The sequence below is a fragment of the Homo sapiens genome, chromosome 3, assembly GCF_000001405.40.
Source record: "Homo sapiens chromosome 3, GRCh38.p14 Primary Assembly".
Taxonomy (NCBI): domain Eukaryota; kingdom Metazoa; phylum Chordata; class Mammalia; order Primates; family Hominidae; genus Homo; species Homo sapiens.
In genome coordinates this window covers 28,556,583-28,844,940 of record NC_000003.12, presented here as the reverse complement: position 1 = coordinate 28,844,940, position 288,358 = coordinate 28,556,583, and the positions used below count along the sequence as shown (strand labels likewise).

The 288,358-nt window shown below is 38.5% G+C and overlaps 1 protein-coding gene and 1 long non-coding RNA gene across 2 annotated transcripts, besides 2 other annotated features; one reads left to right on the top strand and one right to left on the bottom strand.

Moving 5' to 3' along the window:
- Positions 1–86,603: 86,603 nt before the first annotated feature.
- LINC00693 (long intergenic non-protein coding RNA 693) lies at positions 86,604–269,663 on the bottom strand. The gene is made up of 5 exons (NR_038840.1): positions 269,566–269,663; positions 268,445–268,668; positions 87,973–88,183; positions 87,700–87,832; positions 86,604–87,591 (listed from the first exon to the last, which is right to left on the bottom strand). It is a non-coding gene; the product is annotated as a long intergenic non-protein coding RNA 693 (long non-coding RNA).
- Positions 87,083–88,282: an enhancer, noted in NCBI's record as "BRD4-independent group 4 enhancer chr3:28798150-28799349 (GRCh37/hg19 assembly coordinates)". NCBI's record gives its function as "activates an origin of replication core promoter dependent on BRD2, P300/CBP, MED14 and CDK7 cofactors, and independent of BRD4, by STARR-seq in HCT116 cells {active_cell/tissue: HCT116}" and the evidence as "EXISTENCE:reporter gene assay evidence [ECO:0000049][PMID:35650434]".
- Positions 177,010–177,169: a silencer, noted in NCBI's record as "silent region_14157". NCBI's record gives its function as "represses an Ori minimal core promoter by ATAC-STARR-seq in GM12878 lymphoblastoid cells {active_cell/tissue: GM12878}" and the evidence as "EXISTENCE:reporter gene assay evidence [ECO:0000049][PMID:35858748]".
- Positions 268,614–287,988, top strand: LOC107986012 (protein transport protein SEC31-like). Its single transcript, XM_047449399.1, has 3 exons — positions 268,614–269,588; positions 270,929–270,981; positions 287,203–287,988. The coding sequence occupies exon 1, from the start codon at positions 268,614–268,616 to the stop codon at positions 269,202–269,204; it is 591 nt and encodes a 196-aa protein (XP_047305355.1). The 3' UTR covers positions 269,205–269,588; positions 270,929–270,981; positions 287,203–287,988.
- Positions 287,989–288,358: the final 370 nt, after the last annotated feature.

Here is a 288,358-nt window from a genome sequence, read left to right as displayed (position 1 = left end):
CCTCTCTACGGAGCTATTCTGCTGCCAAGTGTGGCTTCGCCAGGGGGTTCCATACTTAAAAAGACAGACTTATTTTTAGCTCCCGACAAATCCCTGTGGCTCTCAATACAAAGGAAAGATGAGTGACTAGGCTTACTCCTTTCTCTTGGCTGGGGGAAAAGAAAAAGGAAACGAAAAAAAGAAAACCAACCTGAAGTTTGTCGCTATGTCGCTTTTCATTTTTCAATGTTAATTTGGAAATTTGCTTCAACTTGCTGTGAACCTTTCCACAGAAATATATTACACTGAACAGAAGTGTTTTAAAAATACTGGCGCACTCTGGTAACCGTCTGTCACTCTTTGCGGCACATAGCAATTTAAAATTATTGGAGCTCTTAAATTAAGTGCTTAAATTTGAAGGTGATCACCACTTTGAGCATGTGGATTGCACAGCTATCTCAACTATAACAGTGCTTCAATTTCCTTTAAGCAGGTCATTTTAGGGAGCGATAAGGGAGTCTGATTGCCCAGCATGCATTGATTTAAAACTACTGGAGTCGTCAATTCATTTCTACAAGCACTTCTGTTTGGGTGCAATCTTACTCTGACGGCTTAAATTGGTCTAAATTGTTCTATACTGCACATGCTGAAAACACTAATGTATTTTAGTAATCTGCCTTTTGGGGGGCAAAATTAACAATAATTTCTGGCTAAGCCAAAAACAGTACACCAGCAGATGTATTTGCCTTTCAAAAACACAAGGTCACCTAGGTGAGATTTTTGGTGTGTCTAATGTCTAAAAGATGTAAAGTGAAAATATGTATTGGTTTTTCAGAGACATTTGGCTTAACATACTGTATTCAATTTCTCAAAAATAATACGAATTTTATCAGAACGGAATACCTGTTGTAGAACTCTGTGTCCTTACTAGAACCCACAAACTAATATTTTATTGCATCCAAAATACTGAAAAATCATGTTTTGCAGTCTGTCTGTACATAGGAAATAAAAAAGCTTTTCTTCAATTCAACATACCCCAGGTAAGTTACAAGGAAAACAAACAAACAAAATAAACCACAGAGTATTAAGAAGGGAAAAAAGCCAATGCGTAAAATGTCTTAGATAACAGATCCCAAAAATCCCACAATCATATTTATATTCCCAGAAAAATAAGTTTTGCTCTTAAAAATAAGTGAGGAGATACACCTAATGTTAAATGATGAGTTAATGGGTGCAGCACACCAACATGGCATATGTGTACATATGTAACAAACCTGCACGTTATACACATGTTCCCCAAAACTTAAAGTATAATAAAAAAAATTAAAAAAATAAATAAAATAATGTTCCACAAAAAAAAAATAAAAAAATAAGTAAGGAAAGGCTGGCTCAACTGCAACAGAAATTACAATAACAAAACAACAATAGTTAACATGTATCAAACACTGAGTGCTTATTTCAGGCAATCCTCACAGTAATCCCATGAGGTAAATATTACAGTCCTCCTTCCTTTTCTTTAAAATTATTTTTTATTGGACAAATTCCTATATCTGCAAAAATATATTTTTAAGGCAGGTCAGAACAAGAAAGTACTCTCTCAGAGCGTGTCGTAGCAGTTTCGTTGAGGTATGGCATGCATACCATAAAAATCGGCCATTGTAAATACAAAATTCAACTGATGGTCATTAAGTTTATAAAGTTACACAATGATCTCCGCGATCCAATTTTAAAACATTTCCATCACTCCCAAAAGTTTCCCTCTGCTCATTTGCAGTCAACCCCCACTACTAACCCAAAGCCCAGGCAACCTCTGATCTAGGAATTTTGTACAAATGGAATCACATGCTCTGTTGTCTTCTATTTCTGTCTTTGTACCCATAGCATAATGATTTTGAGGTTTGTGCTGTAGCACATATCAGTAGTTCTTTCCTTTTTATTGCTGAATAGTATTGCACTATGGGGCTATACCACAGCTGGCAGACATTTAGGTTGTCTCCATTTTTGTTCCATTATAAATAATGCTATGAATCCTGTGTGTATGTCTGTGTTGACATACATTGTCTGTCATTTGTCTTGGGAGGAAACCTAGGAGTATTGGTGGTTTATAAATTTATGTTTAACTTTGCAAAAAAAAAACCTGCCAAACTATTTTACAAAGTGGCTATTTTATTTTACATGTTTACTTTTTCACTAGCAATGAATATAATATCATTTTACTGAGAGGAAAAGGAAGTTCAACAGGATTAGGGACCTTGTATGAGATTACACAACTAGTAACTGCAAAGCAGGGGTCTGAAGCTGAGATCCCTGATTCCGTATCAGAACTCTTTAAAGTCTCAAAGTTAAATAGATTATTCAAGGTTAAACAAATTTCTCTGTTGCAGGACTTAAGAGGATTTAATGCCCCATTTGATATGAGGAACTTCCAAGAAAAGTTAATAGCATGCAGTGTTTCTTCACATATTGCTCACAGGACCCTTTCCTATCACAGTACCTGTGTTCTGTTGAGTTCTCTAGAAGCAGAGCATGAGACAGAGACCTGGATGCATATAACGTGTTGAAGAAACGAAAGTATAATGGGAGGAGGAAAGCAGGATAGAAAAGAGAAAGGGGCTAAACAAGGATGGTGCTATGGTTTGCATGTTTTTGTCCCCTCCAAAACTCACGTTGAAACTTAATCCCCAATACACCAATGTTCGTGGGTGGGGCTTAGTGGGAGGTGTTTAGGTCATGCGGGCTCCACCCTTATGAATGGATTCATCCCAGTATAAAAAGGGTTTGTGGGAGTGGGTTTGTTTTCTTCTACTTTCCATCATGTCAGGACACAACATTGCTCCGCTTTTGCTCTTCTGACACATGAGGAACAGTTTTTCTCCCCTCCAGAAGAGGCAGCGTTCAAGGCACCATCTGAGAGACAGAGACTGGGCCCTCACGGGACAGAAACCTCCTGGCACCTTTATCTTGGGCCTCCCAGCCTTTAAAACTGTGAGCAATGTATGTCTGTTCTTTATAAATTACCCGTCTCAGGTATTCTGTTATGGCAGCAGTAATAGACTAAGACACTTGCTTTATTACTTACTGCTTGCTACTGTAAAGGAGACAGAAGCCTCAGGTAGGATCCAGATTTGCCTGTTTGAGAGTGAGGAGATGCTCTAAGACATACACTACAAAGCGGAAGTATCCTCCCTGGAGGCAATGGTACAGCATTTTGTTCCCCAAGGCAGACAGTCATTAGCTGTGGGCTCCCCCTCCTGAGAAGGGGGAGGGAAGGAGTAAGAAGCTTCTGGTTTTGGTGCCTCCCAGTTGTGGAGAGCAATGCTCCAAAGAAGGTGGCTGCTGTGAGCCATTAGCAGCCGACAATCACTGAGTGCACTGTTCTGGAGATAGAACCTGGGGTGGAGGGAACCCACAGAATACATTATAGGATACTTTGTACCCTTCCATTGAGACTAACATGTCAAGCTCTTTCTCATCTCTGGGCCTTTGCACTAGCTTTTTAAACTTGAAAACCTTACCCCCATCCAAAATACAATCTGGCTTCTCACCGATCAAGTCTTAGTGCAAAAGTCAATTTGAGAAAACGGAAAGAGAAAAGAATAGTCATAGTGGTTATGGTGGTAGGGGTTAAGAATTAGTCATTAAAACTGACTATAAATTTTCTGCATGACTGAAGGTCTTTCTGAGCTTTCACACCCCAGTCATCAGATAACTGGGAAAACAACAAAGCACTCAGGGGTACAAGGCACTTCTCTCAACTTTGAGTCACTTTTCTCAGAATCACAGGACTGCTGGGTATCACTCAGGACAGGTTAGGTTACAGTACAGTAACAGCTAGTGCCCAAATCTCAGTGGCTTAAAATAAGTTCATTTCTTGCTTATACTACACATCCATGTGGGGCACCAGAGGAGGGGGTGGGGATGCTCTGTTACCAAAGTCACTCACTCCGAGTCCTGCTGATAGATCAGCTATGAATCAGAACATTGCCAGTCAGCAGATACCACTTTTGACCACAGCTCGTTGGTTTAGAACTGCTCCTAGGGTCTCAACCTTGCCACCAAGGGGCTGAAAAGTGCAATCGTGCCAAGTTCTTAGAAGAGAGGAGACCAGGTGAGGAACGTGTAGCCATCCCTTAAGGCTTGCCTTCATCCGATCTATAAATAGTAGGGCTCCGGTTTCTAGTCAATAAAATAACTCCTTTCTGATGGCCTCCTGTGTTGAACTGGTTTTAGAAAGCGCAAAACTTGTAATGGTGTGAGGATAAAGGGCAATTAAAGAGGGCATGAGCAGTGGTTAATGAGCTAGCAAACATTTCTAAGAGAACACTAAAAAAACTACTAAATTCCAAGCCACTAGCCCAGTAAGTTTGCAGTATTTTAAGATGTACAGAGCTTTTCTCCTCTCACTTTGAGGGAAAGAAGGTTGACTTGTTTCTATTTCTAAGGTAAATGAAGGTCAACAAGGCCATAAAACTTATTTTAAGACCAAGCCAGGACAGTGATCTGACAAGGTTATAGAACAGGAAACCTTAATTAAAGTTTCCAAGTTAAGAGAAAGAAATTAACTACTTGATTATATTGTTCTATGTATAAAGAAAGTCTTTCAAAATCCTATATAATTTTGCAAAAGTTCTTTGCAATGAATTTAAAATAAGTCATCTTTGTCAAGGTACTTAGATTTATGACACAAAGGTAGCTTTTAGCTTAATTGTTATTTTTTTCCTCAGAACCTTCTACATGAACAACAGTCAATTAGGAGAGACTTCTTTTACTACTCAGCAGATATGAAGCTGCTGAAGTGTACTTTAGATCCTTTTTTATGAAATTAGCTAAATTTAGGATTCTTTCCCAGTTGCCTGTGAGTTGTCTAGAATAATGTGAAGTTCTAAATTTTTTTTAATGGAAAAGAGAAAACAATCTATTGAAATAGTATTGAGGCAACGTAAGCATAAGCCATCTGTGTCAGTCATGCAAAATTGTCTCCCAAGGTTTAAATTAAGAGGGATCACAGAAAGCACCTGTTTCTTTCCACAGGTATAGGGGGAGCTCAAGAATTGCAATACCCACCTAAGAGTCAAATCTCAGCGTATCTAATTTTTCTTATACTTGCTTTTGTATTTGCTTCTTAGTGAAAGTAACTGATTAGAGAAGTAGGAAATATTCCCCTGTTACTTGGTAGTCCCTGATCTCATCAGTTCTTTGGCCATACACACCTAACCCAATAACTAACATAAAAGAGATGTTACATGCTAAGGCTAAAGAATGCCATGCCTCTTTTTTTTTCATATTTGTGGAGTATCTTTTGTCCAATTATCTTAAAGCAATGCATAGAGAATGGATACCTGTTTTAATAGCATGCTGTTTGACTGAGAGATCTGTCTCTTTGTTCCTTCTACTCTGGCCTTTGTGATTTCCTCAAATATGCCACACTCCCACCTAGGCCTGCATTACATCATGCATAAAATGAAGGTGTTTGATTCTTGAAATTAGAACATCTGGAAATAGCCCATGTTCCCACCAGACCTTCCAGGTTGCAGTGCCTGGGCACGTGGCTCTTGTTTGTTGCAGTACCAGTGGTGCGCTGCTGATAAACGTCTAACAACAAGGTCCTGGGAGATGGGGAGCTCTGATTTGTAGTATTTGCCCATTTCAATGGTGTAAATACTCCTGCTAGGTTTAATTTCAAGTTACCACTGTGATGTCAACCAACTTACACATTTTCTGAAAATTTAACAATCGGCTCTTGTGAGCTGGTTCCACCATAACGCTGCATAGCACCCAACATTCCGCGCCCACACAACGTAGGTATATACATTAAAGCCATAGCGGCTCCACACATTTACCTTACCTGTCTGGCCTCGAAAGACATTCAAATTAGCCACCACTGGAGTAGATGACCCTAGATCCTTCCAGCTACAACATGAGATAATTCCAAGATTTATAGGGAGACTTCTCAGAAAACACTCTCTACATTAATATTAGGACAGCCTAGGATTGCCTTACTATTTTTAGACCTAGAAAGGACTGCTAGAATATTGAAATTCTTATCTGGATTTCAATTTGATTCTACAATCTTCACCATCTTATCCTGTATTATTATAACAGCTTCTTGGTGGGTCTCTCCCACTCCAGCCTCTCTTGCCTCTCACCCAGCCAGTCAGCCACTAAAATAATTGCCCTCCAACAGCTGTGAGAATGAAGTCCTCCACCACCATTTTCATCATGTCACTTCCTTACTAGGCAAGCTTCAGAAGCTTATGGCTAGTCCTATCTAATTCAAACTACTCCAGCTGGCATTCAAACCTGTCCACCCACAGGCAAGAACAATAATCCTGGGCTATTGTGGCCTCTCATAAAACCAGTTAAGGTCTTTGAAATCCCTGTAGACCCTCCACATTGCATCTCAATTCCCTTATTCACAGAAAACAGCAATAACTCTAATTCCCATCTTTCAACAGACTTGCTAGAATTCAGAGTACCTAGGAAGCATGCTGTCTGCATACTAAGTCCCAGGGATGTTCCACATGCTCTTTAACACAGGCATGTCCCTGATAAATCACAAATCCCTTGTAAAGACAGATGACATGGAAAGGGATAAACATTAATTTTAACACTTTCAGGGCCATCTGCAAAGCAAACCTTCAGATACTCTGGCATTTTCAGAAAGCACTGAGCTGCTTCTCTCTTCTTCTTACAGCTTTTGCTTTCTTTAACCAAGGTCTATTCAGAAATCTTTCCTTTTAGCCCACATAATAACAATCAGAGTATCCTTCAAGTAAGGTCCCTATGTGGATCTTATTGTCACGCACCAGAAATTGGGACAAATTCCTCAATATCACATGCTATGGATTAAGGAACACGCTATATTGAGGAAAGAGGAAACTCACAAAGAATATAGAGAAAGCTGTTGAAGTTCCAACCAACTGATCCTCTCAACACACCTAAACTCACTTATAGCTACAGTAGACAGTTTCCAGCATTCTGAGAGCTTCCAACCTTGAGCACCTGCCATCTTTCTTCAAGTCTTCTTGAGGACTTTCTTGTAGCCCCACCTGAGCTTGCTGGGTATCAACTAGAAACAACCTGCATGTCTTCAGGGACAGCCTCTACCAATTTCAGGATGACAGTGAGTGGATAATCCTCAACTATTGCATTCTTGGAGGGACATTTTTGAAGTGCATTCTACACTGTTCCTCAAACATTACTAAGAGGTATCAAGCCTCATCTATCTGAAGTAATCTACTCATTAAAATATATTGCATTAAACTTTCCTGGTTCCAATCTTACTTTCATTCTTTCACTTATGCTTTCTTGTTCTCCCAAGTAAATTATGTGAATCCACATCTTGGGCTCTGATTTTGGACAAACCATGATTAAGACATGAGGTCAGTGAGTGAAGAGAAGGCATAAGTTCCATCCTCCCATGGGGAGGTATGCTGGGTCCTGGGCAATCACCTGGCCACACAATAATGGGTTTCTGTTCCAGTGGAAGATTCCCACCCATGCTGCACCTCCCTTCTTATAAGTCAGTGATTCTCAACTACAGACAATTTTAATCCCCAAGGGACATTTGGTGGTATCTGAAGACACTTCTGCTTGTTATAACTGGGGACGAGGGCTGCTACTGACATCTAGTGAGTTGAGGCCAGGATGCTGTAAAACATCCTACAGGGCATAGGACAGCCCTCCATAACAAAACATTACCTGGCTCAGAATACCAAGAGTACCACAGTTGAGAAGCCTTGTTGTAGCTATAGTAAGCATGGAAGCAGCTCTGTCTGTGGAGGAATGATCAGACAATTTTGGTACCACTCATTGTAGACTTGGGTGCCAGCTATTTTCAGAAGGTATCTGGGAGCACTCTCTGCCCAGCACCTGAAAGGCTTGGGGCCATGAGAGTTTCATTCTCCCTGAGAGGAGAGAAAGCCACAAGTCCTGGGGAAAGCTGAGCTTGGGTTGCCCCTTGCTGCTGAGAAAAGAAAGCCCCCCAGTCTCAGCTGGTTTTCCAGGTAACTCAGTGAGTCACTGGGGTCATTTCTCAATCTTGTACCACAGAAAGAATGTATTATCTTGCCCTCCCATCCCTTCTACCTAAGGAAATGATTCTTAGGACCATTCTCTAGACCTGTAAACAATTGTAATGATGTAAAAAAAAAAAAAAAACCACACAAACCCAAAAACAAACAAACTCCCTTTACAAAGATTTTGATCTGTGAATAAATACATCCAGAGAGGAAGCCACCCCCACAACACACACACACACACAGTTCCTCATCCCCCATGCCCAACAAACCACATGGAGAGAGAAGCAGCCTGATGCTGAGGTTAGCCCATTGCCACCTTGGCTGATCCAACATGAGTAGGATTGGATAAAAATTCTCTGGAGACATTTTCTTTAAATATTCTAACTCTTAAACATATCTCTATGATTTTCACCAGACGTACAGAGCAGCAATCACAGTGGGCACAAAACTCACCAGTGTCCCAAGTAGGGGAGCATCAGACAGGGCAACAAACCCAGATGAGTCACCTTCCTCGAGGGGCTGAATGTAAAGCTGCTTCCCAGCCCATTCTTCAGGACACAGTCAGCCCACACTGAAACTGGAAGAGCATCACTCAGGAATTCTATCAGAAGCTTCCAGGCAGGACCCACTCACTACCAGAGTGCACAACTGTCTACATACCCCCTTGGCTGCAATTATTAATAAGCCCCACTCCTGTCAGAGGCTTCTGGCCAAAGTAGAGAGATGGCTTCCCCATTCTAACCCCATCTCGGTCTCACACTGAAACCCTACATCCTCTGGAGCAGCTTTGCAAATCACTAATGGTTTCTTTTTCCTTGGGAAAATAGAGAAGCAAAGAAGTGTGGCAGCCAGCTGACTGACAGAAATCCACAACCTGGCAGCCAGCCCCAGCCTGGAAAACAAAAGCGTCTTTGGTTCACCTGTCAAGACTGTGCTCATTCCTCGGGCCTCTTCCCATGGAGCTCATCTGATTCCTTCAGCCAGGTGTGATGAAGCAGCAAGTGCTGACATCATCACGGAGGGTGAGCGGCTGGCTGGCTGGGAAGCCGCCAGGGGAAACTGGCATAAGATGCTGCTCTCAGCAGTGGCTGCAGCAGCCTGGGAGACGTCGGATTTCTCTCCTTCTAAACGGGCAGTTAGGAAAAGGAAAGAGTTAGGATCAGGTCCCTGGGAGGGTGAGGAAAATATCTCCACCTACCTCTTGTCCCTGCTCCTTCCTTGCATGATGTCCTTCCAAGAAATAAAGCAACCTTTCAAAGCTATGGAGAAACATGAGCCAGACTGAACTTCAACAGGCAAAATCTTTCATTGTGATTATTTAGTTATTCTCTGCCACCTTCTCTAACCAGCAAGTTTACTATTAGCATTTTTTTAGAGCAGTGGTTCTCAAAGTGTAGTTCCTGGAACAGGCATCACCTGGGAATTTCTTAGAAATGGAAATTCTCGGGCCTGACCCCAACCCTCTTGAGTCAGTAGCTCTGGAGGTGAGGCTGAGCAATTTGGTTTTACAAGCCCTCCAGGTGATGCTAATGTATTTTAAAGTTTGCAATCCCCTGTCAGAAAGGAGCAAAATTCATTGCCGGTCCCAGGCTTCACAGGTGATTTCAGCTCCAGCAGAGAATTCACACCTGGCAAATGCATTCCTTCCATTTAGCCTTCCTCACTGATATTGTCTTGGCACCACTACTCCTCTCCCAAAAATATTATTTACTGACTTCAAGCTTTTCAAAATTTGCAATTTAAACTTCTCCTCTGAGTGTGAATGTTATATTAGCATAGACTTCTCATAGAATGCAAATGTCCTTAGTTGGATGTATTTCAAAGCTGAAAACCCTCACACCTGTCATCCCATTAGTGAATGTATTTTAACCTGATACACACAATCCTATATGAACCCATTCAGCAGTTTTTAAAACAAAATGGTTACTTGTTTGAAAATGATAGTATGAAGAGGGTGGTAACAAGGGAAGGAATGTGTATGTGTATATGTGTGTGTGTGTGTGTGTGCATATATATATCATATATTATATATATATATATATATATATATAAGTATATGTGTATAAGATATGTACCTGTCATAGGCAAACACCTCACTCAAAGCTTATTTGGGGGCTACTTTCTTTTAGACTATAATTGCCTCTCACCTCTAAACTGATTATGACAAAGTCATTATATTTCACCCTGGTTTTCATTGTTCTCTAGAATCATATCTCAGTGTGAGGGCTCAATAATGTAGCCCTCTACACTGGGGCTAGCTCAGGCTACCTTGCCTTCCCCAAATAACCCATGGTCTTCCAGGCCATTCCACTTTGCTTTGGCTGTGCCCTCATTGATGAACTTGGATGCCACCTTTTCTGTGAAGATTTCTCCAGTCCTACAGTCAGAATAAATGCTTCCTAATCTACCTACATAACTGGCAAAGATGAAATAAATCTTAGTACTCCATGTTGGTAATAATGTGATGAGGGAAGCACTTGCATATATTTCTTATGGGACATAAATCAGAGCAACTTTTCAGGAAAGCCACTGGACATTATATCCAATGACCCAATATTTGTACATTTAAGAATCTATCCTGAAAAAATGTTAGAAATACAATGTTCAGCTTTTACAAGATCTGTCCAATCCATAGGCCATCATCCTCTGTTCTTTGGTAAGTGGCTCCTGTGTACATTGGTAATATAGCATAACGGTTGAGAGCAGATTTTGGAACAGGCTGCCTGGATTTGAAACCTGGCTCTGAAACATGATACCTATGTGACACTGAATGTGAGTAACTTAAATTCTCACCTCTAATCAATAGAGAGAAAAGGGAAGAAAATGTCTGTTGTTTTACTTCTCTCCAGCTTGGGGATGACTAATGGGAATTTTAGGGATTTTGTAGACTCTCTGTGGCAGAGACTGCTGTATTTATCAAAACCCTTGCTTTTCCTTCTCTGCACACATACAGATTACATTTTGCAGCCTCCCTTGCAGGTAAAGTTGGGCATGTCACTGAGGACTTCTGACCAGGTGATATCTACCACATATAAGCCTATTCCATAAAAACTTCTCATGTATGCTCTTCTACCTTTCTTCCCCTTAATGTAAAGGACATGGAGGGCCTAGAGGAGGAAGGATCCAGATGGAAAGAACCTAGAAACTACCTCACATGAATAACCATTTTGAACTATGAAATGAGTAAGAAATAAACCTGCAGTATCTTAAAAACTGAGGCTTTAACATTGCACGTTTTAACAATTTGCCTACCGTGATTAATATACTCACCAATATTGCATCTTAACTTTTGGATCTGTGGTTTAATGACATGCCATGCCATACTACAGTGTTTTGATTCTTTTTTTGGCTGCCACTTGGGGAAATTTAGGGCACTCAGTTATTTCCCTTTCTTTGTTTTACTTTACTAATGATCTACCCGCTTGTTTGTTTGCTAGTTTGTTTAGTGTTTGTTTGTTTTTTACTGGTTTTCATTCATCTCACTAGGGAGCTTTTGTAAACCCAAGTGGTCATTGTTTCCTGGAAATGACATAGCATGTTTTTAAAAATCTATTATAACTATTTTTCCATTCTGTCTTACAGTGTATGTAGATAATTACAAATCCATTTCTTTTCCGGACTGTAAGCTTCTTGAATTCAGGAATGATGAACTAGCTTTCTGGTCATTCTCATGGGTACCATAGCAGCTGGTTCATAGTAGGCACCCAGTATTTTCTGACTAGTAAGTATACTTGTCATCAGTAAGACTGGATGACTGAGCCTAGAATTTTGCCTGCAAGTAGCAGCTAAAGGCAAATATAAGTGGACTAAGCATTGAAAATAAAGTATAAGATATGTACATCCATCCATGGCCATACAGAAGATTTAGCCAAATAACCTCAAACATCCCTCAGTAAAGCCAGAAATTAATTATCTTTTTTTAAAAAAGAACCTTGAATATTCATTTTACCTGCAATAAGAAAAACTAAATACAACCCACTGAAGTATCAAATATCTTATCAATTACATAGAAATGATCAATAAATCTACTTTGGTAATATCAACAGAAAACCAAGAAAAAGTTTTATAACTATTAATGTTGCTCAAACACCAGCATGTCAGTTTTGCTACCCATTGATAATTATATTTTATAATACAAATATCTCAATAAACCTCATATGATATAATCCAATTTTCCTTCAATGTGTGCAATAATCTCATTGCTTTTTTTAAACTTTAAGTTCAGGGGTACATGTTCAGGATATGAAGGTTTGTTACATAGGTAAACGTGTGTCATGGGAGTTTGTTGTGCCAATTATTTCATCACCCAGGTATTAAGCTTAGTATCCATTAGTTATTGTTTCTGATCCTCTGCCTCCTCCCACCCCCAACCCTCCGATAGGCTCGAGTGTGTGTTGTTCTCCTCTACGTGTCCATGAATTCTTAACATTTAGCTCCAACTTATAAATGAGCACCTGTGGTATCTGGTTTTCCATACCTCCATTAGTTTGCTAAGAATAATGGCCTCCAGCTCCATTCATGTCCCTGCAAAGGATGTGATCTCATTCTTTTTTATGGGTGCACAGTATTCCATAGCGCATATGTACCCCATTTGCTGTATCCAGTCCATCATTGGTGAGCATTTCGGTTAATTCTATGTCTTTGCTATTGTGAATAGTGCTGCAATGAACATAACATATGCATGTGTCTTTATAATAGAATAATTTATACTCCTTTGGGTATATACCCAGTAATGGAATTCCTGGGTCAAACGGTATTTCTGGCTTTAGGTCTTTGAGGAATTGCCATATTGTCTTCCACAATGGTTGAACTAATTTACACTCTCACCAATAGTGTATAAGCATTCCTTTTTCTCCACAATTTTGCCAGCATCTGTTAGATTTTGACTTTTTAATAATAGCCATTCTGACTGTTGTGAGATGGTATCTCATTGTGGTTTTGATTTGCATTTCTCTAATGATTAGTGACGTTGAGCTTTTTTTCATATGCTTATTGGCCACATGTATGTCTTCTTTTGAAAAGTGTCTGTTCATGTCTTTTGCCCACTTTTTAATGGGATCTTTTTTTTATCGTAAATTTAAATTCCATATAAATGCTAGGTATTAGACCTTTGTCAGATGCATAGTTTGTAAAAATTTTCTCCCATTCTGTAGATTGTCTGTTTATTCTGTTGATAGTTTCTTTTGCTGTGCAGAAGGTCTTTAGTTTAATTAGATCCCATTTGACCATTTTTGCTTGTGTTGCAATTGCTTTTGGCATCTTCATCATGAAATATTTGCCCATGCCTATGTCCTGAATGGTACTGCCTAAGTTGTCTTCCAGGATTTTTATAGTTTTGGGTTTTACATTTAAGTCTTTAACCCATTTGGGTTAATTTTTTAATATAATGTAAGGAAGGGGTCCAGTTTCATTCTGCTACATATGGCTAACCAGTTATTTTAGCACCATTTATTGAATAGGGAATCCTTCCCCCATTGCTTGTTTTTGTCAGGTTTGTTGAAGATCAGATAGTTATAGGTGTACAGTCTTATTTCTGAGTTCTCTATTCTATTCCATTTGTCTATGTGTCTGCTCTTGTACAAGTACCATGCTGTTTTGTTTGCTGTAGCCCTGTAGTATAGTTTGAAGTTGTGTAGCATGATGCCTCCAGCTTTGTTCTTTTTGCTTAGGATTGCCTTGGCGAGTCAGGCTCTTTCTGGGCTCCACATGAATTTTAAAAGAGATTTTTCTAACTCTGTGACAAATGTCAATGGTAGTTTCATGGGAATAGCATTGAATCTATAAATTGCTTTGGGCAGTATGGCCATTTTAATGATATTGATTCTTCCTATCCATGAGCATGGACTGTTTTTCCATTTGTTTGTATCATCTCTGATTTCTTTGAGCAGTGGTTTGTAGTTCTCCTTGTAGAGATTTTTCACTTCCCTTGTTAGCTGTATTCCTAGGTATTTTATTCATTTTGTGGCAATTGTGAATGGGAGTTCATTTGTTATTTGGCTCTTGGCATGCCTGTTAATATGTAGAAATGCTAGCTATTTTTGCACATTGATTTTGTATCCTGAGACTTTGCTAAAGTTGCTTATCAGCTTAAGAAGCTTTTGGGCTGAGACTATGGGGTTTTCTAAATATACAATCATGTCATCCGCAAACAGGAATAGTTTGACTTCCTCTCTTCCTATTTGAGTGCTCTTTATTTCCTTCTCTTGCCTGATTGCTCTGGCCAGGACTTCCAATACTATGTTAAATAGGAGTGGTGAGAGAGGGCTTCCATGTCTTGTGCTGGTTTTCAAGGGGAACACTTCCAGCTTTTGCCCATTCAGTTTGATGTTGGCTGTGGGTTTGTCATATATGGCTCTTATTATTTTAAGGTATGTTCCTTCAACACCTAGTGTATTGGGAATTTTTAACACTAAGGGATGTTAAGTTTTATTGCAAATCTTTTCTGCATCTATTGAGATAATCATGTGGTTTTTGTCTTTAGTTCTGTTTACATGATGAATCACATTTCTTGATTTGCATATGTTGAACCAACCTTGCATCCTGGGGATGAAGCCTACCTGAGAGTGGTGGACAAGCTTTTTGGTGTGCTGCTAGATTTGTTTGACAGTATTTTGCTGAGGATTTTTGCATAGATGTTCATCAAAAATATTGGTCTGAACTTTTCTTTTTTTGTTGTATCTCTGCCAGGTTTTGGTCTCATTGCTTTGATAATACATTGGTGCGGTGCGTTCTAGCCCTTAACTCTGAAAATTCTGATAAAGAACAGACACCTAAAGAAAAAATGAAATTTGTAAAAGGGACCAAATGGAAAATTGCCATCCTTGACTTTTCTTGGGCGTTCTGAGATAAAAATCTGTCCAAGATCCATGCATAGAAGTTCAAGGCTATGGCTTGTGGTCACTGAAATCTATATCTTAGGCTAGAACTAAAGTAAGGTCTTTTCTCATTCATTTTCCTATCTGTATATCTATTACTCTAACATGAAATGGAAAACATTGTCTCTTACTACTAGTTGAAATTCCCAAATTTACATCTTCTCTGAGCTAGATCTAGATCCAACTGCTTACTCAGGGTCTACACTTAGATGCCTATAGGCATCTGCAAGTGATATGCCTAAGATAAAACTCTTGACCACTATGATCTTTGTTCTACCTAGAACGTATTCCAGGGCAGTCTCCAATATGTCAGTTTATCATCCAACTCTTAATCATGTCACAATACTGGGTACCATCTTTGATTCTATTTTCTTCCTTACTCTCTTAATTTGTTTCTTCTGTAAATTCTGCCATTTCTTCCTCTAAAAAGTATTCTTTCACATTTCTACTGTTACCATACTAATCTTGGCCATCATCAAATCTCATCTGGATCCTAGCAGTAACTTCTAATTGTTTCCTTCTACTCTTGTGTACCATCAACCTATCTACCATATACAGCCAATGTTATACTAAAAAATGCAAATCAAATCATTAGCCTTTTTATGAAGACCTAAAAGATAGTAAATAATTTCACCCCTACCACTCGCTATCTATATCCCATATCATTTTTCTCCTTCTATAATTCCTTTTAGCCATAATTGATATCCTTTTAGTTCTTTCTATATGCTAAGCTCTTTTTCACTTCATTTGGCTTTTGCATTTGTCATTTAGCCTGTTAAACATTTTTTTCCACTATGAAATGGCTAGTTTCCTGTTCTTCCCATCTCACCTTAAATATCACCTCCTCAGAGAAGCCTTCTCAGATTCCCTTTCTTTATCTTTTCCACCTGGGATATGTTTTGTTCATTCAGTGACTTGTACAATGCTTGGCACTTAGTTGATGTTTAATAAATGTTAATTGATTAACTGAATTAATGATTATGAGAAATTATTTTAGTGAGAGACCCACTATGATTGAGATTTTACTTTTGTTTGCTTGTTACTTGTTAAAGTTATAAGTCAACTGTTAACAATATTTTATAGCAAAATAGGTGGAAAAGTTTACCATGAAGCAAAGAGAGGAGTTATTTTTGCTCCCCAAAGGAAGAAATAAGCAGCTAATTCTGCTAGAGAAAGTGCTGGTTAGGTCAAGATATAACAAAGGGACAGAACAGAATCAGATAACAGAAAAGACTGATTTATCTAATGGAGTGGAAGATGTGAACTCTTCCTTTGTCGCAACTACAAAATCTTTAGTACTTTGATCACTAATGCATTTGTGCAGGAAGATTCATTAAGAAGGTGCTACATCTACATTTGGATCCAGATTAGCATGGATTGAACCAGGTAGTGCTCGTATAACATAAGGCAATCCATAAAGTGCTCACACAAAGGAATCAGAGGATGAGGGAGAGGGTGACATCCTCATGACCATGTAAAATGAAAGCATTTTTAGAATAAGACACAAAATGCACAAAACATAAAGAAATTGTTTATATCTTTAAATAAAATTAAAATTACTTTAACAACAACTGTGGACAAAAGAAAAAGACATGCATGCAAGAGACCAGAAAATATATTTGCTGTTCATATAGCTGACAATATTGTACTACCCAGAATGTATAAAGAACTCCAACATTTTCCTTTGGAGAGCAATTTGGCAATATCTAGTTAAGTTGAAGATACAATATCAAAAAATTTAGCAATTCCTTTCTAAGCCAACCCCCTAGACAATCCTTACACATGGAAACATGGATAAGAGTGGGTTTTGCAGCTTTGTTTGTCGTGATGAAATACTGGAAATATCCCAAGATAAAAGAGAAATAAATTATGGCAAAATTGTACAAAAGAAAATTATACAGCAGTTATAATATTCATAAACCATACAGGTTTGGTATACAACCAAAACTATTGAGCACTTACGGATCTAAAAGTATGTATTAAAATATAAACACATGCGTGGGAATAAAAATAATGGTTTTTATTATTAACATAATAAAAATTATGTTAATGGTTCTCTCTAAAAAGAAAGGCAAAGAAATGGAATCAGCATCTGGCAAAAATATCATGATTTTATAAGACTACAAGGGGCATCCATAGGGGCTCATGATGTTTGCATTAAAATCACTTGTATGTATAAAGTCTCTGAAAAATTAAAAATAAAAACATAGGCAATGAATATAAAGAGAAAAAAGTAAAATAAAGTAAGATGAAACCTGGGCAAGGTAAACACAGGAAAAAACAACTGTTCTCTACCTTCTACGTGGCAAAAAATTGATTCTAAAACTAGAACACAAACTGTGTTCCCAATTCTAGGAGACAAATCCTTACATGCAGATCATAGTATTGCATGAATTCACAAATTTTGAGAGTTTCAGCAATTGTTGCAACCCCTTCATTTCAGAAGAGAAGAATCAAAATCAAATGCCAGTTCTGTCTTCTGCCACCTGGCTATATTCAGTGCAGACTGCTAGGAGCAGTTGTAAGTTTTTCCTGGTTGACATATTTCTGAGTTAGTCTGACAGAGGGGACATAAAGTGGCATCTCTAAAAGCAAATGAAATTATATTGTCACAAATAGGTAAAAGCTCTGGCCAGGGCTCAACATGAGCAATGCCCAATGAATCACTCCAGGCTGCTCTCTTTGCCTAAAATAATCCAGGGCCTTTTGTGTCTGAGGAAGCCATGAATCTTTCTACTCCCCAAGCAGCAAGAGCATCTCTGCACTGATAGCTGTGAGAAAACTTCTTAAGACAGAGGGAAGAGGAAAAAATATAGCAAGAACTTGAACTCTGAGGAGAAAAGAAATGGGTCATGTTTTTGTCTCATCTTGCTCATCTTGGAGAAACTAAATTCACTTCACATCAACTAGGGATTTAACCTCCTTGTAAAGAGGCTAAGATTTTATCATAATGTAAAACCTGACACAATTACAGTTGAATTTAAACCAGCATTGCTTTTGGTCTTTGTTTTTCCCAGAAGCTCTGCCAGATGCTAGTGCCCCAAAGAAATTAGCAATGTAAAAATATATACTTTCTTTTTAATAAGTCAGGATGCTTTACTTCATTTCCTCATATTTTCCCAGTTACTGTAGCCACTGCAATTGTTGGACAATGGGGTCTCCTCCTCAGGGATATTCCAACCCACCAGGGAGAAGTTCAGAGTCTCCAGCACTGTCCTTGCTCAATTCCCCATAGCCGAGGTGACTGGGTTCTATATTCCCAAAGAAGTTTTGCTACTGTCCCAGCTTCCAGAGCTCAGTGACAGGAATCATCTTCTCCCACAAACGCCATGTTACCTCTGCCCTCTACAGACAGCACAGGTTGTGATATCCCCACTAGACACAGGCTAAGTCCAGGTTGTATTGTAGATTGTATTTTATTTTAAACTGCTTCTAACCTATATTGTGTAATGTAAATGAGTGTAACAAGTCCAGAGAGGACAGTTTCCCTAATTGGAGACACACTACAGAGGTGGTTACTTGACATTTTTCAGAAAACCACACATAAGAGATAGCATCTACAAAGCCTCAATTAGCATTGTCACTGATCAACACCAGAGGTTTCTCAATTAGCATAATGAATATTATCAGTGGATTTTCATTGGTGAAATCAGTGGCTTGTTAATAAGCATAACGTTAGATCTGGGCATTCATTGGTGAAAATGATTGTGTTCAAGATGCAAGGACAGGCTACAATATAACAGATACATTCCTACTTTTACATGAACAGAGAATAAAAGTCTAGTATACTTCCCACCCATAGTAATGGCTCCCTAAATCTGATTCCTAATTGGTTCTGGAATGCTGGTTCCGAACATTCTTGATCAGTTGATGCTGAAAAGAAAATTTGTTAGAAAATGTATGCCACAGACTAGTGCACATTTGTCTTAAGCGAAACTTTCATACGAAGTGATTTTGGAGCAGACAAAAGGGCAGAGCCAGGACTTCATGGAGTTTATAGAACTCTGTGCCCATTTGTTTTAGACTTCAGGTGTGTGGAAGAATTCTACTTGAGATTTTCTTTCCTTATTCCACGTAGAGATACTCAGAGGGTAACAGTAAATCTTAATATCTCTCATACTAAAAAGAAGCTGATAGTTGTACATAGTCAATTTGGTTTAAATCTAGTTTTAGCATAAGAACCAAGGCAGACTCAAACAATGGCTTGAAGAGGAAGAAAGAAAAAAGACCAGAGGATGTGGATATAATTGGGCAATAAATGGCTGACGGGAAAGAGGGAGTTAGGAACAGGTAGACTTACAGGGACAAAGAGAAGTTAAAAAAAGGTAAATAGTAGGTGAACTGAAGGTATTAGCAAGGAGTGAAAATGGTAGGAAATATTAAAAATAAAAAGGTAATGTTCGCTAGGTGTGGTGGCTCATGCCTGTAATCCCAGCACTTTGGGAGGCCGAGGTGGGAGGATCAAACGTTTGAGCCCAGGAGTACGAGACCAGGTAAGAGACATAGTGATACCCCATCTCTATAAATAATTTCCTAAAAATTAGCCTGATGTGGTGGTATGCACCTGTAGCCTCTGCTTAGGAGGCTGAGGTAGGAGGATTGCTTGAGTCTGGGCAGTCATGGCTGCAGAGAGTCATGATCACACCACTGCACTCCAGCCTGGGTGACAGAGTGCGACCCATGAAAAAAAAAAAGTAATGTTAAAATATGTATTAAAAATTTGTGAATAAGATAAAATAATGACTGTATGCCCTTTCATTGCCATAGGAATATTATCTAACAGGTCTTCTCCAAGATTATTTAATTTTCTAGAAGAATGTAGCTTTGTTTGATTAACCAATTACCATTGATTAGGACTCATAATCTTTGAAGTTATGTGTTAATTTTACATGTTGTCTGATAGAAATGCAAATTATATCTGAATATGGTTACTCCAAAAGTTAGTTTTATTGCCCTGTAGGAAGTGAAAAAAAAATTACATCTAAATCTAGCAATTTATCCTAGCAGTCTTTCCTTCAGAACCTAAATATCCTCAGTTTTACAAATTCTCTTTGAACCAGCTTTAACATCCTGCTGGTTCCTTCATTAATGAGTTAAATAAATCTTTGACATGATAGTAACGTTTGAATTTTTTAAAAAGTATGCTTTGGTAGAAAGTTGGAAGAGTTGCCAAATCACTTATAAGTAATTTACAGTTGCTCAAAGAGCTAAGAATCAGATTGTTGTTTTATTATTATAACTCTCCAAATGCCTACATGGAAAGGTGTCAAATGTTTTCTTTTTTCATTCCCATTTAACAGAGAAGAAACTGAGTTTGAAGAGGTTAAGTAAATTTGCCCTTTTTTAAGTACCAGAGAGTGTATTCAAAAGGATGCCTGTCTGAGTCTTTTCCCCAAGTTACACAACTTTTAGTTTCCAAAAATAGAATTTTAAAAGAAATTAAAGGGTTATCCCATAAATATACTTCCATCTTAAGCAGTCCCTTAGTGCTCATGTTCCGTGTTGCTCCAGGCATCTTGCTGAAACCCTTTACTCTAGTCTGGCCAAGGCATCCACTGCCTGAGGCTAATTATCCTTCAGCTCTAAGGTAATCTTCATTCTTATTAAGAAAGCAAGGATGTTTTATAGGTGCCTTCCTACAGCTCTTTCCTAATAGTTAGATAAAATAATCTTGGCTCTGGTTCTACCTAGAACAGTTAGGGAACAATGTGATTATTATTGCAATTTTTAAATTGTCAGAGAATGAAATAAAATAAGCCTAAGAAGATAAAAATATACTAAAACCTACATTCTCCCCAGTTTTGACACCAAGGCTAAAAAGAGCTATAATTTCCACCTCAGTTTTTTACTTATTTTTCTTCCTTTAGAGCATGAAGATTGATTTTGATATACAAAAAGAGAACTAGAAAATAAGAACTTTAATAAGACCCCCACAAAGAAGAGATGTTGAAAACTGAAGCCCAAAAAGACACACGGATTCTCAAATCATCTGTTTTGTTGTGTCTTCAGGGTGTCTTACATTGTGCTAGATATATCACTTGAGGAATTTGAAATCTACTTTAAAGAGACAAAGTGAACGTAGAGCAAATGGTTCGATAATCCAGTATTAAATGTGAGACAGACCCTACAAGTTACAGAAATTCAAAAAGACAGGAGTAGAACAGAAGAAAGCAGGTGGTCTGGAGACACAGGGAAGGTTGAATGCAGAGATCAGAGGCCATCGTGGGCTTGAGTAATTTTTAAAATTAGAGAGCAGGAGAGAAAGATTTCTAAGGGCCAGAGGGATCTATCTGCAGAGAGTTCACATTAGTAAATAAAAAGCATAATAAAATACTATTCAGTGAGCCTTTATTCTTTGTCAGGTATAGGATGTAGCAATTTACATAAATGTCATGTATATTTAATTTTTCTAGTTATCAGTCCTGTAAGATAGATATAATTATACCTGCTTAACAGATGAGAAGACTGACATGTTGTCCATGATCTTAACCATGGATTACTGAGTTCACTCACTGTATATGAAGGGACAAGGAACACATGTATGCCAGGATTGAAAGTGGAAAGGTCAATTGATAAAGTTGCAAGGCACCAATAAACTTTGAACAGGAGAAAAAGGGTCTGGGCTTAAACCAATAAGCATTAGAGAATAATTGTGGATTTTTTTTCTTGAGCATATGACAGGATGAAATCAGTGTGTGGGATGGAAAAACAGAGAAGAGAAAAAGAGCCCGGATTGCATAGACATGTTTCTTGCCATCTCCAAAGATTTTGTTCCTTCGATTAAAAACAATGTTTTTTGCCCTCTTGCAGTTATATACTTCTTTAATTTTGTTTTTGTTTTAATTATACCACCTGGTTAAATGTAAACTAATCATTTAAAACAATTTTAGAAATTGCTTTATAATTTAAAATCATTTTTAAATACTTTACATGATTTGGTCCTTGTGATAGTTAATTTTAGGTATCAACTTGACTGGATTAAGGGATACCCAGATAACTATAGCTGGAAAAGCATTATATCTGGATATGTATGTGAGTCTGTTTGCAAAAGAGATTGGCATTTGAATCAGTGACTGAATAAGGAAAATCTGCCCTTACCCAATGTGGGTGGGCACCATCCAGTCAGCTGAGGGTCCAGATAGAACGAAAGGGCAGAGGAAACTCGAATTCCCCCTCTCTCTCTTCTCCCCTACCTCCTGGAATGGGGACATCCTTTTCTCATGCCTTTGGACATCTGAACTCTAGGCTCCCTGGGCTTTGGACTCCAGGACTTGCACCAGCAGCTCACCAGGTTCTCAGGCCTTCAGACTTGGACTGAGCCATATTACTGATTCCCTGGTTCTCCAGCTTGCAGATGGTATATTGTGGGACTTCTCAGCCTTTATAATCATGAGTCAATTTCTCTAATAAACCCCTTATCATCTGTCTATCTATCTATCTATCCATCCATCCATCCTTCCATTCATCTATATATCTATCCATCCATCCAGCTATCTCTACTGGCTCTGTTTCTCTGGAGAACCCAGACTAAGAGTCTTAAAAATGATTCTCAGAGATGGAAAGGGCAGAGTTATTTTACAGATTAGGGAAATGAGGCTCAGAAGATTAACATACATACTGGTCCCCCTCTGTCCTCATCTGCCATGAATAATATCATTACCTATCTATGGGAGTCAAACAAACCAGACACTTGAAAATTATCCTTAACTCCTCTCTGTTCCATATGGCCTAACTCCAATCTGCCACCATGTCCCAACAATCCTATATCAATTTAACAAGTCTCAAATGCAACTCCCACATCCTATTCCTAGACTATCTTAATTGAGGCTCATCACTCTATCATTTTTCACCTGGATTACTTCAAAAATTTAAAATATACCAACTGTTTCCTGATTCACCAACATCTGATCCCCTTCTTAAACTACTGCCAGTGAGATTTTTGTAAAACTTTAATCTGCTGATATCTTAAATACCACTTCAATGATTCTCATTATTTTTTATGAATAAATACAAACTCCTTGGTAGATGCAATGGGCTAAACACTTGTGTTCTCCCGAAATCTATATGTTGAAATTCTAACCCCCAAGGTAATAATTTTAGAAGGTGGAGCCTCTAGGAGGTGATTAGACCAAGAAGGTGGATCCTTCATCAATGGGATTAGTGTCCTCATAAAAGAGGCTCCAGAGAGTTAGCCAGCCCCTATTGCCATGTGAGGACACAGCTAGAAGGCATCATCTATGAGGAAGACGACCTGTAATTATTACCAGGCACCTAATTTGCCTGTGGCTTGATCTTAAAGTTCTCAGGCTCTTGAACTATAAGAAATTACTATTGTTTATAAACCACCAAGTTTCTGATATTTTGTTTTAGCAGCCTGAAATGAATAAGACATGCCTTTTTAAAATGAGACACCAAAGAGTGCCTTCACCTCTTTGACCGTGCATGCACACAATGGGAAAGTGCTATCTATGAACCAGGAAATGGGCTCTCACCAGACACCGAATGTGCTGCCACCATGACATTGTACTTCCTAGCTTCTAGAACTGGGAGAAATAAATTTATGTTGTTTATAAGCTACTCAGTCTATGATATTTCTATCAGTCTATGATATGCTACTATTATAAACCTCTCAGTCTATGACAGACAGTCTATGATATGTCTTAGTCTATGAACAGACTAAGACAATAGAGTATACAAGGTCCTTCATGATATAGCCCTCATGCAACTCCAGCATTATCTCCTGCAATTTACCCTGCAAACAACAACCCCCAGTCACACCTCCATCCCATGCACTATATCTTCCAGCGACACCAAATACTTCCTATTGGTACCAGGAGACCGCACACTGGAAATCTCTGCATGTGTTCTTTTCTGTGCCTAGGATGCTCTTTTTCATTGACGTCACCAAGGAACTTCCTACTCAAACCTTCAATGTTTATTTCCTACATCTCCTTCCCCAGAAAGCCTTTCTGACTCCCCCAGTCTAGAGTGACTTTTCATATGCACTTAGCTATATGCACTTAGCCATATCATAGTACTTGCCACTCTCATATCATGCTGTGATTTTTTTATTTGTCAGTCTTATCACTAGACTCAAACTACGTTATTACATGCCATGAGCTTGTTTTAATCCTTTGTACTTTCATTTTTGCCATCCATTTCTTTAATACATCATTATTAAGATGACATTCCTAGATAGAGCACTCAACCAGGCTTTGGGAAGAACAAGAGATATAAGGCGGAAATTCTGTAAATCTGAAAAAGGATAATATTCAAGGAAAAGTAACAAAGTAGGCATCAAATGTAGTAGGTCGAATAGCGGTCCCCCAAAACAGCTATGTCCAGCTGAAATCTGTGAATGTGACCTTATTTGGCAAAAGGGTCTTTGCAGATGTGATTAAAGTAAAGATCTTGAGATGAGATCATCCTGGCTTACCTGAGGGGACTCTAAATCCAATGACAAGTGTCCTTATAAGAAAGGATGCAAATCGTAAAGGAGAAACACAGGAGAAGGTGATGCGAATTTGGAGACAGTGATTAGGGTGATATATCCATGAGTCAAAGCACAGCAAGAGTTGTTGGCAGCCACCAGAAGCTAGGAGGCAGGCATGGAATAGATTCTCCCTCAGAACCTCCAAAAGGAACCCATCTCACTGACACCTTGGTTTTCGATTTCTGGCCTCCAAAACTGAGACAGAATAAATTTCTGTTACTTGAAACCACCCAGTTTGTAGGAACTTCTTCTAGCAGTCCTGGGAAACTAATACCACAGATAAGAGCAAGAAAGTAATACCTCAATTATTTTCAAAGTGATTTTGAATATGTTAAGTTCTAACAATTTAAGATTCTTTTCTTTTTCCTTACACAGCCTTTCTCCAATTGTCAGACAGAACTTGAAGTAGGAAAGTGCACACAGAGATGCAATAAATGCTTAGTAAACATTGATTGACAGATAACTTTTTTTTGGAACAAAAAGTGAGATACTACCAAAGAAAAACAAAATGAATACAAATACAGAAATGTATGCCTTTCTTCCTTCTCAAAAAAATAAAAAATCTGTCAGAAACAGAAAAGGACCATCAAAGGTACACGATATCAAGTACATAAATTGTGAAACGCAAGTCACAGCACAAGTTGTTTGTGACAGTAAATGCATAAATTTTTTATCAAGTTAGAAAAAAATATCGACTACTTATTCATCCAAGTTATATATAGTCCTTCCTACATTTTAAACGTGTTCTGCAGTGATCTCCAGTTCAAGAAAGATAAGATGGTAACTTATATATTCAGAACAATTTAGAACTTTTATCTTAAGAAAAAACTTTCTTTGCAAAAAAAGTGGGCAAACGAAAGAGGGCAAAATATATGACAGATATTATTAGCTGTAACTGACAAGGATAGGTGAAAAAAGGGAACCAAACTCTTCTTTCATAATTTGAAATTCAATATCTTATACTCTTAGTTGGTACCAAGTAACATACTTCGTACTGAGGGATTAACTCCCTAAACTCATGGAACTTACATTCTAGTGCAGCTGTTATAAAACTATAAAACATTTTGTAAATCTGCTATAGAATAGCTTTGGACTCTTCTTCTTCCACATAATGTTAATAGTTAATAATTATTGAGTGATCATTATGTACTAGACACTTTTCTAGACTCTCTTCAAAGATTAATGCATTTAGTATAACAATATGTTATTATATCTATTTTACAAAAGAGGAAACTGAAGCACAGAGAAATGAAGTAGATTGCCTGCTGGCTGAACCACCAGGAAGTGGTGAAGATTGAATTAAAACCTAGCAGCCTAGTTCCAGAGCTCTTGGTTTCAATTACTATATCTTCTTGCACCTATATGTTATAACAACATATGATAATTAAAAAGTTATAGAATAAATTAATCAGCCTTTAGTCTGCATCAGAAAACAAAATTAAACAATAGCTTTAGTCTCAGAGGTTGAAAAAAATTTCTTACATTTGGAAAAATGTAGAAAATAGTAATACTTGTTTTGTAGGATATATGTGAGGATTCAAGAATAGAACAGGTGTAAATGTGCCTAGTATAGTGCCCAGAACCAAAAAAAAAATAAGTATTTAGATTTAAAATACATATACAGAGTTTGTTTTATGAACCTTTTACTATGTTTCAAGTGTTAGCTTAAAATTTGGCTAAAAATGCATAAAGATCTGATTGAAACCTACAAAGTACATAGTAAACCCACAACTGATTGCTTATAACAGGAAAATAAAATGCTATATTTTTCACTAAAACGTTTTATTTTCCTTCTGGACACAACAGGTGACTGTATTTCATGTCTTAGAAGAATGTGATATACACTGTCTCTAGATCTGACCCCCTAAATCCTCCACTTCTGGCTCCAATGCGCCAGCTTTTGTCAGACCAGTGCTGCTACTAAGAACAACTAGAAAAATTAGATAAAATGCCAAAATGAAACACAAAATAAAAACATCTGTTTGAAAGCATCAGAGATATTTGAAGGTACTGAAGAGTTAGCAAGGCAGATGGAACTTGAAGGGTCATGATGCTACTGACAAAAAAAAAATCACTGAGATAATTTTGGCTTCTATACCACTTTTATCCATCTAACCACCTATTAATGTGTGTGACAAATAGATCAAATATGGAGAAACAGGGAAAAAAAATCAGCTGCTAAAAAACTGAGAAGTTTAGCAGACCTACTGACCTTACATCACATCGGGGGCATATAATCAGGAGTTCAGGGCCCACATAGGTGCATAATCTCCACAAGATTATACACCATAGTTACAATGAAGCAGAAGTGAACTAGACCTTACAAGGACTAAAACATAACTTCAAATCAACCCTAATCCTTTATCCAGATGCTAAACAAAACCCTCTCTGAAGAGACATAACATCATTCATAGTCTCTAACACTTATTAAACACAATGTCTGGCATTCAGTTTAGAATTTCCAGATATATCAAGAGACAGAAGAGAAAAAGCACTGAACAGAAACAGACCTAAAGGTAATCCAGAGCTATCAGACACAGACTTTAAAATAACTGATTAATATGCTGAAGAAAATAAAGACAAACAAATTTTACCAGTGAATTTGATTCTATGAAAAATTAAGGGAATTTTAGATTTTTTTAAAAAATGTAATTACTGAAATTTAAAATATGATAATTTTACAACAGAATAGGCACATTAAAGAAAGGATTAGTAATCTTAAAGTTAGGTCAGTAAATAATATCCAGACTAAGAGAGAGGATTAAGAATGAGATGCACAGAAAGCATATAAAAGACATGTGGAAGAGAATGGAAATATATAACACATGTAACTGGACTCCCAGTAGTGGAGGGAGTGAGAGTGAGGTAGAAGCAATTTTTGAAGAAATAATGACCCAAGACAAATGAAAGATGTCACCCACAGGTAAAAGAAGCTCAATTAGCTCAAGGTAGATTAATACAATGAAAACCACACATAGGCACATCATGGTAAAACTGAACTAAAGCAAAACAAAATCTTAAAAGTAACCAGAGAATAAAAGATGCATCATTGTCAAATGAGTAGCAATAAGACTGGCGGCTGACTTCCCAACTAAAATGAAGGAGCAAGAAAACAATGAAGTGACATCTTTAATGTGCTGAAAAAAATGTCAACTTAGAATTCTATACCAGTGAAAATATACCTCAAAAATTAAAGTGAAATAATACATATCACAATAAACAAAAATTGAGAGTATATCTGCCAAAATTTCACTAAAGTAAAATTAAAAGGCAGATAAACCCAGAAAAATCACAATAATTTTGAAGATCACAGCAAAGTTAGAGAACTTAAATTACTAAATTATAAGATTTATTATAAGAACTACAATGCTACATTTAATAAGATAATGTGGTACAAGTGCAAGGATAGACATATAGATCTATCCAGAATAGGAAGTCGAGACAGATAGGAAGTTGAGAAATAAATTACACATATATGATTTCCAACAAAGGTGTTACAGGAATCAAGTGGAGAAGTGATAGTCTTGTCAATAAATTGTGCTAAAGCAATAGACATTAACTTGGGAAGAAAATAAACCTGTACACCTAATTCATACCATAAATTTATTCAGGATGGATTATATATCTAAATGGAAAAGTGAAATAAGGAAGATCCTACCAAAAAATGCATGGAAAAAAACCTTCATAATGTTGTCAGTTGGCAAATACTTTCTAACCTGGACATATAAAACACTAATAATAGAAGGGAAAAAAGAAGAAAAATTAGATATAATTAAAATTAAAAATATATGTCCATCAAATGATACTATTAAGAGAATTAAAAAGACAAGCTAAAAATTGGGAGAAAATATTTACAACACAGTCATCTGCTGAAAATTTACATCTGGAAAATAAATAGAATTGCTTTTACTAAAATTAATAATAAAATGACAACCCAGTTAGAAACAGTAAAACACATGAACATGCTCTTTATAAAACAGAATATCTATATGGCCAATAAGCATGAAAATGTATACTTAATATCATTACTCATTGGTTAATTTAAAATCATAATTTTGTATCTTGATACAACTTTAAACCACCTCAATGCTAAAAATAAAAATACTTTTAAAACCAAATATAGGCAAGATTGCAAAGCAATTGTTACTCTGATACATTGCTAGAAGCATAAATTGTCTCAATCACTTTCAAAAACTGTTTAGTAATAGCAAATAAAGCTACAAATAATCCTAAATTATGTCCCAGTAATCTTATTTTAAGGTATAGACCTCAAAGAAATGAGTACATATGTCCTCTGTAAGACATGTACAAGAATGTTCATGACACCTTGATTCATAACAGCATCACACTAGAAAGAAATGCTCATAAACAAAAGAATAGATCAGTGAGTGAGTCATGGTATACAGGTATACATTGTGCTTTATTGCACTTTTCAGACTTTTTTTTTTTTTATTTTACAAATTGAAGATTTGTGGCAATCCTGCATCAAGCAAGTCTTTTGGTGCCCTTTTTCAACATGTTCTTACTTCAAATCTGTGTCATATTTTGGCAATTCTCGTAATATTTCAAACTTTTTATGATTATTTTATCTGTTATGGTGATCTGTGATTAGTGATCTTTGCTTTTTCTATTGTAATTGTTTTGGGACCCCACAAACCATGCCCATAATATGACACAAACTTAATAACAAATACTGCGTGTGTGTGTGCGTGTGTGTGTGTGTGTTTAACTACTCCACAAACCAGCCATTCCCCCTCTCTCTCCTTCTCTTCAGGCCTATCCCTGAGACACAACAATATTGAAATTTGGCCATTTAATAACTGTACAATAGCCTCTAAGTGTTCAAGTGAAAGCAGAAGTTTCATGTCTCTCACTTTAAATCAGAAGCTAGAAATAATTAAGCTTAGAGAGGTAGGCGTGTTGAAAACAAAGATGCGCTGAAAGCTGGGTCTCTTGTGCCAAACAGGCAAGTTGTGAATGCAAAGGAAAAATTCTTGAAGAAAATTAAAAGTGGTTACTCCAGTAAACATGTGAATGATAAGGAAGTGAGACAGCCTTATTGCTGATGTGGAGAAAGTTTTCATGGTCTGGATAGACGATCGAGATAGCTACAACATTCCCTTAAGCCAAAGCCTAATCCAGAGCAAGGAGGTACTAAATCTCTTCAATTCTATGAAGCCTAAGAGAGGTGAAGAAGCCGCAGAAGAAAAGTTTAAAATGAGCAGAGGTTGGTTTCACAAGGTTTAGGGAAAGAAATCATCTCCATAACATAAAAGTACAAGGTGAAGTAGCAAAAGCTGATATAGAAGCTGCAGCAAATTATCCAGAAGATCTAGCTAAGATATTGATGAAGGTAGTTACACTAAACAACAGATTTTTTTTTATGTAAACATAACAGCCTTCTAATGGAAGAAGACGTCATCTAAGACTTTCATAGCTAGAGACAAGTTAATGGCTGACTTCAAAGCTTCAAAGGACAGGCTGACCCTTTTGTTAGGGGCCAATGTAGATGGTGACTTTAAGTTAAAGCCAATGCTCATTTACCATTATGAAAACTCTAGAGCTCTTCAGAAGTATGCTAAATCTACACTGCCTATGGTCTATAAATGGAACAACAAAGCCTGGAAAACAGTACCTCTGTTTACAATATGATTTACTGAATATTTTAACAGTCCACTGTTGAGACATACTTTGCAGAAAAAAAAGATCCTTTCAAAATAGTACTGCTTATTAACAGTGTACCTAGTCACCCAAGAATTCCGATGACTATGTACAAGGAGATTAATGTTGTTTTCATTCTGGCTAACACAGCGTCCAGTCTGCAGCCCATACATCAAAGAGTAATTTCAATTTTCAAGTCTTGTTATTTAAGAAATACACTTTATAAGGCTACAGCTGCCATAGACAGTGATTCCTTTGATGGATCTGGGAAAACTAAATTGAAAACCTTCTAAAAAGACTTCACCATTCTACATGCCATTAAGAATATGTGTGAATCATGGGAGGAAATCAAAACATCAACATTAACAGGAATGTGGAAGAAGTTCATCCTAACCCTTACAGATGACTTTGAGGGTTCAAGATTTCAATGGGGAAAATAACTACAGATGAGATGGAAATAGCAAGAGAACTAGAAGTAGAATCTGAAGATGTGACTATTTGCTGCAATTTCATGATCAAACTTGAATGGGTAAGGAATTGCTTCCTATAGGTGAGCAAAGGAGGTGATTTTTTTAGACGGAATTAACTTCTTATAAATTATGCAATGGACATTGTTTAAATTATAACAAGTGATTTAGAATGTTACATAAACTTAGTTGATAAAGCAGTGACAATGTTGGAGAGGATTGACTCCAATTTTGAAAGAAGTTCTACTGTGGGTAAAATTCTATCACACAGCATTGCATGTTATAGAGGAACCTTTTGTGAAAGGAAGTCATTCAATATTGCACACTTCAATGTTGTGTTATTTTAAGAAATTGCCACCACCACCACAACCTTTAGTAACCACCACTCTGATAAGTCAGTAGACCTCCACATCAAGGCAAGGCCCTCTCCCAGCAAAAAGATTATGACTTGCTGAAGGCTCAGATGATTGTTGGCATTTCTTAGCAATGTGAAATAACTCAGGAATGGAAAACGAAACATTGTTCTCACTCCTGAGTGGGAGCTAAGCTATGAAGATATAAAGAAATAAGAATGACACAACGGACTTTGGGAACTCAGAAAGAGAGGGTGGGAAGAGGGTGAGGGATAAAAGACTACAAATTGGGTGCAGTGTATACTGCTTGGGTGATGGGTGCACCAAAATATCGAAAATCACCACTAAAGAACTTACTCATATAATCAAACACCACCTGTTCCCATTAATTTATGGAAATAATAAATGAATAAAAATTATTTTAAATTAAGATAAGTACACTTTTTAGACATAATTAACTACAGTAATTAACTACAGTATAGTGTATGTATAACTTTTACATATACTGAGAACCAAAGAATTCATTTGGCTCACTTTATTGCAGTATTTGATTTACTGTGGTATTCTGTAACTGATCCTGCAATATCTCTGATGTATGCCTATAGCCATAAAATGGAATAGCTCAGGGAAATTTTTTTAAATTATGGCTATATTCACTACAATGGATGAATCTCACAATATATTGAGCAAAGGAAGTCAGACACAAAAGAATCTGTATGATTCAGTTTACATGGAATTCTAGAACAGGCACCTTTTATGATCAACGATTAATTGGCTGATAGAAGTAATATTAAAGAAAAACATGAGAGGGTTGAAAATGACTAGAAATGGCCAAGAAGAAATCTTCTGTGTATTAACTTGACCTGGGTGGTTATTTTGTGGGTGCATAAATATGTAAAACTTCATCAGATTACACACTTAAAATTAGTGTACTTTAGTGTATATATGTTATGACAAGAAAAAAACAAGAAAAATTTGAAAACATATTTTAAAACCATAAATTAATAAAAACACACCTACAATATTAAAAAAGCAACAAAACTAAAAGTAGATTCTTTATATAGACTAATCAAGAAAAAAGAGGTAAATGGTATCATTATAGATCTTACAGATATTTAGAGAAAACAGGTGATACTCTGAAAAAATTTACACCACTAAGCTGAAATGTAGAAAATGTAGGCGAAAATTATATTTGTGAAAAATAAAACTTACCAAACTAACAAGAAACTTTCTCCAACTTTAGAAGAAACAGAATATTTGAAAAGAGTCTTGTATTTATTAAAGTAATTCAATCAGTGTCTAAAAATATTCTGGCAAAGAACATTACTGGCCCAGATAATTTCTATAGTGAATTGTTCCAATGATTTCACTAAGAACAATATCAAAATTAATCAAAATTTTATATAATAGAAAATATCTCTTTTCAATGTATTTTATGAACCTGATTAGGAATTAAAAGGAAGATAAATCACAGGCCAATCTCTCATGAACATGATTTTAAAAAGTCATCCACAAAATATTCCTTATCCAATTTAGCAATGTCTAAAAAGGACAATACATTATGACTAAGTTGGGTTTATCCGAGGAATGTAGTTTGTGTTAATATTTAGTTCATATTAATATTTGGTATAATTTATTACATTAACAATTTCAAAGGAAAAAACCTATATAATGCACTCAATAGTTAAGGAAAAAGTATTTAATAACTTTTAACATTCATTCATGATTTTTTTGAAAACAGCTAGATAGAAGTAAAAACTCCCTTAATATATAAAGGTTTTCCAGATAATAATAGTTATTATTATTATACTACAAATATCATCCTTAATGCTGAATTACTGAAACTCTAATCCCCTGAGATTAGGACTGAGACAAGGATATCAGCTATCAGCATTTTTCTTCAACATCATATTGAAAGTCCTAGTCAAAGAAATAAAAAAAGAAAAGAAAATGAAAGTTATCAAGATTAAAAAATAGAAATAAAATTATACAGCAGGATCGAATCCATAATTTCTTTTCAATTTACAGATGTATCATTAAAATTAACAAGTGAATTCAACAAACTTATTGTATACAATGTTAAGCAACAAAAATCAATTCTATTTCTGCATATAAGCAATAAATCATTAAAAAATAAAATAAAATATACTTTATTTACAATAGTAACAAAAAATACTTACTACTAAGCCTGAGAAAAGATGTGAAATACAGCTGGAGAAAACTGTTAATATTGAGAGTAAAAAATTGTTAGCAAAATTGCAATTGAGTTATGTTTATGCATATTGATACATGTATGTTATGTTATATTAAAAGTTTTTAATAATGAATGCAACTAAAGAAATTCTAAAGAGGATTATATCATATTCTGAGTTAGAATACTTAACATTGTAAACTTATTAAATCTTTCTAAATTGACCTGTAGATTCAAGGAAATCACAAAGACAATTCTTGTAGGATTTCTGCCACAGGAATGTATAAGTTTATTTTAAAATTTACTTGAAAATCATAAGATTCAAGAATAAAAGATGACCTTGAAGCAGAAGAAAATGAGAACACAAACATTTCCAGATATCAAGGCTTATTGAATCAAGGGGAGAGAAACAGACCTTTGAAATAAATACAGATTCCAGAAACAAATCCACATATATATGGTCATTTGATTTTTGGCAAACTTACAACTGTAGCACATTGTGAATAGATGCACTTTTTATTAAATGGTGCTGTGTCATCAGATATCCATGTGAAAAAAAATGAACCTCAGTCCCTATCCCACATCATACACAGAAATTAATTTTAGATGGATCACATAGCTAGTATAAAATTTTGAAAAACTATAGTTTCTGATATGGGAGAGGGCCAGGTAAGTACTGGGTAGAGAAGGATGGGGTCCCTGGCAAGGGCTCCACCCTCAGGCCTGTGCCCACAGATCTAAGTGGGAGCAGTCACTCCTGTTTCTGTGCCCAAATGTTGTATTTTCCAAGACCACTCTGGCATGCCAAGCCCCCCATCCTGTGCTCATAAAAGCCCGGGACTGTAGCAGGCACACACACAAGTGACTGGATGTCAAGAGGAGCAGAAGAGCACACCAACAGACTCCAGCCATCACCGGCAGGCCATCAAGTTGGGATGGCACAGAATTTGATTGGGGGTGGTTGGAGGAGAATCCAGCCGCTGAGCGGCCTGACTCCAAGGGAAGACCACCTTCCTACTCCATCCCCCTCCTGGCTCCCTATCCACCTCACTGAGAGCCACTGCCACCACTCAATAAAACCTTGCACCCATCCTACAAGCCCACATGTGATCCGATTTTTCCAGTACACTACGGCAAGAACCTGGGATACAGAAAGCCCTCTGTCCTTGCGATAAAGGAGAGGGTCTAATTAAGCTGATTAAAACAAACGGCCTATAGATGGCAAAACTGAAAGAGCACCCTGTAACACACTCCCACTGGGGCTTTGGGAGCTGTAACACTCAACCCTAGACACGGCTATGAGGTTGGAGGACTTTGAGTACCAATTGTAATTTACAGCAAGGACTGACTTGTCCTCAGGAAGGAACCATTCATTTTCATACCATCCAGCAGTTGAAACTTTTCTGTAAATGAAGACAGATGGTCTGAGGCCCCATATGTGCAGGCTTTCTATACCTTGCAAGGCAATCCAGACCTTTGTCGACAGTGTAGGATAGCCCTCCTGTTTGCCATCTCAGGGAAGGCTGCAAGAAGCAAGCCCAGGGAATGAAAGATTCGAGTCCCAGAGGCACTTCCAGCAGAGGACCCAGTTCCCTCCAGCCCTGCTCCTCTGGGTCCACCCCGATCTTCCTATCCAGCTTCAGCCTCTCACTTGCCCCCTCCTAGAAATCCTCACCCTGGACAAGCCCCAGTCTCACACTTGCCCCTCCAACAGATGCCTGGTGAATTTGGCCCCAGTAAGGTCCAGGTCCCCTTCTCTCTGCAGAACTTAAAGCAAATTAAGGGGGATCTTGGCAAGTTTTCAGATGACCCTGACAGATATATAGAGGCTTTCCAGAATTTCACCCAAATATTTGGGCACTCCTGGAGAGATGTTTTGTTAGTTTTGAATCAGACCCTGATAGACACTGAGAAGCAGTCCACTCTGCAAGCAGCAGAGAGATTTGGGGATGAGCTTTGTGTTACATACAGCATCAGGGAAGAAGAGGGTGAAAATTATCCAACTGAAAGAGAAATGGTACCAGTGAATGACCTTAATGGAATCCCAGTGATGAAATGGGAGATTGGAAGAGGAGACACTTTCAGGTGTGCCTAATGGAAGGCTCATTTAGAACTAGAATCAAGCTAAGTGGTCGGTGATCGACCAGGACTTCGATGAAAATCCCCCTGCCTTCCTGGAAAAGCTAAAGAGATGCCTTGATAAAGCACACCTTGCTATCCCCTGATTCAGTCAAGGGACAACTAATTCTGAAGGATAAATTAATTACTCAGGCAGCCCCTGATAGCAGAAAGAAGTTGCAGAAATGGGCCCTGGGACCAGATAGTACATTAGAAGACCTACTGAAAGTGGCCACCATGGTCTTTTATAATAGAGAGACAGGAAATACAGGAAAGAGAGAGAGGCTTTAATGGCTGCTAGGAAAGCCCACAAACCCCAAAATTCCCAGAGTGCACCTGTTAACTGCTACAGATATGGCAAGAACAGTTATCTGTCTTCTAAAGTTTAACTGCTCCCATAAAAGGTTTAATTTCTTTCACCAGAGTGAAACAGCTCTGAGTACAATGTTGTTGTTAGTATATTTCACTTCTTATCTCTGTAATATTTGGCCCTGAATTCTTTCCTTGTATAATGCACATGTTTAACCCACGTATACTTAACTTTATAAAACTTGTTTTTTTGGTTTTTTTTTTCTCTCACACTTAGAGGCCATCAAACTCCAAATGGCCAGGCAACCAGAGCCTCGGATAATGGCTCCCCTTTGCCAGGAACCCCCTCTGGAAGGAATATGACTGCCATTCCCCCCACCCCGCCCCCCCAAAAAAAATGCCCCCTGTGAGCCGGAAGTAGCTAAGACCAGTTGTCATCCATATTCTAATGGCAGTTAGATGTACCTCTTAAGAGCAGGGAAATGATATGGGAGAAGGGCAGGGAAGTGCTGGGTAGAGAAGGGCAGGGTCCCTGGCAAGGGCTCCACCCTTGGGCCTGTGTCCACGGACCTAAGTGAGAACAGGAACTTCTGTTTTCACACCCAAGTGTTGCATTTTCCAAGACCACTTTAGCCCACCATCCCCCATCCTGTGCCCATAAAAACCCAAGACCATAGAGGGCACGGACACAAGCAGCTGGACATCAAGAGGAGCAGAAGAGCACATTAACAGACACCAACAGGCCATTGAGGTGGGACGATGCAGAATTCGGTCGGGGGTGGTTGGAGCACAGTCCAGTCGCTGGGTGGCCTGACTCCAGGGAAAGACCACCTTCCCACTCCAACCCCCTTCTGGCTCCCTATCCACATCACTGAGAACTACTGCCACCACTCAATAAAACATTGCACCCATCCTCCAAGCCCACATGGGATCTGATTTTTCTGGTACACTAGGGCAAGAACCTGGGATACAGAAAGCCCTCTGTCCTTGAGAAAACGCAAAGGGTCTATTAGAGCTGATTAAAACAAGCCATCTGTGGACGGCTAAGCTGAAAGAGCACACTGTAACACACACCCACTGGGCCTTCGGGAGCTGTAAACACTCAACCCTAGATGCTGCTGTGGGGTCAGAGCCCAAAAACGTTCCCCACAACCTGCCAATCTGCATGCTTCCACTAGAGGTTTGAGCAGCAGGGCACCAAAGAAGCGAGCCACACCTCTGTCTCATGCTCTGTGAGGGTTATAAGGGAACTCCTCCTGTTTCACTTCTAGATGATAACACAGGATAATATTTTCATGACATTGGCATAGGTAAATATTTATTTAAAAGGATACAAAAGGCACTAATCATAAAGAAAGAGTTTTATAGGTTAAACTACATTAAAACTAAGAACTTCCACTCCTCAAAGACAACTTTAAAATGCATAAGGCAAGCCATGCATTCCCAGAAGATATTGGTGATACGTATGGTTGACAAGGGTCCTATAACCAGAAGATTCCCACAAGTCAATAAGATAGTCAATCTAATAGAAAAATAGGCAAACAACACCACTTAAACATACCCTTTGAGAAAGATGATGTCCAAATAGCCAATAAACAGAAAATAATGCTGAATTCCATAAGTTATGATAAAAATATGAATTAAACCACAATATGATATATCACAACACAGCCACCCAGAATAGTTAATTTAAAAAAAAAAAGCGGGAATGCCAAGTGTTGGTAAAGATGTGGAGCAAATAGAATTTTTATAGACATAAACTTGTAAAACAACTTTGGAAAACTTTTTCCCAGTATCTGCTAAAGCTGAACATATACATATGCCATTACCTAGCCATTCCATTTCTAGGTAAATACATATAAAATGTGTACAGATGTGCACCAAGGAAAAGTACAAAAACGTGTATAGCAACACTTCAGAGTGACCCAAAACTAGAAAACTGGAAAAAACTCAAATTTATTTCAATAATAAAATGAAGTGGTGGATATTTACACAATGTAATACTATATAGCAATGGAAGTGAGCAAATTATTGCTATCTGCAAAAATATGGATGAACTTTACAGATACGTAGAGTGAAAAGAAGCTAGGAACAAAAGAATACAGATTGTATGATTTTACTGACATAAATATGAAAACACTCCAGATTAAATGTTGATGATATTGGTCAAGTAGGCATTACTGTGGGGAGTGGAATACTGTTTGGAAGGAGGTTTGAGGGAGCTCTCAGGCTTGTCAGTAAAGTTCAGTTTCGCAGTGAAGACCATGGTTTACAGGTGTTTTTATTTTGAGAAAATTTATCAAGTTATGTACTTAACATAAAAAAAATTTATTTTGTTTTTTAAAAATTACAGAATGGTAAAAAGGGATGTAGATGATAAAGAAGGCTTAAGGACTGTATCCACCATTTACCACTTCAAACTGACCACCTGCCATAGGTTCTAGGTATAGATAGGAACACTAATTACTTTCAAATCATGCTTACAATTTTGTTAATTATAGGACACTGGAAATTTTACTCCTGGATGTTCAATGACCTAAATATAACTAGAAAGTACAGGAAGATTCTGAGTATTCATCCATGGCCAATGTTTTAACAACTGGGCAATAAATAAATGTAATATTCATAATTTTTTAAAACTCCTCTCTTTTTCTCCATACTACAGGAAGAGGACACAGTGGAGGACTTGAGTCACACCTTAAAGAGAACTTCCCAATCAAGGAAATCCATTTTGGACTTCTCTGAGACATAAACTTTTACTAAGTAGAGTTATAATATTTTAAAGGTGTTTGTTACAGTTTTTAGCCCAACCTAACTAATACACTACTCTTAGAAGTTTTAAGGTAAACCAAATCACGAAAGGCTCCAAGATGAAAAACCAAAGTGTCAGAAAAGATAAATAATGCTCATCAGGTACTATTTAGTGTCAGCCTCTCTGCTCATAGTAACTAGAATTTCCTAAGCATTTATCATGTACAATGTTAACTTCCTTACATACATTATTTCATCTAGTTTCTAAGTCACTCTTTGCAATTAATATAATCATCATTCTACAGAAAAAGACAGTGAGGCCCAGACCCACATTTAGAAAGCAGTGATCCATTCCAGAACCCACTCCATTCAGATTCAAATGTTGGTCGGTCTTGCTCCAGAACCTGTGAATTTCATTAGACTAGCAGTTCTCACATTGAGCTATCTGTATACTGATTCCTCAAGGAACTGTGTGGCTTAGGAAGATAGTTTAAGTCTCTAAGCTTCTGTTTCCTCATTCAAAAATCTCAAGTAAAAAGAGTAAAAATAGGATTGTTCTGGTTATCATATTTATACAGCACTTAGAATAATGCTGGACATATGGGAGTAGTTTGATACCAGAGAGCAACTACTTTTTAATAATGTAGGTGTGATTGTTGCATAAATGGATGTTCCAAGCAAAAAAAAAAAAAAAAAAAAAAAAGGTGGGGTGGTCGGGGGAGGCCCATTATCAAATAAGTTTGGCAAATCCTAGAGTGATAAAAGTAAACAGATTTCCTGCATTTAGGACTGTGACATTCCAAGAAGGAAAAGTAGAATATGCAGTGTTTCCAGCACTTATTTGTTAACAAAATACGTTTTTTTCAGATCATATATTCATTTAGCAGATATTTATTGAAGCCCTATTACATATCAGTCACCAATATAATGATGAAGATGATCTACATGGTTCCTCTCTCACGGAGCTACTAGATAGCAGGGGGAAAATACAAAAACAATGGAAAAGCAAACGAATAAAAAAGACACAAACCATGAAAGGCTATATGAAGTGGAACTTCAATGTACCTACTGAGAAAGTGTAGAGGGAAAGCAGGTATTCCAGGTGAAGGACAGAGTGCAGGTGCAAAGAAAATAACCCAATGTAAACATAAAAATTAGAACTGATCTCAAATTAACAGCTTTATTCCAGTTTGTTTGTTGTTATCAAAGATTGATGTTTAATCCTAACAGCAGCTATGTCCGTTTAGGCCAATTATGTCATTTGTCCAATTACCCTATTGTTGCTATGGGTAATCAAAACACAGAATGGTACAAACAGAGAAGAAATTAGAGACTTTAGTACAAATAATTATGCAAATGAGGAAACTGAGGTCTAGAGAGGCTAAATGACTAGTATTACAATTTCTGGCTGCCTGGACCTACACTATTTCCTTTACATCATTCTCATTCCCCATAGTTCATCATTTCCTGAACTAGAATAAATAAATAAATAAATAAATATTTATCAAGCTTGAGACAATGCTAAGTGCTAGGAGAGACTCAAGACTGAATAACATGAGTAAGGATGTAATATCTGTCTTTAGGGCACTTAGATTCTAGTTGGAGCACCAGGGAGAAACACATGAAAATAACACAATCAAGTTCAAAAAGCACTTCACAAGAGCAAACGTCTAGAAAAAACAAGTAGCACGTCACAATGTCCAATGAATCTAAAAGCAGTAATTATTTTAAGAGTTCAGAAAAGAGTTTGAAATGATTTGGTAGGTCTTTTGCAAGTGATCAAAGATGAATTAGTTATAGAAATTCTGGAAGGATTTAAAAAGCAGAGTGAAGGAGAAGGTTTCCAAATGAAGGTAATAAAGGCATTATGGAGGAAGCTCAATGTATGTTGGAGTTTAAAGAGTGACGGAGCATGGGTACAGCAAATAGGAAGTGGCAAACTGCAGTCAAGAGTGATCAATGTATTGTTTGGTCTGAAACCAATTTCAGAGCTTATTGAGAGGATTATCAAATGTGAGGAATGTTTAGGTTTCCGTAAATCTGGTCTGACCTTACCATTCACTCATTCACTCATTTGAAATTTATTGTGAGCCTATTATATGCCAGGCTCTGTTCTAGGCTTTGAGGGTACACAAATGCACAAAACATGTTTGAAGAAGAGAAAGATCCTCTGGGAGCTTGTATTCTAATTTGGGACTTCTCAAACATAGCTGCCTGTTACAATTTCCTGAGAAACTTTTAGAAAAGACTTGAGGAACCTTCAATGCCTGTTGCTAGATAAAAAGAGGCAGTCTAAAAAGACCACATACTGTAATGCCAACAGTACAATATCCTGTAAAAGCAAAACTATACTGAACAAAAAAGATTAGTTGTTCCAGGATTTCAGGGTGAGTAGGGGAGAAGGATGAATAGGTGAAGCATAGGATTTTTACAGTGGTAAAATTATTCTGTATGATACTGTAATGGTAGGTGCAGGGCATTATGCATTAAACCCATAGAACTGTACAACACAAAGAGCGAACCCTAATGTAAACTATGAACCTTAGTTAATAATAATACATCAATATTCTTTCATCAATTATAACTAATATACACACCAATCTAAGATGTTAATAATAGACAAAACCGCAGAGGACAGAAAGGAAAATGGAAACCCTGTACTTTCTGCACAATTTTTTTGCTTAACCTAAAACTTTTCTAAAAAATAAACTAAATAATAATTTTTAAATGGTACAGCTCTTAGACCAAAGAAAGAAAGAAAAACCTGCACTTGGGCCCCACCTGGAAATTCTGATTAAAAATAATAATGAATCTCAAGGACTCTTTTGAAGTCCACCACCAACCCCTCATGCTCATAAACCTACAATACCAAATGCTGGCAAAGATTTGGGACACCTAGAACTACTCTCATGCATTGTTGGTGAGAGTGCAAAATGGTACAACCACTTGAACATATACTTACCATATGAATTAGTGATCTCACTCCTAGGTATTTACCCAAGAGAAATAAAAATATATTCACACAAAAACCCAGATGCAAATATTTATGGCAACTTTATTCATAAGCCCCATAAACTAGAAATGATCCAGAAGTCTTTCAGCTGGCAAATGGATACATTTAGATATGTCAACATAGTGAACTACTACCCACCAATACAAAGGAATGAATTACGGAGACACACAACATGAATGAATCTCAAACGTGTTTCGCTACATGAAGGAAGCACAGTAATAGTGATATAATCAGCAAAGAAGCAAAACATGCAGTTAATAACACAGTGATAAGTTCTATAAAAAATTACAAAGCAGAGAAGGGAGACAGGGAATGCTAAGGATGAACTCGCAAGGCCCAGAGAGGCCTTTCTGAGAAGGTGACATTTGAGCAAAGGACCTTGTAACATGAGGGCAAAGTTTGGATTTTATAGGGAGGGCATAATAATGCCTTTGGAGGGTTTTACAGAAAAAGGTCAAGAACAAATTTATATTTTAACAGCCCATTCTGGCTGCTAGTTGGAGAATAGACCCCTGTAGTTTAAGAGAGGAAGCAGGAGACGAGTAAGACTATTTATAGTAGTTAAGGTGGGAGATGCTGGCTGAGGGAAATATTCATATTGTACAAACTCCCTCCACACAGAAACATACACAGTTTTCAAAAGGAACAATCTCTCTCAAAATGGAACAGAGATAGAGTATAGCCAAAAGGCATTATGAAGTCTATGCAAAGTGCTAATTAAGCCTGGCAATGCAGGAGTAAAAGGAGAAAAATGCTCGCTTTTAGAGTTACCGAGACAAATGTTTACTCTCTCAAATGCAGACTGGCAACAGAAAATGAACAAAGCTCAGTCTAAGTAGTGCTAATCTGTCTTCCACACGTGTATGTTGATGAGCAGGCTGCATGACACAACTGATGGGGAGAGAGAACAGCAATGAAGAGTTCAGCTAAACTGTCTTAGAAGACTCTCATCTGTCCAAGATCCTCCTCTGTAAGCAGATTCTTACCCACACCAGCTCCTCCAAACTCTGAAGCCTTCAGTGTTAGCCAATGGGATTCTGTAGCTAGTACTTCCAAGCCAGGACTGAACCTGAAAAATCAGGCCCCTCCCCAGAACCACAAAGAACAACAGCCACAAAGAGTCAACAGTCTTTGTACATGTCTTAGGGTTTTCCTAGAAGCCCACCCCAAGCAAGCATTCAAGTGCAAGGATTTTCTGTGAGAGATGCAAGAGGCATAACTAAGAAAGTGGGGAAGTGACAACAGGGAAGAGAAAGCAGCCCATAAGCCAGCTTCACTTGTGGATAAATGAGCTGAATCCTGACTGCAAACTCTAGAAAACTGCGCAAAATAATGCTTAAGAGTTATATCACCCAAGGAACTAGGAAGCTGGGGTGTTAATATACCAACTTCTGTCAGCCATTGGTAGGGGGCTGCTGAGGACCAGTGAATAAGTTATTTTCTGAGCACTGCCAACCTAGAGGCTTTGGGAAAAAATGTCCTCAGGCAGAGAGATTCAAACACTAGCATTTGGAAGTCAATAGAAGTTCTCTGAAGTCCTAAGGCCCATGGATATGAACAGAGCATGCACAGATTCCGCTACATTACACTTTTTTTCCTCTTTATCAAGAGCAAGACATTCTTTACCTCTGGCCAACATTTCCTCTGCAGAGGAAATGATTCCAACAAATTGCAAAAAGGAGGAACTCTTCCCTCCATCCATTTCTCTCAAAGCACTCCTCATTGATTTATCCATTACATTATTGTTATAAATTAATAAAGTAAGGCACATGTTAATTTACTTTATAGGTTTCTCAGCCACTGATTTCCTATTATCCCTTTCTATTACCCAACTCATTGACTCCTCCAGATAAATTGTCTGCAACGCAAATGCATTCCAACTCTTGGATTTTATTAAGTATATAAAAGGTGTGTGATTTGTATTAACAACTCAACTCATCACCCCATATTCAAAACTTAGCCAATTAAGCTCAAGTGCATATTAAAATAAGAAATAGATTCCTAATTTCTAGTTAATATTCTTATTGCCTAATGAATTGCTCATTCTTTCTAATTCTAGTGCCATTTGCTCAATTTTCTTTTAATTTCTAAAATATAAGAAAAACATCCAATTATCTAGATGTGTGAAGATATATTGTCTTAAGAGTCCTTGTTAAAATGTCTTAAAAACATTGAGGAAAAGTGCCATAATGAATCATAAGTAATGTATACATCACCTGACACAGTGCCAGCCAAAAAGTAGGCTCTGAATAATTGCTTATTGGAATCAATGAAAGAGCCTAATACATTTACATGACTGATGCCCATGCACGAATCAGAATACTGTTCAATTCACACTGTAAAAGCTTATCTATCTGGTAGCTATTGTATTCATATGTTTTCAGTATGCTTGGTAAGGTGAAAAATATATATTTGCATTTATATAATTTCTTAAGGCTAATTGGTAGATCTTTATGGTCTATAAATGCATTAGCGAATTTAAATAAAAACAGAAGTCATTAATTCACTCATTTATACATTGAAAATATTTATGAAATACCAACTACGGGCCAGGACTTATGAAGAATTTTATGAGGCTGATAAGGTTAAAATGATGCCCAGGCCTCCAGAACATCATCCTCTGTGTTTAAGAGCTTATAATGCTACCCTAATGCAGGCTACAGAACAAGGAAACTGTCCAGAGGGAGTCAGGAAAGTTTTATCGAATGTGGCGTATTTGAAATGGGTCTTCTGGCTAAAGAGGCCTTCAAATGGTGAAAAAATGAGGAAATGCACTCTAGATAAAGAGACAACAGGTTCAAAGTTCTGGCTTTTTCTTTTCTTTTCTTTTCTTTTCTTTCTTTTTTTTTTTTTTTTTTTTTTTTTTGAGGAGACTTCATTGCAGTGTCACTGTATTCAGTTCTCTTGAGAAAAAGAACCAATAGGAGATCTCTCTCTCTCTCTTTCCTCTCTTACTCTCTCTAGTCTATATACATAGAGACAAAAAGAAAGAATTTACCTGAATATATACATATACCTGAATTAATTACCTGAGTATGTAGAAGGGAGAGGAGGAGGAAGAAGGGAAGAAAGATGGGAGAGATTGATTTTTAGAAACTTACATGATTGTGGGGCTGGTCAGTGCAGAATTTGTGGGTAGGCTGGCAGGCTGGAAATTCAGGTTAAGAGTTGTTGCAATGCCAAGTCTAAACTGCAGACCAGCAGTTCAGAAACTTAGGCAGGAATTCTGTGTTTCAGTCTTGAAGCAAAATTCCTTTTTCTAAAAACCTCGGCCTTTGCTCTTAAGACCTTCAACTGATTGGTCAAGGCCCTCCCACATTATGGAGGCTAATCTGCTTTACTCAAAGTCTACCAATTCAAATGCTAATCACATTAAAAAAAAAAAAAACCTTCACAACAACACCTAGACTTGTATCTGGCCAAGCAACTGTGTACTGTGGCCTAGCCAAGCTGACACATAATTAGCCATTATAGTTACTGAGGCAGTGGTTCCAGTGGTTCTCAAAGTGCAATCATCAACAAGCATAATTAGCATCACTTGGGAACTTGTTAGAAACGCAAATTCTTGGGACTTCCCAAGACCTCCTAAATAAGAAACTCTGGGGATGGGGTCCACGAATACTGTCTTAACAAGCCCTTTAGGTATTTCTAATGCATGCCAGAGCATGAGAACCACTGGACTAGACCATTAGGCTCACATTTTCGATTATGAAGAAAAGTGTTAACATAGGAGCAAGTTATTACTGGGCTTATTTTTCATAGGCCTCAGTCACTTGATAGATTTTTGTGTCTAAATGGCACATCTGATAGTGCCAGCAATATCAAGATGTATTCTAATTTTGGAGAAATAACAAAAGGGAATATGATTGATCATTTATAATTCTTTATTCAGTGATACTAAATAAGTAATCTATTAAACTTTTCCTCCATCACTACCCTAAGCTCTTTGGTTGTAAGACTCTGCAAAGCCAGCTTCAATTTCCTTGATAAGGCCAATAGGACCCACATCAGAATATGCCTCAAGATTCTTCAATAGTCCTTCTATTGGTATTGATCACACAATAGGATCTGTTTTTAAACTGTTTCAGAGAAGTCTACAGACTATATATATATATATATATATATATATATATATATATGATATATATAAGATAACCAATGGGAATTGATACTGCTTGTACTCCTTTCAGTGATTTAAGTACTCCATTCATTCTTGGGTTTCATATTTTTGTATTAGTTATCTATCGCCACAATAATGCTGCATAATAAGCAACCACAAAACCTTAATGGCATGCAACAATAAGTGTTTACCAGTCATACCTCTGAGGTAGGTGCCTAGGTGGCTCTGCTGATCTAGGCTAGACTCGGCCACATGTCTAAAGATTGGCTGGTCTAGGATGCCCTCAGCTGGATGACTGGAATAGCTAGGCTCTGCTTCAAGTCTCTCATCCTACAGCATTCTCACCCAGGCATGTTCTCATGATGACGGAAGAGTGCAAGAAGAGGACAAGCAGAAATGCAAAATTGCTTATTCACGCCTCTGTTTGCATCATGTCCATTAATATTTCATTAGCCAAAGCAAGTCACATGGCTAGAGTCTGGGTGAGGGGACACTGTAAAGTTACATTGCAGCAGACCTGATTCATCTGGACAGAGAAGAATTGAGATCATGCATAATATCTACCTCATTTTTGATTGGAAAACTCTTCCCTATCACCTCTTCATTATCTTCATCTGGCTACCTTTTACTCACCTTTTGCATTTACCTTGTCACTTTCCTGGGAAACTGCCATTGGCTCCTCAAGGCTGGATTCCATGTCCCTCCTATGAGTTTCTATAACTCCCTAAACATCCCATTATTGTAGAGTGTAATATAGTCGTGAGTTAGCAAATGCAAGAAAGCTAATGAGATGCTCATAATATGTTTGAACAATGTTGTGCCATTTTATTACTAAACAATTAAAGAGCTACATTAAGATTTATTGGTTTTTTTGAGATTTTAACTTCTAGGATAAGTGATGCAAAGTTCTGTTTTTTATAAAGATGAATTTTCCTCATCAATACCTACTCACACTACTATTCTGTTCCGTAGGTCATCACTTCACCTGTAACCTTTCTCCTCTGTGCCAAACCAAATCCTCCTCGTCTTTCAAGGTTCTACCAGGCTCAGTTAGTAGCAAGCTGTAGTGCTCCCATCACACTCCACTTACCCTTATTACAGCATCAATAACAGTTTTAGAAGTGATGGTATGAGGGCAACAGGTTATTTCCACTTGCTAACGTAATGAAGCTTCTGGTTTGTGCCCTTAATAGTTCAAAAGATGAAATGGAAACTTACACCCAGAGTGCCCATTGTGACCTGGTGTCCAGGCACCTATGTGAGCATCAGGCTACAGCCTCACTCTCTAATATCCACCAACTGATTACAGTAAGCCTAACTCACTAGGCTTCTGCTCAGGCTGTGATGCCCACTTTCCTGTAGGTCACTAGATACTTGTTGAAAAACCCCTAACTTGGGCCCTGAACTCTTCCCTTAGGTGTTGTCATGTTTCCATCCCCAAGTGACTAGACTGTGCTTTCAGTATTATTTACTCAAATATTGCAGCAATACTAGGACCACCCCCCAGCACAAAAATACACACAAAGGGTTTGGGCTAACTTATTTGCATGGCAAATTCCCTCAATCTCACTGCCAAAGGCCATTTCTCTTGTACAAATTTCTAGCCTCTACTTCTTTTCCATTGAATTTCTAGCATCAAGTTCAGTTGGCAACAAGCTGTTAGAGTTGCCCTTATCTGTCATTCCTTCTGTTTTTGTCCTTTCTTCAATAAAATATGCATCTCTCATAGTATTTTAGTTTCCCAAAATTTATGTTTTCTGTCTTCATTTTCTGTTAGGGAGTTCCAGTGGTTGAAGACCCATGCCCTTCCTGTTTACCTGCCAGTTTGAGGTGGGAAACTAGATGATGGGATAAGAAAGAAAGAAAGAAAGAAAGAAAGAAAGAAAGAAAGAAAGAAAGAAAGAAAGAAAGAAAGGAAGGAAGGAAGGAAGGAAGGAAGGAAGGAAGGAAGGAAGGAAGGAAGGAAGGAGAAAGAAAGAGAGAGAGAGAGAGAGAAAGAAAGAAAGAAAGAAAGAAAGAAAGAAAGGAGAGACAGAGAGAGAAAGAGAAAGGAAGAAAGAAAGAAAGAAAGAAAGAAAGAAAGAAAGAAGAGAAAGAAAGAAAAGAGAGACAAAGAGAGAGAAAGAGAAAGAAAGAAGAAAGAAAGAAAGAAAGAAAGAAAGAAAGAAAGAAAGAAAGAAAGAAAGAAGGAAAGAAAGAAAGAAAGAAAGAAAGAGAATATAGATTCAGCATGTACACATCATTAGCAGGAAGCAAGCTGGTCCCAGGGGAAGTGATTAGGCATTTAAAGAAATAATGATGGAAAGCCTGAAAACCGTACAGCAAAAAGCATTAAAAATAATCACTGACTGGCCAATTCTGTGAAGCCAATGACTTGCAAGCAGTTTGAGTCATAACTGAAAGGGCCTTTAAAAAATTAACAGACCAAAGCACAATGCAGGTTCCTAGTCATTCTTCCAAAGGCCAATAGAAGAAAAATAATTTCCCTTCAGGAAAGGGTTCCTACCATAGATACTAGTGGTCCTCTGGGCTCTGTCCTAATTTTACACCCTCTTCCTAGGATATGCCATCCACTTTCATGGATTGCATTTCCACTTTAAGATATTGACTTTTTTTAGTCCAAACTATCCCTTTGAGTACAGAACTCGCTTAGGCGCTAACCTATCATATTTTTTCTATTTGGATGGCTTGGAGGTACTTTGAGCTGTTTAATTTTTATTTGTCTCCCCAGACACATTCCTCACCCCTCTTCTCTCTGCTCTTGGCCCCAGGAGACTGACTCTATGGATTTTAACAATCTGGTTTCTCAGCCTTCTGAATTCTAGGTGTGTTTAGTGAGAGTCACTGGCAGGTGCTCAGAGGAGGGGAGAAGAGAGGTTGAGATTTTTATTCCCCTAGTTTCCTATGCTTTGACAAGTCCACGATACACTACCTAAGTCCCCGTCTCTTGTTGGGTGGCTCTTTCCTATTGCTACAGTAAACTCTGAAAACAATCACTTCTCTTTGATCTTAGACCTATAGATAGTGGTAATGACTTTCTATCATTGCTGATATCACAGCACTTCACTATCCACTGTAGATTTCTTTTTACCCTGACCACAACTTTGTTAAACTTTCTTCAATTATACCTTCTGAGTGTACATCTGTATTTAAATTCACCTTGTCCAAAACTGGATTTAACCTCTTCATCTTCCCATTCTCAGCATCATTCACCTGCCCCTTCTTCTGTACTATTTCTCACAGTGAATGTCTTGGTGACACATTCCAGACATGTCCAGAAGCCTGGACATCATGAGTGACTCCTTCCCTACACACTCATTATATAATTGGCCATAATCAAGTCCCGTGCATTCTCTAAGACTCTCTCTCATCACTTCTTCTCAACCTTAGTCTGGGCCAGCATCATCTCAGCACACATTTATTGTGAAAGTGGCCTAAATGATCTCCATGCCTTTGATCTTGACCTACGTCAATCCATTCTACAGGACAGAGGGAGAATCATCTTACATAAATGCAAATCTGATTAAGTCACTCACCTAGTGAAAATTCTTCAGTGCTCCCTGTTGGCTTTAAGACCAAGTCTGAATTTTTAAATATGGCTTAAGGGCCTTCATTATCTGACTTCCAGTTACTTCTGTCATTTCTTCTTTCACTAATTACTTTACTTTCCCTCTTTATCCCTGAGACTTTATTCCATTCCAAAACTCACCATGCTCTTTCACCTCTGGACTTTGGCACATGTTGATTCTCTGACCCGAACATTCTCTCCTCCTCTGCAAGTCCCTTTGTACCTAGCTAACAACTACTCATGAGCAGCTTACGTGCTCAATTAGAACAGGGACTGTGTTTATTGCACACATTACTATATCCTTAGCACCTAGTACAGTGCCTGGTACCTACCACACTGATATGGAAGCCCACTAGTCATAAGTGACTACTGAACATGTGAAATATGCCAAGTCTGAATGGAAGTGTGCTGTACATGTAAAATACACACTTGATTTTAAAGACTGAGCACAATAAAGTATACAATGCTGCAATATTTTTATGTTGATTACATGTTAATATGATTTTGGACATATTAGATTAAAATACATTACTAAAATTAATTTTCCCTGTTTATTTTTATTTTTCTTAATATTGGCCAATTTCGCATTAGAATTTGTTAGAAAATTTTAAATTACGTATGTGGCTCATGTATATTTTTATTGGAAAGCTCTGTCTAATAAATATTTGTTGAATGAGTAAAGGTAAATAATTGAATAAATGAATAAGAGAAATGCCCAGTTTCCAAATTTGGCTCTTGTTTCTTTGGAAACTTTTTCTAAATCTGAGTGAAGTGCTCCTTTTAGGTCTTCCCAAAACACCCTGTAATTCCTCCATTGTGACAATTATCACGTTGCACCAAAAATGATCTTTTTAGGTCCATGAGGGCGGGTGCTGTATCTTTTTCAACAGTGGATCACTAGTGCCTGGTGTGGTACATAGTATATAGTAAACACTCAAAAAACATTTGATGAATGAGTCACTAAGAGGCCAATGGTCATGCAATAAGAAAAAGAGAGACACAAATAATAATAGCGATGATGATGATGATGATGACAATGATGATAACTGCTATGATGTTAAAACTACTCAGTAACAGGTGCTCTACATTAATGTATAACAGGCCCCGAGCCTAAGGGCCTATTGAGATGACACCAGAGGCACGGGGGTTATTGACTCTTATTCCAGTTTGGCAGCTCTCATTAAGGAAAGTGCATGAAATAGGCCTGGAGAGCTTCAGGCCCACAGGTGATGGCTATAATAGTGCCTGAGGGCACTGTTCTCGTCCCTTTTCTGTGGCCATTGGTAAAAAATTTATGATTCTGAGTCTGGAGAAATGGTGCCTGGCACCAGTCCTGATTAATGTAAGTACAGAACTGTTGAAGTCTTGGGTACATAGACTGGACGTGGAGGCAGGCAGCAAGATCTAGCTCACCCTTTCTCACTTGTTCTCCTCAACTGCATGCCTACTGCTGACACCATGCTAGCAGTAAGCCAGAAACAAATAGCTCTACTTGGAATTGAGAGATGTCAGTCTCTCTTCTCTGTTCCTGAATGTGCTGACTTCTTTCTGTATCATATTGATGAGTAATCCCTTTACATTTATCTCAGTTTTTCATTGTGTATAATCTTTGCATCCATGTTAACCTAGAGTTGACACTCATCAGTTGATAATTATGTAGTATATTAGCTCCAGTACTCACAGTAACTAGACTAGATGTTATCCTCATTTGGCTGAAAGGGAAAATAAGCTAAAAATACAGAAGCAAATATTTCAGAGTTGTATTGTAAGCAAGTGATATGACTGGAACCCGGTTCTGTTGGAGTCTAACATCCATGCTCTTCCCATCCCTGTCTCTCTAAGGTACATGATACAAGGAAAAGTCAGTGTCCAGTGGGTATTCTTTTCCCTAGAAGGACTTAGTGAAAAAGCTGGAAAAGGAGAACAGAGGTAACTCACAGTGGCAAGATGCGATGACTTCAGGTGGGGTCCCAAGCTCCCCAGATGTGCTGAAGTAATTCATCATGACCTATTGAGTATCCCTACCCTTGTTCTCCATCTATGCCTTGATTGTGTTCTCCACCTTTGCTTTGATTGTGTTCTCCAACTTTGCATTGATTGTGGCTCATATTCAACCCTCTTAGGAAGTCTTGCTGTATTAGCTTACCAGGTAGTATTTTCCCATTATCACTTAACCTTTGAAGCCAGGTTTGGTGCCCTGGTCATGTCCTCTTTATTCTGGAACCTTGATCCAGCCCTACATCTAGCTGATATTGTCCATTTTATTTCTAAACCACCAAGTTCTCACACTGGTCTGAGGTGCTTCCATAAGGATAGGAGCACTTTGGTCGCAAAAGCCCTAGGAAGAGATCATCAGGGTCAGGGAAGAAAAAAGGGCTCCCTTGAGACTGGGAGTAGACAGGAAAGGATAGCAATGTGCCCCTGAGCCTGTCTGTGAAACTGCTGTGCATCCTTTATGACATAAAAATGACATAAAAATAAGATCCACTTATTTTTGTACTTCTGCTCAACCCTAATGAGGTTTGTATTTTGAATAAAGTTATTGTACCTACCTCTTTCTTCTTATCTTAAACATTACTCTCCCATAGTTTTCTCTAATTTGTAAAGAAAAAAAGCATAAAAATGACTATTTCACAGTATTGGTGTGAGGGTAAAGGAAATGTGGTACGCTATTTGGAATATAGCAATATCTCAACAAACAGTAGCTAGATCTTAAGCATGTACTTTATATGGTTCAAGGCATCTCTTGAAATTCATTCTGCTAGGAGCTTCTGAAAAGAGCAAAGTCTAGGATGGGCATAATGAAAATAATAAGAGGGAAAATCAAAACTGAAAGGAAGGAGAGAAGTTCTAATTAAGCTTTTCCACAAAAAAAAAATTGAAGATGGATGGGCCATTCTGTATAAATCACATGCAAATATTATTCAATAATATAGACCAAGCTTGTTCCAGTTTGGGATTATAAGAGATTGATTAGAATTTATAACTTTTTATTCTGGTCTAGGGTTTGAATTAAATGTGTGAGAGACAGTATTCTAATTTTGAAACATTCACAAAGGAGAAATCAGTGAAGACAGTGATGGAGGAAATATCAGTGTTAGACTAGAGAAGGCATAGGTATGCCATACTTGGGAAACAGAGCAACACAGCGACCTAGTTCATGGTAAGGAGAAGCTAGAAGAAAATGAAAAAATATTTCTGTGTCAATATACACAGGTTGTTGACATAGGCAATTTATAATCACTTTCCGGGAATTTCAGTGTGAAATAGGACTCTAAGGGTGATTTCATCCCCTTTGAGAAGGCAGTTTGTATACTGAAAAAAAAATACACACACATACAAATACATATTTCTTTTCAATTAGACTTCCATTTATAAATGTTAATCTCAACAATAAAATCCATAAACTTGAGAGAAGAGATGAAAGACTATACTTAAAAGAGAAAGATATATAGTGACTTGGGCAGTCATTTAACGTACCTCATGGTCTCAGATTTGTGAGAATTTTGTGAGAATTTTAAAAATATAAAAAAGAGTCATTTGTAAATAACATCATCAACAATAATAGTAACAGCCACTTTTGGAATTTCTGAGCTCTGTGTACAAGGTACTATTCAGCACTTTCCATACATTTTTTTTCACATAATGCTTCTGATGAGGCTATGAGATAGCTATACTATAACTATTCCCATTGTGGTGATGAGGAAACTGAGGTGAAGATAAGGTTAGGTTACATGACAAGCTAATGAGAGAAAGAGCTGAGATTCAAAGCAGGACTGTCTGACTCAGAGTTTAATGTTGTCTCTCCCACCATGGCAGTCTATGGATAGTAGTTACTGAAGCTGTTATGACTGTGCTTCTTGGGTAGCCCCAGAAACCTGACCAACTTGACACAGACATGTAAGCAAAATATAACAGCTGAAATGAGACACCGCAGGACTAAAATGGAAAAATCCGACGTTTAACGTTAAAAATAGATAGATGCTTCACTCACTTTATAAACGCCCTGGCCATAGCTCTTGTATCCATGGTTGAACAGTTGGACACATGGCCTGGGTAAATTTCACCAGGAGGGGAAGAGGCTGGCTGTGTCTCACTCATAAAAGAAAGCCACAGGGAATGGCTAGGATAAAAGAGGAGACAAAAAGCATGTCAACAGAGCAGTGAGGGCACGGTGGGGCAAAGTGAAAGAGAAAAGAAACATCCTAATTGTTAACAGAGACAGGAAAACAGGCAGAAGTTAGCAGGGTAAAGGCTGCCTGGTGACACTGTCCTCTGGGGAGCAAGAAAAGAGACTGCAATTCAGAGCAACTTGGGGGCACTTCGTTAGAGTTTATTAAAAGCACAACTGTACGGGCACTCAGTGTGAATTCTTGCTACCAGTTTTTCGTTAATGTTTTCCGGAAATGCTTTTCCCTCTAAAAGTTAAAGAGCTCAAAATTTATTTGAGGTTGTGAAGGAGAATTTTAAAATTAAAAGCTCTCAGAGGTAGAGTTCTTCCATAAGATTAGTAGAAATGAATGCTAATTTTTTCCATTATGATCCTGGAGAGAAAAGGTAGACAGAGCTTGTAGGGGAAAGCAGCCAAGAAGAGTTTTAAAGACAGGCCTTCCAGGTGCCAGCCAGGGAGCTTCATGGAGGCTGGATCTGAGCTCTCCCAACCTTAAATAAGACTATTACCCAACAATGTCAAACATGGACTTGCTTTCTATGTCAAGAACAAATCGCTTCTTGGTGCAAGTTGGTGCAACTTCTTTGAAGAGCAACTTGGGGATATCCATCATGTTAAGAGTTAGCAATCCCAATTCAAATAATTTTGTCTATAAGACATACACAGATGTGTGTGTGTGAAGATATGTGTTACAGTTTATTTATAATACTGAAAATCTGGACAACCCAAATGGTCATCAATAAGAGACTAGTTAAATAAATGATGATATGTCATGCAAGGAGAATTATGCACCTCTTAGTCATTTTGGCAAAGTAAAAAGATCTTTATAATATATTCATTAAAAATAACAGTATATATAAAATGAATGACTTCATTGGTTTTAAATGGATTACACATAATTTAATATCCTTTTGTGTGTGTAAAAAGTTCTAGAAAGATTCATTAAAAGTTGTTTTTATATTGGTGGGGGTAGAGCTAGGGCATACTTGAAATGGGAAAAGTTTCAATTTTCATTTTGTATCTTTCTGTACTGTTTGCGTTTTTAAATCATGAGCATAAATTTTTAAAAACAATATTTAAAAAGTTGAAAAGATGTTTCTCTGAAAAAGTATAGTTTAAAATGGAATCTCTTTAACATTAAAATACAAATCCATACGCAGAAACTATAGTAAAATGGAATCAATACATTAATAATTTTTTATCCTCTATGACCAACTAGAGTCTATCCCACAGATGTAATAGAAGTTTAATATTAGAAAATCTGTCAACAAAATGCATTACATCATTAGATGAAGGAAGAAGAATTACATAACCTTATTGAATGCCAAAGGACATTTGGTATAAAGAAAAAACTGATTGAAAAAAACTATTTATAAATAGCATACTTCTATAATGGGTAAACAATAAGTATCTCAAAACAACAGCCAACGTCATCATTGGAATTATGGTGACATTCCAATTATATGGAACATTTTCTAATTTTGAACTCTTATGATGTTTTTGTCTGAGATTTAATAAGAAAAAATAATAGTTTCAGAATCTGTCTGAAAAATTCCTCTCAGAACAATGAGAAGGGTAAATATGGGAGCTTGAGAAATAATCCTCAGTACAGAAAAAGACCCAGACTTAGCCCCAAATCAATAGACTAAGGCATTGTTTTAGAATTCAGTCTATTCCATGGCCTTGTTTGAGAACTCTTAAACTCTTCTCATGTAGGATTCTAAACTATCCTTAAAAAGTCCTTCAATATGACCCAATAAGAAATTACTGAGCATTTATTCTGTGATCATGGACTGTGTTGGCTTGAGGCTTTCAAAATAGGAAAAAGGAAAGACAGGGGATGGGGACACTGAAAGCTTCTAGGAAGATGTCAAGATTTGAGATGAGGTCGAGGATTAGAACCAGTTCCAGTGTTACAGGTCTGCTTAGCACAGAAGACTTTTAGTGTGGTAGAGAATGGCTGCTAGGAGGATAGGATGCACTTTGAAGCAGTCTTTAATGTTTACCTAAATGTGGAAAGATGTGAAGGTGGCAGTGAGGAGCCAGGAAAGAAGGAGCAGCTTCTATGGAAGAATGCTGTGAGGCAAGAAGCAGCACCAAGGAAAACCAGGGTTCCATTTAGATAAGAAGAGTGAAGAGAATGTTTAGTGGCAAGTGTGAAAATATAGGTTTATTTGTTCACAATGAGACACAAGTGACAGAGACTGAGAGAAGATAAAAGGTCAGGTTTTAGGATTCAAGTAGATTAGAGGGGGTGGCTTTTCATTCATTCATCAAGAATCCCTAAAACAAGAAGCCTCATTGGAAGTAACCAATTTTAAATGTCCCAACTTTGACACATTGACACCAGAACTTTCCAAGGGCACTAGCAACTGTTAAGCAGCAATTCATGGCTTGGATTGAGGGCTGGAACCCCTCACTTTGGCACTTCCCACATCTTACCCCACCATTGCAGAAATCTGCCCATGGATATTAAGTACTTTCTATGTACAAGGCACTATATAGAAGATAATGGAAAGAATCAAGGGCACAGCCCTCTGCTTTCAAAAAATAGCACCACTAAGATTTGTGTCAATGACTCTTAAACATTAGCATCACCAGAATTACCTGGAAGGCTTGTTAAAGTCAGTTTGCTGGGGGCTGAGGCAGGGGAATCGCTTGAACCCAGGAGGTGGACATCGCAGTGAGCTGAGATTGTGCCACCGCACTCCAACCTGGCAACACAGCGAGACTCCATCTCAAGAAAAAAAAAAAAAAAAAAAAAAAAGTCGGGTTGCTGAGTCTCACGCCAAAGTGTCTGCTTCACTAGGTCTGAGGTGAATCCTGAGAACTTGCATTTCTAACAGGCCCCAGGTGATGTTCATGCTGCCAGTTCAAGGACCACATCTTGAGAACTACTGACCCAAGGGAGACAGCAGTAAACACCTTGGGAACTCAGAGCATAGAGATACTCATTTATGGAGATTAAAATCAGACCATGAATAAAATTTTGGTAAGTTCCCAAAGTAATGACTTCAAGGTACACAAGGTTCTCTGAAAACTGCATGTGGTTAATGTACATTTTGTAAAAGAAAAACCAGTTCCTAAGTAAACTCAAATAACTGGGTATTATATACTGCCTTGATTCAGGCTTCCCCAAGCATTAGAATCAAGATTCTAATTATCTTTACAAGATCAGCTCCTACAGTACAAGATTCACAGGACAAGTCCATGGTCACTGCGTGTGTAGGCCAGTCTGGACTACAGGAAACATCTTTCCTCCTCAAGCCTTCCTGGAAAAAAAAAAAAGTAACCATAACAGATAAAGTTCTACAGCAGATTGAAGTTTACAAGTACTTTTATATATGTTTAACTCAGAGACCAATTGAAAAACATGTAAGTGTGCTTTAAGCTGCAAAGTGTATTTAAATATTAGTTATCTTCATAATTTGATTTGTACAGATTCCCAAGCATGAGTATCATTGTCTACCTTTACCTATAAATAAAGCGAGTGCTATGGTTTGAATGTTTGTCCCTTCTAAAACTTACACTAACACTTAACTCCCAGTGTGGCAGTATTGAGAGGTGAGGCCTGTAAAAGGTGATAGGGTCATGAGGGCAGAGCCCTCATTAATGAATGAATCCATTCATGGATTAATGGATCAGTGGGTTTTCACAGGAGTGGGACTAGTAACTTTACAAGAGGAAGAGATACCTGAGCTAGCACACTCAGCCCCTTCACCATGTGATGGCCTGCACTGCCTTGGGACTCTGCAGAGAGTTCCCATCAGTAAAGGAACCCTCACCAGATGTGGCCCTTGACCTTGGATTTCTCAGCCTCCATTATTCAATAAGAAATAAATTCCTGGTCAGGTGCGGTCGCTCACGCCTGTAATCCCAGCACTTTGGGAGGCCGAGGCAGGTGGATCGCCTGAGGTCAGGAGTTCGAGAGCAGCCTGGCCAACATACAGAAACGCCGTCTCTACTAAAAATACAAAAAATTAGCTGAGCCTGGTGGCAGGTGCCTGTAATCCCAGCAACTCAGGAGGCTGAGGCAGGAGAATTGCTTGAACCTAGGAGGCAAAGGTTGCCGTGAGCCGAGATTGTACCAATGCACTCCAGCCTGGGCAACAGGAGCGACACTCCGTCTCAAAAAAAGAAAGAAAGAAAGAAATTCCTTTTCTTTATAAATTACCCACTTTCATGTACTCTGTTATAAGCAACAGAAAACAGGCTAAGACAGTGAGGCTACATAGGAAAAGTGATTTGACTATGGTCAGAAAGATTCCAAGTAGCAGAGATAAAATTAAGATAGGATTTTACTTCTAAATTATGTGCTGTATTAGAAGATATACCAGAAATGTCAAACTTCACTCCTGCTTCATCGATAGCCACCAATGACAGCCCTGGGTGACCATGTTTTATATTATGTCATTATCTGCTCTCTCTTTTTGCTCCACCTAACCCCATACCACCTCGATGGTTCACTGGACCAGAGGTGGGGACTTCACTATGAGTCACCATTGCATAGGCCTAGGATACTGTGGTTCTCAAACTTAAATGTGCATTACAATCACCTGAAGCCTTGATAAATCAGATCGCTAGGGCCTCACCCCAGAGTTCCTGATTCAGTAGGTCCGGGGTGGGACCTAATAATTTGCATTCCTAATGAGTTCCTGGATGATATTGATGCTGTTGGTCAGGGGAGCAAACTAACTCTTAAATTACAGGATAGCTAAGACAATCAGATTCTCTTTCTTCAAAATTTGAACCTGAAAATTCTGAGAGCATGAGGTACTTAAGAACGAAAGAGGAAAATGAAATGAAACACAGAGAGCGTATTAATAAGAGCTATGAGGAATTATGGCAGTCTAGATTTATAAAGGAAGAGAAACTGTAAATAGGTAAAACAATGTGGCACAGGAATGGTTTTCAGAACAGAGAGAAAGAATGGGGCAATTGATGACAAAACAGACCAAAGAAACCATGCAAAGGCACTGGTGCTGAGAGAGCTTCATGGCATGGGCACAAAGACTCCAGAAAACTCCTGACAAGGCCTCTACCATTTCCAAGGAACCAGCACACTCTGATTCCTCTACTTTCTTAGTCTTGGTTATCTGACTTCTTGTGAATGTCCTTGCAATACTCCCTGCCCTATTAGATGTGATAACTGTGATAGTTGATATTTGTGTCAATTTGACTGCACCATGGGGTGCCCAGATTAAGCCTCGTTTGTAGGCGTGTCTGTGGGGATGTTTCTCAATGAGCTTAGCATTTGAACTGATGGACTTAGTAAATTAGATAGCCCTCCCGAATGTGTGTGGGCATCTTCCAATCTTAAGGGGCTGAAGAGAGTAAAAAGGCAGAGGAAGGAGTACTTTACCCCTGTCCCTTTCTACCTGATTGCTTGAGCTGGGATATCAATCTTTTGCTCTCAGCACTTCTGATTCTTAGGTTTTTAGACATAGACTGGAATTTTCACCATTGGCTCTCCAGCTCTCAGGCCTTAGAACTACACTACTGCCTTTCCTGGGTCTCCAGCTTGCAGCCAGCAGATTAGAAAACTTAGCCTCTATAACTGCTTGAACCAACTATATAATAGGATATATATATATTTTATATATATCCTATTATATATATATAAATCCTATATAAATTTATATATATAGGATTTATATATATATAAATCCTATATATATATAAATTATATATATATATATCCTATTATATATAAAATATATATATATATCCTATCAGTTCTATTTCTCTGGAGAATCCTAATAAGAAATCTGTCTCTTTCAAAGAAAGGGCTCCACATGATCAGGAGAGAAGCCCCGAACATTTTTCAATCATCTATCCTATTTATGAAATCCTAGTAGCGCAGTCCATAGACTTGGAAATTAGCATTGTTCATCAAAGTAAGGTTGTTGCAGAGTCACGCCAGATCATCAGGTTCCTTAGGACAAGGCCATTCCCTATCCTCTGGGGCTAACCAGTTGACTCCATATGCAACCGTAAATTTCTCCAGTTTGTTGCCCTGACAGGTACTTGGCACATGGTGATTCCCCAGTCATATGCCCTCTCCATGGAAAGCAATCTGTGTCATAAAGAATTGCCAGCATAACCTCCCAGCATGGTTAAGGCCTGCGAAAATAACAGCTAGAGAGTTTAAAAAAAAAAAAGAAAAAAAAAAAGCAAACCATAGTTCCTCATACTTTTAATGACTAGTTGCATGATTTGGGGTACTCTTTTAAAAAATGAAGCCCAGTTTTATTGATAAGGTGGAAAGTGTGTCTACATTACAGATAGATTTACTTGCCAATGCCAATCAATGTGGTGACTTCCTAGAGTGCTGTCAAGAGAAGGATAATGAGCCTGTGTCCATCAAGGGTGCAATGATGGGTTGATAATGTCTGTCATGGCATGGAAAGGGGACAGGGGGATTGAATGCTATCATAGGTCCCCTATATTTCTTTTCCTTTTTTCTTTTTTCTTTTTTTTTTTTTTTTTCAGATGGAGTCTTGCTCTGTTGCCCAGGCTGGAGTGCAGTGGTACTATCTCGGCTCACTGCAACATCTGCCTCCCAGGTTCAAGCAATTCTCGTACCTCGGCCTCGGCCTCCAGAGTAGCTGGGATTATGGGGGCCTGCCACCACGTTTGGCTAATTTTTGTATTTTTAGTAGAGATGGGGTTTCACCATGTTGGCCAGGCTGGTCTCAAATTCCTGACCTCATGACCTGCCCACCTCGGCCTCCCAAAGTTCTAGGATTACAGGTGTGAGTCACCTCATCTGGCCTCTAATTCTTAATTCTATGATTTTATGTTATTATCTCTAATATGAATGTACCAAACATATATTTACCTCTAAGATGTTAGATTTATTTCTCTTGTAGGGTCAACTCTCTGCTTCTTTTCCTCCTGTTGGGTCTTGGGGCCCATTTTTTCTCAGGTGAATATTACAATACTGCAGCTCACAGCATTAAAGTGCACAGCAAATGCATAATAATATAGTGTCTGCTAAACACTTCATAAAAAGTAGCATTAATAATCCATGCCACATCTTTGTTTGCTTAAAAAAAACCTGCATGGGGCAGATGGATTCAAAACCCCAGTGGGAGGGAGCAGCAGCCCTGTGACCACTGTCACTGGATCCAGATGAAGTGGCTGCAAGAATAGACTTTTGATGAAAACCACGTTGGTTTTCCCTATTTCTTTTTCTTTTTCTTTTTTTTTCCAGAGCCTCTTTAAGAATGGTGTTAGGTTATTTTGATGCACTATGGTCCTGTTTCTGTAGAAACTATATCAGCATAAAATTACACAGCAGAGAAAATCATTAGGTCTAAACATTCTTTCAAAGTGCATTAGAAAGACAGCACTTATTATCTTGTGCTGTCAATGTCAATGGGTTGCCTCTTCCTGGGCAAATCACCTCTCTGAGCCTCAATTTCCTCATTTGTCAAAAAGGGAGGGGGGGGGTAAAATAGATGAATTATCAGGTCCTTTCTAGCTGTGATATTTTATGAATTATATCTCCTTCACTACAAACAATTGCTACATGGAATTGGGAAATTAAATGTATTTTAAAAAGAACTACCCTGTTATACCTATAATGAAAAATTCTAATTGTTCTTTATCAATGAGAATCCCATCAAAAAATAAAATTTAATAGGTTATATTTTGGATACCTTCAACCCAGTTGCATACCCATCCCTGGTTCTCAAACTTGAGGGGGTGGGGGAGAGGATGGAGTTTCCATCAAGGATAAATTTACCACTACTTGCAGACATTTTTGGTTGTCCCAGCAGGGGCCAAGAGACAGAGTTATTCCTGGTATCTAGTTTCTAAAGTCAAGGTATGCTACTAACCATCTTACAGTGTACAAGGAAGCTCCCTGCAACAAAGAATTATGTTCCCCAAAATGTCAATAGTGCTAAGGTTGGGAAATCCTGGATTAACTTGGACTCATTGCAGCAGAGTTCACAAAGATTTTGAGGGTGGGGAATGAGATCTTCAACCTGATGTACAAACAAGTTTATTTCAATTAACGCACATTAAGCTATATGACTTATGTCAACTGCACCAGGACAAATTATTCACTATATTACAATATAGTAAAATATTAAGGGTTTCTAAATATTACAATGTAATAAAAAATCACACTTAACAATTTCTGAGCTGATGAGTACTACTAGGAACAAGTCATTTTTTTTTTATGGTCATGTGCTTTGCTTCTGTGAAGTTTAATCTCCCATAACTTTATTTTTAACTTTTTTCAAGAAAAGCTGCAAGATCCTCTTTAATTATTATTAGATGCAATAAATAAAACAGTTTTCTATTTTCTAACCTCATTCAGCTAAAGTACAAGAATGGAAAAGCTTGTCAAAGGAATGTGCCTTCTATTTTGGAGGAGAACCAAAAGTACCTTCCTATATGTAGCACTAAGATTGCCAAAATGGAAGCTGAAATGAAAACATATTTTTGCAATTCTGCTAAATTTTATTTTTGCATGTTAACTATCTTTAGAGGATTGGAAAGACTCCCACAGAAAAACTACTATACCTTCTTTTCTCCATGACAAAAGTGAGGCAGAGACTAATATTTTTTGTGCTAAACTCTTGAGATTGGAAGACTGCTGTTACAGTAGCATAACGTAGCCAATCCTGACTGATACACTCAGAAATTGGACCACTCTCTAGGATAGGCCAACAAATTAGAGCTCACACTGTCTTCAGAGTATGGTAATATCTAATATTTTAAGTAATATAATTTAGAATTACAAACATGTAAATCCTAAATGTTGCTTTTTATATACACCCTACGCCTCTTAGCTGTGCAGTAAATGGGGTCGAGAAACCCCCCAGTCAGTGTCCCCACTGACAAAACTTTAATCCCAGGTACTGACCATCATCCTTCCAAATGATGGAGACAAGATGATAAGTGAACATATTTTCACAAAGCATCCCAAGTAGATCTCTTTATTAAGTGATGAAAGATCTGGGTTTGAGTGGTTTCTTTTATCCACTTAAATTCATCCAAAGCACTAAATTTCCTCTATAAGTTTTTCCTTTGTTTTATAAAGGAACTAATATCAAGTATCCCTACTTGATAATGACCATCTCTGCTTTATATTTCTGTGATACCATTTGCAGGGTTTTCTTGGGCAGAGTTAGCAAATTTGATTAATGATTTGACCTAATCTCTGCTCATGTATTTTTTTACTGTTTTAAGTACCCTCTTAATGACAGGCTTTTCACAGTCACAAAGCACATGATAAAAATTTTATGAAAGAACTGTGTCATTTATTTAGACTTCTTCATCTGAAACTTTACTTCAGTTAGAACCTGAAATACCCAACCCCATCCCATCCCAGTCTCCCCTCTGCCGGAAATAGCTAACCGCATCCTACCCCAGTCCACAAATATCCAACCCCATTCCATCCCAGTCCACTCCCTGCCAACTGCCCAGTTAAGCCAGGTTATTACCAAATTGTCCATTTTCTTTTATCAGTGGAAACCTGATTTATGAATTCTAAAACTTTTGGTAGGTCACTCCTCAAAGGCACGCTCTTCCATTCCTCTTAAAATAGTGTTTTGTTTTTTTTTAGAAACTGTGAATAATTTTATTTTTTAGTATGGTAAACTCTGACAAATCCACTACTAGTTCCTAAACTAGAGAAGTTAGAACTCAACAGAAAATTCTGGCCTAAAAAGCCGACAGTGGCTCCATGCAAAGAGGACCCAAGACATCTAACCAGAGCAAATGGAAAATCTGAATAAGTCCAAATATCTGAAACCCCTGTCTGTCCTCAGAGTGTGCAGTTAAAAACAATGTGGATGACAGAATGTATGGTAACTCATTGTTTACTTGTGACAGAATAATTTATCTATTTACAAATCTGTTTCTTCTGGACTGGAATGTGAGCTCTCGAGAGAGGGAATGTGTCTTATTTATCACCTGAAGGCCTTGAACAGTGCATGGCACATAGAAGGTATTTGATTCATTGAATAACTACATGAATGAACACTAGTTTTTCAACCTGATTTATCTGACCTATATATACTGTTTTGCTCTGGCCCTTACATTGATTTTTGTATTAAGAAACTATCACTAGAAATTTCTAACAACTTTAGAAAATGTTTCCCTTTCCAATCAGAGCCCTATGGCAATATCTATTTTGTTAATGGTGTTCTTAGGAGGATACTGAGACATGACCCTAAGACTAAACAAGAAGAAATTGTAAGAAATTAGGGTTGTACACAAAGAAGGAGGAAAAAGTGACAAATCATTGAAATGAGAGTCCCAAGCAGCATTTCAGAGTATCCAGACCTTTTATGTGGCGCCCAAACGAAACACCCCCCCACCCCCCGCCCCAAGGTTTGTTTCATGACCCCTCAGTGGCCATTCTGGCCCTATGATGATATAAAAGGGATGGCAGTAGGGAGAAAGTTTAACCACCACTACTCTGCTATAAAACAAGAGTAAAAATGCCAAGCTACACATCAAAAAGCAAAAACAATGGAGATTATAAAGTACTTTGCAAACATGAAGGATTCTAGCAAGCTGAATAGCAATTTCAGTGACATCCAACAGAGCCACTGCATTTGACAGGATTATCTTAAAATAACAAGGTGGGGGCATTCTGTCTAACAGAATAAACAACTATTGCAAGTGTCCTGGAAATCCATATGAAGCATCTGAATTTTATAATAAAAAGCTGTTTTCTCTCTCTTTCTGCCTTCCTCTTGCCCTCTCTCCATATGTCCATCTATTCCTCTTGCCTTTCCTCCCTTTTGTTTTGTAGTCTTATTCCTATTAAAATATGATGACAAAAATTATCTGAAGTAAAGAAAATAGCATCCAATTTACTTAAGACACAGAGCAAAACCTCACAGAGTTCTTTATCATTTTAAGTAGTGGAAAGCTTTTAAGAGGAGGCTTAAGTAATTGAAAGCCAAATTACTTCCAAATATACTAGCTTAAGGTATCTGGGAGAGAGTGATTGCAAAAAGGGCCTTGTAGAATATTGATTGCATTAATGATCATACTGCATCTTTCATTGCAATGTGACTTGGCAGCTCCTTGCATCAAGACGGGGAGTTTGTGTGCTCATTCCTTTTTAATCTGGACTGGCCTTTGCCCAAAAGAATATGGCAAGAGTGACAGTGTGTCAGTTCTGAGCGTTAAGGGCTTTACATGTTTGCACTCTCTATCTCAAAATCCTCACCACTGTCACAAAATAAGCCTGGGTTAACTCACTGGAAGATTTGAGAGACTATGTGGAGATCCACATTGTCCTAGTTAAGAACAATAACAATGACTAGTAAATGTTCAGCCAACTCTTCAAATATATGAGAGAGTCCAGGCAATATCAGTGGGGCCTCCTACCGAACACACAACTTACCCCAGACACCTGAGTTATTTCGGCTGTGACCAGAAGAACTATCCAGCTGAACTACAGACGTCTAAGCCATGATAAATGTTTATTGTTTTAAGCCCCAAAGTTTTGGAATGGGTTATTATACAGAATATCTAACTGATACAGACCTTATCTTTATTTCCTAACCACTTGATTAGTTGATTTACCTGACATTTATTAACTTCAATGGAGTTGATACATACCAAGATCCTGGACATACACTTTGTACCTGTTACATTATAACTGATAATTGATACTTGGAGCAACACCTGTGATGCCTTAACAGCATTGCTATACTTGGAGGGATGTTTATACCCTTTATGATTATCACAATCCCTAGTCACAACTCATGGATACCCTATGCTGTTATTAATATTAAAGAGGTAATGCCCAAGCATGAACAAAACTGTGAAGTATAACATGCAAATTGGCAACATCATTTCATCAGTTATCTGTGATGAAGTCTTCTTTTCCCTCAGCTATGAACATATTTAAAGACTTAATCAGACAATCTCTGTTGGCAGGAAAGAGTTGGCAGAACAGCTCTATCAAAACCAGAGTTTTACCCAGAGACTACTGTCCTTCTAAGAACAAAGGGAAATCTAGAAGGTGTGCAAACATTTGTGTGCATGTCCATATATGCATTTTTTACTGAAAAATTGCCCAGTATCCACTCTGAGCAACTGATAGAATTACTAGCCAGAAAATCAGCAAGAATATAGAATATATGAACAACACTGTCAACCAACAGCATCTACTTGACACAGAACACTTCACCCAACAACAGCAGAATTTGCATTTTTTTCAAGTACTTATGGAACATTCATCAAGATAAGACATATGAAGGTCATTAAAAAACTCAACAAATTTAAAATAATTGAAATCATACAGAGTGTGCTCTCTGACTATAATGTAATCAAATTAGAAATCAATCACGGAAAGACAACTGAAAAATCTCTAAAAACGTGAAAATTAAGCAACACACTATTAAATAATCCACAAGTTAAAGCAGAAAAAGTCTCAAAAAATTAAAAGTACATAGACCTCAATAAAAACAAAAGTACAACATTACATAAAAACATAAAATTACATTTTATGGAACACAGCTAAAGCAGTACTGGGAGAGAAACTTATAGCACTAAATGCTTATATTGGAAGCAAGGAAAACTCCCTAATCTAATATAATCTAATCTAGTTTCTATTTAGAAAAGTCGAATCTAAGTTTTTACCTCAAAATTTTTTTTTAATTGTAACATTTGGTGATTGGTATAATGGCTTTGAAGTTCTAGGAAGAAGTCAGTTTTCCAAATTTCTTCTCAGGTACATAGGTCTTACTCTCCATTATTCTCAGTTCCTAGATAACATTATCGGTATTATTCCTTAAGCTGTTTTTCTAAATATAAAAATCATGATAGACACTCTAGAAACTTTGAAGAAACAGAACAACACAAAGAAGAAAACAACTTACAATATGAGAAAAGAAGCCCATAACAAGTGAAAGAAAAAAATGATGAAAATAGAAATGAATGGAATTGAAAACAGAAAAAAGAGAGAAAATCAATGAACCAAAAAGCTGGTTCAACTGATAAAATTTTAGTAACACTGACAAAAATTAAAAAGAAATAAGGCATAAATTATCAATATCTGGAATGAAATAAGGGATATCACTACAGATCCTGCAGTGTTAAAAAGATAATAAGGGAATATTAGAAGAAATAGACCAATTACTTGAAAACTAAAAACTACCAAAATTCAACCAATATTAATTAGACGATGTGAATAGGTCTATAGCCATCAAAGAATTTGAGTTTATAATTAAAAAGCTCCCAAGTGACAAATCTCCAGGGCGAGAGGGTTTTATTTGAGCATTCTACCTAATATTTGAAGAAGCATTTACAGAAATTTTACAAAATCTCTTCCAAAAAATGGAAGAGGAGGAAATACTTCCCAATTCATTTTATGAGGCCAGTGTTACCCTGATTCTAGAACCAGACAAAGATAAAAGGAGAAGGGGAAATGGAAGAAGGAGGAGAGGAGGGAAAATAAAGGGAAAAGGGAGGGGGAGAAAAGTACTAGTATCTCTCATGAACTCGTATGCAAAAAGATATTAGCATATCAGAGTCAACAATATATGCCCTTTTGCCCCATTAAGAAAAGAACTGCTGCCAAGCTGCATGAACTGTTAGTACCGTCAATAGCTGCCTTAGTTGCAAAGAGCTGCCTTGCCTAAGGTGACACTTTTCCTGAAGCAGTTCCATTTGGTGAACGAGAAAGTTTGGGGCATAAAGACTTACTTATTTTAGTGCAATGCAAAATATTTTGACAAGCCTGTTTTAAGAACTGGGATATGAGGTAAGAAGCTGGTCAAAGGAACACTGGAGCATGAATGCCCTCCCGGATCTAATCGGCTGCCCTATGGGTTCCTCCCCTGGAAGTGTGCCACCACTTCCAGGACTACTGTTCTCTGCAGTACAGCTCTACGTCAAAACTTTACCCACACACTCTACCTCTTCAACATTTATCTGTCCTCTATTCTATTTTTATTTGGCCAACACACTGCTCATATACTTGTTCCACTGGAAAACATGTGCATCAAATTCAGATGGTGTTAGTGGCTAAATGTCTTTACATCTTTCAGAATCATCTGCAGGCTAACATAAGAATCCTAGGACACCACCACTTAACCCCAAGTAATAAGGATGTCTTTAAAAATTCCAATGCCTAGGCTCTACTCTCAAGTAATTAAATCAGAATATTTTGAAATAGAGTCTAGCATCTGTTCTTTTTAACTCCCTACAGGTGATGATGATGCATAGTAAAAGTGGAGAATCACAGATTGAAACATATGAAAGGGGAAAATTTTATCCAATTATGGGATTCTATCAAAAGAAAGAATCTAGTTTCAGTGCAGATATATTTGGCTCTACAACACTCAAGATACTAAAAACAGAATTACTTTAATAAATTGTATTATCAACGTCATCAAGTAATCCGAGCGATTTGTGTTCAGTGGATATCCATTACATTTTTGTCTCTTTGGTAACTTTGCCTTTGGGGAACAGGCCCTCCACCAGCCCTCCAGTCACATGATTGTGATTTCCCAGCCAATAGAGTAAGCGCATGACCCAGCATGGCCAGCCCCTAGACACAGAAATTGATCTGAAATAGAAAACATGACCCGAATAATATTATTAGTGTGTCCTTTTGGAGAGATTTATGTAAATGCTGGGAAAAAGAAGTACCTTCTTCTTTTCAGATAGTTATAACCAAAGTGCTTGGAAACCTGGAGTAAGCAGCAACATCTCTGCTGCCACATGAAAAGAATTATTGTGAAAATGAAGTTGTCTCAGAGACAGCCACATGATAAAGAGAGTCAGAGTCTTGTTGACTGTGTTGGCACCCCTAGATGTAACCCCTTGGGTTTCCCAGTTATCTAGGCCAGTAAATTCCCTTTTTTCATAAAGCAGTTCAACTTAGATTTCTGTTATGTAAAATCAAGTATATTCTAATATATTATGTATGGCCGAGAATCAGCTGAAGTAATCTCATCCTTTGAAATCTCACTAAAATTTATCTGTATCACCTACCCTCCATTCTATAGTAATTCATTGAACTTTCCCAAGATTACTGTAAAACTTGGGAGGAGTTTTACTGCAAGATTACTGCAACTTGACAGGAATTTACAGTTTCCTTGCCTTTAGCTCTAGGTCCTTAGGTTAAATCTGCTGAAACCTGATCATCCCAAGTAGACTTCTCTTTATGCCACACTGATTCATCCAGAGAATTCAGCTCCTTTTCTTTGACATTACCAGAAACCACTCACAAGGTGTGCGTGAATGTGCCTGTGCATATAGCTGAGTTTACTAAAGTTTTAAAGTTATAAAGGGGCTTTATATTACAGAAAAAACAAATAACCATCACTGATTATTAGACATACCTGTTTTAAAAAAGCCATTTAGAGTCCTTAATTTGAAGAGAAATCTCCCACTAGTCACTGTTTTCAACCTTTCTTTATTCCCAACTATATTGCTTGGTGCTCTTCCTTCTCCTTTAGACTTTTACACCTTTTCCAGCTTTCTTATTTTCCTGATATCTCAGCCTTAGGCTACCCTACCCAGAAAGCGAACACCCAACTCTGTTATACTGAACAAATTACCCTCATTCAATGAGTCTCATAGTCACTGTCTCAGTTAAACAAAAAGGCTGTCTGTGCAGATATTGTGTTCAGCAACAAAGAAGAATTGAAAAAGCTTTTAAAATTTCAGTTTCACCTACTATCTCCCCAATTTGAGAGAGGAAATAACAATTTCCTCTCTCAAATACACATATGTTTTGATTAAGAGATCCTGAAGAATACCTCAGTTCTTCATTCTATTGTGCAGTTCTTCATTCTGTTGTGCAGACAGCATCATATGCGTAGCAACTACTTAGTAAAACTGAAGAAATTCTGAGCAAAAATTTCCTTTAGTTGAAATGACCTGAGGTTGTAAGCTGTAGTAGTCCTAGCATGGAGGTTAGAGAGGGTCAGGGGCAGATAGGCTGCAGAATCAGTGAATAGGAACATTTTCCTCTCTGGGGTAAGGTTTCTGAACCTCAGCATTATTGGCATTTTGAACTGGATCACTCTTTGTTGTGGAGGCTTGTCCTCTGCATTGTAGGATATTTCGCAGCATCCCTGAGCTCTATCCATTAGATATCAGTAACACACACACACACACTCACCCAAGTTGTGACAATCAAAAATGTCTCCAGGCATGGCCAAATAGCCCATGGGGGACAAAACTGTTGCTGGTTGAGCAACTAACTGCTCTAAGGAATCACTGTTTGGGAATATACAACATAAAATAAATGGACATAGACTACGACATTATAAAATGTGTACATATAACCTATTCCATCCTAAAACAATGAATAAAACTTTAATTACCTTGATTATGTAGTTTTAAATGATAACCAAAAATCCAATTTAAATATTATGGTAAAAAAGAATGCTTATTCACTATACTAATTTGTTTTAAAAGTAGTCTGGCACACAATTTTGGTAATGATACATACTTTGACACATGCTGGGGGAATTAGTACTTAGAAAGTGCCTTAAAGATACATATACACCATGGAATACTATGCAGCCATAAAAAATGATGGGTTCATGTCCTTTGTAGGGACATGGATGAAACTGGAAACCATCATTCTCAGCAAACTATCACAAGGACAAAAAACCAAACACTGCATATTCTCACTCATAGGTGGGAATTGAACAATGAGAACACAGGGACACAGGAAGGGGAACATCACACTCTGGGGACTGTTGTGGGGTGGGGGGAGTGGGGAGGGATAGTGTTAGGAGATATACCTAATGCTAAATGACGAGTTAATGGGTGCAGCGCACCAACATGGCACGTGTATACATATGTAACAAACTTGCACGTTGTGCACATGTACCCTAAAACTTAAAGTATAATAATAATAAAATTAAAAAAATAAAAAATAAAAAAATGAAAATAAACAAAAAAAAGATAAGACTAATATTAAAATTATTAGTGAAGATTTTACAACCCATATTGTTTTGAAATGGATTTTGCTAAGAGATGTTCTGAATTTCTAAGTGTAAAACCTCTATTCATCCCTCCCTAATTACTTGTTAGTGGATTTTACAGATGTATGACTGGCTGTAGTGCTATATTTATTGGTACTTGATGTTTAAGGCTCATAAAATTTTCGTTTGCAAAAGGTGACCTATTATATTACACTTTCATAACTCATTCAGATTCTTCCCCAAGCCATACTGGATTCTTGATATGAGAACATAAGAAAAAGTGAAAAAAATAAGAGATTGGATGTGGCCTAAGCCAGTGAGACTAAGATGGTAGGTGGTCAGAGGACCAAATTCCAAAGTACTCTAAGAAACATGAATCAAAAATTCACCCAGATCAAAATACTTGAGATTAGGTAGGTTGGCAGTGCTATGGTTCTGAGAAGTTTGTGTAACCTGGAAAATGTCTCCAAGGCATGACTGAAATTATAAAGGGGCAGACCCATAATGTAGAAATTGTAGTTAGGTTTGGTTTCATAGGCATCTCTTGAAGCTCACTGAAAACAGGGGTAAGAAGAATAAGACTAGTTCCACACCTATCCTGCTGGTGAGAATAAAGCTTCCAATACATCCCAGGTGGTCAAATCTGGTTCAGAAAATAGAAACAGCTAAGGCTTCTGGAGGCTCAGAGGCTTCACTTGAGCGTGCTGGAAATAGCAGGCTACCTCTATACAGTAATTAACATGTTCTTGTGCTCTGTGGATCAACAGGGTAGTTTTTTGTAATTTTAAACATGGTTCTGTAGAGAGTGACTTATCCAAGAAGATCCTGACACTCATCAAGACAGTGAAACTGAAAAATATGACTGAATATTACTAACCACATATTTAAACACCTTTCATTAAAGACAAGTTGCTATCATTGACACAGAGATAAATGGAGAAATGGCATTATAAGGGCTAAGGAGAAAGGGAAGGAGAATGTGTCTCCCAGAGAACACTGCAGAATAAACAATTCACCCCAAACATTTCTAATCAAGAGACAAAGGTACTTGGCAAGAGTTGAGGCACTCAGACATTAGCAACATTGGGAATCTGTTACCATCTTTGGAGTCAAAGAAGTAACAGGTTAAAATGAACATTTCAGGGGCTCCATGAGAGATGTGTTTCTATCTCTCTGTATGATCTCAGATTCTACCAGAGACTTATGGCAGACAGGCTCTCTAGTAGAATCTGAAATCATACAGAGATGCAGCTACTATTAGAGATGGAAATTTAAAGTAGGGAGGGAACATGGAATAAATAGCCTGGCTTCTCTCTCCTTCTGCTCTCTGATATCTTTCTGGTGTCTTCCCTTGGCCATACCCTACTGGAAGCCATGTGGCAAGGGAACCCAAATATTGCAGTGCAGAGGAGTCAGCCTTCAGTGTTCCAAATCAGGGGCATAAGGGCAGATAGTGGGTCTAGGTGGGGAGTTAAATGGAGAACAACCAGCAATGGAAATAAACATTTATTGGACATTCATGTAAGAAGATGACACTGGACTAGGCATTTTATCTAATTAAAGTCATATGTAGATATAATTGGTGAGTGATTTGGGGAAATCTTTCCCCAAATATTTTCTGTCTCAGTCTGAAATTTCCACTATTCAGTAAGAGTTGGGTTTATACTGGTGCTCTGACAGTCTTTTGGAAGAGTAGCTCTTTACACAGGTAGGAAACACAGTTTGGCAAATGTTTTCCAAATATCACCCTTGAACAGGGAGCAGGCACATCACATGGAGAAGGCAGGAGTGAGCAAGAGCAAGAGAGATAGTGTGTGTGTATCGGGGATGGCAGGGAGGCACACACTTTTAAATGACCAGATCTTGTGTGAACCCAGAATGAGAGCTCACTTAACACCGAGGGGACGGCCCAAGCCATTCATGATGCATCCACCCCCATGATAAAAATACCTCTCACCAGGGCCCATGTCCAGCATTGGGGATTACATTTCAATATGAGATTTGGGTGGGGACAAATATCCAAACTATATTATTCCATCCCTGGCCCCCCCAAATCTCAAGTCTTTCTTACATTGCAAAATACAATCATGCCTTCCTAACAGTCCCCCAAAGTCTTAATTCATTCTTGTCAATTCAGAAGTCAAAAGTCCAAAATCCAAAGTCTCATCTGAGACAAGGCAAATTTCTTCCATCTATGAGACTGTGAAATAAAGAAGAAGATAATTTCTTCCAAGATACAATCTGGGTATAGGCATTAGGTAAACATTCCCATTCCAAAAGGGAGAAACCAGTCAAAATAAAGGGGCTACAGGCCCCATGCAAGTTTGAAAGCCAACAAGGCAGTCATTAAATCTTAAAGCTCTAATCTTCTTTGACTCCATGTCCCACATACAGGGAACACTGGTGCAAGAAGTGGGCTCTTCGCCCACTTGGGTAGCTCTGCACCTGTGGCTGTGCAAGATGCAGCCCCTACAGCTGCTATCATAAGACCTGGCACAGAACTGTGGACACAGGCAGAGAGGATCTAACACTCTGGGATCTAGGGACAGTGGCCCTCTTCTCACATCTCCACCAGGCAGTGACCCACTGGGTACTCCTAGTCAGGGGTCCACCCCTGCAGCACACTTCTGTCTGGACACACAGTCTGTTCCATACATCTTCTGAAATCTAGACAGATGGTGCCAAGCTCTTTTACTCTCCCACTCTGTGTGCCCATAGGCTTAACAACATGTGGAAGCTAGCAAGCCTTATGGCAGCTTGCACTCTCCAGTGTGGCAGCACGAACAGTATCTTGGGCCCTTTGAACCAGGTCTGGAGCCAGAGTAGCTAAGATGCAGGGAGCAGTGTCCTGACAGGCCTGGTCTGGGAAACCATTCTTTCCTTCCTATGCCTTGGGGCCTATGATGGGAGGAGCCATCATGAAGTTCTCCAAAATGTCTTCCAGGCCTTTTTCCCATTGTCTTGACTATCAGCACTTGGCTCCCTTTTTTAGTTATGCAAATGTTTTCAGCAAGTGGTTGCTCCTCAGCCTGCTTGAATTTCTCTCCTGAAAAAGCTTTTCCTTTCTCTGCCACCTGGCTAGGCTGCAGGTTTTCCAAATTTTTATGTCTGTTTCCTTTTTAAATATAAGTTCCAACTTTAAGATATTTCTTTGCTCCTACATCTGAGTATAGGCTGTTAGAAGAAGCCAGGCCACATATTTTTTTTTTTTTTTTTTTTTTAAGATGGAGACTCACTCTGCTGGCCAGGCTGGAGTGTCATGGCACAATCTTGGCTCACTGCAACCTCCACCTCCCAGGTTTGAGCAATTCTCCTGCCTCAGCCTCCTGACTAGCTGGGACTACAGGTGTATGCCACCACACCTGGCTAATTTTTGTATTTTTAGTAGAGACAGGGTTTTGCCATGTTAGCCAGGCTGGTCTTGAACTCCTGACCTCAGGTGATCCGCCCCCCCTTGGCCTCCCAAAGTGCTGGGATTACAGGTGTGAGCCACTGTGCCCAGGCTACATCTTGAATGCTTTGCTGCTTAGAAGTTTTTTTTACCATCAGATACCCTAAATCTTCACTATGAAGTTCAAACTTCCATAGATCCCCAGGGCATAAACAGAATGCAGCTAAGCTCTTTGCTAAGGAATGACATGTGAAACCTTTTCTCCAGCTCCCAATAAGTTCCTCATTTCCATCTGAGACGTGGACTTCATTGTCCCTATCACTATCAGCAATTTGGTCACAACCATTTAACCAGTTTCTTAAGAAGTTCCAAACTTTCTTTCATCTTCTTGTCCTCTTCTGAGCACTCTAAACTCTTCCAACCTCTGCCCATTACCCAGTTCCAAAGTCAAGTCCATATTTTCAGGTATCTTAATAGCAATGTCCTACCACCCAGTACCAATTTTCTGTACTAGGCCACCTGCAAGCTGGGGAAAGAGAGAAGCTGATAGTGGTTCAGTCCATGTCTGAAAGCATCAAAACCAGAGAAGCAAACATTCTGTGGCCAAAGGTCCAAGAGTCCCAAAGAAGCTGCTAATGCAAGTCCCAGAGTCCAAAGGCTAAAGAACCTGCAGACTGATGTCCAAGGGCAGGAGGAGCAGAATCAAGCATCTGGCACAGGAAGAAGGAAGATACCCATAAGACTCAGCAAGAACTTATCCCACATTCTTCCACCTGCTTTGTTCTAGCCATGCTGGCAACTGATTGGATGGTGTCCATCCACATTAAGGGCGGGTCTTCCTCTCCCAGGGCACCAACTTAATTTCCTCTGGCAACACCCTCACAAAGACGCCCAAAACCAATACTTTACCAGACATCTAGGCATCCCTCAATCCAATCAAGTTGACACGTAGTATTAACCATAGAATCTTTCAAGTGAAGGAGAATATAGGTTTATTTCTTATACCTGTAGCGTTTAGAAAAGTTTTAAAAATTAATAGCCTACAGGCCAAATCTAGCTGTAGATATGTGCTTGTCTCTCAAAATGTTGTCCCCCAGAATGTCTTAAAAGTTTTGAATCAGTTGCCAATTTAAAAATCAGGAGACGCCAAATAAAGCTGCCAAATTCCGGTTTTCTTGAAAAAAATTATAATATCTGGCCCACATTTCTTCAAAAAAACAATAAATGACAGTGAAAGATGGCATGCTTTTCAGTTTTGACCACAGTCCCTACCACACAACTATTGTCTTCACCATGCTCTGGTCACATGCCTTATGCCATTTTTTATAATACTTGAACTTTTAAATTTTAATACCTGGCTTGCCTAGCTCATGTAAATTATCTGCCAAGCCTTTGTAGACATTCGAATTTCCTAAGTTAGAAATACCATCCATGGATAAACTCATCAAGACATAGATTTTCACCTGACTATAAGGATGAGATCTCCAGAGATGGCATTGATTGCCATGAGTGATAACAAGTACAGTGGCACTGAGGATTTCTAAGGGAAGATGGATCACCACTGGGAAAAACTCTGCAGAGGGAATTAAGTGGTCAATGACAATTCTTAAAATTTCCTCCCTGAGACTTTACTGGAGTTCAGACTGTGATCTTTTAAAGTCATAGACTATTACCCACTTGTCTTTGATTTTAGCATAGGTACCAGCATATGTTTGAGGCAAAATACACATATACTATGTCAAATAATACTATGATTCATTAACTATTCTGTGTTTTAAGGCCATAGTGGCTAAATTAAAATTTTTAATCTGAGAAAAATGGTATGTTACGTTTTTGTCATTTATCAACAAATTAATAATCTTATCTGATTACTTAGTCACATAGAAAGTCCCAGCAGTCACAAGAGTCAGACCAAGTAAAGCCTAAAATGTTATGCAGAAGTTCTAAAGGATTTAAAGGATTCTAAAATTATTAAAAAGCTTCCAAATAGTGTTTATCCTTTAACATTTTTTACAGGGATTATTCCAGTGAGTTGCACAATAAGGTCAGTCACTTATAGAAAAAAATGGCTGAGCACAAAAGACAGCAGGAAGAGAATTCTACTAATATTGTAAAAATCTAGTGTTATTTACTCTAAGTCTCTGATTAAATACATTGGCTTAAAAAAATAATTGGCTTAACATTCCCAGTAATCCCTGAATCGGGGGTACACAGACTGGTGTTAAATAATGTCCCACTGTTCTCCCCAGTTCTGTTGTTGTTTTTAATGGACTTCTCTTTGAAATGTGTGAGTGTTTGTGTCTGTGTCAAGAGGAGTTGTGTTCTTTATAATAATGGTAGAAAAAATTGGCTCTATTTAGAAAATTTATATTGTGTACCCATTGTATTATATACCTGTCATTCTTAAAAAAGAAATTGAATAGCTCTATGAGGAACTCAAGACCTCTTTTGTCTATGTTTGACACAAGATGCTGACACGGGGCATAGGTCAACATCACTATTTGGCCTTGTTGCTAGAGCACAGAGCTTTGCTGTAGTCATGAAAGCTACAGTGTTATGAGCAGAGACATTTAAAACTATGAGGTCCACGTAAACTGCACATTTTGGATTTCCTGTCTTTTTAGAATGTCTCTATTTTGAAAGTTTTCTCATGCTACTGGTAAAGTAAAACAGTCCTTGAGCTCTTTATCTTTTAGTTTATTCTTTCCTGTCTTTTTTTTTTTTCCATAGAATTTTAAAAGATCAAATGCCAAGGTAGTTTGTGGCCAATGGGGAAGGAAGCCAAAGAGGTTGTTTAACTTGCTTTTAATCTAGACCACAGAGGAAAAGGCATTTTTGAGACCTAACTATAGGCTGGCCAGCTCACCCAACTTAGTTTCCAAATATCACTTTGGAGTCAACACCTTAGGAAAACAAACAGTCGGCTTGCTTTTTCTCTTGTGCCACTGTAACTTCATACCCACAGGCATTTTCCTGCTTTAAACTTATTTAATGGTTTCTCATCTTGCTGCTATGGTTTGAATAATGGTTTCCCCTCCAAAATTATGCTGAAACTTAATCCCCAATGCAACAATATTAAGAGGGTTGGCCTTTGGGAGGTGATTAAGTCATGAAAGCTCTGCCCTCATGAATGGGAATCACACTTTTATAAAAGTGCTTGAAATTAAAAAGAGCACTCTCTTCCCCATGTGTTTTTTCCACCATGTGAGGATACATGGATACATGTGTCTGGAGGATACAGGAACAAGGCACAGTCTTGAAAGTGGAGACTGGGCCCTCACCAGATGCCAAACCTGCTGGTGTCTTTATCTTGGACTTAACAACCTCCAGAACTGTAAGAAATAAATTTCTGTTGCTCATAAATTGCCCAGTCTATGGTATTTTGTTATAGCAACATGAAAGGACTAAGACAATGCTTAGAATAAAATCTAAACTCTATCTGATAGTCTGTAAGTCCCAACATGATCTAATTTCTCAGATTTTATCTCATACAACTTTCATTTATGGGATTTAGACCATCCCAGTGGTCAAATTTTATCTCATCCTTAAACATACAAAGCTCATTCGTGTCTCATGGATTTGCATGTGCTGTTCCTCAGTTTAGAACACTTTCCCGGAGACCTCTGCCTGGCTGGCTTTTTCTCATTCTTCAAGTCTCACTTTAAATATCACCTCAGAGAAACCTTCCCTAACTACATGTATTTCACACCCACAACTCTCTTTAACATCACTGTCTTGTATTCTTATTAGCACAAATAACTATCTGTCAGTTTATTTATATGCACAATAACAATATGTTGGTTTATTTTTTGTCTTTGTCCCTCCTATAGAACATAAGCTCTAAGAGAGTCCAGATTTAGTGTGAGTCCAATGCCTGGCACTGTGCTGGGCCATGACAGGGCCCTGAAATATTTGATGAATTATAAACAGCATGCATTTGCTAGGAGTGTGTCCATCTTGGTATTTCCACACATAGATACATAACAGGATTTGGGACTCCAGGATCCAACAAATAATGTTCCACACCATCAGAACTACTAGGGATAAGGCACAAGTCAGAATGTGAAAGCTCCACAGAGTAAGGTGGGAGAAAAGAAAGAAAAGCTAATATCAGTTGGGCTGAATCAAGCAACATTCTGCAGAGAAGAAGCAATTCTTATGCATCTTTGAAGATTATGTTGGATTTCAATAGGTAAAGAAAGAAGAAAATGACACACACAAAAAAGAGGAGTCTAGGCATGGTGGCTCACACCTATAATTCAGCACTTGGGGAGGCCAAGGTGGGCGGATCACCTGAGGTCAGGAGTTTGAGACCAGCCTGACCAACATGATAAGAAATCCCATCTCTACTAAAAAAATACAAAAACTAGCCAGGTGTGGTGGTGCACACCTGTAATCCCAGCTATTCAGGAAGCTGAAGCATGAGAATCACTTGAACCTGGGAGATGGAGGTTACAGTGAGCCAAGATCACACCACTGCACTCCAGCCTGGGTGACAGAATGAGACCCTGTCTCAAAACAAAACAAAAATTAAAGAAAGAAAAGAAAAGAAAGAAGAATAACACAAACAAATGATTAAATTTAAAGACATGTTGGAAGATTGAGATTATGTCAATGGAGTGAGTGAGAGGGTTCATAAGTGAATAGTGGGAGAGAAAAATGAGAAAGAAAGTTGGGGCTATATATTGGAAGTTCTGGAATAACAGGATAAAGAGGGCTTGAATATATCTCTCATTACATAATGGGAATCATGAAAGCTTCTATACCCGGGAATATTTTTGTTGCAATGATATTTAAGATGGATTGCAGTGCAGAGAGGTTGAAAAGGAGGAAATCTGTTAAAAGGCTATAACAATAATTTGAATGGCAACATTAGGTGCCTAAGATATAGTTTTGTCAGAAGATGAAACAAAGATATTAATGTCAGAGAGACATACTGGAGGCTTAATCATGTGGATGTGTAGGACAATAAAAGAGAAATTTTCATGAAGCAAATAATGTGACTGATATTCAGGAAAAGGAAAAACAAAACAGATAAGCTGGGTTGGGAAGAGGAAGAACTCAGTTCTTTTACAGGCAGGTGATTTGAGTTGCTTGAAGCACATCCAGACAGAGATGTACTATAGGTAGTTAAAAATGAAGATTCAATTTTGAAGGGAGTTTGGATTGTGGAATCAATCCCTACAGAAATAATGATTTAAACTGTAGAAGAGTTCACTAGGAGAAAAATAAAGAGATCAAGAGACAAAGACAAAAGGCAGAACCTTTAGGAACATCTACCTTCTGGGGTCAGACAGAGGAACAAGAAAACAAGAGGTTTTTTTCAGATGTTTCCAAAATAGATTGAACACCTGCTCTGTGGGTTAAAAGTTCAAGTTCCTAACAATAGTATAAATAAATGCATCTATTTATCTTCCAGCATGACTCTTCCTGCAGGATCGAAAATGTCTTATTAATATCACCTACAACATCCATTTATTATGGCTATTTATTATTCATCTTGAAGTGACAGCACACCTAGCACTTGCTTAAACATTTAGGAAGATAGACTTCCTTCTGTAACAGGTCATATAAAGGGCAACGAGATGTACATTGCAAACTTAAAAAATAAAATTAAGATTTAGGATCTGGTTTTAAAGGCATAAAATTCCTTTGATTGTGTGAATTATTTTTCCCTTCCTCCGAAGAATTTTTTGGAAGCAATTTCATTAGTGTTTATCTACATGAAGGGAATTTTCTACGTGAATTACATAATTCTTTTCGGCTTTTATTAAGGTTTTTATACCACTCTGCACTTCAGTCTCTAAGTCTCTGCATGAGATCTACAGCTGCTAAGCGGTCAGTTGCCAGAAGAGAATGGAAACTATGAGGAAAGGGTAGACATGATGGAATACACAAGATTCAAAATAATATCAATTTTTATAGCCCAAAGACTTGTCTTTTTAGAAGTTGTTACTTTTTCTTTTTCTTACTTAATCTTCAGCTTGATTAATGGCTTCAAAGTTAAAGGCAACAAAGGCTATTTCTACATAGCCAACAAGCCTCATTTTATGTTCCTTAGATCATTGGTTCTCAGAGTGTGGTCTCACTGCCAGCAACATCAGTCTCACCTAGGAACTTGTCAGACATGCAAATTTTCCAGCCCCCACCTCTGATTTAGGAATAATTCTGAGGTAGGCACAACAATTGTCTTTTAACACTCCCTCCTGGTGATCGTGCTTTGAGAACCATTGCCTTAGACCACTGATAAAAATTCCAAGGAGCATTTCATCACCCATAAGATGAAAATCTCTATCCTAAATCTCATCAGTTCATATCATTTCCAGATGATAAAACTGATCTTTCTGGTGTATCTCATGGCTTTCTCCAATTGGATGGTGTCTTATATTTGTCAATAAAAGAACTACAAAATGGTGATCAATAAAACATATAAGGCTAATAAATAAGAATGTGATTCCAGTTTAATGATCCAAGATGGCATGGTATAGGAAATTCAATGTTCACAATTAATATTAGATAAATACTTAGGACATGTAAAAAATTACCATTCATGTTAAGAAATGTTAATGAAAACTTTTGATCTTAAAATAGAGTCATGTGTCTTTTAATGACAGGGCTATGTTCTGAGAAATGTGTCCTTAGGTGATTGTCATCGTGCTACCACAGAGCACAATTATACAAATCTAGATGGTATAGCCTACTATATATCTAGGCTACATGGTATATATTACTGCTCCTAGACTATGAACATATAGAGCATGTTATTGTATAGGTTTGAACCATATAATACTAAATACTGTTGGTAATTGTAATGGAAAGTTATTTGCGTATCTAAACATAGAAAAGTAAAAATAAGGTGTAAATGATTAAACATAGTACAATTGTGTAGGGCACTTACCATAAATAGAGCTTGAAGGACTGGAAGTTGTTCTGGGTGTCAATGAGTGGTGAATGAATGTGGGCCTAGGATATTATTGTACACTACTGTGAATTTTATAAACACTGTACACTTAGGCTACACTAAATTTATTTTAAATCATTTTTGTCCTACAGTAATAATTAACTGTAGCTTACTATAACTATTTGCTTTATAAATGTTTTAATTTTTTAACTTTTTACTCTTGTGTAATAACACTTAGCTTAAAACATATTGTACAGCTGAACAAAAGTATTTTCTTTCTTTATATCCTTATTCTTAAAGTTTTTCTGTTTCAAATTGTTAAATTATTTTTTTCTTTTTCAACTTTTTTAAAAAAAATTAAGACACACACACACACACACACACACACACACAAACACACACACACAGAGTAGTCTAGTCCTACACAGGTTAGGATTATCAATATCACTGTCTTCCAGCTCCACATCTTGTCCCACTGGAAGGTCTTCAGGGGCAGTAACAAGCAAGGAGCTGTCATCTCCTATGATAACAATGCCTTCTTCTGGAATACCTCCTGAAGAACCTGCCCCAGGCTCTTCTTGAGGAGTAGGTTAGTTTGCACTAGCATCACCACAAACACATGAGTAATGCATTGTGCCAAAACCTTATGATGGCTACAGCATCACTAGGCAATAGGAATTGTTCAGTCTAATTATAATTTTATGGGACAACCATCATATATATAAAACATCATTATGTGGGACACGACTATTTTCTTCAAGCACTTCCATTAAAGTGACAAAAAGAAGTAATATTTTGACTATCGCCATATTCCTGAGGATAAAGCTAATACACAATCCTAGTGCTATTCTTTATTATTAGGAGCCAGGGCTTCTCAGGGACTAAAACCTTAGGTACCAATAAAGAGCAAACAATATGGATATGGAAAATCTCGTCACTTTTAAGCAAGAAACTTTCAAAAATGTCTCAGAAGTAATGCTGAAAAGACAATGGAGACAGCTTATGGGGGTGCTCACAGTATAATAATTTGAACAAGAATAATTATAATTTATTGGAATAACTTATGTCTGTGAAAAGCCTTCACATACTTCAGTCTATAAAAGTACCTAACAATGAAACAGTAGATGTACAAAGAGGTCATTGAAAAACAAAAAGAAAGATATATTTATTTTTAAAATATTTTTAATAAGTATGTCAGAAAATTGACATGTGCAGATGTTCGGTTTCTTTATTTGATGTATATTTCAATATCTATATTTTTCTCAAGAAATAGGAAAAAAATCTACAGTGAATGTTAAGTCAAATAACTCAAGAAAACTTGTGGATTTATCTTGGTAGACCAGATGAGTTATCAGCTCCTATGGTCATTCATAACAGTTAGGAGAAAAATTCCAGTGGTGTGTTGGAAACTGACATATGATGCAGTGATCACAAGAAGAGAATCTGCTGCCCAGACTCATCCCTTCATCTCTTGGATAATGAAATCACTAGATGCTTTTATCAAAAATACTGAGAAACTAAAGCATCATGAAGTAAAGGCTTACTGCCTGGAACTAAGATTTGATGGACATGGGAACCTTCAGAAGAGGTTCCATGTTTCTAGTATAAGACAAGAGCTTCCAACAGCCATTGACATAGCAACTGAACTCTAACTCTCAGAAAAAAACTCAAGCTGGAAAACACTGGCCCAGGACTGGCTGTATCAACTTTGAAGGGATCCAATAAAATCCCATGTATCGACCAAAAATCATGTGGTTCATAACCCAGAATCTGCAAAACCAACGGGGCCGAGACTACATTCTTTTTCTTTCAAGTCTCCAAGATTACTGAAACCTAGGAAAGTATAAACAGTTAAGTATAAAAAAACAAGGAAGGTATAAAACAAGTTTGTGAATAATGGAGACATAAATCCATTGTATAAATGCTACTTAGTAGCTTAAGTGTAGAAATAAAAATTTTGAATCCCATTGTGACTGTGATTTTGATTGTGTTTGTGCATGCACATGTGGGTGCCATCTGCTTTTAAAGTTTGTGAAACTTAATGAAATTGGTAAGTATTTTATTAAAATACTTAGGAGAATTTGTCTAATTAAATTTGTAATCAGCATTTAAATATCTAAGATTATTCCATTCATAAGATGTGTTTTATTAGTAGCAACAGCATTTAAATGTTTTTCTAAAAATTAAAAATTAATAAGATTAAAATGCAAGCATTAAAAAGGTACCTATAATAGTGTTTCCCTGCATAAAATGTTCTTGGTCATAAAAACATCCTAGAAACAATGTTATTCTCTGATTTTTTTTCCTCATAGGAATCTAGCCCCTGAACATCTAAGCATGCATCCAAGGATGGGATTTTGATTTTCCTTGCCTCCTCCAGTAAGCATAAGGCTGGGTGCACACTACTAATGGCTTAAAATTCCATTGGAAATCTATAAAATAGTTTCCCTTATCTAGTTTAATTATTTCAAGTAAAAATGGAGTAGACACCTAACATGAAGAAAGCTCTGTTGTCAGTCACATAGTGAAAACAAAGATGCATAAAATATAGCCCCACCCTTCAAGACGTTTGCAAGAGTGAGACAAAAAGAGTTAAGGCAGACTGATAAATACTATTAATTCCTCTTACATCACCAATAAAATAAACAGAGACTCCTTTACTGAGAACCCCATGGAGAAAACATGTTTCTTGGTGTGTCTCCTTCCAACAAAACAAGTAAATTCAGTGTGTGATGTCTATAAAGAAGATTCAGTCACATTTTCTCACTTTACAGGGCTGACATTTTCAATGTTTATTTCTAAAAGCAGTAGTGGGTCAGTCTGATATGCTTTCTAGAGCATCATAACTTGAACTTAGAGAATTGGTTCTAGTTGATAATAATAATGGCAAAATGAAATCCCATTTATAATACTGCCATACTAGAAAAAACAAACCTCTTGTATTACATGCCTGATCAATGTGTTAGCTACTCCACACAATATTCAATATTCCCACAAAAATGTCCCAGTACAACAAAGGTTTGCGACAGATAGCATCTTGGAGTCTCCTGTAATGGGATTTGACAAGAGCCAGGCACTCTAGGCAAGTTCAATCAATGTTAATTGAAGCAGAAGTGATTCAAAGGCAAATAGGAGTCCTTGAGAGGTGAGAGAGGGGCTTTGGGATTGTGACTCTCTCCTTTTCCCATTACCCCCTTATATTTAATTACTTGTTCTAGCCTGTGAATTGTAATTTGATTTGCCATCAGGTGATTCTTGCCTGGTATTAATATCATGTTAGTTCAGTCTTTCATTTAAAGAAAAAGTATCTCATAACTTTTTTTTATTATTTATTTATTTTTTTGAGACGGAATCTCATTCTGTTGCCCAGGCTGGAGTGCAGTGGCACGATCTCGGCTGACTGTAAGCTCTGCCTCCCGGGTTCATCCCATTCTCCTGCCTCAGCCTCCAGAGTAGCTGGGACTACAGGCGCCACTACCATGCCCAGCTAATTTTTGGTATTTTTAGTAGAGACGGGGTTTCACTGTGTTAGCCAGGATGGTCTCGATCTTCTGACCTCGTGATCTGCCTGCCTTGGCCTCCCAAAGTGCTGGGATTACAGGCGTGAGCCACCACGCCCAGCCCAAAGTATCTCATAACTTCTGAAGGTGCCTATTTTGCAAGAAGGAAATTGTTCTCTGGCAATTGAGTCTCAGGTTTTAAGGTCCCCCTTCCTGTTCTTAACCCCTTTGATATTAGCAAAATATCAGTAGAAGGACAAAGAAAGAGACTATTTAAAGTATTGAATGATACTGTTGTATTTCCTCTGGTGCATTATTACATCTATAATTGACCAGCACCAGAACTTTGAATTTGCTTGGGCTTCTCCCAGAAGCAGACTCTAAGATAGGAATGTTTGTGCAAATTACTTACTGGGGGAGTGATTCTAGGAAGCAATGGTTAAGAGTTGAGAACAGTGTGAGATAGAGAACGAAAGGTGGCCAACAAAAGTAGGCTAGCAACTAGTTAACACCATGGACAACTGGAGCATCACCTCACAGAAGAACTCAGAGCCAGTATAGAACATGCCTCCTTCAGTCCACCAAGGGGTGAGGGGCTGGGGTATTTACATCCCAACAGTCTTCAGTCATTGGTTGAGGGCTAGTCTCAGGTGGGGCAAGGAATACATGCCCTAGCACTTCTGGCCTATGATGTACAAAGGTGCCCCAGTTAAAGGAAGCCCTAAAAAAATTGGACAGTATGCCAGTTGCAGCTGCTACAACTTGCTTGGAAATATGTAACCTGCTTTCAATTCCAGTGGTCCTTCAAACAGATACACCATATTACCACCCTCTGGATAAGCTGTTGGAGGGAATTGGAAAAAGGTTATTTCAGTCTGACATAAGGGACATCCTTTGATCAAGACTTTGGGAACTAAGGTTAGAGTCGGCATTGTTTTGCTCAAGAATCTAATATTGTTTCTCTTTTAGTTTGGTACTCTCTCAGTTACCTGTCATATAGCTTTTGGGCTCAACATTCACAAGCATTAGGACTTTCTCTGGATATGATACACTGAAACCTCAAACTGCTAAATAGAAAGTAGAATTCAGCATAAGGTAGGCTTAACCTGGATCCCATTTAGAAGTGAATTTAATTTTTAAAATATTATTTAAAAAATAAAATATTTACTTTTCATGGTAGGTGGAACACATTCTTCCAAGAACATAGGCAATAATTGTGGGAAGCAGGCGAGAGAGAATGAGAATAGACCGAAATCACAAATAAGGACAGTGAAGTTCCAAAGGTGAGGTTTAAATTCGCAAGCCAGTAAGCAATCAGACAGGGACTGAAGCCCAAGTGAGGAAGCAGCTGAGCATGGCAGTGAAGAGCCCAAGCTCTGGAATCAGGACAACCTGACTGATTCATCCAGCTATGCCCCTCACCAACTAGGTGGTCTGGCTTAGTTACCTAACCACTTCATGCCTCAGTTTCTCGGGTAGGCAATGGGGGTAATGAGAGTACCTACTCATATAATCACTGTGATGATTATGAGCCAGTGCTTGTAATGTTTTGCCTAATTCCCAGTCTATAGTAAGTGCTCAATAACTGTTAACTTGCTATTGCAAGTATTATTGTCATTTTAATGACTTCAGGGTAGAAAGTAGAAAATGTTCTTTCTACTATGCATGTCTTGAAGTCCAGGGATAATGTCTGTGGGACAATAATCTGTACCATGGCAATCAGGGAATGACTATTCCATTTGCCACCCAGTCCAAAATGAAATATCTTAGCTCTTGTCTTTGCTGCACATTTTCATCACCCTGAAATCCCAGGTGTGGTGGTAGAGAATACCAGGGTTTTCTCAAAAGTGCTTTCCACTAAAGTGACAGATCCAGTTTGATTCGGTTTTTGATGGTCTGAATTATTCTTCTTAGTTAATGAGCTCTTCTTGTCAGTATTTAGAGGGATACTCACCTCCCTTTGGATGACATGAGCTTGATGATGCAAATAAGTGGAAAAGGTGGTGTCTCATACAGTTATGTGTACAGTATATCATTTTCTGCAAACAGGATAGTGTCATCGCTGTGAAGGAGGTAAAACATCTGCCCTATTTTTCAGAAGGAGGAATTAAGGAATTGAGGTATTTGGTTATGTGGCCAAGGAAGGCAGCAGCAGATTCTCCACTCGGGACTTCCGTCTCATGAATCTTCATGTTTTTTCCAAGGGCTTTAAGTAAAGAGGGCTAAGAAACTATTCAGAAGTTACACAGTGTTCTCAACTAAAGGTCAACTGTAAGAGATTTAGAAATTCATTCAATTCTTTATTAACAAATAAAATAACCACCATTTATTGAACATTGCCACATCCCAATGAATTTACAACGTGCAAAGTACCATCCATGTGATGTCCTTTTACAGGCACTTATCACCACAATCATAGGAAGTATCATTATTCCCATTTTGTATATGAGGACACTGAGGTCCAGAGGATTTTTGTCTTGTCCTAAAATCTCAGAAATAAATAGGGACTCCAGAGTTAGAACACAATGGCAGATGGCAGCACATATATGTAACAGGGTTAGGCTGTGACTAGAGATTTCTGTAGCTGATGGTAATATGAAGAATTGAGAATCTGACCATACAACTCTGACCCCATGTGTAGACAATGGACAGCTCTAGTGCTATTTCTGAAAGAGCAATAATGCTAGATCCAGCTGAAATGTCTAGCAGGTCACCACTGATAGGTCTACACTGGACTTTTTTAGAAAGCCAATAAGGACACAGTTTTGCAGGAAATTGACAGAGACCTTATTGCTGAGTCAACTGAAGGTGTTTTATTGCAAGGCAGGCACAATTGCAAAACATAAATCTGAAATACTACAGTTTTCATAAACACAATCACAGAAGCATGCCTTGTTTTTTACTCCAAAATGGACAGATCCACAGACAGACCTGAGCAACATTATGGATGAGGTCAGTTGATCTCTAATTCCTGCTTTGTCTTAGAATATGGTATTCTGGAACCATCCACTTACTGTTGACTAGCTTATATTCAGGGTATTTGAAGTCACTTTTGATATTTGCAATTTCTTTAGCATTCTAGCTGCAGGATCAAACAGGAATTACATTTCAACATACAAGGTTTGTGTTTCTTTGTAGAGTAACATATATATATCAAATAGTGTGCAAGAGCCCCAGGTATAACGTATGTTTGATTATGTTTCAACTCTAAGCGATAACATATTGAGATCGCTTCAGTAGCTAAGCAAATGTGACTCAGGCCATTACCTGGATCCAGACTTTTAAAAAAAGAATGAAACAAAAGAAAGGAAACGTATTTTAACCTACAGATCAGTACTATACAAATCAAACAACACAGCCCCATTTACAAGGTAATCTGGGATTGCAATTCAGGAAATCCCTAGGGATAAAACTTGTTCATAAACAAGGCTAATTTTAGCACAGAACAATACTTTTTAAAGCAATTTCTCGTTTATAATTCCCAGGGTCAAGGAAAGAAAAAGAAAAGGCAGGAAAAAAAAAAAAGAAATCCAACCAATCAAAAGCATCCAGGATTGTGTGTTGGGCAGGTGATAGCAAAGGAAAAACAGTCCAATGCAGAACTATAGCTCAGAGAAAGTCAGTCTGCAGGGATGCTGGGCATGAGTCCACTTTAGGTGCTTCTTGGTTCTAGTTTCTGTGTTTTTATCCTTTGGATCAGCAGCATCTTCCTCATTATGTTTCAGCAGCTCCCCGGACACCTAAGGAGGTGGTCTATCGTCTGGCCAAAACTTGGGGCCTGTGGAAGAACACATGGGAAAAAGCCCATCAGGCATGAGCCCAAACAATCTGACAGCTAAAGGTTGATGGAGTCAAGGGGTAGAGGGAAGAGTGGATGATTCCTTACCTCCTCCCAGCCTGCCTCCCGCCGCTGCTCCAGAAGGGTGGCTTTATGCTTTGTAACAGCCAGTGGCTTGAAATCTTTGAGATCTTGTAGTGAGCTCATAGTGGTATTCATCACCTTGTAGTCCATGGCATCTCTGTTGACAAGAACATAAAATAAATACCTTGGCATTAATGTTCTTTGGAATCTTGAGGAGGAGACACAACGGAGCAACACAGACACATAGAAAGAAGGGAAAGGAGGACGAGAGAATAAAACTCAGAAAGGATACTCTACCTGCCACCTTTCCCTGGAATTCCCCTAGGCAGTCGTATCCTGGACTGGAGGCTTGAAGTGATTTCTAAGACCGCCCAGAGGTCTCAAAGGTCTGAAAGGTCAGGAGGCATCATTCCACTGCTACACGAGCACCTGAACTCAAAACTCAGCTCCTTGAGAACCTCAGCCAGCCTCGCCCCAACTCTCCTGAGTGGATGATGTCACTGAAATACTACATAACAGAGAGCAAAACGCAGTTGAAAATTAGCAGGAGATCCTCCTTCTTCCTTTGCCCCAGGGTGGTAGTCAAGGAAAGGCCAGGGGATGAGGGTAGGGAGGGTATCAACCACATGGTCTTCCCTTTAACGGTTTCAATGTTCAAGTCAGCCCACTCTTAACTTCCCACCACGTGACAAGAATTCTAAGAAGATTCTTCCATGGCCCATGTCATTTAGTTCAATCTAGCATTGCTTGTGGACTTTAGGGTATTGCTCAGATCCTGAAGAAAGTTTTTATTTCAGCCAGGCTTCCTGCCTGAGACAGAAGAACTCCAGACCTGGAATATGAGAAACACCTGGCTCCACTTAAGACCCTTCTTTTCCAAAACCTATAGAAAGCCTAGGGCTACCTCTTTGACCCTGAAAGAACCTGTCTTCCTGGAACACAGGGTAAAAATCACATAGTGAAGAATACAAGCCAGAAATAACACAGGCTGGGAATAACACAGGCTGGAAATCGCAGAAATTGGAGTGCTACCAAGAAAGACATATAGAGAACAGAATTCAAGAGAAACTTATTCCAACAAACCCAAAGGCATACCAAAGGATAGAGGTTGACAGGAGTGGTCTGTCCTGGGTACACATAATAAAGCAGGCACATTATCTGTAGAATTTAAAGGCAGTAATAACACTGCCTTTAAACAAAGTCAGACTGCTCTTTGTTATGACCACGCTTTGGCAATTCTAAACAATGTTGGTGAAAGATACTGTATCCCACCCAGGCAGGTCCCCCTCCTTGGTACTTCACTACCAACTCCACATGTTATCCTGATCCGATCATAGCCTTTGCTTGTGCTCTTCCGTCTACCTGGAATCTCCTTCCCCCAATCCCACCAGCCCACATCCTGTTCACTTTTAGGTCCTATTTCAAATAATCCCTCTTCAATGAAGGTTCTCATGACCCTCTTGGCTAGGAGTAATCCCTTACTCCCCTTAACTCCTAGGACAATTTATCTATATTATTTTATTTATACCTTATATTTATATATGCATATTATCTTTCCTATTAACAGACATCAAGATGCAGTGAAAAGTGTATGGGATTTGGAATTAGGCCCAAGTTAGAATCCCATTTCTCACAATGAACTAGCTGTGCAATGTTGAGCTAGTTATAAAACCTCTTTAGTTTATTTCCACATCTATATAATGGGAATATCACCTATCTCACAGAGTTGTTGCTTGAAATTAAATAATGCACGCAAAATAGCCTGAGATAATATACCCTCTACGATTATTTGTTTCTCTATCCTCTGCCTTAAGGGCAGAATCTTACTCTTTCATCTTTATTCTCCCCTCCCCACTCCCACAGGACTTATCAAGATAAGTCACAAAATGTGGCAGGTATAGAAATGTGTAGGCTTTTGTGTAGAATACCTACCACATAGGCTTGTGTGGAAGATGAAATAAATATGTGTCCAGTCCTTACGTTAGACCCTGGCACATGGTATGAGTTGTATAAATGTATGTTAAATAAAATGACCTTGTGAGTTATTGTAGGACTCCCTGACTCCATGGTGTGCTCCAAATATAAATTATCAACATCAGGGAGAAAACAGATATGGCACAGCATTTAGAAACTCACATAATGTTGGAGCTAAGAGACTACAGTGATTTGGATATTTGTACCCTCCAAACTTCATGCTGAAATTTGATCCCCAATGTTGGAGATGGGGCCTGGGGTGAGGTGTATGGGTCAAGAGAGAGGATCCTTCATGAGTAGATTACTGCCCTCTTTTGGGCTCCACTAGTTCCTGAAAGAGCTGGTTGTTTAAAAGGGCCTGGCACCTTTCCCTCTCCCTTGCTTCCTCTCTCACTATGTGATCTCTGCACATGTGGCTCCCCTTTGCCTTCCGCTATGAGTGAAAGCAGCCTGAGGCCCTTACCAGATGAAGATGTCCAATCTTTAACCTTCCAGCCATGAGAATTGTGATCTAAATAAACCTTTTTTTCTTCATAAATTAACCATTCTTGAGTATTCCTTTATAGCAACACAAAAGGACTAAGACAGAGACGCTCTCCCATTTTAGGAACACGTATTGAGAATTCACAATGTGCCAGATAATGCATTAATAACTTTATAAATAATGTTGCATTTAATTCTCACCTGAACCGTGTGATGTGCTATCTTGACTATCCCTATTTCACACAGCAACAGAGGCACAGAGATGTTAAGTAATCTCCCTATGGATGCATGACTAATAAAGCGCAGAGCTAGGTTTGGAGACTAGGTTTTTTTTTTTCTTTCATTTTAAGTTCAGGGATATGTATGCAGGATATGCAGGTTTGTTATATAGGTAAAAGTGTGCCACTGTGGTTTGCTGCACAGATCATCCCATCACCAAGGTATTAAGCCCAGCATGTGTTAGCTATTCTACCTGATGTTCTCCCTCCTCCCACCTCCACTCTCCAACAGGCCCCAGTGTGTGTTTCCCGCCCTCATGTGTCCATGTGTTGTCATCTTTCAGCTCCCACTTATAAGTGAAAACACAGGGTATTTGGTTTTCTGTTCCTATGATAGTTTGCTGAGGATAACAGCTTCCAAATCCATCTATGCCCCCAAGAAGGAAATTATCTCATTCCTTTTTATGGCTGCATAGTATTCCATGGGGTATATGTGCCACATTTTCTTTATCTAGTCTATCACTGATGGGCATTTAGGCTGATTCCATGTCTGTGCTATCGTGAATAGTGCAGCAATGACTATACATGCACATGTATCTTTATAATACAACAATTTATATTACTTTGGGTATATACTCAGTAATGGGATTGCTGGGTTGAAAGATATTTCTGCTTCTAGGTCTTTCAGGAATCACCACACTGTTTTCTATAATGATTTAGCTAATTTACACTCCCACCAACAGTGTAAAAGCATTTTGTTTTTCTCCACAACATCGCCAGCATGTGTTGTTTTTTGACTTTTTAGAAGGTTGGTACAAAAGTAACTGTGTTTTTTTGCCATTAATTTTGATGACAAAAGCCACAATTACTTTTGCACCAACCTAATAATAATAGCCATTCTGACTGGTGTGAGATGGCATCTCATTGTGGTTTTGATTTGCATTTCTCTAATGATCAGTGATATTGAGCTTTTTTTTCATATGTTAGTTGGCCACATGTATGTCTTTTTTTGAGACGTATCTGTTCATGTCCTTTGCCCACTTTTAATGAGGTTGTTATCTTCTTGTAAATTTGTTTAAGTTCCTTATACATGCTGGATATTAGATGTTTATGAGACGGATATGTCGCAAAATTTTCTCCCATTCTGCAGGTTATCTGTTTAATTTATTGATGATTTCTTTTGCTGTGCAGAAGCTCTTTAGTTTAATTACATCCCATTTGCCAATTTTTCCTTTTGTTGCAATTGCTTTTGATGTCTTCATCATGAAATCTTAGCCTGTGCCTATGACCTGAATTGTATTGCCTAGGTTTTCATCTAGGGTTTTTATAGTTGTGGGTTTTACATTTAACTCTTTAATTCATCTTGAGTTGATTTTTGCATATTGTGTAAGGAAGGGGTCCAATTTCAATTTTCCGCATATGGCTAGCCAGTTCTCCCAGCACTGTTTATTGAATAGGAAATCCTTTCCCCATTGCTTGTTTTTGTCAGGTTTGTTGAAGATCAGATGGTTGTAGGTATGTAGTCTTATTTCTGGGTTCTCTATTCTGTTCCATTGGTCTATGTGTCTGTTCTTATACAAGTACCATGCTGTTTTGGTTACTGCAGCCCTGTAATATACTTTGAAGTCGGGTAGTGTGATGCCTTCAGCTTTGTTCTTTTTGCTTAGAACTGCCTTGATTATTTAGGCTCTTTTTGGTTCTGTATGCATTTCCAAATAGTTTTTTTCTAATTTTGTGAAGAATGTCAATGGTAGTTTAATGGGAATAGCACTGAATCTATAAAGTGCTTTTGGCAGTATGGCCATTTTCACAATATTAATTCTTCCTATCCATGAACATGGAATTAATGATTTTCCATTTGTTCTGTCCTCTCTGATTTCTTTGAGCAGTGGTTTGTAGTTCTCCTTGAAGAGGTCCTTCAATTCCCTTGTTAGCTGTATTCCTAGGAATTTTATTCTTTTTGCAGCAGTTGTAAATGGATCACCTGTGATTTGGTTCTTGGCTTATCTGTTGTTGGTGTATAGAAATGCTAGTGACTTTTTCACATTGACTTTTGTATCCTGAGGGTTTGCCAAGTTGCTTATCATCTAAGCAGCTCTTGGGCTGAGAAGATGGGGTTTTCCAGATACAGGATCGTATCATCTGCAAACAAAGGTAGTTTGGCTTCCTCTCTTCCTATTTGAATGTCCTTTATTTCTTTCTCTTGCCTGATTCCCCTGGCCAGAACTTCCAATACTATCTTGAATAGGACTGGTGAGATAGGGCAAACTTGTCTTGTGCTGGTTTTCAAGGGGAATGCTTCCAGCTTTTGCCCATTCAGTATGATATTGGCTGTGGGTTTGTCATATATGGCTTTTATTATTTAGAGGTATGTTCTTTCAATACCTAGTTTATTAAGAGTTTTTAAAATGAAGGGATGTTAATTTTTATCAAAGGCCTTTTATGCATCTATTTACATAATCATGTGGTTTTTGTCTTTAGCTCTGTTTATGTGATGAGTCATATTTATTGATTTGCCTATGTTGAACTAACCTTGCAACCCCGGGATGAAGCCTACTTGATTGTGGTGGATAAGCTTTTTGATGTGCTGCTGGATTCAGTTTGCTAGTATTTTGTTGACAATTTTCACATCGATATTCATTAAGGATATTGGCCTAAAGTGTTCTATTTTTTTGTTGTATTTCTGGCAGGTTTTGGTATCAGGATGATACTGGCCTCATAGAATGAGTTAGAGAGGAGTCCCTCTTTTTCAGTGTTTTGGAATAGTTTCTATAGGAATGGTATCCGCTCTTCTTTGTACCTCTGGCAGAATTCAGCTGTGAATCCATCTGGCCCTGGGCTTTTTTCAGTCAATAGCCTATTTATTACTGCCTCAATTTTCAGAACTCATTATTGGTCTATTCAGGGATTCAATTCCTTCCTGGTTCAGTCTTGAGAGGATATATATGTCCAGGAATTTATCCATTTCTTCTAGATTTTCTAGTTTATGTGCATAGAGGTGTTTATAGTATTTTTTGATGACTGTTTGTATTTCTGTGCGGTCAGTGGGGAGATCCCCCTTATCATTTCTGATTGTGTTTATTTGATTTTTCTTTCTTTTCTTCTTTATTAGTCTAGCTAGAGGTCTATCTATTTTATTAATATTTTTTCCAAAACCCAGCTCCTGGATTCATCGATTTTTTGAAGGGTTTTTCATGTTTCTAGATTCTTCAGTTCAGCTCTGATCTTGGTTATTTCTTGTTTTTTTTTCTAGCCTTGTGGTTTGTTTCCTCTTGGTTCTCTAGTTGTTTTAAGTGATTTTAGGTTGTTAACTTGAGATCTTTCTAGCTTTTGGATGTGGGCATTTAGAGCTATAAATTTCCCTCTTAACACTGCCTTGGCTGCATCCAGAGATTATGGTAGATTGTATCTTTGTTCTCAGTAGTTTCAAAGAACTTCTTTATTTCTGCCTTAATTTCATTATTTACCTAGGAGTCATTCAGGAGCAGGTTGTTCAATTTCCACATAGGCGTGTGGTTTTGAGTGAATTACTTAATCTTGAGTTATAATTTGATTGCACTGTGGTCTGAGAGATGGTTTGTTATGATTTCAGTTCTTTTACATTTGCTGAGGAGAGTTTTAGTTCCGATTATGTGGTCAGTTTTAGAGTAAGAGTCATGCAGTGATGAGAAGAATGTATATTCTGTTTTTTGGGGGTGAAGAGTTCTGTAGATATCTATCAGGTCCACCTAATGGAGAGCTGAGTTTGGGTCCTGAATATCTTTGTTAATTTTCTGTCTCTGTGATCTATCTAATACCGTCAGTGGGGTGTTAAAGTCTCCCACTACTACTGTGTGGGAGTCTAAATCTCTTTGAAGGTCTCTAAGAACTTACTTTGTGAATCTGAGGGCTCCTGTGTTGGGTGCATATATATTTAGGATAGTTAGCTCTTCTTGTTAAATTGAACCCTTTACCATTATGTAATGCCCTTGCCTTTTTTGATCTTTGGTAGTTTAAAATCTATTTTGCCAGTAATTAGGATGGCAGTCCTTGTTTTTTTCTGTTTTCCATTTGCTTCATAAATTTTCCTCCATCCCTTTATTTTGGAGCCTATGTGTGTCTTTGCATGTGAAATGGGTCTCTTGAAGACAGCATACTGATGGATCTTGGTTCTTTATTTAAATTGCCATTTTGTGTCTTTTAATTGGAGCATTTAGCCCATTTACATTTAAGGTTAGTGGTATTGTTATATGTGGACTTGATCCTGTCATCATGACGCTAGCCGGTTATTTTGTAGACTTGTTTATGTGTTGGGAATGAGGTTTTTGAGTTACGCTTTGCTCATTCACTATAGTTCTATTGCAGAGCTTCATGCCATGATGGAAATGTTCTGTGCTGTCTAATATAGAAGTCACTAGCCACTGGTAGCTTTGAGTTCCTGAAATGAAGCTACCATGATTAAGAAACTAAATTTTAAATTATACTTAATCTTAATTAATTTGAGCTTAAATAGCAATGTGTGCAGGTACAGTAAACTTGTACTAGCATACTGGATAGTGAAAGTTTACTATATTTTAGAGATCGTTTCATGTAAGCTCCTATTCAATAGCCTCTGGGCCTGTGATGGGAGGGGCTGCCATAAAGATCTCTGATACGCCCTGGAGACATTTTTCCTATTGTCTTGGTGATTAACATTTGGTTCCTCATTACTTGTGCAAATTTCTACAGCCAGCTTGACTTTCTCTCAAGAAAATATATTTTTTCTATTGCATTATCAGGCTCAAATTTTTCAAACTTTTATGCTCTGCTTTCCTTTTAAATGCACATTCCTATTTCAGATCATTTCCCTCAAGTTCAAAGTTCCACAGATTTCTAGGGCAGGTGTAAAATGCCATCAGTCTCTTTGCTAAAGTATACCAAGAGTAACCTTTGCTCCAGTTCCCAAGATTCTTCATCTCCATCTGAGACCAATTCAGCCTAGACTTCATTGTCCATATCATTATCAGCATTTTGGTGAAAGCCATTCAACCAGTCTCTAGGAAGTTCCAAACTTTTCCACATATTCCTGTCTTCCTCTGAGTCCTCCAAACTGTTCCAACCTCTGCCTGTTACCCAATTCCAAAGTGGATTCCACATTTTTGGGTATCTTTATAGCAACACCTACTCTCTGTAGCACCAATTTACTGTATTAGTCTGTTCTCACATTGCTATGAAGAAATATCCAAGACTAGATAATTTATGAAGGAAAGGAGTTCAGTTGACTCGCAGTTGCACATGGCTGGGGAGGCCTCAGGAAACTTAAAATGATCCCAGAAGGGGAAGCAAACACACTTTCCTTCACATGGCAGCAGGAGTCAGAAATGCCAAGCAAAGTGGGGAAAAGCCCCTTATAAAACCATCAGATCTCAAGAGAACTCATTCATTAACAAGAGAACAGCAAGAGGGTAACTGCCCCCAAGATTAAATTACTTCCCACTGGGTCCTTCTCACAACACTTGGGGATTATGGGAACTACAATTCAAGATGAGATTTGTGTGGGGACACATCCAAACCATATTAGTATGATTTTACATATTAAAGAATAATTAACCCTGAGATGCATTCTCAGAGAGCTCATTCCTAGGCACATCTGCCAGGGCAGCTAAAAGTTACATAAAACACATAGACATTTCCATTAACAAAGATCGACACACAGGAGTCCTTGTAGGAGGCATTTGCTAAAGCCTAGGCTACAGGCCTTCTGTAGCAATATGTCAATAACTAACCAGTGTCAGATGAACAAGAGCCCTCTGCAGTGTTTCTGTCTTTGCCAGTCTTAACTTCCCATCTACCAGCTCCTTAGAGAAGATCTATACATACAATGCAATTCAAGAGAAGACTATATTACATCAGATCCACTTTAGAGGTACTACTAATCATCATGAGCCCCATGCCCACCATCCCAGTGCTGTCAGTCTTATCCTTTAAAAATACAGGAGACCTAGTATAAAACCTCCAGTGCTTGTTGGCAACTGCCCACCTCTTTGACCTAGGTGAGTTGAAGGAAGGACATGCTGACCCATTGCATCTCCAATAGCACCCAGCTCTCATTCTTCTGAAATGTTTCCTGTGATGTGTCAGGACTTCATGCCACAGATAAAGTAGATGCTTCATAATCCACAATGTGGCTAAACTACCCACTATTCCCAGTATGGTTTGCAGCTGAAACATGTCTAGTGGATCACAGGGAATCCTAACTTAGGGCAGCCATCACAATCTGAATCCTTGTACCCCAAGTTGCTCCTCGTTTTCTGTCTGGTTCAACTGGTCTCCCAGATCTTTTTCCCTATGCCACTTGAGGCATACTCCTTTGAGGAACTTGCATAAGGATGCTTTTTGTACTGGTTTGAATGTTATCTATCATTACTTTTGGGTCTTTATAGACACTGGCTTCCTAAATGTTCAAAATCCCTTTCTCCTTTCCAAACCATTTTTCTCACTAATATGTGTGAATGTAGCAGAGAATGTTGGTCCCTTACTGTATCCCTCAGGTCTTACAAAGACCAGCCTTGAAACTGCCATTAACTGCATCTCTTTGCATGAGGTTTGTTTTGTTTTGTTTCTCGAGAAACTATTCTGTCCAGGTATGGTGATCTATGAATATCTGGGTATTAACTCACCTTGAGAGGAGTCCTCAACCAGTTACTGATAGGAGTCCAGGGCAAATGTTCTAAATTATTTCCCAGAATTTTTTCATAGGCTTTAGCTCTAGCTGTGCACAGTCATAGCTGGCTCCATATCATACCCTTTGTTGTCTGCCTTACTTTTCCTGTCATTCTTTCCCTCTCTTCTTACTGGCATTTGCTATACCTCCCAAATAAACTACTTGCTCTCAAGTCCTTGTCTCAGGGTCACTTCTGGGGGACTAAAACTAAGCCAATAGAAAACTACCTTTTTCTAATTCTAGTCACTTCAGTCATTTCAGAAATGCCTTAACTTTATGTACATATAGATATATGTATACATAAATATGTATTTCCAGTCTATGTCAATTGAATTTATAAATAACTATATATATATATATATATATGCAGCTGACATTTAAGTTTTTATATATTTTGTTGTGTGCTGGTTTTGTCTTTCCTGTAAGTTGATAAGATGCTCAAAGGCCAGGAGTGCAGCACCTCCTTCTTCTATAATTTTACACGATGCCTGGTGTGATGCTCCACAGAGTGAATATTCATTTAACCAGGGCTGAGAGACAAGGGGCCATGGAGGTCAGGTCTGTTTGTCCTGCGGGCTTGTCAAGGGTGAGAAATCTCCTAAGATAAAAAAATTGTGATGCTGTTTCCAACCCTTTGAAGGATGAACCTGGAAGCCTAAAATGAGAGCTGGCCCTGAGACAGGGCACCAAGTCAGAACATCAGTCCTGTGGCACATGCTATGCCCTCCAGGCCACTGGGACATGAAATCCTGTGTAATCAGATACGTTCTCTTGACCTGTTTCTGAGTGACAGTCCAGTTTGGGGTGAACTGGGCTACATGAGCTAGACAGACCAATGTGAGGCCCATTTCTGGGAGAACTTTCCTAAAAACCCTGGGCCTTTGCTGCAAATCAATAGAATTATTAAATATCTCAAAGCATATTACAGAACAGGGTGCTAATAGGTGAGGGTCCAATATAGGTAAAGAAGAGGTCCTACTTTGACCCACCTTACACTCCAGAAGTGAAATATTTATGGGGTACTTAATAGCGGTGAGCGATGAGTAATACTAATGCCACTAACCGCAAATACCTTATTTTTGCTTAGGCCTCTCATCTCCCTCTTGGGCCAGGAGGACTTTATGGCATTTCCACTTGTCTATTTCCCTTCCTAACTAGAATAAAGGCTAATTTATCAAACATTCTAAACCTGGAATCTTTATTAACTAGCTCCCCCAGGACACAAAGATTCTAAAGGACCTTCTGAATCAAACAAAGGTGAAATGACACTCGGTGTTATTTCAGAGTTGAGTATTTTGTTGCATTATTTCTAAGCCTTTTACAACTGACAATCCAGATAAAGTATTGATTAAACAGATCACTCTGCATCCTCAACTTGGCTGCTAACAGAGTTCACTGTAATATAGTTTTGGCCCTTGTTGGTTGAGTCTAGTGCCTCAAGAGCAAATTACCACCGAAGACCTCACACACTCAGCACCTCACAGAAACCTTGCCGTGACTCCAGGTGCGTGGGGCAGGCCTGCCCACAGAATGCAGCCTCCCACAAGCTGTGAGATTCTAAAAGAACTTTTCTAAGGCTTTTTCTGAGGAAAGCACACCAACATATGGCTTTATATGAATCCTGCTGATTGAGGAAACTTTAGATTCTACAGAAGCTTTCTAAAAATAATTCCAATTTGAATAGAAAGTCGAGTCCTTTACAGAGCCCAGACTGTTTTGTTCTCCCATCACATGGGAACTTGAAGAGGCCACAACAATGACAAGCAGACAGAGCAATGTGTAATTCATCCAGAAATGAACTGCCAACAGAATTACAAACAGCTGTCACAATGGCTGGGATAAAAGCCAGAATTAAGAAGGGCATGGAAGGGAAGCACAATAATAACCAGAGACCTCTAAGCACCAAATGTGAAGGCACACAGAACATATTCTCGTGACCTTCCTCTAACTTCCACCTCCATCCACGCAGAATGCTTCATCTGACAGTCAGATAAATTCACTTAGAAAATAAATCATCATTTACATACAATGTATTGAAAATAGACACGAGCCAGAACAACCAAGTTTCAGAGTAAAGTACTAGAAGAGCTGATCAATTCAAAAGTGTTTTGCACATTCTTTAGAGAAGAAATTTGCCGCTAAATTTTCTCATATATGCATGAGAGATGCAATACCAAGGAATGTTTAATTATACTCACCTTCAAAGCTACATGTCTACTGAAAGAAAACTGTGGCAAAATAGAAAACAGGAAACACATTCCATAAGGCTGATTCACTCTCTGGGATTTTTACATGTAGGAGTGCCATTATCGCATAAAAATGGTATCTTGTGTTGCCAACAATATTACCCATACATACGGAAGACTTCAGCACTTTCTTAGGAATCGCATTAAAAACATACCATACTATCCCAAATTGTGCTCAAGTTTGCATAGAAGTTATCATTGGCTATTTAACCTGTAGTAAGTTATTAAACATTACCCCTTGGTAGTCTCATTAATGTCTAAAGTACTTGAATATTAAAGATTACCTTTTATAAAGTCACTTCTAAATCAGCCCGGTCTCTACTCCTAAGGCAGCTTAACATCTCTTCACCTTAGTTTTATATCATCCCTTTTCTTTCACCTCAAAAATACATTTGTCCTTGAGAAGCTCTAGGTGTTATTAATGAAGAATGGATACGGGAATATTTATCATGTTAAGTGTTTTTATGATGCTGATGGTGCTTCGAAGAAGACTAAGGCTCTTACATAAACACTGTTGTACACATTTCTGACTTTGCAACTAGAGTATGTACTCCCTGAAAGCTGAGGCCATCCCTTCTGCATGCTCTTTTTGTAAGCTTCATAATGCCCAGCAGAATGCTGGAGACTAAAGTGACTATATTTTCTGAATAAAAAATTAGATGGTCTCTGCAAGGAGATATTTTGCAGTTCTGACAAACCAGGATTAGGTATCCCAATGCTTCCAAAAATAGGTTCCAGACAAGTATTCCTGATAATAAATGGTGCCAATGATTCACCTCCTGGAGACCTTCCCATTTTTTTCCATTTACTCCTCTCCTAATTTTACCTGTAACCTACTGCTGGAGGTGGGAGGAGATGAGGAAAGGAGAGTAAAAGGAGACAATTTTCTCTAAATGACTTCCAGCATTCCTAGCTCTATATCTGAAGAATGGGGGCTCTCAACAAAGTCTTAAATGTAAGATTTTATTTAAGATGCAGCTTACTGATGCCAATACTGCAAGAATTTTGCCAGATTATCACAACTGGGGAAGGAGGCCTTAGGAGGCTGTTGACCCACAGGGTAAGACAGAGGCCAGACCCAGGAGTTTTTGGTCTTCTAAACTTAATCCTATCCCTCTTGAACCTTTGCATACTGATGCTCACAGGAAATGAAGAAGGCAGAGACAGTGAAGTTTGGCAGGGGTGAGTCTGTCTTTCTTTGGGAGTGCTGGGAGTGGAGCTGGTTGTTACATGTTTGGGAGAGACACCCAGGAAATAAGAGAGAATTCTGCTCATTACTAAGACATATTTATGATATATAATAGGCACTCATCTAGCTAACTCTATTCTGGGTTTCAATTGCCTCATCTGTAACATGGGATTACTGAGTGTCTTGATTACATTGATCATCTTATATTCATGCATGGCATTCATACAATTGTTCTAATCAACTGGACCTGTCAATGGGAAAGTCCCCTTTGCTGTAGCCCAAAGAAGGTTACTCAGGTCAGCTCCCAAAACGGATTCACGTAAAGTTTTTGCTTCCAAGTCTATACCAGTAAATTTCCAATCTATCAGGCCTTCCAAAGCTGCGATTCACAGGAACCAAGTTCCCAGGGAGGAAATGAATATAAACAGAGTTCACATTTGTCTGTGTGTGGCCTACCCAGATGTAAACAGATTACTCAACCAGGGCAAACACATGAGGTGCCAACATCAAACTCGAACAGTGACAGTGCCAATTATGACTGGGCTTGCCTTCTTGAATTTGAAATGTCACTTACATTGGAGAAATGTTCAGTATGTAAAAGCCCTGTGAAAGATAAACCAACCATACCACTATGACTTTCATTCCCATACATGTCATGAGAAAGAAGCCAAGTAGAATAACCAACTTGCTGTGCTGTGCTGCAAACCTTCAAATGCCATGATTTTTGAAGAAATAGAATTATTCGATGTAGTCCACAAGTCATATGAACATAAAGGCCCTGGAGGGCCCCCAGGCAAATGAAGAGGGCTGGGTGGGCACAGTGTGAAACCTAAGAGTGTGGGACTCAGTTCCAGCGATCACTTGCTATGAGGCTACAAGGGGCCGGAACTTCCTATTTTTTCAAGAGAAGACAAAAATCAAGATTGTTTATGGGAAGCTTCCTAACATTAAAATGTTGGCAATGACAAACTTTTTAAATTACTGTGCAGGCAAACAAGACACAGCTATGGGCCAGATTCAGCTTGTGAGTTGCCAAATTCCTAGGCTTCTTCTATAGATAAAATTATAGACATGGAAAATGTCAGATTTCAATGGTTTTAATGTAAGCAGTGTATAGTGTAAAAATGTCAGCCTAGGAGTCAAGAAACTTGTACATCTGTGCTAGATCTGTTGTGTTCTTATGAAGAAAAGGTGGGCAAATCACTTGCCTTCCTGGAGTCTTCATTTCCTACCCTCTGAAATGGAGGTAGACCTCAAGGTTATTGTGAGGATTATACCAAAGTGGGCAATGATACAAGAACAGCACTCAGTGCACTGCCTAGTATATTACACCATAGTCCACTTTGCATCTCTGTTTTCACAGCTGAAAATTTGGGATAATAATAATTTTACGTCAAAGAAGCTATTGTTTGAATTAAGTGGGATAATACAAACAAAGGGCTTAGCACAGTGCCTGACAGAGAGTAAGAGCTCAATAAATATTTGTTATTATTATTATTTGTAACCAACAAACTTTTAGTTCTAAATTTTACAGACACAGATACAGAGACCTAGAGAGAAAGATGGTTTATCAATAGCCCCAGTTGTGTGTAGCAAACTCAGAATCAAGAAACAGGTCTCCTGACTTCTGACTGGCAAACTTATCCATGAAGTTCTAGTTTCAACAAAACTCTTGGCTCACAAAGTGCTCTTATTTTATATTGGCTTCATCAGTATATTCAATATTAATCAATAGGCTGGGATCATTTTTGTTGTTAGTGATTTATAAAGTTGATATGATTGTATCTTAATTTATTGATAAAGTAGGAGAGGAACAGGGAAGAAAAATATTGGCAGATTTTCTCCATTATATAAAGTCCAAAAAAAGTTTGTACTTTTCCATAAAATTCAAAGGATTAACTAATTTTTATTTTTAGAAAACCTACTGCATGAAATGGCCTGCATTCTGATTCATTATATAAAATTAGAGTTTTGTTGTCTTTCCTATAACAGCACTGAAACCAACATCCTTCATGATTCCAATAATATGTTTGACATCTGCAGAAAAAGAATGCTATCCTATTTAAATAGATAAAGTTATCCCAAACCACTGTTTAGGTAAACAGGGCTTATGTATATAAATAATGTCTAGGTAAAACACTCAGGAATCTAACTTTGAAAGCAAAACTTCATAAATATTTAGAAAACAAGGTGAGAGACAGTATTGTAAAGAATCAACAAAATTGAAAGTTCCAAAAACATGTAGTTTACTTAATATGGGCCAGAAAATAGGGCCCTATTTTTAATAATAATTTGTTCATTGCCTACTACCTCTCATTCCTACTTACCTCTCATTCATCTGCATTCCATATCTTTTGTTCTCTTCAGTTCTACATATCTTGTCCCCCTTAAGGACCTAACACTCTACAGTCTCCCCTTATTTTCTCTCATGTTCCCATCCAGTCTCCGTGAACACCTATGGTGAGATCAGTCTAGTCAGAAAGTCTATATTAAACATATGCTCCATCACCTTTTAACCAGTCCCAGAGCAGGTGCTTGGAGCAACCTTAGAAAGTCTTGTTCTCTCAGAGAGTTATCTCATTCTGCTACTTCTCTCATGTTTTCTAAGTTTTCCATTTGTTTAAAGACTTAATTAATACTAACTAGGAGTCAGCCACTGACCCAACCCACTCAGGTTCATTGATTCAACAAATGGCAATCTCAGGTGGCCATTTATACCTCCATCCAGGTATGTCCTTAGTTACTATTCAAAACTGTGGAAATAACCACACTAAGCAACTTTAAAGTCTTTACTTTCTTGATGATATTTTAAGCTCCTTCAGAAAAGGGAATGAGTATTGTTGGCATTTGGAAACATTTCTCCTACCAAACACATAGTAAAATGTCCTTCACTTAGTAAGCATCCTAGTAATAACTTGTTAAATTATGGCTCAAATTTATGTCTGATCATCATTTTAAAACACCTTTATCTCTTAAAATTCTCAGTGCTTTCCCAGGAGAAAGTAGAGATGAACTCATTACTATACCTGGCAAAGTGAAAAGCCCAAACTGGATTGCTGTCGCCCTTCTAGTTTGTTACACAACTAGAATATGAAGCTGGTTAGAAATCACATCCATCCAGGCTGCCAGATCTATCAAGCATCCTATCGAAGATATTAACATATGAGCTCGTTAGAGTGCGATTTATGCATTACCATCATAGATAATGGAGACGAAAAGGAACCCGTCAAATCACAGGGCCTATTTGTCTGCTCAAGGAAAGTGTTAAATTAAAATGATTATTTATATATGTTCTGTAGAGCTTTGAAGACTTTATTCTTTATATTCCCTTGACAATTTGGCAAGGGGCAAAGAGCACAGTGGTCCCCCACTATTTGTGGTTTAGCTTTCCATGGTTTCAGTTACCCACTGCCAACTGCAATCCAAAAATGGGTGGATAGTACAGTAAGATATTTGGAGAGAAAGGCCACATTTACATAACATTTATTACAGTATTTTGTTATGATTGTTCTATTTTATGGTTAGTTATTGTTGTTAATCTCTTACTGTGCCTAATTTATAAATTAAACTTTATCATAAGTATATACGTATAGGAAAAATCATAGTATATACTGTATAGGGTTTGTTACTATCTGCAGTTCCAGGCATCCACTGGGGGTCTTAGAATGTATCCCCTGCAGATAAAGGGAGACTACTGTATGTCCATTTTATATGGGTGAAGAAGAGAGTAACCCATATTCTTCAGAGATTCCAGTTCTGTCCCCTGAGCTCAGACAATGAAATGTTTAGGTCACAGATTTCAGGATAAAAATTCTCTGACAGGTTTATATGTTCCTAATCAGAGTACAAAAGTTAATTATAATGAAGTTTACTGTCATTTTATAGGCATGACTTTACATAATGAGGCCATTTATTTCTTTATAAAATGTAGTTACAATTCAGATATTCAGCTGCAAGCTGAACAGTAGTGGCTTAGCAATGGCTTCATGGACCAAAATAGAGATATAAATAGCGCAATCATTCCTTAGGTAATTTATTACCTACTCATTCACTTAGGAAAGGTTTTTTTCATAAAATGGAGCTCTTTATTAAAACAACTAACTACCTTTCTTTATATTTACCAAAACAATAGAAAGAACAATAGCAAAAGAAATTCAAACAGCTAGATACAATTAGGTGGCACATCCACAAACCTTATACTGTTATTTGTCACTTCGCAATCTAAGCATGATCACAAACACACAACTAATTAGTCCTCGTGCTATCCTTAAGTTTTTTGCTGTGTGTGTGTGTATGTGTGTGTGTGTGTGTGTGCGTGCGTGTGTTGGGTGACACGCTTTGCTCAAAGCCATCTGTCCAGCATTATGAGTGTCTAAACTCTATGTGATCTTTCTTATATTTAAGTTTTCACTTTCTCTAACATTCACACTAACAAAAAAAATACATCTCTGTTGTCTGCCTGCTATTTAGTACAGAGTATTCCCTCTTTCTCTTTCCAAGTTTCCTGATTGCCCTTCTCTTTATTGTCTTTGCAGAAAGGAAAAAACAGGCAGTCTAGAGATACGACAAATTTTATGACACCACTGCAGGTTAGTTTCTAATTTGGAAAGTAGTTCTGAAAGTTTAAGGAGTTGCTGTGTGTATTACTCTAAAGTTCAGTCTACAAGCCTCCACAGCTGCTGCCCTGATTAGCTGACTCAAATACAGCTCAGATACTATACTATTTTAAAAGGACTTGGAATTACCTAAACATCAATCTATTTCAGACTTTCTTCCTTTAAAAAATGTAAATATTTTCCTTACACAGTACACAACACACACATACACACATACTATTTAAGTGCCCAAAGGAACTGCACTGTATTAGATATTTTGACATTTTTTTTCCTAGAACTTTGTAACAGGCAATACTGACTCAGACAGACATGTAGTGAGCATTCAGCAAACACTACATAAATCATGAACTGTGAAGAGACAATGCAATGTCTGTCCCACATATGACAGCCTAAGGGCTTTTGAGGTGGAGAAACAAAGATAGATATAAAACTAGGAAAAACTGTCCAATCTCTAATGATACCTATGTCTAGTAGGCTCAGGAGCCTGAAAGATTTTTGGTTTGCTTATCAAACCAAAAGAAGTAGAACTAGCAAAGCGGCTTGACAAATTTAAAAGGAAAGTGGCTCAAATGAGGCAGGAGATTCTTAAAGGGGGAAATTATCATATTATCATAAAGATCCAAATGAACCTTAAAAGAAAGGATTGTGAAAAAATAGTGCTAACCAAGTGGCTGCACAGGCAGATCTCTCATAGGCTTATATTTTCAAAGACTCTTCACAAAGAAAGAAAAAATGTCCAAGGTGAAGAATGCATACAAAGTCTCAGGAAGGCTAAAGCAGAGAAAGAACTAAGGACTTTTGATAAAATTGTGAAGAAATAAAAGTGCCTTTTCTTCTATGAGTCCTTTTTTAAAGCTCACTCCAAAAAGAAAAACAAAAGATAGGTTAGCTAATTGTAGTACAGTTAATGTTCATAGAAGAAAAAACCAGACCACTCTTTTGCAGTCATTTTCTCTATCAGGATGGTTTTCAAACAAAAAGGGCCAAAATTAACAAAGAGAATATTCGTTTATTTATTTTACTGGCTGATTACTTAAATTATTTATTAATGTCTAAATGCTAGGAATTGCACCAGCATCTGGAAAAAAATGTTGGTGCATAAGGCAAACATGGTCTTTTGACCTCATGGAACTTGAATTCTAGTGCATTTAAAACAGAAAAGGAAATCTGACAGCTTCCTTAATATAGTCACACACACATCCTCCAAGGTTAGTAAAGAAGTTATCTATCACTCGTTTGGCAACCTTGAAGTGCTAAAGATTCATTTTATTAATAGAGCTGTCAGATTTCTTTACAATGTCTAAGAGATGATGAGGAAATAGTAATAGAGCACTTGACTGATTGAGTTTGAGACTCCAGGACCAAATAAATCAGATTCTAAAATACTGAAATATTTTATGCGGTAACTGTAAAACATATAGTGAATTTTATTCTTTAAAACTCTTATAAGAATTTCAAAAACTACACAAATATTAAGTGCTTTTTTTTTTTTTTTAACAATTCTAACCATATAGAGAGACTACAGAAGAAGACATAGTTATGGGATCACGATAATGTTGCAATCGAGGTCCTTATGCACATATTTTAATGGAGTGGCGTGCTGGAGCCCACTCATATAGACTCAGTACAGCCAATTGTGTGCATCTCTCCCCAATTCTGCATTTAGGGATGGCACATTAGTAACCTGGACTTGACCATAATGGGAGTATTTACAGCATGGACAGTGGTAAGTACTACAACGAGATTTTCTTCCTTTCTTCCTTCCTTTTTTCCTTCCCTTCCTTCCTCCCTCATCCTCTTCCTTCCTTTCATTTCTCTCCTCCTTCTTCTCCTTTGTTCTGGAGAGCAACTGGTAAAACATTTACCAGTACACTAATGTTTTAATATAATATGCTGTGACTTCTGAAGAATTGTTTCCCAGAGGGTTTTCTGGATGTGTACAATTTTAATTTTCATAGATGCCACCAGGTTATTTTTCATACTGTAAAAATTTATACTATGATTATAAGCATATGAATGTGTATGTGTGTGTGTGTGTGTGTGTGTGTGTATATATATATATATATATATTTAAACTGAGTCCTCACCAGTCATATGATGAATGTTCTACCTGCTTTTTATTTTAACCAATGAAACAGATAAAAAATTGTGTCCATTATTGTTTTAATTTGTGATACCCAGATTACAAATGAGATAGGGGATCTTTTTTTTTCCCATACAGGTACCAGCAATTTGCATTTCTCTTCTGTGAACTGCCTGTTCATGTACTTTGCTTATTTTTCAACTTTAGTCATTTACTTTTTATCACTTAGTCTGATCAGATGAGTTATATATTATATGAACTTTTGTTCTGTCATTTGTTACAAGTATTTTCCCTACTCTATTTTTGATCTTTAGACTTTGTCTTGATATCTTTTGCCAAACATTTTCAGCAAAAAAAGTGTTTATCTTTTTTTTGTGGTTCTTGGGTTTTGTGTTTGATTTAAGCAGTTCTCCCCATATCAAAGGCTTCAAGAAAAGTAAGATGATTAAGTGGTTAAGAGCTTGGACTCTGCACACAAAGAGCTTTAGTTTGAATCCTAGCTCTTCCACTCTGAATGCCAGGCAGCTTTAAGTCTGTTTCTCATCTATAAGTTGGGCAAAGAATACCAAATTTATGGGGCTATTATGATGAATAAATATTTAACTATGTATTGTGAAATTTTCTGTTCATCTCTCCTCATTGTACTGTCTCCCCTATCCGGAAATGTCTACATTGGTTCAATTTTCAATTAGTCATATTAGTTCACCAAATGTTTTTACAGACGGAGTATAATAATGGCAGAGAGAGCGGCCAAGATGGCCGATTCAAAGCAGCTAAGGTCTGTGGCACTCACAGAGAGGAATGAAAGTGGCAAGTGAATTTAGCACCTTAAACTGAAGTGTCTAAGTTCTCCCATTGGGACTGACTACACACACTGACTCAACCCATGGAGGATGAAGAAAAGCATGGTGGGCCAACAGCCCACCCAGAAGTGGCATGGAACCAAAGGAACCCTACCCCCAGCCAAAGGAAGTGGCAAGTGATTTTGCAACCCTGCTGGAGAAACCATGCTTCTTCCAGGGATCTTTGCAACCCGTGGGATCAGGAGATCCCCTCGTGAGCTCACACCATCACGACCTGGAGTCTGATACACAGAGCTGTGTGGAGCCTCAGAAGAGCCCCCGCTCAGGCACACACAGACACCCAAGAGTTTTACATACTCTGGCCCTGGGATCCCCAGCAAGGCAGGAGATCTCTCTGTACACATCCCTAGGAAGGGGGCTGAATCCAGGGGGCCAAGAAGCATTGTTCTGCAGGCCCCACTTCTATAGCAACTCATAAGTTAAGACCCTCTAACTTGGAATTCCAGCCAATCAACAGCAACAGGCTGGAGGCTTGAGACAGGACCGAGTTCCTGGAGGGAGGGTTGGCCACCACCTCTGTGGTTTGGTAGACTCAGCTGTTCCAGCCTGCCAGCATTGGAGAATCCAAACAGTCTGGATGAGGAAGGGTCCCCCACAACACAGCACACTTGCTCTAACAAAAAGCAGCCAGACTGCTTCTTTAGGCAGGTCCCTGATCCCATTCCTCTTGATGGGATGAGACCTCCCAACATAGGTCTCCAGCCACCTCCTACAGGTATACTCAGGCCGGCAACAGGTCAGTACCCACCTGGGACGGAGATTCCAGAAAAAGGAGCAGGGTGCCATCTTTGCTGTTTTGCAGGCTTCACTGGTGATACCTCCAGGCATGGGAAAAATGGAGGCAACTAGGGTCTGAAGCAGACCCCCAGCAAACTGCAGCAGCCCTATGGAAGAGTGGCCTGACTGTTAAAAGAAAAACAAACAAACAGAAACAATAATGTCAACAAAAAAGACCCTACAAAAACCCCATTCAAAGGTTAGCAACCTCAAATATTGAAGGTAGATAAGCCCACAAAGATGAGAAAGAATCAATGCAAAAATGCTGAAAACTCAAAAAGCCAGAGTGCCTGTTCTCCTCCAAATGACCGCAACACCTCTCCAGCAAGAGCACAGAACTGGGCTGAGGCTGAGATGGCTGAATTGACAGAAGTAGGCTTCAGAAGGGGGGGTAATAACAAACTTTGCTGAGCTAAAGGAGCATGTTCTAACTCAATGCAAAGAAGCTAAGAAACATGATAAAATAATACAGGAGTTGATAGCCAGAATAGCCAGTTTAGAGAGAAATATAACCAACCTGATGGAGGTAAAAAACACAAGAATTTCACAATGCAATCACAAGTATCAATAGCAGAATAGACCGAGCAGAGGAAAGAATCTCAGAGCTTAAAGACCATCTTTCTGAAATAAGACAAGCAGACAAGAACACAGAAAATAGAATGAAAAGGAATTAAAAAAAAAAAACCTCCAAGCAATACGGGATTATGTTAAGAGACCAAACTTCTGATTTACTGGGGTACCTGAAAGAGATGGAGAGAATGTAACCACGTTGGAAAACATACTTCAGAGTATCATCCAGGAGAACTTCCCCAACCTAGCAAGACAGGCCAACATTCAAAGTCAGGAAATCCACAGAACCCCAGTACAATACTCCATGAGAAGATCAACCCCAAGAAATGTAATCATCAGATTCTCCAAGGTCAAAATGAAAGAAAAAATGTTAAGGGCAGCCAGAGAGAAAGGTCAGGTCACCTACAAAGAAAGCACATCAAACTAATACTGGACCTCTCAGTGGAAACCCTATAAGCCAGAAGAGATTGGGGACCAATATTCAACATTCTTAAAAAAAAAAAAGAAGAAGAATTTCCAACTAAGAATTTCGTATCTGGCCAAACTAAGCTTCATAAGCAAAGGATAAATAAGAAACTTTTCAGACAAAGAAATGCTGAGGGAATTCATCAGCACCAGGCTTGCCTTGCAAGAGCTCTTGAAGGAAGCACTAAATATGGGAAGGAAAAACTGTTACCACTACAAAAACACAATTAAGTACACAGACCAGTAGTAACACAATAAAGCAACCACATAAACAAGTCTACAATATGACCAGCTAGCACCATGATGACAGGATCAAATTCACACGTAACAATGCTAACCTTTAATGTCAATGGGCTAAATGTCCAATTAAAGGACACAGACTGGCAAGCTGGATAGAGAGCCAAGATCCATCAGTATGCTGTCTTTAAGAGACCCATCTTACATGCAAAGACACACACAGGCTCAAAATAAAGGCATGGAGGAAAATTTGCCAAGCAAATGGAAAGCAGAAAAAAGCAAGGGTTGCAATCCTAGTTTCTGACAAAACAGATGTTAAACCAACAAAGACCAAAAAAGACAAGGGCATTACATAATGTTAAAGGATTCAATTCAACAAGAAGAGTTAACTATCCTAAATATATATGCACTCAATACAGGAGCACTCAGATTCATAAAGCAAGTTCTCAGAGACCTACAAAGAGACTTAGACTTCCACAAAATAATAGTGGGAGACTTTAACACTCCACTGACAATATTAGATAGGTCATAGAGACAGAAAAATAACAAAGATATTCAGGATCTGAACTCAGCTCTGGATCAAGTGGACATGGTAAATATATAGAGAACTCTCCACCCCAAAACAACAGAATATACATTCCTCACATCACCACACAACACTTACTCTGAAGTTGATCACATAAGTGGAAGTAAAACACTCTCAGCAAATGCAAAAGAACTGAAATCACAACTAACAGTCTCTCAGATGACAGTGCAATCAAATTAGAACTCAAGATTGAGAAATGCACTCAAAACCACACAAGTACAAAGAAATTGAACAACTTGCTCCTGAATGACTCCTGGGTAAATAATGAAATTAAGGCAGAAATCAAGAAGTTCTTTGAAACTAATGAGAACAAAGAGACAATGTACTAGAATCATTGGGATGCAGCTAAAGCAGTGTTAAGAGGGAAATTTATAGCATTAAATACCCGCATCAAAAAGCTAGAAAGATCACAATTAACAACCTAACATGACAACTAAAAAAACTGGAGGACCAAAAGTAAACCAAGCCCAAAGCTAGCAAAAGACAAGAAATAACCAATATCAGAGCTGAACTAAATGATATAGAGACACAAAAAAACCCTTTAAAAAAATCAATGAATCCAGGAACTATTTTCTTGAAAAAATTAATAAAATAGATAGACCTGTAGCTAGAATAATAAAGAAGAAAAGATAGAAGATTCAAATAAACACAACCAGAAATAAAAAGGGGGATATAAACACTGACCACATAGAAATACAAACAGCCATCAAACCTACTATAAACACCTCTATAAACACTTCTATGTACATAAATTAGAAAATATAGATGAAATGGATAAATTCCTAGACACATAAACCCTCCCAAGACTGATCCAGGAAGAAATTAAATCTCTGAATAGAACAATAACGAGTTCTAAAATTGATGCAGGAATAAAGAGCCTACCAACCAAAAAGGAAAAAAAAAAAAAAAGAATCCCAGGACCAGATGGATTACAGCTGAATTCTACCAGAGATACAAAGAAGAGGTAGTACCATGCCTACTGAAACTATTCCAAAATATAGAAAAGGAGAGACTCCTCCTCCCTAACTCATTCTATGAGGACAACATCATCCTGATACCAAAACCTAGCAGAGATACAACCAAAAAAAGAAAACCACAATGAGATACCATGTCATGCCAGTCAGAACAGCTACTATCAAAAAGTCAAGAAACAACAAATGCTGGCAAGACCATGGAGAAATAGGAACACTTTTATACTGTTGGTGGGAATGTAAATTAGTTCAACCACTGTGGAAGACAGTGTGGTGATTCCTGAAAGACCTAGAACCAGAAATACCATTTGACCCAGCAATCCCATTATTCAGTATGTACCCAAAAGAACATAAATCATTCTATTATAAAGATACATGCACGTGTATGTTCACTGAAGCACTATTTGCAATAGCAAAGACATGGAATCAACCTAAATGCCCATCAATGATAGACTGGATAAATAAAATGTGATACATACACACCATGAAACATTATGCAGCCATAAAAAGGAATGAGATCATGTACTTTGCAGGGACATGGATGGAGATGGAAGCCATTAAATACTATGAAATACTATGCAGCCATAAAAAGGAATGAGATCATGTACTTTGCAGGGACATGGATGGAGATGGAGGCCATTAAATACTATGAAATACTATGCAGCCATAAAAAGGAATGAGATCATGTACTTTGCAGGGACATGGATGGAGATGGAAGCCATTAAATACTATGAAATACTATGCAGCCATAAAAAGGAATGAGATCATGTACTTTGCAGGGACATGGATGGAGTTGGAAGCCATTATCCTCAGCAAACTAGCACAGGAACAGAAAACCAAGTGCTGCATGTTCTCTTTTATAAGTGGGAGCTGAATGATGAGAACACATGGACACATGAGGTGGGGAATAACACACACTGGGGCCTGTAGGAAGGTGGACATGAGGGGAGGGAAAGTATTAGGGAGAATAGCAGATGGGTGCTGGGCTTAATTCGTAGGTGATGGAATTATCTATTCAGCAAACCACCACGGTACATGTTTACCTATGTAACAAACCTGCACATCCCTAAACTTAAAATAAAAGATGAAGAAAAAAAGAATGGCATGCCCTCTGAAGTTTTCCCATTCAGGTAAGTGAAATATCAGACGGGATTTCAGGCTGTTCCTCTTCCCCTCAATAACTCCTAGATATTCCATTGTTCTAACTTCAGTGGTTACAAGATAGTGCTGGTCTGATTCTCTTTCCCTAAATGAAATATATTTTCTCTCTGGAAGCTTAGAAAATTTCTTGGTCTCTTTGTCCTTCCAGGATTTCACCAGAAAATAGATATGTCTATCTATGTATACTCTTGCATATATATATCCCCCAACACATATACAGACATATCCTATGTATGTGTAACTCCAGTGTACACATACCAACATACCTATAAATATATCTATATATGTATTCACACGTTTATGTACACATGTGTATAAATATGTTAGATATATGAGTGTGCATACATATATACATATATATATCTGTGTACACACAATTTTTTTCTTCAGGGAAACTTTCTGGACCTTGAAAGTTTTCAAACAGAAATTTCAAGTCTTTCTTTATATCAAAGAGCTTTTCTTGTTTGTTTGTTTGTTTTAATTATTGTTGCTCCTCAATCTGCTTCTTTTTTCCTCCTGGAAAATTTTTTTATTTGCAATTTAAGTGTCTTGGAACTATCGTCTGTCTCTTACATTTTTCACTCAAATGTTTGCTCCTTTGTATTTTTGCTCTATGCTGTGAGATAATCCATATATTTGATCTTCCAGGAATCTCAGAAGAGACTATTTTCCTTTCAAATTGTCTATTGAATTTTTAAATTTGCAAAGCATTTTTAATTAATTCTAGAATGTAAGAATTCTAACTGCATGTCCTTTAAATCATCTTACTTTTTTGGTAAAGTTTCCATGTGTCAATTCTATTATTTCCATATCAATAGAAAAACATTTTCAAGTGCTTCATTTGGCTGTTTACATAATTTTAGTTCTTTCTCTTTTCATCAGCATAGTGACATTGCACTTCTTATGCATGTGAAGTTAAGGGTGACTTGATTTTGCCATTAAAACGTGAGAAATGTGTTGCATGTAACTTCAGGGCAGAAGCTTTAAGAGCCAGTGCATATGTCAAATTTTCTCTCTGTCAGAGCAACCACCATTGTTCCAGTAAGTGGCTTTTCTATCACCCTGAATCTGTAGTAAGGATGTTAATGCCATGGAGAAGAGCCCTCCAGGCAACCCTTGGTGAACAGTGAACATGGACCTTGAGTGAGAATTAATCTTATTTTAAGCTATTTAGTTTTTGGGGTCATTTGTTATTGCAGCAAAGTCTAGTATATCCTGACTGAATTAGTCTGCTTAGTCTTCCTCTCAGAGCTGAAATTTTGCTTTTCTTCTCACTGTTGAGTGCTCCCACAGTAACTTGCAGAGATTAAGCTGTTGGATTTTCTCACGCAGAGGGAACCCATGAGTCAATAGAAGGCGTATATCTTATGTTGTTAGGCCAGCTGTGAATGAGCTTGTTCTTCTCCTGGGATGTGGGAATGGTTCCTTTCTAACATCAAGTTTTTTATTGTACAGGTAACGTTCCTCTTTTACATGTGATGACTGGAAGACATTCAGCCTTCCCATGTAGTAAAACACTATGTTTAAATTGATCCAGCAGGATAGGGAACCCTGCGAAGAGCAAAAGCAGCAGGCAGGAAGGTGTGGGCTCCTCACAAAATCTCAAAAGTCATCATCTCGACCCACCCAATAATTAAGGTAAAGCAAGTCTTTTCTGTTGCTTACTTCTTGATTCTTGACCAATATCTTTGAGAAGGAAGCTTTGTACCTGCTTTCTTCCTAGAACTCTCTGGAGAATGTGGAATCACAGACATACCCTCAAGTTTCCTCTAGTCTTCTTACATTGGTTATTGTGATGCTCCAAAGAGAAGTTAAGAGGGATAGGTGGACAAAATGAGTGATAAATGCAGTCATCTTCACAGAATCCCCAAGAAGATTTAAAGAGAATAGGAAAGATGCCAGGTGCTCAGAAAGAAATGAATGTTCTGGTTTTCAAAATAAACGGGAAATGAGAAATGGAAAAAAAAACACAGACTCCAGAAATTGCTGACCTTGATATCAAGCCTCAATACAATTTTAATATGCATATTAAATAAATTGTAGATGCTTCAAAAGAAGTGATTATCAAAATTAGCATTGGTTTGCCTAGATATAGTTGCTAAGCCTGGTCAACTCAGGAAAGTACTATAAACACAAAACAAGAAGCTCAGTGAAAGATTTTACTGTTTCAAGATATGCTTTTAAAGAAGAGAGAGAAATGACTAATAGTAAGATGGACTAATGGCTGGTTGAAAAAAATATTTTCAAAGAGTATTAATTAATGACCTCAAGTCAATGTGGAAGAAAATCTGTACAAATTGCAGAAAGTTGTTATCCTTTTCAACGACATATATCAATGTCAGGTACAATAGAAGAAATTTGGATTAACAGAAGCTCATATAAATAAGACCCGGAAACTTTAGTTAGCTACAGGGTCATGATACTGCACAAATGATATGATTGCCAAAATGATATGATATGATTGCCAAAACAGCATAGGAAATCTTATGCTGTATTATAAAGACGTTCAGAGTCTAAGAGCTAAGCAAGGTGAGAATCAGAGTAATAGATTTTATATTGACAAACCCATATGATGCCTTTCTGCTAAAAAAAAAAAAAAAAAAAAAAAAAAAATGGAGGCCCTTCCCGTGCAAAGACAAAACCCTGAGCCAAGGCATGTGACTTGGTGGGTTGGAGTGCAGGCTGGAAGTTAGCATACCTTTTCCTCCTTTTTCAGGCACTCTCACAGAGCACACAATATACACAACTACAGGGCAGCCTTGGTAACCAACTCCTATACATTGCTCAGACCTCAGCTAGAAGATTTTGCTCTGAACTGAGTATTCCTTTTTAAGGGAGACTTTCAAAGTAGGATTCTTTCAAAGATGAACTGAATAGCAATTAGTCTGAAAAATAAGTCATAAGAAAAATGATTTAAAAACCTGAGAAAGATAGGCTTGATAAGAAAAAACTCAGGAGACCGTAATAGCAGACTTCAACTATTTGAAAGGAAGGGGATTTAGATTTATTCTGGGTAGATCCAGAAGGTCAAATGAGGACTAGCAGGTAAACTAAAAATGCCTTGTCTGTGGTGAGTACTCAAACAATACGTCAAATCAAAATTATAACAAGATGTGTTTTCATTTAAATTAAAGTGGTATTTTCCCATAAATATGGCAACTCAAAAATGGGATGGCTTCTTTTAAAAAGAATAGGTCTCTCATAAGTAAAGAATTAGTTCTATTAGTCAAGAATTTTATAGAAGAGCCTCCATTAAACACAGGTTTAACCAGCAGAACTCTTTCAAGATTCAGTACAATTTCATAGCCTACAGTGTTGACTATGCACATATAAGGAAATATAAGAGATACAAATATAAATCAGGTGCATTTTCTGCCTTGAAGTAGTTCATCTTCTAGAAATGGAGACATACACGTACACAACTATAATGCTAAGCTTTAAACAATTATTTTATGTATGCTACCAGTATACAGAATAAACCTAAACAATAGACACTACCTATTTTATTTTTATTCTCACCTGCCAGAATTGAAGACTGAATGATCTAATAATTTGCCATATATGTTTATTCTCCTAAGTGTTTAACCCCATTATCTACACAAAGCACAATTTAATCACAAGATACCACTACAGTCTATTTTACTCTAAGGTATAAGAAAACAGACCTGAACACAGTGCCTGATGCACAATTCTCATTCATGTTTCAATATTTCATGCTTCTTAGGGATCCCATACATCTGGCTTTCCCAGGAGGGTCCGGACTTTGCCTATTGTCCAGCATAATGACTAACACCACTCCCTTCTATCTCACAAGTGTCCGATTTGGGCAGTAAATTATAGGGTCACCCTGACACTACCCTACCTTCCTAATGCCCTATGCTCTACTTTGTGGAATATAAAGAAAGAAACACAAAAGCACTAAGTGTGTAGTTGAGAATTGAACACAATACTTTACCGTTATGAACATTACTTAAATGCCTTTGATACAAAGCAGATTAAAATAGTAATCCAAGCAAAATACAAAGTGTGGTAGAAGGAAAGAAAACCTCCAACCAAAGACAAGAGAAAGCCTCTCTGAGAAATAGAGAATTTTCTTAAAACAGAAATGGGGGCTAAAATTTCAGTAAGTGGAATGGACATTCCAACCAGGATATGAAAATGCTTTAATACTCATGTTTATTCATGCATTCTTTTATTCACCTAACAAATGAGAATATAAATAAAATAGGTTCAAGGAACACTATATTATGTATGTAACAAAATAAGGAAATGGAAATATCAGGTTAGTCAGATATTCCTTTTTTTGTTGTTGTTAACAACAGAAATTAAAATGGAAAGAAAATAAGAGCAAATAGGTTTCCAATGTATTTTACATATTATTGTTAGCAAATGTGATGCAGTATAACTACCTTAAAAAGTAATGGTTTGTCCCTCAGAGGCTTTTTTCATTCAAGTTATTTTTTTCCTCTTTCTCCTTCCTAGGGATTTATGATTTAACAGGCTGTAATAAGCAAGATAAAGCCATTCATCATGCAGGCTTAATGTGGGAAAGTAAATTTAACTTGGTGAGCTTGATATATAAATATTGGTCTTTTTGGGAACACACAGAGCATATTTACTTGAGTGTAAAATCCAGGCTCTATACTATGTCCAACAAATTTCTAAGGTCTGAGGTACAGGGGAAGGGCCTTTAGTGCTTTAGGTTATGGAGACTGTTGAAACTACTACTAGGGGTGGAAGAAAGGCATTTTGTGTATTCTAGCTTTCCTAGCCTCTGCTTTTTTGAGGACATTTTAATACCAGTATATTTTATCTCAGTGTTTATATCTATATTTCAGAAAATGAAAATTAAAATCTAGTCATCTGGAAATTTCAGTGTTGGTTTTCTGTTGGTGGATTTTTTTTCACACGGACTTTTGGAATGTCCCTGCTGATAACAGAGCAAATGAAGATGGCATTTTATGACTTTTAATGCTATGTCTAGACAGCTTGTTCATAGGTCATTAACCATACACCAAAAGGGCTTTAACCATACACCAAAACCATACACCAGAAGGGCTTTAGGTGGTAGATCAGGGAACTGCCACCAGAGGGGGCCAACTGAGGCTGTATAACAACCAGTTACCACAGACAAAATAGAGGTGTTGGCAGGCTGATCGGTCAAAGGGCAATGACTTCACTTTTATTCATTTTCTCCTTGTGATTTCAACATTCTTTAGATAAAGCTGAGATTTAGAATGAGAAATTTGGAAAGGTACCTACGTAATACATTTAAACCTCCAGTACTAAAAGCTATGCTTAAAACTCTCAGTGGATATGTTCCAATCTTATAATTTAAAATATCCTGGGATAATTTTTTTAAATTTTAACATATTTAAAATAAAATTGGAAGGCTGCATACATGAATAACATAACTTTCATCAGAGGTAGTGATTTCAGTCAAATCATCATCAATATCCAAAATTTTGGCTAAGCCAAAATAGAAGCTATCTCATTGTCAGGCTCAGCTAGGGTAACTTAACTTAAATACAAAGAATGATAAGAAGCCAAGTTATCAAGGAATGCTATGTCATATCTCTTCTTTTCCAAACGTCTTTAAAACAAGTATGCTATATCCAGTTACTAGAGATGATTCAGTTCAACTCAACAGACAATGTTAGATGCTTACCGTATGATAGGCTCAAGGTGCTGGAGAATGAAAGTTGAATAGGAACTTCCCTCAATAGGCTTACAATCTTCTGATTTAGGGTATCAGACTAATATAAAGGCAAGGAGATCGATTTAAATTATTAATTTTCAATTTGCCTAACTGCTTCAACTACTATATGCAACTATATGTACTGTTTGAGGAAGATATACACAAACTATGGTAGTGAAGTCACCTTTAAGGAGCTCAGGAATCTAGACTATACACGAGATATAAACATAGAGAAATATGACAAGACAATACTCTATGAATCCTGAAAATACCTTCTTTAGTTCAGTTGATGATATAGTCAAAGTGGTCTCCAAACTTGTCAGAGAAGGCTTCAGACAAAGGATGAGAATGAAGGGAAGGTTGGATTCAGGAAGACTAGCAGGCAGCATTCTAGGAGGTTAGGGTGAGTGGGGAAAAAATCACAGGAAAGAAATCTATGCAATTTTCTGGAAATTAAAGTAGGACAGGAAAAGTAATGAAACAAATGCTACAGTTAAGAGGACAAAAGTCTTCAATGATAAGGCCAGAAACATTTATGGTAATGGTAAGATAAATTAAATAACTGGAGCGAGGGTGAAAAAATAAGCTATGAATCAGTGTTATAGACTTTTGATGGAAGTTTCCAATTCATAGAATCAGGCTGTTTACAGCTGTGATGGTTGACCTCATCATTCTCATTGAGCGTTGATGCTGAAAAGAAGACAGTTACACTGTGAAATGCACCCAATACAAGATACTAATACATACATTCCAAGAGGTGAAAATTCAGTCCAGGGAACCCAACTGTAAATTCTTTATTCTGTGATGGAAAATAAAATCTTTGCATGTTTTGAAAAGAAAATTTGAGGCCGGGCGCGGTGGTTCACGCCTGTAATCTCAGCACTTTGGGAGGTCGAGGCGGGTGGATCACAAGGTCAGGAGATCGAGACCATCCTGGCTAACACGGTGAAACTCCGTCTCTACCAAAAATACAAAAAATTAGCCGGGTGTGGTGGCGGGCGCCTGTAGTCCCAGCTACTCAGGAGGCTGAGGCAGGAAAATGGCGCGAACCCGGGAGGCGGAGCTTGAAGTGAGCCGAGATCGTGCCACTGCACTCCAGCCTGGGCAACAGAGCTAGACTCCATCTCAAAAAAAATAAAAATAAAAAAAAGGAAAAAAGAAAAGAAAATTTGAGCATACAATTAATACACTATACACTCTAACTTGTCACCCCAAGTAGATTAGTTATTTCTATCAATTTTAAGTACATTAGAGATCTCAAGCAGCAAAATAACTCCTGTGTTATAAAAGACATCATTAGTCAGGTGTATTAAGCCCTAAAATGCCAAAAATAATTCTAAGACTCTTTTAAATTGTTGGAAGACTAGGAAGTCACAGAAGTGTAACTTACCTTATTGATAACAGTAGAAAAAAAAGTGAAGGGAAAAAACAGAATAAAGAGGTGACCATGTCATTTATAACTGTATCTGTTTATTTTCTTTAGGGTTTAAAAGTATCTCCATGGGTGATAATTTCGACAGCTTACACATTTTTTTTTTTGACATATGGCTGACAAATTACTCTGGAATAAGATTTGGGTTTTTCAAAATACTTAGCTGAATGAGTCAGAGAAGGTACATGATTAGGGGGAACCCTTCGGCACCAAAATATATTGATCTTATCATTGTTCCTATACAGATAATAATGCACAAAATAATGTGTTCAACCTACATTTAGAAGAGAAAATTTTCATTCTAGCTTTCCAAGTTGAGAATCTATTAATTGCATTTAAAAGCTTGAGAAAGTGTTCTCCAGCCCCAACTGTTTCCTCTTTTAAAATATATTTCTATAAATAAGGCTATCAGCCTCATTTTGTTTACGATAATGGGATTAACTATTTATGGGCATAAAAACAGGTTAAATACCAATCTTCATTACCGACCAGATGAAAACAATTCAATAAGTGCTTTTGGCATTTTTTTAATATGGAGGAAGTAACACATTATTCGAGATAGTTACTGACATTTTTCAGAATGCTATCAATGCAAACCTATCCTGAAAGTAACAGAGATAGGATAATGAGATGCAGCTATTGCAAATTCAAGGTGCTGAGGGATCGAGGAGCAAAGCAAGCCTTTATAGTGGATCTTTCTGTCTGGTGGCAGCTGCTTATCAGAATATACTTCATAAAGTAATTATGTTTGTCCGTTAACTTATTTATTTGTTTCCCGAATATTGTCAGGTATTTTAAGAGGAAAAGGTCCAGCAGTATCTATATACCAAACAGTTTTCCAAAATAGTGAGCCATAAATCAAAAATAAGCTGTTTCCTACAAGATTTTTTAAAGCAGTTTTCTACTCAAATAACATTGGCAAAAATAAAATAATAGGAATTAAATTAGACTATTCTGGTCATTTTTCTGCCTCATGATCTGAAAATTTTTCTAAAAACGCACTCTTCATCATGAATGAGTTGGGATGAGGTTTATACTGTGTCCTTCATTGTACCCAGAAGGCCAATTCAACATTTAGAAAGTCTTTGATCCTGTGAGTCAGCATTATGAACATATAGAAGAGAGTTTTTGATCCATATCTTATTTTTGCCTGCCATATAGATTCCTCTTTCTCTGTATCCTTTCTCATTAGGGTATAGTCATTGATACATCCTAAAATCAGCTCAGAAGGAATTAATTGTCTCTTCTACCATCACCCTGCCCTGTTTTCTCTTCTATTTAGCCCCTCCTATCTTATTACCTTCTCCTTTTCTCATAAAGTGCCACTATGAGGATTCATATCATTTTGTCCATAAGCCTCTGATATGTTGGCACCTCTTTATGAGTGCTGATCTATTAAACTATCTTTACATTGCTGGAGATAAGAGAGCAAAGTGAAAATATTACCCAAACAAATAAAGTCTAATGCCAGCACTGAGCTCGTAGCCTGCCTTAATTAGGATCATTTATATATAACAGGTAACTTATTGAAGACATAACCTGTGTAACAATTTTTCAGGACCTTAGTCCAATTTGTATTTTATCCTGGACATTTGTTACAAGAACTTAGTGGTTCAATGAGTAAAAATAAATTCAGGGACTTCTATTCCAATCAAGACATGTATAAGAGTAAAAAGACTTTGGAAACACAATGTTAATTGCAAATCATCAAATTAACTACATACAGATTACTAAGCAAGTACAATAAGTTTTTCAGTTAATTAGAAGCATAAAATGGAAGTGTTATTTTGTATTTCATCATCAATCCTTCCCTATTAAAGAGATGATAAAAGTAAAAAAATGCTAATTTGTTAGATCCAGAGATCATCCTAGGATCATTGGTTTTCAACCACTTTGGAACCAAACCTACTCCTTGAGAAGGCCCCTTTCTAGCATCCCTAAAATCTACACAGGACAATATAAAAATCACTCATTATAGTCCTTTTACCTCACTTAATAGAAAATGACTCTGAATTCCAGGAGATCATATGCCTTGCCCAATAACAGACGCATGGCTAGTTGAAGCAGAGGACTCTCTTTCTCCTTTTACCTCCTCCCTTTCATCTTTGTATTTTACATATTTGAACATTACAGGGAGATAGGCTCCATTTGCCTAGGGGAATGTCTCTTCTCCTCCATACTGGTTTCATGCCCATGGTTTTTTTTGTTGTTGTTGTTCTGTTTTATTTTGCACTTACTCTCAAGGTCACTTTCTCCATTTGGGTCTACTTGGCCCCTTTAGTCTCCACCCTTTGCCTCCCAGATACAGATCCCATCACTCAGGGCCACACATTAATTTTTTATAAAACTCTGTGTGTCATTTCTGCTCACACTTACCTCACTTATTAAATGGTAAGGGCAATTATTTCTCACCTTCACTTTTCCTAATGAGAAAAAACTGACTTCTTGGGACAATATTACTATATAACTATCACTCCAGGACAAAAAAATACTTGTTTTGACTGTTTTTTGTTTTATCCCTCTCCTCCTCTACCATTTTTAAACATTTATCCCAGTTATGTAAAAAACACACACAAAGTGACAATACTACAATTGATGTGGTTTATATGTGTAAGTACTACTCCTAATCTCAGTATGGTTGGCTGTGTTTGGAATTAGTGGGCCATCCCATCTACCTGATTACCCAGAAATTTCATGGGCTCACTCATCATCATAACTGCAGGAATTGCCCAAGATGTCTTGCTTAAGATTTAATAAGCCTGACCTGCTTGTGTGGATACTAATTCCCTACCAGCCAGAGGTGAGCCCAAAATAAGAGCCTTCACTACTACACTGTAAGATGAAACCTTCTTTTATTAGTCCATTCTCACGCTGCTGATAACGATATACCCGAGACTGGGTGATTTATAAAGGAAAGAGGTTTAATAGATTCACAGTTCTGCAGGGCTTGGGAGGCCTCAGGAAACTTATAATCATGGCGGAAGGGGAAGCAAACACAGCCTTCTTCACATGGCAGCAGCAAGAAGTGCAGAGCGAAGTGGGGGAAAAGCCCCTTATAAAACTATCAGATCTCGTGAGAACTTACTCACTATCACGAGAACAGCATGGGGAAAACTGTCCCCATAATTCAATTATCTCTACCTGGTCCCTCCCATGTCCTGTGGGGATTAAGAGAACTATAATTCAAGATGAGATTTGAGTGGGGACACAGCCAAACCATATCACTTCTTTACTTCCCTATTAAAATGATCTTAATTGTAATCATAATTATAGAGATCTACTAGTCACATGGCTTACAAACTGCATATCTGCCTTCCTTTTTTTTTTTTTTTTTTTTTTTTTTTTTTTAGACCAGCCATGTTTTTTATTGACCTTATGGTACCTCCTGCTTTGGGCAATGAATGCTCTATGGCATAAGGACTAGACCAAACTAGTAAGTAGCAACATTGTTGATAATCCTGTACTTAAGAAAGTGAGAGTGGTGGTGTCCCCAGAAGGTTTATAGAAGAGCAAACCATGCTTTAAAAAATACACTTAATAATAATCAGCTTTAGGAACAAAATAAATACACAAACTCAATCTACTGTCAACTTCAATAAACACAAAAAATATAACTGCCACTAATGGCAGTGGCAGCTACTATAAAAATTAAAAGTACTAAGTCAAGAAGAAAATTCTCAATATGGAGAACTGTCAGTAGCAGTATTTTTTGTTAATTTTTTGCTGCTCCTATTCAAGTGCCTTAGCAAAAAGATAGTTTCATAGTTTAGGGGTGTTTCTTTTTTTAACCTTAATTAATAAATTAATTATGGCTAAAACCTACACATTGTTTACATATAAGGCAGAAATGATAATATATATTTGTTCTGGGTGTGCACAGAACTGTAAGTTCTCAGTCATCGTTAACATGAATTTACTAAGAGTACTTTCCTGCAAAGTTTTTCATCATTAAACAAATGTTTATTGAAAACCTACCATATAATCTTCACTGTTATAAGTGCTGATGATACAGCAGTTAATAGAACAGCAAAAACCCCACCAGAAATGGTCTTAAGCCCATTTAACCAACAAAGGAAAACTCATCTCAGGGAACACAATTCTGAAAGCCAATCAAACAATACAGCTGTTGGTCTCTTCCTGTTTTCCTGGGTCTCCCTGCTCTGCTCTTGAGAATAAGGTTCATGAGGGTGAAAACTGGCTCTGCCTTCCTCACCCCATCCCTCCACTATCTACTTCAGTTCCTGACCCATAGCTGGTATTTTAGTTTAGTAGCCTAATCTCTTTCCTCACTATAAACCAGCTAACAATACTTATTAAAGCATACTAGTTTAACTTTTGATATTCCAGGGCTGTTGCACTTTGAAAGGACCAAGGTTGCTAAACTCAAATTTAGACATTTGGAGAAAGTAGGGAGTCTATGAGTAGGTAATCCAGGCTTATCAAATTTTATTCTCAATATCAGCTATGTAACTGGTTCCAGTGTCTTCTGAATCCAAAGAATTCTAAAAAGGTTCGTGTTTTCTTACAGTGGCTTCCCTTTCAGTGCTCCAGCAACAGATAAGACATATGTATATATTTAGATGATCAATGTATGAGACGTGATTGCCTAATTTGCCCTTATCCATTTATATGTAATAATAACATTATGAAAACTACTCTCTCATCAATCAATCAAATTTCTATTATCTGAAGTGTAATTGTTATTTCATTGAGATATCGCAAAGACAGTACCTGTTTTATATGTTGTTGCTTCAGCAGTTTGAAACATGCATCTAAATTTGGCTTTTTATTTCAGAGGGCAAAGGGGATGGGGAAGCAATCAACATTTATGAAAATGTCTCTTAGGGCGAGATCCTTTGCTGTATAGTCTATTTACATTGTAAGATTCATAATCAAACCTATTTTTTCATTAATTCATTCAATTCATTCTTTCAATAAGTGCTTATGAAGCATTTGTGATGTGCCAGGCATTCTAGCTACCAAAGATAAAACAGTGAATGAGATAGACCAAGGAGAAATGTATCTATTAGAATGATGCTTGTGAAGGTGGTATCATTATCCCTATTTTCCAGATAAAGAAATGAGACTCAAACAGCTTAAATAACATGTCCAAATCATATAGTTCACAGGTCTCAGAGCCAGAATTCAACCACGCAAGCCATTACGATGATAAAACTAAACACCTTTTTGCTACCAAACTCTTTCCACTTCCATTTAGTAATTTCTACTCAAAGTACAATCCCCAGACCAGCAGCAGCAGCAGCAGCAGCAGCAGCATCACCTGGGAGCTTGTAAGAAATGTGGATCTCAGGCCTCTGTCTCTCTGCTAAACCTTCTGAATCAGAATCTGCAATTTGAACAACCCTCAAGTGATTCTTGAGTACATTAAAACTTGCACACATCTAGGCCAAGAAAGTCTTCAGTTAGGTAAGTTAGGTAAGTGAAAGAAAACAAATAATTAAAATATTTTGTTGGCCAGCGCGGTGGCTCACGCCTGTAATCCTAGTACTCTGGGAGGCCGAGGTGGGCGGACTGCCTGAGCTCAGGAGTTCAAAACCAGCCTGGGCAACAGGGCGAAACCCTGTCTCTACTAAAAAATACAAAAAAAAAATTAGCCAGGCATAGCGGCGGGTGCCTGTAGTCCCAGCTCCTCGGGAGGCTGAGGCAGGAGAATTGCTTGAACCCAGGAGGCGGTGGTTGCAGTGAGCCAAGATCACACTACTGTACTCCAGCCTGGGCAACAGAGCAAGACTCCGTCTCAAAAAAAAAAAAAAAGAATTAAAAAATTTTGTTAAAACTACACTAAAGGAGTTATGATTCTTTAGATAAAATATGTAGGCTGAGCCTTCCAGTTTATAACCTAGCTTGGTAAATAGTTTATGTACTTGCACTCAATGGAAAGCATACACACACCCACATACACACACACCCAAAGCTACAATAAGACCGTCAGATCTCACACCAACTTTTGGAATAGATTGATTTTAATATATCAGTTTGCTAAGAGTCTTCAGAATATGCCAGACATATACCATTTTTATCCTACTTCAGGTAACTCCTTTTAATTAGAATGACCTCATACTCCCTTTATGCTGCCATGCTAACCTATATGTTTTTCAAGATCCAAGTTAACTACTACTTCCTCAGGCATTTACTCATCAAATATTTGAAAGCCTCTTACGATTAAAAAAGGTCACTTATGAGAGGCCTGGGCTTTTGAAACATGTCAGTCATTTGCAAAACTTCCTCTGCAGGAATTTATTTCTACTCCCAGCCTATGACTTTCAATAACCTCTGTCCATCTTGCTCCTCAGAACGTGACCAAATCGGACACTGGTTAGTGCCCTTCTCCTCTGTTAGTCATAGGTTCTCAGCTTTTATTGTGAAAGATGCCTCCTGAACTTGTAGTGCCTGAGACTTGGATCTGTGTGGATTTTCCCCATCATTCTGTAATGTTCCAGTACCTTTCTGTACCCACTTATAACTTCTTATCTAAAAATAACTTACCAACTAATCAACCAAAAAGAAAATCCTTCTGAATGCTCTTTGAATCTTGGTCCTAAAGTATGGCTCCCTTCAACTTCAATGTTTAAAGTCACCAATAAACTCTAAGTCACCAAAGCTAATAACCACTTTTAGCAGGTTATAGTATTTTAAAGTATTATTCTTCCCACAGAGTTCCTTCCTCAGACCCAAAGCCCTCTTTTTCAGAATGCATGAGTCACTCTTGGGGAAACCAGAAAACAAAGACTGCAAAAACACTATACTACTAAGTTCAAAAGCCACTCTTCAAAATGTACAAACCGTTTGTACAAATGAGTAGAAAAGGAAGAAGGAAGGAGAAAGGCTATATAAACAGGAAGGTATGAGAACAAGAAATCAGTATTCTCTCCTAAAGCAAGTACCATCCATGGCCAGGGGCTGTAAGATCATGTCATCCAGATATATTTCTTTGATATCACCAAAGCCCTTCAATCCACAGTGACTAATATATTACCTGTTGATGTCCACTTGTCCTGAAAGTTTGCTCCTCGCCCTATCTGCCCAACTGTTCATAGGCAATTCTTTATATAACAAGGAAGATACCAACCCCTGAAGATAAGAGAGTTCTTGAACAGGCAGCAGTCTGATGAGAAAATTTCCCCCACTTGATTGAGGTAGGACTGGATGAAGCCTGCTCAAGATTCCCCCTTCAAATCACAACAATTTTGGAATTCAGAACCAGTTTTATTTTCTCGGATTGGTTACTCTCAAATATAACTTTATTGGCTGCTTATCCTTTTTAAAGTATTTCCTCTTATTCATTGATCTTTCTTCTAAAGTGTTGGCTGTTTCTGCTTCCCCTCAAGCCCTACTTAACTATTTCCAAAGCATCAACCTATGGTCTTCTAGTACCTTCTCCTTTGCCACTAGGGCACTATTTCTCCAAATTCGTCAGTTGTTGGTTTTTCATTCCAATCTCTCTCCTCCTTTCCTTTTGTGTTTCCATAATCTACTTGATTGATTCAAAGGTGAGATTTGAACAGTCTAGGTTACAGATCAAAAGGACCAAGCAAGAAGGTGGATAAACAAACATGAATCCTACACTGAAAATCTTACACTTTAGGTACAGACCTCAATTGTACCAACCACATGTAAAATTCAAACAGTCTTAGCCTTCAATGGTAAGATAGATTGGAAAATTGAAGTAATTAACTAGGCAATTTAGTAAAATAAATAAATAAATTGTAGCAATTGAGAGAAAAAAAGGCATTTAAAAAAAAGACTGAAGGCATCCAGGTTGCTGTTCTACATTGATCAAATTGATGGGAAAATTGCTCAATTCTCTATTTCACATTTCCTGGTAAACACAGTGAGAAACGTCCAGATGACTGAACAATTTCATAAAAGTGACTGAAGTATATACATTACATTCAGGCCTTACTACAATCTACATTTGTGCAAATGCCTCACATGTAGTATCACGGAGAGATGAGCCTGCATTTGCCTAATGACCTCTGCCAGCGGTGGCCCCGTAGGTAGCACTTCAAGAGTGAAAAGATAAATGTTACACCTCTTTCAGCAGCTGAAAGCTGGGTTAGGCTGTCCTTGGAGATTTTCTAGGTCTAGTACAGAGCACAAAGATTTTTTTTAAAGGCCACCTCATATCCCTTTAAGGCAGTATTCCTACATTTTCTCAAATCAAAACAGGTATTTGGTGACTCTCTAGATCAGCGATTTGAAAATTGTTTCCGTAAAGGGCCAGGCAGTAAATACTTTAGACTTTGTGGGCCACACAGTGCCTGTCACAACTACCACTCAATTTTGCTGTCAGAGCAGGAAAGTAGCCATAGACATTACATAGATGAAAGGCATGTCTGTGTTCCTATTAAAAAACAAAATGAGTGGAAAAAAAATGAGTGAAGAGCCAAATTTGCCAGGCAATGTCCTATGTTTTGCTAAGTAGGTGGACCTCTGGAACATAGTTTGCTGATTCCTGATTCAGAGTCTAGAGTGTAAATCCCTTCACTTCACTGAGTCAGAAAAGCAATTAGTGATCACCTTAACACCACATTTGTTATTATGATCATCATAACTATAACTCCCATTTTATAGACAAAAAAGATAAATTTGCATAATTGGTAAGTGTTTGGGCTCTACTTCAGAGCAAATCCAATGATTTGTTCTAAGTCCAGTTTTCTTTCCAATAAAGCACAGTACAACATCAAAAAGAAAGCATTCTAATAGTAGTTCAATACTGTAGTGGAAGTGGCAAAAAGAGCAACATTGAATTTAAAGGAATAAAATTAAAGGAGTGCAAATTAAATGTGTACAACAAGCAATAGGAGTTCGTTGGAAAAAAAGAAATATACCTGTCAATAGATACCCCAACATGTCTGCCATGAACCACATTTATTTATCTCTTATCTAAGCTCCTTTTATTGTCTGTACCACATTATTGGACTTGGCAATTTTGTTTTAATTCACAGATAAATTGTCAGAGTAATAGACACAGGGCATCAGTGACACAAGGGTGAGCTCTTTTGAAACCCTATTTCCCATGTTTAGAAGTGGATTTTATATGTGAATACACTTGAGTACACAACAGATAAAGATAATTCAGAAGACTTGACAGAGGCAGATAAACTCTTTAGAATCATTTCACTGATATTATTTTCTTGTCTGAGCACATATATTTGAGTATATTCATTGGTTAAAAAAAAGTTTAAAAATTCAAGAGAATGTTTTTATTTGATTGTTTTTCATATACATTGTTTTCAATAAAATACAATTTGTATCTTAAGATATATACATACTAAAATAGAAACATTTTTCCTTTTTCCAAACATTTTTCATTAGTTATTACTTACTCCCTCAGAGTTTTTCACCAGTTACTGCTAATTATTCGAGTAGCACTTGGATTTAGCAAAAAAAAAAAAAAATTAATTTTGAAATTGTTCTATTCAAAATGAGTAGATTGGCAAAAAGCAAACATGCTTATTGAATTTTTAAGCCACTCTAAATTTATTAATATTCAAATACAAATAGTATTTTCAAATAACAAAGATATTGTTTATAGCATTCCCTTTTCTTTGATCCATTGGGTAGATGATGCTGATTCATCATAACCTGCCTTCTCCTTCTTAGGCATGCAGGACTCTCCACTTCCTAGCCACCTGGTAGTCAGTCAAGGCCACGTGATCAATTCTAGCCGATGAAATGTGAGCAGAAGTAAGGCGCATCACTTCTGGGTTGAGGCAGTGAAATGCCCTGTGTGGCCCTCCAGTCTCTCTCTTGCCCAGTTTTGGCAAATGTGGAAGAGGTTGTGTTGAGATGGCAGAGCCACAGACTGAAGCTGCATGAATTACTGAATTACCAAGTAGAAGAAAGCTTCTCTGGAGAGTCTCCTAGACCCTCACCTAGGGCCAGCAGCATGGGCATGTAACCTATGTGATCACCCAGGACCCTGCCCTCGGATGGGCTCTGTGCTTGGCTTAACGCTCTGCTGTCACTGTCTCGCAAGTTTTAGAAAAGGGGCCCAGTGTTTTCATTTTGCCACCAGGCTGCACAAATTTGTACCCGGTGCCCCCCAGAGCAGAGACTTTGCAGGAGTTTTGTGTGAATGTGTTAACCACTGAGATTTTGAAGCTGTTTGCTTCTATAACATGTACCTATCTTATCCTATCCTAACTAATAAAGTCCTGAAACCCTTCAAGATTCAGCAAGTGTAGCCCTACTCCAAGATGCTTCCCTGAATACCCTTCCTTCCTCTTGAGACAGGTGCCTTCACTGGGTGTTCCCACAGAACTATTATCTACTCCAGCATAACACACAATTTATTCTAGTTATTTGCTAACCTGTCTCCCTAAGGTGGATACTATGGGATCATTCCCTCCATATGCATTTCGACCCACCTGATGTAACTTCCTATGTAATAGAAACTGGAAAGCCAACAATTACACTCCCTGGACTTTTTTGCAGATAAGAAAGCAGATGTGTCCTATGTTTTGCTAAGTAGGTAGACCTGTAGGAGGTTGGAGATGAAAAAAAAAAAAAAGGCAACACAAGGTCACTCAAAACACACAAAGATTCACTTTGGGACATTAGTTCTTCTTGCAAGTGTGGTGTTAAAGGAATTTCTTCTTTTGTGGCAGCTCTGGCAGAGGGTTCTGCTCAATACTGTAAAGCAGTGGGACTTCCCTTGGAGAGGTGGTTTGGCATTTCTCCTGGCTGCTCTTATATCTGGCTATGTGGCATTTAAACCCGGTTTCCAGGCCAGGTGCAGTGATCCCAACACTTTGGAAGGCTGAGGTAGAAGGAAAGCCCAGGACTTCCAAGCTGCAGCGAGCTATGATTGCACCACTGAACTCCAGCCTAAAGGACAGAGAGAGAACCCTGTCTCTTAAAACAAAAACAAACCAAAAAGACTGGTTTCCTAGGCCTTCCAAAGACTCTGCTAGCTACCCAATGCCCTCAAAACAAGTTTTTTCTTTCTTTTTTGGCTCAACATGGACTCTGTTGTCTGCAAAAATAATAAAAACCTATGCTGTCTACTCTCCCCAACTAAAGTGAAAGGTCTTTGATGGCAGGGACTGAATCTTATTTTTAATATTACCTTTCCCTCCCACTACCCAGCCACCTAAGACTAACTTACTGTTTTGGTACGTAATAATGGCTCAGTAGATATTTTAAGAAGAAAAGTAGGCAGGCAGGCTGGAAGGAAAGAAGAAAGGTGTGATGATTAATCTTATGTGTCAACTTGACTGGGCTAATGGATGCCAACATAGCAGGTAAGCATTATTTCTGGATGTGTCTGTGAGGGTGTTTCTAGAAGAGATTAGCATTTGAATAGGTAGACTGAGTAAAGAAGATTAGTCTCCCCAGTGTGAGCAGGCATCATTGAGGGTCTGAATGGAACAAAAAAAATTCCCTCTGAATGTAAATTGGTTCAACCATTGTGGAAGACAGTATGGTGATTCCTCAAGGATCTAGAACCAGAAGTACCATTTGACCCAGCAATCCCATTACTGGGTATATACCCAGAGAAATATAAATCATTCTACTATAAAGACACATGCACATGTATGTTTACTGCAGCACTATTTACAATGGCAAAATCATGGAATCCACCCAAATGCCCATCAGTGATAGTCTGGATAAAGAAAATGTGGTACATATACACCATGGAATACTATGAAGCCATAAAAAGGAACAAGATCATGTCCTTTGCAGGGACATGGATGAAGCTGGAAGCCACCATCCTCAGCAAACTAATGCAGGAACAGAAAACCAAACACCACATGTTCTCACTCATAAGTGGGAGCTGAACAATAAAAACACATGGACACAGGGTGGGGAACAATACACACTGGGGCCTGTTGTGGGATGGGGGACGAGGGGAGGGAACTTAGAGGACAGGTCAATAGGTGCAGCAAACCACCATGCCACGTGTATACCTATGTAACAAACCTGCATGTTCTGCACATGTATCCTGGAACATAAAATAAAATTTAAAAATAAAGAAAAAAAAATTCTCTGCTTGAGCTGGGACCTCTTTCTTCTCCTTGCCTTCAGACATCAGCACTCCTGGTTCTCAGGTCTTCAGACATGGACTGGGATCTACACTATTGGCTCCCCTGGTTCTCAGGCCTTAGGGTTTGGATTGAAACTATACCCCCAGCTCTCCTGGGCCTCCACTTGCAGATGGCCGATTATAGAATTTCTCAGCCTCCCTAATTGCATAAGCCAGTCCCTCCTAATAAATCTCTTTCTATATATCTCTAAAAACACTCTATTGGTTCTGCTTCTCTGGAGAAACCTAATACAGAGGGAATCATTCCTTCCATTCATAGAATTGGAATACAAAGCTGTTAATATATGAACCTCATATTTTAAATAAATGATAAATGTAATACATTACTCAAATACATAGTGCTTTAGTGTTGCAGCTACAAAAATTGAATACCCTAAAAGACCTGGTGGAATTTTCCGTGTGCTATGGTATAAAGGTAAACATGTGCATTTGCTGCATTTGAGTGTCTATAAACAATCTATTTTAAGATGCCCTTTGCTGTCAATCTACTTCCCAGATAATAAAATACTTCAAAAAAATTAAAATTATACAAATGTAAAAAATCCTGTGCTTTTCCACAATTTGCAAGCCAGATTTTCATCAGGCACTGATGTATTACATTACCCACAGTGGGGTAAGCTGCAGTTCTAGTTAGGGAAGGAAAAATTGTCAAACTGATTCCAATTTAAACCTATCTCTTCACCTAGGGTTCCTCAGAATTTTTTCCACAGTCCTCATGGTAGCTTCTTGGGTGACAGCAATGCCTTGAGCCATCCTCAACTTAAAAAAAAAAAAAATTAAGTCAACAAACTCAGCAAATGAGTTTTAAAAATTGGTGCTGCTTGGGCAAACGCACTCTTTGCTTCTCCATATGTTCTTTTCAGTGTAGAATGTAGTACTACTTTATATAGCATCAACTTCTTATTTGTAATTGTACAGTCACTGGAAAGTAGGTCAAGACACACTGCAGCTTTCCCATTTCCAAATACTATATGCCATGTGTGGCATGCATGAAAGTTGAGACTTATAGGGGTTGAAGTACAGGAGAGGAAGAGAAAAATACCAAGCAGAGGATAAAAAGAAATGCAATATATTTCCTTCTATCCCCCTTCATAAATCTTCATCTTCTTTCCAACAAGATCTAGGAAAATCACAGTTTCACTATGGGACAGGGATGCTCATTACCCAAGTTCAAAACCTATGAAAAATTACAGTGAAAAAATCACTCACAACTGATTTATGGTTAAATTGAAAGAAGTGGAGGTGTTGGACCAATCACCTGCTTTTCAAATATTTTTCAATCTCAAACCCACTCTAAAAGCTTGGCTCCAATCTGCTTCTATAATTAGAGTACCAAAACAAGAGGCATTAATACCTCCAATAGATCATTAATCATTCCAGCTACTTCATGATGGAGGCCACAGCCATGGACTGGAGGCAGGGTTGAGCAAATAAAATAGTCATTGATCTCTATTTGTAGACTAGGGCAAGACAGTTCACTCCCTGTGTGTTTGCTGGTATCTATCACACTGGAATTGCTACATAGACCATCAATAACAAACCCATTCCACTTTAACGGCCTGTAACAGTGAAGAAACTACGAGTGTTTCTCAGTAATAAGCAAAGTAAGATCCACTTTAGGTGCCTACACTTGGTTACTACTTAGTCCTTACCAGGTGATTAAACAGCAACTATTCATTGTCTCCTACGGCTCCAACATTGAGACAAAAAGTCATGTGTATGTACTGAGTGACTCCACAAACTGCCTACTGGATTCTCTTCAATCCAGCATGAGTCAACATCTTCTGGAGAGCAGTAAAACTTCATTAATATGAAGTGTTTGGGGGTAAACTTTTGAAACAATGGGAAAAAATAGTAATTATAGATTCATTTTCCTTACATAAGTGAGGTTGCTTTCTTTCCTTTTTGGGGCTGTTGGAAATATCCAAAGATTAGGCACCAACAGATGTGGAATCAACCCCAGATCACCTACTTTGAACAGAAAAGTAAACCTCTCAGTACCCTATTTCCCTCACCTGGTCATTGCTGATCATAATACTTGCCCATCCTTCTTTATAGGTTGACTTTGAAGATGATAGGATTTAAAACTTATAAATTTCCTTAGATAAGTTGAGAGCACTATGGAAAGGTAAGCTTCCACTAAGATGAAAGAAATAACACTAGAGTATTTTAAGGATCTGTATTAATGAATATTACTATTAAGGATCTGTATCAATGGATATTCTTATAAGAACAACTTCTTTTAGCATATTACTAGTTTATCTATAAATGGATGCTGAGATATCACTTGAAAACTATCTTAATCATTTCCAATTTGACACATTTAACTGATTTATTAGGTACTCTCTCAATACATAGTAGCAGTGCTTCACTTTGCTAAAATAGCCCGCTGTTATCCCCATGCTAAGGTCACCACTTGCATTTCCTGCACAAGAAACACGTGGTCCCCTGAAAATACTAACCATATGAACCCCCAAATTCTTGTCCCACTCTGCACGTATTAGTAGAACAGGCTGGGTGAAGCCTCTTTTTGAGTCTTTTATTATCTACCTTGTGACTAGTAAGGGTAGAACATAGCTACTCATATAGAAATAAAGTCTGCTTCTGGTTCTGATAGTCTAGGTGCCTACATGGTAGTGATATGTTACTAACTCAACAAAGTTCTAGAACACCTTTACATATTTTCTAAATACCCTAGAGCAATGCTGTCTAATAAAACTTTCTGCAACGAAGGAACTGTTCTTTAATCTGCACTACCCAGTATGGTGGCAACTAGCTGCATGTGACTGTTGAGTACCTGAATGAAGTGTAATGAAGTGTAAAGAAGTGAAATCTTCAAATGACCCTTCACTGCTTAAATCCAGAAGACACCAGATCCTCATATCTATCACTTTGATACCTGGATGAACCATAATGTTGATAGTGGTAACACAGTGACTGTATGCTGGGAGTCCTGTTATGCTCCTTCTTTACACTTCGTTCAGGTACTCAACAGTCACATGTGGCTAGTTGCCACCACATTCGGTAGTGCAGATTAAAGAACAGTTCCTTCATTGCAGGAAGTTTTATTGGACAATATTGCTCTAGGGTATTTAGAAAATATTTAAAGGTGTTCTAGAACTTTTTTGGGTTAGTAACATATCTGTACCATGTAGACTATTTTTAATTTTTTAATTAAAAAAATAAGTTTAAATATCCAAGAATTTAAACAGCCAAAGTAATTTAAATTTAAATACATGACTAATGGCCATTATATTAGTACTGAAGCTTAGTCTTTTCCCAGCCCAATTCCAGTTGTGTCATTTTGTTTATGAGACCTTAAAAGTTACTTGCTCTGTAGGAGCCTCATAGTGGTAATAGTAACCACTAGTGCAACATAGTGGTAATAGTAACCACTGTGCACGGTTTTGTGAGAATTAAAGATAATTTATTAACTGCCCAGAGTAGGCATTCAGGCAGTTATTATCCAACATTCTCTACTTATCTAATCCTTATATCACCGTTGAGCATCACTTTCTCCAGAAATCCTTACCTGGTCTTAAAATTTGGCCTAAAGCCCTTTCTTAATACATCGCAATGCACCTTTATTTCCTTCATTTAATTATCTGCATTTTGTCACTAAACCGTGGCCTTCCTATTTATCTTTACATTTCAAGCATCAATGCCTAGAATGAAGCAACTCAAAGAAATTCTTTAAAGCCTCTTTTAGAAATTTCCAATGTATCCCAATATTCTATACACTGTAGGTTTTTCCTTCAGTGATTGTAGATATGATAGACAAGAAATGACTAGTCTAGGAAGCATTATCTATATTCTTGTCACAGAGAAACTAAATCTGGCTACTTGTGAAAGTCAAATGACTTAATAAAAACAGACTCATGGTAGAAGCACCCCAAGTGGATCTGTTAGGCCTAAAATGGAAAGGAGGAGCTAAGTAAGTCTAAGAACACTAAACGGGGTTCTCCTACTCACTTTTCAAAAGAGCAGCAGGCACTGAAATCTTCAAATGACCCTTCACTGCTTAAATCCAGAAGGCACCAGATCCTCATATCCAGTCACTTTGATACCGGGATGAACTGTAATGTCGACAGTGGTACCACAGTGACTGTATGCTGGGAGTCCTGTTATGCCCAATAAAATCCATACTGACTACGCCTCCATTGAGAACATGGTACTCTTCTGGTTCAGATAGAAAACAAGCCACAAGGCTAAACACTTATGTGGCTATGTGTCAGTTATAACCATAGAGGGTGAATCAGATTTCTGTTTTTTTTTCTTCAGAAAGACATTTGAACTTGGAAGACAGCAAAATATTAGCTCAGTGTTTAAAGAAATGATGGCCATTCTAAAATTCCCTAGTATAGAACTACACACATGATTTCACAGAATAATACAATAACTATTATTATTATTTCACCTTCATGAGACTCAGTTTCCACATCTGCAAAATGGCAGTAATAGTATGCACTATTCAATTTTGTAGTAAGGATTAAAAATAATGCATTAAGTGTCTGGAAGAGCTACTAAGGCTATTTTTATTCCATATTCTATACATATGTAATTCTCACATCACTTCTTCCACAAATCCTAGCCTGGTCTCAAAATTTGGGAAAGGACCCTTTCTAGGAGGACCCAAGGCATCTGTATTTTCTCTATTTAAATATATTTTTCTTTTCATTAGACCTTCACCACAATGTTTATTATTGTATCTCTAGAATCAATGCCAAGAACTCAAAAGGAAATCACCATTTATTGAAAGAATGAATCAATGAAGGAATGAATGCTTATGCACTAGCCATCAACAGAACACTTGTGGGAATAATTTGCTTCTACTAGTTAGGGCTCATACACTTTTCCCTATCAGAGTAGTAATTACCTGATGTGGTAGGTAGGATAATGGGCTTCCAAAGCTGTACACATCATACTCCCCAGAACCTGTGAGTATGTTAGGCTACATGGCAGATGGAATTAAGGTTTAAGATCAGCTGATCTTAAAACAGAGGTATTAACTTGGATCATCCAGATGGGCCCAATGTAACAGTCCTTAAAAGGGGGAAAGGAAGAAAAACGAGTTGAGTCCAAGGCCATAGTGATGAGATAAAAGGGGATTTTGACCTGCTGTTGCTGACTTTGAAAAGGAACGGGGCCATGAACCAAAGACCATGGGTGGCCTCTTCAGAGTCTGCAAAAGGCAAAGGAATGCATTATCTTCTAGAGCACAGGTGTCCAATCTTTTGGCTTCCCTGGGCCACTTTGGAAGAAGAAGAATTGTCTTGGACCACACATAAAATACACTAACACTAATGATAGCTAATGAGCTAAAAAGAAAATAGCATAAAAAAATCTCATAATGTTTTAAGAAAGTTTACAAATTTGTGTTGGGCCACACTCAAAGTCGTCCTGGACTGCATGTGGCTGGCGGGTTGGACAAGCTTGCCCTAGGGCCTCCAGAAAAGAATGCAGCCTTGCTAGCACCTTGACTATAGCTCAGATGAGACCTGTGTCAGATGTATAACCTACAACACAGTGAGATAATAAATTTGTGTTATTTTAAGCTACTAAATTTGTGGTAATTTGTTTCAGTAGCAACAGAAAATGATACACTTGGGTAGTTTTAAAAGTATATTAATGCTGGGTCCCCCTCATAGAGATTCAGATTCAGTTAATCTGAGGTGTTACCAAGGCATCAGGATTTTTTTAAATGCTGCAGGTGAGTCCACTGTGAAGCAAAGCTTAAGAATCATTCAATTATTTAACTATATTTGGACATTTAATATCACTCAAACACAGACATACAAATCTGCCGAGAAAAAAAAAAATCAACCAAGTACCATGCTCAGGTTTAGAGAAAAAGCGGGTGAAGCAAACTTAATATTTTCTTTTTAAATAGGAATGTGTGATGATGTGTGTGCTTGAGCAATATTTCACTCAGCCATTATAACAACGCTTAAAGTCAGTAGGGAAGATATCACAATCCGCTTAATCCAGGAAAGAAAAATGTGGTTAGGTGCAGAGAAAACCAGTGGATTCCCCAAATCTGGCAGTTATTAAGTGAAGGAGACCATATTGAGACCACCTGGTGACCAGGATCTTAAAAATGGAAGTACCCACGACCCTGGGAACTAGGAACTGTCCCAGGGGAACCTACTCTTTATTGAGCATTCCTGAGCACCATGCCCAGGAGTAACCAAACAAGGCAACAAATGTTGTGAATATAAGTCATTAAAACTGTTTTCACATTCTTGACTTTTCAATTGTGTCTCTCTTGCCATTGGTTCAACTTAGTGATGTATTTCAGAATCAGTGCAGGAGTAATCGGGGGAATCTAGTCTAATCACCTGGATCAGGTGTTAGCCATCATAGCCCACAGGCTAAACCTGACCCTCCTCTCTTTTTGAAGATAAAGTTTCATTAGAATACCACCATGATTTATTTACATATTGTCTACAGGTGCTTCCATGCTACAACAGTAGAGTTGAGTAGTTGTGACATAGACCTTATGGCCCACAGAGTTGAAAATATTCATATTGTGTAGCCCTTTACAGAAAATTTGACCATCCTTGAGCCACATCAAGTATGGATCCTCTACCTTCCCAATGCCACCATTGCTATTCTTCAGGCTTTTAAGCTCATGAGGACAATTTAAAGAGCCTGGTAAAAGCATCCAACAATAACAGCTTGTGGATATAGACAGAAACACCTAAGACTGATCTTTTAATAATAATTTTAATTTAACCAGAACTTTAGTTCAGAAAAACTCAATATACTTTGAACATTATCTTGTTTCTTTCTGACAGCTTTTATTAGAAAAAAAAAATGGGGGATAACCAATGCATTAAACACATCATTTAAATCATTTAAGATATTATCAGCTCCTTTGTGCCTTTTTCCACTGTCAGTATTTTGAGAATTAATCGTTCATTTGTGCACAGCACTGTACAATACAATTTTAAAAGACATAGTATTTGCCTTCTGGGACCTTACACAATCGAAGACAGGCAAGGATGGCAGAGAAAGAATGTTCCTTAGGGGATACACTAAACAAATCCATAAAACAAACATGCATTAATGTAATATATTCACAAAAGGTGAGTCCCGATTTAACAGGAAGGCAAATAAAAAAGCATTTGTGTTGATCTAGCAGGTTGCTACAACAAAAAAGTTAAAATTAATTTTTTTAAAAAAAGGCATTTGTGAAAGTAGCCCAGTTTTCTTAATGAACTCTTAATTATTTAAGGAAAGTTTTCCAGGAGATGAAGCTGTAGAAGTGATTAAGGTGACCTGAGAAACAATTGTAGGCATATGGCTTAATTATTTTTAAAGGGGCAAATAAGCTGTGAACATTGGTATAGAAATTTACCCCAGAAGACCAGAAAAAGCCAAAGCATTTTTATATTTAACATTGAAAGGGAAGACAAAGCTCTATATTTAAAATGACAAAAATGGAGCATGAGTACCCCCAGTCTCTTAACCCACTCCCATAGCAGACATCATGTGACATTGTGATGTATAATGGGATTTTTATATATTTGGTCTTCACCCTGTTTCTTACATACAGCTCCTAAAATCCTTGTAATCTCTGGAGTGATATGAGTCTCTTCTGTATATTAATGAGATGCCTGGTGGCTGGGGGTCCCTGGGTGGCTTCAGGATGGGAGCTGGTCACAAGGAAAATAAAGGCACGATTAGAGGGTTGAGACTTTCAGCCCTACTCCTTAACCCATAGGGAGGAGAAAGGGGCTGAAGGTTAAGTTGATCGCTAATAGGCAATGATTTGACCAATCATGCCTACATAGTGAAGGCCCCCAAAAACCTCAAAAGAACAGGCCCTCAAAGAGCTTCCAGATGGCTGAACACATGGAGGGTTCTGGAGGGTGGCATGCCCATGGAGGGCACGGAAGCTCTGTGCTCCTTTTCCCATACCTTGTCCTATGCATGTTAATCTGTATCATTTGTAATATCCTTTATAATGAATGAGTTCACAAAAGTAAAGTACTTATCTTGGTTCTGTGAGCCACTCTAGCAAATTAATTGAACTTGGGAAGTGTGGTTGGTCAGAAGTATCAGTAACAACTTATTACTTGCGACTGGCATCTGAAGTGGGGGAAAGTCTTGTGGGTCTGTGTCCTCAACCTGTGGGATGTGACACTCTCTCCAGGTAGATACTGTCAGAATCGAATTGAATTGAGGACACCAGGTGGTGTCTGCTGGAGAATCCGCCACAGAATTGCTTGACTGGTGTGTGGGAGGAAAAACTCCCACACACCTGGGGTTACAGAAGTGTCCTCTGTTGTGAGAGTATACTAGGCCTATATATGCTTATACACCATTAACTGAGCACAGCATTCTTTCACGTTTAGCACAGACACAGCCTTCCAAATCTGTTCATCACAAAATTGAGGGGATTCAACATCAAATGTTCAGAGGTGGCCATTAAATTTAAAAAGGAAAGATACCACCTCCACTTTAAGTCTTTAATCATTGGACAATGAGAGATGAATAACTGGTTTCCCTAATTCACCCCTCAACCCCTGCTGCAACTAGCTCCCAAGGTAAGAAAGATGAAAGTCATAAAATAACCTATTTCAACTCAAAAGGAGCAACATCGGAATTGGGGACTCTCTAGAGAAAAAGACAAGTGCTAATCAGGGTGAAACTTAGAGCTACAACAAGAGAAAGGAAATGGATGCCAAAGAATTGAAGAGAAGCAATTTAAAATTACTGAGCATATAGTGGATACTGTGCTGTGTGCTCAGATCCCCTTCAGGACACAGGCACTCAATCCTGCAGCTATCAGAAGTGCTGCCTACTGACAGCTCATAGCTGCACCCCTCTCCAGGAACTGCCCTTGGTCAAAGGGAGCTCCACACTAAACCATCCACCCCAGGTAGCCCCCATCCAATGACTGGATGTTGCAGTAACAAAAGCTGGGCCCCCTTGGGATAATCCTAAAGGATCAGCCCAATTGGAGTCTTCCCTTGGGTTTGGCTGAAGCCTCATTTGCAATTGCACTGCAATTCAACTTTCCCCTCTGCCTAATCCTGTGACCCTCACTTTCTTATAGATATTGTTCCAGAGATCACTGCCCCCAAAAATCTACATATAAATCTCTGCCTCAGCGTCTGTTTCCAGGGCAACCAATTTAACACAGAGCACCGTCTGAATGGTGGATATAGTTAGGTACTGTATCATACTTCGTCTTATTTAGGCCTCACAAAGATCTAATAAGATCATTATTAGAATGACCATTTGAAAGATGGTTGAGGCTCAGAAAAGTTAAGTCATATGCTTAATGTAAATACTGGAGCTAGGATTAAATCCAGGTAGGTGCTATGCTGTTTGGATCAAGGATGAATTGGCAGGGCCTCAACAAGAAGTCAGAATATCTAGATGAGCCTAGAAGGATAAAGATTTAAAAGATCAAAAGAGATACCAAAGGCCAAAGTCAAGAAAGGACAAGAAGTTTGAGCCAGTAGTGCAAATAAATAGAAGCTCAATATAAATACTAACTTTGGGACAGGAAATGATAGCCCTTGAATCTCAGTTACATTTCCTACCCATGGGTAATCTTAAGCCTATGTTTATATACAAGAAAAAAAATGGCAATAGTAATGATAGTAGCTATTATTTATGAGAAAGCCATCTCAAACCAGGCACTGTGCCTCATGTTTTACACATACGAGCCATTCTTAAAGCCCCAACAGTGCTGCATGCAAGTACCATGAGCACCATTTTGCAGGTGGGTACAACTGAAACTCAAAAAAGTTGAATGGCTTACCCATGGTCACCCAGGTGATAAGTGTAAAAGTCACTATTCAAGTCCAGGTTTGTCCCAGTGTTCAATTCATGATGCTTCTACTACAACAGTTAGTCCTAAAGGAACTCTGTGAATCTAATACTGATAATAACAGTAGCTAACATATATTGAACACTTATTATGAACTAGATATCTTCTGTCTCTTAAATCTGCAACATCCCTGTGAGGTAGGTACTATTATCATCTTCCTTTTGCAAAGGACTAAAAAAAGGCATTGAGAGAGAGAGAAAGAAACTTGCCCAAAGTCACATGGCTAGTAAGGGGCAGAGTTAGAATTTGAATCCAGTCATCTGACTCCAATGTTCTTGTGCTCTATCATTGTGTTAAACCACCAGAAGCTGGGGTAGAGGAACCAGCTTCACATATAGTTCCTTAAAACAAATAATGAATCAAAAATTGCACTCAAGTTTATGGCATAAATCTCAGCAACATAAGATGGTGTGGGCTGGACACAGTGACTCATCCCAGCACTTTAGGATGCCGAGGCAGGCGGATCACCTGAGGTCAGGAGTTCAAGACCAGCCTGGCCGACATGGCAAAACCCTGTCTTTACTAAAAAATACAAAAATTAGTCGGGTGTCGTGGCAGGCACCTGTAATCCCAGCGACTCAGAAAGCTGAGGAAGGGAGAATTGCTTGAACCCGGGAGGCAGAAATTGCAGTGAGCCAAGATCATAGCACTATACTCCAGCCTGGGTGACACAGTGAGACTCAGTCTCAAGGAAAAAAAAAAAAGTGTGATACAGAAATTGGAATTACCGAGGAATTGCTACTTGAACGTTGTCTGAAATAGCCCTTTGAGTTGCTCTGTTAACCGGCTTCTCCACTGCAAAGACTCTGCTTCGGTGGTCCTCTCCATGCGGCCTCAACTTTTACTTCCTGATACTTGAGCACACATAATGGAGGCAATATTCTATTAGAAGAACCTTTACTGTGATGGTTAATAGTGTCAATTTGATTGGATTGAAGGATGCAAAGTATTGTTCCTGTGTGTCTGTGAGAGTGTTGCCAAAGGAGATTAACATTTGAGTCAGTGGATTGAACAAGGCAGACCCACCCTCAATCAGAGTGGGCACCATCTAATCAATTGCCAGTGTGGCTAGAATATAGCAGGCAGGAGAAGATGGAAGAGCAGACTTGCTGAGTCTTCCAGCCTTCATCTTTCTCTCATGCTGGATGCTTCCTGCCCTGGAACATCAGACTCCAAGTTCTTCAGCTTTTTGACTCTTGGACTTACACACCAGTGGTTTTCCAGGGGCTCTTGGGCCTTTGGCCACAGACTGAAGGCTGCACTGTTGGCTTCCCTACTTCTGAGGTTTTGGGACTTGGACTGGTTCCTTGCTCCTCAGCTTGCAGACGGCCTATTGTGGGACTTCAACTTGTGATCGTGTGAGTCAATACTCCTTAATAAACTCCCTTTCATACATACATCTATCCTATTAGTTCTGTCCCTCTAGAGAACCCTAATATATTTATCATTTTATATTTTTCTCAATTTGGCATTATAAGTTCATTTTTCTTCTTTTTCGGCGTTCATTACTCCTAGATTTTGAAATAGTATCTCTGCATCTTCCTGCCCTACTCTGGAACACACCTGATCAATCACCAAGCCCATGACCATCACCTGAACAAAACTGCTAAACAACTGCTGGTTCCCACTCCTCATCTATGCTGATATTCATCTTCCCACCATCACTTTACATGTTACCTTTCAGCATCATCACTTCCCCTGGACTTCACAGTCAATACCTTAACCTATTCATTTTGCCTATAAAGGCAACAGACATCACAGTTTTTACTCAGATCCTCAGGTGACCTCTGTTAACCAGAGAATGACCCCCATGGCATTTTCCATGAATCCTTGGCACAAAGAAGTCCAGTGCCTCACTTAGTTCTTGCCAGCATGGCAAGGACCTACGTCTCTTAACTCTGATTCCATCATCCTCTACACCAGGTTATTCTTCCACCTTTAGAGAAGGGTGACAGCAAATATATGCCTGTCCTTATTCATGCCAATATATTTTCCATAAGATCTCTCTACTTGTGCATTCATGACATGAAACCATTATCAAATAATGTGGCAAAGAAGCATGAGTGCCTTACACAGACAAGATATTGTGGCCCATTGCTTTTGAGTCTAGATATGACAGATTGCCAGTTTCTCAGGTTCGGTTTTGAAAATGAAGTCACCAAGTGAGGTTAGAGGCACCTCTGAGCCTAGCAGCCTCTGGCTCAGTGCCAGTAGAAAATCCAGGCATCTACTGAAACTGAATGGGCCATCAGAAGTCTGCCTGCCTGATACCACGCTATAACGTCACACGTGGTCCCAGCTAGCTCAGCCCAGCTTCCTCAGGGAATTTGGTTTAGTCGAAGAATAGGTCTTAATGGGAGACAGGCTAGTCCCACGGTCCCTGCTGACAGGATCAGTGGAGATCAATCCAGAGTCAACTTCCAGAACCATAATGTTTCAGAGGAAACTGCCAAATAATAAGCTCCCTATTGGGATTGAAAGAATAGATGGGAGACCACAAAATCCAAAAATTGGAGTGGAAAGGAAGCTTCAATAGAAAGTTATTTTAACAAGACAAAATTCACAACTCCATCATCAACTCTGAGGTTAGTGACAAAGTCCTCGTTTAGCTACTGATTTACTCTGAAAGTTTGGAGAAAGCAGCCATAAAATGTCCCTTCTGACAAATGAGAAAAGTAGAGAGTCTTGATAAAAATCTTTTCCCATTCTGTTTATAAATGCTATTGTGCTTACAGGTGAAAATTATACAGAGAATATATAGAAAATAGATAGCTACAAGTCCTTCACACCCCTTGCCCCCACCCCACATCCAGAAAAGTCCTCTAGCCTCCAGTAATCTCCTGGTGCAAGAGCACCCCAATAAATGTGGGGGAGCATAATGGATCATTGAGCCCCTGACACCTCTCTCCAGCTACATATGGAATTGGGACGAAAGCAAAATCTGGGAACCAAATCAAACAGGTTCAACACCTTCTGCATTTTAAATTAACCAAGTATTTAAGTTCATATCAACAAAGTACATAAGACATGGGGAATAATTGACTTCATGTAAAAAACAATGTGTTTTACAGAATTTTTAAATCAGATTTTGAATCTAGAAGAATAAAAATAATCACTCATGGGGAAGACAATTAGAGGAGCTGAGACATTTTTTGGCTTTCATCTTAATCACTATAGGCAAAAAAAAGGAACATGTAGAATTCTTCTCTTATTTAAAATTTAGGAGAAGCTGAAGGAGCTAAACTTCCTTATCCTTTATAAAATAGTGCTCCAGGGAAGGGCATGATAGATAACCCCGTATAAATATTGGAAAGTAAACAATGCTGAAAAAAACAAGGACTACTTCTACTGATATTGGCTTTAAAATAAGAAAACAGCTGAAGCAGACAAAAAATTCTCTGTGCAGAGCCACTTGTCTTCCTGCCCCCTCCACTAGAAAACAAACAAGGCTTTATAGCAATAGGGGCAGGTGTGCAACTTGTCACCTGGCAAGTTAGGAAACATCGCAGTGCCTCAAACTGACTGGTTTCACTGGAACTGGTTTTCACTGGAAAGCTGGTGTTCAGCTGGTAGGCAACTGACTCATACTTAGACATCAAAATAAGAAAAAAAAAAAAACTCTCTAAACTAATTGGAATATGGTTGCTGTCCCAAATCCCTCCAGGTGTTCCTCACCCTGACTGCCCCGTCTCTGGGAACTTTCTGGGCCTCCTTGTGACTGACACAATCAGGTGACCTCCAAGGCCCTGCTTCAGGCTTAAGCCCAGGATCTTTAATTTGATTTCTATCCATGCCTTATCATTTGTTAAATATTAAACACCACCTCTCTCTTCTTGTTGTGGTTCACAAAAAAGTGGATCATACGGAGAGTTATTTCTTCCCTGGGCATAACTACCAGCTCAGCAGTCCTCAGATCAACCCAGTGGAGGTATGGTTTTCAAAGTATCATTTTAGGCAGTGTCTTTCTTTTCCCTCGGGAATATAACACACAGTGCCCCCAAGAGTGCAACAAACCTGGTCTTTGGCAATAGTGTGACTTGGGTGTGAAGCCCAGATCTTCCCCTAGTTTTGTGGGCATGATGAAGCCATGTAATCTGAGCTTTGGTTTTAGCAACTGCAGCATCGAGGTACAGCAAAGGATTCTGAAGGGCTTGGGAAGGATTAGAGATAACATGTATAAAATGCCAAGCATAGTGCTAGGCATCTGGTGGGAGTTTAATAAAATGTTCTAATATTATTAACACACTGCAAAGGGTAATAGATAGAATATCTGGAGCTAGTACTCATGTCTAGCTGTGTACTCTAAGATACATTCCTTTCATTTTCCAGATATCTTTGTCAACTGAACCCTTCTTTTATATAACGTCAATCAGCATCCTGCTATCAGAGCCCACATGAGTAATTGCTTCTCTATTGGAAAACCAGGTACAAACCAGGGACCAGCCAGTGAATCCACACCCTATGCCTCCATGATGGGAAAATTCTAAGACCTCGAGACTAATACTATGGACCATCTGTAACTACCCTCTCACATATGAAAGATGGCCCTAAAAAAATACCCAAGGCTGATGATACCCAACTGACACTGGCTGTGGAAGTTCTGATACTAGGACTCCATTGAATCATATCTTCTCTGACAACTGATGACTACAAAACACTAAATTCCACCAAGATGTCCCTGTAGCAGAAGTTCCTGGTACTTGATGCTTCTGTATGAGGCAAGACTCATGGCTTCAGGTTCTTGGGTCTGCTGCAATGCTTTCCTTTAAAGTCAATGCCATAAAACTGCATTACAAGACCAGGACATGATACGATGCTAACTATATATGTGTGTCTATACAGGCTCAGGGCCAGCCCAATTTATATTGAATTTTGAAATATCTTAAACTATTTTAGAGTCCAGTTCCATGGTATGTATATAAAATGTTGTAATGATAGCAGCTACTCCCTATTGTGCCTGTTTCAGTTAGCACTGAGCTAAGTATTTTCTATGTCTCATTTACAACCACCCTGCAACACAGACATTATCTCAATTATACATGTGGAGAAACTGAGGCCTAGAAAGGTAAAATAACTTGCCAGAATGACACTGCCAATAAGACTCAAAACCAGGATGCACTCAAAAGCCCACACACTTTTCAATCCTTGTTGTCTCCTATTTGTATTTAATCCCCACATTGAGGTAGAAATCAAATCCATTTTATAAGCAAGAAAACTGAACTTAGAAAAAGACATACTTGTAAGTAGTGGAGACAGTATAAAAGCACAGACGCACTGTCTCTCTCCATCTAAAAGATATACAAGGACGCAGACACTAAAAGCAGAAGATTAACCATTTATTTTACACAAAAAAGAAAAATGGAGGCAGCCTTGTTTGGGAGTATACAAACAGTAAAAGAAGAAGAATGGGTAGGATTCAGAAAGTACAGACCAAGCAACCTGCAATAGGCCTATCACCCCAATCTTCCCCGGAAACAATTCCCAGAGAAACATCACTATATAGTTTCCCCGAGAAACATCAGTCTATAGTTTCCCCAAAGTTTCTCAAGTCTCTGCTATTTATTTTAATGAGGCCACAATTCTCAGCCTAACAGTCTAGTTACAGGAAGATATTTGTCCCTGCTGGCCAGAGCCAAAGAACTTCAACTCATCTCCCCTTCTCCAGTGTTTTGGAACTTGAACAAAGATCTTACGATTTATTTTAATCATGCAAACTTCATTCTTCCTTCATTTCTGACATGATCTGTTCAACTAGTTTTCAACAAAAGGCAATATGCCCCAATCTGACAGGAATAGTCAATATTTGGCAAAAGGTTAAGATATGATTCAAGTGGTCAAGAAATTGATGTTGAAAATAGCAAATACTTCCTGCTACAGATATCCTATGGCAATCTCTCACGGTCTTGTATTTAATGCCTTTATTTCAAGCAAGCAACATAACTGCTGCTGTTTGAGAATATTAAAAGAATAAATAATGACACCTTTACAAATTCGGCAGGCTCTCCCACCAAAGGGCTTGAACAAAACTGCCATGGAGCCATCCTACGCATGGTGAAAGATAATAAAATCACTGTACTCGCCAGCAAAATAAATCAGTGTGCAGTTCTACAAAGGTGGTTATGGGAGAAGGAAGGCAGAATTTGCTTGTTAAGAAGCTAACATCATATAAAGTTTAAATTAAAAAAATAAAAAAGACAAAACCTCTTTTTAAGATCAAAGATTTCACAGATTGAGAAAGGGCTCTGAAGCAGTTTTGCTAATGAACGTAGCTGAGAAGGGCCCTGCTGCTTTTCTATGAAGGGAGATGCATCTCTACCCTCCCCACTCCAACATGGAACTCAGTCTCCCTGGCCAGGGGCCAAATGACCTTGGCATTCCAACGTTTACCCACCTTGGTAAGTGTACATAATAAAACTCAGAGCTTTGCCATCCCTTAAATGTTTCAGTCATTCTGAGTCCTTTTTAAGAGTGGCTGTTTTAACTAAAGGAGGCCCTGAGACCCAGAATTCTAAAACAAACAAACAAAATTAACATCTAGTGTATCTTCAGAGATCATCGAGTTCATTTACCTCTGTTCTTCAGAAAGGAAACCCAGGAGGCACAAATGCAAAAGGACTTGCTTAGGGGCTCCTGGAAAGACGTTTTTAGTAAATATGAGGGAGGCTTGAGTAAACTGCAGTGCTCATATGAAAAAAAAACTGAATTTTTTCCCCTAGCTTCTTAATAAAAGAGGCCTATCTCACTTAGGGAGAACTTTAATAGGCCTTTATAAATATTAAAATCAACTGTTGCCTAGTTAGGTATTTGATGTTTTCAAAATTAACACATCAATATCAACCTTCACCAATATTTATCTCAAAAAGCTTACAGCCTCATTATATTCCTATGCTCCCTTGTGTATCAACCCTCAGAGGTTCTTGAGATATACAAGACATCCATCCTTTATTCTCCTTCCATACAAATGCACAGTTAAATGCCTGTCCAGCTGCTCTACTTGGCTGTCTACTAAATAACCATCCAAACAAAACACCATGCCCTCAGTCTATTCTGTGCCTCTTCATCGCAGGAAATGGCACCATTATCATCCAGATGTTCAAATGAAGGAAAAGCAGTCACCTCTGATTCTGACTCCTACCTTTGCTTATCCCTCTCCTCCTGCACTTTCTCAATTCTTCAGAAATCCTGTCAAGTCCATCCCTAAAATATGTCTCAAACGTAAGAACTTCTTTCTCTACCACCAGTATCTTAATTCAACCTTCCATCAACTCTCAACTAAACTGCTTCAAAAGTCTCCTAAGTAATTTTTCTGTTTTCAATCTCACCCTTTCCCAATCCATTCTGTTTAGCAGTGACAATCATCATCTATATTATACAGTAACTGTTCACTTAACATCATTGATAGGTTCTTGGAAACTGCAACTTGAAGTGAAACGAGGCATAATGAAACCAATTTTACCATAAGATAATTGATATAAACAAATGTTAACTTCCCATGGCATACTTTTGATCACCAAAATGTCACTAAACTTCTAAATAAAAACCTAAACACTTTTAATATTGAAACACTGAAATAAATGTGAATTATACATACATTTTTAAAAGATTAATAGAAACAACTATGATAATCATTTACCTAATTATTCTATTACAGGGTCATAGGTGGCCAGAAACTATCCTGGAAGCTCAGGGCACAAGGCAGGAACCAGCCCTAGAAGGATCTCATTCCAACACAGGGCACACTCATACATATATATACGCACTTACACACACTCACACTGGGACCATGTAGACATGCCAATTCACCTAATGTGCACATCTTTGGGATGTGAGAAGAAACCAGAATACTCAGAGAAAACCCACACAGACATGGAGAGAACGTGCAAACTCCACACAGACAGCGACCCAAGCTGGGATTCAACTTTTTTTCCTCATGAATGTTATAATGAGAGGACGCTGAATGAAACGAGGACCTGCTATATCTGTATCTAGATAGGTAGATAGATAGATAGATAGATAGATAGATAGATAGATAGATAGATACACAGACAGATAGATAGACAGACACACACACACTATCATGTATCCCTTAATGATGGGGATACATTCTGAGGAATGCATCAATAGGCAATTTCGTCACTGTGTGACCATCACAGAGTATACTTACACAAAGCTAGTTGGTACAGCCTACTACACACGGAGGCCGTATGGATAGCCTACTGCTCCTAGGATACAAAGCTAGATAGCATGTTGTTACTGCACTGAATACTGTAGGCAACTGTAACACAAGGGTAAGTATCTGTGTATCTAAGCATATCTAAACATAGAAAAGGTAGAGTAAAAGTATGGTATTATAATCTTATGGCATCACCATTGTATATGTAGTCCTTCATCAACTAAAACATAATTGGGCAGCATGTGACTGTATGACTGTATTACATCACATCGCTATCCTGCTTGTAACCTATCAGTGGAGTCTATATCATAGAATTCCATATCCTTACTACCATCTTTAAAGCCAGTTGTGAGCTTACCCCTTCCTAGCTCTCCAATATTAGCTCATGTCATCCACCATCTTGCCCTGGGCTAGTCACATTCCATCTTCTCTGGCCTTCTTTCTATAGTTTGAATCCACTGAACTCTTTCATACTTTATGGCCTTCACACTTGCTTATTCCTCTACATGGAATATTCGTCCCTGAGCTGTTGACAAGGCTGTTTTCATTTCATACTTCGGGTTTCACCCCAGTCTTTTTCAAAGTACTCCCACTGCCATCTCAGTTGCTTTCTACCATGTGACCCTATGCACTGCATTCTTTAGTTGCACAGCCAGTCCCCATATCCGTGGAGTCTGCATCTGCAGATTCAACCAACTGAGCATCAAAAATATTTAGAAAAAAACAAATAACAAACAAAAACAATGTAAAAATGAAAATGTTACCAAAAATTGTTTTTGAGAGATGGTCTCACTCTGTCTCCCAGGCTGGAGTGCAGTGGTGCTGATCACAGCTCACTGCAGCCTCAACCTCCCGGGCTCAAGCCCACCTCAGCCCACTAAGTATCTGGGACTACAGGCATGCATTATCACGCCAGGCTAATTTTTGTATTTTTTGTAGAGAGGGGGTGTTGACATGTTGCTCAGACTGGTCTCAAACTCCTGGGTTCAAGTGATTTGCCCACGTCAGCCTCCCAAAGTGAATACGAATTTTAAAAATACAGTATAACAACTATTTACATAGTATTTACATTATATTAGGCATTATACATAATCTAGAGATAATTTAACTATACAGAGGATGTGCCTAAATTATATGCAAATACTAAACCATTTATATAAAGGACTTGAGCATTCTTGGATTTCGATACCTGCAGGAGGGGACTTGGAATCAGTTCCCCACAGATACTGAGGGATGACTGTATTTACTTCCTCCAACCCCTGCCATGGAACACAGTCTCCTGTCAAGGCCTTATCAATTACATTCACCTTTGCATTTTCTTGGTCCAGGACAAGGCCTGGCACAAAGTGTTCATAAATATTTGTCAGATGAATTAATACTCATGGTCATCATGCTTTACAGGGTCTTGTGATTTTCTCCTGTATTGTCTCCTATTTTATAGTTAATTGTCACCACAAAGCTTTCCCTAAGGATACCTTAGAAAGAACAGCCCTATTCTCCTGCTTTCTAATAAGATGCTTCCAATTAACTATGATCCAGAAAAATAGATTAAAAACTTACTAGCATTGAATGCAGCATAAGAGTAAATATGCTCTGAATGAAGATCTAGGTAAAGATCTTGTATTTAGTGACATAATTTTATGGCGTTTATTTTAGCTGCTCAGGAGACTACTTTTGCTTACATCTTAGTTATAGGTATATCCTATGGCTAAAGGGATGATAATTTCTAGAAAAAAATAATTTTAATGATAGTAGTGGTAATAATAATTGTAGTAATAACCATCATATGATAATATCAGCTCACATTTACTATTTATTAATACCAAGTGCTTTCATAATTGCTTTATACATATTTAACTCAATCTTCACAATAGCCTATAAAAAATACTAATAGTATCATGCTCATTATACAGATGAGGAAACTGAGGCACAGCAATTAAATACAGTAAATTGCCAAAATAAGACAGTTAATGGCACAGAATGGATGTGAGCCCCAAAAATCTTATTTTAAAATGTGTGCTCAAGACCACTGCCCCATACTGCTTCCCAATGAGCCATTGGCGAGTCATAATTCTACACCAAAAACAAATGGTCCTGGGCAAGGTGGCTCACACCAGTAATCCCAATGAGTCTGAGGCAGGCAGATTGATTGAGGCCAGGAGTTTGAGGTTATATAGTAAGCTACAATCACGCACTGCACTCCAGCCTGGGTGACAGAACGAGACCCTGTCTCTTAAATAAATAAATAAGAATGGTTCAGCTATATATATATGAAATAATGATGTTTTAAAATAATTTATAACCAACAATATATAAGCCAGTTAATCGCATTTCTTAACTTCTAGAAATATTTAAAATGACAGACATAAAGAATAAAAGGAAGTAGTATATACAAAGTAAAACAATCAATGGCAGGAGCAAGAAAAACATGCAAAACACTTTTGTACAGATATAATTAATCACGAGCCACTGACTTAGAATAAGTATTTGTTGCTCTTCAGAACAGCAAAAAATATCACCAGGAAAGTATTGTTTCTAAAGACATTTGGATTTTGTATAATTTACATATGACCAAATTAATTTAAATTTAGAACAGTTGATCTTATTATGTAATATGTGTTCCTGACATTCATGAGTCAGCTCAGGGGTCTGCCTAGAGGGAGAAAGGGCAATGAATGTATCTTCAGACTTCAGTCTCCCTTTGCTCAAAGATTTGCCCTATAGGGCTGGAGACCCTCACATTTCCAGGGTGAACACGCTTCGGCAGGATTGTGGTCCTCCTCAGGGTATCTCTTGCCTTGATGTTAATAGGAATGTCTCAGGACACAAGGTGAGAGGCCCCTCATGATCAGGATGTGCCTGAATGGAGCCAATAAAAGCTCATGCTGGGAAAGTTGCAGCAGAAGCAGCAGCAGGTGGAAAAAGTGCTGAGGCCAAGAGGATCTGAAGGGGCTAGTGCAGAAAGGGTCCTGGGTCAGAGATGGCAGGCTATGTTTGTAGCTAGTTGAAGCACGGGGCCCAATCTGGGCTGCTGAGCATCTAGTGCCTGCTCCCCGCCTCCCCACTGCAGGCAGGGAGCAGGCACTAGAATGCTGTGAGGCTTTGTCTTCAGCTATGAGGGAGCAGGAAGGAGGTGCTATTCCATATCTTCATTATCTACTTGGATGAAGACATAGAAAGTGAGCTCATCAACCATTCAGATGTCACAAGACTGAGAAAGATAACTAACAGATTGAATAGGCCAATCAAAATTCTAAAGATTTCAACAGCCTGGGATGATGGGTGACAACTAGTAAGATGAAATTTTATAAGGGAAAAATATTGCTTTGGTGGGTTCCCTGGCTGTAAGATGAATTACCATCAGGAATGAACATCTGCAGGGAAAAAATCATGAAAAGAGAATGTTTTATCTCTGATTTTTTCACTTGAGTGGCTGGATAAAGCACACCAGAGACAACACTACTGCTCACCATTATTAACCAAATGGCAAAGAAACCCAGATCTTCCTTCTACTAGATGTCAATTTCCTGGGTTCTTTATTTCACCGGCAATAATTGCTTATTGAATTTGATTCTCCATTTTTTATTTTGGGAATGCTCAAAAGTAAAAAAGTTAAAAGACTAGTACAATGAACTCTCATATATTCTTTTGCCATGTTTTGTATGTGTTTGTGTGTGTGTTTGTCTCAAGCATTTGAAAGTAACTCAAAAAACTTCACACACTGTCCACCGTATAACCACAATATCATTATCTTATTAACAAGACATAATTAATAATTGTTCTCTAATATAACAATATTCAATATCTAGTCCATATTCAAAGTCCCAGCTGGCCCATAAGACTCTATAGCTTTCCTTTTTCTACAGTGAACCCAATTGAGGTTCCCACGTGACATTTGGCTGTTATAGCGCCAACAATCTAGAAATGCTCTTCCATGGTTTCAGTTTTTGATTTGTCTGTTTCATTTTGGTGTCATTTAACTGAGTCCTATATTCTCAGTATTTCCTATAAACTAGAAATTAAGTCTACCTTACACATTTTGACAAGAATAGTTAATAGATAATGGTTTTTCAAAACTTTGTGTATTGTTAGAAGGCACACCACATCTGTCTGTCTCAATTTTACTGATAAAGAGCCTGATCAAATGGCTAAGGTAGTGACCACCAGATCTCTCCCCTACAGAAGGTTTTGTTTTTCCTTTTACAATTAGTAAGTAACCTGTGGCATCATGTTTTCAACACAGTATAAGCATATTTTTCCCCAAACAACACCTTATACAAAAGTTTTAATATTCGTTGACAATCCTTGGCTTCCATCAGTTATTTCAAAAAGTCTATAAAAATTGATATTTTCTAATTCTATCATTATTTCTTTACTAGCCATTGTTATTAATTTTTTTAAAAGCATTCATTCATCACTTGAAGAGGAACTACAGCTTCCTCCTAAAATTTTAGATTAGATGCTATTTATTCCCCACATCTGAGAATTCCAAACAAATAGTCTGTGGTCTCTAACATGGGTTGGCAGGCTTTTTCTGTAAAGAATCCAACAGCAAATATGTTAGGTTTTGCTGGCCATGTGGTTTCTGTCACAACTGCTCCACTCTGCCATTGCAGCATGACAGCAACCACAGACAATATATAAACAAATATGTGTCGAGGAATTTATCCATTTCTTCTAGATTTTCTAGTTTATTTGCGTAGAGGTGTTTGTAGTATTCTCTGATGGTAGTTTGTATTTCTGTGGGATCGGTGGTGATATCCCCTTTATCATTTTTTATTGCGTCTATTTGATTCTTCTCTCTTTTCTTCTTTATTAGTCTTGCTGGCGGTCGATCAATTTTGTTGATCCCTTCAAAAAACCAGCTCCTGGATTCATTAATTTTTTGAAGGGTTTATTGTGTCTCTATTTCCTTCATTTCTGCTCTGATTTTAGTTATTCTTGCCTTCTGCAAGCTTTTGAATGTGTTTGCTCTTGCTTTTCTAGTTCCTTTAATTGTGATGTTAGGGTGTCAATTTTGGATCTTTCCTGCTTAACCAGGAAGAAGTTGAATCTCTGAATAGACCAATAACAGGCTCTGAAATTGTGGCAATAGTCAATAGCTTACCAACCAAAAAGAGTCCAGGACCAGATGGATTCACAGCCGAATTCTACCAGAGGTACAAGGAGGAACTGGTACCATTCCTTCTGAAACTATTCCAATCAATAGAAAAAGAGGGAATCCTCCCTAACTCATTTTATGAGGCCAGCATCATCCTGATACCAAAGCCGGGCAGAGACACAACCAAAAAAGAGAATTTTAGACCAATATCCTTGATGAACGTTGATGCAAAAATCCTCAATAAAATACTGGCAAACCAAATCCAGCAGCACATCAAAAAGCTTATCCACCATGATCAAGTGGGCTTCATCCCTGGGATGCAAGGCTGGTTCAATACACGCAAATCAATAAATGTAATCCAGCATATAAAAAGAACCAAAGATAAAAACCACATGATTATCTCAATAGATGCAGAAAAGACCTTTGACAAAATTCAATAACCCTTCATGCTAAAAACTCTCAATAAATTAGGTATTGATGGGACGTATCTCAAAACAATAAGAGCTATCTATGACAAGCCCACAACCAATATCATACTGAATGGACAAAAACTGGAAGCATTCCCTTTGAAAACTGGCACAAGACAGGGATGCCCTCTCTCACCACTCCTATTCAACATAGTGTTGGAAGTTCTGGCCAGGGCAATTAGGCAGGAGAAGGAAATAAAGGGTATTCAATTAGGAAAAGAGGAAGTCAAATTGTCCCTGTTTGCAGATGACATGATTGTATATCTAGAAAACCCCATTGTCTCAGCCCAAAATCTCCCTCCTTAAGCTGATAAGCAACTTCAGCAAAGTCTCAGGATACAAAATCAATGTGCAAAAATCACAAGCATTCTTATACACGAATAACAGACAAACAGAGAGCCAAATCATGAGTGAACTCCCATTCACAATTGCTTCAAAGAGAATAAAATACCTAGGAATCCAACTTACAAGGGATGTGAAGGACCTCTTCAAGGAGAACTACAAACCACTGCTCAATGAAATAAAAGAGGATACAAACAAATGGAAGAACATTCCATGCTCATGGGTAGGAAGAATCAATATCATGAAAATGGCCATACTGCCCAAGGTAATTTACAGATTCAATGCCATCCCCATCAAGCTACCAATGACTTTCTTCACAGAATTGGAAAAAACTACTTTAAAGTTCATACGGCACCAAAAAAGAGCCTGCATCGCCAAGCCAATCCTAAGCCAAAAGAACAAAGCTGGAGGCATCACGCTACCTGACTTCAAACTATACTACAAGGCTACATAACCAAAACAGCGTGGTACTGGTACCAAAACAGAGATATAGATCAATGGAACAGAACAGAGCCCTCAGAAATAACGCCACATATCTACAACTATCTGATCTTTGACAAACCTGAGAAAAAGAAGCAATGGGGAAAGGATTCCCTATTTAATAGATGGTGCTGGGAAAACTGGCTAGCCATAAGTAGAAAGCTGAAACTGGATCCCTTCCTTACACCTTATACAAAAATTAATTCAAAATGGATTAAAGACTTAAATGTTAGGCCTAAAACCATAAAAACCCTAGAAGAAAACCTAGGCATTACCATTCAGGACATAGGCATGGGCAAGGACTTCATGTCTAAAACACCAAAAGCTATGGCAACAAAAGCCAAAATTGACAAATGGGATCTAATTAAACTAGCTTCTGCACAGCAAAAGAAACTACCATCAGAGTGAACAGGCAACCTACCAAATGGGAGAAAATTTTTGCAACCTACTCATCTGACAAAGGGCTAATATCCAGAATCTACAATGAACTCAAACAAATTTATAAGAAAAAAACAAACAACCCCATCAAAAAGTGGGCGAAGGATATGAAGAACAGACACTTCTCAAAAGAAGACATTTATGCAGCCAAAAAGCACATGAAAAAATGCTCACCATCACTGGCCATCAGAGAAATGCAAATCAAAACCACAATAAGATACCATCTCACACCAGTTAGAATGGCGATCATTAAAAAGTCAGGAAACAACAGGTGCTGGAGAGGATGTGGAGAAATAGGAACACTTTTACACTGTAGGTGGGACTGTAAACTAGCTCAACCATTGTGGAAGTCAGTGTGGCGATTCCTCAGGGATCTAGAACTAGAAATACCATTTGACCCAGCCATCCCATTACTGGGTATATACCCAAAGGACTATAAATCATGCTGCTATAAAGACACATGCACACGTATGTTTACTGCGGCACTATTCACAATAGCAAAGACTTGGAACCAACCCAAATGTCCACCAATGATAGACTGGATTAAGAAAATGTGGCACATATACACCATGGAATACTATGCAGCCATAAAAAATGATGAGTTCATGTCCTTTGTAGGGACGTGGATGAAATTGGAAATCATCATTCTCAGTAAACTATCGCAAGAACAAAAAACCAAACACCACATATTCTCACTCACAGGTGGGAATTGAACAATGAGAACACATGGACACTGCAAGGGGAACATCACACTCTGGGGACTGTTGTGGGGTGGGGGGATGGGGGAGGGATAGCTTTAGGAGATAAACCTAATGCTAAATGACGAGTTAATGGGTGCAGCACACCAGCATGGCACATGTATACATATGTAACTAACCTGCACATTGTGCACATGTACCCTAAAACTTAAAGTATTATAATAATAATAATAATAATAAATAGCTGTGGTGTGTTCCCATAAAATCTTACTTACAAAAACAAGTAGCAAGCTGGATTTGGCCCTCAGGGCTTAATGTGCCCATCCTAGTCTATAATAGTATCATTTACTTCTGATACCATTTATTTGCCATAGTGATCGGTTTTCAAAGCACTTTCACATCCATCATCCAGTCTGTTCTTCACAATAGTTATGTTACATAGGCGGGCAAACATCTTAATGTGATTAGACAGATGAGCTGAAGCTCAGAAAGATTAGGAAAAGTGAAGCCAAGAACCTAGATTTCTCAGCTCCTTGCCTGATACTTGTATTCTTATTGTGTCTCTTTATATAGATGGATACAAACTCCAAACATACCATCATGAACAACAAATGCAATGCCTCAAAGACTTCTGAAAAATGAAAGGTCAAACAACCTAACTGCCAAATTATGCTTTCCCTAGAGAGTTAGCTATTGATTTGCCAGAATGAAAAATAAACCATTGCAGCATAAACATTCTCTGAAAACTATAGTTATATTTTCATTTCCATGAAAAGAAAACAAAATTTAAAATGTTCTGAAATGCATAAGCCAGTTGGAAATTAATGTCTAGCCTCAGTTTGTTAATAGAATATAGAAATAAATAGAGGTAAAAACCCTTGCATATTGCCATTAACTTTGCAACTAGATCTATCAGAATGTCAGAAGCCACAGTTTTCTTTCTTAATGTATTAACAGGTGGTAAAATATATATAAGCACATTGAACATTGTAAAGTGCTTCTCCATAGTCAGTTAATATTATAATTTTTACTGCTGTCATTGTTAAGGACAAAAATGATCCTTAAATCGTGAGACAAAATGCATATTTTGCCAACCAAGTAAGCTTGTATTTATGCTGGGAAAAGAATATATTTAAATACAAAGAAACAAGCTCCAAATCTGGCCTGTTATTGATCCTCATGAACATGCAGTTTTAGTGAAAACAAAGGGATCATAGTCCATTTTCTCCTGTAGAAATTAGTCTTGAGTTTCATGGGAAAAGACCAGGCTACTTAACACTGGCAAAATCTTAGCCATTGTCCTATAATTCCACCCCCATAAAATAAAGTTCAGAGATACAGCTATTCTTTCATGGTGACAGACCAATATTTAGGCAAGAGAAAGGAAACTTACTTTTATGAGGCCACTACTCTGACCTAATATTTTACATTAGGTCCAACCCTAATATTTGTAGGGCTTGGAAGAAAAGTACAAATAAAAACCTACATATCTTAAGTTATATATGAGTCTAGAAAACATAAATGTATTCTATTCTCCTACCTTGAAAAAGACTTTATGACTATAATGTTTTTTTTTAAATGTGTGTAAAGTTATAGCTTTTATCTAACTAAAAGTCAGCAAAATATCAAAGATGACTGAAGTGTTATTGTACACATCTGCACGTTTTGTTGATGGACAGTGACTTGGGGATCAGTAGTTGTTCAATACTGCCAAATGTTCTCCAGTCACCATGTGCAACTACTGCAAAGAGAACGCTAATTCCCAGGTACCTCTGGAACCATGAAGAGAAGCAAGGAAATGGAGGCTTGATTCTACTGAAAAATAATACTTTTTATGCAATACACTACTACACTCACACTGAGAGAAAGGTTTTACAATTTAATTAGTCTTTTTTCTTACCGAAGTGCTTTTGCTGCTCAAATCTTCCCCACACTCCAAAGCAGGGCCTGTTTCAGACAACACAACCCACAAATCTTCACGGCATTCAGATGCAGTCATCTTTTGTTTGAGAACATTGGGTGAGATGTGGGAAAGCATTTCCCTGGGGCCTGAACAGTATTAGTAGTCATGAGAGTGGATGTTTAGCTGCCAACACTGAGCGCTGAATCCTGAGTAACAGAGGCATCGTGTATTCTTTATTGAAGTGTATGTGTGAGCGTGTGTGTGTGTGTGTGTGTGTGTGTGTGTGTGTTGATGAATATGAAGTTTTCCAAAGTTTGAGACCCAAGGTACTGGGTCCATTTCTACAGGTGGTACTGCCTGACATTAATTTTCTTACTTAATGTAGCTGTGAAGCACTATTTCTAGGTATATATCCCTAACTCCATTGTGCTCTAGAAGTGAGGGCTTTAATGCCACTCATTTTGCCATAGCAAGCTAAATCCAAGATTTCAAAATAGCTATTTAGCATTGACAACCACCACTATTCACTATGGTCACTTCAAAGACAATTCCAATTTTTCTATTGTGCAGTTTTATGTGGGCAGGGCAAGGGAAACAAACACTGGAGCTCAGGAAGAGTTGGGGGAGACAAAAACTGGGAACATGTTTCTTCCAGGGTTGCTCTGTCTCCAATTTAGTATTTGTATAGCAAAATCACACAATTACCTTCTAGCACCTTGGCAATTTGGAAGTTTCTTTCAATATTTACCCAGCAAGCATGTGTCAGGCACTATGCTGGGATCCAGGAATAAAGAGACTAGTCTCTCCCAGTAAGATCCAAATATTCCATGTCTAATAGGCTCTTCCTTACTATTTTTTGGGCCACTATAAGGAAAATATTCATTACTTCTTTCTGATACTTTCCCTTTCACTCTTTCCTTTTTTCAGTAAAAGGCATTAACCATAGCATAAAAAGATGATGTTAGGTACAGAGTTCTGCTGTCCCAGTAATCTAGAGCAGATGCCTTAAGTGTTCTACATCCTAGCCACCATCCCACAGGCCATGTTGAAAGGTAACAAGGGCCAGGCACAGTGGCTCATGCCTGTAATCCCAGCATTTGGGAGGTGGGTGGATCACCTGAGGTCAGCAATTCGAGACCAGCCTGGCCAACGTGGTGAAACCCTGTCTCTACTAAAAATACAAAAATTAGCCAGGCATAGTGGGGGGCACCTGTAATCTCAGCTACTTGGGAGGCTGAGGCAGGAAAATCACTTGAACCCGTGAGGCGGAGGTTGCAGTGAGCCAAGACCACACCATTGCACTCCAGCCTGGGCAACAAGAGCAAAACTCCATCAAAGAAAAGAAAAGAAAAGGAGAAGAGAAGAGAAGGAAAGGAAGAGAAGAGAAGAGAAAGAAGAGAGAAGAGAAGAGAAGAGAAGAGAAAAGAGAAGAAACGAAGGTAACAGGTCAGTAGACTCAGCATTAACTACCCCCCACCTAATTCCCACCTCTTACATTCACGTTATTGGTGTAAAAGTAAAGAGAAAAAGAAGGAGGCTGCAGAACTGAAGAATTTCTCAAGATTAGCTCTTCTCCTCTCTCCCAACACTGGAGAGGGAGGGAGGCTCCATGAAAAGGAGAGGGAACATTGTGTACCTTAATTGGGGTAAGTTTAGTCACTGAGCTTGCTAGCAAGTCCTTATACCACTGGAGGTAGGTAAAGAGCACTGGGTGGATATGGTATAAAAAGGGAAAGTTTCCTGCTCCTGAAATGTGTGTAAATTAGAGCTGAACATACCAGTAGACAACAGAGATGGAAACACTGTAAACACAGATGACACTGTATTATAGTCGTGCCAGGCACAGCTATAGGATACGGCAAAGGATGGGAGGTGTTCAGCTAGGGATCAACTAGAAGATGGAGTAGAGTCTTGCATAGGGAGCCACTTAAGATGAGACTGTTATCAGGAGGCCTGATGGAGCCACCACCCATGCTCAAGGATTTCATGGACTCAATCGCAAACTAGGTCAGCAATTAGGGCCAACCAAGAAGAGTCATGCAACTTCACTATGGACAGGCATACAAGGCAACATTTTCATCTCATTCCCTTCCTCATTGCCCTCAACATCAATCAGAGTCATCATTCCAAGAAGGCAGAGCAAAAAGTGCGTAAGAGAACAGACCATAACCCAGACCCCACCACTCCTAGCCACCAGAGCCACAAGTTTAGCCTTGATTAGGGGGATGATGGGGTTGAGAGGGAGGGAGGACAGCTGAGATTAAGAAATATCAACTAAATAGAAGTTTGAAGTTTTTACATTGTTTTGTTTGTTTTATCCATCCCCCTAAGCATTTATTTATTGAGTTACAAACAATCCAATTACACTCCTTTAGTAGGTTTTACATTGTTAACACTGAGACTTAAAAACTTTAAGTGGGACTGTTTTAATAAGAAATAAGAATGTGGATTTTGCTAGAGCAAATTCGTAACAGGTTTTGGAAAAAATAAAACAATTTCACATATGATGCTGATGGGGTACAGGAAACACTAGCCCCAAATGTGGCACCTTACAATACTCAGTATTTCAAGCTGAAGGAAACTGAGAAAGCCACAGAAGCAGAAAGATCTCTCTGAACTTCTTTCCTGAAGCCTCTTGTGTGGCAGATGATCTGCCCTATATCCGAAGGGAGGGAATGCTATCCAGAGAGGCCAAGAACAATCTCAAGAAACAGACCTTGCTACTTCCCCCACCCCCAGTTTATTACCATTCAGTCATACTCCTTTTTCATCTAATCATACTTCTACATGTCTGTCCGTTCTTCATCAAACCTAAGCATAAAAATACATGATCTTCCCTATGTTTGGGGGTCTTCATTTCTGAAGACTCTCATATCCCATAATATTTGGCTAATAAATTTGCTTTGCTTTTCTCTGGCTTAAATCTTCCTTTTCTTTTACGGAACTCAGTCATAAACCTTGTGATGAGTGAGGAAAAGTTATGACTTTTTCTCCCCTACAATATCAAAGCATTCAGACAAAAGGAAACAAGGAAATTCTCAAACATATACATCAAACTGCAGCTAGTGAAAAAGTTATGAGATGACATTACTGTTCTACAAAGAAACCTAGTGTGTGTGTAGGAAGGGTGCATGGGAAATTCTGCCCTATTTGTCATTTTCCAGCTATTTGGAGTTATATCAGAGAGAGATGCTTCTTGTCTTGATTGCCAAAGGCATTTAAATTTGGCAGAACTCCTGGCTTAAATGTTTGCAAATTGTTCATACTTATAACTGGGATCTCTTTCTACAAAAGAGTAGAGAATAGAAAATTGCACTCTGCATTTTTCTCTGTGAACCTTCTTCTTGCTTCTCGTCTTCATGGTTGCCTATTAATAGTGATCGCCTTTGGAAAGGAGATCAGAAATTGCTTCAGAAAGGGTCTGTTCTTCCAAATGATATTGGTAAGATGAGGTGTTTTTTTCTTTAATAAATCTGTTTCTCTTCTGATCTCCTCACTTTGCAGCTAAAGTCTTTCAACCTCCTTGGGATGAAAGAAGTACTGCAGAATATTGATTTTTTACTTCCCCTATAAATTCATGACAAATGTTGAACAAAAGCTTATCTGGAAGTTTAGACATCCAATTAAAATTTTGCTCGCAAGTGAAAATTCCTCTTAAGAAAAGAAAAAGAACTCCAACTTCTTTGCACTCTCATACATCTTCATCTCACTGGTGACATGTCCCAGGGACCAGTCTCAAAAAATTGATCTCAGAATTAACTTGAGGTGTGTGTGTGTGTTGAAAGTGAGAAGCATCACTCAACATTTTTGCTTGCTTTGGGTCAAAAAGAAAGCAAGACACGGCATCTACCTGGAAGGGTCACGTGGTTTTGTAAATTAGGGGGCAATTTAGACCCAGAGGCTGGGTGAGTGAGTCTGTCTGGGGTGAAATGAAGACACATAGGGCTCAGAAGGGAAAAGCATGTTATTTCAGGCAAGGGATAAATATAAGTGCAGAGGCAGAAAACATGAGGGCATGGAGGGAAGCCTGAACATGTATGAGCAAAGCATCTCAGAACAGTGATGCATTGCCTAGGAGACCAACACATGGTTTGTACGACAAGAAGTCAGAAAAAAAGTCTGGCAACGGAATTGAAGCAGCCTTGCATGGGATTTCATAGAAGTCTCAGTAATTGAACTGGTTCTTTGCTCACTTTTTTTAAACCTCTGATCCTCTTTTTTTTTTTTTTCATCTATTAGCATCCTCTGCCACAACTTTACCTGATAATCTTTATCTACTTCTTTATGCCTCTTCTCCAACTACAAATTGAAACTATTACTGGAAAGGTAAAACGACATTTGGTAAAAGAAACACTGTGAATTATGTGAAATTATTAATCAAATATTGGAAAGATGATTATAATTCTGCTATCCAAATTAGAAAGATAAATGCCTAGATACACATACATATACAGGCATACCCGCCCATACACATATGTGCACATAGGCTCACATGTACATGCACATGTATACACATGCAAACATGCATGGTCATGGCTATACATTAATATACATGCATATTTGTGCTCACACACAACATAACATAAAGAAATGAAAAGCAAAAGAAAATAATCTTTCTCCACTTTAGAAACAAAGCTGTTTTTAAAAGAAGAAGCTGCCAATCTTTTCACCTCACAGGGTTCATTGTGTAATCCTAAATTCTACAGTGCTTTCCCACAGAATAATAATAACAATAACTTGATTATCATTTCTCTGCAGGGCCACAGAACAACTTTGAGTGATGAATTTAGAGGCAAAAACCTCTACAATCCCAAATTCCTCACTTCCTTACATGGGTGTGGCCCCAGGAGTTCCAAAGCATTGCCATCTTCCATGTTTTTCACCTTTCTTACTGCACCCATCTTGTCTCTCCATAGCATTCTGCATTTGTTTTGATTTACAGTTTTCACATCATCTTGGGGAAGCAGACACACAGATATATAAGCAGAGCATCAAAAAAGAGATAACTGCTCAGGGAGCCATCTGGGGAGAGGCACCAAGCTCAAGTTCTATACCCTAATAGCCATTGCTTAGATGTATTTTAGAGTGGGTAAGCAGTTGAAGGTTATATGCTCACACAGGAAAAGCTTGAGTAGAAACCTCTAGAGTAGTGGTCCCTCTTGGGATGGTCAACCCACTCTTTTGCAACTGTATTTGACAGGACTTTTTCACTTGTTAATATCGAAATTCCCACACAAACTGGCTTAAGCAAACAAAGTGAATGTACTGACTTATGTAACAGAAAAGGCAGCGCGATATCCAGGCTCTCAATCAACACTCCCAAATAAAATCAATCTCAATTTCAACCTCAATCAATTTCCCTTGCTTTCTGCCCCTCCCCTCTCTCATTTTCTTGACTCTGCTTTACTCTGTAAAGGGACTCATTCTCAAGGGGCTCTCCCCAGGTAACCACAAAGATGCCTAGGCTCCTATTCTACATCCCTTGCCCAGTAACTCCAGCAAAAGCCTTGAAGACCCTTCCTATGGGCCTGATCTTTGTCATCCGACTATACCAAAGTGATCCTTGTGGACAGGAGCCTGCTCTACTCTCACTGGCCAGGCTTTCCAACCAACAGTCAGCTGTCAAGAGCCGTGAGGGGTCTGAGATCTTACCTTCCTTGCCAGTTAAGAAGAGAGCCTCCCACAGCTTCACACATGCTGCTAGACCCTTGGGTCAGAGACAAAAAACTTGATTACTCATGGCACAGAAAGCAGTCTGTGCTTCATATTCACATTGGCTCCCCTTGCTCCACAAGTCCCTTGAAAAACATACAGAGTGGCCCAGGTAGGTGCTGCATACATACAGTTGATTTGCCTCATATGTGAGGGCCTCAAGTTTAGGAAACCCCTGATCTTAGAAGGAGGCTGCTAGCAAACCTGCTCACCCTTCACCCTGGAGGGAGATATTATCTTTATTATTCTAGTCAGGAAACAAACCTAGCCATTTCCTGCAGGGAAGCCCTATCTCTATTATCCAAGGCTGTTTACTATAAACATCCTTGAAAAGATCCTCTGAAACAAGAGCTGACACAAGATGTGCAGAAATATGAAAGATCCACAAGAATTGTCTTCCAACAATAAGGCTGTAAAGCAGGAGGAATGGGGAGAAGAGGGGTGGGAGGGGTAGTTCTCCATAATGAAGAAACATGTTCTGATACCAGAAAAGAAACACTGAGCAGACCAAAAAAAAAAAAAAAAAAAAAAAGTACTGTCTATGGTCATTGACAGTATCACACTAACTCCAGATGTATCAAATTTCTCTGACTCCTCACCTCACTTTTACCTTCTAGGACTCCCTGGCAATTTTTGCACCTAAGTGAACTGTGTCAATGTCAAATTCAAATTATTATTTCCATCTGACAGTGTGCTTCCCTTAAATTGAACTTCTAAAAAAAAAAAAAATTCTGAAAACCCTGGAGGCAAAACACATCACTCTGGGACCACCCCTTTGCATGGACCAAATGGTGGTAAAGGCCGTGGATTTCTGTCTTAAATGCCTCCATCACTTTTAGACTGATCCCATAGGTTACCTGAATTTGATAATGTGGCGCCTTCATGATCACTCCCCTCTAACTCCTGAAGTGCACACAACTCAAAAGGAAAATTAGAATTCAATATGTAGGTAGGGAGGTTAGTGCTGTGCTAGAGTAAGTGAGTAAATAGCAGACTTGGGTTCATAATCTGCTTTGTCATGTAACTGCGATGACCCTACCTGTCCATGAATTCTGAGGAATGCTTTGATTTTCCTTGAGCACAGGTTCCATGGATGGAATCTAGGAAGAGAAGATTGGCGAGAAAAGACACAAGCAAGGTGTGGAGTCCAAGAAGGGGCAAAATTTCCCCAGAGAAATAGGCGATGCCAAAGGAAAGGACAACCCCAAGAAGGAAGGCATTTGAAATTCCACAAGACTATCTTCGAAATAATTCCATTATTTTGAGCCAAAAATGTTTCTGAAAACTTTGACCTTATTATGCATAAGGGGTACTACATTTCAAAGATACACGAATTAGTTCTTTCAGTCACAGACATGGTTTTATTAACTTCAGCATCAGATTACCCAAGGAAGGAGTTTTAAGGGAGACACTGTTTTGAGCTGATAATGATACAGAACGGCTGGGCTCCCCGCTAAACCTCACCCTAGAGCTGGGAACTGAGGCCCTAACTGAAAACAGCTGACCCTGTTTTTCCATCCAAATGTTGCTTTTTTGGCCTGCCCTCCCCCTATCCTGTGCCCATAAAAGACTTCAGCTGGCGGAACAACACAAATGGCTGAGCGTTGAGGATACAAGCGGCTGAGCGGCGGGCAGAGAAGCAACTGAGGATTGGAGACTACAGAGAGACACCACTAACTTCAGATGGTGCAGCTTCAGAGAGTGGCCCTGCCAGAGATGGCCAGGCTTCAGGGAAATATCACCTTCCCATCCCCTTTCCAGACTCCCTTTCGACTGAGAGCCACCCACCACTCAATAAAGTCTTCTGCATTCATCACCTTTCAAACAGTTAGTGTGACCTGATTCTTCCTGGACGCCAAACAAGAACCCCGGTGCCAAAAGGGCAGGGGCTGCCATCCTGACCCTACACTGAGCTGGTTGGCACTTGGCCATCCCCAGAAGGCAGAGCTGAAGATCACTGGTTGTAACATGCTTGGATGCTGCTGCAGGGCCTGCACAGAGCCTGCTCCTGCCAGAGAGGAGCGACCGGCTGGTTCCAGCATTTGTTAGCTCCAGTTCCTGCACTGGCTTGCACGCTCCCTCTGGCGAGGAGTGGCCAGTGGCGAGCTGAGTGAAACAAGCCACTCCAGTTCCTGCCTGCGAAGGGGTTCAAGGGAACTATCCCGTCTCAATATGACCAAGCAGAGTGTTGGTGATGGAGATGTTGATTCCATCTGCCAATTCTGGGCTCTTTGGCAAAAATTTCAAAAACAGACCTTGCATATGTTCATTTGACAGATAAAGCAGTGCACATAGCAATAGACAAATGCTAGGTAGCAGGTACTCCTTCCCTCCTCTTCTAAGATTTTTCTACAACCTCCAACACTTCAGAATCACATTCATCTACAATGTAATAAAAAATATCTATTTGTCTCTGCCCTCACTTCCTGACACAGAGCTCCTAAAACTCTTGTAACTTTCTGAGTGATAAGGGAAATAGGAGAATCCTTTGTTATAATATTTGGCCTTAGTCTGATTCTTAAGCCAGCTTCTAAGGCCCTTGGAATCTCCAGAGTGGTAGCTTTCAGTATGCAAATGAGATGACTGGTGGCCGGGGACCCTAGATAGCTTCAGGATGGGAGTGGGTCACCAGAAAGACCAGGGCAAGATTGAAGAATTAGAACTTTCACCCCTACCCCCAACCTCTATGGAATGGAAGGGGCTGGAGATCGAGTCAATCACCAATGGCCAATGATTTAATCAATCATGCCTAAGCAATGGGGCCTCCATAAAAAGCCTAAATCTAGGGGTTTGGAGAGTTTCCAGGTTGGTGAATTTATCCACGTCACAGGAGGGTGGCATATTCCAATTCCAAAAAGACAAAAGCTCCTGCACTCAGGACCCTTTCAGTCCTCATCCTATGTACCTCTTTGTTTGGCTGTTCATTTGTATCCTTTACAATATCCTTTATAATAAACCAGTAACGGTAAATAAAGTGTTTTCCTGAGTCCTGTGAGCCATCATGACATATCATTGAACCTGAGGAGGGGGTCATGAGACACCCAATTTGTAGCCACGTCAGGTAAGAATGTGGGTAGTAATCTAGGGACCTACTACTGGCATCTGAAGTAGGGGGCAGTCTTGAGGGATTGAGCTCTTAACTCATGAGGTTGATGCTAACTTGAGTTACTGTCAGAATTGAATTAAATTGTGTGTATATCCAATTGGTATCCCCAGGGAACTGGAAAAGTACAATATATGGAAAACTACTCATTTTTTTGTCAGAAGTTTTGTGAGTAGAGAAACTGATTTCTGTTACAACCCATCCAATCACTCATTGAAAAAATGTTTCGTAGGTATCTACCATGTGTCAGGCACTGCTATGCATTAAAGATTCAGCAGTGACCAAAACATATATGGTCCCTTCCTTCATGGAGTTTATAATCTAAGGTGAAATACGGTTATTCATAAGGTCAAAACACAAATTAATACCATAAAATATTGTGCTAAAGACTAAAAAGGGGAAAAAGGAATAAGCAGTATTACTATACAACATTTTCTTGTATGTTAGGGATGTCTTCTATGAAGAAGTAACAATGTTGCTGAGAGGAAAAGGATGTTCAGGTAGTAATAGGTGAAATTAAAGGAGAGCAGAATGCTTCTCACCAAAAGCAGAGACTCTGTGAAGAGTTGGAAAGAACAGGTGGTATGGTCAGGTCCTGAATGGAGGCAGGTGATACAGTAGAATGGTGAGGAAGGTGCAGATGGGGCAGACAAAGTTGGGAAGTCAGGCAGGGTCCAGTCTGGTGGCCCCATGAGTCAGAATACACAGGCCTCCATATTAGTTCATCTAGCACTGTTATAAAGAAATACCTGAGACTGGGTAATTTATAAAGAAAAGAGGTTTAATTGGCTCACAGTTCTGCAGGCTGTACATGAAGCATAGTACCTTCTGCTTCTGGGGAGGCCTCATGAAACTTTTACTCGTGACGAAAGGCAATGCAGAGGCAGGCATCTTACATGGCAGAAGCAGCACCGAGAGAGAGGGGGGAGATGCCACACACTTTATTTATTTATCTATTTAGAGGCAGAATCTTGCTCTGTCACCCAGGCTAGAGTACAATGGCATGATCTTGGCTCACTGCAACCTCTGCTTCCCTGGTTCAAGCGATTCTTGTGCCTCAGCCTCCCAGGTAACTGGGGCTACAGGCATGTACCAACATGCCCAGCTAGGTTTTGTATTTTTAGTAGAGACAGGTTTTTGCCATGTTTTCCAGGTTGGTCTCAAACTCCTGGCCTCAAGTGATGTATCAGCCTCAGCCTCCCAAAGTGCTGGGATTACAGGTGTGAGCCACTGCACCCGGCTTAACTTTTAAACAACTAGATCTCATGAGAACTCTATCACGAGAACAGCACCAAAGGGATGGTGACCAACCATTCATGAAGGATCCACACCCATGATCCAATCACCTCCCACCAGGCCCCACCTCCAACACTGGGGATTACAGTTGAACACGAGATTTGGGTACCAATAGAGGTCCAGACCATATCACCCTCATAGGCTGGGGCAGGAACTCTGGAAGGTATTAAGAGAGAATAATGCCATCTAATTTATGTTTATAACAGATCACTCCAGCTTCTGCACACATAATGAGCCTTGGTCCAAGAAAAGAGACATGTAGACTATGTAGGGTGCAGATTTTCAGGGTGAGGTCTGAGGACCAATGTCATAAACATCACCTGGGAACTTGTTAGAAAAGCAGATTTTCAGAGCCCCACCCCAGATCTACTGAAACAGAAACTCTGGAGGTGGGGACAAGTAATCTGTGTTTTAATAAACCCTCCAAGGTGATTTTGACGCATATCAAGATCTGAAAAACCACTAGTTTAGGGGATTACTACATCATCATGGGAAGAAACTATGGTGTCTTACAGCAGGATGCTGACAGTAGAGATGGAAACCACTAATCCATGAACAAATCCTAAGTACAATCATGCACCATATATAACGATGTTGCAGTCAACAACAGACACATATACGACAGAGGTCCCATATGATTATACCATATTTTTACTGTGCCTATTCTAACGTTTAGATATACAAATATGTACCACTGTGTTACAATTGATTACAGTAATTGGTCCAGTAACATAGTCTAGGAGCAATAGGCTATGCCATACAGGGTAGGTATGTAAGTAGGCGATTCCATCTATGTTTGTGTAAATACACGCTATATGTTCACACAACAAAATTGTCTCATGACACATTTCTCAGAACACATTCCTGTCACTAAGTGATGCATGACTGTATTAATAGATGTTCCCTACAAATTTGGCAGAGGAGAGTAAATGTAGCACTTCTTAGAGCAATCAGGAGAACAACTGAGTAAGTCAGCAGGTCTTGCAGCACAAAAGGCAGCATGACTGTCTTCCGCATAACTCAGTTTGCATGCTTGAGGCTTTCCTACCCCTAAGGACTTCGGCACTTGAGATTCCTTAAAAAATTGCTACCTCTAAGAGCTAATATTTGAAACATAATTATATTCAGTTCCATTCAACAAGTCTTTACTGAGGACCTGCTGGGTACAGCGTAAGAAACAGAAATAACTCCCACCAGGAAGACCTAGAAAATGATCATGGAGAGGTGGAGGAATTCTATTAAATAGAAGGCAGCAATTGTAGCATAAAAACTGATATAAAAAGCAGAGAAAGGAAAAGTGCCCGCTTGGTGCTTAAGCTGTCCACCATATTTTGCTGGTATAACTGTTCTTTTTTCGGTCCCTTAAAACCCATCCTTCCCCAAACACACATGTATGCATATATGCAGGCACACACCCATAGATATGTCCACTCACTCACAAATGCACAGAGAAGTAATAACATGTTGCACCTCACTCTTCTACAGCTAAAATGGCAAACGCATCAATTTTTGCTTTCCGGAGGAATAAGAACCACCAATTTCATGAACATAGTTTCTTCTATAATCTTGACTTTTAGAATGAGAATGGAACTACTTACAAAAGTGAACAACTGTCTTAGATCAGGTCCCAAAATGCATCCATCCAGAACACGAGATTTGTGGAAAGGGTATTAGTGACCACCCAGTCTGACCTCCTTTAGCAGGAAATGTCAAGGGACTTGCCTAATGTATTGTGTCACAATATCCACAACAGACCTGAAACAAGAGCCTACCTATTTCTCTCAACTTTCTCATGTTACCCTCACTCCCTTCCAAAGAGTCATTACACTGAGAAGGTACTCATTTATATAAAAATATTTGAGTAAACTTCATTCAATGAGCGTGAAAACGTACACTGTAGAATATTCCAGCTTAATCAAGAGGCAGTCTGTTCAAGTAACTCCATGCTCTGAACATTCTGGCTAAGATTTCACTCTGTTTCCTTAGCCACTGTTCTACTCTCAGGGTAAGATGTGCTTGCATGCCGTGAAGATAATCATTAGAGGGATTAGAGACATTTCTGAGTGCACAAGAGTGACACAGAAACCAAGAGAGGCTTCTTCCTTGGCAACATCAATTAGGCAATCCCAATTGTCAGAGTGAAGTAACATCTTACTTCAAACAGAACAGAGTTGGGGAAAAAAAATACACGACAAACATCAAGAAAGCAGCAGTAGCTCCAATAATATCTTTACACAAAAACAAACTTCAAACCTGAACAAGTCTATCAGTCAACATTTGTTTGTCCTTTTTTTTGTTCTCAAAATGAAGAACAGCTGAATGGAGCAGGGATTTTGATGGGGATAGATGGTTTCTATAATTTGGTTCCCCAAAGTTTATTTGTTCTGGTCATTTTCTCTCATTTATCTTAACAGATCAATATCTGTCTTCAGGTGCTCCCCCACAATTTAGCAATCTGAAAAAGAATGAGTTTCTGCAGGAAAACTGTGACTTATTGGTAGAGTTTGGGTTGGGTCATTCACAGCAGATTTGAGTTTGGGGAAAGCTTCCTGAGAAGTACTGATGCCAGTGCACCTGCTAAGTTTAAGATCAAATATTTACTCCATGGAGAATATAATCATTTTTTAATTAAGGAAGCTTAGACATGAATAAAATAACAGAAAAAAATGTATGATTTCTATTCAGTCCTAAAACTGTCAATGACAGAAAATGACTTCCCACGAAGACTGGGAGCTCCCAGCCACTCAGCTATGTCATTCCAGGCATTTTTGGTAACCCAGAAATGCTGTGGCTATGAACGGACTCAGGGAACTGTCCTTCAGGGGAATCTCTTTAATAGATATGTTTTAGGTGCCTGTTTTGCCTAAGGAGGCAGAGAGAGACCTAGTGAGAGAAAATTTAAAGCAACAGAGACAGAGAAAAAAAAAGAGACAGAGACAAGGATACACTGAAAAGAAAAAGAAAAGAAAGGAACAGAAGTAATGCTGTCCAGGCAGAGAGCAGAACACACACACACACACATACATACACACACACACAGAATGGCTGCTTCAGTATTCTTAGTTCACATGCCTCCACCATCAGATGTCCCATTCTCTCTTGTCCTTGGTATTCTTGAGATCCACTTGTGTCCTTAAATGTAGGCCTCTCACAATCAATGCACATGGAAAAGAACGATCCTTTATCTTGATTATTTTGTGGGCACTGATTTTAATTTTTTTCAGTCAACTTGACTCTACTGATCTATATTATGAATGATCATAATCCAACTCACAAATATTAGACTCACAAAGTAAGCAAATACGGTTAGCTCACTCCTTTCCTAAAATCCACTGATGCCTCTCCATTGCTCAGAGAATACAGCTCTGTTTCTCTAACCTGTCTCACTAAGCCCTGCAGGATCTGACCTCCGCTCACCTTTTCAGCCTCTGTTGTCACCTCACCCCACCTCAAACCGTGTTCCATGGACAGAACTATGGACTTCTCTTCATTACTCAAGCCCACCAGGATCTTGTCTCTTCTTCAAGGCTCTCCCTAAAACCTCCACCCCTCCCTCAGGATCCCAAGATTCACTCACCAATCCAATCCCTGGCCCTCAGCAAGTAGAGAAAAGCATTCTCTAAATCTCCTCAACCCCAGTTAGCTACTTTTCTTATGTATCCTCTCAGGACAGCACAGTTGCCCGAATCACAGGCTCTCTGGCCGTGTTGTAACCATCTCCTGACTTGCCTCTCTCCCCACCATGGGATCATGTCTTCCACGTTCACTACTGCTTGCCTAACCTCAACACTGAGGATGATATTTTAAAAGTACAAATTTAGGGTCATTTTAAGCTAAACCATTCTTTGGGGGGGAGGGCAGTTGTGTGTGTATAACAAAAAGGAATTTTCACTAAAAGATATAAGTTAAAGAACTGAATACTTCCAGTATTCCTTATGAAGTTCCATGTCAAGAAATATCTCACTGCCAAATATGAGATTTAACGGTCAAAACAATTCTGGACCAGTGCCATTTGCTTGGCAATGGTGGGAGGACTCTGGGGGGATTTTGCCCTCCATTTTCAGCCAACCTACTGCACAGATAATCAGATTAATTCTCTGAGGTTGAGTTCCCTGGGAAACAGAGCCTAAGACTCTGAGATTTGTGTGCCAGAGGTTTGTCGGGAGTGCCCTTGGGATAAATTCTGGAGGAAAGGGAAGGAAGCGGGATTAGGTAGAGAGAGGACCTATACTGTGATACACTCTCAATAGAGGTCTCTGGATTCAGTGGGGAGTTTGAACGCTTGCAAGGTCCTTTACAGTCGTCTTAAATTGAAGCAAGGGGCTGGGCACTGGTGTGCTAGATAAAAGGTTATTGGATACTCTCTGCCCCTTTCCTCCTGGGAGCAATCACAACCTTGGGCAAAGCAATTCCCAGAGGCAGTGAGCAACTGGGCAGAGAGAATGACATGTGAGAACAGTGTCCCTCACTAGCTGCAGTTGAGAAAATGAATGCCTGGGTCCTAAAGCAGGCACCTGGGCTGCACATCACAGCATCTACTACACTATTTCATCAGGAAGAGAAAGAGGTTCTGATGCTTTTATTACTTATCCCTGGTCAGAACTCATGGGTACGGGGTTATCAATTACAACATCCCTTCAACCAACTGGCAATACAATCGGATATATTTCTCCTTAACATTCCTACAAGGAAATATCTACAGAGCTAGCTCGCATTTTTCAAATAAAAACATAGCTCTATCAAGAGGCTTTTGGTAGTACAGGTGTTCGGCTTTGGTGAGGTGAAAGGTGGGGCTGAAAAAAGAAAAGTTTGGCAGACTTAATTAATAACAGTAAACAATAGCTATACTTTATTTATTCCACAGGCATCCCATGAAAAGGGAACTGAATCCAAATGAGCCTGGATGAATCACAAAGGTCCAGGCCCTCAAAGGGAATTTTCCTGAGGAACTAGGAGAGCATACATAGAAACTCCATGCGTACTTTTTAGCTGAATTGAATGAAAGCTTATGCAAAATTGTGGCACCCATACTTTTATTCTGAAACAGTGAAGTTTTCAGTTCTAGGTCAGTCTTTTAAAGACAAATTAATAAAGATGTTCTGGGGTTTGAGAATTTTAACAGGAGATACAGAAAATAGCAGAAAAGGAAGACTGGTCTTAGAAGACTTGAGTAAGACAAAGGAGGTAAGGGAAGGTAGAACCTTAGTATTGCATTCTGGCTGTGTCTGAGCAAAGGAAGAAAGCTTAGAGGCGTCTAAGAGGGGCTGACAGATGCAGGCCGCAGGAATGGCAGAAATCAATAATATGAAGTCATAAAACCAGACAGGCATTGAACATTTAGATGGCAGAGCAGACCCAGAAAAAAATTGCAGTGTGCTGTGTCAGTATCTGCAAAACAAACAAACAAAAACCATAAAGGTGACATGCTGCAAATGTTGGCAAGGGAGATCCTGGAATTACTTGCTACTCACTAAAAATGTGTAAACTGTCAGTGAGATAGTCCTAATTTATGGTACTGTCTTAAGTTACTTTAGTAACATAAAATTTTAAAGGCTTGCATAGACTCATTTGGGACTTCTATTGCCCATTCTTAGTTTTGAAATAATGGCCTCAACTGTGAATTCTCTTACGAAGGTTTTTAATACCTAATTTCTGTGTTAGGTAGAAGCCATTGCATGTACACACATTTTACTAACGGACATACACACCATCCACTTGCAGCTCACCAAGCTCCCTAATGTGCATGTTTGTCCACAAGCTCCTAGACCCTGACCATGAGTGAGCTACTGGGACCAGAAGGATGGTAATCCCAGCTCTGTCATTTACTATCCTTGAGATCTTGCAAAATTCCCTTAACTACAGAAAGACACAGCTTTCTTATCTCTTAAATAACATAGGAATGAATATTTGAAAAGCCCTGTCCATCTTGCAAGGCTTTCTTAGAGTTTCAAATGAGATTTTATAAGTGAAAGTCACTTATAAACTTTAAGATGCAATATAAACATAAGAAATTATGGTGGCATGTGTAGAGAGTATAGGATTCTGCTCATATTATGTAACGAGTATAGAAATTATCCAGCAAAATTGGTGAGAAAAAAATAGTTTAAATATAAGTTCATTTACATTTGGCCATTTTTCACCCTAATAATACAAGCTACCACAACATGAAACATAATAATAAATGAACTTGCTCATGGTTACTGTGGAAATGCTTTCATAAAACAGCTATGTCTGGTGTGATTTAAAAAAAAAAGCCAATATTTACCAAGTGCACTTAATATGGGCTGGCACTATTCTAAGAGTTTTAGATGTATTAAAACTCATTTAATCCCCATTACACCCCTATGAGGAAGGTAATATTATAATAGTAAACTCACTTTACTAATGAGAAATCTGGGGCTCAGAGAGGTTAATTTGCCCAAGATCACATAAATAGGAGGGGTGGCACCAAGAGCTGAACCCAAGCAGTCTGGCTCCTAACCCAACACAGTGATATACTAGAGAGAGAGAATATCAGCACTAACATTGAAAAGTTGTAACTGTGGGAAGGAGGTAGAAAAGGACGGTCAGGGAAAGAAAATATTTGTAAAATGTTAATCTGCTTAATGTTTTTACCTAACCTCTTCCAAGTGTACAAAACTTTGTGATTAAAAACAAACACCTAGCCCACAAACATACAGTCTAATAACCAGGAGTCTCTTTATTTCTCATAAAGGGATTTATCTGTCCTTAATGGTTCTGCTGTCTGATCTCAGATGGACCTAACCCCATTCCCCATTCTTAATTACCAGCAATTCAATTTGAACCAGGGTAAATGGACAGCTTGATCATATCTGCAGTCTGACACCAGAAATGCTATGACAACCACCCATTTTTCTTTAAAAAAATGATCTCGTAGCTTGTATCATGTCCTGTCTTTCATCTTCTGGAAGAAGAGAGATGGAATGTACAAATAAGCCACACTGTTGGCCAGAAGCCTGTGTGATAATAAGCCCTGATCTCCCATAGGTCAGAGTACGATACCAGACCATTCAGAGCATACAGGGCAAGTCAAATGCCCTGTGAGCTTCTGTGACTACAGGAAAGAACAGTCATTTTGAACCTTTTGGGTTTCTGCCAGGGGAACTTTATTCAGTCCCCAACGTGAGCACCTTCTTTGTGCCAGGCACTGTCAGACACCGGGGACACAGAATGAATATGACCCAGTCTCTGCCCTGAGGAGTTCACAGCATAGCAGGGCAATGCAGATACATAAATAGCCACCTGTGATGAGTGCTAAAAAAAGGGACAGGAGGAGAGCACACACAGAGGAAGGAGAGAATGGAGAGGGGTACATATTCAGGAATTATTTCTGATTAAGATGAATGGGATTTGGGATTTAACTAGGTGGGGTGGGAGAGAGAAATGATCCTAAAGTTTCTGGCTCTCAGGTCAGCTCAGACCATTATAGAGAAAGACTAGTTCTAAGAGGCTATGTCTGAGCTCATGTGCTCAAAAGCCCCAAGTGACAAGTTTCAAACCACCATTAGCGCCATCTGTTGGCCACAGTAGGAGGTGACATACACTGGGCTGGCATTTGGCTTTATGGAAATGAGCTGTGAAAGTTACCAAGTAGAGGACACCTGTATATGATAACATCCTTAACCTAGAGGCATAAGAAAGGATAGTGGTTTGCAAGCTTGTCTAAGCCAACTTATTTTGTTGTTGTTGTTCTGTTTTGTTTTGTTTTAGGCTTTTAGCGGCCTGTAGCCATTGTTTTTAGTTTCTGTCTGTAGAGATAAACAGAAAAGAGGGGTGAGGAAGGGACTTCACTGACCCAACCAGAAAGGGAAACTAAGAACTCACGACTGTATTCTCTCCCTTGGACACTTTACTAAACTATACAGGCTCTGGGGTCAGACTGCATTGGGGTATAAACTAATAGTACATGACATTGGTCTTTTATCTTGTCTAAGACTCGGATTTTATTAAAATGAAAAACGACAATAAAACTGTAACTATGTCACAGAACCATTTTGAAAATTAGAATATATGCTACATGGACAAGAACTCTCATATACTGGTAGTGCGAATATAAACTGAGAGTACAATTTTTGAACATATGTATGTTCTATGACCTAGCAGTTTCACTCTTAAGATTATACGCAATAGAAACGTGTATTATGGGTGCTGAATGGTACATATATATATATATATGAAAATTTCCTAATAGTCCTGCTTGTGATAATAATAAACTAAAAATAAGCAACATTTCCAGCAACAGAAAAATAGATACATAAATTGTAGTTATTCATACAATGGGACACTACACAGTAATGGGCATGAGCAATCAACAACTACACATAAAAAGATAGACAAATCTTACAGACATAAAATTGAGCAAAGAGGCCAGATACCAAATACTACATATTGTATGACTCCATTTAAATAACACACAGACACAGGCTAAACTAATAAATGTTAAAAAGTCTGGATGACTGGCCAGGCACGGTGGCTCATGCCTGTAATCCCAGCACTTTGGGAGGCTGAGGCGGGTGGATCACCTGAGGTCAGGAGTTTGAGACCAGTCTAATCAACATGATGAAACCCTGTCTCTACTAAAAATACAAAAAATTAGCTGGGCGTGATGGCGGGCACCTGTAATCCCAGCTATTTGGGAGGCTGAGGCATGAGAATTGCTCGAACCTGGGAGGCGGAGGTTGCAGTGAGCCGAGAACATGCCATTGCACTCCAGCCTGGGCAGTAAGAGCAAAACTCCATCTTGAAAAAAAAAGTCCGGATGATTATCACTGGGTAGAGGGTTAGTAACCAGGAAGGGAGCATTAAAGCATTAAAGAAGCCCCTAAAATGCTGGCAATGTTATTTTCTGATGTGGATGCTGCTTACCTGAACGTATTTACTTGGTAAATTTTTTTTGATTTTTTAAAGTTGAAAATAATTTTCAATCTTTTAAAAGTGCTCTTCTACTTTCAAAAGCTCTCAGCACTGAACCTGCTTGATAACAAGTGTTCAGTATATATTAGGTATTGAAATGTCATGAGAATGAAGAAGAGGATGATGAAGAGTCAAATAGAGGAGTAATTCAGAGGGAGAGCTGGTGAGTATTACTTCTGCTACATTCAGAGACATTCTTCAGTTCAGTAGACAGTCTTGGAATCCACAACAAAGTACAAGATTGCTAAGGAGAGCTTCTAAGTATGAAACCTGGGAAAACACAAGATAGGCAGAGAAGGAATAATGTGGGAGAGAGACTTAACAGAAGGTAGGAAGAGAAGTAAAATAGGATCATGGTTCAAAAACAAGAGAAAAAGAGCCTCCCATGAAATGTAGTTTGTAGTGTGTGGTGTCAAGAGTTTTCATGCTACACAAAAATTGGGACAGACGAAGACTACATATCGTCCCATGGATTTGTCTGCGACCCCAGCTGGAACAGTTTTAGAAGAGCTGAATTTAGAATGGAACTTGAGGGAGTAAAATAGTGAGTCGTGTGCCACTGTGGGCAATGAAGGGAAGGGAAGAAGCATGACATTATGTCTAGATGAAATAGGTGATGGCAATGTCCTTATTACAATATTTAAGTCCTGAGTATTCTATTAATAATAATTTGAAAGGACAGTGGAGAGGAAGCAATAGAAGATACAGAAAAGACGAGGTAACTGACAGAATAAGGTCCTTGAGGAGGGATGAGGGAAATGATCCTGTTTTGGTGACAGTATGTTTAGGTACTCTTCCAATACACAAACCTGTGTAGGAAATAAAGGGCACTCTAGTCTATCTCTAATATTCTGTGGAAGCTTGTATAAGCCACGTGATATCTCTGGGGCTTTTATCTGTGGAATGGAAGACATTCCAGACTAGATGAATCTTCTCAGATTATTTGTATCTCCAACATTCTTTGATCACTTTGAAAGACAAATCCTAACCAGAAAGGCTTGGGAAGAGTAATATCCAGCTGTAAAATCTTTCACAGTTTTTAAAGTGAAGAATGTGGCTCATTCAATTCAGGGGTCAGTAAACTTTTCCTGTAAAGGGCAAGACAGTAAATATTTTAAGCCTTTCAGGCCATACAGTGTCTGCCACAGCTACTCAACTCTGCTACTGTAGTGCTGAAAGCAGTCATAGACATACATAAATAAAGTAATGTGGCTGTATTCTAATAAGCTTTTACTTACAAAAACAGTCCACAGGCCAGATGTGGCCCATGGGCTGCAGTTTGCTATCTCCTACAACTTTGGAGCTGTAGCCGTTAATATCACCTGTCTCATGTAACTCAGAATAGGACCTCTGATATGTCAGTTAAACCTGCCTCAAATCAGTAAACTGGGGACCACAGAAAACAAGGGCCATTACCTTACTGTGACATCAGGAGGCAAAGCTAATAAAAGTGATACTAAAACAATGAAAACAGGTTTAGGATATCATACAGAATGCCTAGGCCAGCTGTTCTTTCTTTCCAGTGAGTATTAAGTAAGAAAAAATGGGATTAAATTCCACCAAGAGTTAAGGGAAAAAGTAAGGTGAATGCACTGGCTATGAAATACCATACCACACTCTAGCGTAAAGTAGGGAATTTGGCCTCTCTGGGTATCTTGAAGAATGCAATAGATAATTATGTGTTAACAATCATCAAAAATATGTTCTAACAGAAAATGATGGGAAGGGAATGATCGTGAAATTCTCTTTCCTTGACCTATTAAAAGAATCTTTTTTTTTTTTTTTTTTTTTTTTTTTGAGACAGTCTCGCTCTGTCACCCAGGCTGGAGGGCAATGGCACTATCTTGGCTCACTGCAATCTCCGCCTCCCAGGTTCAAGCCATTCTCCTGCCTCAGCCTCCTGAGTAGCTGGGATTACAGGCATGTGCCACCAAGCCCAGCTAATTTTGTATTTTTCATAGAGACGGGGTTTCACCATGTTGGTCTGGCTGGTCTCGAACTCCCGACCTCAGATGATCCACCCGCCTTGGCCTCCCAAAATGCTGGGATTATAGGCAGGAGCCACCACACCCAGCCGAAACTTAAAAGAATCTTAATTGCAGTGAGTCATCATGGACACTTGTTGGTTGCATCCCAAGCATCCATTCAGCTCTTTCTGACATTCCTTGTTTACATTGGAGACTCTGTGTGATTCTGGGAATACTAACTCCATCCCCATCTCCAGGGGTTAGCATGTGTCCTAATCTAAACCAGCCAAGTGGATTGAGCAGAATGAGCCTCAGGTCCTTTCTAGGAATAAGAAACAAGGGCATATCCACCTTTTCACCTTGTCTGGACAGGACCATGTGTGGACAGAAGGCCTCAAATTGCTGCAGCCCTTTGCTACAATGCCGACAGCCAGACTCTCAATGATGCCAAAATACCAGCAAAGGCAGGGCCAAGAGAATCATGAGCAATAAAGTCAGAGTCCTAATGACTCTGGATCAGATACTGCCTGAGCCTGCTCTACCTTTGACCTTCTAAAGTTATGTGAGCTCATATATCCCCCCTCTGTTGCTCAAGCCAGTTTGATTTGGTTTTATTGTTACTTTCAAAAGATTACAACCTAACTCTCGTATATTCCCCCTGGGATGTGTATTTATAGCATGACTTGGGCAAGGACATGAAATGAATGTTTAAAATGGTCCTAATATTTCCATATGCTTCTAAAATATTTTCTCAAACTTTGCATTGTTTTGACAGCACAATAATCAAATGAATTTCTTTATCATCACCATGGTTCCAATCTGTCAGTAATTCATTTCTTCCACAGCTTTCAAAAGCAAAAGACAGACTACCTCAAAGTCCCCCTGCCCTTTTAATCTGATCAAATGTAAATGATCATAATTGAAAGTCCTGTTCTTGTAAGAGAATTCCTTTTTGCAAATCAGTTCTGTCTTTAAGTTTCTAAACTCCCACCTCAGATGGCCACTGAGAGAAAGCTATGGAAATGAAGCCATTGAACACACTATTTCCAGCCCCCAGAGAACCTCATCCAAGGGCAAGAAACAAGACGTTAGGAATCTTGATGTAGTAGGGCCTATATGAAAAGAGATTCCTATCGGAAAAGAAGGAAAGGGACTAAATAATGCTTGGTTATGTTTCATTCATTCTCTCCATTCTATTTTTAGTTTCCTCCAGGAACTAAAGTAATACAGGATATTTTTAGTGTTCAGCATATTAGATACTTTACATCAACATAAAAACAAGAGCACGACAACCTATTGGCCAAGTTGTAACATTTCTCCCTTGTTAGCCGGCAGCAAAACAAAGATAATGTATTAACCAGCCTGTTGAATCCATTCATTTTCTCAAGATATGCTGGCTTCTTAGCTTGGAAAGATGCATGATCGTGAGCATCCATCTTTTAAATGTCATTGAAACAAGGCTACTACTTCAAACACAAAGTTGTCTTTTTTTTTTCTCTCACTATTGCTCGTATTAAGTAAAACTTTCCAAATGGCATGCCCTCCTGCAAACTCAAATATAGATAGAACAGACCTACTACAAAAATATGCATTTCTCTACGTGCCCAGAATATAAAGAGAATCAAATAGGCCAAATGGAAAGCAAACAGAAAAGCCAATGAAAAGCAGACACGGGGACCTTAACGGTACTGCATGGATCTTGCTTATTTAAGTTGTTTTTGATCAGCTTTCTTGGACTTCATGCCTGTGAGAGAACTCAAAACATTGGAAGGTGAAGGTCAATAGTCTGGAAGCCCAAAAAGTTGCCTTGGGAAAAATCCTACTTGTTCTCAGACTCTGGCTGCAGCTTCTGCTTCTCCCTGTCCCGCTCTGCTCCTCCCTTACCCCATCATACTAGCTTCTCCCCCTATCTCTTCCATGAGTAAGCTCATCTACAAATGGCACTATCCTCTGGTGCCCACAGGGCTTGAAATCCCATTAGCACAATTCTTGTATTGCTTTTTCCTTCCTATGGGAACACAGGGGAGTAATGTTATAACCATTATTCTAGGAAAGGAAGACCAAAGGCCAAGGTGCCCTTTCTTCTAAGATATCTGCATGCTTGTTTTTAAAAAGAAGAAACAATATTTGCAAATGCTCTCATGAAAATTATTTGTACAGGAGTCCTGCCTGTTTTATCTTTATTTCTTCCTCTATAAATTAGAGAAGAACATTAATGTTTATATCCCTATCCCCCTAATCCTCCCCAAAAAAACATAAAAGGACTTTGTGGGTTGAAGTCAAAATTGGATTAGGTAGGAGTTAAAATTATTCCCAAGAGCCATACCTCTGACACCGAGAAAATGATAAAAGGTCTAGGCCATCCCTTCTCCTTTGGTGAAGAGAAGATTAGCAAACAGTTAACTACCTAGAGACCTGTGAGACCCTCTTCTGCCCCTGTCTGGCCCCTGTCATTAAAGGAGAACAGGTATTTCAGGTCCTTGGATTCTTGGATTTATTGAAAAGACCCACATTCAGGTAGAAAGCTGAAAGAAGTTGGAAAATTACTCAAATTATTTGTAAGCATTGTCTTTGTTAGTGAATAAGAGACTAGATAGAACTGTTCACGATCCTGAAATTTTCATTTACCCCACAGTTAATAGAAACAACAAATGGTTTGGTTCAGAAAGCAGAGGGACCCCAAATTAGCTTGTAACTCCTCAGCTGAATACCTCTTTGATTAATCACATCACTCACTCCAGCCCTGATAATGGCTGTGTACTTTTCTAAACTCTTCACTAGTCGAGGACACAGAACAAATCCCATTCATCTACTAAAATCTTTGTATGTCTAGTTTTGGGAAACTCTTTAAGTTTCCCAAATTAACTTATATAACTAGTAGGGTCTAATTAACTCTTAGTAGTAATGCTTCCCCACTGTATAACAAAAGAATATGCACTAAAATGACCGGAAATTCAAATCTCCTTACAACCAATAGTTAATTAAAATGATGAAAATTGAGATAAAGATAATATTAGATTCTATTAGCCTTACCTAATGACATGAAGCATCGTCCTATCTTGAAACTCCAAATAAACTAACATTATAACACAGTTGGGCACCTCCAAGCAAACTGTGCTGGTGGCATTGATGAGCATTTGAGAACAGGTAGTGTTCTGTTGTAATTGTGATAGCTACATTCTCAAGGATCAGCAAAGAATCATGGGTACTAAGGCCATAAATTGGGGGCTGAAGGGAGTGAAGTAGTGTTTGATTTGCAGGCAAAATACAGAGTAGAGCCAAACTGAATATTAAGCAAGCTGAATATTAAGCAAGGATGCCAACAGAACTATTTTAGGGGTTCACTGGCCTGCCTAGGGAGCGGAGGAAAGTGGGAAAAGATTTTCCACTACTACGAAAACCATGTCAGTCAAAGAAAAAAAAACCCTAAACATTCTAGATGAATTTGCTAACAAATTGTGACATATTTAAGACAGACTAGCTTCTTGGACAATATTATTTGACCTAAACTTCAAATACCAAGGATGTTGAGTCGAGAAATGAACAAGTAAATCCTTCTTTATCCCCCACCACCCAGAAACAAAGTGACCTTCTATCATCTGCAGTTAAAGAGCCAGGAGATTAAATATCCAATTGTCAAATCCAGTGACTTCTGCTCTGAATTAATTTTTTTAAGTTTCTAAAATAATGAACTCAAAGAGCTTTCACAAACACGCACACAGAAACTATTCAACATTACAGTCTATATTCATATCACTTCTTTTTCCTTAACCCTTTTGATCAGTGAGTACATAGTTTTGCTCAACATTTTCTGTATACTTTTTCTATATAAACATTTCATCTACATATCTGCCATTTTAAATAGTTTTCCATTCTTACAGACATGAATGATGTACACATAGCAACAGTCTCATATACACATATATTTGCACATATAATACATACTTTCTTCCTCTTGTTGTAAGGAATGGAGCAACTCCAAACAGGAAGCTGAAGAAAATGCAAAATGAAGATATTCCTACTTTTGCTAGTCTATATCGCTTTGTCCCCATAAACAAACCACATTAGCAAAGCTGATTTCTTTACTTGTGCTCATGAAAGACAAAAGGTACAAATGCAATCTTTTCCAATCAAAGCTCTATGTTAAAATCTCCAAGGCTATCTTCTAAAGAATATTAACACCTGAGGCCTACCCCTAGAGATTCTGATGTAGTTGTTCCAATGGAAAGGGTCTTAAATTTAGAGGCAGATGGACCTGCATTTGAATCTCTTCTTCATCACTAGGAGTTACATACTCTTGGGCAAGTTACTTAAATTCTCTGAGCCTCAGTTTTCTAATCCATACAATAGGAATATTACTGTGGGGATTAGAGAAAATATATTAAAAATCTCCAGCACACTCCCTGGCACACAATATACCTCCAAAAATGTCAACCCATTAGTAATACTCATTGTTCTTCAGGTTTCCTGATAGTGAAACAGAAACCAGAGTAAAGAGAAGGGTATGCAGTTTTTGAAGATTCTAACATGTTTGAAATGTCATGCCGTTTAGTAACTATGTCCATGAAAAATTGGACAGCATCTGAAATACTGTTGTGACATCTTAAAGAGGTTAACATACTTTAGTGCTATGCAATGATGTATTCTGACTCTGATTTTAGCACACATTTTTCTTATTAAATATCTTTAATTTCTTATTAAATGTCAATCTTAATTTAACAAAAATATATTGACTATCTGGGTTATTACATGACCAGTATTTTCAACAATAACTGGATAATAGAAAGCTCTTTAATGTTTATTTAACAGCAGCGTGCTACTTGTTTGTAAATGAAGCCTGAAATTAGTGGTTTATTGTATAATGGTGTTGCTTCTTGTTTTTATTTTTCTAAGTAGCATAGGAAATTATGCTATATGTGAATCTGAGCAGACATAAGCTGCACACATTACCAAGATGCTATTAAGTTTCCATGGTCTGATAGTCCTCAGTAGCATCTTATCTGCATAGTGTCTTGCTACCAAGTGCCACCAATGCAAAATGTGTGACCACAAAAATCAAATACAAACATGAAGAAAAAAAAAGTACAAATGGGGGAAAATAATGTTTTCATTCCAGTATATTGATCTGAATTAGAAATCGAGTATTTTCTCTAAAGCCATTCAGTATTTCTATAAACAAATTGCTCTAGTTGAATTTCAAAGAAAAAGATGCAAAAAGAAGTATGTTGGATTCATCATGGGTCCTGTCTTCTACAGGACAGCATACTCTTGCCTTTGACAAAAAAGTTGCAGCCTTGTTATTAAAAAATGAAAGCGAAGAATTCATGAGAATAGAAGGTCTTGCTGGTAGTCAGACTCACAGGAAAGAGAGCAAAGGAGAGCAAGGGCAATTATTTTCATTCTCACTCTTCATGTTCCAGATATTGGAAAGAATAAAAGACGTATTGGAAAAAGTGCCTGAAGGAACCACCCCAAATGTTTTAAATTACTATTCTCCAAATTCATTAACGATCAAAAATATGCTATGCTGAACACAGTCTTCTTTAGATTATCAATCAAAAGCACATTTTCTCACAAACGAACAGGGAAAAAAGCCCCAACCCCAGCATCTTTGTTCCTCCTGATTTCTTTTCTCTGGGAAAATATTGCTTTAAATTGCTGTTTGTTCTCATAATGGACTGGAGCCTTTGAGGTCTTTACTGCTTAAAGTGCTCCGAATGTACAGTCAATATACATGTAAAGTTTGCACTGATTATATGCAGCTCAAAGGATTTCAAAACATCTCCCTAGAAGTTTTTCTTTTCTCCTCAGAATTCCCATATGGGTTTCCTGGAGGCTGATTTTCAACAGAGCACAGGAGAGTCTCCTCTTGGAAATGGATTTCCCACAGAAATGGGCTACATCAAAGGAGAGCTTGCTAATGTGAGAGCCATCTCTGATTTCACTGAACCGCCACTCAGAGGAACAAAAACAACCTATTCACACATATTGGAAACGTTATAGTAGGCATTAAGCATGGCTCTAACCCATCCCTCCTATGCTTTTCTTGGCCAGTTCTTCTCGCGGTTCTATTCCTTTCATTTCGCTGTGCTTATTTCAGAGGTCCTTGGCCCTCTCACTTGAAATTTCTTCTAAATTCAATGGAGTCATTTGGTATGTAGCTTTGTTGACCTCTCTTCAGCATTTTATAGAATCAACTCTTAAAAGTGTCTTCACTTTGATTCCATTCCACATCGACCTTTCAGTCTCTTTGAGGATCTCTTTCCTGGACCTTCACATGTGGCTGTTCACATGGGATTTGTTAACAACCCTTTTCTCATCTCACACTGCACACTCATTTCCTCAGGGCAAACGAAATCATTCTTAAGATATTAATTATTACCAGGTGTGGTGGCTCACACCTGTAATCCCAGCACTTTGGGAGGCCCAGGCAGGAGGATTGTTTGAAGCTAGGAGTTGGAGACCAGCCTGGGCAACATAGCAAGACTTCAATTCTACCTAAAAACTAAAAAATAAAAAAAATAAGCCAGGCATGGTAGCACATGCCTATAGTCCCAGCTACTCTGGGAAGCTGAGCAGCTTCCCTAAACCCAAGAGGTTGACACTGCAGTGAGCTATGATCATGTCACTGCACTCCAGCCTTGGCAACAGAGCGAGACTCTGTCTCAAAAAAAAAAAAAAAAAAAAAAAAAGCCTTTAGTTACCATCTATAAGCTAATGACCTCAACCATACATCTAGCTTAAATTTTCGCCATTCAACCTTGATGAGCCAATAGTTAATTTAATTTAAAAAGACAGAGAGAGAGAGAGAGAGAAAATCCCCAATCCCAGATCCCAGACAACTAATATGCGGAATGCCCACAAATAGAAAACACATTACATAATTCAACTGAGTATGTAGCGGGCAGGGAACACTAACTTTTACCTGTCTTGAAAATGTCTTCCTGAAGGAAAAGGTATAATTAGGATAAAAGAGGAATTTTTTTTCAGTTTTTTTAAATTTTCTTTCTTTAAACATGGTATCCAGTTCTGGCTTGCACTTTTATTGCTTATAAGTTTCTGACATTTACAGACACACACAATACACATACACTCTCTCTCTCTTTTCCTCTCTTTCTCTAAAATGTCAGCCATTGCACTTTGTTCTATGGGTCATTTAGTCTTATATGCCTAGAGACACATTCAATATAGGCAGCTCCATTAATTCTAATGGAAGGTCAAGCTTAAGAGTGAAGGAAAAACAGAAAGGATGAAATAACTAGTCTGGATTATGTATTTGTCTACCTTTTCCTTCCAAAATACAATCTCTGCAAGAGTGGAGATTCTTAGGACCTAGAATGGTGGCTGGCACAAAGTAGATGCTCAGTAAAATGTTTGTCAGATCAAAGAATGAATCTTGATGACAAGAGGTCAGGAGTGAGTGGACCCATCTGGGTCTTTTAGGTGTATTGGAAAGGTGATAGAGTGCAATAAGCCAAATGGACCGCAAGATTTTTAAAAATGGAATCCACAGAGAAGTAATGAAAACTCCCCATTAAATCTCTCCCGACAATGGTGCCCACTGCTTCTTAAGGGATATGTGTTATTATGGTCAGTGACACAAATCAAGAGAATGGAAAAAATGGAAGGTTCCAATACCTATGTATTCCAAACCATATTTTTGATTGGGTTATGTCTTCAAGATAGATTTCAGACACATAGCCTGCTATCATGGGATGGCAACCAGTGTGAGCTCAGATATTTAAGGTTTTGCAAACCAGACTATCTTCCTTGGAGAAACATTATGGAGGACCAAGAGTCTACAGGGATGGTGATGAAACCAGGAGTGGTACTGAGATTCAGTGGAACGAGTGCCAGAACAGGAGTAGAGGGTCTGGCTTCTAGTCACAGATAGTCATGCCATGAAGCAAGTTGCTTCATGTGCTCTGTCAGGAACATATTGTGGTGCATGTATAGCTCCCTCAATCTCTGAACTCATCATTTTATTTGACAAATTTTTAAAGGATGGCCACCAGGTGCAAAGCACTGTGGCGAGTGCCATAGGGGACAGAGCAGAGAATCAAGTTTCTGCCCTCAAAAACTGAACTACTGGGTGGTAAGTTGAGATTGCTGGCCTCTATGAGCCTCTGAGTTTTATGTGGGTCAGGGGACCTATGGTGCAATCCTGGATATGAAAACTGTGCCTTTGATATTTCCCTTCATTGGACCCTTTTAAATACTGTATCTATAGTTGCATGTCACAGGAATGCTAGAGACAGTTATTTCATCATTATTTTGTTATATAAAAGCATATATTGGAATTGGCTCAGGGCTTGCTGGTTTTCTGTGACCTCAAGCAACCCAGAAAAATTAATATAATTATGCTATTAAGCACTTCTAAATTTGTCTACACCATTATATGCACTATGCCCAAAGGCAAGTAGTCCAATGAATTATCTGTAGTTTCATAGGAAGGGGGCATAACACCCATGGTTATCATCTCCTTCAATATGAAACTACCCACCAAATAAATCAGGTCACATTTGAAGGAAGGAGTTCTTAGAACATTCCAAATTAATACACGAAAGCTGGAAGAAGGTTAACTAAGAACCATTCTTGAACAAAAAATTGGGTGGGTTGAAAATGACTGGCAAGAGGTTAAATCTAAACTTGCAGAGTGAGTGCAGAGTAGGAAGACAGAGTCAGGAATGAGTAATGGGGAGGGATAATAGGTCAGTACCACGCTGAGATTCACATGGAAGGTGCTGCTCATGGGGAAGAACACAACAAGCCAACCTCATTAGGATGGCTGGTACAATTTGGAACACTCCATTTTGAACATGTCAGAACATGTGAGGCAAAAGAAGGCTAAGTGATAAGAGCTGGCGATGATGCCTGGAGAGAAGTTAAAATATACATATTAACTAAAGAATTGAGAAGAATGTGTAGACAGGACTACCTCTGCAAAGAAAATATCCAAAGCAATAGCCCTTTGGAGATACAGCTACTGAGTATCCCCATCAGAGATAAGATTTATCTTCTAGGGGAAAAAGACACAGTAGTGTTATACTGTGGACGTGGCAAATCTGACTTCAGTGAGAGTGGTGAACTCCTCCTGAAGGAAGGGTTCAGTAAACACAATGCTACAAGGAAGAAATGATGAAGTTTTCTTAGTGGAAGCATACAAAACAAGGTTATGTAAAACCTAAAAAAAAGGGTACAGAAGAAAATCTCACAGTAATCCTCATCTATTATCTTGTTTTGAGGTGAAGAAAGAAGGAAACAAATACATCTGATTCCCAATAACCTTTAAACAGGGAAACCACAGGCTTACATCTTTGCAGTACTAAGTACTTGTCACCTGGCATGTCAAAATAGAAGCAGTACAGTTTTTTCCATTTAATTCACCAAAAGTTTAAAAATTGACCATTTTCTAAAAGATGCAGAAAGGAATGCTAGCAAGAAAAATTTATTTAAAATGGGCTTGTGTATTAAAGTAATTAAATAAATGTGGGAGAGAGAGAAAATGATTCTAATATTAAAAATTGCTTTCTTCAAAAACATCACTAAGCAGTATCACAGAATAAGGAACTTAAAGGACTTAACTTTCTGTCTGACCCATGGCAGAATTAAATTATATCTTCTCCAACCTGATTCCTCCCATGAAATCTATTCTGTTTAGGATGAAGGTCAAGTACTGAGTGAGAATGATTTAGTGCCGCTCTTCAAATCCAATTCCATAATCATACTCTTGTCTCAACACACCAGCTGGACATCAAAGATGAAAAGAAAAAAAGACGCAAAAAAATGCAGCTATACTCTCAAGAACATTATGAAGCTGAAATATGACCATTTCGAATTCTATCATCCTCAAATACAAATAGAATTTTCATTCATCAAATGCTCAGCAAACACAGAACCTATTGCTGGCTGCACTGTTTTTTAGCATCTCACCTTTTCACACTGAGCAGCACTTCCCATTGCTATCTCCCCTTTCTCTAAAGAACTTGACTTCTTTTGAAAAACCACAGTGTTTACATCAAACTCTCTCCTTTCCTTTTCTGCCCTTGCATAATAGTCACTTGACTCCAGAGAAAGTAAAATGCAACAACCCATGGCATTACTGAAAATACTTCAAAAACAGGCAGGAGCAAAATAGCACAGTGGACAGGCATAGTGGCTGTTTTGTCTATAATGCAAACCTAACAGCTGCTTTGAGTGGAAAAAGAAACAGCCTTTATTGAGTATTACTTGTGTGATGATGCACCATCAGGAATTTTGAGGAGAAAGATGTCATCTAAGTAGATGCCCTAAAACCAAGTTTGACCTAGGCCAAAGGATTGTGCACTAAAGGAATATTCTCCTCCCAGTTCTCTCTTGTAAAGCCCCTATTTCAAAGCATGCCATAGATTAAAATTATTCTTCATGGATTAGTTATGGAATAAACACTATTTTATAGAGGGAATTAGCCAACATGTATTAATTGTGTACCTACCACGTACTCTGTGTTTTGCCATGGTCTTTACAAAGAAATAGAGGAAGGGTTGTTCTGTTTAAGATATCTATAACCTGCACAGGCAAACAAAACAAAAAAGACAAATGGGATTACATTAAACTAAAAGGCTTCTGCACAGCAAAGGAAACAACAGAGTGAAGAAAAAAGCCTTTGAAATGGGAGAAAACATTTGTGAACTATGCATCTGATAATGGGTTAATATCCAAAATACATAAAGAATTCCAACTATATAGCAGAAAAACAAGTAACCCAATTTAAAAATGGGCAAAGGACCTGAATAGACATTTTTCAAAAGAAGACATACAAGCCAGTGTGGCAGCTCATGCCCACAACGTCAGCATTTTGGGAGGCCAAAGGATTGTTTGAGCCCAGGAATTGGAGACTGCAGTGAGCCATGATTGTACTATTACACTTCAGCTTGGGCAACAGAGCAAGACCTCATCTCTTATTTTTTAAAAAAATAAAGGCATAGAAATGTCTAACAGATGTGAAAAAATGTTCAATATCATTAATCATCAGGGAGATACAAATTTAAAACACTATAATATATAACTCATATCTCTTAAAATGGCTATTATCAGAAAGACAAAAGACAACAAGTGATGGTGAGGATGTGGAGAAAAGGGAATCCTTGTTGGTGGGACAAGAGTTCAATGGGAACAACTGTTGGTGGGAATGTAAATTAGTACAACCATTATGGAAAACAGTCTGGAGGTTCCTCCAAAAATTAAAAATGGAACTACCATACAATCAAGCAATCCCATTACTGGGTATATATCCAAAGGAAATGAAATTAGTATGTCAAAGAGATATTTGCACTCCTGTGTTCATTCACTGTAACATTATTCACAGTAGCTACGATATAGAATCATTCTAAGTGTCCATCAACAGATAAATGGATAAAGAAAATGTAGTATATATATATATATATATATATATATATACACAATGGGACACTATTCAGTCTTTAAAAATAAGAAAATCCTGGCATTTGTGACAACATGGATGAACCTGGAGGGCATTAAGTGAAATAAGTCAGGCACAGAAAGACAAATACCACATGATCTCATGTATACGTGAAATCTAAAAGAGTTGAACTCACAGAAGTAGAAAGTACATTGGTGGTTATCAAGGGCTGGTGGGTGGGGGAAGGATGTGCATTGGAGAGACTGTCAAAGGATACAAAATCTCTGTTAGATATGAAGAATAAGTTCAAGACATCTTTTGCACATCATAGTGACTACAGTTAATAACAATGTACTGTATATTTGAAAATTGCTGAGAGTAGATTTTTAAATGTTCTCACCACAAAAAAAAATAAGCATGTGAAATACTGCACATATTAATTAGCTCTATGGAGCCATTCTGCAATGTATACATATTTTTAAACATTATTTTGTACATGATAAATACATGCAATTTTTGCCAATTAATAAATAAAAATACCTACAATCTAATTGAGATAATCAGATTCATTGGTGCCAAAAGCTAAGTTACAGGATAAAAGGGCAAAATGTAAATTGTCATCAAGTAGTACATTACACAACTTGTGGATTGTGTGATCAAGCAGTGGTTGGAATTCAAAGGGATGAGATATCATCTATGAGCTTCGCAGATTGAGGTGAGCCTTGAAATAAGGCTACAAGGTCTGCCAGCTCTAGAGGAGAAGAAAAAACAAAAGAGTTTGAGGGGACATCACATGAGCAGAACCAGAAGGCAGAAAGGCCCCCAAGTCCTATTTGGGAGGCAAACAAAGAATAAAATTGGCTGGGTCTGCTCTCTTGAAGATAGTTGAAAGTTGCTGAGGTCTAAGCTCATGACATTTTTATGTCATGTAGTACATGAGACTGTCTAATATCCATCCTTCCTGTCCTCATGGCAACTGACAATTGTGTCCACCTCTTCACCCACTGTGGCAAACATTGTTGATTGGCTAAAGCAATAGCCATTCCTAACCCCTACTCAGTTACTGCCTCTCGCAACACAGGTGAATAAGCGAGTTGCTGCTTTTCCTAGACTCCCTCAAAGGTAGAGACAGTCACACAGCTCCATTTTGGCTGATGAGTCAAAAAGGGAAGTCTGCTGTGGGCTCCTAAGAAAAGAGATAAGAGAGACTGAAGAAAGAAGAAACTTTGCTTAACCATGCACTTTCTCTCTTGCCTTGAATGTGTACATGATGTTCGGACCTCTGGCCACCTTGTGCCACCTTGTGATGAAGAGATGACAAGCAGAATTAAGAAAAGCCTATAAAAGGAAGACAGTGTGAAAAAATAGAACATTATAAGGTTCTTAATAATATCACTGACATAATGGTTCAACCCTAACTTCAGATTTTTTGTTATAATGGTAAATAAGTGAATCATAAATATCCCTTTAGACCAAGCCACCATTAGTTAACTCTGTTTTCTTACCTGCAGCCAAAAGTATTCCTGACTGATTCGGCTGCCCTCACCCTCCATAATCCCAAGCCTACAAGGCTGCCTCAAGGGAAGCCATATTCTTTAGGACTGCATTCTCAGGCTACAGTTAAGTGTTCCAAGGATGAGGCTCTGACTCAGTTCTTCCCTGGGGTTTTGCAACCTGAATCTGAGAAGGAAATTGAGCCCTCTCACTTGGCTTAAGTCATATAAAATGTTACACTTAGGTTGTCAGCAGCTATGCTTTTTGCACTAACTAGAAAGCCTGTCTACAATGAGAAAGGGAGGAGTCAACAGGCACAGAGAGGCACAGATGAAACATGGGAAGAAAGTCCCGGTGGGGTTTAATTCTCTGGCACCAGCTGTTCCTGGGCCGACTTGTATTCTTTCTACAGTTTTGTAAGTTAACCATTCTTTGAATTCCATATAAATCTCCTTTATTGCCTAAACTAGTTTTGAGTAAGGTTTCCTCAATATATAATTTTAAAAATGCAATCTATTAGGTTGGGGCAAATGTAATTATGGTTTTTGCTATTACTTTTAATTGCAAAAACTGCAATTACTTTTCACCAACCTAATATGTATTTCATATTATTCCCTTATAGAAAAAATTTCCTATGATTTTACATTAAATACAAGAGCTAATATGAATTTTCCAGAAGGCCAAAGAAAAAAGTAGAGTTTATCTTTTCTCCTAAATCATGCTGGGAAATGCTATCATTATTCTGGGTTCAAATTCCAGCTCTACCAGTTGGCAGTTCTGTGACCTTGGGTAAACTATTTAATCTCTATGGACCTCAGTTTACACATCTATTACATAGAAATGGAAATTGTAGCTAACTCACAGAGTTTTTGAGAATTAAAAATTCAAATTTGAGTTAAATAAGTCATTAAATAAATCAGTAAAGAACATGAACAATATAAGGTAGTAAGTACTCAATAAATGTGAGTACATATTCTTGGGCCTACATCAACATCCTGAAAATAATCAGCTACCTGATTCATGAAAAGTAGTGAGTTAATTTTCAGCTGTGAGGTCAACAAGGAAATTCATCTTTTAACCATATACTGTATACACAGCAGTCTTCACCATGCCTAAAATATTGTCTAATATTAACTCTTAAAAATAAGCCTATTAAGTATTTATAACTGCAACCACTAGAAAACTGCAACCAGGCAAGAAAACCTGGTTAGTTAAATAACCAGGTTTTTTAATTCAGGAAAGTTAAATAATATGTCCACTATGGAAAAGCTAGAATCTAAACCCAAGGTCATATAAATTACAAGACTCAGATTTTCCCATAATACCATACAGCCACAGGAATAAGCATACATTCAATATTTTGGTTCTGTATAGTGGAGTAGAATGACTGTAGTAGCCTCTCATCTGACACAATTGGGAATCTAAAATCAGATTTTAAGGCAAAATTAAGCATATACAAAGTGACCCTTGAATAATTTTTAAATTTATCTTTATATTTCTATCACTGAGTCCTTAAAAGCACTAAAGCTAAGAATTGATTCTTCTAGATTTTTTTCATATTTTTTATTTTTTTAAAAAGCTTTAAGGGACAGGGAATATGGAGCCTGATGGGCCAAAGAGATATACTTTGTAAGCCCTTATTCTTTAGAATTGGTGTAGCTGAATCTGTACAGGTAGAATATGTGTGTGGTGCAACTCCATAGGGGCTGCCGTCCCAGACAGCACTGTCTTGAGGAGTATGGTTACCCACTCTGGATATGACCATTTAACCTCCCTGCCTTCTTCAAGCAGACAAAACAGCTGATCAAGATCAGGAACACAAAAGAAAGGTACAATATTCAAATATTTCCTTTTCCTCAAAATAATTCAATAATTATTCACCTTCTTATCCTATGGGCATACTCCTTTTATACACCTTTATGTTAGAATAAATTTTGAAACCCCAGGTAAATGTTACAGATTGAACACATATGTCTACCACCACTCTGACTCAAAACCCCACCAATCACAACAATAGAGATTTTTTTTTAAGGCAAAAAAAGACAAAGAAGAGGAGAAAAAAAACAACAGTTACTTTTGAAGGCTGGCGAGCATGTGAAATCAGCAGACCAGGGGAAGTGTGTCAGCAGTGGGGAAGCCCCTTTCTAAAAGTATTTGTACTGCAAGCCCCAGAAGGATCCAGGTTTGGGGAGCAATAGATACCTATGAAATACGGGGGGAAAGCAGAAAACAAGAAGAATGGCTAAAAGTCTCTATAACAAAGCAATTAGATCCCCCAGACTCTTTCTACCCCTCTACCTCTCAACACAGACTCCCTCTACATTGTCACCCTACCTAACCACCCCCCATACACACAGTCACATACACACACCCAAGGTCTTCTTGGGCCAGAGTAACGAGGGCTCTGGGCTAGCCCTCCCTACTGGGGTTCACATATGTTCACAGGACATACCCAGCTTGCCTCAACAAGCTCTGGGTATATCATTCTGTTTAACTGGATCTTTAATTTATCTCAGTAATGCCTCCAACACAGCAAACTCTCCTTCCCTACCATGTACAAGCAACTGGTTCTTGGTCATTCATTTTGGTATTCTACCTCACTTTGAAATTGTGTATTGTTACATGGTTTCTTGGATGAAACAATTTAATATCCCATCACATTTACATAATCAAATATTGTAAAACCAAACATTGATTCTTACAAAGACTATTATACACCTCTAAAGGAGAGGTAGGTAGAATCTGTTTCACTTGTGGTGAAGGAAAGAGCCTAGCCTTTCCCCTTCAAAGAATGCCAATAGTTAATGTCTAACACTCAAAAACATTGAGTGTCATGGTGCATAGTAAAAGCAAAAGAAAATAAGAAAAGAAAAAAAATGAAACCCAGAATCAAATCAATGATGGTATAAGCTTGAATTTTTGGAAAGATTAAGGTAAAACTCAAGAGAAACAGCTCTAAACATTAGAAATGGTTGACTCTGGGAGGAAGGAATTGAGCTGAGTAGAAAGGGAGAAAGAGGACTACAGTTGGTTATTGTGAATCTTACAGAACTGTATAATTTTCAAAATTATCTATATGTAACATTGAAAAAATAAGATTCTAACAAAAAACACATATGCAGGAATCTGTTCCCTCTCTTAGTTGTTAACTTCACATACCGTTTTGCTTTTACATCCCATCCTCTCCAAAAATGTGCAATAGTCACATAGCTAAGTCAAATCAGGATGTCAGGACGATTAACTACAATGCACACTTTAAACAAGTCTGAGAAAATCCATATTTAAATACTATAAACTAGGAGATGACACAGCAGTCTATGAAATCTTTCCCAAATGGATTTTTTTCTCAGAGAGATCCTCTAACATATCAAAGATGATTCAATTGATTTTTAAAGGTGATTTACATATAGCTTTACAGCAATATATTCATTGAATACAGAAAAATAGGTCCACATTCAACCTGCAATTTCCATATTATCACACTCAGGATGATACAATTATGTGAGATTGCTACCTTACAAAAACTTGAGACAAGCACTGGTTATATTTCAATCAAAATATCCTCTTTTCAAATTTTTTAAAATGAAGTTATCTATCCATTATTACATCACTTTAAGCTTATGAGTTAAAATTGTACCTTGTGAATGATTCTCTCATGTTTAGAGTAGCTCTGAAATATGATTCACAGGCATTATTAGAAGTGTGATCAACCCCACTGAGAATTGCTGCAAATAAATGGCTTTAGTAAAGCTAACTGTTGAAACTTGGCATTCACTGTCAACATCTAGCTGTCTGTTTTCCCTTCTATCTATAAAGACTTTTTTTCACAGATAATGCTTTGTTTGATAACTTCCCCAGTCCTATATATTCTAGAGTTGTTCAACTTAAATTTGTTTTTCATTAAATCACAGTGATTTTGGCCTCCTGTGTTTAACACATCGTAAGGTTTCAAATTATATTTTTTCCACCGCAAAGGAACACATGTCTAGAAGTTCATTAAATACATTCGCAAGATTTCCCATGTTTATTTTTACAGATTTATGGAGATGTGTAAAATGATTGAAAAGCTTGGGCATACTTCCTTGTGGACGCCAAATTTCCACCATGAACGTGGACTAAACTGCACTATTGCACAGTGACTAGTATGCAGAAAGCTCTCAAAAATGGGGTCTTAAAACATTATTCTCTCTTCCCTTTTAAGAAAATGAATCATGTAATATTTAACCTAGTTTCCAGTCTTAGATAGTGACTGAGATAATTGGAAGAGCTAAAATTAAAATTTATTAGATAATGCCACACACTTAGAATGATGCCACATTCATTTCCATTATACCCATGGATCTATTCAGCTGTGTTACAATTTTAAATTATTTTTACATCAGTTAACTCTTGAAAATAAAAACAGAAATATTTTAATACAGCACTTTTTTTGTTAGCCATCACATGGTTAAGACTGTACATTAAATGTGTATCTTTTTGTCTCCTTTTTAGAATGATTTATCCAAGTGTACTAGAGTATACCATGCTATAAGTTTAGGCTTATAAAATTAATCTAAGCAGTGATGAAGATGAGTACATCAACAATGAGTAATACATCATCAACACTTCGATCAGGCAATGGTTCCAAATTTCCACTGTAAACTTTAAAGTGTATTTTCCATACCCGATTTATTTTGAGCTAAAAGAAGATATCAAAATTTGACAATAACTTCTGCTCCTGAGAAAGCAGTGCAGTAAAACTGGCATGAGAGGAAATGCTAAAATGCCTCATTAGTCTCCCTCAAGTTTAAGGTTCTGGCGAGAAAATTCCACATGAGAGTACTGAGAAAGACAGGAAATCCTACCTGGAATCAAGTTATCCTGCCTCAGATCAACAGCCTTGGAGGCTGCAGCACTGCTCAGATGGGAAACAACTTCCCAGGCACCATTATCGAAACTATACACATACAGCTTCCGGAAAAGCTGAGAGTGCAAGGACAATGTGTGCAGCCTTATCTGACAGTCCACGAGCAACAGAACTTTTCCACAACCTCCCTTCCCACACAGAAGGCCTGCTCACCCCAAAGTAGGAGAGTCCAGGAAAACCTAAAGGGCAAGGAAGGCAAAGATGACTGTGAGGAAACACATTTATATAATCCCTCATGTTGACAGATCAAATGACAGGAATTATTTGATAACATAGATAGATGTCCAAAAGGCATTTGATAAAATCCAACATCCATGCCTAATTAAAACATGAAAATACTTAAAAAAATGGAACAGCAGACACTTCCATAATAAAATATCCTTAATGGTGAGACAGTAGAAAAATCCCTACTGAAAGAAAGATAGAAAATCAATGGTGAGTGCTGAAAGTTTTAGCTAATTCAGAATAAGAAAATTAAATAAGTGGCAAACATCTTTTGGAGGGTGTTTGTTAACATATATCAAAACTCTTAAAAATGTTCACAGCCTTTTACCAACTAATTCCATGTCTAGGACTTTACCCTCTGGGGTTAACAACCAGAGATGTATACATTGGCAGGTGACTGTCACAGTGAAAAGAGTGGAACAAATGTAAACATTGAACAAAAGCAACCAGTAAAGAAATAAATATTTATACACGTATGTTACGGTACAGCTATCTGTTAAAATACTGTGCAGTCATTTAAAATGTTTCTCAATATACATAAATATTTGGGTAAATGACTCATATTCTAAGTCAAATAAGCTCAATAATAGTATGATTTTTTATTTTGTTAAAAATATTCATATCTATTTATGCATAGATACACGTAAAGCAATGTATCTGAAATTTTAACAGTAAATGGTAAAATTATAAGTACTTTTTTCTTTATACTTTTCTATATTTTCCAATCTTTATCTAAAATAAACATGTATGCCTTGTGAATTCTAAAGAAAAGTAAACATTAAGGATCTGTGCCAAGCTAGAGGTCTCTTTTCAGCAAGCCAAGTAGGGTTTGGTAAAGTTGACAGTAGTAAGGTTCCCAACAATAGATACCAACTGAAATACAGGCAAACATGAGAAGGTAGTATTGGTGGCTCTATATCTATATTTGGAAATTCTTAATAACGAAGGATAGGAATAACTGGAGCACATTCAAATACAAGATAATGGGTAGCCCATGTTATCAGCAGATGGCCTTATCAGATGCCTGTTAAAGAGGTTGTGACAGTTGTTCCAGTTTAACTTGACAATTTCCAAAATACAGTGTGTGGGATGGCCTGACAGACTACACTATAGCACATGTACTGACTGGCTGCCACCCCACAGCTTCTGAGCATGCGTGGCTTGGACAAGATCAGTAAAGGACAAGGCCTCTTAGAAGTATGTGAGATGCAGAACAGTGATGGTGCCTGTGCACTCATCCATCTAGATGCAAGCTGTGGGAGAACTATCCCAAGAACCAAGGTGTGGGGGACTCCAGACAGAGCTTCAGATGGGGGCAGTCCACATGACTCCCTGTTTACAATTCACAAAGCAAGAGCAAGGAAGGCCATGCCAAACTGCACCATAAGCACACTGAGCATTAGGACTCTGCAGATTTTATGCATTACCTAGTGAAAGAAGATGAAGACACTTCCGGTAAACATAACTGTTGGTGCACAGAAAAAACAGCAATGATAAAGATGTGAGAGAGCTCATGCTGCCAGACAAGACAGTGGAGTCTGAGAAGAAACCTAAGAAAGAGGTTTAAACAAAAGGTGGACACTGACCCCAAATGTCTCTTGCCCAGAAAAGAGAGGTTCAGAAATTAATAAGGATCTTAAAAATTCAGACAAATTATTGGCTAAGAAAAAAATAAATACATACTTTACAAAACTCCTTAGTCCTAGTTCATCATCCTAGTTCATGGCCCACATAATTTTAAGAATTGAATTCAAATTCTATAGATTAAAAAAGCTGGGACAAAGATGCAAATAGGCTTTCAAACAAGTAAGTTATATTTGTGAGTTACTACAAATAATGTGATCGCTTTTTCATTTTTGCACACAATTATCAAAAGCAAGTTATCTAGATATTTATCTGATATTCTTCCATCTGCTAAATGTTAAACCTTGATATATGCATCTAAAATCAGTTTTCTTTCATATAATGATGTAGGTCAGGGTTTTTCAGCCTCTGCACTATTGGCATTTGCTGGGATGATTCTTTGTTGTTGGGGCCTGTCCTGTGCATTGTGTTTGTGAGCAGCGTCCCTGGCCCCTACTCACTAGATACCATTAGCAGTCTCCTTCTCTACAATTGTGACAACAAAACTGTCCCCAAGGAGGGCAAAATTCCCCCTCCCCTACTTGAGAACCACATATCAGTGGCATGTGGACCACTGAATGGGATATTTCAAGGTTTGCATATTATAATTTTGGGGACTTTATAAACCTCAGACAGTGAGTTGCTTAGAATTGAATTTAAGGTGAATAACAATATGCTTCTTAGTTGTCTGCTGTGATTTAACCTAATTTGAATAAAATTTTAAATTTACCAGAGGGTATACTGAAGAGCAAATCTTTTATCATAAAAATAAGACCAGCTCATAAATTTTACAGAAAGTTCCAGTCACTTCTTTGTGCTCCCATGGTTGGCAAAAAAAAAAAAAAAAAAAAATTAGGAATATGCTAGAAGGCAAAAGCATAGAATCTGGTTACCAACACAAACCACTCCATAATTAGCAGATTTAGATTATGTTAGAATGAGACTATGTACATATTATCAATGGAGTCAACATTGGATGCGCACGAGAATGCTCTCCTTGGAGAAAACAATCATTAAGTGTGACTTAAGGGGCTTCTGCCACAATTAAAGTCAGCCTATGGAAATGTGTTTAAATCTTTTTTCTCTGCTCTAATCTCTACCTCTGTCAAAAAAAAAAAAAACAACAAAACTATAGTTTCTCAGTCCTAACATAGAGTAATACACTTAAGACACCGAACCCTTTTGAGATTTCTCTCTATGAGGATAACCCTTGCATTATAAAGAAATCAAGCATTAAGCATTGATGTGACAAAGTTAGGCTGGAACAGACAGATTAGAAAGCAGGAAGCTTTCTTGTAAAAATCTATTTCTTCACAAATCAAATTCCCTCGTTTTTCATAGTCTGAATAGCCAGTGCTCACCTATCCAGGAACTAAATAAACTAAAAAGTTTATTATAATGTTATGAATCATTTATTACTATTAATTATTGTTGAGTTAGAGGAACTTTTCATTATCTTTATTTCAGGTACTTTGGGAATTTTTTCTTTTCTTCTTCCTAAGCCCCGAATTCTCAGGCTCAACCCCGCGCTCTTCCTTTTTCACATTTTGTCTCTTAGAAAACCAAGACACACTGACGGTAATAGTAAACAAATATTTTTTATGGAATTCTTCCTAAATTCAAAGCACTGGACCAGGTGCCATGATGTAGGTGATGAGTAAGTAACAGGGTTCTGCCCTTGATAAACCTAGAATATAGTGGTAGACAGGGAGCATGAAGTCAAGGAATGTTAAGAGCCCACATCCCACTGTAGGAAAGCTTTCTATGATTTCTTCAGGCAAAGCAAGCAGCTACTCCCACCTCTGAGCACCAACACTCCAATTATCAGGCAGCTTAGCCTATGTGGGGTCAGGTACGTGTGCTCTGGAGTCAGACTACGTGGGTTCAGAACCTAGCTCCATCACTTACTATGGGAGTGGCTTGGGCAAATGATGTAACTGTACATACGGTTCCGAGTCTCTTAAGCCAAACCATATTAAACTGCTATCCTACAACTGCTTTGACTGATATCAAAGGCAATGGCAATTTCACATGGTTCGATCTAACATAAATTGGGGATAGTAGTCCTACCAACCTTCATGAGATTACTGGAAGGATGAAATGAATGAATGCAAGCAAAGCACTTAGAACAAAACAAGCACATAGTAAACATGCAATACACATTTATTATAACAATTTTTTTTATAATTCTTTTCCCTCCACAAATTTGAACTTTTTGATTGCAAAGACACTTTCTCACTTACATCTGAGTCTACCTCTATTCTAATTCCAACATCTAGAAAAGTACAGGACACATACTATCTGACAGTTAATACTGAGGGTCAACTTGATGGGATTCAAGGATGCAAAGTGTTGATCCTGGGTGTGTCTGTGAGGGTGTTGCCAAAGGAGATTAACGTTTGAGTCAGCGGCCTGGGAAAGCCAGACCCACTCTTAATCTGGGTGGGTACAATCTAATCAGCTGCCAGCACAGCTAGAATATAAAGCAGGCAGAAAAATGTGCAAAGACTAGAATGGCCTAGCTTCCCAGCCTACATCTTTCTCCCATGCTGGACTCTTCCTGCCCTCAAACATCAGACTCCAAGTTCTTAGTTTCGGAGACTAAGAGCTAGCTAAGACTAAGAGACTTGGACTGGCTCTCCTTGCACCTCAGCTTACAGATGGCCTATTATGGGACCTTGTAATCGTGTGAGTCAATACTTAATAAACTCCCCTAATATATATGTATAATATATATAATATACAATATTATATAATATATGATATATAAATTTTATTATATATATCTATATTATATATAATATAGATAATATATAAAATATATATATAATATATATACACATATATTCTATTGGTTCTGTCCCTCTAGAGAACCCTAATACATACTATAATAAACGTTTGTTGGCCAGGCACAGTGGCTCATACCTGTAATCCCAGCACTTTGGGAGGCCAACACGGGAGGATCACTTGAGCCCAGGAGTTCGAGGTTACAACGAGCTATGATCACAACACTGTACTCCAGCCTGGGTGATAGAGTGAAGCTCTGTCTCTAAAAAGAAAAAGTTTGTTGATGAATGAGTGAATCTATAAATGAAGTGGAACTGAGAAGGACTTAAGATCACAGCACAGCAGACCTAGGAATTCAGGAGAATTTGTACAAAGGTGATGATCCATAAGATTGGCAAGATTCAAATGCTTAGAAAGGAATAAGGAAAGCTTTTAAATAACTGTGAATGAAAGACTCATAGAAAGGCAGAGAAGATATTCAAGGCTGGCCAGAGCCGTCAGCTCTACACATTGACATGTGCAGGAGAAAATGGCATCCCTCTAGGCTACTGCAGTTCTTTGGGAATCTCAGTTTATCAGTGAAGCATATGTTATATTTCAGACCCCACTTGGCCAGGATCAGGAGCCTTGGGCAGTGCACAGCCTACACAAAGAAGACCTGAAGTAGCTCCCTGAGAGGCAGCAGAGGACTACATTTCTTAAGCCAGTGCTTAGGGCCTAATTTTACTTGGTTAAATAGCCACCATAAGCAAATGTTCTCCTCGCCACTCCAAGCACCTGCTCTCCTCAGCTAACAGAGCAGCACACTGCAGGGTTTGAATCTCAGCTCTGCTGCTTAACTTGATATTGGGCAAATCAAATGTAACCTCTCTGGATTTCAGTTGCCCCATTCTGGAAAATGGGGATGGTGACATCTGTCTCACTGCTACTGTGAGAAGGAGGTTGAATAATCATGTGTGTGAGACCCTCTGCACAGCTGCAGGCCCCAGGCAACATGTAATGGAGGGTGCTAATTAGCATTCAACTTGCTAGGTGATGCCTACATTTTTAATACGAAGCACTTGGAAAACTAGTTATTGAAAATGAAATTTATTCTTTATGTCTCTTGGGGGTGGGAAATTGTATATTCTCCCTTTACATTACCTATTTTATTGAGTACAGGAAGTTGATGATGCTTTTTTAGCTACTAAAATACTAATATTAGAACACTTTTGAGAAGCAGAAACTAGGATAAAGCATTTAGGTTTTTTGTATGTTCATAAGTTTATAGCATCTTCTCTTAACCCTCAAAGAACCCCAGAAGACGGTTGGAATTTTCTTCTCCAATTTACATATGGAGAAACTGAGGTTCAGAAACAGAGAGGGACTGGCTGGAGGGCACATAGACACAGTGGCAGAGCTGACTGAGGCAGAGGCAGGTGTTGAGGGGTCTGACACTTACACAGTGGAGGACGACCAAGATAAATGATCCAATATTATGAACACAAAATTAGGTATAGCACTTTGGAAGGATCTTGTATGAGTGAGAGGTCCTTCTGATGGTTAACTTTATGTGTTAAGTTGACTGGGCCATGGGTCGCCCAGATAACTCATTAACATGACTTCTAGGTGTGTCTGTGAAGATGTTTCGGGAAGAGATTAGCATCTGAATTTGTGGACTTAGTAAAATAGACTGCCCTCCCCACTGTGGGTAGGCAACATCCAATTCACTGAGTGCCTAAGTAAAATAAAAAGATGGAGAAGGGGTGGATTCACCCTCCTTTTGCCCGAGTGTTCTCAGGTTTTCAGACTTAGACTGAAATCTGTACCTTTGACTGTCAGGCTCTCTAGGTCTTCAAATTATACCATGGACTTTCTTGGGCCTCCATCACGCAGAAGGAAGATCATGGGACTTAGCTTCCACAAATGGTGTGAGCTAATACCTTATAATAACTCTCCTTCTCCTTCCCTCTCTCTACATACATCTCCCATTGGTTCTGTTTATCTGAAGATGCCTGGGTAATATGGCCTTGAAGCTTTAAATGTTATTCACTTCCAGATAATTCATCCTCTGGCTAACATAAGAACTGATTGCATTCAAATGCAATATTTATGGAGTGTGTGGGGCCCTGTGCTAAGTGTTCAACATGACATTGTTCTAGAAGCATCTTCCCCAAATCCTGGGTGTGACATGTCAACTTGGCTAGATTACAGTACCCAATTGTTTAATCAAACACTAATCTAGATATTGCTGGGAAGGTATCCTGGAGATGTGATTAACTGATCTATGATCAGTTGACTGTAAAGGAAATTACCCTCAATAATGTTGGTGGTCTCATTTAATAAGCTGAAGTCCTTATAAGCAAAGACAGGCTTCCCAGAAAAGAAAAAAAAATCTGCCTCAAGAATCTAGCATCAACTACTTCCTGAGTTTCTAGCCTGCTGGCCTGCCCTACAGGTTTTAGATTTGACAGCTCCAAAAACATGAACTAATTTCTTACATTAAATCTCACTAATTTTATACACATATATATATTTTTTTCTAAACTAAATGCACATATATTTTAAAGTTTTATATTTAAAAATATGCAAATATTTATTTATAAATTATATATATTGATATATTATATATATTATATATTTTTTATATATATAGTTGACCCTTGAATAACATGGCTGTGAACTACACAGGTCCACTTATGTAAGGATGTTTTTCAATTAAAAGTTACACAGAGTGCACCTGCCTCCCACCTCTGCCACCCCTGAGACAGCAAGACCAATTCCTCCTCTCCCTCCTCCTCAGCCTACTCAATATGAAGACAACAAGGATGAAAATCTTTATGATAATCCACTACTATTTAATGAACAGTAAATATACTTTGCCTTAAAATTTCTTACTAGCATGTACTCTTATCTAGCTCATTGCAAGAATACAGTATATTATACATATGACATATAAAATATGTGTTAATCAACTGTTTATATTATCAGTAAGGCTTCTGGTCAACAGCAGGCTATTAGTCAAGTTTTGGGGGGAATCAAACATTATAAGCAGATTTTTGACTGTGCAAGGATTCAGTTCCCTTAGCCCCAATGGTTTATATTTTCTATATGCATACCTATATATATATATGTCTATATGTATATATATTTCTATGTGTCTATCTATCTATACATAGATAAATAGGTGGCTAGATAGATAGATCTCCTATTGGTTCTATTTCCCTGGGTAACCCTGACTGAACTGGCCTCCTCCTCCTCCAGGGGTTAGACATGGTTTGTTCTTAGCAATGCTTTATTTGTCCTATATTGATTTGAAAGAGTTTAAGCCAACATTTTTTAAATGTTAGATTTCACATCAAAAAGTAAATTTTTCCAGTTTCCTTTGAAAACACTGAATGCCTGGAAACATCTTGGTGTATGGGGTTGGGTTCTGCTCCCTTTAGAGGGAACTAGTCCTCATTTGTCCATCCTCATCCTAATCATGTCTTCTTTTATCCCACCAGCCTCCTTCTTTCATTAAAGTTACCCACTTGAACCCTATAATCCATCAGCTTTTTTGGCGGGGTGGGGGGTGGAATACAAGTATACATTTACAATCATACCACCAGCTCAGAGACAAGCAAGGTTAGTTGCATGAAGCTGTTGGCCTGTGGGCTAGACTCACACTCCATGAAAGCTGGGCCCAGTTCTCTTCAATTTTTGTACTAGTCACATCCCAGCAGGAGCTCAATGAGGAGCTGGCTGATTTGTGCCCCCTGCTTTCCAGCCCCTTCATTAGTCATTAGCAGAGCCAACAGAATATGCACAGGGAAAAGACATAAACTATTCATTTTTCTAATCATTAGCAGTTCCTGCAACAGATTCAACAGGAGCATGAATTGAAAAATCTTGGCTAAGAGGGCAATTAGGGATTCTGTGGGGCTTTTCCTTTTAAGTTTCTTCCAGCTCACCTACATACAGATGGTGCTAAAAATTTATCATTAGTAGGAGATGCTTTTAAAGTTAATATTCTGGTAGCAAGGAAAGACTGTTAATGAGTTATCCATATGATTATGAAACTACCTGAAAATAACAGCAAACTGTTCTGAAGTGTGGTGATCACAGACCTGAGTGACAGAAGCAGCAGCAGCTGGTTTTCATACGATGACAGATCTAATTTGAGAAATAGGCTCAGCGAAAGAGGACATTATTTACTCATCCTATTCCTTTTCTACTTTCAGGAATCATAGAACATAGCAATGAATTCTGAATTTACTGCCATGGCCACTACTAAGCTATATGATCACTTGTATACATATTAGATAAACGTGCCCTCTCTGGGCAAAAAATATAGTACAACATGCCTGTCTGTAGGAGAGAAAACCCCAATCCTCTGATTAGATAGAGCCTCTGGTCAGGGCACATGGTTTGGTGAGCAGAGCACAGTCTGAATTTCAGTGTCAATCTTTCCGTTTAGATGCTTCTTTGTGACTATGCAATGCCAAACTTCACAACTGGATTCAGAAGTCCTACCAGGGGATAAAGCATTTTAGTTTCTTATCTCCAAACAAGATGCAGAAGGAAAAAAGGAAAGTTCTCTAGATAGGTAGTTGCTAGATATATTATATGTTCTGTAGATAGGTAGTTGCTAGACATATTACATGACAGAACCAGACACTAAAATAATTTATTCATCTGTTTATTCAATGAACAACGATTGAGCAACTAATATGTGCTAATTAATGAGGATTCGAAGGTGTCTCAGACTCAGTCCCTCAAGATGCCAAGGAAAAGTATATGGCAACAAGAGCTTGACAGGAGTAATGACTTCAGAAAAACATTTGGAACATTGGATTACTGACAGGCAGAGCGGTTGCTGAAGTTTAGGCTCCTGATGCTTGTTTTCTATACTTAATACTTAAAGGAATTTCTGAGAGCTCTCCCTTTGCATATGTCGCTTACAAGGTGCAATACTGAAAAATGGGAATTAAAACCAATATTTTGCCTTTGCAGTCACCTATTTCCTTAGAATGCCCACAGAGAAGACAGCTAATTTAAAAAGAGGTTGGCACTGAAGTACTGGATTACAAGATGAAAAATGTTCCCTCGAATCAGTGCAACTGGCTCCATTAGTAAACAGGAAAGATTCATTTCTTCTTCTTGCAACACAGCAAATCAGATAGAGACGGTTTGAGTTTAATACATAAATGCAAGGGGAAATATTTTGAAAGTATTTTTAAGGGTTCAATCCCAATTTTTTAGTTACTGTGTAATCCCAATAGCCAGAAAGTGGCTTATTAAAAAATTCTCCAGATTCCAAGTGGCAACTATCCCAAATTAAATTCTATCCTCTCTTTCAAAGTTTAATGCTGTCAGGATTAGAAGGGGCTATTAATAACAATAGATAATGATCATTTAGCCATATGTCAGGCGTTCTTCTAGTTGTGTTACTGTATTAACCCACTTAATCCTTATATTATCTCCTTTTCCCTGGTAGGGAATATCAGGTACACCAACTTCAAGTACTTTGTCTAGGAACACACAGATAACTAGTGTTATGGGTGATGCTGGGATTTGAATGAAGGCTGTCTGGCTCCAGAATCTGGGCTGTCAACCACAACATTTTACTGCCTCTATAATCATCATCATCTTTCTATTACACTTACCATATTTAATCATAAGTATTAGCTTGGATGCCCAGCTCCTCCATGGCATTATGTGCTCCTTGAGGACAAAGACTTTTCAATCACTAGCACCAGGCCTGCTGCATATGAAGCATCCAATAAATATTTGCTAAATAAATGAATGAAGTGTGCTTACGGTTCTGTCTTAAACTATGTGCAGCCCTTACCAAAAGGCTTACCACTTATATCACAGGAAACAGGCAAAATTAAGTGAAATGCAGAAGTTGAGAGAAAAGAAAACACTAAGTAGACAAAAACAGGTAGTTGAAGAGTCTTGTGAAATTCACCAAGGTATCTAAGAAGGATCCTTACTGGGCTCACACTGTACAACCAAGCAGCACGAGGCTGACAACTGAGAAGGGGCAAAATCTCTTACGTGGAGATGCCAAAGCCACATGGAAGAGGGGCAGAAAGAGAAGTGACAAAATATTCTGACCCCCCTGGCTGGGATAACTGGCTAGCCATAAGCAGAAGATTAAAACTGGATGACTTCCTTATACCATATACAAAAATCAATTCAATATGGATTAAAGACTTAAACGTAAAACCTAAAACTATTAAAAAAGAAAAAAAAAAACAAACCTTGAAGAAAACTGGGAAATACAATTCTAGGTATAGGCCCTGGCAAAAACTTTTGATGAATACTCCAAAACCGATTGCAATGAAAACAAAAATTGACAAATGGGACCTAATTAAACCAAAGAGCTTCTGCACAGCAAAAGAAACTAACAACAAAGTAAACAGACAACCTACAGGATAGGAGAAAATATTCGCAAACTATGCATCTGACAAAGGTCTAATATCCAGAATGCATAAGGAACTTAAAAAAATTAACAAGCAAAAAACCAAACAACCCCATTAAAAAGTGGACAAAGGACATGAAGAGACACTTTTCTTTTTTTTTTTTTTTGAGAGAGAGTCTCGTTCTGTCGCCCAGGCTGGAGTGCAGTGGCGCAATCTGCGCTCACTGCAAGCTGCGCCTCCCAGGTTTACGCCATTCTCCTGCCTCAGCCTCCCGAGTAGCTGGAACTACAGGCGCCCGCCACCACGCCCGGCTAATTTTTTGTATTTTTAGTAGAGATGGGGTTTCACCATGTTAGCCAGGATGGTCTCAATCTCCTGACCTCTTGATCCACCCACCTTGGCCTCCCAAAGTGCTGGGATTATAGGCATGAGCCACCGCGCCCGGCCGAACAGACACTTTTCAAAAGAAGACATACATGTGGCCAACAAGCATATGAAAAATGCTCATCACTAATCATTCTAGAAATGCACATCAAAACCACAATGAGACACCATTTCACTGTGGCTACTATTAAAAAGTCAAAAAATAACAGATGCTAGCAAGCTTGCAGAGAAGAGGGAATGATTACACACTGCTGGTAGGAATGCAAATTAGTTCAGCCACTGTGGAAATCAGTTTGGTGATTTATCAAAGAATGTAAAACAGAACTACCATTCAACCCAGCAACCTCATTATTGGGTATCTACCCAAAGGAATATAAATCATTCTACCATAAAGACACAAGCACACGTATGTTCATTTCAACACTATTCACAATAGTAAAGACAATGAATCAACCCAAATGTCCATCAGTGGTAGACCAGATAAGGAAAATGTGGTACATATACACCGTGGAATATTATATAGTCATAAAAAAGAATGATAATGTCCTTTGCAGCAACATGGATGGAGCTCGACGCCATGATACTAAGTTAACACAGAAAGAGAAAACCAAACACTGCATGTTCTCATTTAAAAGTGGGAGCTAAACGCTGAGTACACATAGACATAAAAAAGGGAACAATAGACAACAGGGCCTACTTGAGGGTGGAGTGTGGGAGGAGAGTGAAGATTTGAAAAACCACCTATTGGGTACTCTGCTTATTACCTGGGTGATGAAATCATCTATACACCAAACCTCTGCAACATTCAGTTTATCTATAAACCAATCTGCACATTTACTCCTGAAACTGCAATAAAAGTTAAAAAATAAATTCTGACCACCCTGCAATGCGATCCCAACTAAGGAAATCTCCCTCTTGCAGGTTGTTGGGGATGATCAGAAGATACCCCCAAGGATCTAATTCTATAATAGCAAGGGGTTTTGCAGCTGAGCAGGGGTTGAGCAGAGAGAACAGGTGGGGAGAGTGGGGACAGGGAGAATGAATACCAGCCTTTATGAGGCATCACCTGTAAATTAATGTGGCTGAAACACTGAAAATAGAATAGAAAAGTTAACCACAGCACCCTGACCAAAAAACCCAGAGAAACAATTAAGAGAGTACAGAGAACACAATCAAAACCAGTTAGTACAATCAAAACACAATCACAAACTGCTTATGCGGATGCACTTTTTTTTCCTGTTTTACAGAAACCAAATATAAAAATCTATCCAAAAACTGACTTTTATTCTTTGCTGCTTGAAGAGGGGTTAGATTAAGATTTTTAAAGCTTTATAAGGAATTAAAAATGCAGAAAATAAGACATTATCTCCCAAAGAAACAAAGGAAGGAAATGCAATGTCTTCTCTGTGAAAAACCAAGCAAGACATGCCATGAGGTTAATAAAACTGAATTCAAATCATCATGGTCCCACTTACAAACTCTTCCATTCCTTAATACCAGGCCTAAGTACCATAACATCTCCAAAGTTCCACTGGAAGATAACAGAACAGAAATTAATAGCAGCATTCAGCTATGACCTTCTGGTTGGAGGCCTGCTCATTACTGCAGTGAGCTCAGCCTTTTACCAGTGTTTATAGAGCCTTTCTTGCCATCAAAAACTCCCCTCCAAAAAACAGGCAGTGTGATTCTTTTTAAATCCTTTTATGCCATACTTCCTTAAATATTCCCATTATATTTATAATAAAATACTTATCTCACATCTAATTTACAAGAAAATCACAATTACATAAAACTATTTGAATCAGCATGACTAACACCTTTTTTTCATTAGATTTACATGAGAAACGTGTGATAACGTGGAATCTGAGTAATAGTTAATCTTTGCTAACCCATCAGGCCATATGGAAACTGGCTCCTGCTTATCTCGCTCCTCATTTTATATGACTTACTGTCCTCTAGCCTACAGGCCTCCTTCCTATAATCTAAGCACCTTAAAAATTGTACACCAGGTGCTTCTCCACTCTGAAATATCACCTCTCCAGATCGCTTCCTCACACTTTTCTTCTCAGCATTCAAACTTCACTTCCCCAAGAGGCCTCTCTGGCCATTCCCTCTCTCCGTTAGCACATCACCCTATTTCATGTTCTATTTAATATTTCATTTTCATTAAATTGTCTTAATCTCTGATTTGTTTATTTCCGTATTATTACCTAGGAGGCGCCAAGCAAGAAATACATTATTACAAACAAACCTTGCAAATTGAGGTTTGCTTAATAAAGGGACTATTTACAAAAGTGGGTACAGAGTGTGGAGAAACCATAGGGATGGTGCAGTAACCAGGGCCTAGGAACAGCGAGGGACATTAGCACCCCTAAGCCTAGAGGGGTAAGGGGAAAAGCAGATGCTGGCACATGAAGATGAAAAGGGTTTTGTATTCCAAAGACCACCTGGCAGACTCTGTGACCTTCAGGAGCTAATTTAGGCAATTGACAGAGACCCCAAAGAGAGGCAGCTGGAGAATTAATTCCCCAAAGTCTGTGCTCCCTTGCCCTCTGCTTGGCCAACCCCAGCAAGAAGCAGAGGGTAGGGCATCTGTTGATGAAGGCCAGGGGTTGATAAGGCTTTTCTTTAAAAGGCCAGATAGTAGGCCGGGTGCAGTGGCTCATGCCTGTAATTCCAGCCCTTTGGGAGGCCGAGGCGGGCAAATCACAAGGTCAGGAGTTCGAGACCAGCCTGGCCAACATGGTGAAACCCCATCTCTACTAAAAATACAAAAAATTAGCTGGCCGTAGTGGCAGGCACCTGTAATCCCAGCTACTCAGGAGGCTGAGGCAGGAGAATCGCTTGAACCTGGGGGGCGGAGGCTGCAGCGAGCCAAGATCGTGCCACTGCACTGCAGCCCAGGTGAGCAACAGAGTGAGACTCTGTCTCAGACAAAAAAAAGCCAGATAGTAAATGTTTCATGCCTCTGAAGCTATAGCATCTTTTTGGCAGGTACTTGGTCCAGCTGTTTTAGGGCAGAAAGCAACAGAGAGAGCAGTAAACAAAAGGATGTGGCAAGGTACCAGTAAGACTTTATTTATGGACACTGAATTTTGAGTTGTATATAATTTTCACATTTCACAGAATATTCTTTTGATTTTTCTTAATCCATTTAAAACTACAAAGATCATTCTTAGCTTGTAGGTCATATAAAAAAACAGGCATAGATTTGGGCCATAGCGGGTCTGGAATATACTAAGTGCTCAATGAAAATTTGTTGAATGACTCATCACACGAGTTTTCTGTTGATTATTTCTTTATTTGGTCAACATCATTGTAACCAGCCCTTGAAGCCTCATAAAGTCACATTCCCTGAAAACATTTCTGGGGCATTGTCACGTGGCACTTCAGATTTATAATACAACCAAACAAATCATGTAGTCGACCTGGAGTTCTCAAATGATGTAAAGGTAGGAGGGTGTGCAGGAATCTTCATATGTCACTCATCAGGGCCCCAAGGCACTTCATCCAACATCTGATTCCGGTAAGAAATGATAGAAAAGGAGGGAGAATATTTTCCTTTTCCTTAAGCTGAAAGCAGCTCTTAAGACTGAGCCTGAGGGACCCTGTATGCTTGATTATTGATTCACCTTCTAATCAAAATGGATAAATGCGCCCACTCGGGCTGCAGCTAGACAAAGAATGATGAACGCAGGTGGGGAGTTCCTAGACAAGTTTAGGCCTTTTTGCTTTTAACATAAGAGCAGCGCTGGTCCTGGGCAGACGGGTGCTTCCAGAGGCTGGGCAAAAGCTACTGTTATTTAGTACCACCCTAAGACACTCAGGGAAAATCCCAAATTATAGTGATATTTCCAGTTTTTATAGCAACTCACTGTCCAAATAAACAATAAGAATAAGCCTCCTGAATGAAAAAGAGAAAAAAAGACATGCCCTGACTTACACCATATTAAATACTAAACATTTTTAATAGTAACAATAATAACAAACAATTGTATAACACTTACATGCCATGCACTATTCTTAGAGCTATGTGTATATGTATATGTCACACATATCAAAATATATAAACACATGTACATTAACACACATCAAAATATATATACATATATACACAAGCACATATAAAAATATATATACATATCAAAATATACAAATATACATACACATAAAAATATATACACATACATATAAAAAATTATTTTATTCTCCCATCAAGGTTATGAGGTAGGAACTGTTATTATTCCCATTTTATAAATTGGGAAACTGAGCCACTGAGTAGTAAGTAAATTTTCAAGGTTATTCAGGCAAGCAAGCCAGCATCTGAACCCAGGGAGCCTGGTTCTTAGCACCTACACTATTCTATCCATTTCTACACTAATCAATCTATTAAATCTCTGCCCAAGAGATGCACATAGTTCAAAGTTGACAGGGAAATTATAGCATGCATGGATTCAAGCATGTATAGTCAAGATTCAACACAACAGATAAACCAAGAGCTACGCTAAGAGATTATACATCATGTCATTGCAGAATTACCTTCATAGCTGAATGCAATTCAGTAAATGTTTATTCAATGTCTACTTTGCATCCCCAAAGAATGTGAGGTACCCCTGAGAACACAAACAGAATATGACAAGGGCTCAATTATAAGAGTAACACATGTGAAACAACTAGAGAACATAATACCAAAAGGTCATCAAAAGCCAAGTACTTGTTTATATTTCCTTTGGGATGACTTAACTCTCCTTAGTACCAGGTAAGTGCCAAAGAATTTATTAGTAAAAGTTTGAATAAAATGGTTCCCACATAGGATAATCAAGACATGTACAATTAAAATCCACATGGTTACCTATGAAATATTCCTCACGTGTGCATTTTAGTTAAGTTCAGTGACTTGTTCGGTGATAAGCTGCTAGCAAACCGAGGGGGAAAAATAATTGGGAGGCTGAGGTGGGTGGATTACCTGAGGTCAGGAGTTCCAGACCCACCTGGCCAACATGGCTAAACCCTGTCTCTACTAAAAATATAAAATTTAGCTGGGCATGGTGGCACATGCCTGTAGTCCCAACTACTCAGGAGGCTGAGGCAGGATAATCGCTTGAATCCGGGAGGTGGAGGCTGCAGTGAGCTGAGATCATACCACTACACTCCAGCCTGGGCGACAGAGGAAGACTCCATCTCAAAAAAAAAAAACAAACAAACAAACAAAAAAAAAAAAACCATCACAAACTCACCCCTTGTCTATTTGGCATAAGCCATACTTAATCTCCAAAGAAAGACAATAACAACATCATAATTTCTCTTATTCTGCATACAACCAATATTCTCTTATTCTGTTGAAACCAATATTTTGGAGTTATATATCTCAATAGGACCAAAATGAATGAACAACTCCCCTTATGTCATAGTAACCCACATTAATTAATTCAACTCATTGACATTTAATTGCATCCTCAGTCTCCTCTAAAAAGTCATAGAAGTGTTTCTGACAAAATCAGCTGAAGGAGAGAGTTTTAAATGAGGGCAGAGAAATGAAAAAGTATTTCACTCTCTCTCTCTCCCTCTGGGCATTAGCAAGTGGGGATAATGCAGAGGAGCACTAAAGAAAGCTGTCTCCTTGGGATGCAGAGAGCGAGAGGTGTTCAGTATTAGGTTTATTTACTCCTTGGATCTCAAGAGGGCTTCATGTTTACATCTAGTGGGCCCTGACCATTCGAGTGGGTCCATGTGGAGCCCTCTGAACCAGAAAGCCTCTAACAGCCTTCTCCAGACTGCCCTCAAGTTCCTTATTTTTTTATGACAACATTGGCCAGAATTACACCATTGCCCTGTAGAGATGAAAACTTGAGTAATGGAATTCTAAATTAACCAAGCAGTGTGTTTCTACTTCATACTCACCCACCCATCTACCCTTCCACCCATCCTTTCCTTTCTGATTTATATAAAATTGGCTCCATCTCCTTTTATCCTGCCCTTGAGAAAGTTCAGTATTCTCCAGAAATTGTCTTCAAATCCCTAGGGGATTTTTGTCTCAAGGCCACTATGGGTCCATGGGACTTATTCCACATCTCACACAAGACTTACCTCATGCAGCACTGATCTCGCCTCTCTGCCACCCCTGTCTTGGAATTCAGCCACTGTGTTACCCCAGCCATGTACTGGGGTGTGTGCCAGCCTTTACTAATAGCTTTAAAAAGCAGCCACACACATAAAAGTTTGAGCATTAGACCTTTTCACACTGTATTAGTCAGGATTCGCCAAAGAATCAAAACCGACAGGGTGTGTGTGTGTGTGTGTGTGTGTGTGTGTGTAAATTATTATAAGAATTGGCTCAAGCAGTTAGGAAGGCAGATAAGTCCCACAACCTGCTGTCTGTACGATGGCAAAACAGAAAACCTGATGGTGTAATTCAATCCAAATCCAAAGGCCCAAGAACTTGGGAGCCATTAGTGTAAGTCCCGATCTGAGTCTGAAAGTCTAGGAACAAGGAGGCGAAGTCTGTAAGTCCTGATCTAAGTCTGAAAGTCTAAGAAAAAGGAGGTCATGTCTGGCAGCAGAAGATGAATGTCTTAGCCCAAGCAGTGAGCAAATTTACCCTTCCTCCGCCTTTTTATTTTATTCAGGACCTCAACAAATTGGATGATACCCACCCCCACTGGAGAAAGCCACATGCCTTTACTCAGTTCACCAATTTGAATGCTGATCTCTTCCAGAAACACCCTTATAGGCATACCCAGAAATGTTTTACCAGCTATCTGGGCATTCCTTAGTCCAGTGAAGTTGACATAAAATTAACCATTAGACTCTCTGGGCACAATGGCTCATGCCTGTAATCCCAGCACTTTGGGAGGCTGAGGTGGGTGGATTACCTGAGGTCAGGAGTTCCAGACCCACCTGGCCAACATGGCTAAACCCTGTCTCTACTAAAAATATAAAATTTAGCTGGGCATGGTGGCACATGCCTGTAGTCCCAACTACTCAGGAGGCTGAGGCAGGATAATTGCTTGAACCCGGGAGGTGGAGGCTGCAGTGAGCTGAGATCATACCACTACACTCCAGCCTGGGCGACAGAGGAAGACTCCATCTCAAAAAAAAAAAAAAAAAAAAAAACCATCACAAACTCACCCCTTGTCTATTTGGCATAAGCCATACTTAATCTCCAAAGAAAGACAATAACAACATCATAATTTCTCTTATTCTGCATACGACCAAAAGTGCCAACTAAGCTCTTTCTCAGAAGAGGAGGTAAGGTCCTTGAGTGATGTTTACTCTTGTCCTGATATTTTATAACTTAAATACCATGATGTAAAATTAACAATACTTAAATACTGATGTAAAGTCAACATGTGTTGCATGATAAGAGAATAAGACAGGAAAGAAAACAAGGATATTTGCATAATATAATTATATATACACACAAAAGTATTCATAACAAAATAAGGAGGAAATACTAATGGCAATTATGGTCCTTATTTCTGTAACTGATCATTTGGTCATCTAGTCATGGTTCTTTACCTGATGGGTGACCCAAACCTTCATTACTGAAGGGTTTGGGCCATCAGTAGTCCTGCCTAGATTAAGGTGTTGTGGTTTTCCATTAGCCTTAATCACAAGGCGTGGTAATTCTAAGAGATACCCTAAGGGATCTCTATATTCCAGACATCCTCTTCCTCACCAACATTGTAGAGTTGCAGTCTGATTTCTTCTTGATCCCTAGTATCACTCACCCCCACCAACATAGTAACTCCCTTCTTTGCCTGTTGATTTAAATGCAAAGTGGCTAGCAGCAGTCTTAAATTTCAGTTTAATAGAATCACTGTTGTGCCTCCTAGTAGAAACGTTCCTCCTTCTAGAACTAAGACCTCTAGGCCAGCAGAGCATCAGGTCTCAAGAACAGGAAGCAAAAATTTTGCTAGTGGTTCGCTAGGGGTAATATTGAGCGGTACCACTCCCATTTCCACCCCTTAATTCTTGGACCTTAATCCTGGCTATGGGAGAAACAGCACCATATAGTGGACACTGATTCAGAGCATATATAGCCTACAGAATCTTGCCCCAGCCCTGCAAGGTATTGCCACCTTGCTGGCTGCCACTGAATATAACTTAAAATGTTTCTTAGCCTACCTAACACCAGGAATGTCTCCATGGCCACCTCCATTTGTAGACGACATCATCCCACCATGTTGTCTGACTCATTCACTTTCTTCTTTCCATTCCTCTCTCTTATCTTCTCTCTTTCATGCACCTCTCCCACAGCCATTCTTGCTCATTGGGTATACAAATATATTTAGCTATTTGTTTAATATTTTTCTCACAAACATTGACTTCAAGGCTTCACCTAGCCCTGAATATTCCCCTAAACAAAAACAGTTTTGGCCGGGCGCGGTGGCTCACACCTGTAATCCCAGCACTTTGGGAGGCCGAGGTGGGCGGATCATGATGTCAAGAGATCGAGACCATCCTGGCCAACATGGTGAAACCTCGTCTCTATTAAAAATATAAAAATTAGCTGGGCATGGTGGCAGGCGCCTGTAGTCCCAGCTACTTGGGAGGCTGAGGCAGGAGAATCGCTTGAACCCGGGAGGGAGAGATTGCAGTGAGCCGAGATCACGCCATTGCACTCCAGTCTGGGTGACAGAGCGAGACGCCGTCTCAAAAAACAAACAAACAAACAAAATTTTGTCACTAGAAAAAAACTTTAGTACCAGCTATCAAAATAATGATTTTTAAATCCCCTACAAATGAATTAATATCACACCCATACACAACTATATAAACATTTATCTTATTTTTAAAAGATATATAATTACTTTAACAATAAAGCACGTTAGCATTAATTTAGTTTAACATATAAATAAGTGTGCCACAGTCATTTTTATACTTAAAATATATTTCTTTTTAACAAGATAAGGCTCAGCTTTTTTTAAAGGAAAATTAAGTAGTTGAAGTTCCATATTAAGAGGAATCTATTACTTACACTAGTTCTGCAAAATCCACCCGTATAATTATTTATTGTTTTGGAAAGAAGTTTGCTGCTCCTAAGCTCAGGCCTGAATCCTAGAACAAGTTTCCTTCTGTGGGTGCGCCGTCTCTGTGGATATCCTGAAATAGCAGCCCCTTTGCCCTGGCTCTCCTGGACCTCTGACGGCAGTGGCCCCTTCAAAGCCCTAAGTCCATGGCAATTGCTCCCCATCAACCATTCAATCAGATTAATGACCCCCCATGTGGCTTTGTAAATGTACAACACAGCTTTAAACACACAAGGATATATCCTAAGAGTGAAAGATGTCTTCCCACCCAAAGGATCACATCACCTTCCCTTCACCCAGATAAAGGTCCCTTCCTCATCAGGCTTTGCTCTCATCTATCAGCTGGGTTTCCATTCATCTGGCTGAATCCTGAATTCTGCACTGGGGTTATAGAAATTATGACAATTCTGGCTCACAAGAAACAAGAAAACAAATGAATATTCTTATTGAGGAACATAGATAAATATGCATTAGATCATTGTGACCCAAATAATAATGTACTTTTGGCATCAGTTTGTTGAATTTTGTTTTGTTTTTGCTAAGTATTTGCAACAGACAAATAATCTTCATTTAATTATAATACAGTGACCTTGTTTTCAGAAGTACATGGCACACCATGCAAACCAATAAATAAGAATTAGCCATATCCAAAGTGTTGCAAGTGTTTCCCCTGACAGAGCAGGAGTGCAGGGAGAACATTCAACATGGAGGCAATAATCATCACAGCACGGCTGGGCTCAGAAGCCAAGAAGAGTGGAATATCTATAAAATAACTTTTAACCAGCCCCATACATGGGCTCAAGTTTAGGTTCATAATCATAAATCCAAAATGGAATATGATCATGAACGCACTCTGATACACCTAAGATGTGACATGACCTATTTCCAATTTACAGGGGGAGCCAGCATCTGACATGTTCTAGATATTTTATCACAGAGACTCAAACTAAGCATGCCAATTGACTTTACATATACAACATCCTAAGAGTTCGGAGATTTGGCATAGGGAATTTTGCTTTTCACCATAGGAAACACAGTTCACTTACAAGAGAAACCCATCTATTAACAGCCCTGAGTCTTGATTATCAGTTGAACACACACTAAAAAATATCTAAATAAGATGCTAAACATATCTATGCAGACGGTCTCATTCAGTCCACAAGTCTCAAAAGAGAAAACTCTAGCCCATTCATTGAGATTGCATCTCCTACAAAGTGATGGAGACATGACACTGAGTGCAATTGGTCTTTTAAAAAGAATGACATTGATATTTGTATGAGAAGTAATTTTAAGAAAATTGAGTTAGGATGGTTGCAAACTATAATGGGAATGCTGAAAGGAGATTTTGAAATAAACAGAATTCTACAGCCTTTTACTGAAAAAAATCCACAGTAGTCTTGATTTGGATAAGCACAAAATATTCAATATTATTTTTAAAAATGCAATTCTTCCAAAGCAAGACTCTTACTGACCTCAATGGAGCTTCTAAAGTTGAAATAACTCCAGGGATGCTTCCATGTAGGATTTAAACATACTAATGGAAAGATCATTAAGCCTTTAAAAACTCTCTCTGATTGTATCACCAATGGAATGTCCACTGCAATTATCTTTTTCAGGTGTCACTGTTATGGGAGATGCTAGGAAAGTTTCTTTTAAATCATTTATAACATTTCATATCTGTATTACATCAAAATCTTTCATTTTAAGACCATACTAAAAACTGTTCCAAAATGGTGAAAATTATGTTCTGAAATATAAAACTTTGTTGGCAAAATTAGAAAAGGTTCTCGGCAAATATGTGAACAATTAAAACACATTTCCAGTAAATGTCTTGTTTATGCACAAACAAGGACTACTTTTTACAGTAATGAATATTTTCCACAGAGTTCTGAATCTGTAAAGTTTGCCACGTGGGACTAGAAGTGAACTTGGCAGGGCTGCTCGCTGATTTCTCCCAGGTGTTTACAAATGGCTTCCCATGTTTGATCAGCAGCTTTCTCCTACATTAACAGGTGTTCCAGTAGGAATGATTTGGGGAGAGGAAACAATGCTGTCACATGATTGTAGAGTTTTGGTTTTTGGAAGTAATGCTACCTCCAAGGAACCAGACAGCTATCCAAGCAGGGAACATGAACTTTCTTTCCTGTTTTCTCAAATCTTCACACTTGGCTACCTCTTTCCTTCAGCCGTATGGGGTTGGCTAACATAAGGTCAACAGAGAATTTTTCTAGAAGAACCCTGGCATAGTTTTAAAAAAAAAAAAAAAGCACAAGAATATAAGCCTTCCAAATCAATGGAGAAGGAATAAAATTTCAAAAATTTGCCCATTTGGAAAAAAAGAAAAGAAAATTAAAGTCTCACCTTATACCATACACCCAAATAAATTTCAAAGATACTGAAAAATTAATTTATAAATGATAGACCATAGGCAAATATTTAACTTATTAGTGACAAGGATTTTCTAAGACAAATGCAAAGGAAAAGTCAGGAAGAAAAAAATCTTAAATTATTTTTAAAGAATCCAAAATAAGTTATTTTACTACTATAGTGTAATTGCAATTAATATCTTTCTACTTATGAAAATTTTATACTCTCATATCTGAAAATTTAGAAACCACAAAGAAGAAAGAGCAAAAAAGCTTAACCTACCTACACTGCCAAAAAGTAGCCACATCAATGTTTTCATCATGTCCTACTATTTTATCTATATTATTTTAGATACTATATATACAACGTGTCAATGTGAACGTATTTGGACGTAGTTTGAGAAGGAATACAACCCCAAACTCCAGGCATGGGGCACAAACCTCAGACCCAAGCCATTTAAGATTTGGTATTCATTTTGACCACAGTGAATCAATCATCCAGGGATGGATGCATTACCTATTCAGAGCCACTAAGACTGCTCAGACTTCCACAAAAGAAACTCCCACTTCTCACAACAGGCACAATGCCATGTCTGGCAGCCGTCTGTGACCAGAAAAGAATGGAGCATATAAACTTTAAAGTAGTTTTTTCCAATTCTGCGGAGAAAGTCATTGGTAGCTTAATGGGGATGGCATTGAATCTATAAATTACCTTGGGCAGTATGGCCATTTTCACGATATTGATTCTTCCTATCCATGAGCATGGAATGCTCTTCCATTTGTTTGTGCCCTCTTTGATTTTGGTGAGCAGTGGTTTATAGCTCTCCTTGAAGAGGTCATTCACATCCCTTGTAAGTTAGATTCCTAGGTATTTTATTCTCTTTGTTGCAATTGTGAATGGGAGTTCATTCATGGTTTGGCTCTCTGTTGTCTATTATTGATGTATAGGAATGCTTGTGATTTTTGCACATTGATTTTGTATCCTGAGACTTTGCTGAAGTTACTTATCAGCTTAAGGAGATTTTGGGCTGAGACGATGGGGTTTTCTAGATATACAATCACGTCATCTGCAAACAGGGACAATTTGACTTCCTCTTTCCCTAACTGAATACCCTTTATTTCTTTCTCTTGCCTGATTGCCCTGGCCAGAACTTCCGACACTATATTGAATAGGAGTGGTGAGAGAGGACATCCTTGTCTTGTGCCAGTTTTCAAAGGGAATGCTTCCAGTTTTTGCCCATTCAGTATGATATTGGCTGTGGGTTTGTCATAAATACCTCTTATTATTTTGAGATATGTTCCATCAATACCTAGTTTATTGAGAGTTTTTAGCACAAAGGGCTGTTGAATTTTGTCAAAGGCCTTTTCTGCATCTATTGAGATAATCATGTGGTTTTTGTCGTCGGTTCTGTTTATGTGATGGATTACAATTATCGATTTGTGTATGTTGAATTGGCCTTGCATCCCAGGGATGAAGCCCACTTGATCATGGTGGATAAGGTTTTTGATGTGCTGCTGGATTCGGTTTGCCAGTAGTTTATTGAGGATTTCGCATCGATGTTCATCAGGGATATTGGTCTAAATTTCTCTTTTTTTGTTGTGTCTCTGCCAGGCTTTGGTATCAGGATGATGCTGGCCTCATAAAATGAGTAAGGGAGGATTCCCTCTTTTTCTATTGATTGGAGTAGTTTCAGAAGGAATGGTACCAGCTCCTTTTTGTACCTCTGGTAGAATTCGGCTGTGAATCTGTCTGGTCCTGGACTTTTTTTGATTGGTAGGTTAATTATTGCCTCAATTTCAGAGCCTGCTATTGGTCTATTCAGAGATTCAACTTCTTCCTGGTTTAGTTTTGGGAGGGTGTGTGTGTCCAGGAATTTATCCATTTCTTCTAGATTTTCTAGTTTATTTGCGTAGAGGTGATTATAGTATTCTCTGATGGTAGTTTGTATTTCTGCGGAATCAGTGGTGATATCCCCTTTATCATTTTTTATTGCATCTATTTGATTCTTCTCTCTTTTCTTCTTTATTAGTCTTGCTAGCAGTCTATCAATTTTGTTCATCTTTTCAAAAAATCAGCTCCTGGATTCATTGATTTTTTGAAGGGTTTTTTTATGTCTCTATCTCCTTTAATTCTGCTCTGATCTTAGTTATTTTTTGCCTTCTGCTAGTTTTGAATGTATTTGCTCTTGCTTCTCTAGATCTTTTAATTGTGATGTTAGGATGTTGACTTTAGATCTTTCCTGATTTCTCTTGTGGGCATTTAGTGCTATAAATTTCCCTCTACCCACTGCTTTAAATGTGTCCCAGAGATTCTGGTACATTGTGTCCTTGTTCTCACTGGTTTCAAAGAACATCTTTATTTCTGCCTTCATTTTATTATTTACCCAGTAGTCATTCAGTAGCAGGTTGTTCAGTTTCCATATATTTGGGTAGTTCTGAGTGAGTTTTTTAATCCTGAGTCTAGTTTGATTGCACTGTGGTCTGAGAGACAGTTTGTTGTGCTTTCTGTTCTTTTACATTTGCTGAGGAGTGCTTTACTTCCAATTATGTGGTCAATTTTAGAATAAGTGTGATGTGGTGCTGAGAAGAATGTATATTCTGTTGATTTGGGATGGAGAGTTCTGCAGATGTCTATTAGGTCCTGTTGGTGCAGAGCTGAATTCAAGTCCTGGATATCCTTGTTAACCTTCTGTCTCATTGATCTGTCTAATACTGACAGTGGGGTGTTAAAGTCTCCCATTACTATTGTGTGGGAGTCTAAGTCTTTTTGTAGGTCTCTAAGGACCTGCTTTATGAATGTGGGTGCTCCTGTATTGGGTGCATATATATTTAGGATAGTTAGCTCTTCTTGTTGAATTTATCCCTTTAACATTATGTAATGGCCTTCTTTGTCTTTTTCGATCTTTGTTGGTTTAAAGTGTTTTATCAGAGACTAGGATTGCAACCTCTGCTTTTTTTTTCATTTTCCATTTGTTTGGTAGAGCTTCCTCCATCCCTCTATTTTGAGCCTATGTGTGTCTCTGCACATGAGATTGGTCTCCTGAATACAGCACACGGATGGGTCTTGACTCTTTATCCAATTTGCCAGTCTATGTCTTTTTTTAAAAAAGAGCCCACATTGCCAAGACAAGCAATGTCCTAAGCAAAAAGAACAAAGCTGGAGGCATCACACCACCTCACTTCAAACTATATACAACCTACAGTAACCAAAACACCATGGTACTGCTACCAAAACAGATATATAGACCAATGAAAGAGAACAGAGGCCTCAGAAACACCACACATCTACAACCACCTGATCTTTGACAAACCTGACAAAAACAAGCAATGGGGAAAGGATTCCCTATTTAATAAATGGTGCTGGGAAAACTGGCTAGCCATATGTAGAAAGCTGAAACTGGATCCCTTCCTTACACCTTATACAAAAATTAATTCAAGATGGGTTAAAGACTTACATGTTAGACCTGAAACCATAAAAACCCTAGAAGAAAACCTAGGCAATACCATTCAGGACATAGGCATGGGCAAGGACTTCATGACTAAAACACCAAAAGCAATGGCAACAAAAGCCAAAATTGACAAATGGGATCTAATTAAATTAAAGACCTTCTGCACAGCAAAAGAAACTACCATCAGAGTGAACAGGCAACCTACAGAATGGGAGAAAATTTTTGCAATCTACTCATCTGACAAAGGCTAATATCCAGAATCTACAAAGAACTTAAACAAATTTACAAGAAAAAAACAAACAACCACATCAAAAAGTAGTCAAAGGATATGAACAGACACTTCTCAAAAGAAGACATTTATGCAGCCAACAGACACGTGAAAAAATGCTCATCATCACTGGTCATCAGAGAAATGCAAATCAAAACCACAATGAGATACCATCTCACACCAGTTAGAATGGCGATCATTAAAAAGTCAGGAAACAACAGATGCTGGAGAGGATGTGGAGAAACAGGAACGCTTTTACACTGTTGGTGGGAGTGTAAATTAGTTCAACCATTGTGGAAGACAGTGTGGCCATTCCTCAGTGATCTAGAACTAGAAATACCATTTGACCCAGCCATCCCATTACTGGGTATATACCCAAAAGATTATAAATCATGCTACATTAAAGACACATGCACACGTATGTTTTTGCAGCACTATTCACAATAGAAAAGACTTGGAACCAACCCAAATGTCCATCAATGGTAGACTGGATTAAGAAAATGTGGCACATGTACACCCTGGAATACTATGCAGCTGTAAAAAAGGATGAGTTCATGTCGGGACATATACGAAGCTGGAAACCATCATTCTCAGCAAACCATCACAAGGACAGAAAACCAAACACCACATGTTCTTACTCATTGGCGGGAACTGAACAATGAGAACACTTGGACACAGGGTGGGGAACATCACACACCGGGGCCTGTCAGGGGGTTAGGGGCTCAGGGAGGGATAGAATTAGGAGAAATACCTAATGTAAATGACGAGTTGATGGGTGCAGCAAACCAACATGGCACATGTATACCTATGTAACAAACCTGCATGTTGTGCACATGTAACCTAGAACTTAAAGTATAATAACAAAAAAAAAATGGAGCAAATACACAGACAATGAAGCCAAGAGATAAAGAGGAACTAAATCTGAGCCCTGAAGACAACTGAGCCTTAAAATCAGTCGTACCCCAGAATGTCTGACTTATGTGAGCCAATACATTTTATTTATCTTGAATTGGTGAAAGAGTGCTACCGGATTCAACTGTGGTTAGGGCATTACAAGAATCTCTATGAAATTTGGTTTTTAATAATCCACTCCTCTTTACCAATAGTTTCAATTTTCTTAGCTTAAATCTACCAGATCCCCATTTCTAGGGCTGTGGTATCACACATTCACATGTCTAAATGCTAGAATAGGAGTTACCTGTTAAAAATTATAAGGAAAGATGAATGATGGACTGCAAAACCACAGGCATAATCTACAAATTATTGAGAAAGTTTGAGGACATATGCAAGAATTCCTATAGCAGTGTAGGGTTTGGCTTATTTCCCTCATATAACTGTTTAGACATGATGCAGTAACACAAATTGTGTATTCCACAGTTCACTTCATAGTCTCACTATGGGAATCTCCTAAACCAACAGCTATGGCTAAAACAGTTCAAAAATGACAACCATTTTCCAGAAGAAAAGAAATCAGCTCTAACAAAACTATGGTATTTCATAGCTTCCATTACCAGCCAGATCCTAATAATTGTCTTGAAGGATAAGTAATTATGCTGTACAGGTGCTGCATCAATCAATCAATAACATGAATTTACTGACCTCCTATTAGGTGCCTAACATTATGCAAAATGTTCTCTGAATTATAATATGTATTGACACTATATTAAAATGTCAACATTATCTTTGTAGCACCTCAAAGAGATGTGTGGGAAACACCAGGCAGACCTCTTCACTGTATCCATCAACCACACAATCATGTTTGACAAGATCTATGGGCATTAACTTACAATGGTACTCATCAGGTTTCATTGCTGGAGGAAAAAAATAAAAGCTAAACTCCACGACAGTTATATAATAATGTCATTGTGTATGAGTATGTGCGTGCGTGTGTGTGTGTGTGTGTTTTAAAGGTAGTTTTCAAGTGCAGAAAATAAGAAAAGAGAGATGAAACTAAGATACTACTACAAATCATTAAGAGAAGCTTAGTATATAAAGACCATGATGAGCTGTGTTTTGTTTTCTTAAGCCATAATATAATTTTTTTTTCTTGTCTCTCTTGGTTTTTTGGCAAACGAGATGGAGATCAGGAAAACTGGAAAGAAAAATGCAGCATTCCACTGAGAAATTTTCAACAGCTGCTGAGTTTGTGGCAAAGTGTGGAATACCAAGGCACCAGAGACTCAGCAGTGACTAAGCCACAGAAGGACTTCAGACCCCATGAAAGGAAGCAAGAAGAATTAAAGCATTAGGATTATTGAGACTTAAATGAAAATTAGTGTAAATGGAAGCAGTTGTTAATAGAAGTTGCTCCTGAGTGAAAATTGTATCTGTGGTAGACATTTATCGATTGACTAGCTTGGCTACTCAGCATCCACATGCAATATTCAGTCTTGGTGGCATTATAAAGCCAGTTATACCCCGGCCCATCCAAGGGGGCAGTCAAGTAATCCAAGCTTCAGTCACTGGGCGCTTTACTGTAACTTCTAATCTTTAGAAAAGTGGCATAAGATGATAAATGATGAAACAATTAGGTAGATCCTATTGCTGAACGCCAAGAGTCGCCTGTTCCTAATCTATTGCCATGGATCATCCAGGTATTCTGGCATCTTATCTGTTCAGCAGCCCTTCTCTAAACTCTCTTATTTCTTGACTTGCACAGAATTGGGATCTGTTGCTTACACCAAAGGTTCTTAAGTGATACTTAAGTGAAGTGTTCAACTATACCTAGGTGCTGTTTTCTTTGGCTCTTACTCTAATATGTAATCATTATTTAAGGGTATTTGGTGGCCAATCCAAAGAGTTGGACAACACAGCTCAATCACAGATACAAATTAGGATTGGGAGCATTTGCATTTTACACAATTATCCAGACCTTGGTAACTCAAAATAATAACAGTTCTGGAATAAAAATATCCCCACGGCCATAACCCACATACATCACCTTGATCTGTGAGTTAAAACATTTTAGTCACAAGGCTCCCTGCTCCACACACAAAACTTCAAGCCTAAACTTTCAGCAACTTAACCCATTTCCTCAAAGGAAGGAAGGGAGGACAAAGGGCAAAAAGAAAAGAAAAAAGAAATAAGAAAGAAAAAAACAGATTATAATTGCTTTTAGCACTTTTTTGTAGAAAAAATATACACATTTCTTTAGCTTTTTGGAAATCTTTCCACTCCTATGAGAGCCAAAAAATTATTTTTGTCCAGTATAATCCTATATAATTCATATCATCTTTATTTGAACTTATTTTGACAATGTCTCAATTCATTCTTTTTTCTGAGAATGATACTGTTGTGTTTTTAGTAGCATAAGCTATGTGGTAGGATCATGATCCTGAGTGCTGGATGATAGGTTTTGTTAACAATAAACCATAATTGTTAATAATTTTGTTTTGATGGGAAAAAATATATAACCAGCTCAAAAAGTTATGATAATAAGTTTTATTAGAAAGGATGAAGGCTGCAATTTATGAATTGTCTTCTTTCTGCTGGCACAGAGCTTGATGCTTTCCATAAATTCTCATTAGTTCCTCATGACAATCGTAATAGGGATCATTCTCCCATGTTTCTAATAAGAAAATTAAAAGAGGTCATAGCAAACCTAAGATTGTAATGCCTGTCTTCTTCCCAAAATGCTACACTATTCACTGCTGTCCTTGCTTCAAGGAAACGAGGCCATGCCACCCAAGTACCACTCTCCATTGTATGGCAATTTCCCCAGACTGTAATTGTAGTAATCAATTAGTAATTAAAGCTCTATAAACCCTTTCAAGTGATGTCACCACTTTCCAGAGAGTTTCAAAAGAATCCTGAGCATTTTCCAAAAAGATATTACTAGTCACAGACTGATGACATTCAGCCTGATTCATACTCTATTACCAAAAAGAATAAAGTAGATGGAAGAAAAAAATTCCATAAATTAAAATTAACTCACTAAATCTTGCTAGCAGCCACTGCAAGTTGAAAAGCTGGGTTCACTCAGCCTGCACTTTTGTGCATCTGGTAACGTTGTCTAACTCTTCAGAGAATAAACATCATCTAATATCTTTGAACCAGTCATCCAAAAATGTCTTTAAGCTTCTGGACTGCATTACTCTTACCAGAGTAATGCTGACAAATTCAAAAGTTCTTTGGTTTCGGTCTTATTTCTTCTTGAATTCTTTGCCCACCTTCTCACTAAAATGCAAAAGACAAAAGGAATGGCAAAAAGACAGCACCTAAAAGATCCACGGAATTTTGAAAATCCATTAATAGATACTCAGACTCCATATACTCAACATGTAACTATATTAATATAATATGTAACATATTAATAATAGTGCAAATATACTTTTCGTATGCAAAAACAAGCTTTCTTGAGTATACTGGTAACAGGCAGAGGTTTGGAATTTCTGATCTGCCTTCCTTTTTTTAATAAGTTTTTTTTTTTGAGGATGCTTTGATTGAATTCAGCTTTTTATTTTTTTTGGAAAAATATGAGTGCAGGGGAAGATGTTAAGACTTGGAGCTCTAGAACTGCACTGTCTCTGTCTAAGCCACTAGCCATGTGTGGCTGTTGAGCACTTGAAATGTAACTAGTCCAAACTGAGAGTATTATACATGTAACATGCCCACTGGATTTCAAGGACTAGTTCACTAAAAATAAAAAGAATGTACCATTTTGATACTGATTACATGTTGAAACAATGTTTTTGACATATTAGGTTAAATAAAACGTATTCTTAAAAATACCGTTGCCTCCTTCTTTTTACGTTTTTAAATGTGGCTACTAGAAAATTTTAAATTACATTTCCATTTCCATTGAACAGCAATGGTCTACTGCTATGGCTTTAACTCAGGATCTGTCACTCACCAACTGGGCCGCCACATAAGTTGTATGGATTGTGCAATATACACGGGTACCTGGCAGCAGGTGCAAGCAGGGGTCAAAAGCCTTACTGTGCACTGCCAGCCAAGCCATCACTGGAGTGAGAGCCTTTCTCTAATTTGCACACAGTGCCACACTGGCTAGGTGCAGCCCTGCTTATTAGCTGCCTCCTTTGAGCATGATACCTACCTCTCTTTCTCATTTTCCTCATCTGTAAAATGGGGAGACCCTATGGGCCTCATAAAGGTACTAGAAAGATTAAATGAGATCGGGCACATCAAAGGCCCTGTCCAGTGTTCAGCAAATAGTAAATCTCAATAAATGGTTGTTATTATTAGCTGTTCTGTATAAATCATCCTCGATGATTTATACATCTTCAGACTGTTGAAAGTCTTCAGAAACATTCTCATCGTCATACAGTCGTCCCCCAATATCCACAGGGAATTGGTTCCAGGACCCTTCACAGGTATCAAAATCTGCAGATGCTCAGTCCCTTATATAAAAAGTCATACTATTTGCCCATAAACTATGCACATCCTCCCATAAACTTTAAGTCAGATTTAGATTATTTACAATACCCAATGCAATGTAAATGCTATGTAAATTGTTGTTATAGTGCATTGTTCCTATTTGTATTTTTATTTTGTATATTTGTCTAATATTTCTGATTTGCAGTTGGTTGAATCTGCAGATGTGGAACCTGTGGATAGGAAGATCTGGCCGTACTAGTCCTTCAAGCAGGTGGTTCTCTCCCTCAGATATCCATGATTTAAAAGAAAGTATGAGTGAGTAGCCTGGCACCGTTTCCCAATAGTTGATTGATGAAATAGAATTGACTCAAGAAGCTACCATCATTAAATTTCACCAGAAGAAACTTTACCCAACTATTGGGAAAGAAATATAATGAATGAAAATTTTTATGAGTAAGATGAAAATCTGAGGAAAGAAAAGAAATGCCTAATAAATTATTTCTCATCCACTTGCTGTAATTATATTTCTTTCCCTCTAAATGAATGCCAGGTGTATAAGAAGGATAAAAACTTTCAATTAAGCTGCTACATAAAGATTAAATGACCTTTAAAACAACTAGAATACTTGGAAAGGCTATTAATCATTATTAGAGTATGTGTCGACCATGATTCAAAAGTATGAGGCCTCAGACTGGGCACCACATTTCAAAGGTGGTAATATTTCACTTCAAAGTGCAAAGTGACAAAAGTCAACTAGGTGAAGCAGTAATATAAGTTCTCATCAGGGAGGGCTGTTACCTTGGCTTGTTTTCCCACTATGTGGAAATGAGTTACTGGACACAGACTTCATTAAGCTATAAGCCCAATTACTATCACATGGCGTCAACCATATTGCAATTACAGTCCTTTCCAGAGGCAGCCAGCCGCTGTTTTCAGTAGAGAAACACTGGTTTGGACAAGGTTTATAAATGATTTTCATTAACTATCATTTACCATTAGTGCAAATAAAAGCACTAAATGCCCACTTTGCTGTAGAAAATGACCTTTGGCCCCGATTCTCTCTCTAACCGATGAGGGCTAAATGTATTGTGACAGCTCCTAATCACATTCAGTGCAGCCCATGATTTGATGGCACTGGGTGTCCCATCAACTACAGACAGCCCTTGCAAGGCCATTATATTCTGCTTCCTTTTAGAGATATGCACATTAGGATCCCAGGGAATCGAGAAATATAAGCCTTTCCCAATCATCCGGACTATATTTTAGTAGCTTAAAAAGCTCATACCATGACATCATTACTTATAAAGAATTGCTTGCAATGAGAACATATTTCTCTTCTTTATAATTCAGGTTTATATGCCTAAAATGCATTAATCTGATCAGCCCAACTCTAGTACTATAGATAAAAACCCAGCCATCATAACTCACCAGTCAGAAACAATCCCCTCCAAAATCCACACATAATGTTTTGCAGCTCAGTTTCATCTCATAAAAAGTTAATACAGCTGTGTGATATTTAATACTGAAGCATTGGGGCCTGATTTTGTACTAATCCAGGATAACACATTTCACAGAAACATCAAGAGGAAACACTGTGAAGTCAAGACTCGTAACATGAAAATGATTTACTTTGGAACTCTAACTCTTTGATTTGAATGAAAACAAGTAAATGGCTGCCAAATGTTCAAAATAAAATACTAAATTAATGAGTCCAACTCCACATTTCCATAGGTAACAGCTGACTTTTTTCTAAAAGAAATTAGATCAGGCATGCTATGGTTTGAATGTTTCCCCGCAAGTTCCCATATTGGAAACTTAATTCCCTATGCAACAGTATTGGAGGGATAGGGCCTAATAAGAGGTGATTAGGTCATGAGGGCTGGGCCCTCATTAATGGATTAATGTCATCATTGTGGGAGTGGGTGAGTTATCAACTGAGTGGACTTGTTATAAAAGCAAGTTTGGCCTCTTCTTGCTAGTGACTCTCATGTGTACTCTCTTCCCCTTCTGTCCTTCTGCCATGGGAGGAGGCAGCATGAAGGCTCTTACCATATGTTGGCTCCATGCTCTTGAGCTTCCCAGCCCCCATAACTGTAGGTGAATAAACTTGTATTGTTTGTAAATTTCCCAGTTTGTGGTAGTCAGTTATAGCAGCAGAAAGAGACTGAGACAATGCACTACCCCAGCAAATATCTGACCCCAAACAGGGGATATTAGTTTCTAAATACACAGTCTGAGGCCAAGAGAGAAAAGAGATTTACAGTGTTATGCTAAAATTGTTTTCTCATAAAAAGCCAAAGCCAAAAAACAGCTGAATTAAATATTGCACAGGCAGTAATTGCTTGGAAGCAGGTGTCAATTATCAACTGTCTTTGCAACATAAAGGCCCACTTGTTCTCTACTCTTTGTTCCCTGCAAGCACAGTCTTTAAAATCAGGAGGAAAACAGCAAGCTCATGCTCATGCTCTGTTCTATTGGAAAGTGAAACATATTCATGAAAAATTTGAGGAAAGGCCATGCTTTTTATCCTGATACAAATATTTAAGGAAAAGAAAGAAAGAAAAGCTACAATACCAGAGGATAGTCTTTTAGAAGTTACAAATAGATAGTTTACATAGACAGGTCTCCTTTCTACAGACTTTTGGCAGGATACCCTGTGTTTTATCAACACTGAAAGAGCCCAACCACTTTTAACTTGGCTACATCGATACCCTCTAAAAAAAAAGCAAAAAACAAACAAACAAAAAAAACCATTATCGTTGCTTTCTTTATTTGGAACCTACGAGAACTTGGAAGTCAGAAAAAAATGTTTTCCTCTATGAACTAAACTTTAAAAATCAGAGATGTGCAAAGTCACTTTAGAGAGATACAATGGCCTCTGTATGAAGAAAGGAGACTGTTGGCAGTTGAAGTCTGTATAGCGAAGATGATAATGGAATATCATGGCCAAGCATTTTGTCAAACATTTACTCACACATTTTTTACAGGTAGGGAACTTGAGACACAGTGAGACAAGGAACTTGCCCAGGGTTACACAGAGGAGACATAGTTGGCAGTGCCGATCCAAGTATAGTTTAGAGAATCTGGTCCTAGCGGCAGGGCAACCATCTTATCCTCATGCCATTAAATACTTAAATCATGTAACTCACTCACCTCAGCTGGTTATAGCCTCGCTAAGCAACCAGCTGCCTATAATTTGTTGTCTGTGCCTACAGGGAGATTATGGGTTAGCTGTGACATGTGTCTTGGGATTCACTGTACCTTCGTCAATTGGTTTGCTTGTTTTATACATTAGGGTAAAAAGTTTCTGAGTCCACAACTGAGAGAAGAAACCACTAGCAGTGCGTGAGCTTAGTGAGATTGGGTCCTGAATGTGACAAATTCACAAAATTAATGTCTTTCTGTGATGAGATCCCCAGCAGGTTTGGGGCAGGATATTCCGGATGTTGCCATAGGCCAAGTTTGACCTTTTTCCTTTTAGTTAAATGCACAGCATTACACAATGCATGGTCTCTGATATATCATGGTTTCCTAAAATATTTTTAAAAGAAAAAAACCTACAGAAGATAAAAGCCTAAGGTCATATAGTTAACTTATAAAGAGCTCATTACACCACCTCTTAATACTACCTTACAACAAGATTCCCCTGAATATAACCATTTGAGACATGCTTTATTTGTACTTCTTCATGCTACCCTGCACTTTGGATACGGATTATACAGCCTATTGTGCTTCTTTTTAAAAAAACTTCAAAGTCTGAAACTAAAAGCTCTGCTTCCTTTTTTAACATTATGCATTTATGAACAAGCCACCATTGGAAATAAAATATTCTAAATGTTTCTTCAAATAGATGTTCTATGTTTTAGTTAAACCGGGTAGTTCTACTTAATCCAGTTTCTTTTGAAGAGAAAGTGCTTTTAAATTCAATCTTTAAAAAATGGGTCATCTGCAACTGTGTCAATTTCCTAATTTATTCATTGCCTTAACCTTGACATATCTATGCTCAACAGGCAACCTATTCATAGATTAAATTAGGAGGAAAAGCACCCTGAATGATACTTAGAAAACAGAGTTGTGAAGTCAGATCCTAGGAGGGTAGTACAACAGAGGGCTCAAGAGCAAAGACTGAGGTTCGTGGCGTAGAAAGATCAGAATCCCATCTTTGTTATATAAGAACTATTGACCTTGGGCAGGTTATTTAACTTCTGAGTCTCCATTTTCTCACCTAGATTAGAATATTAAAAAAAAAAAAAAAAACTAACAGTTGAGCAATTACTATGTTCCAGACATTATTCTGATTAGCAATTTAAGCCTCACCACTTCATGATGAAGGTGGTATTACTATTGCCACTTACAGGTGGGGATCTCGAAGTTCAGTGAAAATACCACTTGCTGAAGGCAGCCAGCTAGTAATGCCAAGAGATGGTATTTGAACCCAGGCTGTATGACTCTGACTTGCCTCCTTAATCATTTGACTTAATGCCTCCCAGAGTTCATAGCATAATTACATGAGATGATACATGTCAAATACATTACCCAGCATGTACGAAGTACTCAGAAATTGCAGCCATCATTTGTCATTTTGATTTTTATTTATTGTTTATTTGAAGCTGAGGTGAAAATAAACGTAGGCCCTTGAGGTAAAAAGTTACTCCTTGTATCAGTGAAATTTCTGTTCCTTCTATGAAAATAGTACTTATATCACTTTAATAGCAGCAGCAGTAACACCCTTATAGTAACAGAGTGGTTCAGAACATGGCTACAAACTCAGAGGATCTGAATTCAAAACCTAAGACTGCTACTTATTGGTGAGATCTTACAAAATTGTTCAATCTCTTGAAGCTTCATCTGTACAAGGCTGGTACCTCAAAAAACTGCAATGAGAATTAAATGAGACCATACATCAAAAGCATTTCACATAGTGCCTGGCACAGAGTAGGAACTCTGTAAATATTAGCTATTATTTTGGGTATGGCCTGCTTCTCTCAATAGACTCCACGTCTTTTTGTATAAATTATGTCTATTGGTATGATTGTTCATTTGGGTTGTCATACACTAACAAAGGTGTCCAATAACTATTTTAAAAGGTATTACTTATAAATCTCTAGAATGTTTTCTCTTACTGGTACCTTCACCATTATTATTCTAGCACTGCTAACACATACAGATAAGAGCCACACAAGGCTTTTCTATTGTCACATTTTTCTTCCCATGTCCTTTTACATAACTTTTTTTATTTTTAATGAACTCATTTCTAGAAGTATGTTTCTTGGATCATTCTCTTTTTTAAAAAATATGTATCAATTTCTAAATACTGTGTTTTTCTTCTATACTACTTTAATTGATAATGCTTCCATCACATATGCATGCTTCATAAAGTTATCCCTTGATGACATTTAGTGACCACTGAGTGTCCACTTTCAGTAGCACAGCTCTGGGTTCTTCTCCAGTTGCTCCCTTAAAAATGACTTCATTTCTTCTTTTTTGCCTAACCCTAGCCTGTGATAAAGTCCATTCCATATCCTCAAGCTTTCATATCTCCTTTGCCTTAAAATATCCCAAGTCAGAGAAACCAAATTATAGCTACATGTTAACAGTAGAAAAGGAGAAAGAATGATTTCGAAAAATCATACCAACTCAAGTGGTTGAAAAATAAAAAATTCAGTCTAAACATTGGGTCCTTTTTTCCAACACAATAGCAAATAACTTTCACTAAAGCCTTAAAACTGTCTTTGTTTCTCCCTAGCTATTTTAGATTATTAAAAAGCCTTTGCTACCCCATTTTCTTTTGCCCTGTGGTCTTTGGATCTCATTAGAAATGTTTATTCTTGAGAATATAAGCTTTTGCCATACAGTCAAAAAATATTGAACTTTTCTCCTTTAATCACCAATTAACACGTTTTATTTCTCTTTTCTGTGTTTATGCACTTTGAGCGTGAGACTCTTATTTCTCTGAAAAGAGGCTAAGCCCTTTCACACCAATTTCAAGTGGGGAAAGTGAAATCAGAACATTTCAGCTTTCTCCCCCCTTCTCTTTTTAAATATTTAAGACACAAGGCATCATTTTATCACGTGTAATCCTCTTTCTCAGAAAAGTGAGTACATTTTACGCCTTCTAACCAAAACCACATCAACAAAAAAATTACATATTCAATTTTAGGTAACAAAGGGTCCTAGGGAAAGGGGTAATAATCTAATGGTCTGAATGCTTTCCTAGAGAGCAAACACTGGTCCCAACCAGGAGCACAACCGCTGGTCTGACCCTCTTAGACTTATCATACCTCAGCCCCTTTTCTGCGGAGCCTGTCTCAGGTCAGATACAACAACGTTCCCAACTGATGTGTCTCCATTCTCCCTTTGCCCTGCCTCTAATGCAGACTTATGGTCATTCCTCTATTCAGACAGACACCAGTTCCACAAGATTTTGCTCAGAGAAGTTACATTTATTTCATAGTTGTTTAAAGCAAATCATTTTGCCCCCATTTGCAATCACTGCACTTTAAAGCATATACATTTTGCCTTTAGATTGTTAAGTCAGTCTTCTGTGCTTTGTCCATATAGGTTAATTCTAAAAATGGAAAACCAATTAAGAATGTTTATGATTTTTATAAACGTGTAGCTATTATTCACTTTAGAACCAAGAAGAGTAATACACAAGGAATCTGTTGTCCTAAATCACTTCTCATTGGAGGAGACATTTTCAGGCCCCCACACAAATTAACCTCTTACCTTCTTTCTAGCTTCCTTTAGTTCTCCTAAGTCTTACTCTTTCACCATATTGCTGAAATACCTCCTATTACAATCTTTTCATAAACTTCCTGAATTATTGCACACCCAAAAATATCTTCAGTGGCCTTCATGCCTGATTGGTAATGTTACAAGTATAGAATGCCAGCTTCAAACCTTTCCCCACCCTCCCATATTCTGAAAATACTCTGGTCAACATGGTGCAACACTGTCTCTACTAAAAATACAAAAAAAAAATTAAATTTAGCCAGGCATGGTGGCAGGTGCCTATGATCCCAGCTACTTGGGAGACTGAGGCAGGAGAACTGCTTGAACCCGCTGGAGGTTGCGGTGAGCCAAGATCCCACCACTGCACTCCAGCCCAGGTAACAGAGTGAGATTCCGTCTCAGAAGAAAAAAAAAAAGAAAAGAAAAAAGAAAACACTACTTTTTTGTTGGCTATTCAGTGTTGCTGACAAAAGGTAGAATGTCATTCCAAGTCTTATTTCTTGGTAAGTAATTTGTTTCTTCTCTTTGGAAGCTTTTAGGATCTTCTCTTTATCCTCAGAGTGCCAGAATTCCTCTAGTACATTAAATGTATTCTCACAACTTTCATGCAGAAACGCATCTCAAACTCTTTCGTCCCTAATATGAATCATGCAGTAGTACTAAAATCAGATATGGCCAGACTGATAATTTCAATGTTATTAGACCTGTGCCTCTTTCTTTCTATCTCTCAGACCTGGTCTTCTATGTGGTGGATTCTTTCTCAGGCTGATACTCTCCTTACGGGACAAAAATGGCCCCTTTTTCGTTTCATGATCACTGAGTCCTTACATGCTAGATATCTCAGAAAGGTTAAGAACCAATCTCTCCCAGCTTCCACACTGATCCCTAAGTAGCATTAACCAGCCAGTTCTAATATATGGTAGAGGAGTGGTTAATTACCAAAAGCTGAACACTAAGTTAGCAGTAGGCTTTCTTTTCCTTCTTTCTGCTTGGTACTTACTGGAATCTTTCAGTCTGAAGAGTTATATTTCTTTTGCTTAAAAAAAACTCTTCTATTATTTTTGGGCTATGTCCTTTTTTCTATTCTTTCTTTTTCTTGTTCTGTGGAGTTCCCATTAGAGTCACATTAGATGACTAGACCTCTGTTCCCATCTTCGTATTATTTCCTTATTTTCTGATTCATTTTGCTGTGCATTATCAAAGGTTTCCTTGATGCTATCTTTAAGAACAGCAACATGGTCTTCAGTCCCATTAGATTATTTATGCCATCCATTGATTTTTTTAATGTCAGCAATCTGTTTTTCCTATTTTCATAAACTCTTGCTATTTTCAGGATGAAAGCTATTTACTCTGAGAACATTAAAGTTTTTCCATTATTAAAACTATTTCTATTTACTTTAGATTAGTTGTTCTGTTTATTTTCATTCTTTCAAGATTTTCCTCGGTGTTTTCATCAAATGAAACCTTTGTAACATGGACTTACTTTAAAGCTATATATGTTTGCTTGCACAGGCATCTCTCCCTTGAAATGAAAGGGCTGACTGCAGGCTCTAGGTGGGACAATGGTGTACTTGAGATGTCAATAGGTGCCCATCCTGGAGTTTGCCGGGACATGAGGCATGCAAAGAGACTGAGGACAGACACAATTACCATAGGAATGGAATCCTTTGCTCTATTTCCTTCCCAGGCACTTACCTTTTCTTCAGTTTACCTGACTATATCTGTTGTGGAGATCAGGATTTCCTACATACACCACCCTGCTTCACTATAGACTCCTATATTCTCACTGAGAGCTACCCCCAGACAAATTGTTTTCTTTAGGAAGCAGTTCTTCAATCTTAGCTCAAGAGCAAAAGCCTATTCCTTGAAACTGTTCTAATTAATAAAGGCCCAGAGGGGCAACCAAATGTCCATGTTATTGGAAACACAGTTCTATAAAATGAGTAACTTTGATGATTTCTCTGTGGCTCATTCTAGCTCTCTATTGACCCCCAGACTTGAAGCTGCTCTGAATTTTGATTTCCTACTGAGCTTTCTCCATGAGTCCATTGATTGAACTGATGCTTTCTGTCTTCCACATATTCTTCAAAACTTCTGGCCATTGATAGTTTAAGGAATGTTCTTGCTCAGTGCTATTATAGTTCCATTCTTTAAAAAAAAAAAATCTGTAATGTTAATAGAAAGAAGAGTCAGATATATGTGATCAGTCTGTCATCTTGAGCCAGAATCCTACAGATACCAATTGAAGGGTACTGGATTGAGAAAAAATACAAAGATTGATGATGTTGAGTTGTGGTGAATGTGTGACAAACAGGCATTTTCCTCTCAGAGGAAAGGAGGCTAGAGCATCCTTTCTGGAGGGAATTTGACAGTCACTATCGACATGTTAAATAACCACAATCCATGACTTTGTAATCTCTATAATTTTAACAATTTACCCTACAGAAACACTAGCATGACTACTTAAAGATACATTATGTAATTATGACTACTGAAGCACTCTACTTAAAAGCAAATACGTAGGCAATGGCATAAATAGGCAATGTTTTAACAAATTATTTTATATTTATAAAACAGGCAAAGAATAAGACAAATGTGTTTGCAATGACTTGGAAAGATGCTGGTAATATGTCATTGACAAAAGCAAAAGTTGCAGAAAAGTATGTTTTTGATGATCCCATGAAAAAATAATAAAACAAAAGCAGTATCCATCTTAAGAATGTGCTTTGCCGCTATCCTTACATATTATAAAATGCTCCTAACATATTTCTTTTGACTGTTCCTATTTCTTTTTATTTTTAATTTGCACTCTTTTTTTGAGACAGGGTCTCACTCTGTCACCCAGGCTGGAGTAGAGTGGCATGATCTTGGCTCACTGAAACCTCCGCGTCCCTGGTTTAAGCGATTCTCATACCTCGGCCTCCAGAGTAGCTAGGACTACAGGCACGCACCTCCATGCCCAGCTAATTTTTGTATTATTAGTAGAGACAGGGTTTTGCCATGTTGGCCAGGCTGGTCTCGAACTCCTGACCTCAAGCGATCTGCCCTCCTCGGCCTCCCAAAGTGCTGGGGTTACAGGCATGAGCCACCATGCCCAGCCTAATTTGCAGTCTTTTGCATAAGCCAAACATAGTTGATGGCTATTGTCAGTTAAAAACAAGCAACAACTTATATAGCATCACAAAACATGAGATGCAAGATTTCTCTGGGGGAAAAAAGTATTGATAGAATATACTGACCAAAAAAGTGCTGTAAATCTTAAATAAAATATCTTAGCATTTCATAACATTTTTTCTAATTTTCATCTTCACACCTCCCAAATTTTAAGTATCCAAATTTTAAAGCTGATGTCAGAATCTTTTATGCCACAATTTGAATTCAACTTCATTAAGACAAAAATAATTTTCACTAAATAATTTCTAAATGAAAATTTATTCACCCAGAATGAATGTGTAGTTGTACATCGTACCTTTGAAGGCACTGCATAATGTTCTGATTCCCATACTATTTCTTCAAAAACTCCCCTTTTCCCTTCCGTGAACATTTCAAAGTCAAGAATGAAATAAGCAGCACCAGAATGTATCACGTAAAAAGCAACGTGCTTCACAGAGATTGTAAAGTTGAGACTTGTTTTAAAATTTAAAGTGTCATTTGAATACTGTATACTCATAACATTAGAGGCACTTAAGAGTTTTACAAATGAGTCTATCAAAGGCATTCTTCAATTCTGTTACAATAGTTTTTATTTGTAGCATTTCTTTTTTGATTCTTAAAATCTTCATTTTTCTGCTTATATTACCCAGCTGGTCTTGCTTGTTGTCTACTTTTTTCATTAGAGCCTTTAGCATATTAATAATTCCCTTTCCAATAATTCCAACATTCCTGCCATATCTGAGTCTGATTCTGATGCTTGCTCTGTCTCTTCAAGTTGTGTTTTTTGTCTTTTAGTATGCCTTGTCATTTTTTTTTGTTGAAAACGAGACATTTACTGGGTAAAAGGAGCTGCAGTAAATAGATCTTTAGTGATGCAGTGCTGAGCTGTGAGGGGTGGGGACACATTCTGCAGTCCTGTGAGTAAGTCTCAGTTTTAGTGAACCTATGCCTCTGGGTTGTAAACTTCACAGATGTTTTTCTGTGCCCCCTTTTACTGCCCAACACAGGTCAGGCAAAACCAGAAGGGGCTTCCTTTCCCCATGGTCTCTTAGGCTTAGATAAAAGACCAGTCTGTTAGGCTTTGGTGAAATGGTTTGCTTCGAGGGAAGATCTTAAGAAGAACAGAACACTTGGGCATATTTAAGGATGTGCCCCTTGTCAGAAGTACAATTGGATTTTTCTCCAGTATTCACTATGAGAACCTGGTAGAGCTCCTGTACATAAAACTCACAAAAGCATTGGAACAACCCCCTAAGACTAGGTTTCCTGGAGTTCTGAACTCTCTAACTTGTCCACGGTGAGCCTCCAGCAATTCACTAATGATAGTTTAGGTGTCCCTGCTCTAGCACTGCTTTCCCCAGTGGTTGTTCCTTTTGGGTTTCTACTCTGGTAAAATTGTAATTCTCTGTATTTCCCTGTCTCTCCAATTTTGGGGGCGGCAATTTGCCCTGTGACCCTTCAGTTCTCTGAGAGCTCTAAGAGTTGTTAATTTTTCAGTTTATTCAGCATTATTTGTCTTATTGTGTGGATGACGGAGACATCTTCCAAGATCCTTACATGCCAGCCCTGGAAAAGTGAAAATGTTATAGTGCTTGATATTAGATACATACTTGAATGTGCCCGTGACTTCGGAGTATTTATTCCTATTATTTATTTTAAATATGACACATAAGGAGAGAAAATCTTACATAAACAAATTTATTCAATACGTTAACAGCGGGTTATATGAGAAATTAGAGTCTCTGACTCTGACTTCTCTTGGATAGTCTCTATCAGACTAGTGCCTCCATTAATAGGGTCAAACTTCTTGCCTGCAATGAGATGCACAGAAACTTTTCTTAGCTTTTAGAAACTGGTGGTAACAAAGCTTTTAACTCTCTATCTGGTAATAGAGATAGGAGGAGGAGGGAATCTTATTAATCCTTTGAAAATTTTTTTTTTTTTTGAGATGGAGTTTCACTCTTGTTGCCCAGGCTGGAGTGCAATGGCATGATCTTGGCTCACTTCAACCTCCGCCTCCCAAGTTCAAGTGATTCTCCTGCCTCAGCCTCCTGAGTAGCTAGGATTATAGTTGCACACCACCATGCCCTGCTAATTTTTTTTTTGTATTTTTTTAGTAGAGATGGGGTTTCGCCATGCTGGCCAGGCTGGTCTCAAACTCCTGACCTCAGGTGATCCACCCACCTTGGCCTCCCAAAGTGCTGGGATTATAGGCATGAGCCACGGTGCCCAGCCCTAACCCTTTGTCTTTACTAAGAGTAATTTACTGATGGGATTAGCAGTTGATTCCTTTAGATAGATAAGGTAGCTATTAAGAATGAGGGCGGCTTCCAAACTTACATCACTATGTTATCCAAAATTACATCATCTCACACACACACATCACATCACAGTAGGGGAAAACCAAATGGCCCACAAACACAAAAAGAGATGCTCAAATTTACTATTAATAAAAGAAATGTAATTAAATCCCATGAGAATGGAAAAATTTAAGTGATGGTTAAGAATAATTTTCATATATGTTTCTCACAAATGTGCTTGCACTAACAATAAAAAAAATATAACCATACTTGAGAGTGATACACATTACTATATATGCTATAACCAGACAATCCAAACTGAAACATATACCACAGAAACATTTTGACACAATAAAGTATTGCTTGTCATAGCTGGGAGTGAGACCGCCTACCACTGGGAAAATGAATCAGTAAAATATGATGGATGCATACTTGTAATATAATTATTACTGAAGCAAACCAGCTATACACAAAATATAAGTCGATATCGAACATATAGTTTTGAGTAAATTAAGAAGCCAACCGAGAACCATAGTATAATACACAAAACAAGATGCCATATTTTATACCGGTGCACCTTTTTTTAATGATGGCTCCTCTAGAGTAGGTGCCTATGTGGAAAAGGAGAATTGAAATGGGGTAAAGGGGCATGGAAGAGTAAAGGAGAAAAATGAAAATAAAACCAGTGAGAAGAAGCCTTGCATAGGAAAGAGCAACAAATACCAAATACACATAAGCCCTCTCTAAAAGACTCTTTTTTTTTTTTTTTTTTTTTTTTTTTTTGAGACAAGAGTCTTGCTCTGTCACCCAGGCTGGAGTGCAGTGGCACAATCTTGGCTCACTACAATCTCCACCTCCAGGGTTCCAGCGATTCTCCTGCCTCAGCTTCCCGAGTAGCTGGGATTACAGGTGTGTGCCACCACAGCCAGCTAATTTTTGTATATTTGGTAGAGACGGGGTTTCACCATGTTGACCAGGCCGGTCTCGAATACTTGGCCTCAAGTGATCTGCCTGCTTTGGCCTCCAAAAGACTCTATATTTCCCCCACCTTTTCAGTTTCCCCTGCACCTGCCAGTTCACAGCAGACAGGAAACATACCTGTAATCCTTTGTCTTTTACTTGCCAAGTTGTCCCACATGCCCATGTTTACCTTCCAGATTGTCAAACAAGTAATCATTTGTTTCTTGTGAATTTCTTCATAACTCAGGAATTCAATGAAAAAAATCCAGTATCTTAGTAATCATCAACACCTACTTCCTCATTTTACACGTTTGGATTTGTTTTGTGATTTAGAAAGTGACATAAATATACTTAGAGCATTTTGGAGCACTTAAATTTTATAATCCTTGATACTAAATGCTTACTCAAATTTGTCTATAATTTGGAAGTAGCCCTATTGTTATACATAGGAGAAAATGACAGGAGAAAGCCTTGCTTAGACTCATACATGCAGTAAATTAGTAGAAGGTTGTAAGTGAGAAGTTAGGGTCCCTGGCTCTCAGAATAGTGTCTGTCCTACTTGGGCCATGTACAGAAAAATGAAAAGATGCCTAAGAGCTAGTTCCAGGCAGCCAGGAATAGACCATAAGTCTCCAGAGTCCCAGGTCAATGAGCCTTCTTCTTTCCTCACTGTTCTGCACATATTTGCACTGATTCTAACTGATCAGCTATTTCCCACAATGGTACTTTCCTGGTGAAACCAATATCATTATTTTCAAGGGGAGGGCATCACAAACTGACTTATCGGTACTGGAAAAAGATGCAGTCAAGAGCACAAAAATCAGGAAACTTTTCGGGGAGACAGCAGTTCCATACCTTCACATTTTTCACATGAAATCCAAAAAGGCAGGAGAACTTACTTTCTAAATATTTTTTCTACAACTGAATAAATATTTCAGTGCTAAAAATCCAACATGACATGGTCATAGTCCCCTGATTCAAAACTCCTATCTTCCTCACTTATTAATCACATTTTGCCATCGGTATAGCACTAACAAATCAAATTAGTACTCACTGACAAAATACTTTAAAAAGGAGAGGGTCACAAAGCTCCCCTCCAACCAAAAAAATGTAAAATAGTCCCAGAAGAGTGAATTAAAATGCTCATTTTAGTTTTCCTGAGGTCTAAATCTCCTCAGGCACCTTCTGTGATCTTTTATTTAGAGGGAAAAAATTTTCGGCTGTCCGCCTGTACTTTCTCCATCAGGCATTCAGCCCCAAAGAAAAAGGAAAATATTTCTAACGCAAGCCCAAAATATAAGAAATGAAGAAACAGCTTAGAATCAAAGTGATTTCTACAGAAGGTTGAAAATGGTGTCGCTTAGAGTAACCCTGGATATACAGATTACATGTGACTAACTCTGATCTTTCATAAAGAATCGGAATTTGTATTGATAGAAAAAGCTTCCAGCTATAAGAAAACAAAAGTAGCAACAATAAACAACACTGATCTCTTTTCTCACAGAAGCACTATTCATGGACAAAAGAATTGAAGTGGAAAAATAGCTTCAGATTTCAATCAACTCTGTAGAGTGGTTCACACAAACATACACAGAAAACAGGCTTAAATGATAATCACCTGACCCAAGTGCAATAAACCATGAGTAATGGCACATCTCCCAGGTTGAAGACTGACTTCGTGGGCTTAACAGTGGCCTTCAGAGGTCACCGAGAGGGGCATCTCATTCTGACAAAAGTCCACTTAACCACCTCTGCCAAAAGAGATTCTAAAAATGCCTAAATCTTTCCCAATAAGACTCCAAAGTCACACCCAGGAGCACATCTCAAAGCTTAATAGCCTACAATACCAGGAAATGATTTCATGTAGGTAACTTAAATCACCCACCCTAGAGATTTAACCTGTTTCTTCTCTTTTTGACTGCAGAGGATAACAGCTGACCCTGCTTCAGTGACAAGTTCTTCCTTTATTGGAAATGCATTATCAAATTGTTCTTCAGGATGAGATGCTGTTCTGTCTGACCTTTGCTTCTGGTTCTCCCTTCACATCCCTTCAAACACTTTGGTGGCTCCTCAGGAAACCCTCTGTATCATGAGAACAAGTCATGTGCAGAGAAGAGCAAAGAGTTACTTTCATAATAATTGTAAGAAGAACAGGAGAAGTCCACAATGGAGCTTTTTAGACATTTGGGTATGTGGGAGGAAATTGAGAGCAACACTCAAAAGGATATTGGAAGAGCCAGTGATCCCTTTCTAAGCACTTATTTTAAAGATACTTCCTCGCATTAACATTTATTCATTAAAGTATACTAACATTTATCTATAAGAATGTTCTCTGCAGCCCTGCTTATAATAGGGAAAAATTAAAAGCAACCTTAAAGTACAACATTAAGGAAAGAATTGTCTCAAATTTTATAGAGATTGAGTGGAATATTATTCATCCATGAAAAGTAATGCTGTTAGATGAGCATTTAACATTTTTATGATACAGTATAATGTGATATTTAAGAAAGCAGGTTGCAATACAATGTGTACAGAGTGTCCTAATTTATGTTAAATTGTGTGTGTATTTGTGTTTAAAAATATTAGTCAAGAAAAATATATACCAAGATCTTGGCAGTGGTAATTACTGGGTAGTAGGATTATGAGGGTTTTCCTCTTCTTATTTTTACCTATCAGTGTTTTCTGATTTTTCTCATAATGAGCCTATGTTGCTTTTAAGCAGAAAAAATCCAGCATTTATTTTAGTTTTACAAATATCTTGTACAAAAAATAGCTTAATACTTTGTACAAAACTAAATAGAAAGTAGATGTAACAGTTCAGATAACAAAGAAATTAGGGTCTAGATAAGGGAACATCCAAAAAAGGAAACATGTCAGAGACATAACAAATGAAGTTAGTGTTCAGAATCAGTGTTGTCTCTTCCATTCTGCATGAATTCTCTGAATTATTGGATGCCCACTCCTCTTCAGAACGCCACTCCCTCTTCGTTTCTTCTCTTCCTCTGCCTCTTCCTTTTTGGCCTAGGTTGCATGCTGCTCTAGCACTCTGCATGCTGCCCTAGGTTGATGTCAGTTACTCCTCTGTAACTGTACCTTCCATCAACCTCTCTCCTGGCCTTTAAAATAGAATCTCCAATCTTTAGAACTCCTGCAGGCCCATTCAATTATATACGTTTAAAGCCAGAATCATTATTCTCTCCCCCAAATCCTGCTCCTTTCCAGTATTCCTTGTCCTCTACTCAATAGTATCATCATGCACCCAAGCTAGATGTCTCAGGGTTATTCTTAACTCCTCCCTCTCTGTTATTCTTCAAGCAAATCAGGACAAGTCTCGTCATGCCCACTGCCTAAAGCTCTCCGGTATTTGTTGTCTTCTCTATTTTTTTCCTCACAACAGTAGTCCAATACCCCATAACCTGCATTAGATACATCTTCACGCCAGTTCAAACCTAAGCTTATGTTAAAGCCATCTAGTACCCTTCCCAGCTGCCAAAGTCCAAACTGCTTCCTGCTATGCACAAGGCTCTTTAAAGTCTAGTTTTACTTTATCTTTCCACACTTAACACACTCCACACTTAACACTCCCCACAACACCAACTAAATCATACCCACCCACCCCCACCCACACACACACACACCAACCTAGAGCCACCAAGTTTCTACTAAATTCCAAACATGAAATGCACACAGTGCTCATGTGTCACTGCATCCCATTTCTATGGCCTGGAAACCCCTACTCTTTTCTCTACCTATCATTATTCTTTAGGATCTTTCTGAAACACTCCTTTCCTCTCTGATATTTAAGCCTCAGTCCTACTGCTATGCAGTCATTTTTTTCCACTATGCTTTCTTTCACAACATAACATGTACACATTCCTCTTTTATACTTCCTATACCCCCAATCCCATGCCACTCTATCAACAAATGAGACTATGAATAGAGTCTTTGCTCAACTCCCCTGTTGAAGCTGGCAAAGCTAGATAGTCACCGTCCAAGCCCATCTCGCAGCTGGGAATCGTCATGTGACACAACCCAGCCAATCAGACATCAGTTAAAAATCGCTGGGGAGTTTCTGAAAAATTTTTGTGTTTACCTGATAATAGAGAAAAGCACAGCTGATATCTCCCTCTTCCTCTCATCTTGTACACGAATATAATGTCTGCAGTTTCAGAAGCCATCTTGCTAGCCCGAGGACAAAGCCAAGAGAATCACAGAGATTACAGCCCTGATGCCATAGAGGTCCTGAACCAACATCGCTAGCCACCAGTCTACAGACTTACTAAGTGAGAAAAATCAATCCTGATTTCTCTAGCTATTTTTCATACTTTTGTTGTTCCTGTTATTGTTACTTGCTGCATTCCTAACTGACATTGTTTTTTAAACAAATTCATGTAGCAGTAGAATTTCTCGGGACCTACTGGTCTTCTGACACCAAGCATTTTTGTTTATGTGTCCTTGTTTAGGTCTTTAGGCACTACCATTTCCATTTACAAAATTAAAGACTGATGTATTGAAAGATTAAGTAATTTCTCAAACACCATACACAGTTACAAAGGTTCTCAGCCAGGATTCCAACTCAGAGCCGTCTGATTTAAAAGCTTGTTCTTTTTACCACTTGCAAAGACTGATTCTATGAGGCTAGACCAAGAAAAGAGCTGTTGAAGACAACATGGGTTTGCAAGCCCAGCAAATGGGAAAATCTGTATCAGCTGAATCCATTTACCAGTTTACCGATGAGTTGGTAGTGTGGGACAGAATGAAAAGGGTTGCTAAAGTTGGTAATAGAATTCTTTCCAAAGTGCCTTCACAAGAATTATCAATCCTGCCATTCTGTCACAGAAGATTGGATTCTTCTCCAAAAAGCCAAAATGGTTAATGGCTCGCACTCCATTTTCTTCAAGATGCTTGCAAATTTATTCACAAAGGAGACCCACGCTCTAAGAAAGGGTAGCGGAAACATTGTTTAAGCCATTTGTGAGCATGCAAAGGCAACACATGAAATAAAATGCCTGTTCAGAATTGAGAAGGCCCTATTTGGGATCAGGAATGATTTTTAAAAGAGTAGGAAGACACCTCCACAATGTGATTTAAGGATCAAGAAACATGATTTAATTTTCCCCAGAGATATAAGAACAAAAAGTCAAACAAACTTATTATATTGCAGTTAGTCTGATATACACCATAAGGTGAAAGAAAGCAAGGGCTTTGTACCAAGCAGAATATATTTAAATCCCAACTCCACCGATAACTGCACCTTAGCCTTTGAAACTCAGTGTAATGGTCAAATTAGGATGATGTGCTTACTTTACAAGGTTTTGTGAGGATTAAATTAGATAAAAGATAAGCAAAATTTTAGGTCAATGCCTGGCCCCAGTAAGTGCTGGATAAGTGGTATTGCTAATAATAATAACAACAATTAGTAAAGCAATGGCAATAACAGCCCAGAAGTACCTCAACTGGAAAATGACCATGCTAACACTGGGGAGAAAATAGATGGTTGAGATATATCCAAACTGACGTATTACTAGAAACAGGGACATAAATATAAGTTTGAGGATATTTTGTGTAAACAAAGCTGATTGCTTCCCTATGAAAGGGTGGATATCTTGAAAGTTTCACATTATTCCAGAATAATCCTCAAAAGGACAGTGAGCTTTATATTTATATTATGTATATATATATTATTTTTATATTAAAATATTATCAGTCCAATATTTATATTTATCAGTCCAAAGTGATGCCCACTTCCCTCCATGTATCAATAGTATAAACACTTTACAATGTGCTTGGCTTCCAACTTTGAAATTTAAGTGATTCTTGCTGAAATTTTTATTATAGAATTTGGTTCACATTATTTTAAATTTAACTTATAAAGTGAAGTAAGATTAACTTTTGTCACAAAATCTCAAATATACATAATTCTAGTTCTTACAAAATGTTCCAAGGCAGCTAAGTTCTGGAGCCTGGGATCTCAGGCAGAGACGGTTGCCTTTCTATAAAATCCTCCCCACAACCCCTGCTTCTAGAGAATATACTTGTGTCTGGGAAGCAACTGCCTCATGAGTAATCACATTTCCTAGCCCCTGGACCAGCCATAGCCATATAACTGGTTCCCTCCAGCGGAATGTCAGTGGCATCACCATCTCCACCCTCTTTCCTTTCCTCAGACTGGATGCAGATGATGATGTGGCCATCGAGGATGGCAGAAGCGAAAGATGAAAGGAGCCAGTGGTTCACTGCATAAAGAAAGCCACCCACTGACCAAGAACACACATTTTAGACTGTGATAAAAGTGAGAAATAAAGCTCTATTATGTGTGAGACATTACACACCTTTAGGTTTGTCAGTAGCACTAATGCAGATTCCATAGAGGAAACTTACATGAAAAAAGATTTAAGACCAGTTGAGATACTAAGCAAGAGACAAAAAGAAAATCTAGATACATGTAATCACAACATATTAAGAGGATTTTTAAAAATTGAACAACCAGCATCTTTTAAAATTTCCAGCCAAGATACCTGACAGGTGTTATTAACAGCAAAAAAAAAAAAAAAAAAAAAAAATTGGTCTAATATATGCTAAGCTTTACATTCTTGCTTATGTGAAAAGCCTAGGTTAGTTATGATCTTCCTAAGTTTAGAAAGAACCTTTACTAAAATTGTTATCTCTACGCAAATGAAAATTAAGAATGGGTTGAGGAATTTATGAGCCATTTATGAGCACGCAAAGGCAACACATGAAATAAAATGCCTGTTCAGAATTGAGAAGGCCCTATTTGGGATCAGGAATGATTTTTAAAAGAGTAGGAAGATACCTCCACAATGTGATTTAAGGATCAAGTAACTGGCTATAGGAGCCCACCTCCAAGAAGGCCCCCAATGATTCTCACCTCTTCATATTCACACCTCTGTGCTTCCTCCGGCCACACTGCGTAGGGCTGCTCTGTGTATACAATTTGGTACTGCAAACATGCCAGAGTATGACTTCCGAGGCTAGTTCATAAAAAAACATTGTGGCTTCCACCTTCCTCTCACTTGAATCACTAGTCTGGAAGAAACCAGCTACAATGTTGTAAGGATACTCAAGAAGCCCCATGGAGAGATTTAGGTGGCAAGGAATTCAGGCCCCCCACACACCACCAGCACTAACTTCCCAGCCACATGACTGGGCCATATTGGAAGCCAATCATCCAAGTCCAGTCAAGCTTTTAGATGGTTGTAGTCCAAGCTGACATCTGTGCTGCGACTTCATGAGACAGTATGATCCAGAACCCTGCAGGTAAGTTGCTTGAATTCCTGACCTACAGAAACTATGTGAGATAATAAATACTTATTGTTCCTTTTGCTGCTAAGTTTTGGGTTAATTTATTATTCTCCAATAGATAATGAATTTTACTAGCTTGTTCAATATAGAGACAGAGAGTGAAAAAGAGAAAATTAGCTCTACTTTAGGCTGAAAAGGTTTGCCTATCTTTAATTATGTTTGATGCTTCCTGGAAATAGGGGAATAGACTCTGCCAGGCATCGTGTATTACCTTGAGTGTTCTCCAACTGAGTCACAGATGAAATCAGTTCTACCTGGGTGACAGGCTCTTTTTAACAAGGCAGCAAAGGTTTTACTCATGAACTTATCATTGGCTCATGTGAAAGGCAAATTTAAAGGTTTAATTCATTCTGAGGAAGGGGTGTTGACTGGCAGAACTGAAGAAAACATGGCTAATTGAACAGAGCATATACTTCATTCAGGGAATCAGAGACTATTTCTTAAGAGCCTCACATTTCACATAAAATGAAGACTTCAGGGCAATTTGATGCTTGTGCTGCTACACAGCACACTGCATCACTACCATCCTATGATTGAGAACCCTCACACCAAACTACTTCAGTTTTCTCTTTCTTCACTGAGGGCACTTAAGAGGTGGAAAAAAATCTCTCATTGCCTCCACATTGCGACTGGCTGACTTGTTGGAAGTGCCACAGTGTTTGATCATATTGACGTGATTACTGAAAACAGAAAGCAAAGAACGTGTGGTGGCTCATTTCCCTCTTTACAGTTTGCAGGAACCATCACTCGCTCTTACATCACAGTAGGTGGCACACTGACAAGGACTAGCAACACAACTCCTTGTCAGAAAACTCTATCAGGAAGACCCGGACTATAACCGAGCAACACACTTCCAGACCTCATCACACACTGCCAAGGACAGTGTCAAGTAATGTCTGACAATTCTGTCCTCATCTCATGCGCTATTCTGACCAGCAGTCCGTGGCACAGTTCATGTCCTCAGGGAATCCTCTTTTGAAATGACTGATTTTTTTTTTTTTAACCTGATTTCTCACTAATTCTGAAATCTAGCAAATATTAGAGAATGCTGTTGTATTTTTATAATAACCTAACAGATCCCATAAGATAATTTCCATGAACACTGAATCATGTTTTAACAAAGTCAATTTGTGGGTATGGCATTTTCTCTGCCTTTTAGGTTGTAGGTGGCCTATAAACCTACACTTAAGTGCATCCTGCAATGACTCCCAATCTGGAGGCTTTGAAGAAAGTATCATAGTTTCATAAATAATCCTCACCATTGAAAAAATGTAACAAGAATCATGCATTTGCTCATGATAAAACTGCATGAATTAAATAAAGCAGTGGCGGACACACTATGATCTGATAGCCAAATTGGTCCTAATGCCTGTTTTTGCAAATACAATTTTGTTATAATATAAACACATCCATTCATTTGTCTATGACTGCTTTACACTATAAAAGAGTTGAATAGTTGAGACAGAGACTGTGTGGTTCAAAAAGCTGAAAATATTTACTATTTGGCACTTTGCAGAAACAGTTAGCCAACACCTGAAATAAAGTGTCACACTTCTTACTTTGGGCTCTGGGTATAGCAACTGATATGGGACCCTTTCTTGACCATCTCACACTGACTGCTACTTTAACTTTAGTGAGTAAAGAGACGAAGTAACAAATCTGATAGATTAAATCTTTCAAGATTTAAGGTGGAATCAAGAGAGTTTTCCTTCTTAATAAAGTATTTTCCTTATTCATGCTTACCAAAATTAAAAAGTAAAATCTGCACTGTGCATGCATTTGTTTAAAGTTTCTACCCACTGGATAAGTTTAAGTAGCCTTCTTTTTTTTTTTAACATGACTAATTTAGTCTCCAGTACTTTACAGAGGTAAGTATTCTGAGCCTTAGGTTGCATGTGTTTTTTAAGTAAACTATTTGGGATACAATGTTTTTCCTGGTTTGAAAATTCATAAGCATGGACTAATCCATATTGTAGAAGATAAGAAAATGTTTGTAGCAAAATTTAATGACAGTATAACTGCTACACAATTTGAAATCACTGGTTTAGAAACCCAAAGCTATATAGTTTGGCATCAAGACACAATCTTTCCAATCATGGTGGATCACACCTGTAATCCCAGCACTCTGGGAGGCTTAGGTGGAAGGATCGTTTGAGCCCAAGAGTTCCAGAACAGCCTGGGCAACATAGCGAGACTCCATCTCTAGAAAAAGAAAAGAGAGACAGAACCTTCATTAAAGTCTGAGACTATGATTTTTAGAGAAGTTTCCCGTCTTCTACCTTCAAAACAACAGAAAGGGTCCCCGCAAATCTCAATTTTATTAGAGAAAAGACAACGCTTGGAATTCTTGGTTTAAGAAACTTTCTCCTCATACTAGTCTCTTACAATTAGATCTGGAAAAAGGATATATTTACAGACTTGGGGATCCTGACTACCTCATAACAAGACAAAGCCTTACACATTCTGTTTTAAAACTTCCCCTCAAAATATTATTCTCATAAAGGATATACAAAAACAAGACCCGAAAGTCCCAGAATATTTTTCAGATCAGGGTTTCTGAACCTTAGCCCTACTGATATGTTGGGCCTGATAATTTGGCATTGTAGGAGGCTGCAATGTGCATTGCAGGATATTTATCAGCATCCTTGGCTTCTACCTACTGGATGCCAGGAGCACCCCACCAATGGCTGTGACAGCCAAAAATGTCTGCAGATATGACTGAATGTCCCTAGAGGGAGGGCCAAAATCATCCCCAGTGGAGAAACGCCTCTCTAGAGAAGAGTTAAACCTATAACTTGCCAAAAGATGGTTATTTTGTCCAACCTGTACAAACCAACTATCCATACAGTTGGAAGAAAACCTGTATCTTTCCAAAGTAAAGCAGCTACAGGTCCTGTAACAGTTTTTATCACAACCATGCTCAAAAAGAGGATTAATTCTTTTCTGAGAAAATTCCACCATTTGAGTTTCTCTGAGTTGTCATCTTTTCCTTTAGAACCCAGATTTCTTTCCCAGAATCTGATCAACACATAAAAGGCATCACAGGCATTCAGAGAGACTCATTTTCCAATTCTGTTTCCAAATCCCACCCTGATTTAACAGCATCGATAGACAGTCTCTTGTAACTGATCAGAGCAAAAAAAATAAGTGCCTGCATTTGCTAAAAGAGTCCACTATGAGAGATCATTGCTTTATGTATAGCACATTAACAGGATTTCATATGACAGCGCCAAAAGTCGAATGTGGTTATTTTTCTTGTGATCCTTTTCAACCCCCAATTCAATTACCATGCTCATTTTTCTGATGAATCATCAGCAGAAAGCCAGACTGTTTTTAGAGAGTGATATGATTCTCAACTCAAACATCAGACTGCTTCACCTACCTGACACCAAATAGACACTTAGTCTAGCCCTGAAGAAGGTTAGACCTTAGTTGCTAACCCAGTGCAAAATTAACCCTTTATAGAACTTGGAGTTTTTCAAACACAGCTGTTATGCAAATGACACCAAAGAAAAACGAAAGAAAAAAAATACTAAACAATGTAGTGAAGTGTATGGTGTTACCTTATCGTTGTAACTCTACATTGAATAGCCTTAGAGATGCAAATCTCAGCTCTAGGCCACAATTAAATTGTTGCATCAAAATAAAGACTTCACATAAATTTTCAAACATCACAGCAGCTGTGAAATGTTAGGTCTTCAATACTGCTTGTCCCTCAAGGATTTTCTTTTTTCTCTACCTCTTCTTCCTTCATTAAAAGGATACACAACCAAAGAAGCAACATCTGACATGTTGATATTGCCACAGATACTGAATCTCTATAGAATTCAGGGACTGGTGCCATAAACAAGGAGGTTTCTTTGAATTCCAAAATTGCCTGGAAACTGAAAGTAGAACAAATGGACACGTGACCACCCAATATTTAGGTTGTGACTCCCAGCTGGCGTGACTCTGAGCTAAGTGCTTTTGCTACAATCACATACAGAAAGTGAGTTCACATTTCTGAGTAGTGAGCATGGGAAGACACAATAGTTACAGCAAGGAGTTACAGCAATTTTTCCTCATTCTTGCTCCTTATTCATGTGCCCTTCTAGGTTTCAAGTTGCTTGAAGCTATTGACATCACAGATACCTAGAGTCCATATTTTCACTAGTAAATCTCAGTGGTGAAAGTGAACTCCCTGATGCACAGGACTCTGGAATGAGCTCTAGCTTCATGTCTTTAGTTCAAACATAAAGAAATAAGAAGGTAATGACTAAAGGGCAATTATGGTTGCCTTGGTTACATCTCTAACTTTTGGCAAATATATTAGTGTTTCTGTATCTCTATGTTTTAATACTTATTTAAATGGTAGGTAAAAATACCAGAAAGATGTCATTTTTATTGGCTTAGCTATATATCTTTTTCTTTCTTGATTATTGTTCTCTGTATCAACTGTATTCTCATTCCTTGGTTCAGATTATCTGCCACTGCTGAAATGGAGGAGAGAAGGCTGACATCTCCCACTCTCACTGTCTTCCATGCATTGCTACATCCTGAATGGGATGCCTAGGGGCCTCCCAGCTAACTGGACGTGTAAATAAGAGTTTTAGATCACTTCAAGGTGTCATTCAAATTTTCATCCTAGCTAACAGGGAGGAAATTCACCAAATCCACCCTGGGGCCATTTTCCCATCTCTTTTCCCGCTGACAGTTAATGTGCCAGACAAAGGCACAGCAAGTCTCATATCAGGAGACTTCCTCCAATCCTTCCTCCAATCTTAAAAAGATTACTCTTCTCACTCATGGATTTAAAAGAAGAAATACAAGAAGGGTTAAAAAGGTAATATCTATTATCAGACGTTTTTTCATATACACTCTTTTTCTTATTTATCTATACCTAAAACCACTAGCAATCATAACGTATTTGAAATTTTATTCAGTAAGATGTAAGAAGAGAATAGGACAAACACCTTAAGAGTGTTACTTTGTAACTTAGTATTCTTTATCCATTATATAATTTGAAAATTATTCCCTACGTTGTTGTTGCAAGCATGGAGGCTCTTTGATGATCTTAGATTTGGGCTCTTGGCAAGATTTCTCTGCCTGTGTATTCTGACAATAAGTACCATTATAGTAATCCCCACAGTGTGAAGACAATCATTAGTAAATGGCTAAGAGGAGATGTCAATGGTGCTTCAGGCAGTGCTTCCACTACCCACTAATAAAGGCTTTGAACTTGAGTAATAGAAAAGCCATCTCTTGGAACCACTTTACCAAAGACTGCTCTCTATAATGGTCAAGGGCAAATACCAAGATTCAAGAGAATACCTAAGTAAAAATAGTAACCCCACTAGCCAAAGTTTTTGAAAGAGATCTTGCTCTAAGCTGCCTCTATACACAACAATATTGGTAATTCTAAAACAATTTGTAAGTCACCAAGAACCTAAAGCAAACCCAGGGAAGTTGTAAAATTTCCGTCCTTGTCAAAGGATTTGTTTCACAGCTTCTCATAACAACAGCTGAGGCAGGCTAGGAGAGGTAAAGTCAGAGTCTATAACATCCCTGTCCTATAAAACTTTCTGCAATAATAGACACACTCTATATCTGCATTGTGCAACCATTAGACTTACGGCTTTTAAGCATTTGAAATGGAGCTGTGCAAATAAGTAACTGAATTTTTAATTAAATTTTAATCAAGTTTAAATGTAAATAGCCACATGTGTCAATTGACCATTATATTGAATAATTCAGGTTTAGAAATTGAGGAGGGGAGCACTGAAGATTGAGTGTCTGGTCTAAGCAAGGGAGAAGCCATTGCTAAGAAAGCTGTAAGCCTAGCAAGGACAGCACCAGAGTTTCATCTTGTACACCACCTCCAATTGATTGTTAAGGAATGCCTGCTCCCAAGGCGAAGGCTGAACTCAATAGCAAAGAGTGCTGTGATTAGTTTGCAATGACTAACCTGAACCCAGGAAGGGAGCTGGTGGCGCATTTGCTGCATATTTCCCAATGCCAATATGGTGAGCAGAACTTAAACCCTGAAAACAAAGTAGAAAGAAGTAGACAAGGCCAGGTTCTTAGGCTCTAAGATACATGGCCATTCCAGAAAACAGGCTGGATTATGGTTATTTGTTTGCTGTCTTGAATAAATATGGTTAGACAGGGGGTCTGAATATGTGCCTACAGCTAAGGGGCCACTGGTGTCAAGTATTTTTTTTAGTTGTTTATTTTCTGTGATGTTTATTTAGTTGTTTACTTGTTTAGTATCTCTCTCTCCCACTAAAATGTGGGCTGCATAAGAACATCGACCATCCTGTCCCAGAAAGTAAGTCTTAGATAAAAGATTACCCAAATGGGTACCCTGATATGATTGCTACTACGTTAGGATTGGAGAAATTGCCTGAAAATACAGATCTGTCCCTATCCTCATGACATACATTAGACAGATTACGCAACTAAGAATGTGTGATATCCCATCAACAGGGACTTATTTTTTCTAATTTAAGTTCAGGGGTACATGTGCAGGTAAACTTGTATCATGGGGGTTTGTTGTACAGATTATTGCACCACTAGGTATTAAGCCTAGTATCCATTAGTTATTTTCCTGATCCTCTTCCTTCTCCCACCCTCCAACCTCCAATAGGCCCCAGTGTGTATTATTCCCCTCTATGTGAGGAACCTGACTTATGAGGTATGCAGGGAAAGGTCCAAATCAGGGAAAGCTTCCTTGAGGTATTGAACTGAATTTTGAAGGCTGAGTAGGAATTAACTGGGTGACAAGAAAGTGAAAGAGAGGGAAGGAAGAGCATTCTAGGCAAAGGGAATGGCTTTAGCAAAGGCTTAGGGTAGGACACTGTGAGCTCAAAAATCTTCAAAGTATATATATTTTTAAAAAGGTTATTATTACTTTCATCCAAAGAGCAAGCAAGACAGTCAGGAGAGCAAGTTTTCAGGGTCAGTTGAAGAGGCCCCTGGTGGTGTCCTGCCACTCAAATCCAGCCCCTTGGACCTCCTGGGCACACGGACCCATGCAGTATCATCTGAGGATATCCTTCTCAGGAATGACCACATGATCCTTTGCACCCTATCCCCCAGCTCCTTTAACTCTGATGTTCTTTTGTTCAATTCCTTAAATAGAATAACAGAAAACCATGAATGCAGGTAGGACTCATTTATCCAACAAAACCAGAGTGACTGACAGATATACATTCAGATTCATGCAAGAACTTACAATAGGCTTTGCTCATGCACTACTGAATTTGAGTTTCTGGTCTAGACAGAACAGTAAAGGATCCTGAACAGTAAAGGATACTGAGACTCAAAGAAAATGTGACTTGTCCAGGAGTTCACAGTTATAAAGGGCAGATCCAGGATTCAATGTCATACCATCCAAGTCCCACATTCTTTCCTACAAGAGCAGTTTTTTTTTTCCCAAATGAGGGTTACCATGGGAAATATTGAGTCAGATTCTTAATGACACAAACCCTACCAACCACGCAACTTTAAAGAAAAAATTATTGAGCTGATTTGTGTTCTGCCAGTGAAAGCACTCTTTCAAAGAGCTTTCCGTTCTCCAGCCAGGGAGACTAGCATTCTAAAACAGAGCTAGCATCCTAAAACACACTTACATTGTGGTTAGAGGCTTTGGGGAGCTGCCTCAGAAAGTTCTATGGCCACTTATTCAGAAAGGTAATATTGTTCCTACAATTCAAATCCAGAGCCTTGCTTTGAACTATTTTTAAAGTCAATTTGAAGAACCTGGAATCATTCATAGGGCCTCATTAGTTCTGAAATACAATGAGTCATTTTCAGACTCACAGATTGAATGCCCCAAAGCACATTCAACAATGACAGCTCTCATATCCTGAGAGCCTACAAAGGCACAGATGTTTTACATGCATCCTATAAGGAGGGTGACTAAGTTTTCTGGTTTACCTGAGATGGAGAACTTTCAATGTTAAACTAAGATAAGTTAGTAACCTTACTAGTAATTCCATCCTATAACTTCAGGTATGTAAGAAGACCTTATCCATCATCTTCATTGATAAGAAAATCCAGACCAGAGTGTTCATATGGTTTGCCCAAGGTCCTTACAGCCTGTAGAAACAAAACTGGGGTTTAAAATGGGGCCTAATTCCCAAGAATGACCCCAAACCTAGGCCCGTGGGTAACACAGCAGTGCAATTTATCTGAGAGAGATGCACATCCCTGGGTGCTGACATGTAAATGAACACCTCAGACCTTCAACTTCTCTGGCGAACTCTCACTTTTCTATCTTCTGAAATGGATAGGTTTTTTTTTTTTTCGGGACTGAAATAAAACTGGGAGCATTCTCTTTGCCTTAAGCTCAATGTTCTGATTTGCATGTCAGTGCCAGCAGTGTTATTTCACCTGAGGGCTACTTTTAAAACACCCAGAGCAGTGCAAGGGATTTGGCTGGGAAACTAACCAGTCAGTTGTGGAGAACAAGCTTTGGAGTCACACCTGAGGAAGCGGAAACAGTATATCAGGAAGACTTAAATTGAATTCCTTCTCTGACATATACTAGCTGTGTGACCTCAGGGTTAATAATAGGTATTTCTCAGGATTACTGGAAAGCATAAGATGAGACCACCTGATGTGAATCTACCTTGCTCTGTGATTGGCACATGATAAATGCCCAATAAATGCTAGTTCACCAACAACCCTAATAAAGAAAGCTTGAAATGTCCCTCACTTCGTAATCTCCTCAAACTTCCACCAGGGTTTCTGAAACCTAAATCTATGTGAAAATAATAGATTGTCTCAATAAAGAAAATAAACAACCCAATTTTTTCTAAGACGGAGCAAAGATTTGAACAGACTTTTTACCAAAGAAACATACAAATAGCAATTAAGCACATAAAAAGATGCTCAATATCATTATTTAATAGGGAAATACAAATTAAAGCCACAATGAGATATCATTGTACATCTACTTGAATAGCTAAAATTAAAAATACTGCCAATGCCGAGTGTTCACAATGATGTGGAGGAACTGGAACTCTCAGGGACTGGAACTGATAGAAATGTGAAACGGTTGAGCTACTTTTAACAATAGATTGGCAACTTCCTATAAAGTTAAACACACACTTATATGACCTAACAATCTCATCCCTAGAAATTCATCCGAGAGAAATGAAAATGTCCTCACACTCACAAAACAAAGCTTATAGCAGCTTTATTCATAAAAGCCAAAAATTTGTAAGCAACCCAAATGTACATCATCAGGTAAACAGAAAAGCAACACGTGGTATACATCCATACAATGAAATATTATCGAGTAAGAAAAATGAACTATTGATACATACAATAAAATGGGTGGATATCAAACAAATTTTGTTAAGCAAAGGAAGCTGGATACAAAGGGCTATATACTATCTGACTCACTTTACAGAAAATTTTGGAAAAGGCTGGGGAAAGGTGAGGGAACTATGCAGCAAGGAATGCAAAAGAACTCTTTGAGGATGATGGAAACATCCTACATCCTAATTGTGGTGGTTACACAGGTGTATACATTTGTCAAAACCCAAACTGTAGATTTAAAAAGCGTGAGTTTTACTGTCTGTAAATTATATGGCAATTAATCTTACTTAAAAAACAGATTGTATTCCATGGTATATATGTGCAACATTTTCTTTATCCAGTCTATCATTGATGGGCATTTGGGTTGGTTCCAAGTCTTTGCTATTGTGAATAGTGCTATAATAAACATACGTGTACATGTGTCTTTATAGTAGAATGATTTATAATCTTTTCGTTATATCCCCAGTAATGGGATTGCTGGGTCTTAAAGTACAATAAAAAATAGAAATAAAAATAAAACATTGTACAGAACAAAAGGGTCTAACGTGGGGAGGCGGATGCAAGTCTGGGAAAAGCATACAGGAGGAAGCATGGGATGGATGGACAGCACAGAGCCAGTCACTAGTTTTTGCAAATGAATTGTGACCTGTGCCTTTGATTATTTAAGACGAATCTCAAGAAATAAAGGAGCCACTCGCTGAGCAGTGTCTCTATGTGTCCCACAGTCTCATTTCGTTTGGCTATTCATTAGAATGCTTGTTAGACAGGTCAATACTTTATCTTACAAAACATGTTAAATGGCCTCAATTTTTAAGAATATGCTACGAGAATCACTACTCCTCCTGCTGCCTCCAGTTATGTTTTTGAGTGAGCTCAGGAATGTCTTATTTTTAATTACTTTTTAGAGGTAAAAACAATAGGCTAGTCTAAGAACATCAATCCCTCTTACCACTGACAGTAACTCTGCCATGGTCGTGCCCATGAGAAAAAGAAGATAAACTCAGCAAAAATGCCTCAGCCCAATCTCAGGCTTGAAACGGGTGCCCCCAGCAGTTCCCAACCCCCTATCCATAAGGAAGTACATAGAAGTCTACAGAGAAGTGAGGACAATGAGGACAGTGGGGTGTGATGGGCTATGATGGGATAAGACAGGATGCATGTGAGAGAGATGGGTTGGGAGAGGGTTGAGTTAAGGCTGCTACCTATTCTTTCTCAAGAAAGGCTGCTCTATCCTGACATAAATTTTATTTATCATTTTTGGTGCTTAAATGCACTTCATTTATGAAATAATGTAATATCCTCTCTTGTCATACAATAAACAGGAGTTAATTCTATTTTTGTATCGAGATTTTCTTTTACATTTACGATGTAGGGAATTACCAAGTCTGGAAACCCCTGCTGGACAGTGTTAGACCGCTAAGACAGTCTCAAAGTTTTACTCTCAACCTATTTATAAGATAAAGTCCAAACTTCCTGGCATGGCATTACAAGGCCTTCATGATAAATAAACCTCCAGCTATTACCTCTACTCAATTCTATGACAAACTTCTGAATCTTTCTCAGCCATTCCAAATATTGACCCATTCCCTCTATCTGGAAAGCTCTTGCTCTGCATTTCCTACTCCTCTTAAACCTGGTGAAATGGCTCCTTTCCATGCAGCCTCCGTTCAGGGAGGGCAGCTGAGCCCCTCTCTGCAATACCTCTTATTCTCATCTCTTTCATGGCCCTCACCGTCTTATAGCATGATGATCTGTGTATAAGTGTGTCTCCTCCACTGAACTGTGGCGGAGTTTTAACTTCTTTAACTTTGCAATTCCAGCTAATACATGTTGACTGAATGCATCAATGCAGAATTCAACATAACCACTATTTATTGAGCACCTATGTGCCAGGCATGGTGCCAGAAGAATGTGTGCCCAGGAATGAACAACTTACTCCCCACACTTGCCACCCAAAAATGAGAAACTAACACTGTCCATGATTCCACCACCTACAGGACTTCCTCCATATGGTACAAGGTCAAAATGTGAGGACAGAAACATTTTGACATGTAAATTCAAAGGTCAAAGAAAAAGCTTTAGAAATTTGAGCAATAAATCAACTTGCTTCAATTTACAGGCCAACAAAAATTATTAATATATTTTATTCTAAAGGACAGGAGTACCATGAAAGGTCTGTATTTGTATTTTAAAACATCAGGGCCCAATTGCACCCATTGTCAGATTATCTGTTCAGGAGATGTGTGCTGCTGATCTCATTTTATAAGTTGAGAAACTAAGAATTCTGAAATTCTAAAGCAGACTCCCAATGTTTAATGTAACCATATAAGAACTCAGAGAGGATTAGAGTTTCCTAAGAAGAGGAGGGACTTTGACTTATGTCACCTGGATGCAGGTTCCAGGTTAAAAGGTATTCAAGTGCCAGCTCTGCCTTTGGGCAAATCACTTATGGGACCTCAATTTTCTCCTATGTAAAAATAAAGAAAGGAGATTAGGTAGACGAGATCCAGTGGGATACGCATTCCAATCCAGTTTCCTAATTCTAGGAGTCTCATTTTGCATATAAAAATAAGGATCGGCCAGGTGCAGTGGTTCAAGCCTGTAATCCCAACACTTTAGGAGGCCGAGGCGGGCAGATCACGAGGTCATGAGTTTGAGACCAGCCTGACCAACATGGTGAAACCCCATCTCTACTAAATATACAAAAATTAGCCAGGGGTGGTGGCATGCGCCTGTAATCCCAGCTACTCAAAAGGCTGTCGCAGGAGAATTGCTTGAACCCGGGAGGCAGAGGTTGCAGTGAGCCGAGATCACGCCACCGCACTCCAGCCTGGGTGACAGAGCAAGACTCTGTCTAAATAAATAAATAAATAAATAAGGATCAAGTTCTCTGCCCTTCTTCCTGTACATAAGTACATGATAGATTCCATACTTTCCTCTGTATTCTTTCTTTTAAAATGGTAGGAATACAATGCTACAAAATGTTCCAGATTCTTGTCTAAATATGTCTGTTTCTCCCTCTCATTTTTTCTCATTCTCTTTCTCATTCTTTCTCTCTGCCTCTCTCTATCTAGGAAAGGGGTGATAATGGTTGTTTTGGCAACTAATATCCATTTTCTTTGGTCTGATAACAGCACCATGATTTATTTTTCCAAGAATTAAACCCCATCCAAAAGAAACAATTTGAAGGAACCTGCATTGAGGATTCCCACCTTACCTTGGCCAAGAAGCAGCTATCTGACCCAAGAGAGGCCAGTTAGATAACCTTCCCATGAAATACAGGTCTTGAGCAGAGTGGCATAAAGGCAAAAAATGGCTAGGATTTATTTTTCTTATGTCAGCGCCCTTTCAGTACTTTCTACTACTTAAATCTGAGCAACTCTTGTGTCAGCATTTCCCCAAAACTAGTTTTGTCATTTTCCGTTTGATTTTGTAATTACCTTAAAATTTTACAATATTTTGCTCACAGTAAAGCCAGTTTCTATTTCCTGCAACCAAAGAGTCCTAACAGATACAACTTTTTAACTCAATCATTTGTTAAGTCTTAAGATTTGCCACCTAATCTTCCTGAAAAGCCGTAAATATAATGTGCAAAAGCAGAGTAATCCATTTGCTTTCCTAGTGTCTTAGGCATACTTCTGGGGCCTGGGGTAGGATATAGGGACTTTTCATCCTGCTCTTCCTTGGTTTTCCTGATGAGAAAACAGCAGACTATTGACAAGTCAGGATAACTATTTGCTAACCTTCTGCCCACCAAGACCTGAGAACATCTTAAGGACCACAGGGCAAAACCAGGTGGATGAGCAGCAAATTGGTTTGACTGTAGAAAAGTATGGCTGTGTCATTTCCAGTCCCAGAACCCTCTAGTAAACTGAAAAAAATTAGGGAGACTTGAAGCCCCAACTCATAAAATTTATTCACTATTATTGAGCAGCCATTACCTATGAAGCACTGAATAAAAAACTCTATACATTTTATCTCGTTCGAGCCATACAATAACCATAGATGGTTATTGTAAAATAATTTATAATTATTCCTATTTTACAGATGAAAAGGTTAAGCTTTGGAAAGGTTAAGACCTTGTCTAAGGTCAAGAGCTAATAAAAGACAAAGCCAGGATCAAATTGGGGTCTTTTTTTATTTCACAGTCAACAGTTTTAATCACATTGACGTCCTACCTATTGTGGACACGTTTCTGCTTCTGTGCCAGAAGTCAGAGTTCACCTGGCTAATATACAATGTAAAACCAAAAAGGCTTCCATTAGATTTCATGCCACAAACAATCGCCCAAGGGGTTAGGCATCAAAGTGAACTACCTTGAATTTATCCATTGCCTTTTATCCTCTGCCTGCCACTTGAGACTTTGCTGTCCTCTGTGTACTGATAAACCCTATCTTACCTGGAGCAGGAATGTTTTTCAGGTTAAAACAAAAAAGGAAGACCATTATTCCTCACACGTTAACAGCACTCAAGAGCTTTGCCAAACTTGTAACTCCCCCAGGGCTCACTGCAGTTGATGCAGAACTTCAGGGACCTCCGACTTTGCACTTTGCAAGCTGCTCCTACTCAACAGATAAAAGGGAGAGATCATCACCCAGAAGTTAAATTTGACGCTTAAATACCCTCTCACAGAGCCTTTCACGTATAAAGACCACCTTAAAGACTAAAGGAATAGAATGGAAAGCAACTATATGTTACACATTCACTCGAAAAAAAAATTTACTACACAAGTTAACTAGTAGTTTCATGCAAATATTCATTTCTTTATTGTAATATACATACCTTGATTATGTAGGATGTTAATATTAGAGGAAACTGGGCAAAGGATATATCTTTGCACCTCTTCTATAAATGTAAATTTATTTCCAAAATAAAAGGCTTTCATAAATGTAATGACATGCTCGGTAAGAGTCCCTACAGTATGCTCCTAAAGAATCACTGTTAGAACAGCATTACTGATGGAATGCAGTTGAAGTGAGAACTGAGTCATTTTCATCAATGATGTATCATTGGTAGCAACAGTACAGAGTTCCTCTAATCCAAAGCCATGGGAATAACACATCTTGCAAACCAAGGATTTAATAAGAGCTGAGCAAAAAAGAGAGTTTGGTCATAATGCTTCATATCTGGGCCATAAACATGCCTTCTATATATAACACTGTAGTAAATAGTATTGGCAGAGGGGAGGTGAAGCAGGCATAGGGTGTGAGGAAGGAAGTAAAAGGGAGGACAGAAAGCACCATTCATATATTCATGAAAGAGATGAACCTGAAGGAAACAAATAATCATTTTTCTTTAGCATCTAAGATCAGATCATGGGAAGAATTTCCACATTTGCATAAGTAACTTTATAATACAGAGGGAATAAGACACTGGAGTACAGGTCCTCGACACAAGAAACTTTTTTAAACTTTTCCAAAGAAAGTTTCAGAAACACCCATCCAAGAGTTATTTGGTATAACCAAAGCATTTCAGAAGAATTTTAAAAAGCAATGAAAGGATGCAATATTTAGAGCCTGGAAAAAGCTTTCTAAGGAAGTTCTGAGGATGATCAAATCCAGAATCAAGAGCACTTTCAAGAATTTGAAGGTCTCTTACTTAAGGACCATGATCATTTAATCTTCTTTGCTAAGACAAGAAAGAAATATCTCACTAGGTCACCAAAGGTGATTACAATATTATCTTTGGATGTCATTGCAAAGAGAAGAGGCTGCTTTTTGTAAGGGTTTAATATAAACCTGCCTTAAAGCACAGAGGAAGAATAGATGGTCTATTTCAGGTCTGTTTCCTCCCCAGTTCATGGAATCAAAGCAATATAATATGCAGCTGCTTTAATATTTCTTTGAAGAGTATTTGCTAGAGAGGAATCAGGAAACATTATTCTAGGACAGAAAGCACCAGTCACATCATGAAACTTGGGCGTAAAAAGTCCCTTGACTGATCCAGTTTTCTAACCTCTCTTCCTATTTCATAGACTTTCCGAGGACATATGACCATGAACCTGCAATTTAGGAGACAAGCTGATCTGGCACTAAGCTCTGATTTCTTTTCCAATAAGACAACTGAGATAAATTCATAGGAGAATAAATCATGGCCCTAAAGCAGAATCTTAAAAAAAATGCCATTAGTCTCTGATACTTTATTTTCAAAGGGCATATCTACTCACATCCTACTTATAATATCCTTAAGGTAAAGTTAAAGTAAATAATTCAGTTTTTGAAATTTGTATTTTATTGCTTTCATGAATGAAAAGAAAACATAATCATCTGGTACATTATGTTTGTACATTACTGTTTGAAAACCATACTGTGATAAACTCCTCCCCCTCAACCCAAATAGCTTGATAAAACCCCATTTCACTTTATACCAGTTTGTCTTCTATTTATATTTTAATAGAATAATTTGGTCAGACATCCAAAGGACTTCCCACTAATGAAATAAGAATTTTCTAAGAAAAATCAATTTATAACTTGCCTTAGTACCCATCAAAGACAAGAACAGTTATTAAAGTCTGAAACACAGCAACCATCCTCAGACTCCAAAGAAACAGTAGGACAGTATTAGAGGCAAGCAAAGGGTTAACACAGCTGATTTCTAGGTTAAGAGAAAGATGCAACATAATTTTTTAAGACAAACACCTGGAGGGAAAAAAAAAAGTAGTATTTTGTTTCCACCTCAAGAAATTACAGACAAACATGAAGCAAATCACATCATCAGAATACTCAATTATCTGAACATGCTAATTAACTAAATGTAATCAACCCGCTTTCAGTTCTCTTTTCACCTGCTGTCATATTTCTAGTGCACTGCCTTCCTTATTCCTCACAACCGGTAGAACATTAGACAGTCTGCATGGTGCATCAAAGGGAAACAAATAAGCACAGATTTTTGCTGATGGCAGGAATTTCTCATGCTCAGGGCATATGAATCAACAATATGGAAATGGCAGTACTGGCTGTATATTTTAATTATTCTCCACACCTATTTTGCAAAAGACACTTAAAGTTCAATTAGGTAATATGATGCTCAGTTATGGTTATTTCATAAAACTGAGCGCAGACAGTCATTTAAAGTAGTAAATATGCAGTCATGACAAAATTAAATATTCATGAAATCAAGAGCGACTGGAAAGCTGAGGATATCAGAATATTAAAATTCATCATAGTTTTCACAATGTAAATCTTGTATGCATTTGTAAGGCACCCCGGTCGCATCTAGAATGTGTTCAAATTCTAGTTCCTTGGTAAACTGCCATTTAAATAACAATATTGATTTTGGAAGATAAACAACAATTTTGATTCTTAGCTCAGTTTCAAAATGCAAAACAATCCTGAACATTTGCAAATCTGAACTTGTTAAGTGAGCCTGTCTCCAAACACAGAACAGCAATTCAATGTGATCCCGACATGTTTCCAGTATTTATTTAATCCACTAGTATCTTAGGAAAGCTCTAACAGAAACCAAGGCAATCTCCGTTAAGGGGCACTTCATGACACACAATTCCTTTCTAACTAGCAGAAGCGCCCATTTTCCTGCACACTTCCTTAAGTGAGCAAAAGTGAGAAAATAGATTGACTGACTCATTTGGTTCCAATAGTCTGATTTGTTGAACCAACTTTTCCCCAATATTGCCAGCCAGTTTCAAAATATATTAACAAATACACAGTGTACACTTTATACAGATAAAACAAAGCAACATTAGCTTCCACAAAACTAAACTCCGAGTGTGTGAAGGAAGACTGCTCAGAGACAAAGCTGTAATAAACACACCCTACTAATACTACCAAGGCAGTATTTTCTATGCCATTTCCTCTACTTTACAATTTTCTCAGCGGAAGAGACATCAGCACCAGAAAATAACATTCAAGCCATTTCTTACTAGAATCCAATTACCTGAAGAACTCCTCTTTCCACAGCAAGTAGCAGCTATCCCCCGGTCTACAATGACACAGCAGGGCTGCAAAAGATTTGTAGGGCTCATCTGCTGCCAGGCACTTGATCCCTGCCCTCCTAGAAGGAGGATGCCAGGTCAGGAGGAGGACCTCCAGCTTAGAGCGGGGTTAAGCAGGGCACTCCATTCTGCAAATGAGCCAAACTTTGCTCCCATTGTTATCTTTAGGTTGATGTCACCACCCTCCAAGGAGTCTCAGAAGCCACTTGGCAGCTCCTAAAGAAATGTTTCTCTTAGACCCATATCATCCAAATAAGCCTCAGTTAGACTGCGAGGGCAAGCAAAGGTCTCATCACTGCTCTACTGAGGTGCTGTGCTTGCCCAGAGCATCACACCGCATGTACCAGACGACTTTTCTCTGCACACACCGCTGAACACTGAAACCAGGACAGACTTCTGCACATACCCTCCAGTTCGGAAAGTCACTATCGCCCATGGATTCCCTTAAATCTTAAGCCTTCTTCACATCTGCCACCCCCACCCCCACACAAACCAGGGAAGGGGGTTGGGGAGCGGAGGGGTTAAAGTGACAGCCACGACAGCAACTCCTTGGTTTTGTTCAAAAGGTATCACAGCGCCAACACTGTGGACCTACCTTGCTCTCTCCTTTCTCGCCGTTGGGTCTCGTCTCGGGATCGTCGCTGTCCTCAGCGCCTGCACTCTCGCCGGGCAGTTCATCCTGAGCCAGCTGCTGAGGCGGCGGCTGGGGCTGGGGCGGCTGTGGCGGCGCCTGGCAGGCTCCGCCAGCCCCCTGGGAGCGGGGGATGGGCTCCGGGCGCGGAGAAACTCCCTCAACATCCATCTCCATCTTCCCATTCACTGGAGGGCAAGACAAAAGCGGAGTGGAGACTTGGCAGCGGCGCCCGGCAGCTACTCAGCTGCCCGTGGCACGCATGGCTCGCCGAGGAGGGGCCGCCTCCCGCGCGCCCTCCCTTCTGCCACCCTTCGCCCCCGCTCCCCGCAGCTCCGCTCGCCTGCTTGGCTCCGGCCCTGGCGGCGTCTGGGCCGGGGTGCGCGAGGAGCGGGTGGCCGCGTGTCCTTGGAGCGCTGGCCTTCAGGCGCCCCCGGCAGTCCCGCTAAGCAGAGCGCATCCCGGCGGCGGCGGCGGCGGCGGCGGCGGCGCCTCCCAGCCGCGCTCCCAGCCTCAGGGCCGCTTGGGTACTTGCTCTCCAGCCCGGCCCACGCTCCTAGCCGCTTTCCAGCGTCTCTTGGGGCCCCTTGGCGTTTCTCCTCCCTACCAACCTTCTGAACAAAGTTGCTGGAAGAACCAACCTGGTCGCCGGGCTTTGCCCGGCGAAGCTGGCAAGAATAGGGACTCTCAGGTGCAAGTGAAATCTACCTTCCCCGCCCGCTGACCAAGCGCCGACCCTCAGCCTTACCCCCTCCCCAACGCAAAGGAGCCAAGGAAAGGAGGGATCTCCGACCTGTGCGAGGTGGTGGCGGCGAGGACTAGAAAGAGAGGAGCGTGCGGAGGGCTGGTGCGCCCACCCCCAACCCCAGGTGACCCCCGCCTCCGCGCTGGCCCTGGTCCCCTCCCTCTCCCGGCCGAGCGCGCCTCCGGGGTCAGTCCCTCCGGGCTGCGCGTGTGTGTATCCCAGAGCTCCGCTCCGGGGTCTGTTCTGCCGCTGGCGGCTCCGCGCCGCACAGCCCTGCACTAAAGAACTGGAGTAGAGAAGGAGAAGCCAACGGCAAATTCCGGGCAGGAAGTCGACCTACCCTTGCCTCTGGCCAGGTCGCAGGTTAGAACCGGGAAGGGGTGGGGCCCCTCGGGGACAGCGAGGACGCGAGTCTCGCGGCGCGCCGGAGTTTGGCGTAAAGGTCGGCAACAGAGGGTCGATGGGGTAGGAGGAAGGAGAAGCGAGAAGTCGCTGCCAGGCATTTACTGCAATGTGCCCGGGGCGGGCGCCAGCTGGGCGCCGTCTCTTTTTGGTGGTGAGTTCTGTGCTGGAAGAGCGTCCTCAGCAGGGCAGGGCTCCACCAGGAGGCTTCGGTGGTGACCCCAGGGCAGGCAGTGCGTTGCGTCTATAAATTTAAATAGAGATGGCGAGGGTAGCCTTGGAAATTCTTAAATCAGGGTTCACCACTAGTCAGGTGAACAGGATGACTTCTCAATTTAACACCACTTGATCCTGGGTAGTAGCTTACAACTTCATGGGAACTGCCACTGCAACTCTGCACGTCCAGGAGGGACTTTCAAGCAGCTCTGGAGAGAAATGGCGGGTTATCAAGAACCTGTTCAATATTAAATAGAGCCCATTATTCTGGGCTTTGAATTCCATAATGCTCCCAAATGGATCAGCAGATTAATGAACTATTCATGCGTTTCTTGGCAGAGGATGGCTTTTTTCCCCTAGCATGTATCACAGATCACACTTGCTTGATGAAACTGGAAAATTGCATTGCTCATCCCATGAATGCTTTGCATTAACTTAAACACAACTTTTACATATCAAGACACACTGTCCCATTGATGCAGTTACACAAGAACACATCATTAGGTTGTATCCCTCAATGCTATCTTTTAATCTGACTCTGCATGTGTGACAGAAATTAATTGCCACTTTCATCAGTGTAGACAACCAATCTGGGTAATGCAATGTGAACAAGTTTTTGAAAAAGAAGAAAAAGTTTAGGGACCAAATTACCCATTCTCTTTTTCTTCAGATTTTCTAAAAATCAGATTTCAAGTTCGTTTTCTAAATTGGGAATTGTTGAAAATAGAGTGAGCTCCTCCCCAGTACCTGGTAATAAACCAACAATCATTATAGAACGTTTATAATGGTAAATTAGATTATATGTGTAATGTGCTTAGCAGAGTGTCTTTGTGCATATCGAGCACCTAACATTGTTATACCGAGAACAGTAAGATGATATATGTTCACACTGAGTGTTCATCTGAAGACCTTGATTTACAAAATAGAAGCTACCGGTTTAAATCACCTTTATTTAAATTTCCTAAAAGATATTTGGTATCTTTAGAGAATGAAGCCCCTTCTGAAGACAGGAAGAAAGTCAATAATATTTTGTGCAATAAAGGTTTGAATTTGTCAGGTTTTTGTTTTTTTTTTTTTCCCTACAGTGTAGCAATAAAAATCACATGTCAGTTCAGACAGCAGCAGGAATAGCTGACTGGTAAGTTATTATTCTTCCATGCTTGCTACTTCCAAAATACGTTTGTGAACTTCTTTCAAGGCTTAAATGAAGATTAAATCAAAATAAAGATACAATACTTCAATTAAATTTGTCCTAAATTTAGACATGTCCTTTTAAAGATTCTTATTGTTAAATGCAAATATTTCTCCTTTCTTCTGCCCCTCTATTTTTGGGGGACAGTTTTTTTTAAGCATCTGTCACAAGTAAATATGGACTCGGAAAATATATTACATTTCAAAACTGTTGATTGCACCTAATTATGCATGTAAATTGCTACTTCAAGCATGAAGACAGCTTGCAACATTTTGAAAATTTTGCCCTACTAGTCATCTGAGGTATTTGTGTTACTATTTTGCAGTTGCCTTAAATGACTCTTCATTTCTCAATTAACTTTCCATTAATGATAGGTCTATGAATAATTTTGACCTTTGGCTTTCTCTTCCCAAATGATTTAAATTAGTAAATTAGCACTTTCAACAACATCACCCTTCTTCCTATTTATACCAGACCTCTTGAATTTTTGAGTCACTGAAATTGGAGTTTACAAAAAGGTGTCCTGGGAGAGTAGTCACTCTTAACTCCTTGCTACTAAGTATGATCCATGAACCAGAAGCTTCCCAACATCTGGGAGTTTGTTAGAAGTGCAAAGTCTTGGGCCCTACCCTAGACCTACTGAATCAGAATCTGCATCTAACAAGTGATTCCTACCACATTTAAGTTTAAGAGCCAGTGCTCTGGCACATCACATGGTTGGTCTTTCTACATTATAATCATCTATGGGCACTCATTATTTCCCTAAAAGACTACCAAGAAAGGCTCACTAGGAAAACACAATTTAGCAACTTTTTTTTAAGACATTATATTCCCCACCACCTCTCATCCTCCAGGATCTTAGTCATGCATAATGAAAAGTTTCATGAATTAAGAATTTATCGGCCTGGCATGGTGGCTCATGCCTGTAATCCCAGCACTTTGGGAGGCCGAGGCGTGTGGATCACCTGAGGTCAGGAGTTCTAGACCAGCCTAGCCAACATGGTGAAACCCCGTCTCAACTAAAAAAAATGCAAAAATTAGCCAGGCATGGTTAGCAGGCGCCTGTAATCCCAGCTGCTTCGGGGGACCCCGGCAGGAGAATCGCTTGCACCCCGGAGGCGGAGGTTGCAGTGAGCCAAGATCGCGCCATTGCAGTCCAACCTGCAGAACAAGAGCGAGACTTCATCTCCAAAAAAAAAAAAAAAAAGAAAATTTATCTATATTGTATCTCTGGTAATAAAAGCATACAGTTTTCTAAACTCTAAAGGCATTAACCTAAAATTCCCTTTGTCTTGAATAATAAACTTGATGAAAATATGTGGAACTAGTTTCTTAAAAACTTGTTTATTCTTGACCTTCTTTCTACTTGAGACTTGAAAGTCCACAGTTTCTTTCTGCTGGGATAACTAATGTCTTCGGTTGCAAGGCAAACAGAAGCTGACAAGTGCTTGTCTGTGCAGTGGCAACCTAATAAAGCTACAATAATTTGGAGTGAGTTTGGACCAAATTATGTGCCCCAATATTTTTAGGGACTATAAAAAATTATTACAAGAATTTCTTTAAATCACACAGATCAACAAACTGTTACTTTAAAAGGCTATCTGGTGTCGTACTTCTCACCTTTAATGTATATGAAGTCACCAGGAAAATGTTGTCAAAATGCAGGTTATGATTCAGCCGGTCTGGGTTTGGGTGTGAGAGTCTAAATTTCTAACATCCAGGTAAAGCCAGTGCTTCTAGTCCCCAGACCTAATGGGTTTGCTTTATTACCATTAATGTTTCTCAAGTTTTCATAGTGGGAAACTTTTTAAAATCTTCAATGCCCAGACTACTAGGCCCCAGAAAACTTAAATCAGAATATTTGGGGTGGGATCTAAGCACAAGTAGTTGTTAAACCTCTCCAGGTGATTACAATGTGTAGCCAAGATTGAGAAACAGTGCTGCCTGTGAGTGATTCTCCAAGTGTGATTCCCAAACCAGCAGCAGTAGCACCTGGGAATTTGTTGGAAATGCACACTCAGTGTCCATCCTAGACCTACCAAATCAGAAACTCTAGAGGTGAGATCCAGCAATCCATGTTTTCACAAGGCATGATTTTGATGCATGCTCAAGTTTGAGATCCACTGCTGTGATCAAAGATTCTCCGCTACTGCATGTGAGAATCACCTGGGGAGTGTTCAAAAAACACGACTTCCTCCCTCACAATCAATTAAATTAAAATATCTGAGGGTGAAATCTAACATGTTAATGTTTAAAAGTTCCCCCAGGTGATTCCAATTGTGCAGACAAGGTTGAGAAGGATGTCTATAGACTGAATTTTTATGTATGCAAATCAGTGTTTCCATGGAGCAGCAGTTTCTTCTATGCTAGTTTAAAAAAAAGTTCTTAATCTGCAAAAATGGAGAACTAGAAAGGTAGAGTACTATCCCAATTATCATAGATTCAAATTAGTGTATTCAGTATTTTCCGATGAGCCATTTTTCCTTCTTGGTAACATGACAGCAGCTTCTGCTGTCTCCAGCAGGACTTTGATGTGAAATGATTCAATTTTAAGAGGCTATGAGATGTACCCTGGCACCAGCCTCCAGTGATTAAAGATTCCTGTGTCAGATTGGTTAACCATCTTCAGGGATGTTGCTGTAAATCAAGTCTCTGCTATTAAGGGCTTTAGCACCTTGCTACCCAAAGTGCAATTCACAGATCATCACCTGAGTGTTCATCAGTATCACCTAGGAGCTGTTTATGAATGCTGACTCTCAGGCCCCACCCCAGACCTACTGAATCAGTGTCTGCACCTTAGGGTCCCCATGTGATATGTATGCACATTTAAAGTTTGAGAAGCACAGATATAGTGTATCACCGTGATATACAAAAAGATATACTAGCCACTTAATCCTAACTCTTACATCTCTTGGCTCTTCGTGGATGTACATCCATTCTGAGAACCTTGTGGAACTCTTATGCATAAAGTTCCAATTGTAGAGGAATCTACAAGCATCCTTCCCTTTGTTTTAACCCTTCTAGGTTTAGCACCACTGTCCAGTAGAACTTTCTACAATGATAGAAATGGTCTTCATCTGTGCTCTTCAATAAGTAGCCACCAGCCACATGTGGCTATTGAACAAATGAATTGGCTAATATGACTGAAAAGCTGAATTTTAATTTTATTTCATTTTAATTGATTTAAATTTAAATAGCCTTATGTGGTTATCGGCTCCACTATTGAACAGCACAGCTCAAGAGTAATCATCTTTCCTCTTGCTCAACCCTTATTCCAGTTCCCAGGTTGCACACCAGCCCCTCCTTCTCAGCTTTTGTATGTATTAATCCCCAGTGAATGCACCAGGAAGAAAAACATCTGCCTTTGCCACCTCATTTACATAATAAGTAACATTATGCTTATTATTTTGAATGAGAGAAGTTTAACTTGAATTAAATGCCACCAAAAGTTGTCAAAACCTTTTTCATAGTATTCATAATTGCCTAGCTTTAATTTTACAGCCTTTTCGAACATCAGCAGACATAGAATGCATTTGGAAACTGCTTTAAGAAAAAGAGACAAAAGACTGCAAATGGATTCAGAGTACAGGATACATAAAGACATCCCCCCCCCACCCCAAGCATCTTGTTGGTGTATAATGGAAAGTTGATTACATTGAGTGCATCTATGTTGAAAGTAAATATCAAAACTTGCAGATTACTCTCAAAATGGAAGGTGAAATGCAAAACAAAAGAGAGATCATAGAGTTAACAGTACTAGAAGATAGCAAATGAAATTCAAAATAGAAATGTACTCAACACTTAGTCTGGATATTAAATATCTATGGAACCAATGGAATGAGATGGGATGGGATGGGGTGAGATGAGAGGAGAGGGAATAAAACAAAAACACTCATGATTTGAAAACAGAAACCAGCCCCCTCGAGCTTTCTCTTCTCTGGGATAAGAATAACAACAACCACACTTATAATTGCACTGCCTATCATTGCTTAAGTGTGCTCTGTATATTATCCCCTATAATCCTTTCAATAACCATGTAAGGTGGGTATGATCAGGAAAAAAATTATTCCAGAGATTTGGATTGGTATTTTAACTAACACACCTCAGGAAGGCAGAATAAAAATAAGCAAATCCCTACTAGAGAGGGAAGAGGATAGTGTTAAAATAAAGTCAGCCCTTTTCTTTGATTGAAAAATGACATGCATCACTTCTAAACTGAATTAGCCACAACCTGTCTTATAAAAGGAGGCTAACACTAGGAAAATATTTCATCAGGGTCTGTGCCTTGCCCAGCTGCTGATTTGGTACTGTGTGATTCAAAATTATTCCCACAAAGAAATGTGTAGCTAAGGGCAACAGCCTCACTTCTGCAGGATGGTCACTTCATAGCAACTGAAACCAATAAATAGACTGTTGTTGTCCTCAGGAAAGAAACTCCAAGGGACTTCAGATAATATGATTTCAGGAGGCTGGCCGGGAGCTCAGACACCATTCAAAACATCTTGACTTTCATGAGGGCTTCTTAAGACCCACCTCACTCAGACGTCGTTTTCTCAAAAACGGAGGGCAAGTTTATTCATAATCCACATCAATCCAGTTGAAAAGAGAGGGAGCAGAGTGAGGATGAAAGAAGACAAAAATATTTACTCCTTCAGTGATGAACTAAGAGGGCCAAACTCTCAGTTCTGTGTTTCTACACCTTTGCTGATATCTTAATAAAATTAAGCCACAAACTCTAATAGTTGTCTTGAGCAATGTTTGGAAGATGCACCACCCTTTACTTGCTCAAACACACACGTTTCTTAACAGATGACTAAAATTTTACGTGTAGTTTGGGGACATAAGAATTCCCAGGATTCTGAACTTTAATTTTGGGGTCACGCGAAAATGTTTCCAGACCTTTTCAGTTTGAAGGGAAGTCACATTCTGCCCAAGCAATATCAGAGCAATTCTGCCTTAGTGAGCTGGCCCATTCGGCTTCCTGAGTCTTATGCAGAATGTCAGCTTCGCTGAGCTGGTTCTGACAATTGGTGCTTCTGAATGTTTAGGTGTGGTGCTGAGAAATGCAGTCCCTCTCCTATGATCTCCCACATTTGATTATTTCTGTGCCCTTTACTTTGATTTGGGCCTCCCAGCTTGGATTCCTGGTTGCCATACTGGGGATTTCTTTCTTTCTTTCTTTCTTTTGAGACAGACTTTTGCTCTTGTTGCCCACACTGGAGTGCAATGGCGCCATCTCAGCTCTCCACAACCTCTGCCTCCCAGGTTCAAGCGATTCTCCTGCCTCAGCCTCCCAAGTAGCTGGGATTACAGGCATGCGCCACCATGCCCAGCTAATTTTGTATTTTTAGTAGAGACGGGGTTACTGGGGATCTTTGTTGCATATTTACATTTACTGGGATCTTTGCTGGACACTGGAGCCATAGAGATGAAGCATGTGATAGTCTCTGCTTTGTAAACAACAGCAATATGGATACTTAAGGTATGCCACAAAAGACTATGAGAGCACCAGAAAGAAAAAAGTCAGTACACACCCACTTACCCCAGGAGTTTCAGCAACCAGAGCGTTCTCCCTGTGTATCCCTTAGGAGTCTTAAAAAGGGAACCCAATAAATAACCAACCCAAGTTCTTAAGGTGAGAAATAAGGCCAAAGAATATCCAGGGCCAAAATATCACCTCTATTACTGATAACATCTAGGTTGGAAGATGTAGCTTGTATCTGTAAGCAAATGGTCTTCCTATTTATGAACACTAAGATCAGGCAGACAGATTCACCCAGTCACAAACAGTGTGGGCATGTGCCCTGCAGGCAGCTAGCTCCCAGAAAGAAAAAGGAGGAGGCCAGCAAACTCAGTCCATCTTTTCCCAAATTCACTAGGCAGACAAGAAACCTCTCCTGAGGCAGTGGGAGTGAAAGAGTTGAGAGAGGCCAGGGTTGCTGTGCTAGTTGAACTCCACACACATGGAAAGAAATAGATATGGGGAAGAAGTGTTATGCTTCCCAAGTGAATCCTGCTTCAATTTCAGCCCTGTATCCTATATCCCACGTCCCAATCCCCCTTGCCGACTGCTGTCTCCTGCGGCGGGGGAGAACTCTGGAACATACCATGGATAACTCTATTTCCTGCCTCATGTATCCACTTACTGGCCCTATATGACTGCTCGGTCACCATTAGCTCTACCAGCCACACTTCCCTCAGTTGCAGAACTAACTACAACTAACAACAACCTAGACATGGTTGGTCAGAATTAACATTCCTGGTACAAAGCTGTCAAGAATTAAACTCCTGACCTGGTTCTCATTAGCATCATGCTCATATCTCCTGAGCAAACCAGAAATTATACGAAGGTATAAAGCTTGCAGAGGAGGTGCTCTAGCAAGTACCTTTTATCTTACAAGTGCCTAATAAATATTACATTTTCATAATTTGGCTTTTTAAACCACAAATTATCTTTCATGCCCTCATGTAGTATGTTTTAGAAGGCCCACCTAATGCAGTGCCTTGTACATGGTGGGAGCTAAATACATGTTTGAGAATGAATATTAAAAACCTTTTATGTGAATGACTTTGCATCTCATCTCGGAAAATTTAGTCTTCAACAAAGTAAAACAAGAACAGTCTATTTGGAAACTAGGTTTTCACCATGGATTTTACTATGATCACATGTTTGTGTCAATTTCACTGAACTATTGTAGGAAGGTGAGTAATTGCAACTTCACACAGGTATCTTTTCTGAGTCTCCATTTCCCTATTTGTGAAATAAAGTGTAATGTGTTCAACTCAAAAACTGAGATTACAATAGTAGATATCTTCTGACTAGTTAATTGCACACTGAAAGTATCAAATAATCAAGTGAAGGTGGGAAATCTGTAGTTTTTAATGGTATGCTTTCATTTGCATCTCTTCTCCTATTTCTAGATATTGATCCCCTGGTCATTATGTTCTTTATCTGTACACTTTGCTTTCCATTTTGAAATCAGAGTATAACAAACATGCACAACTATGGCAAATAATTAGATGCAACATTTTGGAAAATGATAATTTAAATGTAAATACAAAACACATAAGAAAAAATAACCCACAGAGGCAGTAAGAAACATAATAAATAATCCTCTAGGGAGAACCAGAAGAGTGTGGATGATGAGTTAGAAGGTGCATCTGGATAAATTTCTAGAGAAAAGAGAAGGACTACTATACTGGAGAAATAGAAATTTTGGTGGGTGATACACACCTTTTTCATATTTTGATATTCTCACATACCTTTAGAATAACATACATGCTTAGAAATTAAGAGATACAGAGATGCCAACTGTTTGCTTCTTCTCACTATTCCCTCTCTTTTTACCCCTTAGTATTCAGGCTCCCAGCCCTCTGCTCTGTCGACACTGTTCTGTTGTGTGTCACTCATCACCTCTCCACTGCAGGAATTAATGCCTTTGTGGTTCCTTTATCTTCATCATCTGTCTGTCCCTTATTTCACTCAAATTTTATCAAAAAAAATTTCAAATTAAGGACTTTCAAATTTTCTGAAGAAAAATTGAGTGAAATAATCAATCTTACACAGTCTAAATTCCTCCTCCTTTTCTGACTAATCCCTCACCAACTCTCATTTTTACTCTTTGTTCCCTATCCATCTCCAAGTGACCTGTTCTACTCCATGAATATTCTCTCTTGAGAGCTCACAAAACTTTAACTTTCTTGAAATAGCACTCGTTATTAATCACCAGAGAGATTAAACACACCACTAGGCATTTAATGTATAACATTTCTTTTATGTATCATAACAGCCTCATTGCAATAAGCATTGCTAGCTCCATTTTATGCCTGAGAAAAGTGACGTTCTGAGAGTATAAATAGAATGCCTAAAGCCACAATCCTGGTAATAGCAAAACCAGGCATTTGAATTCAGGCCTCTCAGACACAAATTTCATGATCCTTTCCACCTATATATGTCAATGATCTCTTGCTATATAACAAATTACCCCCAGAACTTAATACTCTAAAATAATAAAAATCGTTTATGGTGCTCACACAACTGCAATTCAGACAAAGCTTGGTAGATGTGACATGCCTCAGCTCTATTCCACATCAGCTGGAGCAGCTCCAGTGGGGGCTGAAAGCTTCACATTGAAGATGGCTCACTCATGTGGCTGGCAAGTTGGTATTAGCTGTTGGCTGGGGCTCAAGGGCTGTGGGCCAGGGGTCTCTGTTCCTCTTCACATGAGCTCACCAAAGGCCGCTTGGGCTTCCTCACAACATGGTGGCTGTGTTCTAGGAGCAAAGAGTCTACTAGAACAAGGCAGAAAGCTACCAGAACAAGGCCATTTCTTCTATACACTGTTGATCAAGGCAAACACAAAGGCCTACCCAGGTTCAAGGGGAGAGGACATAGTCTCCATTTCTTGATATGGAAGTAGTAAAGTACTAAAAGAGCATGTAGGATAAGAGAAAACCCTGTTGCAGCAATATATGGAAAAAACAGGCTGCTACATGATGATTCCTCTATAAATCCCATCTATGAAGATGACTTTCAAATTTATCTTTAAGCCCTGACATCTCTTCTGAGGCCAGTTCCATACTTCTGATTGTCTATTAGAATTTTTCAAAACCCAAATTCACAAAGCTCTTTATTAAAACCAGGTTTTATCCAATTCTTTGTTATTTATATTAACAGCACAATTCTTCCTAATCATCAAAGCTGAACAGCTCGCATGCAGTTTTGACTCTTCTTTCTAGCTCCCCACATCCAAACAGTTGCTGAAACCTATTAAGTGTGTTTCATTAAACAATTATTCATTTATTTATTTTAAAAAACGGTATTGAGTCCTTACTATGTATCTGGCCCTGAAATGGTTAATGTTAGTTATTAGTGATGGAGATAGCAAAGTACACCCACACACATATCTATGAACATATATATACATATACTGTATGTACACACACACATAATGTCTTTGCTCTTGAGTAGTTTGCAGACTTATGTAGAAAGAATAGACAAATCAACAAAATGTTAAAATTATTATTATAAGTATTATACTCTAAGTAAACTCATGGTGCCGAGGTTGCAGAGGAAAGAAACACTAACCTAGGTTTGGGGTGAGTGAAAGGTAACGAGAGAGGGCCGGAGAAGAAAGTGAACGCTAATCTGATTTTAAAGGAAGAGCAAGAGTTTTATTTCATCTGAGCTCACCCTTTACAAACAAATCAAAACAAAACAGTATGCCGTTTTGCTCAGGATGACTTGAAGTTGGTTGGCCAAGAGATAGTTTCTGAACCATTGAATGATAACCAAAGCTAAACCTCTGTTCAAATATATATAGACTCTTAATAAATGTGTCTAACTTCTAGAAAGTGAATTAATTTAATAATAATCAGTATCACTGAGCACTGAGGTATTTGAAACTCAATGTAGAGAGATTTTCTAAAATTGCTTTTTAAACAAGAAGGAAAGAAGCCTTTCACAGACTAGTGTGCTGGTGTTTTGCCAGCTTGCTCTTACATCAATTTCTCATTGTTTGTTGTGTTCCCTGCTCTGCTCTGTGTCACAGGAAACTACATATCTGGGCTCTTTTGCTAACTGATCTCTGGATAGTTTCAGTCCATAGGAGGTACTGGTAGAAGATGGCAGGGTGTAAGGAGGGGAGACGCTAGGGAATTTATTCCCCTCTCTCTTGCCTCAGCTGCATCCAGCAGCAGCTACATCTCCTCTGTGGCTCCAGCTCTTGCCAGACAGAAAGACCCTCCTTCAGTTGCCCTAGGTCTCGCTGGGCAGCAGCCCCACACACCCCCACCACGGTGGTTTTAGTTACCACTATGTGGCCCCAGATTCTAGGACCAGGTAATACACCTTCCTCTCTGTGGAATTCTAGCCCTAGGGGTGGGAAAAGCCTCCTGCTCTTGCTAACCTCTGGGTGAATTCATCATCTTCTGCTGGCCATCCCATGTGTGACTGAATCTATCACACTCTCTTCCATTTGAAAGGCTAGAGTGGTAACTGGTTTCCTGACTGAACTCTGACTGGTAATACTTAGCTCATTTTAAAATTATTTTTAAGTGTGGTAAAATACACATAGAAAATTTTCCATCTTAACCATTTTAGGTATACAAGTCAATGGCATTAAATACATTCACATTGCTGTGCAACCACCACCACCATCCGTCCCTAGAGTTCTTCTCATTTGCAAACCTGCAACTCTGTACCCATTGACAATAACTCCCTATTCCCCTCAAACCCTGCCCCTGGCAACCACCCTTCTACTTTCTGTCTTTAGGAATCTGACTATTCTAGGTACTTCCTATGTGTGAAATCATATGGTATTTATCCTTTCCTGACAGGCTTGTTTTACTTAACTTAATGTCCTCAAGGTTCATTCATTTCATAGAATGTGTCAGAATTTCATATCCTTTTAAGAATGAATAATACTCCACTGTTATATATAAATATATATGTGTGTATATATATATATATATATATATATATATATATATATATATACACACATATATACACACACAACATTTTGTTTATCCACTCACCACAGATGGACATTTATGTTGCTTTTACCTTTTGGCTACTGTAAATAATGCTGTCATGAACATTCATGTAGGAATATCTCTTTGAGTTCCTGATTTCAGTGCTTTTGGGTATATACACGGAAGTGGAATTGCTGGATCATATGGTAATTCCTATTTTTAATTTTTGGAGGAACTACTGTACTGTTTTCCAAGCAGCTACAGCATTTTACATTCCCACCAACAGTGTAAAGGAGTTTCAATTTCTCTGTATCCTTTCCAACATTTATTTTCTGTCTTTTTGATAGTAGCCATTCAAGTGGGTATGAGGTAGTACCACATTGTGTTTTTTAATTCACTTTAATGCCAGAATAGTATCTCAGAGTGGTAAAAAATTTTTGTTTCAACTATGTCTTCTAGTCATATGGTAAGCAGTAGGCAGGATTTCTGGCATTAAGTTTATTCCTGCTCTATGTTTCCATGACAAATTTAAATAAGAGCCTTACCAGCACCCAACAACTGAGGCCCAGTGAGGATTTCAGAGTAAGTCATGCCTTCTTCAAATCCCACTTCAGCCACTCACTCTGTGACCTTGGACAATTTATCCACCCCTCTTTCTGATCTCAGTTTTCTCATCTATCACTTTGTGAATAATAACCCATGCCTTGCATAGCTAGAATAATATTTTCCCTTCATATTTACTTACATTCCAGATTCTTAGTTTTAAATATTTGATGCTTCACATCTTGCTACCTTGTTTAGATAGTGAAAACTTCATATGCTTTTGTTGATACAGTATCAATAAAAAGAACTGAAAATGTGCACATGTTGCTTTCCCTCCTGGCTAAGACTGCAAAAAGTAGCTAATTAAGAGTGCAAGTCCCTGATGTCTGATGAATATAATTTTAAATTCTAACTCCACTACCAGTATATGTATGACTTCGGAAAGTCACCTAAATTATTTAATTTCTCTGAACTTCAATTTCCCCACCTGTAAAATGGGGATAATAACATTTCCTATACCTTTGGGTTGTTGTGGAGATTAAATAATGTAATTACATAAAGCTCTCATCACATTTATAAATATCTACTAGGTATTATTAGACTCTATTCGAACTGCAAATTTAAAACTTAATAGACCCACTGTTGAAAGATCCATTGAAATATTTTCATATCATGCAGGGGATTTTAGTTTGGGGTTATTTGAGGACACGCTAATAAAGACTATTTCTACCCCAATTTTCAGCTCTTACTTGGGTGTCTGAAACTCCAGGGTGCATAGTAACTTTGTATCAGTTAGGTAACTGCCTGTATGAGTTGGACAAGCTCTAGCCACCTGGTCTTCTTTCAGTATGTTTGAATGTTGGAATTCTACGGCATTGCGCTTTTTGTGTAGCACAGGAAGTCAGAAGTCTAGATTTTGATTAACAATCCCAAACAGAGCTAACCATGTTCTTACAAAGGCATAACTTATGCTCAACCACAGTCCATACCCCTCAGGAGTGCGTAATGACCCTAACTCATTCATTTCTCATTCCCTAAGAGAGCAAGTTAAGCATAATCTCTCCCTCATTCATTCAGCCCTTCATTTCACAAACCTTTCCTGAGCACTTGTACTAGGCTCTAAGAACTATGCCAGAAATACAGAAATGCAAGACATAGCTCCAGCCCTCCAGGATCTCAGGAGACTGACAATCAGCACTACGTGCTGTAGGAACCCAAATGGTGTCTAACTCAGTCTGAGGTGTCAGGGAGGAAGCAGTGGCTGGGCTGAATCTGGAAGGATGAGGAGATGTCAACAAGAAATAATAAAAGGGAGGGAGCATCCTTGCTGTTCAAAGCGGAGAGAACAATGGGTAGAGAGCAAGACGATGAGTGTAATGTTACATTGCAGAACCTCAAGTGTGTAAACGAGAAATGAGAGGTGGGTGGAAAGGTTGTCTGGACGCAGATCGTGAAGGTGCTTCTATATCATGGTAATGATGGTGGTATTTTAAGCAAGGAATAAGATGTGGGAGATTTCATGATAACCCTATAGAGAAAAGTAAGATAAGAGGGCAAGGAAACCAACTAGGGGACCAGAGCTGTAAGAGAAGCAAGAAATAAGATTTTGAATAAGAGAGCAACCACAAAGAAAGAAGAGGTGCTGTATTCTAGAGGGAATTAGAAGCAAAATCAACAGGACCGAGTGAGTCATTAGATGTACCTATTGCTTCTAAATTAGGAATGTCAAGATCACTGAGCAGACTATAAATGTTCTCTGACCAAATGTGGGTACACCAAGCAAGGCTTCAAAAGATGGCCAAAGTAAGAGCAAAATCAATGTGCCATGTAGTCAGACGCCAACCAAACCTGACCTGTTTTTACCAACTATGCATTGAAATGTCAGAGGCCAATGAATTCTATGGGATTTTTGTTGAATAGAAAAAAGGAAAGAACCCATACTTTCCAGGTAGTGCAAATTTTTGCATCTGTGTTTATAGTGCTATTTATTCTGAAAGCTCTCTTCGGTCTTTTACAGGAAACTAAGTATATGCTTTTCAGTGTCAATCATCAGACAGCTAAAGACTCTATTTTTCATTGTCATTAAGCAAATCTTCACCTACACAAAACCACTTTGTTTTTAAGGATCTCTAAATAAATAACATTTACTAACCTTGCTGACATTTACTAACCTCACCCATTCTATTTCTTAAAACACCTTGCATGAAGAAAACCCTCCTCATACTTACTGTAACTCTCTCATATGTCCAGGTAAGGCTCTTTCTTCTCATGTTCTCTAGGGTATGTTGAAAAATAGCTGTTTTATGAAAGGGATAGATTTGTATTTGACTAGCTCTTGTGAGTGAAAATGATTTCTTCCTCAGAGATCAACACAAGGTGAACTACACTAAACGTAATTTGCTGCAAATTACACTGCCCAGATTCCACAGCTAATCACTCACCATTTATAAATAAAGGAATTTTGGTTTACAATAGGAGAACTAAAGACTGTGAACACCAATTCCAGAACTAGGCTTATTGTCAAACATTTTCTTGCCTCACAGTTTTTATATAATTTAGAATAAGGCAACCTTTATGGAGTTTATAGTCGAAAGACACGATTTGGGGATATACTTGGCATATGTCTTATGGTAATTCTCCATGCCTCAGAAGGTCTTAGTAAGCTGGATGACTGAGTCTTTCCATGGTTAAGTATTGGCCACATTTTGGGAAGATATTGGCAGGCTGGATATTGGGTGACTGAAATCCAGATTTGGAACCCAGAGAAACAAAAGGAGAATACAGAGTGAAAGGTAGGGCCAATTCAAGGCTGGATGAAGAAAGAAACTGCAGGGTTTTTTTTTTTTTTTTCTAGTCAAGATGTTTTGGGCTGCAAGTCAAGGAAAACCAACTCAAACTGTTTTAACAACAAAAGAAATTTATTAGTTCATGGAACCAAAATGTATAGAAATAATATAGTTTCTAAAACAGTTTGAAGTGGGCTCTAACTTTATTTCACTTCTGTTCTCTTGGATCTATCTTTCTATATTGTGCCATCTTTGTTCTCAGGCTGGCTCCATACTCATTGTACATAAACCCCCATGAACTAATCACCATGACCAGGAAAATATCTCGTTGACACAAGCCAATCACGTCTTGCCCTTGGGTATGAGTGTGGTGGTCAGTCCTACCAAACCATATGTCTACCATAATAGAAAAGGAGTGTAATAGATGCTAGAGAGGCATCAATCCCACTACAATACCCAATAAATTCGTAGTCAATGAGTGCAGAGGGGCAGAGCCAGAAAAGAAGGGAGGCAAAAGAAATTGAAAGCAAAATAGTCATGGCACCATAATCAGACTCAATCCACCCAGCACAAGAGAATCTCACACTGGAGCAAAGCTAGCCTGGGATGACAGGATGATTGCATTTTTCCTGTTGTTCCTAAGAATAACTTTTGAGGGAGGTTTGAAGCCAACACCTACATTCATGACAACCATGTCCTCATGTAAGTTATTAAGAAAAGAACAATAGTGTTTCTTTCATGGCAGTAAATCTCCATGCTAGAATAAGAAAAAGAGACATTCACTTTTTTTCAAGCAACTAATGTGCTAGTTAGTAAATATCTGCTCTTAAGGACAAAGTAGAACTCAGAAACATTGAACATTTTATGAAATAAAACAGCTTGTTTCCTAAGAATTACACTATGTGCAGTGACAGGCTGTTCTAGTACTGACTGATTCCTTCGATAGGAACAAAAAGTTTATACACCAATATTGAATAGGGAAAGGAGAAGGGTCATAGACATAGGGAAAGTGCATTTTATAATTTATCAAGATCTGAGTACAAAGACCGTGTGTTTTGTTTTTGTTTATATTAAAAAGGTCCCTCGGAGAATAAATCAATTAGTAAATATCTTTCACAGTGCTTGGCAAGTAGTAGGTACTCAATAAGTGTTCATTGAATTAAAGTATTTATTGAGTACCTTGTAAGTACTGTGACAGGCATTGATGGTAGCTTAGCAGACACTGCATGTCCCTTGGCACTCACCATGTCTGAGTACATGGATTGCTCTTGTTAAAAGCATCTAAAACTCTCTGCTTGAGGGAGATGGTTAGTCCGTACAAGTGATAGGCTGGAGGTGCTTGGAAGTTAGTGTTGCTGGGAGCAACTTTCTACCAATGATGGATGGGAATGGCTGGTTAAATATTCTAGCTTCTTTGCCCCTCAGGTAGGAAAGCTCTACGTTGTCTCACAGAGGTCCTGAGTAGGACTGAGCTGCAGTTGCCCACAGCACTAACCTGCTCATTAATACATCTTTCTACCCATCCATTTTTCATTTTTCCACTCTCCTGCCAATGCTTCTTGGGATCATCTCCTAAATCAGCTCTTTTTGCTTGCAAAGTTGTCTCATGACTAGCTTGTAGAGGAACACAGCTTATGACCGTAGCTCTCCTAATAGCATTCTCCCTTTCTTTCTGTCTAACAGATCCCAAATACTTTGGAGAGAGGCAATAAGCCTATCCCCAGGATATGAATTATTATTGGGATACACCAAACATGACAATCTCATTTCAGTTTCTACAGCCCAGTCTTGCAGATATGATCACTCTAGTCAATGAGACGTAAGCATAAAACTAATGAAAATTTTCTGAAGAAGCTATTGCTATCATGACAAAAAGTTATAGATGTGACTGCCTTCTTTCTGCTTTAAATGTAATCATGGTACCTGGAAAGAGCTGCAGCAAAGAGATCATAGCAAAAATTTTGCTGGCTGCAACATCATTGACCCTCTGAGCCAACAACAACAATGGCCCATCTCCAAGACTTCTTGTTATGAGAGAAGATAAAGCTTTATTTGTTTGTCAACTTTATTCAGATTTCTGCTACATACAGTCAAAAGCAATCCCAACCAATACAAATACGTTAAGGGTTGAAAGAGATAATAAAGGAACAACTCATGACTGTTTTACTGGGGAGTGAAAACTAAGTTATAAAACAATTAGACCATTTGTATTAACTCTAAGGTAATTGGTGTGATGTAATAGTTTGTTCAAGCACAGGTTGAACAACTAATTGGGATAGATTGAAGGGTTATAGGATGTTTAAGACTAGAGGATCTTTTAGGTCCCTTCCAGCCTTAAGTTTCTATCATTCTCTCACTACAGGGAAGGAAATAATTGGAGGAGTAGTCCCAGCAGTAAGAGAGAAGAAAGAAAGACATGGGCCTTGGAAGATAGATAGGATATGAGTAAAATGAAGCAAAGAGCATTGCGATTAGAGCAAGGTGTTGGAAATGTATGCTGCAGAAATACTGCCTAAAACCTGGAAGTCTCATAGCTGAAAGCACCAAACTTTGGTCCCCCTCTCGCCACCAAAATGAAGAGAGAATGCAGCTGGAGATGATGAATTTCAGTGTGGATGTAGATGCAGACATAACAGCCATTTCAGAAGAGCATGTTTCACCTATAATATCTGCTATAACTGAAGTCAGCTGATCTTGCTTTTAAACCCTTTTAGGAATTTCAAAATCAGCTCAATGGATAATGACAAAAGTGTTAACTTCTGTGACACCATTCTCTAAAGATGAAACCATAATGTCATCAGGGGTGGTGTTAAATGCCAGACTGAAGAGAAAGTGGAAGAGACAGATACGGTGGAATGCAAGGATACTGGACCCCTGAGAGCAGCCTGTTGTCATTGCTTGGCATTTACAGCATCTGTAATTCATTAGCTATTCTTTTCTTTTTTAATGAGGAAACAGAAAGGAGATCAAGGAATGAGCTCAAAGCAACCAAAAAAATCTTTTCAGTAGTAAGATAAACAAATGTTACCATGAGTCTGAAAGCTAGAATTCTACAAGGGGAAGAAATATATGGCCCCTGCTAATTTTAACCAGGACCATTGCCTGTGTAATTGCCATAATAATAAAAGCTACTGGTATCTATATTTTACAAACTGCTATTAACTAAATTACCTCATTCAAACCTCACACACACACACACACATACACACACATACACACACACAAAACAGAAGGTAGGAAAGTCAAAAATTAGATCCTCATTTTACAAAGGAGAAAACTGAGGCCCACAGAGGTTAAGCAATCAGCCAAATAACAACGAAGGCCACCTAGCTGGCAAGGAAACAGAACCCCATGCAAACTCCCATTATCTGTTTATTACCCCTCCCTACCATGTAGGTTTTGGCTACAACAAACCAACTTGATGGCCAAGTCTGGTTAATCCTGGAGTGCCAAGACACAGGCCAACACAGAGATACGTAACTTGTTAGGATTTATGTAATTCACTCAACTCACTAAAT

What these genes read in the sequence shown, in the direction of transcription:
- LOC107986012 (XM_047449399.1), top strand. Translation starts at nt 268,614, where the DNA reads ATGGGCTCCGGGCGCGGAGAAACTCCCTCAACATCCATCTCCATCTTC.